The sequence below is a fragment of the Pongo abelii genome, chromosome 17, assembly GCF_028885655.2.
Source record: "Pongo abelii isolate AG06213 chromosome 17, NHGRI_mPonAbe1-v2.0_pri, whole genome shotgun sequence".
Taxonomy (NCBI): domain Eukaryota; kingdom Metazoa; phylum Chordata; class Mammalia; order Primates; family Hominidae; genus Pongo; species Pongo abelii.
In genome coordinates this window covers 23,542,026-23,785,818 of record NC_072002.2, presented here as the reverse complement: position 1 = coordinate 23,785,818, position 243,793 = coordinate 23,542,026, and the positions used below count along the sequence as shown (strand labels likewise).

General features: G+C 39.2%; 2 long non-coding RNA genes across 3 annotated transcripts; one reads left to right on the top strand and one right to left on the bottom strand.

Annotated features, from left to right (window-relative positions):
* Positions 1–5,520: 5,520 nt before the first annotated feature.
* Positions 5,521–121,863, top strand: LOC134760285 (uncharacterized). Of its 2 annotated transcripts, none has more exons than XR_010137546.1 (2): positions 5,521–5,982; positions 121,083–121,863. It is a non-coding gene; the product is annotated as an uncharacterized LOC134760285 (long non-coding RNA). The 2 variants fall into 2 exon arrangements; XR_010137547.1 differs by lacking the exon at positions 5,521–5,982 and adding an exon at positions 108,115–108,993.
* Positions 121,864–123,128: 1,265 nt separating this feature from the next.
* Positions 123,129–138,953, bottom strand: LOC129051497 (uncharacterized). The gene is made up of 4 exons (XR_008515801.1): positions 136,541–138,953; positions 126,252–126,418; positions 125,876–126,012; positions 123,129–123,377 (listed from the first exon to the last, which is right to left on the bottom strand). It is a non-coding gene; the product is annotated as an uncharacterized LOC129051497 (long non-coding RNA).
* Positions 138,954–243,793: the final 104,840 nt, after the last annotated feature.

Below are 243,793 nucleotides of genomic sequence, written 5' to 3'. Positions count from 1 at the left end.
ATGTGCAGGTTAGTTACATATGTATACGTGTGCCATGCTGGTGCGCTGCACCCACTAACTCGTCATCTAGCATTAGGTATATCTCCCAATGCTATCCCTCCCCCCTCCCCCCACCCCACAACAGTCCTGGAAGTGTGATGTTCCCCTTCCTGTGTCCATGTGTTCTCATTGTTCAATTCCCACCTATGAGTGAGAATATGCGGTGTTTGGTTTTTTGTTCTTGCGATAGTTTACTGAGAATGATGATTTCCAATTTCATCCATGTCCCTACAAAGGACATGAACTCATCATTTTTATGGCTGCATAGTATTCCATGGTGTATATGTGCCACATTTTCTTAATCCAGTCTATCATTGTTGGACATTTGGAACAAAGACTTATTCCAAGTCTTTGCTATTGTGAATAATGCCGCAATAAACATACGTGTGCATGTGTCTTTATAGCAGCATGATTTATAGTCCTTTGGGTATATACCCAGTAATGGGATGGCTGGGTCAAATGGAATTTCTAGTTCTAGATCCCTGAGGAATCGCCATACTGAATTCCACAAGGGTTGAACTAGTTTACAGTCCCACCAACAGTGTAAAAGTGTTCCTATTTCTCCACATCCTCTCCAGCACCTGTTGTTTCCTGACTTTTTAATGACTGCCATTCTAACTGGTGTGAGATGGTATCTCATTGTGGTTTTGATTTGCATTTCTCTGATGGCCAGTGATGGTGAGCATTTTTTCATGTGTTTTTTGGCTGCATAAATGTCTTCTTTTGAGAAGTGTCTGTTCATGTCCTTCGCCCACTTTTTGATGGGGTTGTTTGTTTTTTTCTTGTAAATTTGTTGGAGTTCATTGTAGATTCTGGATATTAGCCCTTTGTCAGATGAGTAGGTTGCAAAAATTTTCTCCCATTTTGTAGGTTGCCTGTTCACTCTGATGGTAGTTTCTTTTGCTGTGCAGAAGCTCTTTAGTTTAATTAGATCCCATTTGTCAGTTTTGGCTTTTGTTGCCATTGCTTTTGGTGTTTTAGACATGAAGTCCTTGCCCATGCCTATGTCCTGAATGGTAATGCCTAGGTTTTCTTCTAGGGTTTTTATGGTTTTAGGTCTAACGTTTAAGTCTTTAATCCATCTTGAATTGATTTTTGTATAAGGTGTAAGGAAGGGATCCAGTTTCAGCTTTCTCCATATGGCTAGCCAGTTTTCCCAGCACCATTTATTAAATAGGGAATCCTTTCCCCATTGCTTGTTTTTCTCAGGTTTATCAAAGATCAGATAGTTGTAGATATGTGGCGTTATTTCTGAGGGCTCTGTTCTGTTCCATTGATCTATATCTCTGTTTCGGTACCAGTACCATGCTGTTGTGGTTACTGTAGCCTTGTAGTATAGTTTGAAGTCAGGTAGTGTGATGCCTCCAGCTTTGTTCTTTTGGCTTAGGATTGACTTGGCAATGCGGGCTCTTTTTTGGTTCCATATGAACTTTAAAGTAGTTTTTTCCAATTCTGTGAAGAAAGTCATTGGTAGCTTGATGGGGATGGCATTGAATCTGTAAATTACCTTGGGCAGTATGGCCATTTTCACGATATTGATTCTTCCTACCCCTGAGCATGGAATGTTCTTCCATTTGTTTGTATCCTCTTTCATTTCCTTGAGCAGTGGTTTGTAGTTCTCCTTGAAGAGGTCATTCACATCCCTTGTAAGTTGGATTCCTAGGTATTTTATTCTCTTTGAAGCAATTGTGGATGGGAGTTCACTCATGATTTGGCTCTCTGTCTGTTATTGGTGTATAAGAATGCTTGTGATTTTTGCACATTGATTTTGTATCCTGAGACTTTGCTGAAGTTGCTTATCAGCTTAAGGAGATTTTGGGCTGAGACAATGGGGTTTTCTAGATATACAATCATGTCATCTGCAAACAGGGACAATTTGACTTCCTCTTTTCCTAATTGAATACCCTTGATTTCCTTCTCCTGCCTAATTGCCCTGGCCAGAACTTCCAACACTATGTTGAATAGCAGTGGTGAGAGAGGGCATCCCTGTCTTGTGCCAGTTTTCAAAGGAAATGCTTCCAGTTTTTGCCCATTCAGTATGATATTGGCTGTGGGTTTGTCATAGATAGCTCTTATTATTTTGAGATACGTCCCATCAATACCTAATTTATTGAGAGTTTTTAGCATGAAGGGTTGTTGAATTTTGTCAAAGGCCTTTTCTGCATCTATTGAGATAATCATGTGGTTTTTGTCTTTGGTTCTGTTTATATGCTGGATTACATTTATTGATTTGCATATATTGAACCAGCCTTGCATCCCAGGGATGAAGCCCACTTGATCATGGTGGATAAGCTTTTTGGTGTGCTGCTGGATTCTGTTTGCCAGTATTTTATTGAGGATTTTTGCATCAATGTTCATCAAGGATATTGGTCTCAAATTCTCTTTTTTGGTTGTGTCTCTGCCAGGCTTTGGTATCAGGATGATGCTGGCCTCATAAAATGAGTTAGGGAGGATTCCCTCTTTTTCTATTGATTGGAATAGTTTCAGAAGGAATGGTACCAGTTCCTCCTTGTACCTCTGGTAGAATTCAGCTGTGAACCCATCTGGTCCTGGACTTTTTTTGGTTGGTAAGCTATTGATTATTGCCACAATTTCAGCTCCTGTTATTGGTCTATTCAGAGATTTAACTTCTTCCTGGTTTAGTCTTGGGAGGGTGTATGTGTTGAGGAATTTATCCATTTCTTCTAGATTTTCTAGTTTATTTGCGTAGAGGTGTTTGTAGTATTCTCTGATGGTAGTTTGTATTTCTGTGGGATTGGTGGTGATATCCCCTTTATCATTTTTTATTGTATCTATTTGATTCTTCTCTCTATTTTTCTTTATTAATCTTGCTAGCAGTCTATCGATTTTGTTGATCCTTTCAAAAAACCAGCTCCTGGATTCATTAATTTTTTGAAGGGTTTTTTGTGTCTCTATTTCCTTCAGTTCTGCTCTGACTTTAGTTATTTCTTGCCTTCTGCTAGCTTTTGAATGTGTTTGCTCTTGCTTTTCTAGTTCTTTTAATTGTGATGTTAGGGTGTCAATTTTGGATCTTTCCTGCTTTCTCTTATGGGCATTTAGTGCTATAAATTTCCCTCTCCACACTGCTTTGAATGCATCCCAGAGATTCTGGTATGTTGTGTCTTGGTTCTCGTTGGTTTCAAAGAACATCTTTATTTCTGCCTTCATTTTGTTATGTACCCAGTAGTCATTCAGGAGCAGGTTGTTCAGTTTCCATGTAGTTGAGCGGTTTTGAGTGAGATTCTTAATCCTGAGTTCTAGCTTGATTGCACTGTGATCTGAGAGATAGTTTGTTATAATTTCTGTTCTTTTACATTTACTGAGGAGAGCTTTACTTCCAAGTATGTGGTCACTTTTGGAATAGGTGTGGTGTGGTGCTGAAAAAAATGTATATTCTGTTGATTTGGGGTGGAGAGTTCTGTAGATGTCTATTAGGTCCACTTGGTGCAGAGCTGAGTTCAATTCCTGGGTATCCTTGTTGACTTTCTGTCTCGTTGATCTGTCTAATGTTGACAGTGGGGTGTTAAAGTCTCCCATTATTAATGTGTGGGAGTCTAAGTCTCTTTGTAGGTCACTCAGGACTTGCTTTATGAATCTGGGTGCTCCTGTATTGGGTGCATATATATTTAGGATAGTTAGCTCTTCTTGTTGAATTAATCCCTTTACCATTATGTAATGGCCTTCTTTGTCTCTTTTGATCTTTGTTGGTTTAAAGTCTGTTTTATCAGAGACTAGGATTGCAACCCCTGCCTTTTTTGGTTTTCCATTTGCTTGGTAGATCTTCCTCCATCCTTTTATTTTGAGCCTATGTGTGTCTCTGCACGTGAGATGGGTTTCCTGAATACAGCACACTGATGGGTCTTGAGTCTTTATCCAATTTGCCAGTCTGTGTCTTTTAATTGGAGCATTTAGTCCATTTACATTTAAAGTTAATATTGTTATGTGTGAATTTGATCCTGTCATTATGATGTTAGCTGGTTATTTTGCTCGTTAGTTGATGCAGTCTCTTCCCAGTCTCGATGGTCTTTACATTTTGGCATGATTTTGCAGCGGCTGGTACCGGTTGTGCTTTTCCATGTTTAGCGCTTCCTTCAGGAGCTCTTTTAGGGCAGGTCTGGTGGTGACAAAATCTCTCAGCATTTGCTTGTCTGCAAAGTATTTTATTTCTCCTTCACTTATGAAGCTTGGTTTGGCAGGATATGAAATTCTGGGTTGAAAATTCTTTTCTTTAAGAATGTTGAATATTGGCCCCCACTCTCTTCTGGCTTGTAGGGTTTCTGCCGAGAGATCCGCTGTTAGTCTGATGGGCTTCCCTTTGAGGGTAACCCGACCTTTCTCTCTGGCTGCCCTTAACATTTTTTCCTTCATTTCAACTTTGGTGAATCTGACAATTATGTGTCTTGGAGTTGCTCTTCTCGAGGAGTATCTTTGTGGCATTCTCTGTATTTCCTGAATCTGAATGTTGGCCTGCCTTGCTAGATTGGGGAAGTTCTCCTGGAGAATATCCTGCAGAGTGTTTTCCAACTTGGTTCCATTCTCCCTGTCACTTTCAGGTACACCAATCAGACGTAGATTTGGTCTTTTCACATAGTCCCACATTTCTTGGAGGCTTTGCTCGTTTCTTTTTATTCTTTTTTCTCTAAACTTCCCTTCTCGCTTCATTTCATTCATTTCATCTTCCATGGCTGATACCCTTTCTTCCATTTGATCACATCGGCTCCTGAGGCTTCTGCATTCTTCACGTAGTTCTCGAGCCTTGGTTTTCAGCTCCATCAGCTCCTTTAAGCACTTCTCTGTATTGGTTATTCTAGTTATACATTCTTCTAAATTTTTTTCAAAGTTTTCAACTTCTTTGCCTTTGGTTTGAATATCCTCCCGTAGCTCGGAGTAATTTGATCGTCTGAAGCCTTCTTCTCTCAGCTCGTCAAAGTCATTCTCCGTCCAGCTTTGCTCCGTTGCTGGTGAGGAACTGCGTTCCTTTGGAGGAGGAGAGGAACTCTGCTTTTTAGAGTTTCCAGTTTTTCTGCTCAGTTTTTTCCCCATCTTTGTGGTTTTATCTACTTTTGGTCTTTGATGATGGTGATGTACAGATGGGTTTTTGGTGTGGATGTCCTTTCTTTTAGTTTTCCTTCTAACAGACAGGACCCTCAGCTGCAGGTCTGTTGGAGTACCTGGCCGGCCGTGTGAGGTGTCAGTCTGCCCCTGCTGGGGGATGCCTCCCAATTAGGCTGCTCAGGGGTCAGGGGTCAGGGACCCACTTGAGGAGGCAGTCTGCCCGTTCTCAGATCTCCAGCTGCGTGCTGGGAGAACCACTGCTCTCCTCACAGCTGTCAGACAGGGACATTTAAGTCTGCAGAGGTTACTGCTGTCTTTTTGTTTGTCTGTGCCCTGCCCCCAGAGGTGGAGCCTACAGAGGCAGGCAGGCCTCCTTGAGCTGTGGTGGGCTCCACCCAGTTCAAGCTTCCAGGCTGCTTTGTTTACCTAAGCGAGCCTGGGCAATGGTGGGCGCCCCTCCCCCAGCCTCGCTGCCGCCTTGCTGTTTGATCTCAGACTGCTGTGCTAGCAATCAGCGAGACTCCGTGGGTGTAGGACCCTCTGAGCCAGGTGCGGGCTATACTCTCCTAGTGCACCGTTTCCTAAGCCCCTCGAACAAGCACAGTATTCGGGTGGGAGTGGCCCGATTTTCCAGGTGCCGTCTGTCACCCCTGGAAAGGGAACTCCCTGACCCCTTGCGCTTCCCGAGTGAGGCAATGCCTCGCCCCTGCTTCGGCTGGTGCACGGTGCACTCACCCACTGCCCTGCGCCCACTGTCTGGCACTCCCTAGTGAGATGAACACGGTACCTCAGATGGAAATGCAGAAATCACCCGTCTTCTGCGTCGCTCACGCTGGGAGCTGTAGACCGGAGCTGTTCCTATTCGGCCATCTTGGCTCCTCCCCCCAGGTAAAACATTTTTAAAACAGAAAACAGCTTATAGAATAAGGATATAAAGAAAAAAATATTTTTGTACAGCTGTACAATGTATTTGTGTTTTAAGCAAAGTGTCATTACAAAAGAGTCAAGTTTAAAAAAAATTGAAAAGTTTATAAAGTAAAACCGTTACAGTAAGGTAGGCTGAATTTATTATTAAAGAAAGAAAATTTTAAAAACAAATGTAGTGTAGCCTAAGTGTACAGTGTTCATAAGGTCTGCAGTCATTTATGTGGTGTCCTGGGCCTTCCCACTCACTCCCTGCTCACTCTCTGTCTCTCCCAAAGCAACTACCAGTCTTGCAATCTCCATTCATGGTTATTACCCTTTACAGGTATATTATTTTCCCATATTTATACTGTACCTTTTCTATGTTTAGAGCCCAGATACTTACCATTATGTTACAGTGTCCTCTAGTATTCAGTACAGTCACACGGTGCCCAGGTTTGTAGTCCAGGAGCAATAGGCAATACCATATAGCCTAGGTGTGTAGTAGATTCTACTATCTGTTTGTGTAAGTACACTCTGTGATGTTCACACAATGACAAAATTGCCTAATGATGCATTTCTCAGAAGGCAACCCCTTCGTTAGGCGATGCATGATTGTAATTTGATTAAAGTCTCATCATAAGTGGAAGGACTGGTACCCAGGCCTGGCCAACCCCCAAAGCCCAAGCTCTTAATTAGCCACTTTACTGCCTTTTTAGTTCAGGAAATTCACTAAAATCTCAGCTGGTTATGCCAATTTGTGATTAACTGGACTTCTTCTTGTAAACATTTAAAAAGGAAAATAATAGGAAGGCAATTTGATAATGAAGTTGTTTAGCAAGTCAGTTCTGGTATCAGCTGTGAGTGCTACAAACTGAGATGTCCCAGGGCTGTTCAGAGCCAGCCTGGCTACATCAGAGCCTGAAGACAGTGCAACTGGACTAAAGACAGATGCCAGAGACAGTGTAACTTGGACTAACGGGAACAGATAAGGGCACAAGAGAACTCCAGAACAAAGCAACAGTCCATGAGCCCAACATGTTTGCCACCCAGGAGCTCAAACTTTGGCTGACCTCTCCCAGCGCTCAGCCCAAATTGTAGATCAGGAAGTCAGACGAGCAGGCAAGTTCACCCAGTCATGGAGTGGCCTTACCAGTACTCTTGGCCCCATCTGAAGGTTCCAGACATGATTCCTATTAGGGAATAGGTTCAAATGACCCAACCAATAGCATTCAGCATCTGCCATGTGTAAGGCACCGCTTTAGAGTGTGGGTGCCAAGAAGAATGGAATAGGGCCTTACTTGCCAAACACATCCAGCCAGAGGACACAGATAACCCAATGTCCTTCGCAGGCAATGGCAGGGAGCACGTCCCCAGGAACCTTGCTGGGAATGGTAGTACCTGCCATTGCCTCCTCCCCACAACACTCCACAGCATCAGGTGGCTTTCTGTTTCCAGGGCACAGCCTGGGCCTCCCCTGTGTGCCCTGAACTGAGGATGTCTTTTCCTTCCTGTGAAACTCATCACATCCTTCATAATCACCTAGAAAGCTGTCCCCGTGGGGAAGCCTTCTCCCCATTACCTTGTATTCTGCATTGACCTGCCCCCTCCCTCTGGCTGCCTTGCATTGGGAGCTTGCTAATTTGTCCTGCCCATCAGACAGTAGGGTCCTCAAAAGCAGGGCACATCCATTTTCCCCAGAGCCTGGCATTTATTGAGTGCCTGTGTGGACCAGACGCCAGGTTAGGTGCTTTATATATATATTATCTGTTTTATAATTTCCCTTCTCCACACATGAGGAAAACAAGGCTCAGAGAGGTTAACTTGAGCAAAGGCACACAGGTGCTAAGTCCTTCTGACCCTTTCCACTAAATGACCCTGACTTTTGCATAATGAGCCTTCCACAAGTGTTGAAAGAATGAATGACAGCAAGTAAGAGGCTGGACCTGACAGGAAAGTGGAGTCAGAGAGTGACTACTAAATGGAATCCTAGAAAGTGCTTGCAGGTGGTGAGCTCTCATGAAAACAGCCAAATCTACCTTTAACATGGAAGAGTTATGTTTTCCTAGTCTGTTCCTGATTTACCAATGCTCTCTTCTTCTCTTTGTCCTACAGCTATCTTTTTCTCATTCATTCATTTACTCATTCAAAATATATTGTCTACTTCATGCCAGATAGTATTTGAAATGCTGAGAATTTAACACTACACAAAATCAATCTCTGCTCATCTTGAGTTTTATGTCTTGTGTCTGTGTCTGTGTGTGTGTAAAATGCAGAGAGAATGTGGCATATCATATAGTAGCAAGTGCTAAGAAGAAAATCAAGCAGGCTAAGGACACAGAAGAGGTGGGAGCTCCTGTTTTATATAGGGTGTCTCGGGATCAGGGATAAAGTACAGGAATGGAAACATTTCCAGCTAAAACACTGAATATATTTTCCTAGACTGACTGAAAGTTACCCAATTAGATCAAGAAGAGCAGCAGAAGTGACACAAGACTCTCCCAGCTTAGTGACCAGCCCCTGACCCAGGCTCTCACTGAAGTCTAGGAAAGCGGCCAAAGAAATTGTATGTTTCAAAATAAGTGGGGTTGGAGAAGGATATTTTTGTGTTAAAGCAGTATTTTATTGAGAGACCTTATTAAGCAATCTAAATTTCATAATCTAGCAATGTAAAAAGACCTATCAAAGGGTATCTTGCCCAAGTTGATGCTTATCTACACATTTGAAGACCATTCTGTCAGTCTAAAAGGTCAGATGCGATTGGGTAGTATGATGTGTGACAGGACCAGGAGATCCTCTTTCCACCTCCTCTGTTACAAAGCAGAGCGTTGGTCCGATGCAATAATGCAGGAGGTACTGTGTCTAATGGCCAAACCCTATGAGAGCTGACAGATGTTCTGACTGAGGCTCTGTGGGCAGAAGAAAGCCTAAACCTCACTTGGACAGTGTATTCATTCCTGTCTGTGTGAATCACTGCCCCTTCCAGCATAGAAAGGCCTCCATGTAATCAGCTTGTCACCAAGTAGTTGGTTTCCGTGAATGAGGGCATCATGTTGCGGGTGAAGCATTCACACCACAAATATTGAATTATACTCATGTTGAGGCCTTAAATAGAATATCTACTCTTGTATGTTCACCTCTGCAAGCCTTTTATGAGTTCTTCCATTCTCTGCCTCAGCAGTTCTGATATTTCAACTTCATTTAATGTGGGCCATTGCTACCCAGGCTTTCAAGAACCATCCTACCATGTTCCTTGCTGTATATTCAGTTCTTTATTAGAGGAAAGTGCTCTCATTTCCGTCAGCTTTTCCAACTTTATGCTCCACCAATCCTGACGCAGCCCCCTCAGCATATCCAGTCCCCTACAGAGTCTCCTGGCTTTTGCTGGTGCAAGTTGGCTGTGACCTGCAGTAACTTCAGCATATAGTTTTCAAATGTAGTGGCTCAACACAACAATTGTATTATAGCTTACATATTTCAGGGTTAGGAATACAAGCCAGGCTTGGCCAGGTGACTCTTATTCCATAGCATCACTGGAGTTCATTCGGTGGTGTTTATCTGGACAGTGGGCTGGCCTGGAGGGTCTCAGATAGCTTTACTCATGAGTCTGGTATCTCGACAGGCATCTGCAAGGCTTCTCCAGTGTGACGATCTGTGGGTGATTAGACTGCTCACATGGCAGCCCAGAGTTACCCAAGAGTATGTTACAGAAGACTCGGGTAGAAGCTACAAGACTTCTTATGCCCTAGCCCCTGAAATCCTATTCTCTATTTTCTGTTGATCAAACAAGTCATGAAACCAGCCCAGACAGAAGCAAAAGAGATTAGGTTTAGCTCTTAATGGGAAGAGTAGCAAAGAGTTTGTCACCATCTTTAATCTACCTTACCTCCTTAGCTAACTGACATGAATTTACCTGGCTAAGTTATGTTATGGTTTGACCCTTATTACAGACCCTGTTGGCAAGGATGGCATCTGGAGGTGAGCTTTGAGAATAGTACACATTGTCCCACAAGGCAGAGGCCTCTGCATCAATCTTGTGCTAGTGGGAACATCAGTCATTCATAGGGAGGATGGGCCACTTCTGCAGACCCTGAGGGCTCAGGGAAGGAGACAGATTCAAAGTGTTCCTGGGTATTCCTGTCTCAATCTCAGGATTTCACTTCTTTTCATTTAGGGACTTGACTTGGAGACATCAGACTTGCCAGGGTTGAGCCTCTTTTTTGCTTCCTTCAAAATTAAGTCCTGGTGTGACCTTTTGCTGTCCTGGCCCTCCTGCTGGAGGGGATGAAAGTCTCTTTCTGCATTGCCTTGGTGGCCCAGTAGTGTTCACATTTTACATCAAACAGGAGGTTCATTTAATGCAGCCTTAATTGTCTTTCTGCAGTGCATTGATGGCTTCCAGAAGAGAGTTTCATTCCACAGACCTTATGATTTTGCTATTCCACCAGAACCTCCTGACTGCCTGGGCTATCACCCCCAGCATGGGACTCCTTCACCCTGACCTGCCCAAATGCACCACAGTGAAATCTGCAACAGTTTCCCAGCCGCAACCTGCCAGGGGGCATGGGTGCCCCAGGGTGGGAGTCAGTGCTGGCCAGAGGAAGGTGAGTGAGCTTCCTGTGACCTTCCCTGGACTATGCCCAGTGCCAAATGTCTTAGTTTGAGTTTTTCTGGGAAGGAACTGGGAGGCAGATGTTCGTATGCAGGATTTTTGGGGGTTAGTGCTCCCCAGAACAGCACCCATAAGGGGAGAGGAAAGCAGGATTGGGTAAAAGGAGAAGGTGAGCTGTCCTTGGCTCCTTCAGGGGGCTCTGAGCTCCCATGGCCCAGACTTAATCCTGGGTGCCTGGTCTCTATGCTCCTGTTTTGAGCAGCCCCTGTGTCCTGTGTTCACAGGTCCCTGTCCTCAGCAAGGGGCATGACCATGAGCAAGAACGCTTCCTTCAGCCAGGACACTCCTGGGGAGGGCACAGCTGGGATCCATCAACAGCCAACATCCTGGCAGGAGGAGAAAGCCTGCCTCAGCTCTGAAGAGAAAGCTCATTGGTGTCTAGTAGCATTTACTACATACCCATCCCTTTTTTTTTCTTTTTCTTTTTGAGACAAGGTGTTGCTCTGTTGCCCAGGCTAGAATGCAGTGGCTCAATCACAGCTCACTGCACCCTCCAACTCCTAGCCTCAAGGGATCCTCCTGCCTTGGCCTCCCAAAGCACTGGGACTGAGGTGTGAGCCACCATGCCTGGCCTATACACACATTGATTGGGTCAGTGGGATGATATCCTGGAGACGGGAATGAGCAGTCAGCTGGGACTACGCACAGACCACAGACTGGGAGGTCTGAGATCACAGCTCTGAAGTGGGCTTGTTACCAACAACAGCAATCAGAGAAAGGGCAACAGCAGCGTAAGGGCACATGGTATGTGCTGAGTGTTTATTGAATGGAAAGTTTTGAATGAATCTGAGGTCAGAATAACAGAAAATTAGGACTCAGGGACTGTTCTGCATTGGTTGACTGTGCTGAAATTCCTCTTTCATGTTTGAGCTGTGTTCGCCCCTTTCAGAGTTTCTAAATTAAGTGTAAGGTGAGTATTATACCAAGTCCTTTCTTTTGGCTGGGCACAGTGGCTTACACTTGTAATCCCTGTGCTTAGAGCCAGGTGTTGGAGACCAGCCTGGGAAACATATTGAGACTCTGTCTGTACAAACAAATACAAAAATTAGCTGGGCATGGTGGTGCGTGCCTGTAGTCCCAGCTATTTAGGAGGCTGAGCCCCAGGCATCGCTTGAGCCCAAGAGTTCAAGGCTGCAGTGAGCTATGATCACGCCACTGCACTCCAGCCTGGGCAGCAGAATGAGACCTTGTCTTTAAGAGAAAAAGAAAAAAAGAGTCTTTTCTTTGAGGAAGACCTGGCATGGATACCTCATATGGTAGCATTTATAAGATGTACTATCTGAATAAATTATATTTAATACATTTCTCATGAGTAAAATGATCTTTTATGAACTAGTTTGGAAAAGCAACAATTTCTAATAGTGTTTTCATTGCACAGTGTAGTTGAAGTTCTAAATAATTCAAAAAAATGAATTTTTGGAATAAGTTTATTTGTATCGTTAGGAAGTGTTTGTGCACTAATTCCTGACTTAGGAAAGCAGGGTAATTCTAGAAAGACTTCTAGCAGCAAGGATTGAAACAATGAGAGGCTTCTGATCAACTAGGTGCCTCGGCCAAATGTCTGTAGCAAGTATAACCAGGGGTGGAAAATAAAGGTCTTATGTTGGAACAACATGTTTATTTGCTCCCTTGCCAGAGATGATATTCGTAGGAAGTCCCAAATAGAGCAAATATTAAAAACAGTGACAGAGATTTGAGCATAGGCCCCAAATCAGGAGATTTAGAAAAACTGTAAAATGAGGACTATTGATAGGATACATAATTTAGTGACTGGGGTCAGAACTTGAATTCAGACAAAGTGACATTTCTCTAACTCAGAGTGCAGAGGGTAGTGATGGATGGCTCTGTTCAATCCCACACCTTTCATAGACAACTGTGGCTTCTTTTTAAAGTTTTCAGTAAGACTGTAGTCTGTAAAGAAGCCTCTTGAAAATGCTGTTTTCTCTTGAACCCTGCGTTTGTTCCCATTTATTAGTTTAAAAATTGATGAAAATATCACAAAAGTACATAGACATTTTAATTTTTTTTAGAGATGGGTTCTCACTTTGTTGCCCAGGCTGGAGTATAGTGGTTTGATCATAGCTCACTGCAGCCTCAAATTCTTGAGTTCATTGGATCCCCTCACCTCAGCTTTCCAAGTAGCTGAGACTGACTAAAGCACATGCCACCACACCTGGATAATTTACAATTTTTTTTGTAGGGAAAGTGTTTTACTGTGTTGCCCAGGTGGTCTCAAACTCCTGGGTGCAAGCAATCCTCCCGCTTCCCAAAGTGCTGGCATTACAGACATGAGTCACTGCACCTGGCCAATACACAGACATTTTTGAGCCATTCTAGATTTTAAAGCTATGAATTATTTTTTACATGAACATTTACAAATATAAAAATTTTAGCTCTACTCAGGATGCAAAAAAAAGCACGTTCCACCCTGACCGAAGGAATTTCAGCACCAGACATGAATAAATACAGGCTTTGAATTGGTCTCTTTGTACTCCATATTGTGAACAAATTGCCAAGTTAGCAGTTTAGAAAGTGAAAAAATAATTTTTCTGTCAATTTTTGGATAGGTTGAAAAGGATTTTTAAAATGTAGTGTTTGAACCCAGGGAGTAAATTTTCTAGAAACATTTATAACCTCTGATTTAACTTATAATTCCTAGTTTATGGCAGAGGGTCAAAGGCAGCAGTGGCCAGTCAGACCAAGCCTCCAGCGAGGTTGCAGAGTTTTTCTGGGGAGGTAAAGGGAATACTTGTACTTAAATTGTTTTACTGAGCTCATTAAGGACTCTTGTCTTGTAATAGATACTTATTGAAAACACAAATTGGGGATAAAACATTTTAGATCACATCAGTTGAGCAGCATGAGACACACTTTTTGATATAATTTGCCACTATTTTGACCAACTGTGTCATTGGAGCATGTGCTAGAAGTAGAGCTGGTGATCAAGAATTAGATGTGGGCTTTGCCACTTACCTGGCTGAGTGAGCTCAGCACCCTGTAAACTTTCTGAGCTTCCTTTTCATCACCCACAAACTGAGGGCTCCTGTCTGAGAGTGATTGTGACAATCTGTGATGACAGATAAAAGTGTGCAGCTTTCCTGCCCAGCCCCCAGATTGATGCCTGAAAATGCTAGTAAACTTGGATTTATCCAATGAGATAGTGCATATGTAGCACTTAGCATAATGCACATAATGCCTAACATTTAGTGAAGAATCAAGACAATTTTTTTGAAAATTCAAAAAAGAATGTTTTTCTTTGGCCTGTATATTGGGTGGTAGGGCACATTCATAAAAAGGAGAAGTCAATACCACCACCTCCTTATTCTGGACTCATTAGCAAAGCTATTTTTTTAATGACCTCTATATTTTGCTCATGCAAAAATATTTTTTCAACAAATATTAGTAATGCAAGAGTTATGTGCCAGAGTCTGTGTTAGATGCTGGGCATACAGTGATCAGCAAATTGAACTTGGCTCCACTGTGCTCAATTTCATGGGAGAGACGTTGTAGGGTGTTGTGAGAGCCTGAGAGGGCTGAGGGAAGGATGTTTATTATGAGTCTTGAGCTGTGATGTGACAGATTAATAGCGGCTAACAAGATAAATCAAGTAGGAAAAAGCAAGGGTGTGGAGGAGGGGAAGGAGGGTGAGTTGGAGGCAGGAAGAGAGTGAATCACACCAGGTCATTGCAGGACTTTGAGGTCAGGTGCAAGATTTCAACCTGGAGAGCCATGGGGAGCAGCTCGGGGGCTTTGGGCAGATGCAGCGCAGAGACTAGGCTGTATCAATGGCAGATTTTAGAAGGTGGGATGGATTTGGGCAGACCTAGGTCCTTTCAGAGGAGCAAATGTGTAATACTTGCAGCTCGGACTAGAGAGGTGATGGTAGAGAGGGAGAAAGTGAATGGATTTTGTATTTGTTTGGGAATGTAAATTTACAAGACCTGGTGACAAATTGGCTATGCCAGGTGGGTAACACGGGGTTTTGATGGATTGCCTCCACTTTCTGGATTGCATATCTGGAAGGATAACTGTGCCATTCTCTGGTGGAGACACACATAAGCCTGTAAAGATCTGCGCTGCCTTTGAACATGTGGCTGGAGGTACTTCTGAGACTCCACGTAATGAACACAGGGTTCTGGAATCCAGGTGAATGTCTAGCCATGGGGATTTGGCAGCTATGATCCCATATGAGGAGTGAGTGAGGAAGGAAGAGGAGCTCCACTATGAGGGTCTACGTGGGCACAGGCCAGGAATATGGCAGGAATTCTGTGGACAATTTTTCTATTAATAAGATGAACATGATAAGAAATTCCTCAATGACTGGGAGCCACTTACAGACTGGTTTCCTGCTTGTCTAGAATCAAGAAGGGACTAAGTTGGGAGTGTGGAGCGTACACATGTGTGTGTGGATTGGCATGACTCATGCCTTTTAGATGGAAGGCGAGACTCAAGAGAATACAAATGTAAATGCATTTTTGATATGCTTTGTCTTTGATGCTGGAACTGGAGCTCCACACTTAGGGGAACCCTTGACACACAGGCTTGGTTGCATACAGAACTGGAGGAAAGGAAACGTGTTGATGGCAGCCAACCATCAATTTCTTTTTTAGAAGGCTTTCGGATCAAAGCTGCAAATACACACATGCAATTGCACACAGACTCATACACAACTAGACGGACTCCATATTAGTCGATATAGTCTGACAGCTAGCTCAAGGAGATGAAGGCGAATGGCTCTATTTATTTTCCTGTTAGAAGACAAACTATAAGGATGTGAAGCTGCTTACTTATCTTTCTCCTCATTGACTTAATGAAGAAAAAACAGAAAACTTTCTCAGGCAAGAATCATTGAGTCAAGTGTGTCATGATTGCTAGGAATGCTGGTAACCTCAAAATGTTGGTTCAAAAAGAAGTGGGGATAAAGAGCTGTGATTGGCAAAACTCTGTATGGCATTAGGCATCTGTTGGGTACACCCAACCTTACCTCAAGAGGTGCCTCTAGAAAAAAAACACCTAAAGAGATTCATAACCAAAAATAAAATAAGAACATAGTTTATGGTAACGCATTAGTATTATAGGAATACTTACAGAAATATACATGTTATTTTATATTGTTACATAAATAACAAAAGGAAAAATCGCATTGCAGTATTTGTAAGTAAAAAAAGAATTGTACAAGAACCAATGTTAAATGGTATAAAAAATGTAGAAAATCATATACAGTATACAGGCGACAGGAAAGGCAATGGATCGCTGAAAGCAGTAAAGGACAGTAGAGGACCACTTAAATTAGAATCTTCCCAGTTGTATCATCTTTCTGCTGTGTGCTTCAAATGGCATCACATGGTTATTGTATCATCAATAGATCCTTCTAGAAGTAACAGAGTGTTCCTACTTTGCAGAGGAATATGTGAAAACCCAAGACTAAGCTTTATGGCCAGCGAGGTCGTCTTTCAAAGTCTCGTTATGAGTGAAGGAGGGATGAAATTCTTTTGGTCACAACTCAGCTGTCTACTAGATTGCTCATGGCCGTGTCTCACTCATCAAAAGCACAATGGTTCTGCAAGTGTTCGGTGAAAGGAGATTGTCCTAAGTATTCTGGAGGATACGATTTTTGTGTCCTGTGTGTGACTGTTGTATTAAATGTGAACTGTTTGAGGCATCCTCCCAAAAATGAATACTCTAGAGTAATTGTGGAGAAGGCCTCAGGGAGGGGGCCACTGGTAGACACTAATGGCTGTGAAGGTGAAGGTCACTGGTACACACTGATGGCTGTGAAGGTACACACTGATGGCTGTGAAAGTGAGGGTCACTGGTACACACTGCTGGGTGTGAAGGTGAGGTCACTGGTACACACTGATGGTTGTGAAGGGGAGGTCACTGGTACACACTAACAGGTGTGAAGGGGAGGTCACTGGTACACACTGATGGGTGTGAAGGGGAGGTCACTGGTACACACTGATGGGTGTGAAGAAGTCACTGGTACACACTGATAGGTGTGAAGGGGAGGTCACTGGTACACACTGATGGGTGTGAAGGGGAGGTCACTGGTACACACTGACGGGTGTGAAGGGGAGGTCACTGGTACACACTGACGGGTGTGAAGGGGAGGTCACTGGTACACACTGACGGGTGTGAAGGGGAGGTCACTGGTACACACTGACGGGTGTGAAGGGGAGGTCACTGGTACACACTGACGGGTGTGAAGGGGAGGTCACTGGTACACACTGACGGGTGTGAAGGGGAGGTCACTGGTACACACTGACGGGTGTGAAGGGGAGGTCACTGGTACACACTGACGGGTGTGAAGGGGAGGTCACTGGTACACACTGACGGGTGTGAAGGGGAGGTCACTGGTACACACTGATGGGTGTGAAGGGGAGTCATTGGTACACACTGACGGGTGTGAAGGTTACTGGTACACATTCGTGTGGTGTGAAGGGGTGGTCACTGGTACACACTGAGGGCCATGAAGGTGAACGTCACTGGTACACAACGATATGTGTGAAGGTCACTGGTACACACTCACATGGTGTGAAGTGGGGGTCACTGGTACACACTAATGAGGCATAAAAGTGAAGGTCACTGGTACACCTTAATGAGTGTGAAGGTATCACTGGTACACACTGATGGGTGTGAAGGTGAAAGTCACTGGTACAAACTAAGTGTGAAGGTCACTGTACACACTGATAGATGTGAAGGTCACTGGTACACACTGATGGGTGTGAAGGTCACTGGTATGCACTGACAGGCTGCAAAGATGAAGGTCACTGATACACACTGATTGACCTATGAGTACAACTTTCAGGGCCTCAGCCAATAATAGCCCCACTGGAAATAATTGAACCTGGACAAGTAATATATGAAAGAAATAAAAAGAGCAACATGTTTCATTTCTAGGGCCCATCATCACAGATAGTTTTTCTTTGCTTGTTTATCACATAGACCTTTTCCATAGTAGGAGAAGCCATTTCCACTTAGAAGCACGAAAGCATCAAGCAGGAGAGTACCCACCCCAAGAATTGGGACTCCAGCCTGGTGATTCATCATGCCTGAGCCAGGAGTTCCCCTCGGATAACACTGTGGTTTGGAGTCGGACTGGGTTTAAGGAGAAGTCTTGTCAATACTAAATAGGCATGCCGAGAGATCAGTATGCAACCTTTCCTTTTTCCTATTCCAGCTTTGCATAAGGTGAGAGCAGTGACATTAATTCATTTTAAAGCACATAAATATACAGTTGTGTTTTGTGTTGTCCACACATATTCTTGTCTTACTGCATATTTTGCACATATGAACACTGGTTTTAAAGAGGTAAGACATGGTTTTTGACCTCAAGTTCTGTTGGAAATGGTACGTAGATAAAGGTTAGCAAATAAAGACAGCTTCTCCTCTTTCTAATATATAATCTTACTATTTTCTGAAAATTACAGTTGATTAAAATTTAAAATTTTATCTCCCCATTCTCTCTTATCTGGTGGAATTTTAGGGTGCACATTGCATACAGTTTAAAAAATGTTTAGAATGGTTGAAAACAATATCTTTTTTTTAAAGAGAAAAAATTGCATTGCTGGCTGGTGTTTTTAAAAGTTGTATATAGGCCGGATGCGGTGGCTCACACCTGTAATCCCTGCACTTTGGGAGTCCAAGCCTGGAGGATGACGAGGTCAGGAGATTGAGATCATCCTGGCCAACATGGTGAAACCCCGTCTCTACTAAAATACAAAACATTAGCCAGGGGTGGTGACGTGTGCCTGTAGTCCTAGCTACTCAGGAGGCTGAGGCAGGGGATGGCTTGAACCCTAGAAGTTGAGGTTCTAGTGAGCCAAGATCACGCCACTGCACTCCAGCCTGGTGACAGAGCAGGACTCCATCTAAAAAAAAAAAAAAGTTGTGTATATTAAATAAAAATTAAAAAATAAATCAGAGCTTAAACAGGTTTAAATTTTAAATAAATAAATTACAGCATACCATGAATATAGGAGTCTGAATGGGAGGTCTAAAATTATTTTACATTAAAAACTGAATTTACCTTCTTGGAAGAAAAAAACATTTCTAGGGCTATTTTATGGTAAAGTAGTTTCAGAACTGGTTGGAAGGAAATAAGGGATTTGCCAAAATGAAAGGCATTTTTTAATTGCTGAAAACATGCCCCGTTGCTACCAAGATTTAAGGTGATTTGAGCCCCTTTGAAATTTGGTTTTGTTTTCACAGAGACACTTTTATGCATCTGCAAATTAAGTGTCATTAAAAAAATATGCTGTTGGCCAATGGGTAGACGATCTGCCCTGCCCCATGGCCAACCGGGAAGGGTCTGTAGTCATGTGGTGTTTTTTTCAAGGTCTCGTAGGTGGAGTTGTCCTTTCATTGATATTATTTATACATTTTCAGCAAAACTGTGTGTGCATTTTCAGAAGTGTGGGTTTGGGGAGATAAACGCATAGCTTTCATATTCTGAATGGGATGTACAACTCCCCCAGTGTTAAGGACTGAATTGGCTGCCATAAACTGCCACTAGAGGGCACGCATCCGCCAACAGAGGTGCAAGAACCTGCCCCAAGGGCCCAGCAATGCAAGGACACCCAAAGCCGGCTTCGCATAGTAGAGCCCAGACCCACTACCCTCGCTCTCACCTCGCAGCTCCGCAGAAGCTGTTCTTTCTCAATGCCCTGCCGTCTCCTGCCATCCAAAAGTCCTCGCCTATCCTGACCCCATCCTGTGTCCCTGGAGGTCCCGTCAGCTCCATGCCTCCTGTGCGCAGCCGTGATCCTTCCTGTGCTCCCACGCCTGTTTTCTCCAGCGCACCTGGCACTGGGGCAGAGGCAGCCTCTCCAGCCAAGAGCTCCAGACGCCCGTTGGAGATCCCCACACGGGGAAGGCGTGTTTTAGTAGAAAATGAAGCATTCACCCTTCGCTGTTAAGCACAGCAGAAAGATGCTGCCAGGCTCTGAAAATTCACATGAAAGCCTTTGAAAAAAACTGAGCTCCTTTTATGAGAGTGAAACTCACCTTTCTTTTAGGCATTGATGGTTTGATCCATAATTAATTAGGGGACTTGTATCTTGCTCCAGAAAAAACATAAGTGGCCAGATGTCAGTGTGTTCTTCCTGAAAAGTTAGCATATATGCAGGTGCTCCCTTTAATACAGAAGAATTGGGAGTTGTAGTGTCAGTGCTAGGCAGAGAGTAGAACAGCATGCAGAGAAACCTCTGCCTGGCCTCTGTGTCCCTTCACTGAGGTGCTCAAGCTTTTTAGTTCTGGAGAAAGTTCTCCCATGTGCTGGACAAGCCCAGTTCCAGGCCAAGTCCAAGCAGATACCGAAGATCAGCTCGTGGCCTTTGAAAGTTTCTTAGTGTCAGTCACTGAGATGCTTTCCCTGGGACAGCCAGAACAGAGGCTCCCTCCTCTCCAAACTTTGAATTTAAAATTATTGGCTCCCTAAGGACCCCCACCCAAAGTATGTCTGCAGTTGTCCATTGATGACTCAGACCCTGTCATTATTGGGTAGATGAGATAAAGAAGCTCATTTCTTTTGCCTTTCCCATTGACGCTGGGCACCCCATGGCCCTACTGTGTCTGCACCTGTGAGGGCGGCCACGTGAGTCTGCTCATGCAGGGACTGCCACACCCACAGCCTCCAAAGCCCTCAGCACCTTTTGCTGGATTCTCATTTTATATCAAGCCATGGGCATCAAGCAGGTCCCCCACAGTACAGTCCTGTTCCTTTGCTGGGTGGGTCAGAAGAAACCAGCCACCTTCCAAGCAACATGATGACAATTTGGAATTCTTCCAAAACACTGTGCCTGGGCTGCTTTGGTTCTGAGAGGGAGAGCCTCATCCATCTGGTGAAGCATAGGCAGAGGCTGTGAGCGGGGGAATGCTGTGATGGGGTGGAAGCCTACCAGTCCTGCTCTTAGCCTGTAGTCTAGAGTTGGCAGGCCTCTGTAAAGGGTCAGATAGTAAATGTCTTAAGCTTAGCAGTCTCTGCCACAATAATTCAACTCTAGCAATGTAGCATGGAAGTGGCCATGGGTGATATGCAAATGTAAGGATAGTGTCTATGTTCCGGTAAAACTTTATTTATAAAAATAGATGGCAGACCGGTTGGGCCGTAGCTCTAAGCCACTCTAATGGGAGATTAACTCTACAGGAGAATGGCCAATAAAGCAACCTTCTCACAATAAAGACTCAGAGCCAGGAATAAAAGAGACAGACATCTGTTTTCAACTCTCTTAAATCCTTATGTGGGCTCTTGTCACCCCTAAAAGCCTCTGAAGTCCTAATAGATTGCCGAATGAGATGTCTTATGCAGACAGCCTTCTCCCAGGGCAGGAAAACATAGTCACCATCTGGCACAGACGAGAGCCCATGCCTCATGCACATCTGTAGACGCTCAGGTTTTGTCTATTAGGGTGAGCCTGTGGGGAGCGGGATTCTTCATACAACAGGCTGTTTTCCCCATAGAATATTTGCAAGAGAGACACTTTTTTCCCCTCCCTCCTTAACTGCACTGCAAAATGTATGTTCCATGGAAAATTCTCCAACTAACACTTAATCAAACGGCCCAACTGGCCACTTTTCCTCTCAGCTGGCCTTCAGCTTTGAAGATAATCACTGGCACCTGGCCTGGGAGTCTGGGGCTCAGACGCGGGTTGGGAAATTCTCCTGTCATGGCTGCTACAGCCTGGGAGTCCTAGGATGTCTGCTGTCTGAACTTCCAGTGTCACCAATTAGATACTTAACGATTTTATTTGGTTGTCGCAGTGATTAAAACAGTGGGCCAAGTATTGTAGATGAATTAGGTCTTGCCTTCTCCAGTATTGCTGTGTGGTCACATGATGGGATCCTTGTCGCTGTCTTTGCTGAGCGCAGCATGCTCCAATGAAGTCAGCCTTGGCTGGAACCTGAGCGTGGGGCTGCAGCTGAGGCACTTCAGCATTTGTTGAGGAATGGACAAGACAGACCTGCCACTGATGATCTGTTGAACCGCTCCCCGTCTCGCTATTCCATGAGTCCTTCCAGGATCACTCAGATGGATGGAGGGTTGTGTCTAAAAATGATAATGGCTGCTTAAACTATGGCAATAACTTGTATGTATATATATTTTCTTCCAAGAAGTAAAATCTGCTTTATAGATGGTATTTCAATAAACTTCCTCCTTTTTCTTTGGAATTTTAAATAATGTGGCCTATGAAACTGGAAAGGCAGCAAAACAATAATTTGTTTTGATAAAAATTTCAATATTATTGTTTCCCTTTTCTTGAGGAATTCTTTTTTTTTTTGATAAATTACAGTTTCTGTGGGCACCAATAGTGTAAGACTGTCATCATTTCTCCCATGTGAAAATAATAGACTTTGTCTATTTTTACTTCCTCTATTCAGTCAACCCAAATTTTCTTTTTTTCCCCTTTTCTCACATTTCTTTACCCATTTCTAGAGCTTTCTGATCAACCTTCCAGTTGATTTACCAATCTCCAACGTTTCCTATGAAATGGAAGAAGAAAGTCAGTAGCCTCTTGTTTCAAGTCTACACTCCTCTGCCCAGTTCTCTTCTCCCCCTCTCTTCTTCTTTTTTTTTTTTTTGTTAGACAGAGTCTCCCTCTGTTGCCCATGCTGGAGTGTGCAGTGGTGCAATCTCGGCTCACTGCAACCTGCGCCTCTCGTGTTCAGGCAATTATCCTGCCTCAGCCTACCGAGTAGCTGGGATTTCAGACACCTGCCACCATGCCTGGATAATTTTTGTATTTTTAGTAGAGGTGGGGTTTGCCATGTTGGTCAGGCTGGTCTTGAACTCCTGGCCTCAACTGATCCGGCCACCTCAGCCTCCAAAAGTGCTGGGAATAAAGGCACGAGCCACTGAGCCCAGCCGCTTATTCTTTTTTTCTCTTTCTCTCTCCTTCCTTTCCTTCAAATGGTTCAAAAATGCAGTCATTAAAACATTAATCTCTCCTACCTGATTCCCACGGCCCCACTTCTAAGACAATCATGACGAAGAATTTGCTGTGTCTTTCAGATATTTTCCCACACATGCACACACAGTCCTGTGTCGCCCTCTAAAGAAGCAATAAATGGCATGCTGTTGTCAGTGTTCTGAGCTCTGACTTTCCACTTAATGCTCTGTCTGAGGATGGTTCCCAGGCAGCACAGGGGGGCCTACCTCACCCTCTCTCCTGGCTCCCAGCTGGCTTCCAGAGCACCGTAATCAGCTCCATCTTTCCCTCCTGAACATTACCCTCATGGTCCTCTGCATCCTTGAGTCCTTGAGTGTGTTGGGCTGGTTTTCTCCTGTTCTTCAAGAGTTTGTGTTTATTCCTACTCTGATGTCTTAGCCACATTTCCTCTTCCTCTGTTTGGCACCTTTAATCCAGTGCATGAGCTGTCCAGCTCCAGCCCTGTCCCTTCATAAGGCCATCAGGGCTGTGCTAGGCAGGTGGTACTCCCCAGGAACGCAATTAGGGCTTACAGTGGCCACTTTAAACCAGCGCTCAAAATGTTCCCTTCGCTTCCTCTTGTTTTCCCCGGGCAGAGCCTAAAGTCCTTATGACAAATTGGATCATTGTCCATGTGGATCATGGGCAGGGACATCAACAATCTTGTTCCTTCAAAGTGCTTGAGCACAGTGCCAGGAACGAATTTCGTTTCATGAATCCTCAGAGGAATGGCCATGTCTACCAGCCTTCCCCTGTAGATTGTGAATGTTTTTAGGGAAGGGGCTCTGGCCTGCTTTTGCCCAGGTCACCCAGATCCCATGGCATGCTCCAGATGCTTACCCCAAATAAGCTGAGTCTCACTTTTATTGATCTCTTTGTTAAACTTTTATTTATTGTCATTTTAAAAAGTCTGAAGCCGTGGTTTTATTTTACTCTGTGTTAGGATTTTCCCAGGTCGCTCATAAAATTCTAACATTTTTGTAACCGTTGATTTAGACAACATTGCATCAGAAACAGGCATTTTTTTCATGTCCATTAAAAGATATACCAAGATCAGAATCTAGAGCAATTCAAGATGCACAATTTTAGAGAAGGAAGAGACTTCAGCATCGTTTCACATAGTCTTGTTTTATAGATGGGGCCCTGTAAGTCGGAGAGCCCCAGCTTGACAGAGATGAGAATTTAGGCCTTGCTGTCCAGGCCGTGTGATCTATTTGGTCACTCTGCTGTCTCTGTTCAGCTCAGTCTTGACCCCACGTCCACTGTGTACTAAGACTCTCTAATTTCCATCATGTACTGGGGCTTTCTCCATCTCTTCCTTCTCAGGAGGCAGAAGCATTTGCAAGCATTTTGGCAGATGGAATTCATTGGTTAGGCATTGGTGGCTTTTTTGGTTAGGAGGGAGTGATGCTGCTTGGTAGTTCTGCTGCAGATCAAAGTCCAAAACATCACTTGGAAAGCCTCCCATTGCTGTTTGAAAGTTCTGCCTCTTGAGATAAATTTATTGATGTCATTTTTCTTTAGAGAGTCCTTTAGTCCCAGGGAAACAAACCTTGAGAGGCTATAGTTTAGCCAAATGATAAACAGCTGGCATATTCTAAATAATTTGCTGTCTCCACTTAAGGTGAGTCCTCTTGAGTTTCCTTCACCCTGTCAGTGCGTACTGAGGGTTTGTAATCGTTCTCATGTGAAGGAAGACTCTTTTTCTCATGCAAGTTTATATTTCAGCTTTCAAAGACAAAAAAATCTCTGAATAAAAACAGTGATAGAATATTTTTTTGGCAGACAGGGCCCCATTGAAGTGGAAATTTGAGTGTTAGGACTAAGGAATAATTAAAGATGTAAATGAGATGATTGCAACTGGTAGATGAAATGTGGGAAAAAGGATAAAAATATATTTGGAAAGACAGAGGTAATAAACATGTCTCTTTATTTTCTAATCAATGTTTGCATTCACAAAATGTTTTAGAAGAAATTAAGTATAATACAACAAATATTATTAAATGCTGCCAGAACTCTTTCTTAAGGACAATAACAGCTAATATGTACTCTCTAAGTACATAGCAGTTTAATAAATGTTTGCTGATCCCATTTCAGAAGTGGTGCAACAAACTTTATTAAACTCCCTGTGCTTTTACTCATCTTTTAGAGACGCTTTTTTTTCAGTATGATCTCTTAGGTACCATAAGATGCAACTGTAAGCATAAACTCATGGACACAAATAATAACTATTAGAATATTGGTTCTTTTTTACAGCTTGAAAGGTTATTCTAATTTTCTGTTGAAGGATTGAATGAATTAGAAAAAGAAGGTAATTTGAGATACCGAGATAACTATTGCCTAGAGAGGACTGGAGAAAGAATGCTAATTTATTTTCTTGTTTAGATATGTAGATGGCAAACAATTTGTATCCAAATTGTATGTCAATATTTAAGATGTCTCAAATCAACATTAGTGTTATCTAGTTCTGGGGATGCTATGTGACTAAAGATGCTGATTGCATGAACGAAGGTATTTGCTTTCACCTGTTGATGAAGTGGGACTGCTTAACAAGCCATATGAATGTAACAAAGGTCTAGTGTTCTAAACGTCCCTCCCCTTGTTGCTGTTAGATTCGGCTGGAATTAATGCTGTATCTCGGGACTGCCACTGAAAATATAACTCCTGAAAGATGGATTATTTTGTTATGGCAACACAATTGCTATTCAGTCCCTAGTAGATCTAGGAAAGACATTGATAGTTACCACTGAATCATAAAAAATGGGAAATCTTTGCTATCGAGATCACAGATCAGGACCTTTCCCATTCTTCTCTTCTCTAGTAACTCTCTTTTTCTCTGTCTTGTCCACTTTAGCACAGAAATTATATCTTTTCTGCGGGATGAGGAAACTTATCTTTATTATAGAGTAAGGACACTTTAGGGAACGTGCTAAATGCAGCTCAGCAGTGAGCTTGACACAGATTTGGAATATTAAACCTTTTGGATCAGTGCCTCTCATACCTGCGCACTCCATTTCCACATGGTGGCAGCTGCAACCCTAGAAATGGGAAAGCAAGTGCCAGTCAGCAGGACAGGAGGGAGGCGACCTCAGAATTTAGAAGTTTGTGTGATAGTCATGAACTTCCTTCTAGAACAATCCCGTCGTGAGGAAAGTTGGTATTGTTATGCTAAATTTTCATGGTGGACCTGTCTGGAATTTTAGGAGTGTAATCTTCTCATTTCCTTTAGAAAAAAAAAAAAAAGCCAGCTAGAAAGGGAGGATGCACCGTGCTAAAAATTACCTAAGTGAAACCGAATGCATCTGAGAAAAATACTTGGACTTGGTTGTTTCAACAACCCGTTCTTCCTTTGTGAAATAAAATCAGCCACACTGCTGTGTAGAATGTAATAAAGATGGGGAGTGTTCTGCTTTTAACAATGGGCTGGGAGAATGTGTTTCTGTGCCAGCCCCTGTAAGGTTATGTGATATGCTAAGTTTTGCAAGCCTGGTTCCTTTCCTGGCAAGGGAAAACCGATAAGATAAGGGAAAACCATTTTGCCATGGACTTGCCCCAAGATGCATTCATAATGTCACCAGCTCCCTTAGTCTAGCTGGGCCTCGCTGGGGCTGCCTCAAGCTGTTGGCCATTCTGTTATCTGGTCCACTCTGCTATTTTGTTATGGCAACACAATTGCTATTCCGTCCCTGGTAGATCTAGGAACGGACATTGATAGTTACCACTGAGGCATAAAAAATGGGAAATCTTTGCTATCGAGATCACAGATCAGGACCTTTCCCATTCTTCTCTTCTCCAGTGAATCTCTTTTTCTCTCTGTCTTGTCCACTTTAGCACAGAAATTATATCTTTTCTGCAGGATGAGGAAACTTATCTTTACTATAGAGTAAGGACACTTTAGGGAACATGCTAAATGCAGCTTAGCAGTGAGCTTGACACAGATTTGGAACGCTGTTAGTTTCAGTGTGATTTGCAGGCCCAGAAAAATAACGACAACAGCCTTGCATTCTGCAGTCTAAGTTACAGAGGTTTTCCTGGTAGAAGTGGATATTTGAGGTCAGGAGTAAGAGTTTTAATTAAAAATGCTTTTTAAAAACACTTTTATGTGTACAATTAGAAATGTATACAATTTAGAAAAAGACATAAATACAAAAAATACCTCTTTCATAATGGTTTCACTTCTCTTGTTTTGAAGCATGCGAAGTAAAAAGTGAAACTCTCTTTTCTTTCCCTCTGATCCTGAAAGCAACCACAGCTGGCAGTTGAACAGCCATCACCCCACCTGTTCCCTAGGCCTCCGTGTCCCACTGGACATATATGCGAAGATCTAGTTTTATAGTATTTTAGTATGTTGGATCATACTATGCATATCATTTGACAGCATAGCTTTTTACTTAATTTTTGATATGTATATTTTTCCAAGTCAGTTCATATAAATCTACTGTGTATATGTATATGCTAAAAGTTACTAAGTCTCATAATTTTGATGAATCTGCAGGTTAATTTTGAGAAGGGTATATTACAAATAACAAACATTTAGATCATAGAGATCATCTATTTCTCTTTCTATAAATGAGGAAATTGAAACCCAGAAAGGCTGAATGACTCCCATAATTAATAGAGAATCATCAATAGAATGCACATATATTTCCTGCTTTCTATTACCTTATGTGTTTAGGCATGAGAACTGAATCTGTGTTATAAAAAATACGAGGATCTGGGCAGGGCGCGGTGGCTCAAGCCTGTAATCCCAGTACTTTGGGAGGCCGAGGCGGGTGGATCACAAGGTCAGGAGATCGAGACCAGCCTGGCTAACACGGTGAAACCCTGTCTCTACTAAAAATACAAAAAATTAGCCAGGTGTGGTGGCAGGCACCTGTAGTCCCAGCTACTGGGGAGGCTGAGGCAGGAGAATGGCGTGAACCCAGGAGGCGGAGCTTGCAGTGAGCCGAGATAGCACCACTGCACTCCAGCCTGGGCCACAAAGCAAGACTCCGTCTCAAAATAAATAAATAAATAAATAAATAAATAAATAAATAAATAAAAGGATCTGAGAGAGCTCATGGGAGGCTAGAGAGGCAAAGAAGCCTTCATCATTCATTCCTTCACTGAGGTTCTATTCTAGTTGCTAGGGACACATCACGCAAGAAAACAGAAAACAACCTCTTCCCTCATTAAGCTCACAGTTCAGTGGCATGGGCAGCAGGCAGATATAAACAAAACAAGTAAATAACATACATTATATTGGAAAGTGATAAAATCTATAGAGAAAAATTAAGGAAGAGACAGGTGGGGTAGGTGGGCAATATTGTAATTTTAAGTCAGGGGGTTATTCAGAGAAGCCCTCATTGATAAGATGACTTAAAATAACTTGAGGTGTATTGACACACAAGATACACGGATTTGAAGTGAACTCTTTTGACAAATGTATACACTCAAGAAGCAGTCACCACAATCAAGATAAGGAACATTTCCACCACTCTCAGTAGTTTCCTCATCCCCCGTGGTAACCCATCTCCCTTATCTCCCTGTCTCCTCCCACAGCAACCGTTGATGTGCTTGTCACTATATAGTAGCAGGAATTTTCTAGATACTAATATAAATGAAATCTTATGAGATGTACTTTTTTTGGGAGGGATATGGCTTCTTTCACTCAGCATAATTATTTTGAGTTTCAACCCTCTCATTGAGTGTTTCAATAATAGTTTATTCTTTTTTATTGCTGAGTAGAATTTCATTATCTATTAACCTTCTGATGGACATATAGGTTGTTCCTAGTTTTCGGCTGTTCTAAACAAAGCTGCTATGAATATTTGCGTACTTGTCTTTGTGTGGACATATGCTTTCCTTGTCCTGGATAAAGCCTAGGAATGAAATGATTGTGTGATATAGTAGCTACGAGTTTAACATTTCTTAAGAAATTGCCAAACTCTTTTATTTCTTTTTTGAGACAGGGTCTCACTCTGTTGTCCAGGCTGGAGTGCAGTGGTGAAATCTTGGCTCACTGTAGCCTCAACCTCCCAGGCTCCATCTATCCTCCCACCTCAGCTTCCTGAGTAGCTTGGCCTACAGGCATGTGCCAACACGCCTGGCTAATTAAAAAAAAAAATTTTTTTTTTTATAGAGACGGGGGTCTCGCTATGTTGCCCAGATTGGTCTCAAACTCTTGGGCTCAAGTGATCCTCCCACCTCGGCCTCCAAAGTGCTGGGATTACAGGTATGAGTCACTGTGTCCAGCCTCCAAAATCTCTTCTAAAGTGGTTATAATATTGTTGATTCCCACCAGCAGTCCATGAGGTCTCAATTGCTGTAAATCCTCATTAATGTTTGAGGTGATTAGTCTTTTTAATTTTAGACATTCTCACATGTATGTAGTGGGATCTTATCGAGGTTTTAATTTGCATTTCCCTAATGAATATTGATATTGAATATCTTTTCATGTGCTTGTTTGCCTTCTTATACATTTTTTTGATGATCTCTATATTAAGATCTTTTGCCATGTTTAAACACTAGGGTTGTTTTCCCTTGCAGAGTTTTGAGAGTTCTTTAAATGTTCTGAATACCTTTAGTAGGTCTTTTATCAGAAAAGTAATTTTCAAATAATTTCTCCTAGTCTATGGCTTATCTTTTCATTCCCTTAGAAGTGTCTTTTGAGAGTTCTTAAGTTTGACAAAATCCAATTGACTATATTTCTAAGGCTTTTGTTGTTCGTAAGAAATTGTTGTCTAGCTCTCAGATTACAGATTTTCCTTTATGTTTTTTTCTGAAAGTTTTATAGTTTAATGTTTTGCATTTAAGTTTATCATCTTTTTTGACTAATTTTTGTGTATGGTGTGAATTATGAATTACGACTCTAAAATTCATAATACTGTCCAATTGTTTCAGCATCATTTGTTCAAGACACCATTCTTTCTCCATTGACTTGACTTTGTAACTTGGTGGAAAATAAATTGGCCCAGCACAAATGGGTTTATTCTGCGACTCTGTTCTGTTCTGTTTGTCTTTATGTCTATCAGTTCACGAATGCAAGACTCTCTTGGTTATTGTAGCTTTGTAATAAGTCTTCATATCAGGTAATGTAAGTCCTCTCACTATATTCTTTTTCAAAGTTATTGTTGGAATTAGCTACTCTAGGTTGTTTGCATTCCACATGAATTTTTGAGCCATCTTGTTAATTTCTACAGAAATCCCTGCTTATTGATACTGAGTCTTTTGATCTATGAAGATGGTATATGCCTCCACTTATGTAGGTCTTCTTTTTCTGTCAGCAATATTTTCTAGTTTTCAGTGTATAAGTATTTTACATTTTTCTCAGATTTATTTCAAAGTAACTTTTGTTTTCTGATTCTATTGTAAATGGGATTTCTTAAAAAGTTTAAATTTCTCATTGTTAGTTAACATGTAGAAATACAATTGATTTTATATATCTTATATTCAGCAACATTGCTAAGCTCCCCTATTTGTTCTCATGACTTTTATTTTTTTGAGATTCCGTGGGATTTTTTACATAGACAATCATGTTTTCTGTGAATAAAGAATGTTTCTGCTTTTCAATCCAGACACATTTTATTTCTTCATCTTGCTTTATTGTACAGGGTAGAAATTCTAGTACAAAGTTGGATACGAGTGGTGAGAATGGGTATCTTTGCCTTATTCCTGATCTTACTGGGAAGCCATACAGCCTTTCACCATAAACTGACATTCTTATTACGTTTACGAATTACGTTGGATATAGGTTTTTAAAATAAATACCCTTTATCAGGTTAAGAAAATTTTCTTTTATTTCTAATTTATGAGAGTTTTATCAATAATACTTTGTATTTTTTTCAAAATTTTTTTCTAAATCTGTAGACGTAATTGTTTTTTTCTATCAATTATTACATTATTTTGTTATAATGAATTATATTGATAGATTTTTAATGTTAAAACAGTCTTGCATTCTTGAAATAAACCATACTTGGTCATGACGTATTTATGTATTTTTGGACTTGATTTGCTGAAATTTTATTTATAATTTTAAATCTATACTCATCTGAAATACTGGTCTGTATTTTCTTTATAAGGTCTTTGTCTAGTTTTGTTATCAGATTAATGCTGGCCTCATAGAATGAGTTAGGAAGTATCCCTCCCTCTTTAATTTTATTGAAAAATTTGTGTGCAGTTGGTATTATTTATTCCTTAAATATTTGGTAGCCTTTGGCTGGGCGTGGTGGCTCACACCTGTAATCCCAGCACTTTGGGAGGCCGAGGCAGGCAGATCACAAGGTCAGGAGATCAAGACCATCCTGGCTAACACGGCGAAACCCTGTCTCTACTAAAAATACAAAAAATTAGGCAGGTGTGGTGGTGGGCACCTATAGTCCCAGCTACTTGGGAGGCTGAGGCAGGAGAATGGCGTGAACCTGGGAGGTGGAGCTTGCAGTGAGCCAAGATCGCACCACTGCACTCCAGCCTGGGCCACAGAGCGAGACTCTATCTCAGAAAAAAAAAAAAAAAAAAAAAAAAAAAAAAAAAAAAAAAATTTGGTAGCCTTTGTGTGTGTGAAGGGTTTCAACTATAATTCCTGCTTTCAAATAGATACAGGACTATACAAGGTTACTTACTTTTTCTTTAGTGAATTTTGGTAGTTCTCATTTCTTAACATATTTGGCCATTTCATCCAAGTTATCACATTCATTATTATTTATTGTTTGGAGCCAAACCTGATTCTAACTGATACAAAATTTGATTTCTGGCATTGTAAATGGCTCGTCATTACTTTTAGCGCCAAGTTGACTATGAGATATGAACAGTACACTGGGCATGATAAGGAATGGATGAGTCAGTCCTACAATAACATTTTAAAGTAAAAGACAACTCAAGGGAACTTGGTATAGTTATTCAAGTAGTGCATAACTAGTTAGGCCAAAGCGAGAGCCAGTTCGAGAAGATTGGTTTTATTTGTTGTTGCTGCTTTGTTTTGTCATTTTGCCTCTAAGCTGTTTCTAGATATCTCAGAAACTCCGCCTCCTGGACTGTGTGTAACTTGTCTTGTACAGTGGGTAACCAGTTAACCTAGAGGTAGAAATTCCTCATGTTTGTAGGTTTGAGGTCTGTATCATAACATTGAAGGGAGATGACCTTTTATCACAGCACAGACATTCTGTGAAAATAGGACATTGTTATTTTAAAAATGGGTCTTCCCCTGGAAAAGGAAAGGCAAAGCTTTCCCCAGTCTCCCCTTTTGCAAGCCTGGGTTGTCCACTCAAGCCGATGGGCTCACCTAACAGTTCCAGGTTCACACAGAGTCAGGTGGTGGTTGGATGAGGGGAGTCTGCCCCTCATACTCAAGGCTTCATTCTAAAGGCTCCTCTACATGTGAAAAGTTCCTGTAACAGTATTTAATGTCACTGAAATTACGGTTAGTTACAGCTGGAAAATTCTGGGGAAAAATATACCATGGGAAAAGAAGGGTTAAGTCATTGAGCACCTGCACTAGCTGGGTTGGAGCCCCTAAGGATTCTGGAAACACTCATTTAAGAACTGACTCGATGTGATTCATTGCAGGTGAACAGATACGTCATCATTTATTTTTAATGTAGAAAATAGTATTAATGAGTCTGAAGCCCCTGATGCAGCTGGGACTAGAGTGTGTCCTGCTTCTGGCAAGACATCGTGGTTGCATGAGCACAGGGTGGCCAGCACCCCTCCGCAGGTGCGCTTTTTTGTGGTTCTGAAGTCAGCGATGCGGGAGGGATCTCTTACCAGTCTACACGATCTTCCTGATAGCATCACCTCCCCCTCCCTAGGGAGCATCTACATTTTGGCCAAACATTACAAACTTAATATTTAATGTTAAAAGAGAAACTGTTTAGAAAGTCTAGAAACCTCTCATGTGCCTCGTGGCAATTATAAGATCCCTGGGCCCCCCTTAAACAAAGAGCTTTGTTCTTTTAAAGCAATTACCAGAAGTAAAAAAGCAATAATGCCAGTAAAACTTTTAAAGGCACATATGCAGGAAGACAATTGGAGTTCAGGCTGTCTGTGGGTAGCTGGTGATCTAGCCATGACACAGGAAGATGCTGTCTTCTGGAGGGTGAAATCTTAGTGTCCCTACAGCCATTGCTCCTGCAAACCCCATCTGTGGTTGGTGGAGACATTAGCATTTAGTTGACACTTTTACCTTGTTTGAATGGAAGGTATTACATTACTATGGAGCATCCTTGCATCTTGACGTATTGTCTACTAGGTTGCCAGCATCTTCAGCAGCAAGCTATAGTTAGGTTAGTCAAGTGATTCAGTCAGCAAAAATGGTGAGGTCACCAGGCACCATGGCTCACACCTGTAATCCCAGCACTTTGGGAGGCCAAGGTAAGAGAATGACTTGAGGCTAGGAGCTCAAGACCAGCCTGGGAAACATAGGGAGACCCCGTTTCTGCAAAAAATCAAAAAATTAGCTGGGTATGATGGTGCACACCTGTAGTCCCACCTACTCAGGAGGCTGAGGTGCCAGGATCCTTTCAGCCCAGGAGTTTGAGGCTGCAGTGAGCTGTGACTGCACTACTGTACTCCAGCCTGGGCAACAGAGTGAGATCTGTCTAAAAAAAGAAAAAAAAAAAAAACGTGGTGAAGCGTTAGGAAATAATTTTGCTTTTGAGTTGCCCTTTGGTGGTTGGAAGGAAGCTCGTGTCCGGGCTTGCATACTTGCAGCATCTGCCGCATGCTGCCTTCTTAGCCCCACCTGCACCCATCCGAAGCTCTGTCCATGGTGCCACCCTTCCCGCCTTCGGTGCGTGTCCTTCGGCCTGGAGTGATTTCTTAATGTGGCCGCCACCTTCACTGCCTGTGAGCTCCTTGTCTCCAGAGCCTACCTGCAGCTTTGACTTTTTCTTCCTGGAGAAACCCCTCCCCAGGATCTGGTTTTCTCTGGCAGGCACTGTCCTCGCTGCAGAAAGCTTGCCCTTCCTCCTTTCCATGCTTCATGCTAACTTCAAATCTTTGTCTTCAAAGTTCTTTTTTCTCCCCATTTTCCTCACTCTCACACCTGTCCCAATGTTTTCGATGTCAAATGGGCTACATTTGTAGTCTTGGTCAAGAATTCCTGTTGAATAAGAGCGGGATGTCTCTCTTTCTCTCTGTTTTTATTGAGATGATCAGATTTATGTATGTGTATGTGGGAGCTGTTTTAAAAACTTAAAATTATGCAAGACCTCTGTAAACTTATTTTCATTCATCTGAATACATGATTTACTTACCTTAGTTAAAAATGATAGAAGGCCCTACTTATATTTCTACAGTTTGTTTTCAGACAACATTACATTTAAAGATCTTTTCATGTTAGTACATGTAGATTATCCTAATTCTTTTCAACCTTTGCATGTAATGCTATGCTATGAATTCACTGTTGTATAGAAACATTTCCCTACTGATATTGGGACTAAAGAGTACATTCCTATAAAATATTTTAATCATTTAAAAACACTTCTGTGTTTCTGTGCTTTCTGTAGAAAGTAAAAATGTTATGTTTTAAGAATTCCACCATTGAAGGGTATTGGTCACATGAAGATAAGGAGTAAATTCGTTTTGTAAAATAATCAGTTCCAGTTTCCTGTGTTTAAATATATATATGTATTTAGTTTGACACATATATTTAATTTGTATTATCATATAGATTTATGACTTCGGGGTATAGTGCAGCTGTGTTACATGGATATATTGTGTAGTGGTGGTCTGGGTGTTTAGTGCACCTGTTGCTTGAAGAGTGAACATTGTACCCTATAGGTAATTTTTCAACCCTCGCCCCCATCTCACCAGTGTCTATTATTGCACTCTATAAGTCCCTGTGTACAACGGAACAAAAACTCTGTAACAAATGCTATGCCTGGCATTGCAGACACACAGAGATGAATAAGGCTGTACCCTGAGGAGCCTCAGACAACCTAGACCACTGGTAATACAAGGCAAGGGAAGAAGTAGTATTCGCTTCTAAAATAGGGACAGCTGGTTTTGACTTGGGACCAGGCATAAGGGGACAGGCCTGGGTCTGGGGAACAGGCTGTGGGTAGGGTGTTCCTGGGAGTTGGGAAATCAGCCTCAGATCTGCAAGAAGGAGCTTCTTTTCATCCTTAGGCAGTGGGTGTCTTCAAATGAGAGGACCCGGGAGCAGCAGGTTCTTGTACCACTGAAGGCTGTGACAAAGGTTAATAAACACCCTCTGCCCCCAATTCCACCTCGGGATAACAGCCATGTATGTGCTCTTCAGCACCTTCCTTCTGGCTCAGAGGTCATTTAAAATTTTTTTTTACAGGAATGTAATATGTAATATGTATATGTATATTTGGTGTGTGTGTTTATCTTTATATATACTGGTACTCTTGTTTTCACTGGACCAATTTATAAGAATGAACTGAAGGTTATAGATATATATATTTTTTGCTGTGGATCATATTCCAACCAACAGCTTAAGAGCACAAATTGTGGTCTCCTGACAGTAACTGTGCACGCTGTATGGTTTTTAACATCGTTTTAATCAGTAACTATTCATTTTCTTATTCTGCTTTTTCTCATTTCACATTATCTTATGCATCCTTGTTTGCATAGCTTCCTAACCTCCATATTTACCACTTTTTAATAACTTTCTATCCTTTCTTTGATAGAATGGCTCAGTACAGGCTGACAGTTCCTCAGCTGTTGGGTTTAACGGGTGAGGAGGGGAAGGGCCCTTGGGAAAGAAGTCTCACTTATTGATCTTTCTCTTCACACCTGTGCACAGATGCAATGGCTGGATTTACTGAAATGATAGAGAAAAAAACCCACCATGATACTGTTTAACACAAAGTACTTAAGCATACTCTAGGTTCTTTGAGCAGGAGATCCTGAAACATTTGGGGTATATTTTACTAATAGAAAAAAGTACAAGTCTTCCAATATGTAAACACAATTGAATTTACTATAAATAAGAGAAAAGATGAATGAATTCTTATTTCTTATTTTCCAGTTATCCCATCTACAGCACTTTGAGGCTGCTTGCTGTTCTGACATCTTCCATAGTGTTTCATGGTCTAGAAATTTTATTAGAATTTAGAAAAAGACTAATTACTCAGCTACTGAGGGCTTCAAAGAGCTTCGTTCAAAGTGAATATCTGGCTTACAATATGGAATCACTCTATTGCTTTTTCCTTCTATTGTCAGATCACTTGGTCATTTTGAAAAAGCTGCATACAGTGATACTAGAAAAAAATTATTTGCTTGGTAGCTTTTGTTAGCTTCTTAGAACATCTGTTATCAAGCTGAGTTCATCATTCCTGGAGAGCAACTAAAGCCCTAACCAAATGTGACTTCACTGCCCATGTCACGGAAGACGATGGAGTTGGATTGGAATGTTGAGTGTTTACCTTTGGTTTCTGAGGTCTGTCTTCCAAAACAACATGGTGAAAATCGAGTTGTACACTTTACTTTTCCAGAAAGCACTGGGTATATATGATACCCAACTGGTTTAAGAACCTCAGATTTCAGGAGGCAGCTCAATTATCTCCCTGTAATAACAGCCAATTCCACAAACCAATTGTTTGATATGTGGGGCTTGCAGGCCCTCTGGTTTGGGGATGGAAACAAAAACACCAAATTGGAGTTGGCCTGAAACACAGCTACCCCTGAACACTCAGCTGTCTCTGGTCACATGGGCTTGGCTTTGGAGACTGGGTTATAGCCTAGAGAGGACACGAGTCAAGTCCTTGATGCTACACGATGGAAGGACATGAGGGCCTGATCGTGGCAGGTCCATGGGACTCTAAAAATGAAGAGAAATATCATGGAAAATATTGTGACTTAAGAGAGCATCTAAGAGGCAAAAAAAGTGATTTTTTTCCCAAAGCAATGTAGATGAGATGTTACCTAGGAAGGTGTTAAACTGAAGTAACACTTGGCCCCTTTGAAAAATCATAGGAATACCAATACAAAATGGGAAGTGACTGAAGAATTTGCTTCCTGATGAGGCAACGTTAACTTTGGAATAAGGTACATCTGGCTGCACTAATAGTGGTTTTCCAACTCGCTGGCAGTGTTTATCAAAATGCAGATTCCTAGGTTCTCACCCAGATCTAGTGAATCACGATCTCTTGAGGAGGTTCCTAGGTATCCTAATCTTTAGTGAGCTCTCCAGGTGATTTTAAAACACAGCTAAAGCTTTTAAGAGCTTACTATGCGCCAGACACTGTTTCGAGTGCTTGCTATGCATTGTCTCACTTAGAATGTAAAATGATGGTACGAGCTCAGCATTATCATCTGTGTTTCATACCCAAGGAAGCCAAGGCTTAGAGTAGCCATTGGACTTGCCCGCAGTCACACAGTGGATGATGGAGTGGAGATGTAACCACATGCAACGTGTCTTTAGAGTCCACACTCCTAAGCACCATGGTGCCTGCTCAGCTTTTTATGCTCTTTGTACTCTGGGAACCACTAAACAAATTAATTAACTTCTCTGGCTGTCAATTTCCTCATTGGTAAAATGGATACAAACAAATTTAAAAGTGTAAAGCCTATAATGGTAAATCTTGATAATGAAGAGAAGTCCAGCAGCTCTACTTTCTTAGGCTGTGAAGAACATCTTTGTGATGCAATGTTCTATATTTGTGGTTTGCATTTATGGACAAACTTCAAATATGGGAATGATAGTAATAACGAAGATTTTTTTTAGTATAGTGTGCTTTCTTAGGTGTCCCCTGTGCTGAGCAATTTCACTGTGGCTAAATCTGGATCCCTTCTAATCTTTGAAAATTTCCATTTTCTTTATTTGATTTTTCTACATTTAAAAAATTTTAGCCTGATAAAGAAAAGATGCCCTCTTCTTGGGGTCAAATATTTAAAGGCCAACCAGTTTAAACACAAGTATCTGTATAAGCAATAGTAAATACACCATCCCTTTGTCTATAGCGAAGAACTTTTGACCAGTGACCTGCTCACCTTTAGAAAATACATGAAAGCCTCCAGGCCTCTATTTGTTGCCCTGGCAAAGATAACTTGCCAGGAATCTTTACAGAGGATAAAGAGAATCACTTGTTTTTAAAATTAAAATCTTTTTTTTTTAAGGTGACAAATCTATCCTTTCAAATTTAAGAGCAGGAACTTAATTCAAAAATACACTTACAAATTTACTGCCTGTTGCTAAGGCTAAATTTGACAAGGTGACCTTTTATTAGTCATTTGGCCAAAAAAAAAAAAAAAAAAAAATGGAATCTCCGTCAAGACTTTGCTCTTTCCAGCCACACAGGATGACTCATGTGAGGTTGAAAGCAAGTAGCTTTGGGCAGGACTGCCCTGGGGCATAGCTGTGACCTCTAGTTTTGGTGAGTCACAAAAATAGCTGCAGCTTACTTCCACTTGTCCATTCTCATGAGGCATTTAAACAATGTGAATTGATGAACCACAAACTGATTTTTTTAAGGGTTTCAGTACCTTTCCTCGAAAAACGTTTCTAGCATGACCTGTAAGTAGGCAGAGTAAGTCGCCCTCTCATCTATCGCTAGGAGGCAAGTTGTCTCTTCTAGAAGATAAATAATGAGTGAAATTGCTGAAGTCAGGCTGGTTGAGGACCGGACAGGGGAGGAGAGGGAATCTACTCGACTGATAACTCAAGAACATACTATCCCTCCTGAATAATCCAGCCTGTTGGAAAAGTTTGCATAAAAAGGGTGAAATCATTGACTGATATTAGTGAATATTTATCAAGTGCCTGCTATATGCCAGGTCCTGGCTACACACTGTGATTTGTACAGAAAACAATGAAATCTGAAGTGGTTCCTAAGCCCAAGGATGTGGAGCCTCGGAACACGCAGTTACATACACACAGAGTAAGTGCAGAAGCCCAGCAGTGGCCAGTGCTTCCAGGAGAGGCCGAGAGCCGGGAAGCGTGGTGAGGGGCTGAGCTAGACGGCACACTCAGGAAAGCCTTTCTGGAGGGGTCATATTTCAGCTGAGATCTGAAGGAGAAATAGGGTTGAACTTGCCGAAGGGTGAGGAGTACCTTCTGAGTAGAGGGAAAATGTCTTCAAGGCCTGGTGGAGGTGGCAGAGGTGGGGAAAGGAATGGTGTGTCTGATGAGCTCAAAGCACTGGGTGTCGCTGGTGCTTGGGCATCCTGGGGTGGGGGGAGTAGGGTGCAGATGGAGTGAATGACTTAGGCAGGAGAAGACCATGAAAAGCCTATGGGCTTTATACCCGAAGTTGGGGTAAGCTGGGGAAGGATTTTAGGCAAAGGGTGATAAAATCAGATTTGCATTTTGTAAAGAACTTTCTGTCCACCATGTGGAGAACAAACGCAGATGGACAGGCCAGATGTATGGAGACAAGTCAAGAGGTTGCGGATGGGCAGGCATGGTTTCTAGGATGAGGGTGGTGGTGAGGTTGGAGACCGAGAGACCTAGGAAGGAAAATTTCCCTTGACTGGGAGAGGGACCATTTACACACAGTGAGAAAGAGAAAGACTGGATTGACTGCCAGCGTTGAAGCATCTCCAAATGGTGGATGGTGGTTTTACTCAGAGATGAACCACTGGAAGCAGACTAAGGTTGTTATTGTGGGAAATGTTATGAATGTAGAAGCATATAGTGTTGAAGCATGTCTTTCTGATATCCCAATAGAGACAGCTAGAAAGACATCCATCTAGCTATATAGCTCTGGATCTCAGAAGAGCAATCAAGATTGGACAAAGGAATTTGGGAGTCTCTGTATGGCCATGGGTATTGATAGAGTGTGAAAGGAATGAACTATAAATGAACTTTGAGAAATTACAACATTTAATGACTGCGTGGAGGAGGATGAGCCAGCAAGGAAGATTGAGAGGGACATGCAGGAGGAAAACCAAGAGAATATAGTTTCCTGGAAACCAAAGGAAGGTGGTATTTCAAGGAGAGAGAATAATAGTCAATGGTGCCAAAAGCTACAGATGGTCCAGTGAGATGAGGAGGAAACAAATTCCATTGGATTTAGCAACACAGAGATTCTCAGTAACTTCAGGAAGATTAACTTCAGAAATTAATGTGAAATCCAAGGGCAGGGACACATTTTACCCAATGCAGAATATAACAATATTTTTAGGGCACTAATCATAAAGTTTAAAGCACAAATACGTACTGACCTCTGGCTGACTGATTTCAGAGATATGCCATATGGATATTTCTGGAAAGATTTGTAGCTTTCTGGACAAACAGTGGGGTGGGGAAGAAACGTAGCAAGTTTATGTGTAGGGGAAAAGAAAAGCAGTCAGAAGCCCTGAGTGTTAGTCTTTGCAGCCAAAATTCAAAAGCAGGCCAGGTGATCAGACGTGCAGCTCTTGCATCTCTAAAGCTGCGGGGCTAGGATATAATTGCCAGAATCTGTGAAAGTGTGAGTGCTGTGGGTTTTGCCCGTAAAGGCAGAAAGGTGCAAGTGAGAGTCTTGTCCATTCTATTGCCAGCCATATTAGTCTGTTCTCACGCTGCTAATAAAGATGTACCCAAGATTGGGTAATTTATAAAGGAAAGAGGTTTAATGGACTCACAGTTCCACATGACTAGGGAGGCCTCACCATCACGGCAGAAGGCAAGGGGAAAAGCAAAGGCATGCCTTATATGGTGGCAGGCAAGACAGCTTGTGCAGGGGTCACAATTTATAAAACCATCAGGTCTTGTGAGACTTATTCACTACCACAAGAATCAACTCCATGATTCAATTATCTCCCCCTGGTCCCGCCCTTGACTCCTGGGGATTACTACAATTAAAGGTGAGATTTGGGTGGGGACACAGCCAAACCATATCACCAGCTCTGCATTATACTGGGGGTAACTCTGCTTGTTTTTTTTTGTTGTTGTTGTTTGTTTGTTTGTTTGTTTTCAATTGGGAATGAGGCTGTTCTAGGTTTTTTTCCTGAGGTCATTTGCAGTTTTGAAATTGTAATAATTATGTTCATCAAGGTGAACATCTAATTTTGCATGCTCAATTAAGCTAATTTGGCATTTGCTGTCTTGTCTTCATCATTGGATGAGCTAATTCTTTGTACTTTTTTTTTTAATCACAGTATTTTGTCTCCTCACTTGCCTTTTAATCCTCTGTGCATGTGGCAGTGAGCTGTGGCTCTCCCTCACAGGATGAGGTCATGTTTGCTCCCCTGAGGCCTTCTCTGTGCAATCGTGGTCTCTGTATAACACCAAGGCCACAATTTTCAGGAATAAACATAGATGGGAGTGGATGATTCCCTGGTTTCATAAAACCTCTAAGCAACATTAGATAATGCTCATTGATAGAAGTAAAACTGAATTATTCTCTGTGCCAGTAGTTTTTATGTCTCATAAGAGATTCTACTGGAGGGATCACTGGGTATTTCAAAGATGCTTGGAAACAACATGTTGATGGAATTGTCTTCAATGGAAAGTCATAAATGTTTGCTGATGATTTTTGGTGGGTCTATCAAAATCAATTAACCCTATCATTGTTGCATTTTGTGCTCACTTAAAAAAAAGTATTGAAGAGGACGAATTTTGCAGCAAAGGGGCAAATACTCCTAAATACTGAAAACTCTTTGAATTCTAGAAGAATAGAAACCTGAGAATTGTTCCTCAATGGGAGAAATATTTAGAAAGGCAATTTTCATCACTTTGTATTTTTCCATGAAAGTGGAATAATTAAAAACATAGTGATTTAAGCTGACTCAGAGTATGATGAAAGAAACATTAAATTTCTTCTGAGTGGGGTATTTAAAAATCATATTGAAATCTGAGGATGCTATGGAAGCTGTTAAAAGTTTATGTACTGGAATATGTACAACATATATTTTGCACAGGAAAAATATATTTTTTGATATAATGACATTTATGATATAAAATAGGATACAACTTCAACTTGAATGTTTAAGAGAAATTAAATGAGATCACGGCTGTAAAGTTCTCAGCACAGTGCCTGGCGCACTGTGTATGCAGATAGCAGCTGGTGTTACAAGCCTCTCTCCTCTCTAAAGCACTCTTCACTAGAGCAATGCTGGTGACATGTCTGCACGTCATGGGAACTTTTGGGAATCTTATGTACGCCCAATGTCTTTTCTCAAGACAAGCTGCACACTCACAAAGGCCAGGTGCATTGCCTCAAACTGACTGGCCCAGCTTGGGGCATTAACCAACAGTGGCCGAATATGAGATGTAATTTGTTTACAAGGTGCTTCAGCCGTTCTGTGGTGAGGTTGCATATTGAGTAGTTATCAGTTGACACGTCTGACATTTTTTCAACGTCATAAAAGATTCTCAGTAACCTCAGGAAGATTGACTTCAGAAATTAATGTGTAATCCAATGGAAGGGACATATTTTATCCAATTTTTTTCAATGTTTTACATTGAAAAAATGTCAGATGTGTCAACTGGTAAAAATAAAAGGGATGTGTCATAAGAACAATCAGTAAAAACAAAGGGATTGTATCATAAGAGGGAGAAGGGAAAGACTTGGATGGAGAAGGGGGCAGAGACAGAGAAGCTGTATCATGGGAATAATGGCATCAGTGGAGAGGCAGTCATGGGCATCTGCTGATGAAGGGTGCTCATGGTCCAGTAAGATGGGGAGAGACCATGAGCTGTGTGGGGCTCAGACAGTACGGAGCCTACTTCATTTCTCCACTAGGCCAGGTTGTGTAGTTTCAGAGATGTCCTCTGAGTTTTCTTTCTTCATTATCATAAACCTCCAACAACTAAGGCTGTGCTTCTCAAAATTTCCAATGAAAGTGTCCCACAGTCTGATAGTCGAGATGGGGAGCCTTGGAGATCTGGAGATCCAGGCTGGAGCTGCAGGCAGCAAGTATGAGATTCCCTTCACTTTTTCTTAGGATCTCAAAAATGTACCTGATTTTCATACTTCAGTCTATAATAGGTTTATTTTAATGGGGGGAAGACTGTCATCAAGAGAACAGATCCAGTAAGAAAATGTGCTGCTATTTGAGTACCACATTTGGAGAATTGATTTGAGCAACCTGGCACATCTCTGTTCTTTACAAACTAAATGGCCAAAGAACAAGATGACCTCCCTTTTTCCCAGAAAGTGGAGAGGGTCATTTGCAGTCTCTTCTAAAGATTGAAAGGGGGTCTGTAAGCCAAGCTACCGGCTCCCCTCATGCAGCTGGTCCTGGGATCCTAATTAGTATTTATCATTTTCTTTCTTTACTGCCCATTCAAGATTCTTCACTACTAACCAACATTTCAGCTGGTCTGACCAATTGGATAATCCAGGCCTTTAGCCCTGAGGGGTCTGAACTCTTAGTCGCCTTGCTTTTATAGGCGTGTGATTGAAGACATTGCTATTTCCGGCTGCCACGGAGCATGGAGGCACCTTGTGGGGCTGTAGGCAACAATGCAGCTGTGGAGAAACACATAAACTACACTTGGCATGACAGCCCACTGTGGACAGTGGTGGTTCAGAGTCCTTGATATTTTGCTCTTTTCATGTAATGTTTCTTAGATGCATTTCCAAGTAGCAATAGAATTCACACATAGAGCAGTTCATTTTTAGCTTCTCTACTTCTCTACAGTGTTTTAAGTACACTGGTATGTTATAATTTCTTTAGTCAGTATTCAACTACAAGATACTTATCTCTATATTATTTTTTGGCTCACAGTTTTTGGGATATCCAGCTTACTTGGGCAATACTTCTCAGTGATCTTTCCAGTTGGATATTTGAAAATACAGTGGAAATAATTACATCTTAGACACAAAAATCTACTTGATGTTATATCGTTATATCGGTTTATAAAAGAGGAGATGTAGACTTCCAAAATTTCAAAATCAGAAGTTTTAGTAATCATCTAAAATTATTTCATAGATTAAAAAATAATTCCAAGGATTTAATGATATGCTTTACTGTAATCATAGTAAGTTGTGCAAACGTATTCATAGAAATCATTAATATGTGTTAAGTACCACGCTAAGCATTTTATTGGTAAAACCTCACATAATAATCACCTGTGGTTATCCACATTTTATAGATAAGAAAATATATCCAATCAATGGTGGAGCTGGGACTCAAAACTGAGACTGTGGAGACAGCAAATCCCATCTCACAAGGCCAGCGAGAAGAGATCAGGTCAGCTTCAAAGTGAAGGCATTAAAAGATGTATAGGAACACCTTTGGGCATAAGATGGGCCCCAACCATCTGCATTTATGCTGAACCCACTGAAATGTCAAACATCAAATCCCTTTAAAAACTGTACTCTGCTAAGTCGAAGAACAGGAACTGGATTTCACCACATAAGGCCATATGTTTGCAGCCCTCCAATTCTCATGGAAGCATTTTGAAAGCACTTTCACTCCAAAACAAGTAAAAAAGATTGCTCTAATCAGCAACTCAACAATTTAAACTACATGTTGGCTTAATTAAAATATTTAGATCACAGTTGGATATTATTTCTCTATTGAAATATTTTCCACAAGGATATCATTTTTTGTGAGGTAGATTAGTAAACAGATGAAGGTAAAATATCTGAGACATGGGCTCATTCATTGGATAGAATTTATTGTATTCCCTTTGGAGTTGTTGTGGGATAATGACAGGAATGGAAACATGCATTCACATAACAATCATTTACTCATTTATCAAGAATGTATTCAGCTGGTGCTATGTGGCAGACATCCTGTTAGTTGCTACGTCTACAGATAGTGCAAAGTACTATGTTCTTAGTACAGTGCAGATTGTTTTAAAGTGTCACTAAGGAGTTATTTCCATAGTTCGTCTGTAGAAGCAGTGTTTTTAGAAGTTTACTGTTCTGTGCTTTTGTTCTTTAATAGTTACAACAATTATATAAAAGGACTAGGGATGTCATCTTACAGTTATGGAGTGTTAGATTTGGAATTACATCAAGGACACCTTCTTCATTCCACAGATAGGGAACTGAGGCCAGGAAGCAGTGTCCCAGAAAAGTTTGCAGAACAATTTAGAGGTGCAGGCAGGAGTGAAACCAGGCCTCCTTATTTCTACTTTGTCCTTATTTTACTACTCTACTGAAAATAAAGTCATAAGTGTTTATCCTCAAGGTGAGAAATCCATTCTAACCCATTCTAGATATATAATAAGTTATGAATATCTCCTGCAAACTCATAACTCTCCAAATAATCTCAACGAGTTGAGCATGCAATGCCAAGAAATTCTTCATTATAAGCTAAAGTGTTCATTAAGATATTAAATCCATACCTGCTTTGTATTTTTTAATGAAAAAGTATAACAATTGATGATTCACTTAATTTTGATAAATGTTCATTATAAACAATAAATTCCTCCAAATTTTATAAATTTTTGGGGTGTATTTTGAGGCTATTTGGAACAACAAATAATTATTCAGTTTTAGATGATATATTGTATATATAACAAACATGTGTCAAATTATGTATAACATATGGTCAGCCCTCCATACTTGTGGGTTTTACATTCACAGGTTCAACCAACCAACTGTGGATCAAAAATATTTGGGAAAAAAAGGATGATTACGTCTGTACTGAACATGTGCAGATTTGTTTCCTTGTCATTATTGTCTAAACAATACAGTGTAACAACTATTTGCCAACATTTACATGGCATTAGGTATTATAGATAATGTAGAGATGAGAGTGTACAAATCCTAAAGAGAGACTACCAGATAAGCCAATAAAGTGATATTCAAGATAATAAAGAACTGATAATTATAAGATCACTGCCACCAATAATCCCTCAGTGACTGAAACTTGAATATAAACTTGTAATATGAATGGTTCTTCCGAAAATCTCACAGACTCCAATTTGGCAGTGATGAGTAACCTTGCAGGGTTTTGAGGCAAAGGCTTTAAATGGAGAATAAAATGAATGTTAGAGAGAACACAGGCGCTTCATGGTCTTCCCCTGAATTAGTACAGGGGAGGATGTGCATAGGTTATATGAAAATACTTTGTATCAGAGACTTGAGCATTCATGGTTTTTGGTATTTGAGGGAGGGTCTTGGAACAAATTCCCCAGCAACAACAAGAGACAGCTATATTTGTCCAATCTAGGTCACCTACAACTTTGGATGTCTTTCTTTCTTCTATCATATATCTCTATCTATCTATCTAGCTAGCTAGCTAGCTAGCTAGCTATCTACACACACACACACACACACACACACACACACACGTTATCATGTGTTTGGTTTCCACTGGAAACAGACTCTGATATTTACATGCAGATAGCTGGTTTAATGGGAAATAACACTATTTCCCACTAAGGCTGAGGAACAACACCTATTGGAGGTGAGAAGACTCGGTTGGGCCAGGAGGTATTAATATCTGAACCTTGGTGGGATTGCAACAGTGGCCTCAGCCAATTCTGCAAGGAGCTCTGGGACTAGGTTGGCTCTTCAGAGTTGTCCAGCCTTGAGACAAGGGGCCCAGGCCTCTAAATGTCCCCAGCGCCTGTCTAGTCATTGGAAAAGGGATTCCTCTAGGCACGGAACAGGAGTTTAGGAGAGGAGTGGAGTTGGTCTGGGACCTGTCTGCTGCTCTATAAAATAATCTTTGAAGAATGAGTGACTGAAATCACATTGAGAAAATGAGACTTGAGGCAATTGGTGAGTACTTGTTATTATACTTAAAATAGTTGATAAGGCTGAAGGTAGAGAGGTGAGTTATAATTTGGACATGTCTCCTTTTTACTTTTCTGACAAAGCAATCCAGATTATTTTGCTAGAAGGGAGACGTTTAAATGGCATAAGCCTTCTCCTTGATTGTCTGGAGCTGTGGTTGGGAAGTCCAAACAGGCAATGACTGCGGATCAATTGCTGCGTTGAAAAAAATTTTATTCAACATTAACTTCTTAGCAGGACTTTGGAAATTGGCCCAGTTCTCTATTGGCTTAGCAAATGCCTGGAAAATGGGACTTAAAAACAATAACATAAATCAAAGGGTTAGGACAAGAGATATGGATGTCTGGGAGAACAGCTACAGGTTCTTGAAGATTAAGCTTCTCCTGTGCAGTTTGGTATCACAGCCTGATAAGCAATGCGTTTGGGAGGTTGATCCTGCTTGAGAGTAGGATAGAGAAATTAGGAAAGAAATTAAGGGTTCTAAAGGGAATTTTTTTTAGATTTAGGAAGGTAAATAATTCAAAATAACAACTCTAAAAATTAAAAAATCTCAAATGTCTTACATTCATCATTATGGAAATAGTGTTTATCTTCTATCCAAATCATAATCACAAGATGTGATTAGAGATATTTGTGACATATTTGAATAGTCTTGGGCCTCCAGGATGTTGAAGGTCAGAAAACTGTGTCGTAGCTGGGATCATTGAGAGAAAAGAGGGTGTTCAGCCTGGACCCCTTCTAACAAGAGAGCTGATGATGGCCTTTGAATATGAAATTCTGATGTGCACAAAAGAAAATAAACTTATTTACATCGTGTTGCCCCAGAGAAAAGAACAGGAAGCAATGAGAAGACACAGGGAGAGAGATTTTGATTCAACCTAAGAAAGCACCTTCTGACATTTGGGTCAGGGAGGCCTGGGGAAGTGGCTCTCCTCCCACTGGACGTGGGAGGTGACCGTCCTGCAGGGACCCTGAGGAGGCGTTTTCTAGACTGAATGGGACGGCAGGCCATATATCCGCTAAAGGCCTTCCTTATCCTGGGATTTTATTACTCTGGGTCCTCAGAGACAAATTTTTCATGCTGGTTCCTTTTTGTTTTTAGTCATCACACCACCACGACCATGACTAGGTTGGCATGTAAAGGGGGCTGTCATTAGACATGGCCTCTTTGCCTGCGACTGCGATGGTGTAGCCCAGAGACGGGGGCAAGGCCTTGTAGTAGAAAGAGTGTGGATTTGGAATCAGGCAGTTTTACATTTAAATTCTAGCTGTTATGTTGCCTTGTATAAGTCATGCCACTTTTCTAATTATTCGACTTCTCTGCATAATACTTAAGTTAAATAGTACGTGAGTAATGATACTTAAGTTAGGTGACAGGAACTATTTGAAAGTGCCTAGCTCCCAGTAGGCGTCCACAAACGCAAATTTCTCTTTCTCCAGGACTCTGAGTGTTTCCCTTCCGATTGCAGCTATTACACGATCGCACATAATGTTCAACAGCTCAGCTCCCTCTGGTACTTCCTTCTGCCAAAACTAGGTCTCAGAGACTCATCACGGCTGAAAAAAGTCAGGAAGGAAAATAGAGAGGCCAAGAGGCAAAGCACAGCCTGGCCTGGTATTTCTCATCTTCTTCAGAACCCAGAACATCACCTTTCCCACTAAGTCGCCTCCTTTATTTCTTACTTCTCTTTGTGACATCATCATTGTCCACATCATCTGGCCCCTGGTCCCATCTATCCTGGGCAGGTGGCTGAAAAGTCGAGCCAGTGTCCCTGGGAGATACTACCAGGCTTCCTCCAGGGAAGACAGGAGCATAAATGACTGGAAGAGCGGAGAGCTGGATGGAGTATGGTGCAAGGAACAGGTGCAGGTTGAACATTCCCGTCACACTGTGAAGTCCCCTGAGATGGGACCTCCATCCCTGTTGCCTCTCCCAGTACCCTGAACATGCCTGGATGTTGGCAGGATAGATGGATAAGGAAATCTGTCACTTCAGTAGAGTTTGGGAAATGCTCTTCTAAAAATCTAAAAGAGATGATAAAAATCTGATATGACATCTTAAATGAGAGAGAAAAATCTAAATACTTACAAGGAAATCAATATAGTTCCTCTGTGACGATATTGTTGCAAATACCAGAGACTCTTCATGGTTTGCTCAGCGTTTGTTTGTATAAATCTGTGTCTACGACATGCGTCACTATGAGGGAGGACCCTTTCACTGGTTCTATGTGCTGATGTCCTGGATATACCAGGGGCTCCTACCAATGGCTTGGACCTGCAAGCCTCTCTGCACAGTTGCGGTGGAGAATGGAGCTGCTTGCATTATTTCTCACTTCTCTTTGCGACATCATCATTGTCTACATCATCTGCCTCTGGTCCCTTCTGCAGGCCTAGGCATCTTGGGCATGTGGCTGAACACTGGAGCCAGTGTCCCCGGGAGATAGGGAAGTCCCTCCCCATGAAGGGACCTAGGTTCTTTGTATCCTCTCCTGTAGTCCTGGGCCAATAACTGACTGCTTTATGGAAAAAACATACACACACACACACACAAAACAAACAAACAAACAAACAAACCAACCACCTTGCGTTCATGCCCCAAGACTGAGCAGACTCTGTGGTACAGTTTATTCCCCAGAGGCCTCATGGGATCAAGCTGAAGCCCGACTGCATCGGAGACCACATCCTTTTTCACTTTTCTTTCCTCCCACCGACCCCTACATGTTTCTTGTGAGTGCACTCCATTAATAAATGTCTTGCACAAACACCCCCTTCTCAGGTTCTGCTCCAGGGAACTGTACTCAAGACACTACCAGCATCTGTCCCTCAATGCCACACACCTGTCATCCCTCACATCAAAAGGAATCCCACGTAATAGGATACAAGCACAACTGCAAACACACTCTCTGACCCCGCCCCCTCCAACGAGGAGACAAATGAAAAGTCCATCACTCATCTAGAGAAGACTTTTTAGAGCCACTGTTCTTGGAGCCTGTTACCTCTGGGTGAGATCCATCTTCCCCCTATTTCTGTTTTAATTTTTTATATTTTCAAAATGAGAAAAAAAGGTGGGTGCAATGGCTTACACCTGTAATCCCAGCACTTTGAAAGGCTGAGGTGGGAGGATCACTTTAGGGCAAGAGTTTGAGACCAACCTGGGCAATATAGTGAGACCCCCATCTCCACTAAAAATAAAAAAAAAATTAGCTGAGGATGGTGGTGTGCACCCATAGTCCCAGTTATTCTGGAGGCTGAGGTAAGAGGGTCTTTTAAGCTCAGGAATTTAAGGCTGTTGTGAGTTATGATTGTACCACTGCACTGCACTCCAGCCGGGGTGATGGAACGAGATCCTGTCTCAAAAAATAATTAAATTAATAGGCCAGGCATGGTGTCTCATGCCTGTAATCCCAGCACTTTAGGAGGACAAGGCAGTGGATCACCCGAGGTCAGGAGTTCGAGACCAGCCTGGCCAACATGGTGAAACCCCGTCTCTACTAAAAATAGAAAAATTAGCTGTGCATGGTGGTGGGGGCCTGTAGTCCCAGCTACTTGGGAGGCTGAGGCAGGAGAATGGCTCGAACCAGGGAGGCAGGGTTGTAGTGAGCCATCATGCCATTGCAGTCCAGCCTGGGTGACAAGAGAAACTCCATCTCAAAAAAAAAAACTGATAAAGGAGGAAGGCTGAACAAATCACCAAGATCATGTCGCACGTTGGTTGAGACTGGAGGCGTCTAGAGGGATGATGAAGTAAATGAAATGACTGACAACTCTCATAAATGTTAATTTGATGATTAATCTATTTGATAACAAAGTAAATTACCTGGTCACCCAGAAGGACTGCCACAGACTCTGTCCTCCGGGAGAATTTTGCTTGGCCATTGTTCTTTCAGAGCATCTCGGAGGTTCTCTCTGTGGAGGTGGGACAGGGAGGTCTTAGTCACAATCAGCCATTACCAACATCATTTATACTTATGCTTGAACATTTCAGGGAGCTGTTAGTTTGAGGGATTTTTCTTGCATGACCATTCTTGTAAAACTATGGTCACCCATGTGCCAGTTTCATTTTTGAGAATTTTATTTGTCAGGATAGTGTTGAAACATCTTTGTGAATCTTCTGGCTGGCTATACTTTCAGGGCTAAGCCATACCTGTGAGTCTTCTGATTTTTAGAGGAAATTCTGGGGCTCCACCTATTTTCATGATTTTTTTCCTTAATGACCTCAGAGCATGAGCAGGATATTATAGGTTGGAGTTTTGGCATGGATTTCAGGGTGCGTTTCTTCGCAATCTGCTTTGGAGTCTTGCCAAAATGTTGCATCACAGCCAACCGAGTATTACAAGGGGAGGAGTCTTCATTTTTACTTGGTGGTGGAGAAGGTACATTCTGAAGGGCTTGCTAACATTTCTGGCTCCTCCTTCCTATATATCCTCATTCCAATTGCTGGTAATCTTCAGTTTTTCAATCAGTTCATAATCTCTCTCTCTCTCCCTCACACACACACACATACACACACACACACCCCTGGTGGCCACCACAGTTTGGCCAAACTAATAGTGGATGCTGTGCTCTGACCCTCTGTGTCAGTGGGCTGTCCTGTATTCTCTTCTGTTGACTTCCACTGAGCAGCGTCGGCTGAGGCTTGCCACTTCTCTGACCTTTACTGAAGGCCATAAGGAAACAATAACTCAGTCTGATATTCTGACATTTAAAATGATGAATTCCTCTAAAGTCTAGCTATCTGATGAAGTAAGACATCTGATTCCCAAGAAACAAGACATACTGCTGTCGTTAAACGTGCATTGCGGCTCTCTATCCCAGGACAATAACTTCTTGCTGGTCCCAATCCACTCTGACACTTTTTCTCTGCAACCCCATTTTGAATACCAATTTAATATTAATTTCAGTGGTTTGACAACAAGTGATAGAAATCCTCACAACCTAGTAGAAATCCTCAAAATCTACGGAAGACTAAGAGAGAATACAGTAGGATCTCCTGGAATTCTAGGGTAAGAGTAAACTTAAGCCTCTGTTCCATTTTGTACTGCTGGGAAACCAACAACTCCAAAATGCAGTGGCATAGAACAACCATTTTATATGCTCTGACTACTGTGGGTGAGGAATTCAGACAGGACATGACAGGGATGGCATGGGTTGCATGTGCTCCACAATGTCTGGGCCTCCGCTGGAGGATTCAGAGCCTGGGGATCTGGGCACTAGCAGGCATCTGGGAACTAGAGTCCTGGAGATGTTATCATCTATGTGTGTGGTGGCTGATGCTGGTTGTCAGCAGACCCTCATTTGGGGCTGTCACTGAAACATCTATGTGACCTCTCCATGTGGCTTGGGCCTCCTCACAACATGTCTTAGGATGGTCAGACTCTTTATACAGTGGCACAGAACACCAAAGGCGAATGCCGCAGCTTAGAAGGCAGAAGCTGACTTGCCTTTCGTGACCTAGCTTTAGAAGTCACACAGCATTAATTCTGCCGCATTCTGTTGGTCACAAGCCCAACCAGACTCAAAGGGAGGTGAACTGGACTTTACCTCTTAATGGGAAAATGAATGGCAAGGTCTTAGAAGAGCACAGGGAATGGGAGATGATACTGTTTTAGTGATCTTTGGAAAACACAATCTAGAGCCTCTCCATGATACGAAAATCAGTATTTGCAAAACCATCAGGTACACGAACAGTTTCTTTACACCTGTTTCATACTTCTTTCCATTTTCTTATGAGCTGCTTTTCAGCTCACCTGTGGGTTAGGGGAGAAGATGTTATTCCATGATCCTCACTATTATATTTTTAAAATTGGGTCAGCAATCCGTCATAAGCTTGTTTCTTTTTTTTTTTGGAATTAGTGAGATACTCTAGATAAAAGAGTATTACACACTAAATTAAAGTTGTATAGCTCCAATTACAAACTACCAAGAATGATAATACAATTTTTCCGAATGGGATCCAGTGCCCTCCCTGGTTCAGACAGCTGGGCTGGGACAAGGGTCATGGGCCCAAGCATGACCTCAGGGGCTCTCTTTAAACCAGGCAGACACTCTACAAGGGCCTGTCACATTTCCTTTGCATCATTTTGCTTCCCCCAGCTTATTTTAAAACTCTGTGTTGTCAGACGCAGAATTTCTATTCTCCCATTAAAAGTATGCACCCTCTTAGAATTCCCCAAGTGCCCTTTGCAATTAGCAAAGCCTGTGTAAATAGTTAATGAAACTCATCAGACTCACAATACAGATGGCAATGTTGCTTTGGCACAGTACTTTGTGGGCATCAATTTATTGTTCTTTCTTATACCATTTTTGTTTGAGGCAGGCCTAGGATAAATCTTGAGGTTGGGAAACTTGCCTCAGTTTTCTTTGCATGACTACATTCAGTATCCATGCCAAACATGGTGTGTGTGAGTATGCACACACACACACACACCCCTAGGGATTCAGTGCCCAGGGTCTTAGACCTCATCCTTTCCTGACAGTCATAACGGCCATGTCTAATGGCCATGTCTTGGCCTGCTGTACCTGGCAGTGTTCATCATCTCTTGAACTTGCTTTGACAAACTAATTCTAGCCTGGTTCCAAGTAGGCTGTAACATCAAGACGAACATCAGAGACATTCTATTGTTGATAGCTGTGATGTGGTAGAACACAGATTCTTAAGGGGGAAGAGACTTCAGGTGTTTTTTTTTTTTTTTTATCAATTGCTGTATCAACAGCATCTAGAACAGTGCCCAGCATATAGTGGCTGCTCAATGAGTACTTGTTCCATGTGAGATGCACAGGTTCATGTGCCATCCCTCAAAGGGATATTTGCAGTTTTGTGCTCAGGGCTTAAAAACTTGAAAGAATGAAAGACTGCCAGTCATAAGCTTTAAGGTAGAGATATTTCTGGGGGAGATGTAGCCCACAGGGTCCCTTAAGTAACAATTAGGGAGCTACTTTCACCCATTAATGCTTTTGCAGGTGCCAAACCCACTTTCTCTATTCATATTCTTTGTTACTACCTGCTCAAATTCAGCAAGAGAAGGTGGGTTTCAGGATTTGGTGATTAGTGCAATTTGTGGGCCAGTGACTCACCTTAATACTTGTTTGCATGACTTGAGAGTCTTGGATTTTGCCTGAACTATGACATGGAATAATTTTGCTATCAAAAGTGGCCTAGAGTTTGTTCCCCATTGGGTCCCCTTGACTTTCTTTTTCTTCTTTTTTGGAGACAGAATTAGAAGCAGAAATTAAGGGATATGTTTTCATGTGACTTTGTAAGGCAAAGAAGTTCTGCACAGAATTGAGCAGAAGGGAATTTAGTTCATTTCTACTGAAACCTTGCCTTGCTCTGGCCCACTCTGCATGGTGTCCCTTTGGAGATCTGATTTCTGCTTTTGTGGCTCAGTACTGAGCTAATGGCATTGCCAAGCCCCCAAGCTGTGCTGGCAACAGTTTCTGAGACAAGGACTGGCATAACCCATGGCTCCTTCAGGACAACGGATGTTTGAATTTTTAGTTATATACTTAGACTATAAAAATAAAAAGTCAGGAAGAGATTTGCAGAGTTGCTAATTATCAATAAAATTATTAAAGAAGAATTCTGAGTTTCATGCTAACATTCATTATGTTATTCCCATTTACATTGTCAAATTAATTTTTTGTGACCACTTGTATCTTTACGGCAGCAATTGCCAGTATTTTTTCCATAAATCACTTGTCCCATACTATACTCCTTAAAAACAATTCTGCTATTGAATAAGTTTTTGGGGTGCGCTTCATGCTATATTACTCTCTTGGACATTTTCAATGCTCATGAGCGTATTAAATCCTAAAGAAATATTTAGTAAGGAAATACTGGTCTTTTTGTTTTGTTTTGTTTTGAGACGGAGTCTTGCTCTGGCGCCCAGGATGGAGTGCAGTGGCGCGATCTCGGCTCACTGCAAGCTCCGCCTCCCGGGTTCACGCCATTCTCCTGCCTCAGCCTCCTGCGTAGCCGGGACTACAGGCTCCCACCACCACGCCTGGCTAATTTTTTGTATTTTTTAGTAGAGACGGGGTTTCACCGTGTTAGGCCAGCTGTGTTAGGCCAGGGTGGTCTTGATCTCCTGACCTTGTGATCCGCCCGCCTTGGCCTCCCAAAGTGCTGGGATTACAGGCGTGAGCCACCGCGCCCGGCCATACTGGTCTTTCTTAACCTACGGTATCTAAAACTTACATGACCATAGGAGGCCTTCAGCTGCATTTCCCCCCCTAAGAAATCTTTAATATGGAGAACTGATAGAATCAGACCACTATTAGGAAAACCTTGTTTGAGAGAAGTCATTAGTTTTTCTGCTTTAAATGCAAGTCCTGGACTACTGTTTCTAGGCTTAGAAGAATTTCTAAGGAAATGCTTTTCTTATGGACCCTATTGCCGTTTCTGTTACAATATATTGAGTCCCTGCTGTGGATGGATTAGGCACTGGACCAGATTTTTACTTATGTCTTCTTGAATGCTCACAATACCACAACTAGGAGAGTATGAAAATAGCTATTGCACCAATGAGGAAATTGAGCACCGTGTAGGTTAATTAATTTGCCAAAAGTCCAAGTAAACCCATGTCTGCCTGCCTATACACACTTTTGACAATGCAAAATTGCCTTTCAAATAATTCACTTTTTTGCAACCTGGGTCACCCCTAGATGGTCAACCAATAGATACATATAGTCCTTTTTCATTGCTTGAGATGAGTAACTTTTTCTTGTCACCATTCCTTATATAGTTCCTTGTTTAGTACTGCTTGCGTGTGCAGTAGTACTGTGAGCAAGGAGGCAATGGTAGTGATGGATTATGCATAAGCTCCTTAAATAATGGATTACAAACAGGACACTAAGAGGTTATGTGTTTAGTTGCTGATGTAAGCATGAGAAAAGTGGATAATGTTGGATCACGAAAGGAGAGGAGCTAAAAAATGCTGCTTTCTGTGAATGTGCTGAGCAGTGAATCTGACAAAATTACTTCTTCGGTTCTCTTGACTGCTTCCTTCCCACTTCTCCCCACTCTAGCCCCAAACTCACATTTCCAGCTCTCTGAGAGTGCCTGAAAGTCATTCTTTGAGTTTCCATTGTTGGCTTTGGAAGGTTACTTCTTTTAATGCTGCACTAAAACCCACGTTTGGGCTGCTGGTGTCGAAATGGCCTCATATCAGTTTTCTAGGTGACAGCATATTTGAAAATTCAATTCAAGCTATTGTATTTTACAAACCTAAGTGTGAAACACTCCATTTATTTTGTAACAATTTGCTTTGTATTTTCAGAGGAAAAATTATTTTGCTCTTTTAAGAACAATTGTATATAATACTGTTCAATTTTCTTTTCATCTGAGAAAATTGGGCCCCAATTTCTTTGGGACTCAGCTAGATGACATTTAAAATTGCATGATTTTATGCTTTTGGTGACAGTTTATGATTAGTGAGGGGATACTCGTGTGTTCAGAGACGTCCTTCTCTTCTGAAACATGTTGCTATGAATTGCAATTGTAATTACTATGCAGCTCTATGGGTAAAGTTCAAAGAGCAGGCTATCTCCAATTAGTCAGTCTACAGAATGTGTTCTTCATGGTGACTTCTAGATAATGTCATCAGAATTAGGGCATCAACAAATATGCTGAGGGTAGAAAACAATTCCAAAATGTATCATCAGAGAAATTTAAGGTGCCATCTCCAGTGTGTGTGAAGTTGCAAAATGACAAATAATGTTCTGCATTTCTCAGATGTCTAAAAGATATTCAACTTTAATAAAAAACAGGAAACAGAGAAGTGAGAACTAAACTAAAAATTACCTACAATATATCACAATTTAATTTTAAATGAATTTATTTGGTTATTGCCTTTCATCTCACCTTCAGTTTGCCTAAATCCTGAGTTAAGTATACCACAAACTTTAATCCTGGAAATAGTAAAAAATCAAGAGGTAAAGCACTGCATTCATGAAAGACTTCGAGATGTCTAAGGCGTTTCTCAACTCAACTAACAAGAAAGAAAGTAAGTCTACGAGCTAATCTCGTTGTGATTAACTTCTGAACCTGTTCACTGAAGTCTTCATATTACTGTCTATGCATAAGGGCTCCTTTAGAAGAAAATTCTCTAAAAGAGGTGTATATTTTGCTCGGAATTTGTGTTGGAAGTAGCTTGGACAACAGGAGCTTCTCCAGTCAGCTTGCTTAGTTAGAAGGGGAGAACCTTCTAAAGCTGTGGCTGACCACAATGCAGCCATGCTGTTTTCCTGAAAAACCTGGGGATTCTACCTTTATCTTTCTTGACACAGGGCTGTCATTTCAGGAAGTGGGGAGGCTATGTGACTGTGATCCTTGAGGTAATTTTGTCTTGTGATATGACAATAAAATGTGCTAACCCATTTGAGTCACTTAACTAGAAATTTTTTTAAATTAGCTATTATATTACTTGAAGCACATTATCTTTTTTTCCATCCCTGAACCACAGACTTAGGGAAATCTTTTAGGTATTTGGTTGAGAATGAGAGAAGACAGATAGCAGATATTCATCTTAAAATACAAAGGATGATTCCTTCCTATTTCAAAGGAGTGGAGCCACATAGAAATGTATTTCCCAAGGAACTAGACTTATTTGACTGTTTAGTCTCTACTTTTAGAAGATTGGTTGCCTCTTGAGTAACTAGATGAATATTTTCCAACTCAGCTTAGAACCCTGGGTTAAATCGGCATCTCCAGTCAATTCTGGAATGGACCTGGGTTGGTCAAAATTAAAGTGAAAAAGTAAGATCCATGCATGAAAGAGATATGAAATTTTAGAACAGCCACACCTACAGGTTTCCCAGTCTGTAAACATGGCCAATTTCCCTTATTATAAGAAATGGGGTTTTTTTAAAAAAAATTCTTACAAATTTTATGCTTTATCAATGTGCATTTTAAGTCAACCATAGCAGTTCCTCCCAAAGAATGTATGCTTACTGATATAATTGCATTTATTTCCAAATGTATGTCTGCTTGTTGAAATTTAGTGTAAATAAAATATTTTACATATTCTGTAACTCCTCAAAATGTCTGTGTGTAGAGAGTTGCTACTTTTATGAAACTTAAGTTGGATGTTTTGAAAAGAGAGTATAAGTGATGGGTTAAAACTTTATGTTGAATTAGCTATGAGTGAGATTACAGTTTTAAAATTGGAATAGTGTAAAGTAGTTTGGAAACCTAGAAAGGGCCTTCATTTGGGTTGATTTCCACAGTGTTTTAAATATCATTCTTCACTAAAAATATTAGGAATCTTAAATATTGCTTTATGGGTATAGTTTATGCAAGAAAGACACTGCAAAAGGCAGACCCACAAAGAAAATGGTTTATCCTTAGATCAAAAGAGTGGCAGAAATCTATGCATATTTTTCTTTAAAGGAAAGTGATTAAAACATGAACATATTATCAGTTTATGATTCCCTAACTTGCCAACTTTCTTCAACCCACATTTCTACTACCAGTCTGGATTTTGACAGACAAATGGGATTTCACTGTAGTACCTACCTGTGAAGCAGTAGTTCTCAACATTTTTGGTTGCAGAACTTGTTAACTCCTTTAAATATTATTGAGGACCCCAAAAAGTCCATATTAATTTACCTTATTAGAAAGTAAAAATAAGAAGCTCTAAAATATCTTTAATATGTTTATTTAAAACTAACAATATAATTTTTAATGAAAAGTAACTATATTTTCCAAAACAAAGAATACTTTAGTGAGAACAGTGGCATTGTTTTACATTTCCCAAATCTCTTTAGTATCATTAATGTCTCTTTAGTAATAGAAAACATCTGGATTTGTATGTGCCTCTGCATTCAATCTTGTTCTTTGTCATTTTGGCTAAAGTACATAATGAAAATCTGGCCTCACACAGATGGGTAGTTGGAAAAGGGAGGAATATTTTAATAGCTTTCAAGCAGATTGTGGGTATTCTTCTTTGAGACTACACCAAAACTCCACAAGTTATAGTTTCCCAACGGCTAGCTGCAATGTGTAATCTGAAACCATACCAGGGAACTTTTCATATTTGGTTACATTGAATCCATTAGTCTAGCTTGCACTTTGAATGGATCTTTTACCTTGAATGATTTTGTAGCATCATGCATGGGTTCCCTGATCTATATGGATCTTCCAAATGTTTATCCATTTTATTACATGATAACCCAAACCCCCACTTTTGTCAGCATTTTCACTGACCTCATCAAAAAGCATTTAAGATTGGAAAGATGTTAAGCTCACTATGATACACAGTTTTCTAATTTTAAATTTAAATTTTAATTAAAAATTTTTTTTTTGCTTGAAAGTTCTATTTTTCTTTTTCTTTTTTCATCTTTTTTTATTATACTTTAAGTTTTAGGGTATACATATGAAAGTTCTATTTTTTTTTTTTGGGAACAAATACTCTTAGTTGTTTTTCTTAAAGTCACGTGCTTACTTTATTTTCAAGAAAATGGCTTCCAGATACCCATCTGAATAATCATAATTGATACGTCAGTCATTCTCACAAGCACTATAAATATGGCGTACCATAAAAGTAGAAGTTGGGTCAGCTCACAACTCAGATAACTGTACAAGTGCTTTTCCTTAAGATGATGGTTTTCTTCTATGTGCAGTAGAAGTACTTTGTGAGAACTTCCCATTTGTCTCACAGAATAATAAAAAGATGGGAACTCAAGGGTGGAGATTTAATAAAATAAAAAATTGTTACACCTTTATCAAAAACTTTCTTAAATAAAACTGACTTCTTTTTAAATTTGGGTAGTGAGGAATCCAATGGCCACCCATACAGTTTTATACCGCTGCACTGGTTTGTGCTAAGGCACCAGCAATTTCCCCCAACATTGCTTGTGCGCCATCAGTACAAATGTCCGTGCAGTGAACTGGTTCCAGGCAAGATGGCCAAATAGAAACAGCTCCAGTCTGCAGCTCCCAGCAAGACCAACACAGAAGGCAGGTGATTTTTGCATTTCCAACTGAGGTACCTGATTCATCTCACTGGGTGCAGCCCACGGAGGGTGAGCCGAAGCAGGGTGGTGGCGTCGCCTCACCTGGGAAGTGCAAGGGATCAGGGAACTCCCTCTTCTAGCCAAAGGAAGCTGTGAGGGACTGTGCAGCAAGGGAAGGTGCTATCTGGCCCAGATACTATGCGTTTCCCACGGTTTTTGCAACTTGCAGACCATGAGATTCCCTGGGGGTCCCTACACCACCAGGGCCCTGGGTTTCAAGCACAAAACTGGGCGGCCATTTGAGCAGACACCCAGCTCGCTGCAGGAGTTTTTCTTCATACCCCAGTGGTGCCTGGAACCCCAGTGAGACAGAACTGTTCACTCCCCTGGAAAGGGGCTGAGACCAGAAAGCCAAGTGGTCTTGCTCAGCAGGTCCCAGCCCCACGGAGCCCAGCAAGCTAAGATCCACTGGCTGGAAATTTCTCACTGCCAGCACAGCAGTCTGAAGTCGACCTGGGGCACTAGAGCTTGGTTGGGGGAGGAGCATCCACTATTACTGAGGCTTGAGTAGGCGGTTTTCCCCTCACAGTGTAAACAAAGCCACCTGGAAATTTGAACTTGGCAGAACCCACCACAGCACAGCAAAGCCGCTGTAGCCAGACTGCTTCTCTGGATTCCTCCTCTTTGGGCAGGGAATCTCTGAAAGAAAGGCAGCAGCCCCAGTCGGATCGGGTTCCCTGGGACAGAGCACCTGGGGGAAGGGGCAGCTGTGGGTGTAGCTTCAGCAGACTTAAACTTTCCTGCCTGCTGGATCTGAAGAGAGCAGCGAATCTCCCAGCACAGCACTTGAGCTCTGCTAAGGGACAGACTTCCTCCTCAAGTGGGTCCCTGACCCCTGTGCCTCCTAACCGGGAGAAACCTCCCAGCAGGGGTCAACAGACACCTCATACAGGAGAGCTCCGGCTGGCATCTAGTGGATGCCCCTCTGGGATGAAGCTTCCAGAGGAAGGTGCAGGCAGCAAACTTTGCTGTTCTGCAGCCCCCACTGGTGATACCCATGCAAACAGGGCCAAGAGTGGACCTCCAGCAAACTACAGCAGACATACAGAAGAGGGGCCTGACTGTAGAGGGAAAACTAACAAACAGAAAGCAGTAACATTGACATCAACAAAAAGGATGCCCATGCAAAAACCCCATTCAAAGATCATCAGCGTCAAAGATCAAAGGTAGATAAATCCATGAAGATGAGGAAAAAACAGTGCAAAAATGCTGAAAATTCCAGAAACCAGAATTCCTCTTCTCCTCCAAAGGATCACAACTCACAACTCCTTGCCAGCAAGGGAAGAAAACCAGATGGAGAATGAGTTTGATAAACTGACAGAAGTAGGCTTCAGAAGGTGGGTAATAACAAACTCCTCTGAGTAAAAGGAGCATATTCTAACCCAAAGCAAGGAGGCTAAGAACCTTGATAAAAGGTTACAGGAACTGCTAACTAGAATAACTAGTTTAGAGAAGAACATAAATGACCTGATATAACTGATAAACACAGCATGAGAACTTCGTGAAGCATACACAAGTATCAATAGCCAAATAAGTCAAGCGGAAGAAAGGATATCAGAGATTGAAGATCAACTTAATGAAATAAAGCAAGAACACAGGATTAGAGAAAAAAGAATGAAAAGGAACAAACAAAGCCTCCAAGAAATATGGGACTATGTGAAAAGACCAAACCTACGATTGATGGGTGTACCTGAAAGTGACGGGGAGAATGGAAACAAATTGGAAAACATACTTCAGGATATTATCCGGGAGAACTTCCCCAACCTAGCAAGACAGGCCAACATTCAAATCTGGGAAATACAGAGAAAACCACTAAGATAGTCCTCGAGAAGAGCAACCCCAAGACACATACTTGTCAGATTCACCAAGGTTGAAACGAAGGAAAAAATATTAAGGGCAGCCAGAAAGAAAGGTCAGATTACCCACAGAGGGAAGCCCATCAGAGTAACAGTGGATCTCTCTGCAGAAACCCTACAAGCCAGAAGAGAGTGGGGGACAATAGTCAACATTCTTAGAGAAAAGAATTTTCAACCCAGAATTTCATATCCAGCCAAACTAAGCTTCATAAGCGAAGGAGTAATAAAATCCTTTCCAGACAAGCAAATCCTGAGGGATTTTGTCACCACCAGGCCTGCCTTACAAGAGCTCCTGAAGGAAGCACTAAATATGGAAAGGAGAAACTGGTACCAGCCACTGCAAAAACATACCAAAATATAAAACCAATGACATCATGAAGAAAGTGCATCAACTAATGTGCAAAATAACCAGCTAGCATCATGATGACAGGATCAAAATCACACATAACAATGTTAACCTTAAATGTAAATGGGCTAAATGCCCCAATTAAAAGACACAGACTGGCAAATTGGATAGAGTCAAGACCCATTGATGTGCTGTATTCAGAAGACCCATCTCACGTGCAAAGACAGACATAGGCTCAAAATAAAAGGATGGAGGACTATTTACCAAGTAAATGGAAAGCAAAAAAAAAAAAAAAAAAAAAAAGCATGTATTGAAATCCTAGTCTCTGATAAAACAAACTTTAAACCAACAAAGATTAACAAAAGACGAAGAAGGGCATTACATAATGGTAAAGGAATCAATGCAATAAGAGGAGCTAACTATTCTAAATATATATGCACCCAATATAGGAGCACCCAGATTCATAAAGCAAGTCCTTAGAGACCTACAAAGAGACTTAGACTCCCACGCGGTAATAGTGGGAGACTTTAACACCCCACTGTCAATATTAGACAGATCAATGAGACAGAAAATTAACAAGGATATTCAGGACTTGAACTCAGCTCTGGACCAAGTGGATCTAGTAGGCATCTACAGAACTCTCCACCCTAAATCAACAGAATATATATTCTTCTCAGCACCACATAGCACTTATTCTAAAACTGGCCACATAATTGGAAGTAAAACACTCCTCAGCAAATGTAAAAGAATGGAAAGCATAACAAACAGTCTCTGAGATTACAGTGCAATCAAATTAGAACTCAGGATTAAGAAGCTCACTCAAAACTGCGCAACTACATGGAAACTGAACAACCTTCTCCTGAATGACTACTGGGTGCATAACGAAATTAAGGCAGAAATTAATAAGTTCTTTGAAACCAATGAGAACAAAGACACAACATACCAGAATCTCTGGGACACAGTTAAGCAGTGTTGAGAGGGAAATTTATAGCACTGAATGCCCACAGGAGAAAGCAAGAGAGATCTAAAATCGACACCCTAACATCACAATTAAAAGAACTAGAGAAGCAAGAGCAAACACATTCAAAAGCTAGCAGAAGACAAGAAATAACTAAGATCAGAGCAGAACTGAAGGAGATAGAGACACGAAAAACCCTTCAAAAAATCAATAAATCCAGGAGCGGATTTTTTGAAAAGATTAACAAAACAGATAGACTGCTAGCCAGACTAATAAAGAAGAAAAGAGAAAAGAATCAAATAGACACAATAAAAAATGATTAAGGGGATATCACACTGATCCCACAGAAATACAAACTACCATCAGAGAATACTATGAACACCTCTATGCAAATAAACTAGAAAATCTAGAAGAAAGGGATAAATTCCTTGACACATAAACCCTCCCGAGACTAAACAAGGAAGAAGTTGAATCCCTGAAAATACCAATAACAAGTTCTGAAATTGAGGCAGTAATTAATAGCCTACCAATAAAAAAAAGTCCAGGTCCAGATGAATTCACAGCTGAATTCTACCAGAGCTACAAAGAGGAGCTGGTACCATTCCTTCTGAAGCTATTCCAAACAATAGAAAAAGAAGGACTCCTCCCTAACTCATTTTATGAGGCCAGCATCATCCTGATACCAAAACCCGACAGAAACACAACAAAAAAAGAAAATTTCAGGCCACTATCCCTGATGAACATCGATGCGAAAACCCTCAATAAAATACTGGCAAACCAAATCCAGCAGCACATGAAAAAGCTTATCCACCACGATCAAGTTGGCTTCGTCCCTGGGAGGCAAGGCTGGTTCAACATATGCAAATCAATAAATGTAATCCATCACATAAACAGAACCAATGACAAAAAACACATGATTATCTCAAAGGATGCAGAAAAGGCCTATGATAAACCTCATCACCCCTTCATGCTAAAAACACTCAATAAACGAGGGCTTGATGGAACGTACTTCAAAATAATAACAGCTATTTATGACAAACCCACAGCCAACATCATACCAAATGGGCATAAGCTGGAAGCATTCCCTTTGAAAACCGGCACAAGACAAGGATGCCCTCTCTCACCACTCCTATTTAACATAGTATTGGAAGTTCTAGGCAGGGCAATCAGGCAAGAGAAAGAAATAAAGGGTATTCAAATAGGAGGAGAGGAATTCAAATTGTCTGTGTTCGCAGATGACATGATTGTGTATTTAGGAAACCCCATTGCAGTGAAACCCTGTCTCTACTAAAAATACACACACACACAAAATTAGCCAGGTGTGGTGGCAGGTGCCTGTGGTCCCAGCTGCTCGAGAGGCTGAGGCAGGAGTATGGCATGAACCCAGGAGGCAGAGCTTGCAGTGAGTGGAGATCGCACACTCTGTCTCAAAAAAAAAAAAAAGAAAAAAAAAGGAAAACCCCATTGTCTTAGCCCAAAAACTCCTTAAGTTGATAAACAACTTCAGCAAAGTCTCAGGATACAAAATCAATGTGCAAAAATCACAAGCATTCCTGTACACCAAACATAGACAAACAGAGAATAAAATCATGAGTGAACTCTCATTCACAATTGCTACAAAAAGAATAAAATACCTAGGAATGTAACTTACAAGGTATGTGAAGGATCTCTTCAAGGAGAACTACGAACCACTGCTCAAGGAAGTAAGAGAGGACACAAACAAATGGAAAAACATTCCATGCTCATGGATAGGAAGAATTAATATCGTGAAAATGGCCATACTGCCCAAAGTAATATATAGATTCAATGCTATTCCCATCTAGCTACCACTGATTTTCTTCACCGAATTAGAAAAAACTACTTTAAATTTCATATGGAACCAAAAAAGAGCCCATATAGCCAAGACAATCCTAAGCAAAAAGAACAAAGCTGGAGGCATCATGCCACCTGACTTCAAACTATACTACAAGGCTACAGTAACCAAAACAGCATGGTACTGGTACCAAAACAGATATATAGACCAATGGAACAGAACAGAAGCCTCAGAAATAACACCACACATCTGTAGTCACCCAATCTTTGACAAACCTAGCAAAAACAAGCAATGAGGAAACGATTCCCTATTTAATAAATGGTGTTGGGAAAACTGGCTAGCCATATGCAGAACACTGAAACTGGATCCCTTCCTTACACCTTATACAAAAATTAACTCAAGATAGATTAAAGACTTAAACGTAAGACCTAAAACCATAAAAACCCTAGAAGAAAACCTAGGCAATACCATTCAGGATATAGGCATAGGCAAAGACTTCATGACTAAAGCACCAAAAGCAATTGCAACAAAAGCCAAAACTGACAAATGTGATCTAATTAAACTAAAAGCTTCAGCACAGCAAAGGAAACTATCATCAGAGTGAACAGGCCACCTACAGAATGGGAGAAAATTTTTGCAATCTATCCACATAACAAAGGGCTAATACCCAGAATCTACAAGGAACTTAAACAAATTTACAAGAAAAAAACAAGCCCATCAAAAAGTGGGTGAAGGATATGAACAGACACTTCTCAAAAGAAGACATTTATGCAGCCAACGAACATATGAAAAAAGCTCATCATCCCTGGTCATTAGAGAAATGCAAATTGAAACGACAATGAGATACCATCTCATGCCAGTTAGAATGGCGATCATTAAAAAGTCAGGAAACAACAGATGCTGGAGAGCATGTGGAGAAATAGGAACACTTTTACACTGTTGGTGGTAGTGCAAATTAGTTCAACCATTGTGGAAGACAGTGTGGTGATTCCTCAAGGATTTAGAACCAGAAATACCATTTGACCCAGCAATCCCATTACTGGGTATATACCCAAAAGATTACAAATCATTCTACTACAAAGACACATGCACATGTATGTTTATTGCACCACTATTCACAATAGAAAAGACTTGGAACCAACCCAAATGTCCATCAATGATAGACTGGATAAAGAAAATGTGGCACATATACACCATGGAACACTATGCAGCCATAGAAAAGAATGAGTTCATGTCCTTTGTAGGGACATGGATGAAGCTGGAAACCATCATTCTCAGCAAACTAACACAGGAACAGAAAAACAAACACCACATGTTCTCATTCATAAGTGAGATTTGAACAATGAGAACACGTGGACACAGGGAGGGGAACATCACACACCGGGGCCCATTGGTGGGTGGGGGGTAAGGGGAGGGATAGCATTAGGAGAAATACCTAATGTAGATGATGGGTTAATGGGTGCAGCAAACCACCATGGAACATGTATACCTATGTAACAAACCTGCATGTTCTGCACATGTATCCCAGAACTTAAAGTATAATAAAAAATAAATAAGTAAATAAATAAATTTTAAAAAAAGAATCCATAGAACTTAAAAAGAATGTCAGTGCAGTGAGAAAGGCAAATAATGTCATAGTAGTATAAAAAAAGTTATAAATTATAAAAGTAAAATGATTAAAAATAGTATCATTTAAATATATGTAAAATGTTATTAATATGTTATAGAAGTTACAACACAATGTTAAAATAAAATAATAAAAAAGTAATGTGCCATGGGGAACCCCCAGGGATCCACGGACATACTCTTAGAATCTCTGCTCTGAGGGTTACTGGAGGGGTTAAATTAGCTAATGCACACAACATACATGGTACGGCATGTATATAGGACACCAGGGAGCCCTTCATCCCCAGGACCAATTTTCCCAGAGCTCATGCAGCACCCAGAATGCCTCAAGTTCACAGATATGTCTGGACCCTGTCTCAGGAACCTGGCGGTTAGTTTAGATTTCCCTTGGAGAACACAGGTAAGAATTAAGATTGAAAGGAAAGGATATAATCAGTTAGATTTTTCCTTAGTGTCCTTGAGTATCTGATTCATTATATTCTAATATTTATAACAAGGGAAGTCTGTCAGGCCAGAGCACATCTTAAAAGTGTGTGGTTGCCCACTGGGATGTAGACGTCTTAATGCTGACCAGACCTGGCTCTGACTATTGGTTTGTTAGCACAAAGGGCGCTTAGAACCTGAGAAATCAGCTACAAGTGGCCAAAATACTGATTATTGTGCCACAAAGGTAATTTGTACCTCAGGATGGGTAGTCATTCTGTTTGCTTCTGGGAAGACCAATAATGATCATGGGTCTGCTAAGAGTACTGGCATTTTGCTTTCTTTGAGATGTGTTGGAGAGGAGAGTGAATATGTAGATCAATGTTACGTCCAGGATGACAACTTTTTAAAGGGGAATATTTTAAAGATCCCTTTGGATTTGGGCAGCTTACAGGAAGCCTGGGGTTCGTGCATGTGCTCGTGTGTGTATATAGTTTGCCATGAGTTCCACTGTTTTTTTTGATAAGTTTTGGGGAGATGAAGATCAATTTGCCATCTGCTCACCTTGCGTTTGTTAAAAGAATGTACCCGCAAAGGAGAGCAGGACAGCCTGAGCTCTACGTGTTTCTTCTCCAGAATGTCAGCAGCTTCTTTTCCTGAGGGAGCTGAGGAGCATTCACAAATAATTGGATCCCAAGATTTATGCTTTTAAAGTAACATTCTTTTATCTTGCTAGTCATCTGTCTGATTTCAGATACACAAGCAATATCAGATCATCTCTTAAAATAAAGGCTTTGAGCAGACACTGAAATATTGCAAAATCTGAAATGCGTTGACACAATAAGTATCTTAGAAATATAAACTTAGCATTGAAATTTAGAAACATAGTTTAATAAAAGGTTATTCTAGGCCGGGCTCGGTGGCTCACACCTGTAATTCCAGCACTTTGGGAGGCTGAGGCAGGTGGATCATGAGGTCAGGAGATCGAGACCATTCTGGCTAACATGGTGAAACCCTGTCTCTATTAAAAATACAAAAAATTAGCCTGGCGTGGTGGCGGGTTCCTGTAGTCCCAGCTACTTGGGAGGCTGAGGCAGGAGAATGGCTTGAACCCGGGAGGTGGAGCTTGCAATGAGTGGAGATGGCACCACTGCACTCCAGCCTGGGTGACACAGCAAGACTCCATCTCGAAAAAAAAAAAAAAAGATTATTCTAAAATAAAACACACAAAAATACAATTTAAATTGTACCTCCTAATATGCTATTTTCAAGCATGGTTAAATGTTTCACTAAAAAATGTAAATGAATTCATTTATTTGAGAATCTCCAAGGTTCCTTATAGCTCCAATATTCTGAGGCTGTTTGGTTTCAGTCGCAGTTCATGGATGATTTTAGGCAGTGGTCTACCTTGCAGCTTCTTCTCTATGCATGGCTCTGTGTGCAGTGTTTGCCTGGTTCTGAAGATGGCCCACCATTCCTGATGGGTTGTTGGAACGTTTGATGCAGCCCCTCTGAGGCTTCGCTTCTCTCAGTGTTTGTACCCCACCAGCTGTCATGCCACGGTTTCCCTGTGGCCTTTCTGGAGACAGGAGGGCCGGATGAGTCTGAATGCATCCTGTTTAGCTGCTTCCTGCATTCAGCTCTGTTCCTGCATTCACAGATGAGTTGGAACAATTGCCACTATTTACCCAACACTTCCTATTCATTCCTTTCAATGCTTCCAATATAATGTGCTTGGTTTTTCAATTCTATACTTTTTGCAAAGCATGAAAGACTACTTTTTAAACTAAATTTGCTCTTTTGTTAATTCTCAGCATTCTCCTGTGGTTCTTATTTTGGACTAGTAAGCATAGAAGAGGAGCTAAGATGTTATTTTTTATATAAACGGGTCATTTAAATTGTCATTTAGAAATGCCTATTATACCATGTTACAGTATACATGGGTTTTGCATTGCATGAAAACTTATGTTCTTAAGATTAAGTCAGAATCTTATTTTTCTTTTAGAATGGAATATCTTCAAGGGATTTTGACACAAATATCCATGACATTCATTTTAAAACAAAACAAAACAAAGTAAAACAACAACAAAAAACCTACTTTTCCACCCTGGGAACAACACAACTGTGACTTTGTCCTGTGATATATATACCTTAAGCAAAAGTCTTTTAATTGACCCAAATATGAGCTAGTGCCACTTGTAATAGGCCAGATGACATTTTTCTCTCATAATTGAAGAACATTTTGTTTATTATGACATAATCCAAGCATGATCCTTGAAGATGAAAAGGTTCAGGGACAGAATTTGTGTGAGATGTAATCAGAACATGTTCATCATAGGAAGTAATATGAGTTCCCACTAAACTGAATCTATGCCTTTCCAAATCACGATAAAGCTTTATTGCAAACATTGTTTTATTGTGTTTGTTCCTGATACGGTTTGGTTCTGTGTTTCCACCCAAATCTCATCACCAGTTGTAATCCCCACGTGTCAGGAAAGGAATCTGGTGGGAAGTGATTGGATCATGGGGGTGGACTTCTCCCTTGCTGTTCTTGTGACAGTGAGTGAGTTATCATGAGATCTGGTTGTTTGAAAGTGTGTAGTACTCTTCCCTTCACTCGCTGTCTCTCCTGCCACCACGTGAAGAAGGTGCTTGTTTGCCCTTCTCCTTCCACCATGATTGTAAGTTTCTGAGGCCTCTTAGTCATGCTTCCTCTTAAGCTTGAGGAACTGTGAGCCAATTAAACCTCTTTTCTTCATAAATTACCCAGTCTCAGGTAGTTCTTTAGAGCAGTGTGAAATGGACTAATACAGTTCTTTTAAAAATAACATGGTTATTCTGCAAGCTTTCTAATTCGTGCCCACCATAAGGTAATGTTTATAAGGGAACTTTACTGGGCATCCAGTAAAGTTCACAAACTGAAAATACATGCAACAAAACAATTTAAAAAATTCAAAACAAAAAAGTCAAGAATTTAAATGGACGACAAAAAAAGCATTTGTAACTTAAAAGCTAAGTAACAAAGCTTATAGTTTCAGAAACTTTTTCCTTTTGTAAGACCTGGGGACTAGCCCTTGCTATGTCATTGACAATCTATGTACTTGAAACGGATTCATTTTGTGCCTCTGTGCCTCTAATAGTCCATCCTAAAATGGATGGTGAAATCCATACACACCACACATAAAAAGAATTAAGAGAGTCTTCTCACCTTTGCCACCTGGTATAACACCTGAGTAATACACCTGTCCCACCCCGACTCCTTTGAGTTTGAGCAGGATTGTGACCCCCTCACTCCATTTCCTACCCTTTTTTTTCTTTTTTTGAGACAGGGTCTCACTCTATCTCCAAGGCTGGAGTGTAGTGGTGCAGTCATAGCTCACTGCAGCCTGGAACTCCTGGGTTCAAGCGATTCTCCCATCTCAGCCTCCCAGGTAGCTGGGACCATGCCTGGCTAATTATTATTATCACTATTATTATTATTTTGTAGAGACAGTGGTCTCACTATGTTGCCCAGACTGGTCTCAAACTCCTGGGCTCAAGTGATCCACCCACTTTGACCTCCCAAAGTGCTGAGATTACAGGCATGAGCCACTGCACCTGGCCGGTGACTTGCTTCTAATGGGGCATCATTCCCTTGATTATATTAGATAGCAAAGCTGTGAGCTCTCATGTCCATGATTATGTCACGTTATGTAAGACTCTGTCTTAACAGTCTTGAGGGAGTCTCTCACTGGCCTGGAGGAGGCAAGCAGGCACTTTGTGTGGGGCCTAGGAGGAGGTGCATGTGGAGAGGAACCTGGGGGCCTCTATTCCCAGAGAGCTGCCTCCACCAGCAGAAAACCTGGACTCCTAGTTATTAGCCCACATGGAACTAATTCTTCCAACATTCACATGAACTTGGAAGAAGACTCCATGTTCCTAGAAGGAATGCAGCCAGACTGACACCTTGATTGCATCCCAGAGAACCTTAGCAGGGGTTCTAGCTGAGCCTGCCGGGACTCCTGACCTGTGGAAACTGTGAGACAGCAAATGGGCAGGGAGTTTCTCCACTCTCTGCACCCACTTTCACTGCCCCTGCATGGTATCATCGTGCATTACTGTGACGTATTTATCAAAACTGGGGAACAACTTAGGGACAATGCTATTAAAGTTAACTCCAGCCTTTATTCCGATTTCACCAGTTTTTCCATTAATACTTTTTTATTGCTCCAGGGTCTAATCCAGGATCTCGTGTTTAATTGTGATGTTCCCTTCCCTTCCTGTGGTCTGGGTCAGTTTCTCATTCTTTCCTAGTTTTTCATGACTTGACAGTTTTGAAGAATACTGGTCAGGTCTTTTTTGCAATGTCGCTTGATTTGGGTTTGTGGAATGTTCTTCTCGTCATTAGACTGGGGTTATGGATTTATGGAGAGAATGATGAGAGAATTTTTGGAAGTGACGGAAATGTTGTATATTTTTTGTTGTGGTGGTTTCATGGGTGTATACATTTATTAAAACAAATTAAACTATGGCATAAAAATGAGTACATTTTATTGTGGGTATCATACCTCAATAAAGCTTTTGGAAATAGATATTTCATATGCACATAAATACATATGCAAACATATCAATCAATAATTAGAGTTAATTATATATCTAATTGGTTCTTTACCACAAGACTGCTTAGAATTTTTAAGATTCTAAATGTACTAATGTTTCCTGTGAGTCTATAAGCATTAGATATCTCATGGAGCACTTCCAAGCTTCTTAGAATCTGAGATTTTTTTTTTCTAACACTTCATAGAAGCTGATACACAGATTGAGACATTCTGGTTTAAGTAAATTACACTTGAACGTGTAAGAAAGATAACAAAAACATGGAGAGTGTGCAATTTTTCTAGCATGGCTGGCCAAAGATTGGGAAAATGTTTTTGTCCATTGAAGTTGATATATCTCTCAGGTTTAGCATGTTATTATGTCTGTAAACGTGAAAAAGTAATAACATTTTGTATTTTTCATTTAATCCATTATCTTAGAAACTGTTTGGAAACAGGCAAGGTGGAGGACTTCAGTGGAAGAAGGAAGGAACCCAGGCCCACCAGCAGCCCAGTATTATGCGGTGGTAGCTGCTAAATCTGGAACTCTTTTTCACCCTTTGACATTGCTCAGTACTTGAGCCCTGAATCTGGATGGAGTCGGGAGAGGGCTGAGGTGCTAGGACCAGCAGCTGAGGGCCTGAGGGATGGCCCTTAACTTACAAGTGGGAGGAAGAAAGTGGGGTAATGGTGAACTCTAGAGGCAGCACCCCCACTCCATGGAAGACCCCTGGTTCATACAGTCATTATTTGATATGGTTCAGTTACTGGACACAAAAATGTATCTATTTATTAACCTACCTGCATCTCCGTGAGCTCAAACAGTTCTCTGTTTAGAAGCTGAATTCCAGCATGAAACAGCATTAGCTGATTTTTATCTTGAGCTGTGTTTTGATGCTTTGACAAGACTTACTGGCAGGTTATGATTTATGACTTGTCTTACATGATTCATGGGTCATGTTTGCAATTATGTTGATAAAGTAAACATTCCTCGCATATGCAATTCCATTATGCACTTAAATACTAGACAGTATTGAATGCTGAAAGCATTGAATTGCTTGAAAAGTTTTTCTCAGTGGGCCTCAGACCTAAAGTCTGCAATAACAACGATTTATAATGTTTGGGGAGGTTGTAAATGTACTTAAAAGTATTCAACCTATTATAATTGCGTTTGCGGCTTCCTGGCCAGTGCTGTGTCCTGAGACATGGCAAGCACGGTCCAGGTGACCATGGTGAGTGGAGGCTGATGGTCAAGGGCCAGCACCTGGAACTGAAAGTAGCTGACTTGGATAAGGCAAGTTTGGGACTCAGACCGAGCGGCAGCACCTGGTGAAGGTCTAGCCTGGCAATCTGCATGTGGTGTCTTAGCTGGATGGTGCCTAGGGGGTAAGTGTAAGGCATCCAGGGGTCTGATCTGAAGGGAGGTGGAGGTTACTTGTTGCAGTTTGAAGAGAACAAGCAATGAGAGTCATCCCCAAGGAAGACTGGCTGTCCACAAGGCATGTCTCCCCAGGAATGCAGGAGGCCCATTAGCCTTACCCTGGTCGTTGGCTTTTCAGGCTCAGAATGTGATTGTTCGTGTTCTCAGAAGTATTAGAGCAAGAGGACTCATTCACACAAAATTCACCAGGGACTGATGATTAAAAACCAAAATACCAATTTATTACTTTACAATAAGAACTCAAAGCAGAGTAGATAATTCTTTCTGCTGCGCAGCTTATTCTCTATTCGCAGACAAGTCTTCACGGGAGCCAAATTACCATCAGGAGCTTCTCAGGAAGCAGGGGCTCTTAGCAACAGGAGGCTGATATGGCAGCCCCATGAGCTCATTCCCTTAACGGGACATCCTGCCCCATGAACAGGTTTCTGCTGTCTGGTGATAGAACATCTTCTCCTGTGCACAAGGCAGAAGTCACGGCCAAAATTTGCTCCTCACTTGCTCTTTTCTGTATTTGCATCACTGATCATTGTGCTTCTTCTTGGCACACTGTTTCTAAGGTAGTCCAGCATCTTTCTAATTTTAATCAGGTATTGCTGGCCTGAGAGCTATTCTGGCTTTTGATAATAAGTTGGCATAATTATGTTCCAATCTGCTAAATGTTTGTTTTGGAATTTAGCTGTCAGAGATGATCCACTTTCCAAGTTCCTGGAGTAGGGAAGTTGTGGGAGAAAGAATCCCTCATTGTTGAACTGAAGCACTACCTGCAGTGAGTAGTTAAGTAAAGTGATAAGGATGCCAGGAAGAGCCATGTTTAAAGATCTAAGACCCAGGAAAGCACGCAACAGGGCTAAAAACACCATTATATTCATTGGTGCATCACTTTTGGCATCCTAACTGCAGGAGGCACAGCCTGATCTATGATTAGGTTCAGTACTGCAGATAGAAGACGGCAAAAACATTCCTTCCCTTACCCCTCTCTCCTTCCTTCCTTTTCTCCATTCCTTCCAACGATTAAGGCTTAATGGCTTCCATATATATCCTCACTTAAAATACAATCTGCCAATTACTAATTCTGATTAATAACAATTTGCATTGTGTACCTGAAACATTCCATGTTTACCTGATATTGTCAGCATTTGTTTGTCATGCTCAGCTTCTATCTTGGAGACTTGCTTTTCATTTAGCGTAACTTCCAGATAATTGGAGTAGTTTTATTCCCCCTTATCCATCAACTCCATCTTGATTTACTCCTTCAGAGATTTTTTTGCTATTGTTTACCTTCTTTTGGTCTCCTTCTTTCCTCCCAGTGGGATGATGCTAGATGGATGCTTCATTTTCTTTACCGATTGCCTCCCTGAAACATTTGCTTCAATTAGAGGAATTGGCAAATCTAAAAGGTTCTTAAATATTTCAGAAAAATAAATGGCAGATAAATTTCTTAAATAGTTAATTGTTGGAACTTCGACTTCTGGGAAGATGGAGTAGATGTAGTTTTCCCTATTCCTCCCACTAAGTACAACTAACAACCTTGAACATTATATGTAAAAAAAAAAAATAAGAAGAAGACTCTGAACAGTGGGGAGAAGAAAGCACTGTCTAGGAATGTGGGAACCCAAGAAACAGCATCATGATGGGTTCCCTAGATTTTCTTTTTTGCCTTCTGTCTTCTAGACTTGGAGCTAAAGAAATCAGCACCCTGTAAACATCAATGGTCATAGACTAAAAGAGCCCCAACAAAAGCCTTGTCTCTCTAGACAAAGGCCCAGGCAGGGAGCGGTATAGCCAGATAGAAAACTTTTAGATACAAGTGCCCTACGGCTGCTGCCAAACACCACAGAAAAAATGATGGCCAACCAAGGTGAATGGGGAGCCTAGACTTCCACTCTTATCAGGACCCTCAATCCCTCCATGGGGTGGTGTCAGAAGAGGCAGAGTAAAGAGCTCAGACTTCTACCTCTGCCAGCCAGCAATGAGACCCCCACTTCTCAGTATCATTTGAGGCCATGTGGGAAGCCTGTACTTCCTACACACCCAACAGGAATAAAGGTTGTGTTATAGGAGGCCTAGTGGAGATTCAGGACTTTTGCTGCCATCCTGAGGAGTACTGAGGCCCTGGGGGGTCAATGGAGGCTATGTGGGGACAGTGTGGGGACAGTAGTGAGGCACTCCTGCTACTCCCAGTCAGTGTGATAGCTGCAGAGGTCTAGTGGGAAGCTAAGCCTCCCCTCCACCTTCTGTCCAGCAATACTGAGGATCCTCTCCCCTGTAGGGTTTATAACATAGTCTGAATGGGAAATGTGGACTTCTACCACCATCTGGTGCTAATGAGGCAGCTCTCCCCACCTGCTTCTACTGAAGTGGTGTCAGAGGAAGCCAGTAAGGTTTAAATAAGATTCAGAGTCTCATAAAATACCCAAAGTGTCCAGGTTTCAAAACCAAACTACTTGCCATATCAAGAACCAGGGAAATATCAACTTGAATGAAAAAATGTAATCAACAGGTGCTAACACTGAAATGTTGGAATTATCTGACAAAGATTTTAAAGTAGCTGTCACAAAAATGTTTCATTAAACTATAAACAAATGCTTGAAACAAATAAAAAAGGTAGTTTTCTTAACTAAATAAATAATATAAAAAAAAACCAAATGGAAATTTTGTAACTGCAGAAATATGATTACCCCAAATTTAAAAACCAAGCTGATTGGCTCATTAACAGAAGAATGAGTATGAGGAAGGAAAGAATAAGTAAATTTGAAGGAAGAGCAATAAAAATTACCCCATTTGAAGAAAGAGAAAATAGACTGAAAGAAAAGCCTCAGGGTCCTTTAGGACAATAACTAAAAGTCTAATTTTTTGTTGTTGCTGTTGTTGAGAGAGGATCTTGCTCTGTTGCCCAGGCTGGAGTGCAGTGGTGTGATCATAGCTCACTGCAACCTTGATCCCTTGGGCTCAAGAAACCCTCCCACCTGAGCCTCTTAAGTAGCTGGGGCTTACAGTCATGTGACACCAAACCTGGCTTTTTTTTTTTTTTTTTTTTACTTTTAGTAGAGATGAGGTATTTCTATGTTGTCCAGGCTGGTCTCAGTCTCAACTTCCTGAGTTCAAGTGATCCTCTTGCCTTGGCCACCCTAAGTGTTGGGATTACAGGTATGAGCCACTGTGCCTGGCTGAAATCTAACATTTGTGTCACTGCAGTCCCAGAAAGGCAGGAGAAAGAAGATAAAGCTGAAAAAGCATTAAAGAAATAATGGCTGAAAACTTCTCCAATTATTATAATTTTTTTTTTTTTAGAGACAGGGTCTCACTCTGTCACCCAGACTGGAGTACAGTGGCACAATTATAGCTCATTGCAGTCTCAAACTCCTGGGCTGAAGTAATCCTCCTGCTTCAGCCTCCGGCATAGCTAGGACTACAGGCATACACCACTGTGCCCAGCTAATAACTTTCCAGTTTAGACAAGATTCACACATCTACAGATTTAAGTAGCTGGAAGAATCCCTGAACAGTTCACATCCAAATAAATCTACATCAGGACACATCATAGTCAAACATCTAAAAACTAAGGACAAAATATCTTGTAAGTCACAAAAGAGAAAATATATTTTACATGTAGGGAAAATAAAATTCAAATGACAATGATTCCTCATCAAAAACTAGAAAAACCAGAGGAAGGGGCACACCATTTTTGAAGTCCCGAACTGAAAGAAAGCAATTGTCAACCTAGAATTCTATATACTGAAAATATCTTTCAGGAATGAAGAAGAAATCAAGATGAAGGGGAAACTCTCACCAGCAGTTCTTTCATAAAAGAACAGTAAAAGAAGTTCTTTACAACGAAAGGAAAAGATACAAGAAGGAAACTTGGAACATCAGTGTACTAGTCTGTTCTCACACTGCTATAAAGAACTACCCAGGACTGGGTAATTTATGAAGAAAAGAGGTTTAATTGATTCACAATTCTGCAGGCTTAACAGGAAGCATGACTGGGAGGCCTCAGGAAGCTTGCAAACATGGCAGAAGGCAAAAAGAAAGCAAGCGCTTTCTTCACATGGCAGTGGCAGGAGAGAGAGCGTGAAGGAGGAAGTGCTGCACACTTTTAAATAATCAGATCTTGTGAGAACTCACTCATGACACAGCACCAGGGGAATGGTGCTAAACCATTAGAAATTGTCCCCCATGATCCAATCACCTCCCAGCAGGCCTCTCCTTCGGCACGTGGGTATTACAATTCAACATGAAATTTGGGTGGGGACACAGAGCCAAACCATATTATTCCACTCCTGGACCCTCTCAAATCTCATGTCTTTCTCATATTACAAATCACAATCATGCCTTCCCAACAGTCTGCCAAAGTCTTAACTCATTCCAGCATTAACTGAAAAGTCCAAGTCCAAAGTCTCATCTGAGAAAAGGCAAGTCCCTTCCACCTATAAGCCTGTAAAATAAAAAACAAGTTAGTTACTTCCAAGATACAATGAGGGTACAGGCATTGGGCAAATGCTTCCATTACAAAAGGAGAAATCGGCCAAAACAAAGGGGCTACAGGCCCCATGCAAGTCTGAAACCCAGCAGGGCAGTCATTAATTATTAAAGCTCTAAAATAATCTCCTTTCACTCCATGTCTCAAGTCTAGGTAATACTGATGCAAGGGGTGGGCTCCCAAGGCCTTGGGCAGCTCTACCTCTGTGGCTCTGCAGGGTACAGCCCCTGCAGCTGTTTTCATGGGCTGGTGTTGAGTGCTTGTGGCCTTTCTTTCCAGGTGATCATAGTGCAAACTGTTGGTGGATCTACCATTCTGGGATCTGGAGGACTGTGGCCCTCTTCCCACAGCTCCACTAGGCAGTACCCCAGTGGGGACTCTGTTTAGGGGCTCCAACCCCACATTTTTCCTCTGCACTCCTCTCCATGAGGATGCCAACCCTGTAGCAGACTTCTGCCTGGACATCCAGGCATTTCCATACATCTTCTGAAATCTAGGCAGAGGTTCCCAAAACTCAATTCTTGTTTTCTGCATATCTGCAGGCCCAACATCACATGGAAGCCACCAAGGCTTGAAGCCTGCACCCTTTGAAGCCATGGCCAGAGCTGTACCTTGACCCCATTTAGTGACAGCTGGAGCTGGAGCATCTGGGACACAGGGCACTGTGTCCTGAGGCTGCACTGAGCAGCAGGCCCTTGGGCCTGGCCCAGGAAACCATTTTTCCCTCCTAGACCTCCAGGCCTGTGATGGGAGGGGCCCTCATGAAGGTCTCTAAAATGCCCTGGAGGCATTTTCCCCATAGACTTGGTGAATAACATTGGCTCCCCATTACTTATGCAAATTTCTTCAGCCAGCTTGGGCTTGAATTCCTCCCCAGAAAATGGGTTTTTCTTTTCTACCGCACGGTTGAGCTGCAAATTTTCCAAACTTTTACACTCTGCTTACCTTTTAAATATAAATTCCAATTTCAGACCATCTTTCTTTATGCAAATAAGCGTAGGGTTTTAGGAGCAGCCAGGTCACATCATCAAGGCTTTGTTGCTTTGAAATTTCTTCTTCCAGACACCCTAAATCTTCTCTCTCAAGTTGTAAGTTCCACAGATCTCTAGGGCAGGAGCAAAATGCTTCCAGTCTGTACTAAAACGTAGCAAGATTCACCTTTGTTACAGTTCCCAATAAGTTCCTCATCTTCATCTGAGACCACCTCAGCCTGGACTTCGCTGTCCGTATCACTATCAGCACATTGGTTGAAACCATTCAAAAAATCTCTAGGAAGTTTCAAACTTTTCCACATCTTCCTAACTTCTTTTGAGCCCTCCAAGTCTGTAGGAAGTTCCAAACCTTCCCACATCTTCATATCTTCTTCTGAGCCCTCCAAACTGTTCCAAACTCTGCCTGTTACCCAATTCAAAAATCACTTCCACATTTTCATGTATTTTTATAGGAGTACTACACTCCTGGTACCAATTTTCTGTATTAGTCCGTTCTCGCACTGTTATAAAGAACTACCTGAGACTGAGTAATTTATGAAGAAAAGAGGTTTAATTGACTTATAGTTCCATAGGCTTAACAGGAAGCAGGACTGGGAGGCCTCAGGAAACTTATAATCATGACAGAAGGCGAAGGGGAAGCAAGTACTTTCTTCACATGGCAGCAGGAGAGACAAAGAGAAGAAGGAAGTGCTACACACTTTTCAACAACCAGCTCTCGTGAGAACTCACTCATGAGACAGCACTAGGGGAAGGGTGCTAAACTACTAGAAACTGCCCCCATGATCTAATCATCGCCCAGCAGGCCCCTCGTCAATATGTGGGGACAACAATTCAACATGCAATTTGGATGGGGACACAGGAGCAAATCTTATCAATCAGGAAGGAAGAAAGAATAATGGAAACAGAAAAATATGCATAAATACAATACATGCTACCTCTCTTGAGTTTTCTAAATTTATTTGATATGTAAAGCAAAAACTATTGTGCTTTCTGATGTGTACCTAAATGTATGTAGAAGAAATATGTAAGACAATTGTAGATGTGTGATGGTAAAGAGAGGTAAATTTTCCAAACCTCACTTGCACTTGACCTGGTGAAAGGTTGACACCAGTAGACTGTGCTTATTTATATATATATATATATATATATATATATATATATATATATATATCTCCCCAGTGTAACCATTAAGAAAGCTACACAAAGAAATAGAATAAAAAGCATTGTAGATAAATCAAAACAAGGTTCTAAATGAATTTTTAAATAACTAACAGAAGGAAAAAACAGAAAGGAATATCAGAAAAGATAAATGGAAGACAAAAATGGAAGACTTCAGATGTCAATAATATTACATTTAATGTAAATAGTATACATACACCAATTAAGACAGAAGAGGACAATAATTTATTAAAAAGTGACCAACCATATACATTCTATAAGAAACTCATACCATGTTCATGGATTCAAAGATTTAACATATTAAAGATGTCAATTCTCAAATTGAGGTTTAATGCAATTCTTATACAAGTTTAATGTGATTCCTATTAAAATTACAAAATGTGGTTTTGCCTATTTCTCTTTCCAGCTCAATCCATTTTTTCTTTACGTATTTTGCAGCTCTGTTTTTTTTTTTTTTTTTTTTTTTTTTTTTTGGTGTGTGTGTATATACTTTGCTATGTCTTACTTGGTGGATTGATTCTTTTATAATTATAGATATCAATGGACTTACCCTAAAATTTATAAGGAAATAAAAAAGAACTTAAATAACTAAAATAATTTTGAAAAAGAATAATAAAGTTGGAACAATCAGTCTACTTGATTTCAAGCCTTACTGTGTACCTTCGGTAATTAAGACTGTGTAGTATTAGTGAAGGAATAGTCACATAGACAAATGGAACAGATTCAAGAACTGAGAAGTAGCCCCACACAAATATGCTCAACTGAGTTTTGGCAAAGGTGCAAAAGTAATTCAGTGGTGGAAGGATATCCTTTTCAGCAACTGATGCTGGAGTAATTGAACATCCATAGACTAAAAGGTGAACCTCAACCCAATTCCCACACTTTATACAAAAATTATCTCATAGTTAATCACAGACCTAAACGTAAAATTTTAAATGATAAAACTCCTAGAAAAAAAAAGGAGAAAATCTTTGATATGTAAGGCTAGGCAAAAGGTTCTTAAACTTGACATTAAAAGCACAATTCAGAAAAGGAAAAAAATAATAATTTAAACCTCATTAAAATTTAAACCTTTACTTTGCAAATGGCCCTGTTAGGAATAATAAACTAAAAATGGGAGAAAATATTTGAAAACCACATTTTAATCAAAGTACTAATATCTAGGATATGTAAAATTGTTCAAAACTCAACCATGAAAAAATTCAATTAGAAAATATGCAAACGCATGAATAGAAATCTTACCAAAGAGGATATACAGATGGCAAATAAACATATGAAAGATATTCAACATCTTTAGCCATCAGGTAAATGCACATTAAAATCACAAAAGCTATTGAGGATGTGGAGAAACCGGAACACTTACACATTGCTGATGGTAATGTAAAACAGTGTAGTTACACTGGAAAATAGTTTATCGACTGAAATAAAAAATGAAACGTGCAGCCAACATGTGACCCAGCAATTGTATTCTTGGCCATTTATGCCAAAAATGAAACTTGTGTTCACACAAAACTTTGTACCTGGATGTTCATAGCAGCTTTATTCATAATCATGCCAAACTGGAAACAACCCAGATGTCTTTCACTCAGTGAATGGTTAAACTAACTGTGCTATGTCCATACCATAGAATACTACTTGCAGTAAGAAAGAACAAAGTATTTACATGCACAACACCTTGGATGAATCTCTAGAGAATGACGCTGGGGAAAAAGCTCATCCGAAAGATTGCACCTTATAGAACTCTACTTATAAAGAATTATTAAAATGATAAAATTATAGAAATAGACAATAAATGAAGTTCCCAGAGGTGAGAGGGAGGCCCAGAGGGAAGTAGATGTGACTATACAAGGTATCAAAGTAGATTATTTGGTGACAAAGTTGTTCTGTATCTTGAGTGCACATTGTCAATATCATGATTGTGGCAATGCACTATTATTTTGAAAGAAATTATCATTGGATAATCTGGATAAAGAGTACATGGGACTTCTCTGTATTATTTCTTAGACCTACAAGTAAGTCTAGAATTACCTAAAAATTAAAAGTTAAATTTAAAAAGAGTTAATTATTATAAATAATGAATTGATTTTAATATAAATTTTGTAACACTCTGGGAAGAATTTACTTTGGAGCTATTTGTCTCTTATTCACCTTACTCCTAGTCATAAATGAGTGTTTTTCCATTTGAAAGTTTCTGGTTTTTATTTTTAGAGTTAATTAATTTACCCATTTATCAAGCATCATCTCTTAATTCAGTACTGAATTAAGCAATTTTAATTAGTAAAAGAAAAATTATAAAACTTAGCAGTGTTTCAACCTATGAGATTCTGAAAATTGATTACAATTAGAATTTTAGATTTTTCTTCCCCAAATTATATGAATTTCAGATCCTAGTGTTTGTTATCGTTATATTTTATTTTTAAAGATGATAAGTACAGTTTTGCTTTACTTGTATTCCACTTGGAGAAAAAACATCTGGTATCATTAAGGAGCAGAGGAAACATGGAAAAACAGCAAGTTATGACAAACATAGGAGGTAGCATTACACAAAATAAATTTCACTTAAATTCATCTTACTAAGCAAATGAATTAACCAATGAGAAGCTATTTCTTAACCTATAAAATTGGTGTTATAGTATCTATTGTACTGGGTTGGGAGGAAGGCTTCCTAACTTGTGAAGTGTCCTGCAAATGTAAGTGAAGTCTTATATGGTGCAGGCAGGACAAGAGTAACTGAAAAAGTCTTTCATACAAAATGGATTATGGGTGGTGTGACATTTATTTAAATTTTAGAAGACACATAAAGAGGCATCCTTAGGTAAATTAGTAAGATATTTAAGATCATGTTGAGGTTTTCAGCTATGAAAATACTGGAGGAAGTATGGAGCTGATAGGCCTTGTATGGGAGGGATTTTCACTTGCTTCTAACTTTGCACTTATTAATATTTTAAATTATGTTATTCAGGTTACATTTTAAAATATAACTGGTAAAAATAAATATTTCTGAGATATTTATAATTCACTTGTATTTCCCTATGCCCTTTAATCCACATATCTTTTGGGGCTTTAGTTATGTTTATTGATTTATAAAATATTTTTACATATTGATCCTTTGTCATGTCTTTTAGTCATTTTTAAATTATTTGTTTTAAATGTTCAACTATTATTATTAAGGGCTCAGGAATTCTTAATCTTTAGTTAAATTTTTATTTTTTCTTTGCTAATTTTTTATATCTTTAAAATTTCCTGTTTATGTAATAAAAAACATATTTGCGTCTATTCTTTCTAGTTTTCTAATTTTTTTTACATTTGTTGCTTTAATCTATCTCTTACGTATTTGATTTTATAGTGTGAGGAGAATATCTGCAACATTTTGACTTTCAAATGTTTGTTTTATCTCTAATTTTCACTTTATTCTCAGTTCTTGATCAATAATCACTGAGATCAGCATAAATTTATAAATATTAATTTCATTCAGTAACTTCAACTGTTGCTACCACCAAAACTTTTATCAATATACTTGAGTAGAAATCAAATGAATTGATATACAGTAGTTCCTCCTTTATCCTTGGAGAATACGTTCCAGGACCTCCAGTGGATGACTGAAACTGCGGCTAGTACTAAACCCCATATGTACTATCTTTTTTCCTACACATACATACCTGTGATGGTTTGATTCATAAATTAGTCACAGTAAGAGGTTAACAATAACTAATAATAAAATATGCAATTATAACTATACTGTAATTAAAGTTATGTGAATATGATCTCTCTCTCAAAATATGTTATTGTACTGACACGGATTTCAGTCTGCTGTTAACTGTAGGTAATGGAGCCGCAGATAAGAGGAAATCTCTGTATTTACTATACTCTTCTGCCTGTGAAGTTGCAAGTGTAACCTTTCTTGACAGCAAGAGTGCTCATAGGCTGGGCATAGAGGCTCACGCCTGTAATCCTAACACTTTGGGAGGCTGAGGCAGGTGGACTGCTTGAGCTCAGGAGTTTGAGACCAGCCTGGGCAACACAGTGAGATCCTGTCTCTACAAAAAATAAGCAAACAAAAAAATTAATCAGGCATGGTGGCACACGCCTGCAGTCCCAGCTACTTAGGAGGCTGAGGTGAGAGGACTGCTTGAGCTCAGGAGGTCAAGGCTGCAGTGAGTTATGATTGCACCACTGTACTCCAGCCTGGGAGACAGAGTGAGATCCTGTCTCAAAAAAGAAAAAAAAACAAACCCAAAAACCAACAACAAAAAGAAAGAAACCAAAACAAACAAAAAAGAAAGTACTCACCAAAAATTAGCTGCAGAAAGTTAGCAACACGTGGTCAGGGTGCTCTAGGAAAGGTATTATTTCGATGCAAAAGTAATTGCTGGTTTTGCCATTACTTTGAATGCCATTACTTTCAATGGCAAAACCAGCAATAACTTTTGCACCACTAATATTCACAGCACTTAGGAAATTCAGTTACATTTGCTATGGTCATTATGAAGTGGAAAGAAAACTGAGATCTAAACATATTAGTGGCTAGCCCAAGTTTACCCAGCATGTTAGAGGCAGGACTTGTACTTGGAAAAACTACTGCTCCTTTCCTGCTCAGTTTTCTTTCCGTCGCACTGTAAATAACCTGAAAACCGCCCATTCATCATAGAGCATGGATGTGAAACCTAGACTGAGTAATGATGCCGATTCAGCTCACTTTACTCCTGGGTTCTTCTTGTGTGGGAGAAAAATAGGATTAAAATATGGGCTTGTAAACTATTTGGTATTTGTAAAACAGAAATAGCCACGAATCTGTTTCTTTCTAATGTATTCTTCTTTTGTGCATTTAAAAAAATCACTCCTCAAATTTTGTTTTTTCACAAGTTTAGCAATGAGAACTAATACACATGTAACACGACATCAGAGCAAGTGATTTGAGATTACATTAGCATGTTCCGTTAGTTTATTATTTATTTTATTGACTGGCCTTAATGGAACTGGCATTCTTTATGAAAATGTTTCTATATCCCGTGAAGGGAACATTCAAATGACTTCATCATCGTTCAGGATCCTTCCTTAAGGTTCTAGAAGTCAGTTTTGGTGAAGCACTAGGTTATGTAGAAACAGTGTGAATTGGGGTGGTTAAAGGTTTAGTATGAATGTGATTAGAATGTTAGAAAGCTACTCAAATGCATTGAGATTAAGGGAAGAGACCCTGGCTACACGATCAAATAAGGCCCATATGTGCTTCTCTTTGAGGGTGGAGGTGACAGAAGTAAGAGTAAATATGTAAATTATTTAGAACATATTAACATTAATTATTTCTAAAGATTGTATTCTGATATTTCAAATTTTTTTGGCTAGAAAAGTTAGAATTATTAATACTAGAAGTCATAAAATGGAAATCAAAAATTTCTGATGCCTCATCAGTAAGTCATGTTGTTTTTTCTTTTTTTTCCCCCAAGTATTTCAGTATTCTTGCTGGAGGCACTGATGAATGGCCCGTCCTGGAGCCTTCACAGGGGCATGGGGTGCTTAGATACTAAAACAAAATTATTTGGCAGGGAAGAGATTGTTTATGCTTTTCTTTTATTGCTTACTAAAGGCCAACATTCTACTTTAGAGAGATCAATATTCCTGAATTGCAAACTTTTTAGAAGCCTAAAGGAAATGAATCCTTGTCGAGCTAAATGTTAACCCTCTCCCTGTTATTGAAAACAGCAAAGCTGTTTTCCTGCTACAGTTTTTTTTTTTATTATACTTTAAGTTCTATGGTATATGTGCACAATGTGCAGGTTTGTTACATATGTATACATGTGCCATGTTGGTGCGCTGCATCCATTAACTGGTCATTTACATTAAGTATTTCTCCTGATGCCATCCCTCCCCCATCCTCCCACCCTACAACAGTCCCCGGTGTGTGATGTTTCCCTTCCTGTGTCCATGTGTTCTCATTGTTCAATTCCCACCTATGAGTGAGAACATGCGGTGTTTGGTTTTCCGTCCTTGCGATAGTTTTCTCAGAATGATGGTTTCCAGCTTCATCCATGTCCCTACAAAGGACATGAACTCATCCTTTTTTATCCCTGCATAGTATTCCACGGTGTATACGTGCCACATTTTCTTAATACAGTCTATCATTGTTGGACATTTAATTTTGCTCTGCTTTAGAAGAAAGAAGAGGTAATCTCCGAGGAGCCCGTGACTGGTTAGCTTTAGTTTTAATATTACAACTAACCCTTTCTTCCTCTCTTAAAAAATGTAATCTGGGTCTGCAGCTCCTGAAAACAATGTGAATATTTGCTAAGTGTTCAAAGGCCCCCCCAAACCTCGCGTGTGTCCCTTGTCTCACTGGGCCATGATTAAATTACCTCTTCTTTCTCAAGGCTTCAGCTTAAGCATTATCTCTAGGGCAACTTGCCTGGCTCCTTAGAGCAGTTGGCCTTCCTGGCACATGTCCTCAGAGCTGCCTATTTTTCTTCTGTCATAGCACTTCTTATTTTATTCTTAATGTTCGCTTAATTTTGTCTTCTCTGCTACACTGTAAACTCCATGAAAACAAATACTATGTCTAATTTGTTTTTAAAAGCAGTGTTTTGTGCAGATTAAGGCATCTGATAAATATACGCATTGCAGGACTGACTAAAAGTCATTAACCGGGCTTGCACTATGCCCAAGGCCCTTGGAGCCCAGGTGGGCATCACTACATTCACCTTAGATATGAAGACATGAAAATTCAGAGAGCTGGTCTCTGGGTTCGCAATGAGAGGTAATTCTGGTAGTTTCAAACCCAACCCTATACATTGCCCGAGTATATGCTCCTTTTGCTATAAAACGCTTCTTTCAACATTTTCCTAAGCTCCAGATAGTTTTGGGAGGCAGGATATAGGAGGCCCCTGGTATCCCATTCCCTGTGGTCTTGTTGAAAGCACTGCCCAGAGAAGTCTTCTTGCCCACTCTCAACTAAAATTATGTCGACAGGCGGTAGACTGAAGGCGGCACTCTCATCCTCTGGCTAACTCGTAACTTTCTCCGGTTGTTGCAGTGGACAACCAGAGAAAACTTTCTGGGTTCTGACTTGGGGTGGTAGCTTTACAGTCTGAATTTAAGACTGGGGCCTCATTTTGAAATGCTCTGGGATGCACTAGGAATACAGATTGCCAGAAATACCACTATCCTGGAATATGTTAGAGTTTCAGAGTCCCAGGAGAAAAGTAAGCCTGTTGCAGCCTACCTCACAGCCTCAAAGACATACAGAAGACCTAATCAGAGCAGTCTTCTACTTAGTTCAAATGAAGCTCTGTGGCCCCAGGGAGTCCCGGTCTGGTCCAGCACCTGTTTGGGATGGCCTGCAAGATAAGAATGGTTTTTACTGTTTTAGAATAATTGGAAAAATGTCAAAGGAAGTATAATATTTCATGACACAGGAGAGCTATATGAAATCCAAACTTCTGTGTTCATGAATAAGGTTTATTGGTACATAGCCACACTCATTTACTTACATATTTTCAACGGTCAGTTTTGCACTAAACACTAGAGTTGAGTGTCTGCAACAGAGAACACCTACCCTGTAAAGCTTAAAATATTTACTGTGTTGAGCTTTAGAGAAAATGTTTGCCAATTCATACTGTAGTTGAACATTGTAAAGAAGAAATTCATGCCGTTAATCAGATGGCGAGGTTGTCTCTCCCAGCAATTTTTCAATCTAAAAATCTTCAACTACTAAAAGTTAATAATCTGTGAAACATTTTCATTGGTTCCAACAATAGCAGCAACTACAAGTGCAAATTTCCACATCTCTCCAACCTTTAAAACCAGAGTTGGCCAAGCCAGAGTTTTTTTCATCTTGTGGGATGGGGTCACGTGTTCCGTTACCACATCAGAGGATGTTACCATTACCGTGTCTGTGATCAGAACTTAGGCATAAGCTACTTCCACTCTCCAACATGCAAAACTACTCTTCCAAGTTGTGGGTAAAAGGAAGTGTTTGAAGACCGGGGTGCCAGCCAGTATCAACTGAGAGATGGGAAGAGTGATGCAAGCTGAGATTGAAGAGACATGTGTGATTCTGATCACGCTGAATCTTATGACCCATGTAAGAGTTTGCATTTTACACTAAAAATAATGTAGCAGTATTAAACTGCTTTAAGCAGGGAAGTGTTATAATATGGTCCTTATTTAAGATATTTAGTTGGGCTGCTTGTGGAGGATATGTAAGAGAAGGATAGAGTAAGGAGCCTAGTTGGAGGCATTGCTACAAACCAAATAAAAGATGCTAAGGTCTGATGTTGGAATGATGTTAGTGGAGAGTTAAGTGGGCCGATTTAAGATGCATTTTGGAGGACTATTGAAAGAACTTGGGAAAGGAGATGAATAATAACGTTATTTACTGGGATGTAGAAGTTTGGAGGAAAGAGAATTGATAGAAAAATTCAGGAGCTCTATTTTCAATATATAGTGTTTGAAGGTCCTATTAGACCTCAAAATGGTATATTAAGTAAATAGTTTGAACTGGAAATAAACCAAGAGGGAACTGGAAAATAAACATGGTAAACTGTCTCTCTAGTTGCCATAGCAGGAGCTACTGGTATCAAGAACCAAAAAGATTGGGCTTAAATGGCCTCATGAGGACAGGAGTTCAGGTATATCATGTGATGCAAGGCTAATTGCTGAGTTGGAGATCTTATATGGAACTCGAACTTTTGAAATACCGTCAGTGAAAGAGTGAGTAGAAAATTTTACCTTTGCACAGTCAGATGACAAATGAATTTGTCTATCTCAGCCTGAGTTCTGGGTACAAAGGAAGAGTTATACCTGAGAATTTGTAACCACAGGCCTATCTTCATGTAGTCTGTGGTTTGAATACCTATTGCCTACTTGATTTAGTAAACCATAAACCCATAAGCCCAATTAATATTTAAACATAGTTTATGGAGCCAGATCCAGAAATAGTGTAATATCTTTGATCAGACTAATCCTCTCGAACATAACAATTATAAACTCTGAATGAAATACTTTTTAAAGCACAACCATTGGAAGTCACTGAAGAATAAGCAAAATCAGGAGGAAACTGATTGAGCCTGGAGGAAATTTGACCCTGGAAAGAAAAAAAATTCACTGAGAGCTACATTCACACCATTTTTCTCCTAAAAACAATCCCTAGTCCACACATTGCGGTGATAGCTAGAATTCAAGCAGAAAAAACAGTACTGTTTTATTAGGATAAGATGTGAAAATATGGAGTTCAGGGTTGTCAAAGAGACTGGATATGGAGGAAAAAAGTCTTGAAAGGAGGGAGATACAAAGGAAAGAGCACACAAATCAAATATCTACTACCCACATATAATTGGCTTGCCCATGAGCTGTGCAAGAGAATACCAGGAGGATGGAAGAATGCAAAAACATTAAGGCTGAAAAATCTAAGCAGAGTTTTAACTGAGTAAAAACAGAATTTGATGTTTGAATCTTGTCAATTTAAAAGAACTTGGCCTTTCCACAGAAATCCAAGAGAGACCATAACTTAGGAAAAACTGTTATGTCCCAACAATAAAAATGAGTTCTAAGATGAAAAGAAAACCTGGACATTTGATATGATAACAAAAATGTAGCCTCCACATGTGCAGGGTAATGAGTAAGTAATTAAATTGCATTCAAGAACAAATGTAAACACTCTTCAGAATAGAATAACAAAGTCAAGAATCTCTCTGTAGTGTCAACCACAGTGCCCAGTATACAACATAAAATTACTGCACATGGGAAAAGTTAGGTAAAAGATGACAGAATCAAGAGGAAAAGCAGTCATTAGGAACAGACTATAAAACCTCCCTAATGTTAGAATTAATAGATACAAAATTTTAAAAAATTTAAAGCAAAAATTTTTAAAGCAAAAAATTTAAAATACAAATTGTAAAATCAATGTGAACTTACAGTAAAAGATAGTCACAGCAAGTGAATAGGTATGGCATCCTGGTAAAGAAATGGAAAATATGCAAAAAGCCAAATGAAAATAAAATGAAAAAAGTGATTTAAATTGAAAATGAGATGAATTGGACATAACAGCAGATTAGAGAAGGCAAAAAAAAATTCAGTCAATTTGAAGAATTATCAACAGAAATCATCTGATTTGAAGAGAAAAAAAAGATTTAAAAACACAGACTTAGTGACTTGTGGGGCAATTTCAGACAATATGGAATATTCTAACATGTGTAATTGAACTTCCCAGAAAGAGGAAGATAATGGATAATAAAATTAATTGAAGAAATAATAGCCCCCAACTTACCAAGTTGTGTAACCCCCCATTACTTCATAGATTCAGGAAACACATAGAACTCCAAACTTGATAAGTGAAGAAGCAAACAAACTAACCACACCACATCTCCACATAGCATGGTCAAAATGCTAAACCCAAAATTTAAAAAGTCTTGAAAGTAAACATTCCACATAGTGAACAAGATACTGAGTGTCTCTGAAAGGAAAAGAAAACCAAAAATCTGAAAGAAACCCTCAAAAATCTATATCCAACAAACTTCTTCAGTAAGAAGATGAAATGAGTTTTCAGATAAATGAAAGGTGAGAGAATGAATCACCATCAGACTTGAACTTAAAGAGATGGTAAAAGAAGTTCTTTCAGGCTGTAGGAAAATGATGCCAGACAGAAATCTGGTTATACAAGAAGGAATAAAGAGCAGCTGCATGACAAATATTTGGACAAATATGTATTAGAACAAATATGTGAAAATGTTCTAAATTGATTGTGGTGATGGTTGTGCGACTCTGAATACACTAAAAATTCTTAAATGTATGCTTTAAATGGGGAAATAATATGGTGTATAAATTATATCTCAATAAAAGTTTTTTAAAATTAACTTCAACTTTTACTTTATTTCAGGAGGTACATGTGCAGGTTTATACCTGGGTATATTGTATGATGCTGAGGTTTGGGGTATGGTGGATTCCATAACCCAGATACTGAGCATAGCACCCAATAGTTAGTTTTTCAGCCCTTGCCTTCTTCTCTCCTTCCTGCTTCTAGTAGTCCTGTGTCTACTATTGCCATCTTTATGTCCATGAATACTCATTGCTTAGTTACCGCTTATAAGTGAGAACATGTGGTATTTGTTTCTCTGTTCTTGTGTTAATTCACATAGGATAATGGCCTCCAGCTGCATCCACGTTGCTGCAAAGGACATGATCTTGTTCTTTTCTATGGCTGCATAGTATTCCATGGTGTATATGTACCACATGTTATTTATCCAATCCACTGTTGATGGGCACTTAGGTTTATTTCATGTCTTTGCTTTTGACTAGTGCTGTGATGAACATACAAGTACATGTGTCTTTTTGGCAAAATGATTTATTTTCCTTTGCATATATACCCAGTAATGGGATTGCTGAGTCAAATGGTAGTTCTGTTTTAAGTTCTTTGACAAATCTCCAAACTACTTTCCACAGTGGCTGGCCTAATTTACATTCTCACCAACAGTGTATAAACATTTCCTTTTTCTCTGAAGTCTTGCCAGCATCTGTTATTTTTTGACTTTTTAATAATACTGACTGGTGTGAAGTGGTATCTTATTGCGGTTTTGATTTGCATTTCTCTGATGATTAGTGATGTTGAGCATTTTTATATGTTTGTCGACCCCTTGGATGTCTTCTTTTGAGAAGTGGTTGTTCATGTCTTTTGACAATTTATTTATTTATTTACTTATTTTTTTGAGACGGAGTCTTGCTCTGTCACCAGGCTGGCGTGCAGTGGCATAATCTCGGCTCACTGCAACCTCTGCCTCTTGGGTTCAAGAAATTCTCCTGCCTTAGCCTCCCATCTTTTGCCCATTTTTAACAGGATTATTTGGTTTTTGCTTGTTCAGTTGTATAAGTTCCTTTAAAGATTGTGGATATTAGCCCTTTCTTGGATGAATAGTTTGTGAATATTTTCTCTCATTCTATAGGTTGTCTGTTTACTCTGTTGATAAGAGCAGTTTAATAAGGTTCCACTTGTCAATTTTTGTTTTTGTTGCAACTGCTTTTGAGGACTTACTCATAAATTTTTTGCCAAGGCTGATGTCCAGAATGGTATTTCCTAAAGTTTCTTCTAGGATTTTTATAGTTTGAGGCCTTACCTTTAAGTCTTTAATCCATCGAGTTAATTTTTATATGTAGTGATAGGTAGGAGTCCATTTCATTCTTCTCCATATGGCTTGCCAGCTATCCAAGCATCATTTACTGAATATGGATTTCTGCCCCCATTGTTCATTTTTGTTGACTTTATCAAGGATCAGATGGCTGTAGATGTGTGGCTTTGTTTCTGTGTTCTTTATTCTTTTCCATTGTTCTATGTACCTGTTTTTGCACCAGTACCATGCTATTTTGGTTACTGTAGCCTTATAGCATAGTTTAAAGTCTGGTAATATGATGCCTCCAGCTTTGTCCTTTTTGCCTAAGATTGCTTTGGCTACTTAGGCTCATTTTGGTTCCACATGAATTTGAGAATAATTTTTTCTAAAATTATGTTGATAGCTTGATAGGAATAGCATTGGATCTATAGATTGCTGTAAGCAGTATGGCTACTTTAATGATATTGATTCTTCCAATCCATGAGCATGGAATTCTTTTTGTGTTATCTAAGGTTTATTTCAGCAATATTTTGTAGTTCTCCTTGGAGAGATCTTTTACCATCTTGGTTAGAAGTATTCCTAGTTTTTCTGTGGCAAGTGTAAATAGGATTGCATTCTTGATTTGGCTCTCAGCTTGAATATTATTAACGTATAAAAATGCTATTGATTTTTGTACATTGATTTTGTATCCTGAAACTTTACTAAAGTTATTTGTCAGTTCCAGGAGCATTTTGGTGGAGTCTTTAGGGTTACCTAGGTATAGAATCATATTGTCAGCAAAGAGAGATCATTTCTTTTTTTCCTATTAGGAAGCCTTTTATTTCTTTTTCTTGTCTGATTGCTCTGGCTAGGACTGCCAGTATTATATTGAGTAGGAGTGGTGGGAGTGGGCATTCTTGTCTTGTTCTAGTTCTTAAAAGGAATGCTTCTAGTTTTTGTCCATTCAGTATGATGTGGCTGTGGGTTTGTCATAGATGGCTGTTGTTATTTTGATGTGTATTTCTTAAATGTCTGGTTTCTTGAGCTTTTTTTTTATGATGAAGGAATGTTGAATTTTATCAAAAGCTTTTTCTATGTATATTGAGAGGATCATATGTTTTTTGTTTTTAATTTTGCTTATGTGGTGAATCACATTTCTTGATTTGAATATGTTGAGCTAAACTTGCATCTCAGGAATGAAGCCTATTTGGTCACGGTGAATTAATACTTTGATGTGCTGCTGGATTTGGTTTGATAGTATCTTGTTGACGATTTTTACATCTATGTTCATCAGGAATATTGGCCTGTAGTTTTCTTTTTTTCGTTGTGTCTTTGCTGGGTTTTAGTATAAGGGTGATGTTGGCTTCATAGAGTAAGTTAGGGAGGTGTCCTACTTCTCAGTTTTTTGGAATAGTTTCAGTAGGATTGGTACCAGCTCTTCTTTGTACATCTGGTAGAATTTGGCCATGAATCCATCTGACATGGGGCTTTTGGGGGGCTAGTAGGCTTTATTACTGATTCAATTTTGAAACTCTCTATTGGTCTGTTTAGTGTTTCAATTTCTTACTGATTAAGCCTTGGGAAATTGTATGTTTGCAAGAATTTGTTCATTTCCTCCAGATTTTCTAGTGTGTTTGCATAGAGATGTCCATGTTAGTCTCTGAGGGTATTTTGTGCTTCTGTGAGATTAGGTCTAATGTCACCTTTTCCATTTCTGATGATTCATTTCATTTCTGATTTTCTTTGTAAATATAGGGTGGTCTATCAATCTTGTTTATCATTTCAAAGAACCAACTTTTGGTTTTGTCGATCCTTTGTTTGCATTTTTAGGTATCAATTTTATTCAGTTCTGCTCTGATTTTAGTTATTTCTTTTCTTCTGCTAGCTGTGGAGTTACTTTGTTCTTCTTTTTTTAGTTACTCTAAGTGTGATGCTAGATTGATAGTTTGAAATCTTTTTAACTTTTTGAGGTAAGCCTTCAGCACGGTAAAGTTTCTTCTTGTCTTTCAGGAGAAACTGCAACTGTAGCAGCATTCCTTCCCCCCAGGAATGTGACAGAGTTGAGCACCATTCCAGCACCTGTTGCTGAGGCACTTTCCAGGGGTCTAGCTGTGAAGGCCCCTACTCTTCTCTAGAGCAGGCACTTCAATCTTCAGGCCAAAACTGAAATGTCTGCATGACCACACTGCCAGGTTGCCCAAGATTGGCTGACTTTGTATGCATCCCGATTAAAAATGGCATCTTGCTCTCTGGTCTGGGAAAATGCTGTGGCTTTTCCCTGTGGCTTTTCTTCACAGCATCTCCAAACTTCTCCCCAAGTTAGTTCCAGGGCTTAGGAGAAAAAAAGTGCTCTCCCTCGGCCTGGGATGCTCAGATCCCCAGTGGAAAGGTGAATCACAGAGGGAGCTTCTCTGCCTTTCTCACGCACTGGGAATTCACTCACTTTTCTCTGCTGGATGCTTGTACGGGGGCTGTTGGGTTGCATTTTCCTTCCTGGAATCTGGGATGTCCTTCATGACATCTGGTGGAATCCTGTTTACCTTCTTGAATTAAAGCTCACAGAATTGATCTTTATGCTTTTCCAAATGGCTGAGGCACGGTAAAAGCCTCTGATCCACCATCTTGGAAAATAAGACTGTTTAAAAAGAAATCCTTGCTTTTCTTTGTCTTAATTTCTTTAACAGATGATTGAAAATTTATTTAAAAATATAATGCCATAATTTTGAGTTTATAACAGGTAAAAATATTTAAAAAATGACAAAATGGCAGAAGGATGGATAAATATCTGATGAGGTAGGTAAATAGAATTTTACTGTTGCAAGATTTTACAATTTTATATTAAATAGTATACTGTGAGCTCTAAGGAGACCATGATAAGTTAGAGATGCATATTGTAATCTTTTAAGTACCACTAAAATAGTAAAAAATTCTATTTAAAATCAGAGGAAAGAACATAGAATAATTTAAAAATCATACCAAAATAATTCATGGTAGGAATAACTAAAGAACAAAAAGAAATGAGAAAGCATAAAAATGTAAAATGGTAGTCTAGAGCCCAGTCAGGTTAATATTGACATTATGAACTCCTGAATAAATACTTCTATTAAAAGGTACATATTATGAGACTGGTTAAGAAAGCAAGGCCCAACTTTATGTTATTTCTAAAATAGTTTGATTTTACAGACAGGGAGGAAATTTAAAAATGGAAAAACATATATCCTGCAACTTGTAGTTATAAGAAAAACAGTGGAGGTATATTAATATTATACAAAGTATATGTACATTTCAAACAGTAAAAATATAAATGTCATACCAAGAGTATTTCAAACTAAGAATTATCACCAAGATAAAGAATAACATTTTATAACGATAAAAGGAAAAATACATAAAGAAGGTATAACAATCCTAAACGTGTATATGCCTAATAATAAAGCTTAAAAATTCATGAAGCAAAAATAGACATACCTAAAGGGAGAAATATACAAATGCAAAACTATGGTGAGAGATTTTAACAATGCTTTCCTGGTAATTAAAATAAGTATTAAACAAAATAACAATAATGGCATAAACCGATTTGACCTAATTGATAGTCATAGAACATCAGATCAAACAACTTCTTAATACACATTTGGTGCAAAAGAGCACTCAACAAGACAGAGCATGTGCTATGCCATAAAATAAATGTCAATACATTTCATAAAACTAAAATTTTATAAAGTATATTTTCTAACGACAATACATTTAAATTAAATATTACTATAGTAAGAGCTCTAGAATAAAATTCTTCAATATTTGTCATCTAAATCACACACTTCTGAACAATCTATGGTTTAATAGTGAAAGCATAGGCTGGGTGTGATGGCTCATGCCTGTAATCCCAGCACTTTGGGAGGCCAAGGCGGGCAAATCACAAGGTCAAGAGATCGAGAGCATCCTGACCAACATGGTGAAACCCCATCTGTAGTAAAAATACAAGAATTAGCTGGGCGTGGTGGCGCGTGCCTGTAGTCCCAGCTTCTCGAGAGGCTGAGGCAGGAGAATCACTTGAACCCGGGAGGCGGAGGTTGCAGTGAGCCAAGATCAAGCCGCTGCACTCTAGCCTGGCGACAGAGCAAGACTCCGTCTCTCCCCACCAAAAAAGTGAAAGCATAAATGGAATTATGACATATTTCACAATAAAAATGAAAATGCAATATATAAAAATTTGTATGAATGCAATTAAAGCAGTACTTAGAGAGAAACTAAAACAGTTCTGAACCAAGCAGACGTAATAGACATCTACAGAACTCTCCACCCCAAATGAACAAAATAAACATTCTTCTCAGAACCATATTGCACTTATTCTAAAATTGGCCACATAATGGGAAGTAAAACACTCCTCAGCAAATGCAAAAGAATGGAAATCATAACAAACAGTCTCTCAGACCACAGTGCAATCAAATTAGAATTTAGGATTAAGAAACTCGCTCAAAACCGCACAACGACATGGAAACTGAACAAACTGCTCCTGAATGACTACTGGGTAAACAGCTTTAAATGCTTATATTAAAAAAGAAAATTGTTATAAAGTCAATGATCTAATTAATTTTCTTTCATCAGAAAGTTGATAAAGATTAACAAATCAAAGCCAAAGTAAATAACAAGAAGAAAATAATAAAATAAGAATAAAAATGAATGAAAAATCTTAAAAATAGATAGATGATGCTTCTGGGGTTCATGGAAGGAGCTAAATTAAAACTCTTTGACAGGTATGTATCTCCAGCCAGTCAAAGAAAATTCCTATAAGTAACGTGTCACTGGAAATAATTATAAGCCAAAATAATAGAATAATTGAGAAAATAATCTACCATGAATAAATGTTAGCTAACAATGAGTACTTCGTATTTGAGGCTATCATATCATGTCTATCAAATAAAGATGTTAAAAGTGGTTAAGAATAAAGAAAAACATGAGATAAATGAAAGCTCATGAAAAGTATGAAATATATTTAATAGAAACAGAACATCCATAAATGAAAAATGTAGTTTTTGAAATTAAAACTTAATTGATACATACAGTTGAAAGGACAGTGGAGAAGTACACTATGGAACAAAGAAAATTTACCAGAATAATGCACAAGATTTCAAAAGATTGAAATTATATAACAGATAAAAAACAAGGAAAATAGAATAAGAAGGTCCAGAATAAATCATATAGAAGTATGTTTATTGCGGCACTATTCACAATAGCAAAGACTTGGAACCAACCCAAATGTCCAACAATGATAGACTGGATTAAGAAAATGTGGCACATATGCACCGTGGAATACTATGCAGCCATAAAAAAGGAGGAGTTCATGTCCTTTGTAGGGACATGGATGAAGCTGGAAACCATCATTCTCAGCAAACTATCGCAAGAACAAAAAACCAAACACCACATGTTCTCACTCATAGGTGGGAACTGAACAACGAGAACACTTGGACATGGGAAGGGGAACATTACACAACGGGGTCTGTTGTGGGGTTAGGGAAGGGGGGAGGGAAAGCATTAGGAGATATACCTAATGTAAATGACCAGTTAATGGGTGCAGCACACCAACATGGCACATGTATACATATTTAACAAACCTGCACATTGTGCACATGTACCATAGAACTTAAAGTATAATAAAAAAAGAAAAATAGTAAAAATAAAAAAATAAAAAATAAAAAAATTGTCTTGCATAGAGAGAAGGGTGGAAAGGCAATACTTAATAAAAAGTTCAGTACTTTTCCAGAATCAAAAGTATGAATTCTTCCACACAGGAGCCTGAGACTTAAGCATGATTTAAAAAATTTCATCTAGGAATATAAAACTGAAACGAGAATAGCAAAGATAAAGAAAAATCTTAAAAATGACTTAAAAGAAAGACAGATTCCTAAAAGGAAATAACAAATTGATAGAAGACTTTTTGAAGATGATAGAAATAGAAATCCAAGTTTTCAGAGAAAATAACTCCAAACTATAATTCTATATATCAAAATAATATTTTAATACTAAGGATTAAATAAGGACATTTTCAGACAAAAACTGGAAATAACCATTTGTAGACCTTCACTGAAAGAACTAAAGGACTTAGTCCAGAAAAAGAAATTTAATAAAGAAGAAAAGACTCAGATGAAATAATAGATGATGATTGAAGAAGCTGTTACTCGTGGGTACATTTAAATATGTATAGACTATATTTTTTGATAGGTTATTTGAAAAAAATTTTTGTAAGAACATACAAGAAACAATTTACTTTTGAGAAATAATTTTCCAATAAAAAATGGGAGAAAGACTTTTAATTTTCTTTATTATGAGTCTATAAAAAAAGTAAACAAATTTTGACATTAGAGAACTCATTTGGATTTAATTTATTTTCTTAGAAATTTGAATTTTCATCCTAGATAGACAAAAAACTCTTTCAGATGGAAGAATAAAAAATTAGTGATCTTGAAGGTAGGTAACAAAAATTATATAATTTGTAAAAACAGTATCAAAAATTGAAGAAAAATGAACAAAGCCTCAGAGATTTCTGGAACAATACAAAGAGATCCAACATATATGAAATTGGAACTTTAGAGGGAAAGAAGAAAGAAAATGGAGGATAAAACACTTGACAAAATAATGCTGAAATTCCTAAACTTGGTGAACACCTTTAACTTAACAGATCCAAGAGATCAATCTTGAAGAAGGTGAATACAAAGAAACTAGACTACACATCATAATCAAATTTCCAAAAAAGTAAAAATGAAGAAAAAGTCATGAAAGCAGCCAAAAAATGACTTAGTGTATACAGATAAACAATGATAAGATTGGTGGGCATTTCAACAGAAACAATGGAAGACAGGTGATGTTGGAATGTCACAAGAGACTGAAAGAAAAATAAAACTGTAACCAATAATTCTATATCCTTCAAAACTATCTTTCAAAACTGAAGTATTAAATTAAGCCGTTTTCAGATGAACAACAAAAAATTTCACTGCTAGCTGCCACGGCACTCCAGCCTGGCAACAGAGCAAGACTCCATTTCAAAAAAAAAAAATAAATAAATAAATAAAATAAAAAAATTTTTTTTACTGCTAGCTGATTTGTACCTTTAAGTACACAAAGAAAGTCTTTCAGAATGAAGAAAAGTAACACCTGATAGTAACTCAATCCTGAACAAGGAAGTAAAAGCATTAGAAACGGCAAATATGTGAGTATATATGTGTGTATATATACATATTTCCCCTCAATTTGTATGAATTTTTATTGAAAAGTTTCTACATTTCATCAAAAGTAATTAAAAATTAGCTTTAAGTAGGTTGTGATAAATTAAAGATGTATGTTTTAATTTCCAGAGCAACCTCTAAAAACAATTCAATGAAATGATATTAAAAGTGCCCACAACAAATACCCATGCTGACAAGATGTTTGACAGAAGCCCTTGATTGCCAACCAGTGATGACCACTCAATATTTTAAATTAGAAAACTGCTTGAGATGGCTGTCAGGTAAACTCTTTTTGATAGACCACTATTAGCCATTTATTGATCCCTGTTGGAAACTGTATCTATTACTAAATGACACAAATTATTTTGAAACCTGGAATACTCTGCATGTAATGGATTATATAAGACGAATACTCCAATTGGGAGCTAACTGCACAAAGGAACTGCATCAAAAAGAAATGGTGTTTTCAAGAATATGTCACAGGGGAATCCACTGAAGGAACCCATTGCAAGCACAAGCAAGTGGCAGCTATGTCTAGGAGCCCTACATCAATCTCCCTGATGACTTATTTAAATCCGTATCTGAATGAGTATTTTTGGAGGATCCCCAAAAGTAGCATAGCTTACAGAATGTAGTTCAAATGTGGAGGGCCCACACTCACCTCAAAGTTGGCTGCATTGTAACCTGCTTATGGCTAGACAATTATTGAAGGGAAAGATTCATTCACTCAGTGGACAGAATTCAGAGTGGTGTTCATAAATATATTAACAAAACTAAGTGATATTAACAAAAATGAGGCATGGATTGATAATGACTCTTGGGCCACAGCCAATAAATTGATGATATCATCTGGGATATGGGTCTTAGATGACCAGAAATTAAAAGAAATCATAGTAAGGGATACAATGTCATGGAAAAGCATTATAGGCTTTCTAAGCCAGCTTCCAACATGGCCCCAAATAATTCCTACCTCTTGGTATTTACAACCTTGTGTGGTTCCCTCCCTTGTCATATTAAGGATGGTCTATGTGACCAACAGAGATAACTTACTCCTTTGGTCTCCCTTGTGTCAGTCATTCCAGAAAAAGCCAGCTGCAGTGTGATAAGCAGCCTTATTTAAAGGCCAGCATGGTGAGAAAAAACAGCCATTCAAGTGAGATGAAAAGCAGATCTATCAGCTGCCACACTCAAGCCTTCAGATGACTGCAGCCCTAACACACACCTTGACCACTACTCCATGAAAGCCTCTAAGGCACAACCACCCAACAAAGTTGCTACTGAATTTCTTATCCTCAGAAATTATGTGGGATAATAAGTACTATTATCTTACATTGTTTGGGGGGATAATTTGTTGCACAGCAGTAGATTAATACAGATATAAAAAGAAAAAATCAAAGTGTGTTATGTTGATACTCAACAGTAAAACTTTCTTTTACTTTTGGAAGGGGATTGGAGGCAATAAAACAATGTTCTAGTCCTCCCTGGAGGTGGCCTATTATGTACACAAGGTTAGTGGTCATGGGGGCAGTCAAGCAATTTAAGAAAGGCAGATCCCCCTGACTACCTCTCAGGCTCAAAATGAGACTAACTTTTATTATTTTTTCCTATAGGTTAACTATAGACTAAAGGATTTTATGTACTGAGAGGATATGTGTAGGCAGTGGACTACACTGGTCTTTGCCTGTGGCCCCAGAAGGATAGGGATGAGTTTTGAATGTGCTGAACACTATTTTGGAGTTGGATTTAGTAATGGGAGCAAATGCTTTGAATATCATCAGATGATTCGAAAAATAAATTTTATTTCAATTTAGATCCTCTACTGATGTATCTTCATATCGAGGACCCTGTTTCACTGAGGATACAGTGCAACGATAGGCTAAAATGCCACATACAATAGATGTATGTATTATACCATCCACAGAGCAGTGGATTATTAGAAAACTAGCATGGACAGTCAAAACACCTGCTTACTAAATTGAGGAAATGTGTTGAAATGAAGGATTAAAGGAATGGCTTGTATGAATATATGAATACGTGTCACATCTTCACATGTGTGACATGAAAGATCATCAGACCAGTTGAAAGATATATTGGAAATGAAAGAAGAGGGAAGGGAGAAGATATTGTCACTTATGTAATCATTTTTACTCCTTATTTTTTATGGATACATAATATTTCATTTATTTATGGGATACATGTCAGTATTTGCTACACACATAGAATGTGTATTGCTTAAGTCAGGGCACTTGGGGTATCCATCATCACCTTAAGCACTTAACCATTTCTTTGTGTTGTAGACAGTTCAAGTCTTCCAGCTACTTTGAAATATACAATGCATTGTTGCTAACTATATTTACCCTACTCTGCTATTGAACATTAGAACTTATTCTTCCTATCCAACTGTACATTTGTATCCATCAACAAACCTCTCTTCATCCCCACCTTCCACCCATACACCCTCCCTGGTTTCTGGTATCTATCATTCCACTCTCTACCTCTGTGAGATCAACTTTTTTAGCTCCCACATATGAGTGAAAACATGTGATGTGTGTTTTTTTGTGCCTTGTTATTTTAGTTGACATAATGACCTCCAGTTACATCCATGTTGCTGCAAATGACATGATTTCATTCCTTTTTGTGGCTGAATGGTATTCCATTGTGTATATATTGTGAAAGGAAAATAAATCTTGGGGCTCCAAAATCACTAAGCTAAAGAGAAAAGTCAAGCTGGGAACTGCTTAGGGCAAACCTGCTTCCCATTCTATTCAAAGTCATCCCTTTGCTCACTGGGATAAGTGCCTATATGATTGCCTCCTTTGGAAAGGCTGATCAGAAATGCAAAAGAATACAATTATTTGTCTTTGCCTACCTATGACCTGGAAGACACCTTCCCACTTTGAGTTGTCCCGCTTTTCCAGACTAAGCCAATGTTCATCTTACACATATTGATTAATGTCTCATGTCTCCCTAAAATGAATGAAACCAAGCTGTGCTTGGACCACCTTGGGCACATGTCATTAGGACCTCCTGAGGCTGTGTCATGGGTAGGCATCCTTCACTTTGGCACAATAAATTTCCTAAATTGAGAACTGCTTCAGATATTTGGGATTCACAATATATACCACATTTTATTTATCCATTCATCCTTTGATGGGCACTTAGGTTGAGTCCATATCTTGCTACTGTGAATAGCGCTACAGTAAACATGCAAGTGCAGGTATCTCTAATACACTGATTTCTTTTCCTTTGGATAAATACCCAGTAGTGGGATTGCTGGATCATATGATAGTTCTATTTTCAGTTTTTTCAGAAATCCCTATCATGTTTCCCATAGTAGCTATGCTAATTTACATTATCACCAACAGTATATGTGTTCCCTTTTCTCTGCATCTATGCAAGCATCTTTTATTTTTTGTCTTATCGTAGCCATTCTAACAGGAGTGATATGATGATATCTCTTTGTAATTTTGATTTGCATTTCCTGATGATTAATGATGTTGAGCATTTAAAAAAAATACCTGTTAGTCATTTGTATATCTTCTTTTGAGAAATGTCTATTCATGTCTTTTGCCTACTGTTTAATGGGATTATTATTATTATTATTATTATTATTATTTTACTGTTGAGTTGTTTGAGTTCTTTGTATATTCTAGATATGAGTTTCTACTCATATGAACAGGTTGCAAATATTTTCCCCCATTCTACAGATTGTCTCTTCACTCTGTTGATTGTTGCCTTTGCTGTGTGGAAGGTTTTTATTTAATATGGTTTCATTTGTCTATTTTTGTTTTTGTTGTCTGTCCTTTTAAACTCAGCTATATTGAAGTGTTTTCCCCTAGTAGTTTTATAGTTTCAGGTCTTATATTTAAGTCTTTAATTCATCTTGAGTTGATTTTTATACATGGTCAGAGATAGAGGTTCAGCTTCATTCTTCTGCATATGGATATCAAATTTTCCTAGCACCATTTATTAAAGACAGTGTCCTTTCCCCAATGTGTGTTCTTGACACCTATATTGAAAAGCAGTTGGCTGTAAATACATGGATTTATTTCTGGATTCTCTGTTCCATTGGTCTATGTGTCTATTTTTATACTAATGCCAAGCTGTTTTAGTTACTATAGCCTTCTACTATATTTTGAGGTCAGGTAATGTGATGCCTCCAGCTTTATTCTTTATTCTCAGGATATCTTCGGCTATTCAGGCTGTGTTTTGATTCCATACAAATTTTAGGACTTTAAAAAAAATCTGTGAAAATGTCATTATTATTTTGATAGAGATTGTGTTGAATTTTTAGATTGCTTTGGGAAGTATGGTCATTTTAATAATATTAATTATCCTGATCCTTGAGCATGGGATGTCTTTCCATTTGTTTGTGTCCTCTTCAATTTCTTTCATCAGTATTTTGCAGTTTTCCTTATAGAGACTTTTCACTTCCTTGATTAAATTTATTCCTAGGTAATTTTTTATAGCTATTATAAATTGGGTTGCCTTCTTCATTTCTTTCTTATCTAGTTCATTATTGGTGTATAGAAAGGCTACTGATTTTATATGTTGATTTTGTATCCTGCAACTTTATTTAATTTATTTATCAGATTTAAGAGTTTCTTGATGGAACCTTTAGGTTTTTGTCGACATAAGTTTCTATCATCAGCAAAGAGGGACAATTTGACTTCTTCTTTTCCAGTTTGGATAGCTTTTATTTCTTTCTCTTGCCTGACTGTTCTGGCTAGGACTGCCAGTACCATGTTGGAGAAGAGTGGTAAGAGTGAGGATCCTTTTCTTGTTTCAGTTCTTAGAGAAATTGCTTTCAACTTTTATCCATTCACTACAATGTTAGCTGTGAGTTTGTCATATATGGCCTTTATTATGTTGAGATTCATTTCTTATATGCCTACTTTGTTGAGAGTTTTTATCATAAACAGATGTTGAATGTTATCAAATGCTTCTGTGTCTATTGAGATGATTATATGCTTCTTGTCCTTCATTCTGTTGATGTGATGTATCACATATATTAATTTGTGTTATGTTGAGCCATCCTTACATGCCTGGAATAAACCCCACTTGATTATCATGTATTATCTTTTTAATGTGCTCTTGGGTTTGGCTTGCTAGTTTTTTGTTGATGATTTTTTTGTCTACATTCATCAAAGTTACTGGCCTGTCATATTTTTTATGCATCCTTGTCTGTTTTCAGTATGTGAGTAATTCCATCCTTGCAGAATGAGTTATGGAAAGTCCCCTTCCCTTTAACTTTTTGGCATAGTTTGAGGACAGTTGGTATTTGTTCTTTGAAAGTTTGGTAGAATTTGGCAGTGACGCAATCTGGTCCTGGACTTTTCTTTGTCAGGAAAGTTTTTGTTACTGTTTCTATTACATTATTTGCTATTGGTTTCTTCAGGTTCTCTATTTCTTCGTGATTCAATCTTGGTAGATTGTATGTACCGCAAAATTTAGTCATTTCCTCCAGGTTTTTCAGTTGGTTAGTGTATAGTTGTCCATAATAGTTTCTGATGATCTTTTATATTTCTGTGGCATCAGTTGTATTGTCTCCTTTTTCATTTCCGATTTTGCTGTTTTAGCCTACTCTCAGTTTTTATTGGTTAGTCTACCAAGTGGTTTATCCATTTTTAAAAATCTTTCCAAAACGAACTTCTCATTTTGTTGATCCTTTGTACTTTTAAAGTATCTATTTCACTTACTTCTGCTCTAAACTTTATTATTGCTTTTTTTCCTGCTAATTTTGAGTTTGGTTTGTTCTTGCTTTTCTAGTTCCTTGTGGTACATCATTAAGCTGTTTATTTGAAAACTTTCCACTTTTTTATGTAGGCTCTTATTGCTCTAAAATTCTCTCTTTGCACTGATTTTGTTGTATTCCAAAGGTTTTGTATGTTGTATTTTGATTTTCATTTATTTTTAGACTTTTTATTCTCTCTTTAATTCCTTTCTTGACCCAATGTTCATTCATGAGCATGTTCTTTAATTTCCATGTATTTGTACAGTTTCCATAGTTCCTCTTGTTACTAACCGCTAGTTTTATTCCCTTGTTGTCTGAGAAGATACTTGATATGACTTTGGTTCTTTTAAATTTGTTGAGACTTTGTTTTGTTTTGTGTCTTAACATAAGGTCTATCTTGAAGAATGTCCCAGGTACTAAGGAGAGAAGTGCGTATTCTGTAGCTGTTGAATAAAATTTTTGCAAAATGTCCATAAGGTCCATTTAGTTCTAATGTACAGTTTAAATTCAATATTTATTTGTTGATTTTCTGTCTAGATGATGACTAATGTTGAGAGTGAGGTGTTGAAGTGAGGACTATTATTGTATTGAAGTCTACCTCTTCCTTTAAGTTTAAAAGTATTTGCTTTAAAAGTATGAGTGCTCCACAGTTGTACATATATATGCTTAGAATAATAATGATAATAACTTTTTTGCCTCCTTCTACTATTTTTTACTTAAAGTATGTTTTATCTGAGGTAATTGTAGCTATTCCTGCTCACTTTTGGTTTCCAATTGCATGAAATATCTTTTCCCACTTTTTCACTTTCAGTCTGTATGTGTCTTTACAGGTGAGATGAGTTTCTTGTAGGCAGCATGTGGTTGGTTCACTTTTTAATCCAGGCAGTCTGTATATTTAAAGTGGAAAGTTTAATCCATTTACATTCAAGGCTATTATTGATATGTGGGGACTTATTCCTGTCATTTTGTTAATTGATTTCTGGTTCTTTTTTTTTCTTTCTTTCTTTCTCTCTTTTTTTTCCTCTTCTCTATTTCTTGTTGTTTATCATTGACTTAATTTTTGCATATGGTGATAGGTAGAGGTCCATTTCATTCTTCTGCTTATAGGTAACCAGTTATTCCAGCATCATTTATTGAATAGAACGTCCTTTTCCAATTGCTTATTTTTGTAAACTTTGTTGAAGATGAGATAGTTGTGAAATGTGTGGCTTTATTGCTGGATTCTATTCTGTTCTATTGGTCTATATGCCTGTTTTTGTACCAATATCATGCTGTTTTGATAACTATGGCCTTGTAGTAAAGTTGGGTAATGTGATGCATCTGGCTATGTTCTTTTTGCTTAGTATTGCTTTGGCTATTCATCCTCTTTTTTGCTTTCATATGAATTTTAGAATAGTGTTTTTAGTTCAGTGAAAAAATGATTTGGTAGTTTGATGGAAATACTGGTAGATAGCAATCCACAGATTGCTTTGGGCAGTATGGCCATTTTAGTAATATTGATTCTTCCAATCCATGAGCATAGAATGTTTTTCCACGTTTGTGTTTGTGTCATTGATGATTTATTTTAGCAGTTTTTTATAGTTCTCCTTGTAGAGATTGTTAACCTTTGTTTGATGCATTCCTAGGTATTTCATTTTTTTGTGGCTATTGTAAATGGATTGCATTCTTGATTTGACTCTCAGCTTGAACATTCTTGATGTATAGACATGCTATTGAGTTTTTTATGTTGAATTTTGTATCCTGAAGCTTTATTGAAGTAATTTGTTAGTTCTAGAGGCATTTTTGATGGAGTCTTTAGGGTTTTCCAAGTATGGAATTCTATTGTCAGTGAATAGAGATAATTTCACATCTTATTTTCTTATTTGGATGCCTTTTTTTTTCTTTTTCTTTCCTGGTTGTTCTGGATATGACTTACAGTACTTTGTTGAATAAGAGTGGTGAAAATGGGCATTCTCATCTTCTATCAGTTCTCAAGAGGAATGTTTTCTGTTTTTCTCATTCATTATGTTCTTGACTGTGAGTTTGTTATAGATAGCTCTTATTATTTTGAGATATGTTCCTTTCATGTGTAGTTCCTTGAGGGTTTTTATCATGAAGAGATGGTGGATTTTATCAAAAGCTTTTTCTGTGTCTCTTGAGATGATCATATGATTTTTGTTTTTAATTCTGTTTATGTGGTGAATCACATTTATTGCTTCAAGTGAGTTGAACCAACCTTGCATCTCAGAAATGAAACCTACTTGATCATGGTGAATTATTGCGCTGTTGGATTTGGTTTGCTAGTATTTTCTTGAGGATTTTTGTGTCTATGTTCATCAGGGATATTGTCTTACAGTTTTCTTTTTTTATTGTGTGTTTGGCAGGTTTTGGTATGAGGGTGATGTTGGCTTCATAGAATGAATTAGAGAGGTGTTCCTATTCAATTTTTTTGGAATAGTTTCAGTAGAATTAGTACCAGCTCTTTTTTGTATGAGTGGCAGAATCCATTTGGTCTAGATTTTTATTTATTGGTTGGTATATTTTTGATTACAGATTCAATTTTGGAACTCTCTATTGGTCTGTTCAGGGTTGCATTTCTTCCTGATTCAATCTTGGGAGGTTGTGCATTTCCATGAATTTATTCATTTCCTTTAGATTTTCTGGTTTGTGTGCTTAGAGGTGTTCATAATAGCCACTTAGGATCTTTTGTATTTCTTTGGGTTTGGTTGTAATGTCATCTTTTTCACTTCTGACTGTGCTCATTTGGATCTTCTCTCTTTTTTGTCTTTGCAAGTCTAGCTAGCAGTTAATCTTGTTTGTCCTCTCAAAAAACACACTTTTGATTTTGTTTATCTTTTGTATGGAATTGTGGGTCTCAATTTCATTCAGCTCTGCTCTGATTTTAGTTATTTATTTTCTTCTACTTGACTTGGGGTTAGTTTGCTCTTGTTTTTAAATTCCTCTAGGTATGATGTTAGATTGTTAATTTGAGATCTTTCTAACTTTTTGAGGTAGGTGTTTAGTGATGTAAACTTTCCTCTTTAACTACTTTTGCTGCATCCCAGATGTTTTGGTATGTTGTGTCTCTGTTTTCACTTGTTTCAAATAATTTTTTATTTCTGCCTTCATTTCATTGTTTATCCAAAAGTTATTCATGAACGAGTTGTTTAATTTCCATATGATTGTGTGGTTTTGAGAGTTCTTATTGGTATTGATTTCTATTTTTATGCCACTCCAGACATGAGATTATGGTGGGTATGATTTTGATTTTTTAAAATTTATTGAGACTTGCTTCATGGCCAAGCAAGTGGTTGATCTTCGAGTATTTTCTATGTGCAGCTGAGAGGCATATATATATATATATATATATATATATATATATATATAAATATATAAAAATATATAAAATATATAAATATATATTCTGTGTTTGATAGAGTATTCTATAGATGTGTATTAGGCCCAGTTGCTCATGTGTCTAATTCAATTCCAGATTTGTTAGTTTTCTGCCTTAATGATCTGTTTAAAATTGTCACTGGGGTGCTGAAGTCTCCCACTATTACTGTGTGGCTGTCTTTGTCTTTTCATAGGTCTAGAAATACCGGTTTAATGAATGCGAGTGCTCCAATATTGGGTGCATATATATTTAGGATAGTTAAGTGTTCTCATTGAATTGAACTCTTTATGCCTTTTTTTGTACCTATTTATTGTTGTTGGTTTCATTTGTGTTTTATTTGATATACGAATCGATATCCCTGCTCTTTTTTGTTATCCATCTGCATAATAGATTTTTCTCCAGCTCTTAACTTTGAGCCCATAGGTATCATTATATATGGAATGGGTCTCTAGAAGACAGCAGACAGATGTGTGTTTTCTTGGTCCAACTTGCCACCCTGCACCTTTTAAGTAGGAGCATTTAGACTATTTTCATTTAAGGTTAATATTGGTGAGTGGTGACAACGTGCTAGCAGCCCTCCCTGGCTCTCAGTGCCTCCTTGGCCTCGCGGCGTCCGCTCTCGCTGCGCTTGAGGAGCCCTTCAGCCTGCCGCTGCACTGTGGGACCCCTCTGGGGCTGGCCGAGGCCGGAGCCGGCTCCCTCTGCTTGCAGGGAGGCGTGGAGGGAGAGGCGCGGGCGGGAACCGGGGCTGCGCTTGGCATTCGCGGGCCAGCGCGAGTTCCCGGCGGGCGCGGGCTTGGTGGGCCCCGCCCTCGGAGCAGCCGGCTCGTGCTGCCCGCCCTGGCACTGAGGGGGCTTAACACCCGGGCCAGCAGCTGCAGAGGGTGCGTCGGATCCCCTAACGCTCCTGGCCCGCCAGCGCCCCGCTGGAATTCTCGCCAGGCCTCCACCACCTCCCCCTGGGGCAGGGCTGGGGACCTGCAGCCCGCCATGCCGGAGCCACCCGCCACGGTGGGCTCCCCTGAGGCCCAAGCCTCCCGGACAGGCGCGCCCCCCTGCTCCACCGGCGCCAGGTGCCAGCCCTCGCCCAAGGACTGAGGAGTGCAGGCGCCGGACTCGCAGGCGGGATCCACTAGATGAAGCCAGGTAGGCTCCTGAGTGAGGTGGGGACTTGGAGAACATTTATGTGTAGCTGAAGGATTGTAAATGCACCAATCAGCACTCTGTATCTAGCTCAAGGTTTGTAAATGCACCAGTCAGCACCCTGTCAAAACGGACCAATCGGCTGTCTGTAAAATGGGCCAATCAGCTCTGTAAAGTGGACCAATCAGCTCTCTGTAAAATGGGCCAATCAGCAGGATGTGGGTGGTGTCAGATAAGGGAATAAATGCAGGCTGCCCCTGTCGTGTGTGGCAACCCACTGAAGTGGGTTTGTGTGATGTGGGAGCTTTGTTCTTTTTGTTTTTTCCAGTAATTTTTGCTGCTGTTGGTTGATTGGGTCCTTGCTACCTTTATGAGTTGTAACACTCACCATGAAGGTCTGCAGCTTCGCTCCTGAAGCTGGCAAGACCACGAACCCACCAGAAGGAAGAAATTCGGGACATATCTGAACATCAGAGGAACCAAACTGTGGACCCGCCATTTTTAAGAATTGTAACACTCACTGCTAGGGTCAGCGGTATGTTCTTGAAGTCTGGGAGACCAAGAACCCACCAATTTGGGACACATTGGTAGGTGATGTTTTGATGATACTGTGAGATTAATTGATTGCTTTGAATTTCCATTGTATGGTTGCTTTATAGGGTCTGTGGGCTATGTACCTAAGAGTGTTTTTATGGTGGCAGGTATTGTTCTTTCATATTCATGTGAGAACTCTCTTAAGGATCTCTTGTAAGGCTGGTCTAAGCAAATTCCCTCAGTTATTGTCTGGAAAAATTTTTATTTCTCCTTTGCTTGTGAAGCTTCGTTTGGTGGGATATGAAATTCTTGTTTGAAACTTGTTTTCCTTAAGAATGTTAAAAATAGGTCACTGTATCTCTTTTGGCTTGTAAAGTTTGACCAGGTTATTTCAAAAGATCTGTCTTCAAGTTCTTCGTTTCTTCTGCTTCATCTAGCTTATTGATGAAGCTTTAAAATGTGTTTTGTATTTCATTCAATGAACTCTTCAGTTCCAGAATTTGTTTTTTTCATTCTTTTAAAAACTTTTTCATTCATATCTTGAATTTCCTTTTCTAATTTTTTTGTATTATTTTTAAGTATTCTCAGAAAAATGGGCAAAGGACAGGAACATTCACTCGTCAAAAGAAGACATACATGTGGCGAACAATCATATGAAAAAAAGCTCAATATTACTGATCATTGGATGAACGTAAATCAAAGCCACAGTGAGAGACTTATGTAACACCAACCGGAACGGCTATTATTAAAAAGTCAAAAAGTAATACATGCTGGCAAGGTTGTGGAGAAAAAGGAACACTTATACACTAGGAGAGAGTGTAGATTATTTCAGCCATTGTGGAAAACAGTGTGAAGTTAATAGTGGAGATTGTGGTGAAGTTTTGCTGAGTACTGAAATGCCATGTGAACCAGCTTTGGGCCATTGTTCTGGTAGCAGTGAGTTGAGCATGCTTGTCCTGGGCCCCAGTGTGGTGTACACTGGCACTGGCATTAGTGCGTCCAGATGGGTCAATTTTTGAGCCTCCAAGTGGCTTAGGTGCCAGGAGTAGTAGTGGTGGGCGAGGTGAGTGGGTTCTTGGACCTCTGGGCAAAAGGTGTGGTAGGGGCAATGGCAGTAGCAACCATCTAGGTGTAGAGAAGTACATGCTAGTATTGCTGGTAGCTCCAATGGGCTAGGGTAGGGCAGTCTCCAGGCCAATAGGTGGCGTGTGCATGTGATGCTATCCGTAGTAGGGGGTGACAGTGTGAGTTGGCCCCTGGGCCCCGGGGAGTAGTGCCTAGGTGCCAATGGTGTTGGACTGGGATGGGAGATACCAAGGCCCCTGTACTGCATGCTCTACATGAATAGGGGTTGAAACTGGGCTAGGTGGGCTTATTCTCTTGCTTCTCCCCCCATGGGACATACTGGTGCTGGCTATGTGAAGCAAGGTGGGATTATCTCCAGATCTCTGAAGAAATGCTTGGGTTAGGGGCAGCAACAGTTGCATAATGTCCCTACTACCTGGGAGGGTGGGGTTTGTTTCAGTGGTAGCAGCCATATGCAGGCTGAGGAGGAACAGGTGCTTTGCTTGTGATTTAGTCCCAGTGGCATCAGCCCACACTTGGCTTGTATTTCTGCCGTGGTGGTAGCAGCCTGCACATCACTCGTGCTTCAGCCTTGGCAGCACAGTGATGGAAGCTGCAGGCAGGAGACTTTGTCCAGACATGTGAAAATGCGTGGTGTTTCCACTTCTGAAATCTACAAGATTGTATCTGGTGGCGCATGATGCTTCAGCTCAAGTAGTAGCAGCCAACTGCAGTGTTAGTTGTAGGCAGGGGAAATCAGTGGGCCTCCAGGGATGTGGAGATGCAGGGGCTGTTGAGCCCTATGGCAGGGTGCAGTTTATCATGGACCAGGCTCTCAATGGCACTGTACTGTAGCTGCTTAGGGTTTGGGGGTGTGAAACCCAGTGTTACCTCTCTCTCTGGAGCAATGTCATTGCGTAGTCTTCAGGAACCTCACTCTGTTAGTTTCATGGCCCACGAGGGTTGAGGAACCTTAGCATGGCTAGGATTGCAGGAGTCCCTGATGGGAATGTGGACCACTGAGTATCTCTTTTCCTTTTCCTGCTTTGGGGAGTCTCTCCAGGCTCCCAGCCAATCCTGGTCGAGTAGACTCCTGATCCCTCTCCTTCATTTAGGTGTTTCATGTCACTTCTCTTTTTGAATTCTAGTGTTCTCTCTTGGATTGTCTATTCGAAGTTTGATTACCTACTCAACATTTAAGTTGTTCTTTGTGGACGAGGTATGAGATGTCTCTATGCAGCCATCTTGAATCCCCTCCTAAAAAATTTCCTGTTTCTTCACTTGACCGCATAAATGGTCCCAGATTGCTTCTAGAATTTCTACTGCTAAACAAGACAAAATGGCAATGCCTTTGAATATTATTGGCTAAGTTCCGAAGAGCATGATCATTGTCAACTTTCCTTCCCCTTCTAAGCATCTTTAGGCTCCTGTCTACCTAGCAGATGAGATAATCCTATATGCTTATATTTATCCAATCATTCCCGGAGTCATTGGGAATGAATGAAAAGGAAAGATAGGTTTGATTTATATTGTTACTAGCTTTATGGGCTAATCCTTTTGTTGTGCCTAATATTTCTGTATTGAGGAGGGCATAGGTAAATTTAATAAGTGGAAATAAATGATTATTGAGGGAAAGGAAATTAATATGTGCATAATGGAATACTGCTTTAGTGTCCATGAGACTAGTTCAGCATTAGAAAATAGTATTACCTCTTAGTTATATTTCATATGTCACCTTTAAATAAAGCCAGATTATCAGACAGGACAAAGAGCAACCGTATCCGACTATATGCTATTTATAATAAATGTGGTGTGAATAACACAAAGAGGCAAATAGGTTGAAAGTAAAAATACTGAAAAAAGATATATTATGAAAACGGTAAGTATAACAAAGAAAAATTATATTTAAAATAGATGGTAAGGAGTTTTGCTACAGAGATTTTTATAATATTTAATTTAGCAGGGAGAGGTAACACTTAAAAACATCTGTGTCTTATAATGGAGTCCAAAATATATTAAACAAAACTGTCTAAAGGAAGAAATGGAAAAAGGACCAATTATAGTGGGAAATTTCACTACTCCTTTCTAATTGATGAAAGTAGACAATAAAGATAGAGACTTGAACAACACTACCAAACAATCTGATCTAAGTGACACAAATAGAATCCTCCACCCAGCAACAAAAAAATACATATTTTCCAGTGCACGTGAATAGTCATCAAGATAAACTATATACTGAGGCTGGGCGTGGTGGCTCACGCCTGTAATCCCAGCACTTTGGGAGGCTGGGGCGGGTGGGTAATGAGGTTCACAGATCGAGACCATCCTGGCTAACATGGTGAAACTCTGTCTCCACTAAAAATACAAAAAATTAACTGGCCAAAGAAGAAATCAAAAGGGAAAGTAGAAAATATTTTGAATTCAATAACAAAGTGCAACATACCAAAGTTGTGAGATGTAGCTAAAATAGTATTAGAGAGTTCATTTATTGCTTTAAGGAATATTTATTGCTATAAGGAAGAAAAGCATAAAATATCTAAATTTCCATCTAAGAAGGTAAATAAAGCATATTAAACCAAAGGAAATTCCAACATCAAAAGTAAGAGTGGACATCCTTCCAGTTTCTATAGATAGTAAAAGAAAAATAAGAAAGTATCATGACAACTTAAATGAAATAGTCATATTTTTAAAGAAACCACGCTTACCAAAACTGATTTAAGAAACAGACAACTGAACTGTCCCGTATCAATGAAAGAAATTGAATTCATAATTTAAAATATTCACAAATAGAAATGTCGAGACTCAGCTGGCTTCATTGGGTAATTCTATCAAATATTTTAGGAGGAAAAAGAAAATACTAAATCATAAAAGCTGTTGCATAAAATTGAGGCAAAATAACCCTTCTCAACTCATCTTACAAGGCCAGTATTAGCCTCACACCAAAGCCAAAGAATTAAAAGAATAGAAAGAAATGTCCTCCATGAGCATAAATGCAAAAGTCCTTAACATATTTTCAAAGAAAATGATACGATATACAAAACGTAAGTTATAAACAACTGGGTTTTATCTCAGGAATGCAAGATTATTTAATAGCTGACAAATATATTTCATATTAACTGACATCATAATATTACATATTAACAATTAGGGAGAATAAGGGAGAATAAATAAGATTTTTCTCAATTGGGGTAAAAAAAGCATTTTGTATAATTTGACTCAAACAGTAAAAACTCTTAGCAAACTAGAAATAAAAGATAACTTCCTCAACCTGATAAGAGACAGATATGAAAAATCTACAACCAACATCACACTTAATGGTAAAAGACTGAATACATTGTACTTGAGATTAGGGACAAGCCAGAATGCCCTTTCAACATTGCACTGGAATTTCTGTAAGGTCAGAAAACAAAGCAAAGGGAATACAGATAAGAAATGAGCAAAATTAACTTTTTTTTGTAGTTAACATGTTAATGTAGGCAGAAAATCCAAAGAAATCTACAGAAATAAAGCCAAAGAGAAGAAGTGACTTTAGCGAGGTTTTTACAAAAAATAAGGTTGAGATCAAAAATGCCATTGTCTTTTTCTTTTTCTTTCTTTTTTTTTTTGAGACCGACTCTCCTTCTGTTGCCCAGGCTGGAGTGCAGTGGCGCAATCTCCGCTCACTGCAAGTTCCGCCTCCCGAGTTTATGCTATTCTGCCTCGACCTCCCGAGTAACTGGCCCGCCACCACACCCAGCTATTTTTTTTGTTTTTTTATTTTTAGTAGAGGCGGGGTTTCACGGTGGTAGCCAGGATGGTCTTGATCTCCTGACCTCGTGATCTGCCCGTCTCGGCCTCCCAAAGTGCTGGGATTACAGGCGTGAGCCACCCAGCCCAGCCAAAAAAAAAAATGCCATTGCCTTTCTATATATCAGTGAGGAAAACACCTATTGGATGTTGAAATGAGGAACAACTCAGTTTTCAAAGCAAGTCTGTTTACAAAAGCACAAATAAAATTCCTTTGAATAAACTTAAGAAAAGACAAGTGAAAAGTATACATCTTGTTCACTGAAAACTACAAAATTTTGTTGAGAAAAATTAAAGACCTAAATAAACGGAGAAATATATCATTTTATATATTGTAAGACATGGTAGGTAAGGTAGTAATTTTCCCCAGGTGCAGCAAGTTTTTGTAGCAATTGTCAAGGGATGGGCACCAACATTTATATGGAATCAAAGGACCTAGAAAAGCCAAAAATATTTTAAAAAGAAAAACAAAGTTGGAAATTATATACTTTTTGATTTCAAGGCTTATTATAAAGCTGCAGCAACCAAGACAGTGTGGTATCGGCTAAAGGATTTTCTGCCTACATGAACATGTTACGATATAACAAGATAGAGTTGGAAATGGACCCACACATATATGTTCAATTGATTTTTGGCAAGGGCTCCAAGGTAATTCAATGGTGAAAGCAGATTCTTTTCAAAGACTTGGTCTGAAGCTGTTGAATATGTGAATGATAAAAAAAGAAGGGGGACAAAAGCAAAACTTACTTAGACTACATCTCACATAATTCACAACTCTTAACTCAAGGTGTATCATAGACTACATATAAGAGCCATAAAGTTTTCAGAAAGAAACAGAGGACAATTCTCGTGACCTTGAGTAGACAATTTCTTAAATTGAGCCCCCAGCTCCTGCCAAATGAACCATAAAATAAATAGATGAATTAGACTTTACTGAAAATTAAAATTTTTTCTTTAAAGTAAGAAAATGAAAAGGCAACTCTCAGCGTACTTACCCAACACATATCTGAAGAATGACTATTACCAAGAACATATATTTAAAAAAACAAAGTGACAACTGAAGACACAAGCTTTTAAAAAATATTAGCAGAGGATTTTAAGAGACATTTCACAAAAGAAGTTATGTGAATGACCAATAATGTGAGAAGTTGGTCAGTATTACTAGTTTTCAGGAAAATGAGTATTAGAACCACTAGGTACTCCCTAGAATAGCTAAAACTTAAAAAATAAAACACAAAACGTACGATCCCAAGTGTGAGAAAGAATGTGAAGCAACCGTAACTCATACATTGCTTGTGGGAAAATGGTGGCACCACTTTGTAAAGCAGTTTTGCAGTTCATTTTATAGTTAAATGCATGCTTACCTTGTGATTCAGCAATTCTGATTCTAGGCTTTTACACATGAGAATGCGTACATTCATACTAAGACTTGGATGTATTCACACCAGCATTACTTATTATAGTCAAAACTGGAAATGACCCAAATGGCTGTCAGCTGGAGAATGGGTAGATAAAATACAGTATAGCCGTAACATGGAGAAACACTCAGCTGTAAAAACGAATGAGCCACTGATGGCACGCAACATGAGAAGTCTCAGAAGCGTCACACTAAGCAGCATATACTGTGTGATTCCATTGATAGAAAATTGTAGAAAAGGCAAAACTGTAGTGACCTAAAAGTTCATCAGAGCTTGCGTAACACAGGAGTGGCAGTGGAGATGGCAGGGAGGGACGACAGTGACAGGAAGTGAGGAACATGTCTGGGTGGAGGAAATGGTCAGTATCTGGAGTGTGGTTGGGCTCTGTGACGATGTGCATTAGCCAAAAGTTATCAAAATAGACACTTAAATTATTAGGCCCCAGTAAAACGATTTAAATATGGGAGGGAAAAAAGTTTACAATAATATAAATACTAAACATTAAAACTTGTGAGTTGTAACTATAGTGACATTTCCAGAATTTTGTATAGATTTAAATGGTTATACTATTAATAAAAAAGAATACTCATGGATTATTGGCTCATATCATGATTTACAATCAAGCAACATGAGGAATGGGCAGATCAGCTCTCACAGGAAAGGGCTGTAATCAGCCGAAGCCACGCCTCTGAATATTCAGCTCAGTGATATGGTGGCGTTGGGCCATTTTCTCCTCCTGAAGCTTCTGTTCTCTGAAGCTGGTACTATGGAGAATTCTCAGACCAGCTTCATTACTTTTGATGAGTTCTTCTATGGGGCTAACTGGGTATTAGGATTCAGCTGACTGTTATGCCTGCTGGAGGAGGGATGGGGCATAAAACTGGAACGCTCTGGAGACAGAGGAATGTCTCTCATCAAGATGTATTAGAGGAGAGAAGAGCCAGAGTCCAAGAAGTGATAGTGAAGCTGAGATGAGAAGGTGGACTCTGGAGGGATGCAGGAGGAACACTGGTAGTTAATGGACTGGTGCATGTGCGTTCCTGCGTGTGTGTGTGTGTGTGTGTGTGCGTAGAAGGTGATTCAATATATTACCTTTCCTTTGGGAGAATGGCTACAATAGTGGAGTAATTTGCTGAAGTAGGAAGTATGGGAGGAGAAACCCACTAGGATGGGGTACGCTGGGCACATTGAGGAGTGAGGTGGGTTCAGAAGGAGACCTCCAATACGTCATTGCTAGTAGAGGTCTAGTGAAGGTGAAAGAAGCTTTAACTGGAATATTTGAGATTCATCCATGTAGATGAGATCATGGAAGTCGTTAGCATGATGAAGACTGCTTGAGGATCACGTCAGGATGGGAGAAGGCTTGGGGGTGGAACTGTGGAAGCACTAATGCTTAGAGAAGATGAATCCACAGTGAAGACTGAGGAGAAGGGAGTCAGAAGGAAATGAAGACAGCAACTTTGGCCAAAGGATACCTTCTTAGTTCTTATTGACTCAGAACCAAGTTACTTCCCTTCGCTGGACTATGTTTTCTCATCAGGCTGATTTCGGGTTAGATAATTTCTTGATTCCTTCCAGTTTTAAATTCTCTCATGTAAATGTAGTTTTTTTATTGTCAAAGAAGTATTAATAGCTTAAACACATTTTGTGGTATTTTCATGAGAAATACGGCACATGTACATGCATATGCAAACACCTGAGAGAACAAACACCACTTTTATCGGTGTGGTTTGTCTCAAGGAAATGGCATAAAAAGATAGAGGAACAAATTGGTCAGTTAACCAAATGCAGCATCAGAAATACTCTGTTGACACAGCAAACCACAAGGAGTGTTGAAAAAGCGGCAGTGTAGACTGCTTTCTCTGCAAACATCAGGGGATTAGAAGGCAACAGATGCAGGGTGGCCTAGTGGGTGTGGCCCCACCAAAGTCACAGGGATCTGGAGAGTGAAAAATGAAAGGCAAAACCCCAACACAGAAAGCTTCTGGGCTCCTGGCCTCTGATACCCACTGCTGTTTGGAAAGTTCAACTGTAAATATAAAAGTTACATTCAGTTTTTAGCTGATTAATGGGTTCAGGCTACAACCACTGGGAAGGCTGCTGAAATCAGCGCATATCTCAAATTTACAATTGCTTTTCAACAAAACACCCAGTGGAAAATGATGAGAGATTTAAAGATAATTTTTCTCCTAGACTAATGCATTTTTCGCATTGCCTCACTTCTCTTTAACACGCTATGATTATTAGCTAATAATTTCCCATTTGTGCTACCACATTTTCCTTTCAACTGATAGTGTAATACAGGCATGCTTTGTTTTGTTGTGCTTCACAGATATGGTGTTTTGTGAATTGAAAGTTTGTGACAACCCTGTGTTAAGCAATCTATTGGTGCCATTTTTCCAACAGCATGTGTTCACTTTGTCTCTGTGTCACATTTTGCTAATTCTCAAAATATCCTTCAACATTTTTATTATTACTGTATCTGTTATGTTGACCTGTGATCAGTGATCTTTGATGTTAGTATTGTGATTGTTTTGGGGTTCCATTAACCGTGCCCATATGAGATAGAGAAAGTAATTAATATTATGTATATTCTGACTGATGCACTCATCAGCAGTTCCCCATATCTCTCTCCCTCTCCTTGGGACTCCGTATTCCCTGAGACACACAATATTGAAATTAGACCAATTAATAACCCTACGATGGCCTCTAAGTGTTCAAGTGAAAGGAATCAACACACACATCTCTCACTTTCAATCAGCAGCTAGAAATGATTAAGCTTAGTGAGAAGGGCATGTCAAACAAAAGCTGAGATAGGCTGGAAACGAGGTATCTTGTACCAGATAGCTAAGTTATAAGTGCAAAAGAAAAGTTCTTGAAAGAAATTAAAAGTGCTACTCCAGTGAACACATGAATGATTAAAAAAAAAAGTGAAACAGCCTATTGCTGATATGGAGAAAGTTTGAGTGGTCTGCATAGAAGATCAAGCCAACCACAACATCCTCTTAAGCCAAAGCTTAACCTGGAGCTAGGCCCTAACTCTTTAATTCTGTGAAGGCTGAGAGAGGGGAGGAAGCTGCAGAAGAAAAATTTCAAGCTAACAGAGATTGGTATGAATTTTAAGGAAAGAAGCCATCCCCATAATATTAGAAGTACAAAGTGAAGCAGCAAGTGCTGATGGAGAAGCTGCAGCAAATTATCCAGAAGATCTAGCTAAGTCTATTGATGAAGGTCGCTACACTGAACAAGGCAGACAAAACAGCGTTCTCTTGGAAGAAGATCACATCTAGGACTTTCATAGCTAGAGAGAAGTCAATGCCTGGCTTCAAAGCTTCAAAGGACAGGCTGACTCTCTTGTTAGGGACTAATGCATCTGGTGACTTTGAAGTTGAAGCCAATGGTCATTTCCTATTCTAAAAATCCTAGGGCCCTTAGGAATTATGTTAAATCTACTCTGCCTGTACTCTAGAAAAAGAACGTGGATGATAGCACATCTGTTTACACATGGTTAGTATTTTGAGCCCATTGTTGAGACTACTGCTCAGAAAAAAAAGTTCAAACTATTAGTGCGCATTAGTATTCACAATAACAAAGACATGAAATTAACCCAAATGCCCATCAATGATGGACTGGATAAAGAAAAAGTGGTAAATATACAACATGGAATACTATGCAGCCATAAAAAGGAATGAGATCATGTCCTTTGCAGGGACATGGATGGAACTGGAAGCCATTATTCTTAGCATACTGACACAGGAACAGAAAACCAAACACCACATGTTCTCACTTAAAAGTGGGAGCTGAACAATGAAAACGCATGGACACAGGGAGGAAGACAACACACAATGGGGCCTGTGGGGGGATGAGGGGGGGAGGGAAAGCATCAGGATAAATAGCTAATGCTTGTGGGGCTTAATACCTAGGTGATGGGTTGATGGGTGCAGCAAACCACCATGGCACATATTTATCTATGCAACAAACCTGCATGTCCTGTGCATGTGTCCTGGAAATTAAAATTTAAAAAAATTAGTGCTTATCGACAATGCACCTGGTCACCCAAGAGCTCTGATGGAGATATAAATAGAGATTAATGTTTTTAATGCCTGCTAACACAGTATCCTTTCTTCAGCCCATGGACGAAGGAGTAATTTCGAATTTCTAGTCTTGTTATTTCAAAAATACATTTTGTAAGACTATAGCTGCCATAGACAGTGATTCCTCTGATGGATCTGGGTAAAGTAAATTGAAGGCCTTCTGGAAGGGACTCAGCCTTCTAGATGCCATTAAGAACATTCATGATTCCTAGGAGGAGGTCAGATTACCAGCATTAACAGGAGTTAGTTGATTCCAACCCTCATGGATGACTTTGAGGGGTTCAAGACTTCAGTAGAGGAAGTAATTACAGATGTGTTGACTATGGAAAGAGAAGTAGAATCGGAAGTGGAGCCTGAAGATGTAACTAAATTGCTGCAATCCCATCATCAAACTTGAACAGATGAGGAATTGTTTCTTACGGATGAGCAAAGAAAGTGATTTCCTGAGATGGAAGCTACTCCTGGTGAAGACTGAACGTGAACATTTTTGAAATGAAAGTAAAGAATATTACATCAACCTAGTTGATAAAGCAGCAATAGGGTTTGAGAGGACTGACTCCGATTTTGAAAGAAGTTCCACTGCAGGTAAAATATTATCAAGCAGCATTACATGCCACAGAGAAATCTTTCATGAAAGGCAGAGTCAATCGATGTAGCAAACTTCATTGTTGTCTAATTTTAGCAAATCACCACAGCCAGCAGAACTTTCATCTGCTACTACCCTGATCAGTCAGGAGCCATCAACATTGAGACAACGCTGTCCACAAGCAAAAGATTAGGACTCAGTAAAAGATCAGGTGATCTTTAGCATTTTTTAGCAATAAAATATTTTTAAATTAAGGTCTGTATACTTTTAGACATAATGCTACTGCACAAAATAGACAACAGTACAGTGCAAAACTAACTTTTCTTTTTTATTACACTTTCAGTTCTAGGATACATGTGCGCAACGTGCAGGTTTGTTACATATGTATGCATGTGCCATGTTGGTGTGCTGCACCCATTAACTTGTCATTTACATTAGATATATCTCTAATGCTATCCCCCCAACCCCACGACAGGCCCCGGTGTGTGATGTTCCCCTTCCTGTGTCCAAGTGTTCTCATTGTTCAATTCCCACCTATGAGTGAGAACATGTGGCGTTTGCAAACCTAACTTTTATATGCACTGGGAAACCAAAAAATGTATGTGACTTGTTTTATTTTGACATTCATTTTATTGTTGTGGTCTGGAACTCAACTGTAGTATCTCCAACGTATGCCTGTAATCATATTTTTTTCCAGGATCAAATAATTGTAGACTTGCATAATGATTATGTTACTTCAAAGAGTAGAATATGTAATCTATCTCAGTGGTTGAAAGGGACTTAGCTTTGAGCCTATGCATTCTATGCATACTGAATCGTTTTCAAGGATGGACTGGAAATGGCTTGAATTGTAACCTCCTCTATCCTGGTGTGGCCCACTGCTCAGGCAAGTGAAGTTGGTCTTCGGGTTCCCAAGACCCTCTCTTCTAAACTTCTGAATTAAAAAGAAGAATAAAACTTCCAAAGGACTCTATATAAATAATAGTTGAAATTTGAAGAAGCTTTTGTGTTATTTAAACAAATGGAGATTAGAAATAAAAGTATAATATGTCTAAGTGTTGAGTATTATGAGAAGCAAATAGAAAGCTAGAATTATGTAGATTGGAAGGCCTGATACACTGAGTCTTAATTGCACTCTGCTGTTTTTCCATAGTGATACTGAATTAAGTTACAAAATGTATTTTCTTTTTCAGATACCACTCTGGGACAATAAGAGGAACTAGCATTGTTCTGAGACCAAACTGTGGACTTCTAGAGTGTTCTGCTACAGTACATGTGGGAGATGATTGTGAAAGTGTTTATCTTACCCTGAGAAAACCTGAGAAAAGAAAATCTTTCTAAATGACCTAGAGAAACACACATAACTGAAAAAATGTATAAATAATAATATCTCTACCTATATATGTTAAAATATATTCTAGACTTCTAGAGTGTTCTGCTGCAGCATATGTGGGAGTTGATTGTGAAAGTGTTTATCTTACCCTGAGAAAAACTGAGAAAAGAAAATCTTTCTAAATGACCTACAGAAACACACATAACTGAAAAAAATATATAAATAATAATATCTCTGCCTATATATGTTAAAATGTATTCTACCTATGATTATCAGATGACAGTTGGCATCAAGTATGCTGGACAACTGGCATGAAGATATGACTTTTTTTTCTGAAATATTTTTAGAATCTTCCAGTTTTTACAAACTCAAACCTAAGCCCAAAATGTACATTTGCATTTGCTGTATTTAAACCTTAGGAAATTTTTCCATCTTGTTGAATTCATGTCCATGTTTTACTTCCATGCTTTTCTAAGAACTAAAGGGACCACTATTTTAGGGTTTCTAAATGGAATTAATTTGCGTATCTGAAACACATCTCTGCATATTTCTCTAGAAAAACCACGTAGGGTACCCTATTTGCTATGTATGCAGAAGAACTGTGGAATGTGGAATGAAAGAAATTAAAGATTTCCACTGTATAGATCTTTTCTTCGGTGGAATATGTTCTTAAAACTTTCCTAAAATAGATATTTTATTTTATTTTGTTTTATGGAGTCTTGCTCTGTCACCCAGGCTGGAGTACAGTGGCACGATCTCAGCTCACTGCAACCTCCGCCTCCTGGGTTCAAGCAGTTCCCCTGCCTTAGCCTCCTGAGTAGCTGGGATTACACCATCATGCCCAGCTAATTTTTGTATGTTTAGTGGAGATGGGGTTCCACCATGCTAGCCAGGATAGTCTTGAACTCCTGGCCTCGAGTGATCCACCTGCTTCAGCCTCCCAAAGTGCTGGAATTACAGGCATGAGCCACTGTGCCTGGCCCTAAAATTGATTTTTAATTGTGCTTTTTGAGAAAAAAGTTCTTAGTAGCTACTGTGAAGAAAGACCAGCAGGGGTTCCCAGGCCATGTAAAGGACTTGGTCTTCATCACAGGACAGTATGTTATGTAGCCACTGAAGGGCATGGAGTGACAAAATCAAACATGCAGATGGCGGCATTCTGTTCAATTCTGTATTTGATTTTTGTCACGGCAATTCTGACACTGCAATGAGTTATGCAGCGCTAGAGACTGTTTTGCTCACTGTTGTATACCTCACATTTATCACAGCGATGAGCACTTAAAGGAGGTAGAACAGTAAGTATGTGGTAGATGAACTGAAGAAGAAACAATCAAAATATATACATTAGAAAGCATGCCTAAACCTACATAAGAAGAAACTGATTTTGTCTGTTTATAGTATTTTTAAGAGATTCCAACTGTGTGTGTGTCTGTTGGCCACATAGTGTCCTCAAACCCTAGACACTGACAGTCACAGAGGCAGTCCTGATGGAAATGTAGGTAGACTGTAGAGAATGTGTTTTCTTTCAGAAGTTCAAAAAGTGATAACCCTGAAAATGAAGTGTTTTTCAGAACTCCCAAATCTAGATGGAAACGATTTCTTCTTTAGATTTAGTGAGTCAAGTTCCATTGCTTGGGCATGAGTGCAGCAGAGTACAATTATTAAAAAAGTGACTAGAAGGGTCATTCTCCACTGACTTTAGGAATGTAGTTGCTAGTTTGACAGAGGCATGGTCCTGGAAGTGATGCTTTGGAAGGCAGGCTGTGTGCAGGATGCTCGGGAGGAGCTGAGGACGGCTGCTTGATATTCAAGGGAAAGATTCCTCTTTAAGTCTCTGGATAGTCAACAGAAAGCCATCATAGGCTTCAGATATATTAATGTATTTTAGAACTACCAGTAATGTTTTCAGCTTTGTTGGCATAAACTTTTGATAATTTTTATTAAATTGCTGACGCCAAATGAGGAAGATGTCATTGGTTGCCTGCATCCTGTTGGCAGTGTGGCCGGAGCACCCAGTTTCCTTTCTCTCTGCAGTTGGTCTGGGGAAATTGCTATAGGAGAATCATGGCACATCAGAGCTCACTTCTGTGATTCCAGTGAGGCTGCATTCCTTCAGGCTTGACTCTAGGATTGGGGGGTGTGTGTTCTTTTTTTTCTAGAGTGACAAGAGTAGGAAAAGAGTAGAGTGGACCGGTTAGCTTATTACCAATGCTGTGCAACAAAAGACAGTAGGCTCCATGGTGGGGCTTTGGAGGAGGCTTCTCTGTGCCCTCTCAGACCTCAAGCATGATGGCTTTTAAAATGCTTGTCGTGGCCAAGTCACACATTCAAAGTGGAACAGGTGTTGTGGTGCCCACACGTGTCTCCTTGCTTACTGTTGCTATGCCCTGGCCTGACTTACTGTCAACTCCTGCATTCCTTTATCTATGGGCTTGTTTTCTGGCCACCAAAACCCACGGTGTTGGCCCATGCAACAGAGCAGCAATGGGGTTACTTTGATGTGTGGGGGAGGGAATTAATATCCCCTGGGAGTCGTTCTCAGCCAATGAGAGAGATGGAGGATAAATCCCTTCAGTATTTCATCGCTTGGATGCAAGGCGAGGCCTCTGGGCACATGCTCTGCCGTGGCTCCTGGAACTTTCTGGGGCCTCAGCGCCTACTGGTCTGATGAGGCTGCATGCACTGGCTGTCTCCACTCCCTTGTCTCATGGCCCTGCTCCCACTGTGATGTTTCCTTCACATCCCCAATAAACTACCTGAGCTCAAATCCTTGTCTCAAGGTCTACTCCTGTGAGGACCAAAAAGACATTATGCAAATCAAGTAACAGTGACAATCTGGAGTGAGGCTGAGCAGCCACATAGAGGAAGCTCATTATACCCGCAGACCACTGCCTGATGCTGTGAAAGTCTTTGGCCTGTATCACTCTCTGTGTAGTTACAGCAAGCAATACTAAAAGTGAAAACAACGTTCCTTAACCCAGTATGATGATTTATCTATGTTCACTCTTTCTATATACTCTTCTTCAATATTTAAAAAGGCTCAAGGAGATGAACTCTAGATGTTTATTCTTCTATATGAATTGAAGTTGTGCTTGAGAAGGGTAAGAACATTACAGGATCAGCTCTAAAGGATCTTGATCATTTTTAATCTATCCCCATAGGAAAATGTGGCCATCTCCATGGTTGTTGAGGTTGTCCTTTTCAGGATAAAGGATCATACTATATTTCAGATAAAAATTCACCTTTAGAATAATGTCTGTTATTTCTAATTTTTCCCATTGGTTCATGGAACAAAGACTTATTCTGCACTTACTGTGTGTGAGGTCTGTAATAGAATCCAGTGATTCATGTGTTTTGAGAAGTATTTAATGAAGAAACATAACTCTAATACTTTAAAAATTTTATTAACAATTTAAACCCATTTATTCAGTAGGAAGTATATTTTCTCTGCTCTGAACACCCAGATCACTTATATTTTATTTTTCTGATGGCATTTACATTTTAGCTTGCAATTTTTTTTTGTAAACATCTTCTGTAAATAGTCTCTACTAGATTATAAACTCCTTGAGGAACAAACCATGTAGTATTAGCATCATTGCTCCTATGTTGCTTAAAATATACTCTATTTAAAATAGAAGCCAAGTAAATATTTCTTATATAACTCTTTCAGGTAATATTCCTTCTAAAACTTGTTCATGATGAAACTTAGTTACCACTTTCATATCCATGCATAATTTATTGAGATCGTCTTAGACTTCTCTACACTTGGGCATTTTATTATTTAGAGAAACACAAGAAAACAAGACAACTAAATATCATATTCCTTCTTAGTGATTAGCATACTGGGGGGATAGGCTGGGAAGGTGAATTTCTGCTTTGAGTTGGTACATGGATAAATGGTCTCCAGGTTTCTCCCCATTGTTAAGATTCTATAAATTAGTTAGTAGGGGAAACGTGCTTATTGATGGCTGAGCAAGACCAGTGAAAGAGAAGGTTCTTCTTTTGCTATTAAGAGCACATCCCATTTAGCTTATGTAAACTTAATGGTCATAAAAAGCATTTCCATATGATGAGTGCATCTAGATAATTCTACTAAAAATCTAATGCCATTGCCAGTATGGAGTTTAACTATTCAGGTACCAAGAAACTTGGTGAAAATTCATAGGTAACTGGATTATTTCTTGAATTTTACTTGATGAATACTTTTGAGTGAATGTGAGAGACCACATGGATTTCTTATTCACCTGGATTTTTAAAGGAATAGGTGGGTTAAAGTGAATAAATCTAGTCTGGGCATTGATGAAGGCATGGCAGTCTTTGAAGTGAATGGTAGGGATATGAGTGTGATTTACTATTATCATAATTGAGGTTTTGTTGGTTGAGGTTTTATTGGTCGAATTTATACACAATTCTTAATATACGTATCTGAAATAATCTAAGAAGCCATGTATTTTTTTTTTAACAACCAGAAAATAGTGTAGGATATTTAATTGTGGGAGGCTTTGACTGTCTTGGGCATCAGCCTCCTCCTGCCACTGGAGGTGCTGTGACCCACGGTGGGAGAACCCATGGAATCCGATTGGGAACCCACTTCCTCCTCCCCACCAGACCCTTCCAGTGGCTCCTCCTCCCCGCCATAATTATTGTTATTACGGATTAATGTGGAGAAGGCAATCTTCATAAGAACCAGAGTTGCTGCTGTAATTTCCTCTAGTTGGCCTGGAGGGCTCCCAGCGTTAGGCCAGTGTGTGGGTCAGGCCAGACACAGAGAAGGCAGCATGGCACAGCACCTAGTAAATAGAAGCGGGTCATTACCTGGAGACCCCAGCGGCAAGTGGGCTGCCCACCAGGCCGCCAGGAAGTCTGCAGACAGCAGGCAGCCCAACCAGCAGGAGGGAAGTCCCAGAGAGAGAGGACCTGTAGGACTGGGCCTTTAGTGAGGCTGGTGGGCGTTATTCCTCAGGCCTTCCCTTGGGGAGTGGCGGTTGGCTGGCTTAAGCAAAACACACATGATGGGGACCTTTCTTACCTGACTCTGGGCTTGGTCAGGTTTCATCGTGGTCAGCTGCTGTGAGAGATGCTGGGGTTGGTGAGATGAGGAACCAGCTGTCTGCATTGCATGGGAAGGGGAAGTTTTAAAGAAGCTGAAGATATAATAACTGGATATGACTGGATTTCAAACAACTTACGGCAGGCCTAGAAATAGGTGGTGAAACAACATAAAATTATAGTAATTCACTGCATGGTTAGATGTTAATGAGACCTGGCATCAAACTTCTCAGATCAAGTCAGATGGCGTAGTCGAATAGAGGGGAACTAGACCCAGGAAGAGAGAGAGGTGAGCAGGAGCTGGAGGAAAGGATTGTGTGTATGTGCCAGGCTGTGCTAGGTACTTTCACACATGCAATTTTATTTAATTTTCACTGAAATTTTGCAAAGGAGGTATTTCTTCAGGCCCACTGATGGAGCTTGCTGGAAGTCTGGATAAACTTGCTGGGGGGTCAGTCACGTAACTTGTAAATGAAAGAGCTGGCTTCACACCCAAGCCTACGTGACACCAAAGCCCTTGATTCCAACAGGACACAGGAGGGAAGGAAGGAGGGAGGATGAGAGAGAGGGAGGGAGACAGAGAGAGAGAAGGAAAGCAGGAAAGGAAGGAAGGGGAAGGGAAGGGAGGAAGGAAGGGAGGAAGGCAGGCAGGAAGGAAGGGTAATACTCATTAATAAAGGGCCACAGGAGGGTGGAGGGGAAAGGAGGGAGGGAGAAAGGAAGGAAGGAAAATACTCATGAATAAAGGGCCACAGCGTGGCAGGGTGGACACAGGCAGGAATGCCACCAGGAGGTGCTGGGTGGCTTAGCGTCCCGCTTGGGCCTTGCAGATCCACTGCACTCACAGGGCGATGGGTGGGTCTCCTGGAGGGTGCTGCTTCACTTTGCCTCAAATCACCTAAGTTGAGCCTGGCATAAGAATATTATTTCGAATCAGTTATTGTGGGGAAAGGGCATGGAAAATTATTAGGATTGTCTTGAAATAGTGAAAAGAATGCTCCAAGGAAGAAGTTTTATGTGCCTGGGGTGTTTTACTTGGCCTTGGCTTTCCATGGCTGAAATACAATCAATCAAATTCTGAAAATAATTATTAAAATAATTACCCCTTGCTTGAGAAAGGAAAACTGATTAGATCCAAAGTTTAAAAGTCTCCACAGGCAGATGGAGGAACCAGGAAGGGCTTGGCCGTCGGCAGGCCTTGCAGCAGGCGCTGGGCTGAGGCCTGGGGGGTGCTCCCTCTCTCTTCCCCCGATGCCTGTGAGAGGGCCTTGGGCTCTGGGGGGGCCTCAGTGGTTAATGTGCAGTTTGTAAATGCACTTGCATTTATGAGCAGGACATCAGGATGCATTATTAATGCCCAACTGAGAAGAATAACAAGAGGCTTTTGTGGTTTATGCAGTAAACTGTGTTTTCACTTAAGAGGGGAACATAGTAAATACAAATTGATGATACAGGCAATAGTAATCATAAAACCACAGCACAGGCAGGCTGACAAGAGAGGTCCCGTGCCAATTTGCAGCTATTTCCATGGCACCCATTTGCCTTTAGAACATTTCCATCCTGGGTAGTTGGGTATCAGCAAATACTCCTGTCACTTTAGGAAGCTTTGTTTATGCACAGATCTCTGAGTTACTGTGGTCTAGAAAGACCAATTATTGTTCAGATACAATTTAGCTGACAAACTTATTTAATGGTTATCATTTTCAGAACACAGCTCTTTCATTTTTAAATAATGTGATTAAGAATACGATGAATTGAAACCAATTTTTCTTTTTTTAAAATTTCTAATAATAGAAAAATACTAGTTCTTATTGAGACATTTTTTTTTTACACTTCTTGTTCTGAGAGAACCTGGTGTTTACGAAAACTTTAGGGTTTTCAGCAATTAAAGAATATGCATGTCAACAAAGAGACAGCTTGGACATGCAGGTCTCTGGTACATGAATCCTTGATTTATGAGTCATTGGACAGCAAAAGTGGGCTTTTCTGGCTGCACCCACATTACTGAAGCCACAGCTACAGGAGCCATTGCTTTTGGTCAGGACCATCTCAGCGGCAGTTTGGGTAAAATGGGTTTCTATGGGCTGGCCAGGTAGTCTAAATCACCATGTGTAGTTACCTGGGGAAAGAGACGTTAATTGCAAACAGTCAGGTTGGAAAGGGTGATGGGAGTGTAACCCATTCTCAGGTTGAGAGCTACCCTCAATGATTCATCAAGTCAATTCTATGTAGGCTTACTTCTAAATGTGACATATCAGAATATCTCCCCAACAAAGCCCTTGAAAGAACACTTAAGGTCAAGATACAGAAAGCCTAGCAGCAGTTCTCATGGGGTTCTTCTTAAAACAGCAACAACAACAACTGTTTCTGCGTATTTGAATATTTCAGATATTTGTCTAAAATTTGCAGTATTATGGATGTCAGATTTACAAATTATTTTCTTTCCACTCATCATAATCTATGCTTTTTATAGAAAGGAAAAGCACATCCTCAAATTCCATCTTTGTCACTTTTAGCAATAAACAATCAATTTAGGAACAAAGAAAAGACCTCATGTACATAAAAGTAAAGAGGTTGGTTGATAGTGTGTTTATGTCATGCAAGATGTGGTCTATTTTAAAGAAAACAAAGAGCACTAGAGATTTTACTCTCGTTTATTACTTATTTTTAAATTATGCATATAGCTTTCATTTTCTTAACAAAAGATGGCATAAGTGATCACAAAAGGAATTGGGCAATTTATTTGGGGAAAATTTCTCCTTTAATAGTAAAAAACAAATTTGCAAAGAGTATAAAGGTTCAGCTGCAGAGCCATCCAGCCCCAGAGATCGTCTTTCTGATTTATCCCAAGCCTTTCCAACATATTCACCTCTCTGTCTCTGTCTTTCTCTGACACTTTTATTTATGATGTTGCTGTTTAGTGATCACAGAAGCTGCCCAATGTAAACATTTCCCATTTCCTTTTCATAAACCATAGAAAAGTATAAGAAGGACTGGTATTTCTGAATCTCTTTGTTCAGAAAACATGGAGCTGGATATAGTGGTTGCATGACTGATTTCTGAGCATAAGTGGCTAAATTATTCAGAAATGAAAACTATGTGCTTTAATGTTAGATTATGGTTTTGCATTCTTTAGTTTGTCATAGAATTTATTGCTCCGAAGAATGATTACATGATGATTTCAGATTAGGGCCAGATGTATATCCAGAATGTAAAACTGCAGAGAGAAATATATAACATATGGTCTGGAATTCTTAGGAAAGTTATGAAACTTCTGGGTCTCAAGAATTATTATGACCTGAATGTTACAAAATGAGGTCACTTTAAAGATATTTATACTTTTTAAAATTACAGTTGTGTCATTAGCTGAAAGAGAATGAGATACTGAGAGGTTTGGGGCCAAAAACTTAGTGGCACAAACTTCTTGTCTCTGTAGAGTGTGTATTATATTCTTACCCCAGTGTCTGCAAGCCTGTAGCACCCTCTTCATGGAAAGAGGAACACATCTGCTCTTCATGAGTCGAATTGCTGCTCTTCGATAAGCTAGCCGCATGGTTGGTGGAACTGGTACCCACAGACACTAGGATGATTCTGGAGGCCTGGGTTATTTTCCTTCTTGAGGGTTGTAGCTACTTTTAGATTAAGTTTGAGCACATTGCTAGGTGTTATGGAAAAAATGTTTGTGTCCCTCCCAAATCCATGTGTTGAAGCTCTAACCCCTAATATAATGGTGTTTGAAGGTGGGGCCTTTGGGAGGTGATAAAGATTAGACGAGTTCACGAGGGTGGGGTCTCCTGATAGGATTAGTACCCTTATAAGCAGAGACACCAGAGAGCTCCTTCTTTCTCTCTCCCCGAGTGCACAAAGAAGAGATCATGTGTATAGCGAGACAGCAAAGATGCCGTCTTCCAGCCAGGGAGAAGTCCTCTCCAGAACCTTACCTTGCTAGCACCATGATTTCAGTCCCAGCCTCCAGAACTCTGAGACAATAATCACTCAGTCTATGGTATTTTCATATGGCAGCCTGAGCAGACTACAGCATCGGGTGTAAAAAGAGAAGATTGAACTAAATAAAAGAGACTCTCTTACCCTCTGTAGTAGGCTGAATAATGGCCACCCAAGATAAGAGGTCCTAATCCCTGGAACCTATAAATGTGACCTTATAAGGAGAAAAGTTAAAAGATCCTTTTTTTTTTTTTGAGACAGAATCTTGCTCTGTCACCCAGGCTGGAGTGCAGTGGCACGATCTCTGCTCACTGCAACCTCCACCTCCCGGGTTCAAGCAGTTCTCTGCCTCAGCTTCCCAAGTAGCTGGGATTACAGGCACTCACCACCATGCGGCTAATTTTTGTATTATTAGTAGAGACGGGGTTTTATCATCTTGGCCAGGCTGGTCTTGAACTCCTGACTTCGTGATCCACCCACCTCGGCCTCCCAAAGTGCTGGGATTACAGGCAAGTTAAAGATCTGAACATGGGAAGAGTATCCTTAATTCTCCAGGTGGGCCCTACATCCAATCACAAGTGTCTTTATAAGAGAGGGACAGAGGGAGACCCCCACACACACAGAAGAGGAAGAGGGTATGTGACCATGGAGGCAGAGATTGTAGTGATGTGGCCACCAGGAACGAGAGGAAAAAAGTGGGTTTTCCCCTAGGACCTCAGGAGGGACCATGGCTCTGGTGACACCTTGCTTTTGGAGTTTGGGTCTCCAGACCTGTGAGACAATTACTTTGTTGTTTTAAGCCACTCAGTTTGTGGTAATCTGTTATCTGCCACAGGAAACTAGTATCCTCCAACTTCTTACTACTTCTGACTACAGGGCTTGTTAACTGGATATGCAAAGCTCTTACCTTGAGGTTTGGGCTTCCCTCTGTAGGTAGCACAATTCAAGTCTTAAGCCTGGCTGTCTTATAGAACAGGAGAAGGTCTGAGAGAAATTATTTTACCCTCTGGGTAATTGCTGACAATAACATGTCTCCTCTCAGGCCCAGAGATCAGACTCAAGTACAGTGTGTGTGATGGTATTTGGCAATTTAGCCTTTTGTTACTTCTATAGGATAGTCCATTGACTATGTCAAGGGCATGGTGCAGAAAAGACAACTGATGATAATTAGAAAATTACTCTGCTACCAAATTGCATCTTAATTCTTTGAAAGCGCTACATTAATTTTCTTTTTAATATTTCTGCTTTGCTTTCTGTTTATGGCAAAGAATGCTTGAGGTGATGTTTCTGGAGTATGAACCTTTTATATGGCTACCAAACAAGTAGAGAAAATGTTAGTCTAATAACAGCCTCAACATTATCCTTTTTCTATAAATTATTCTAATGTTTGGATTAGAAGAAAGCCATTTGGTTGTTGGAAAGGTCATTTTATTCTCAAAGGACCAAGAGAAGGGGATCCTCTGAGAACTCTTTTACTCGAAAAGGCCAAAAAAATCAGGCCAAAATTAATCGGAAGTTTGATTTTGAATCTCTGTTGGGGATTTGGCTGAGGATCAGCCCAATAATGGATAGCACATGCATAAACTCTTCTGCTACCTCCATCTTCTCCTCTGGATTTCCTTCCTTTTTTGAGATCTGCATCGAATGTTTTTCGAGTGTCTACGCTTGTTGTTCATATTTGCCAGGAAAAAAACAGTATGTGCCTTGTTCTCTTGTCAGTCAACTTCTTCTTGTGAATGTTATAGATGGCTGGGCCAATCGCCCAGTTCCCTATTTTTCTGCTTTAAATGATCAAAACTTAAAGCAATAAATACTAACAAATACCATTGTGTCATTTTTCTAAAATCTTTCTGGTAATCTCTGAAGCTACTAATTAGTTACTCATGAAGAAAATAAAGCATAAACAAAAGCTCTGCAAATCCCTGCCTTCCTGTTCATGATGAGAAACTGAACAAACAAATATTTCCAGAGTTAATACCTGAGAAGTTATGCTAGAGATTGCATTAAAAAAGTATACTCTGCACAGGGGATTCAACTGTGTGCTAGAGAGTCTCATTGTTGAATTATTTCATTTCCCCCATCTTTGGCCTTTTAGGGGGTTACCTACAATCTAGTTAAAGAATCACTTATATTTTTAATTCATTCAGCATCTGAAGCATTCACATCTTTGCCATGTGTTAAATTTGAGTAAAGCCCTTGAAGTGTGATTACAGAAGAAAGGATGCTAAAAAGAGGAGAATATCTCCCACACGTGTAGACAACCAGTATTCAGGGATCAGAAGAGCCAACAGTTCTTGGCCGCCGTTATGATAGAGGCCTGGTTTTGACCAAATCTGAGATGTGCAAGTACAATATGCAGCAGCCCTGGGGAAAGCGCTCAGGCTTAAGCAAGCCCTGTCGAGGAGATTCTAGATATCTTAATCATCATCTATATCTGGAGCTCAGTAATTCCCAGATGGGCCATACAGTGTGACTGAAAAATGTTTCTCAGCTCAGAGATGTCAACAATGCACATTTTTTCCTCCATAGATTTGTCCACCTTAATTTGGTGATTGTAACTAAACAGTGTTTCCTATTTGTACCAACCAGAAGAATTTTAAAAATTATTCATTAAAACAGTTTTATTCACTCAGTCATGAACATTCCCAGACATTTGTGGCCTTCTGGATTCTGAATAAGGTAAGTCTCATAACATGTACATGGAGGCTTGAAAACAACGTTGAAAACAACGAGGGCCATCTGTATACGAAGTGGGCAGCTCATCATAAGAGACCATGGTTATTGGCTAATGTTACGTGTTTCTATTCCAGAGAGTTACAATTAACAGCACCAGTGATCATTGTAATGCAGTGCTCTAGGTTTCCATGAATTGAAACTTTCTGTTTTGTAAGTACCTGGTGCCAACCAATTGTGCAATTGGAGCTCTACCATAGTTAAAGTTTTCTGAGTTGTTACAAACTAAGTAACACCTTTAATTTGCCAGAGAAAATTGGGGGTGTTCAATGCATAAAAATTCCATTCTCCTTATCTAAAAATTAGCGAGATTTTAGTAAGTTTAACGTTTATCTAATGTCTATGTGAGATCCTATGCTAGGGATTAATGAGTATAGCACATAGAATTTCTTTGGGGCAGAGAGACAAAATGAAAAAAAAAAAAAACATTTAAGCCGGCTGTGGTGGCTCATGCCTGTAATCTCAGTACTTTGGGAGCCCGAGGTGGGTGGATCAAAAGGTCAAGAGATCAAGACCATCCTGGCCAACATGGTGAAACCCCGTCTCTACTAAAAATACAAAAATTAGCCGGGCATGGTGGTGGGCACCTGTAGTCCCAGCTACTCGGGAGGCTGAGGCAGGAGAATCACTTGAACCTGGGAAGCGGAAGTTGCAGTGAGTAGAGATGGCGCCACTGCACTCTAGCCTGCCGACAGAGTGAGACTCCCTCTCAAGAAAAAGAAAAAACATTTAAATGTGATAAATATATAGGGGCAATGGAAACAGAGATTTGGGGACACTGAGCTCAGCCTGAGGAGGCTAGGAGAGGTGATGCCTAACCTGAATCTTGAAGTATACATAGGAGTTTAGCAAATACAACTGAGAAGGACAATTCACAAAGAAAGAAGAGCATAAGCAAAGGCACAGACGCATACACATCTATGTAGGCATGATAGCTTGGAATTTTGGGAAGCAAAATGCAATCTAGAAACTGGTGAGAAAGCAAATGCGGACATCTGGTCATAAGAAACCGTGGACTCCATGTGGAGAATATTGGGCCTTATCTTCCACACGTTAGAAAGGTCATTCCAGCAGTAATGGAGACAGTAATTATAATGCCCCAGGAAAAAGAAGATAAAGGATTAGGGTGAAGTAGTCTGGTAGAGATGGAGAAAGGAAGATGGATTTAAATTTCTTTATAGTTTTGGTTTCTTCTAAGTTTACAGTCTAGTAAATCATAACTGTGTGTGAGGTGAGCATCAACACATGAAAAACTATCCTGGGGCTGGTTGCAGTGACTCATGCCTATAATCCCAGTATTTTGGAAGGCCGAGGCGGGTGGATCACCTGAGGTCAGGAGTTCAAGACCAGCCTGACCAACATGGTGAAACCCTGTCTCTACTAAAAACACAAAAATTAGCTGGGTGTGGTGGCGGGCGCCTGTAATCTCAGCTACTCAGGTGGCTGAGGCAGAAGAATCGTTAGGACCCAGGAGGCGGAGATTGCAATGAGCTGAGCTCACGCCATTGCACTCCAGCCTGGGCAACAAGACTAAAACTTTGTCTCAAAAAAAGAAAAAAAAACAAAAAAGAAAGACTATTCTGCATGTCAGGAAATCCTGAAGGCTGGGTTAACTCCTCTGGGGCAGCCCCAGTGAATCGTACTAGGAGCTCTGTAGGGATTGTGGAGATGGATGTTCTCTCTCCCTTTTCTGGTTAGAACCAATATAAAGGTCACAGTCTCAAGGTGTGTCACGTGACTCCAATAGGCAGAAGATGGAATAAAATCCATTGAAGCCAGTAAGGTAAGCAGAATTTTTGTTCCCATCCTTTGGGAAACTATGAACATTTTAGCTAGAATTTATTAAAAAAAACAAAAACTGTAGCCCTTTTGTCTCTTGGTCACAATAATTATAGAGTCAGCTATTGAAGTGTACAACATTTTAAGGATGTAGTTTCCTTCTGATAAAATGAGCTAAAATAATGGCATCACTTTAAAAGTTAAAATAGTATGTAAACTGTAATAATATTTTGTAACAACACTTTAATCCATTTGCTTTTACTTCTACATAGATACCTAGAAGTCATCTATCCACATTCAGTATGCAATTACTGAGCTACTACCTTGTGACATGCACTGAGCTACTTGATCAAGGCATAAAGAAAAAGAAGTGATTTTGCCATTAATCACTTGTAGTAATCTCTGCAAATCTCTTGATGTTAGTTTATTCATGCATCTAAAAAAAAAAAGACATTTAGCCAGATGTCCTATGAGGTCCTTAATTTCTCTCTAAGCATTATTTTGTCTACGCCTGAAAAATTTTAACATTTTGCATTTCATGACAATTTTATTTAATCACTGAATGATATCTTTGTGATTTCTTGTTTCACTCATTAATTGTTTCAAAGTGTTTAATTTCTAAACATTTGAGATTTTCCTATATATTTTCTTGTTGATTTCTAATTCAATCCTATTTTGGTCAGAAAACATGACTTGAAACTTTTAAATTTGAGACCTTAAATTACTAAGCATATGGACCATTCTAGTAAATGTAGCTTACATACTTGTAAAGAATATGTATTCTGTTGTTGGGTGGCTGGGTAGCTCTATAAATATCAGTTTACTCTAGGTTACTGATATTGTTGTTCAAACATTCTCTGTCTTTGTGCTGATTCTTTTGTTGACCTCATCTATAAATTGCTGGCCCACAGGCTGTCAAATTAAGAATGATTTTTGCATTCTTAAAAGGTCACACACACACACAGACTCAAAAAGAATATGTCCAAAGCCTGAAATATTTACTCTTTGGTCCTTTGGGAAAAAAGTTGACAGACTCTCGTATTAAAATATATAATTTGGAGTGTGGAATTATCTTTGTTTTTCTTTAATTGGATCAAGTTTTGATTCATGTACTTTGAAGCTTTGTTAAATTCATAACTTGCACATCTTCCTGATAATTTGACTACTTTATCATACTGTCTATCTTTACCTCTGGTAATTCTTTTGTCTTTAAATTTGTATTATGTTATATTAATTGAGACCTGTAGCTTTCTCATGCTTATGTTTGCATGGCATATCATTTTCTATCCATTTACTTTCAGTATATCTGTAATTATACCTAATCTACATTTTTGGTAGACAACATATTATTTGATTTTTAACATACATTCTAGTAATTTCTTCATTTAGTTGCATCATTCAGCTCTTTAACATTTAATGTAATTATTCTGTAGAAAAAAACCCCAAAAACTAAAAACATTTAATGTAATTATTCCAATGGTTAGATATGAAGATATCATTTTATTATTTGTTTTCTACTTATCCCTTCCCTTGTTTGGATTATTTGAATACTTTTATAATTTCAATTTAATTTTCTTATTGACTTTTAGCTATATTTCTTTGCATTATTATAGTGATTGTCCTAGAGATTATGGTACATAACTTAAGCCTTTTACTGCCCACTTTAAGTTAATATTTTACCACTTCCTATAAGATATAGAAACCTTACAACACTACATGTCTATATATACTCATATTCTTGATGCTATAGTTGTTTGTGCTACACCTCTGTTTTAAATGGCAAATAAGAGTAAGGGAATGTGACTCACTCACAGTTTCCAGTGATCTTCATTCCTTTCTGAGAATCCAAGTTTCCATCTGCTATCATTTTCTTCAGTCTGAAGACTTTCTTTAGAAACTTTTATAATGATTTCCTTAGTTTATCTTTTATCTGAAAATATTTCTATTTTGCATTAATTCTTTAAGTATAGGTTCACCAGTTACAGAATTCTGAGTTGTTCAGCCTCTTGTTTGACCACTTGAAAGATGTTGTTTCCCTCTCTTCTGGCCACTTTGACTTTTGATGAGACAACCCCACTAACTGAATTGTTTTTCTTTATTTAATGTGTTATTTTTCTCTTTCTGCTTTCAAGATTTGCTCATCCCTTTGATGTGGAAATTTTTGATTATGATGGACTTCATGTTTATTCTGTTAGGTGTTTGTTGATCATCTTGTGTCTTTAAATTTCTGTCTTTCATCAGATGGGGACATTTTCAGTCGGTATTTCCTCAGATATATTACTTTTCCCCCATTGCCTTTCTGTTCTTCTGGTACTCTAATTAGATTTATGTTGCATTGTTTTGTATTATTTAACAAGTCAGTCCCTGGTACTCTATTCGTGCTTTTCATATTTTAGCTTTTATTTCGTTTGTCTTAGTCTGTTTCTGTTGCTTATAACAGAATACCTAAAACAGTGTAATTTAAAAGAAAAGGAATTTATTTTTTTCAGTTATGGAGACTGAGAAATCCAAGGTTGAGGGGCTGCATCTGGTGAGGGCCTTTTTGCTGGTGAGGCTCTGTAGAGTCCCACAGTGGTACAGGGCATCACACGTTGAGAGGGTGAGCTTGGTCAGGTCTCTTTTTTCTTATGAAGCCAGTAATGTCACTCCTGTGATAACTCGTTAATCCCTGAGTGGATTAATCCATTCATGAGGGCAGAGCCAACATGACACAGTCGCCTCTTAAAAACTCAACCTTTAGGTATGCCATATTGGAGATTAAGTTTCAACATAAGTTTCCGAGGGGACAGATATCCAAACTATGGCACCATTCTTCACATTGTGCTGGGTCATATTCATTGCTCTGTCTTCAAGTTCACTTACTCTTTCCTCTGACATCTCCATTCAGCTATTACATTTATTCATCTAGGACCTAACTGGGACCCAATAGCAAGCCAAGAATTGATTTTTAGGAGAAGAATTACTTATTGCAGATAATTTATTTTTTCAGTTTTAGAATTTCCATTTGGCTCATTGTTATTATTTCTATTTCTAAGGTGAGATTTTGTAAAATTTCACTTATTGAGAACATATTTATTGTACCTGCTAAAGATAATTATCATAGCCACTTGAAAATCATCAATTATTAGTTTAAATATCTGAGTCATCTTGGGGTGATTCACAGGTGATTTTGTTTTCTCTTGAGAATGTGTTCCCTTTTCCTGGTTCTTTTTACTTTGGTAATTTTGGACATTATAACATTTTCTCCAATGCTTGTTTTAATTTTGCAGGCAATTGTCTTGTTTGAACTTGAACTGAAAACTTTATTAGATGGTGGCTCTGTTCTCAGTTTAGGTAGTTTGTCATTAGCTAAGCTGCTTTGAGTCTATTCTATGAAGGCAGGTTCCTAAGTCACTCAAAGATGTGGGTAGACATATTTTGGAATCTCTTCTTGGATTTTTCTGTTCCAAAGTTTTTCCCACTCTAAACAACAGTTTTCCCGAATCAGTTTTCTAATTTCCCAGGTCAGAAAAATTAAGTTTTCTCTGCTGGTGTCTCTGCTGCCTCATGTGCTATGCCAACAATACTTGTCCCCAAGCTAAAGGCCCTGAAAATGATACCTCCCTTTGTACAACTACCTTCCTGTAAGTATGTGTCTCCACTGCTGTTATGTCTGCTTCTGCTCACTCCTGATGATGCCTTCAGTCTGGTGCAACAAAAAACACCCATTTCATTTATAGCAGCCTGGATTAGTTCATTTTCAACCAGGATCCAATAGCAAGCCAAGAGCTGGTTTTTAGAAGAAAAGCTACTTGCTGAAGAGAGTGGAGCTTTGTTGCAAAACTCAGGGGCATGCTCTGTGATTTTCCTATTGGAATTTGCCACATGAATTTGCCACAGCCTCCCAATAAACTTATAGACACACTGAGGGTCTTTTCAATTCACTGAATCATAAAAGCTAACAGGCAAGGTATTTTGCCCTGTAGTCCAAAGGGTTGCTTCATAAATGAGTTAGAACAATACATTCAAATATGGAAGTGTTCTCTTTAAAATTTAACGGGCCAATTAAGCACAATAATTTTTTTAATGGTAGGTGTTCCCAGTGTAGCAAATTGTCTTTAACTTGGGAGGTGATATTTGAACATACCGTAGACAAATTGGCCTCCTGAATTTTTACGGGATTCACTCTTCATCCTTTGTCATGCATATGTCTTACCAGGGCATCTAAGGTACCGATGATTACTCTAGCATCAGGTCCCATCTTTGTGATGTCACCAATGCAGCGGACCAATAAAATATCTTTCGTTCAGGGGAGGAGGAGGATAGGATCAACATCTCTGATGATTGAATTTTGCATGGCAGGGAGCTATAGAATTGATGTAGTCCTGAGATAAGAACGTAAATGTGTACCGATAATCTAGACAAGTGAAAAATAGATTCCAGTGTTTTCTGCTTATTGGAATGTGAAAAAAAATTTCTTCTAGGTCAAGAGCTTCTTACTAAATACCTGGTATGTGTTGATTTACTCTGGGAAAAACATCCAAAAGAAATAGCAGCTGCCATTGGAATTAACAAATAGTCACTATGATAATCCACTATATATCCAGGATTTGGTATTGTTTTAATGGAAAACTTTTGCAGAATAAATTAAATTAGAAATAGAATGGTTTTGTTGTTGTTTTTTTTTTTTTTGGAGTGTGTACCATTTTCTGTCAGGTCATGTGTTGTAATTGGTCCCTGGTGTATTCTTGGATCTGGCTTTATTTGTTTTTTGTGGAATGAGGAGTGGTAGAGATGGAGAGTAGTATCATCATATCTCAGTTCTTTGGAGGTGCCATTTACATGGGCTGAGATGAGAACTGTGACCTCGGAGTCCTTCCACCGATGGCTCTATGGGCAGTCAGTAAGAGAGTTGGAACTTCCTCACAAGGTAGCTAACTAACACAGATAAACTCATTTCACGGCCTTCAAACAAGTTAAAATCCACAAAATATGAAGAAAAATGAGTAGCAGTGCATCAGGGAATTAAGCTGAGATGTTATACAGCCAGGATCCAAAAATTCAGAAGAAATATCCAGTCTGCACTAGCAGAACCCCAAGGGTGCTGCTTAGAACCCAAGACAAAATGTTTTGGAAACTCTAAGCTCGACTACAACTGATGCAGAACTACCTAACACCCTTTCCCCTATGTTTGCCAGAAGACTTCATTTCTCTTCATGTCTTCCACCTCTGCTGCTCTCTTATACCTCAGAATTCTTGCATGGGTTCATCTGCTTAACAGAAAGTTGACCTCAGAGGAAACTATTTGCAATAGAGACTGGGAAAGGTAGTTTTCATGTTTCCCGATTTTGATATTACAGCAAGACAAACTAAAAGTGAACAGAAACAGGTGTTGAATGACCCAGTCTACACTATTTACCACAGTTGGCTTTCTAGCCCAATCACCTTTCCATCACACTTTCCATCATTTTTAATTGAAAAGTATTTTAAAGTGCTCATGACTTGGGTCATTGATAGAAATCCTTAGTATTAGCCCATGTTGAAGACTGTAATTCTTAATGCACTACGTTTTTGTTTCAGACAAAAACAATCTAAGAGAGATGGTACTTTAGTAGGTTCTTGGAAGGTGCAGCCTGATTTAATAAGGCTTTTCCTCCTAATTGTAGCTCTGAGATAGCAGAGTGATAGAACACAAAATCCTTGAGGGGTAAAACCAAAGGAAATCTACAAACCCTACCATCCATACTTATCTGCCTCTAGTTAATGATTGGAGATTATATACTTGAGTTGGCAGACAGTAGAAAAAAATGAAGATTCATAAACCCGGTTTATTGACAAACTCTCGAGCATTATTAAAGACGAGCAAACAGATTTTAAAAATATCATGGACCCTTGAAAAAGTACCCCAAATCCAGGCAGAGAGAGCACTCTAATGGAATCATAGGGCACATATGAATCTAGAAAAAAAATCCAGAAGAATAAAATTCAAAAAGCTCTTTGTAATCATAAATAAAGGAAAATATAGCTTTTATGAAAAAAGAGTAAAATAATAAAGAGGCAAGCAACTGCGATAAATAAGAGAAAGGGAAGAAAAGGTAGATGAATGAGATAGGAAGAACTTCTAGGGTGCTAAAAATTTCATAATTAAAATCCATATATATTCATGTAAAAACCAGAATTGGTTCTACAGAAGATAGTATCAATAAATGTGAAGGATGAACTTGAGAAAAACTTTCCCCACAATACAGAAAAAATAATCAAAGATGGAAAAATTATGAGCGTAGTGAATTCTTATGATTTTATGTTGCCTTGACATCCATTTTAAATACGTTTAGCTTTCTCATATCAGAAGCAGGACTCAATCACGCTTGACACAGTTTTTAGTTCTACACCTCCCCCCAGTTCCTCAGTATGGTCTATCCAGGTATCTTCTTACACAACTGCCTCCTGGTGACCATTTCTCTATGGGACAGTCAGATCCCACCTGCTTGACTGGCCCTGCTGAGTGCCACAACCTGCATGGACTGTGAGACATGCTGCAGTGACCCCCTCTCAGTCATAGCGTGGAACTTATGCTTGTTTCTTTCAAATCTACCAATGAAAACTTCTCTCCAGAAGTGTGTTTGGACACTGTCCTGAACCTCAATAAAGGTGTTGACCCATGGATCCCTCATTCTCTTTCCCTGCCTGATCTCCCTGACCTCAGTGTGCAGCCTCTGGGCATGCCATGTGCCCCCCAACCTGTAGGTAATAAAATCAGTATTTCTATCTTGCATTTCTCCTAATTATTGAAGGGGTCTGCTCTGTTTTAAAGATTCTAAATCAAAACAGGCCAGGTGCAGTGGCACACGCATGTAGTCTCAGCTACTTGGGAGGCTGAGGCGGGAGGATCATTTGAGCCCAGGAGGTTGAGGCTGCAGTGAGCCATGATTGCGCCACTGCACTCTGGCCTGGGTGACAGAGCAAGACCCTGTTTAAATAAATAAATAAACAAATACAAACAATGAAATAATAGTACACATGTAAAGATGAAAAGGGACCCAACACAGAGATAATTGACTGGAACAAAAACCAGGGTAATTTAACAGAGGCAATAAAGATATGATGAGGTGGAGGTGGCAGTAGAGAGCAACTTTTCTGAGCTGGGCATACAGATGAAAAGATTTTATCGCATGATGCCAAGACAAAGGGACTACAGATATCCTGGCAAAATTTTCTAACTGGAAGAATAAAGCTAGCATTTATAATCATCTAGGGTGAGATACGGGAGAGGAAGGAGGGAAAAAAGATTGACTTCTCACAAAGAAAAAAAAAGCCTCATCTGAGACTTCTCAGATGCAATAGTAAATGCTGCTCTGAATTTTGTCCTGTCACTTTTTATTTTTTATTTTTAGAGACAGGGTCTCATTCTGTTGCCCAGGCTGAGTGCAGCGATGTGATCTGATCATAGCTCACTGCAACCTCGAGCTGCTGGGCTCAAGCGATTCTCCCACCTCAGCCTTCCGAGGAGCTGGACTACAGGCATGCACCGCCATACCTGGCTAATTTCTTTTTTCTTTTTTGAGACAGGGTCTCACTCTGTCACCAAGGCTGCAGTGCAGTGGCATGATCATGGCTCACTGCAGCCTTGACCTTCCAGGCTCAAGTGATCCTCCTACCTCAGTCTCCTGAGTAGCTAGGATCACAGGTATTGCACCACCACACTTGGCTAAAGTTTTTACTTTTTTAGTTTTTAAAATTAATTAATTAATTAATTAATTAATTAATTTATTTATTTTGTAGAGATAAGGCCTAACTATGTCACCCAGGCTGGTGTCAAACTCTGGGGCTCAAGTGATCCTCCCTGCTCAGACTCCCAAAGTGCTGAGATTATAGGTATGAGCCACTGCACCAGGCCTGATTTTGTCCTCTGTAATCACCCCCTTTTAAATGTGTCAAGACAAAATAAACACATGCTCACACATGGTTCATGCACCTGTTTGTGATATCTATCTGAAGGTAACCCATCTCTTTGAAGGATAGGTCTACATTAATCTCAAAAAGGGGGAGACAAGTAGCAAGAGAAGCATGGCAAAAGGGAGAAAAGTTGAACAATTGAAATAAATAAAAACACCCGTATACCTGATTTAGACACTGAATTCAAATGTCAAACATTTTCTCAAAAAAGAACATGTATATTTAAAAATGATAATATAATAAAATATTTAAAAATTTAATTATACAAATAAAGTCTAGCAGTGGGGACGAAGGGAAGAGTAGATGGAAACATAAAAATATAATTAAAATATTCTACTGCATAGAGAAGAAAGCAAAAATATACTGTTTTTGACTTAACTATGACAATGAAAAAAGGAATAGGATAAGAAGCATAGATTAAGTACAGTTTTGAAAAGCCTGAAACTGATTGTTGAAAACAAGATATGATGTATCTATCTATAAATTGATCTATCAATCATCTATCTTGCCAATCTCTCTATCCATTATGTATGAAAACACTGGTTATGATAAAAATGAAGGTCGTGTTTATTTGGCTAGAGAACAAAAATAAAACAAACAGCAAGAAAATTTAAAAACATGAAAGAGCAAGATAAAAAGATGTCTAAATAGTTCAGTTATATATGCTATTGGTTTAACTACCGTGTTAAAAGACAAAGCCTTTCACATTTTATTTTGTATAAATAAACATATCTAAAGCAAAGCTGCCTTTAAAAGAATGAAAGCATAAGTGTGGACACATAAATCATGAAAATGGAAACAAAATAAACCAAACTTCAGTATACTAAATAGTAAAAGATAAACAATTCAATGCAAACAGATTAAAGTGGGAGAACAAGGATTGTTTGATAGGTACAAGGTACAATTTTAAAAAAATTACAATGTAAATGGTTTCACATTGCATATGTTCTTCTGTACTTGCTTATTTTTGCTAAATAGGGTTTTTAGATTTATATCACTTGAAAAGTCTTACTCAAGGTCATTTATTTTTATTGCTGCATAAAATTCCACTATATAAGTATCCTATAATACTATATTATTTATGAATGTTCTAGCAAAGGTATAAAAATTTATGAGAAATATAAACCTAAGAATTAGTATAAAGGTTTTAATTGGGACGAATGAAGATGGATAGCCCGGGCAGAGATCACAAAGATGAGCTAACTGTTCAGTCAGTGTTTTGGTTTTCAAGTTGATTTGGTGGTAAACAGGCATCTGTGTGTTATTTTTATAATTTTGTATATTTCTTATTGTGAAATAAAAATTAAAAACAAAACAATCATTCATTTTGTCAGTATAACATCTATGACACTCTCTGTGCTAAAACAAATTGAATTAAAGTATGTAAAGCAAAAGATCTTAGCATTTCAACAGGAAATTGACAGAAACAGGATAGCATTGGGAAACTTTAAAATAGCTCTCTCAGCATGGTAATAAAGAAAACAGAGGATTTGAAAATTTACTAAATTACTAAATTTTAATGAAATACAAATAATTTGTTAAATTATATAAGCTATTCTAATAAATGCACATGAACTTCTGTCCTGTATACAAAAATGACTCTCCCATTGTTCATCGAATATATTTTTTAAATTAATGATATATTAGACAATAAAAAGGCAACATTTTTCCCAAACCAAAAATTATGCAGGCCACAGTTTGTGAACACTACTGTCATTAATTTCTAATTAGTCCATCATTTCATTGTTTAAATGTCTTATTTGACCTAGTAGTTATTAAGTGCTTGTTACTTGTTTTTTATTTCAAAGTAGTGTATTCTTTTTTTTCCCTTCAACTTTTATTTCAGATTCAGGGGCTACCTATACAGGTTTATTATCAGGGTATATTGTGTGATGCTGAGGTTTGGGGTATGAATGAGCCTGTCACTTGGATACTGAGTATAGTACTCAACAGTTTGTTTTTCAGCCCTTTCTCCCTCTCCCTCCTCTAGTAGTCCCCAGTGTCTATTGCTGCCATCTTTATGTCCATGAGTATCCAATGTTTAGCTCCCACTTGTGTGTGAGAAGACATGGTATTTGGTTTGCTGTTCTTGCATTACTTCGTTTAGGATAATGTCCAGCTGCATTCATGTTGTTGCAAACGACATAATTTCTTTCTCTTTTTATGGCTGCACAGTATTCTATGGTGTGTATATACCCAATATGGTGGATTATCTTCAATCACATTTTGGCTAAACAAGTTTTGAAATGGGGTAAGTCTTTTTCCCTCCAGTGTGTTATTCATTCATTATTGATATTAACTAGTATTTATAGACTCATTTATTATAGACTCAATCACTTTCTACTGTCAAATGGGAAATGAAAAAGACTCACTGATGTTTCTTGGTGTTGTGTATTGATGGTATAATTATTGGAAATTCCCTATACAGGGGACTATTGTCAAGGATCAGAGCTTCTTTTATCCTGCTCCTTTGCAGATGGATCACTTTTCTTATTCATTGCTGTTTTTTAGAATAGTTTTCCATTCAGAACAAAGGGTAGATTCAGTTGGGCAGCAAGGAGATTTGTCTAACAGGAGCAAAAAAGGAGATCTGAGAAAGGAAGAAGGGATTATCCAGACTATGATGGCCAGATGGAAAGCAGGGCCGGGCATCAGGCGATGAGGACAGCCCACAAGGAGACAGTTTGTGTCTATGAATGGTACAGTCCTACACTCATGAGGTCGACTTGTAAAACCATTTGAGTGTTTGATTCACACTGAGAGATGAAAACTCATTTTCTTGATTGTTTTTGTTAGGAAGGGTTCTAGAAGAAAATAGTTGACTGAGTTTCTTGAAGGGAGAGTGATGAAGAACGGAGAGAGCCTTGCAATTATCCTGCTTTGAGACTGCTGAATGCACACATTTTATTTCAGCCAGCGTTATGTGAAAAGATGAGGGTGTAAAAATAAGGATGAAATAAAAATAGGTGGAGATAAGTGCATTGCATTTCTAATTACCTATTGAGCAATAGTACATAATGAGAGAATTGATACTACTTAATGCAACAATGCAATTAGAAATATTTTATTGGGTTTTTGCAAGTAATATTTGATATTTGTGTTTTAGTGATTAAAAAATCATGAATTCCAGCAAGTACACAGTTGTACATTTTTGCAATTCATTATCATCGGTATAGGCAGAATGAGTTGCTATATTATTTACATGGGGCAGAACCGAATGGGTTGATCACAGCCCTCAAGGTCTCCCTGCCCAATACACATTCCAGAAAATGGTTTAACTTTGTAAATAATGCAATCTTTCTACAATTTCGTTTCCCTCTAGGTTTTGTATCTTGAATAATTTCAGGTGTGATCCTTGGTGTCATTGCACTAAGACCCAGCAAGGGTCTGGTGCTGGACAGGTAACGTTGAACAGAGAAACCGGAATGTTCACCCGCACTGCTGGGCTCTGCAGTTTGCACTGCAGCATCGTTTGGTAAAATAACTTGTGAGAGGAGATAATGTTTGAAAGAGTTCTTTAGATCCAGTTATATATGCATTTTCTTTGGTTTTCTTTAGTGATTATCATTCTTCCTGTCACACTGAGAGGAGCACCTGGAGATGCTGATGTCTTCCTTTTCCTTGTGAAAGGAAGGCCACGGGTGGCTCAGGTGGTGCGCCCACTGACACAGTAATGGGGAATTCATGGTCTCAGGCCATTGTGACCTTCGACATTTTGACATGGAAGATTTTAAAATACAAACTTAAAAAATTATAATTATGGCAACACTGATACATGGTTCATCAAGCTTGTGGCTTCTGAAACAGGTCCCATAATGTCAAACTAAGTTATGGGTCAGTGTTTTATATGGCACAGTTAAATAGCTTCCATATTTCCATGTAATTTTCTCATTGGAATTAACTAACTTTTATATTTAATACACAGATTTGATTCCTTTAAGGAATATTTTCTGCCATCAAATTTGACAGACTCACTTCTCCTGTTGCGAATTTTCATTTGCAGTAATTATGTCTCTTGAGGACAAATTTTTATAGAACGAATTTTGCAGTTCTACAATTCAGGATATTGTGATTTATCTGCCACTTTTAAAGCAACAGAAAATCTTACTGTATGAGGTTTCAGTCAGTGTCAGTTTTACCTCTTTTTGATTATTTTCTGAAGTGAATGCACCGTTTTGCCTCACCAGCAACACTGGAATTGTGTACCTAGGAGGATTATGGCTGCCTCTGCTGAGTCCTGCAGGTTGGAAGTGGAGGAAAGCCGGCAGTAACGGGCCTCGGCCAGCTCCCACACAAACTGAAGGGCCGGTCTCTCTCCCACCGCACCCCACACAGCAACCCAGAGTCTGTTTCCAGGAGGAGGGTGAGAAGGACTTGAAAATTTGCCTGAAGCTATGGGCCTCCCAGCTGTGAGAGAAAAGGGCTTGGTTCTTCTCCTGCCTGTAATTCCTGCCCTCCCTGAGTTCTGGCCAGGAGGTTTCTCATTGGATTCAAATTGTTACAAAGTTAAGGGACAGAATTGCTTCTCCCTGTGGAATTTTACCCCCTGCTCCTCTGCCCACCTTCCCGGTGGATCCTTGTGGTGCCAGGCAGGAATGGGCTGCTGGGGACCGAGCGAGCTCCCAGAGCCTTTCTGCTGCTTTCTCCTACCCCTGTATTTCACAGGCTGTCTAACTTGACTCAGCTCCAGGTCAAGTCCAAAACTTCTCCTGCAAACAGACCTTCAGCTTCTCTAGTTGTGGGGTGTGTTCGGTAGAGGAGGGTCTCCCTTTCCCACTTCTGCACCTGGGGCACTCACAGTATTTGGGGTGTCCTGCAGGAGCAGTCTGCTTCCTTCAGAGGGCCTGCAGGTCCTCTCAGAATTGCTGGTTTGTTCTTGCAGTCCATCTGGAGCTAAAATTCACAATGCAAGCCTCGGCATGCTACTCTGTCCAGAGCTGCAATCTAGTCCTCTCTACCATATTTTTCTAACCTGATTTCTGAGTTTTCTCTTCTCCTCAAGGACTCCTTATGCAACACTGATTTTCTTCTATGTTTTCTTCTAGAAGTTTTAGAGTTTTAGCTCATACGTTTAGAACTATAACACCTTTTTGTATTAATGTTTTATGTATATTGTGAGGCAATGGTTGAGCTTAATTTTTCCTCCCAAACTGTTACCCAATTATTTACAGCAAGCATTCTTTAAAAGGACTGTTTTTTTCTCATTGAATTTTCTTGGAATCTTTACCAAAAGCCAACTGACTATGTATGTTTGCATCGGTTTTTGGATACTCTGTTCTGTTCCACTGGTGTGTATGTTGTGCCAATACTACACTCTTTTGATTAGTTTAGTTTGCTGTAATTTTTTAAAACAAATTGCATAAGTCCTCCAAACTTATTCTTGTTTTTCAATTTGTCTTGGCTATTCTAGTTCACTTCCATAGGTTCTGAGAATAAGAGAATCAGTAGTTTCTGGTATTCTTCCTTGTGTCCTTTGTACGAGAGTGGATGCCTGGGTGAGGTATGCTGCTGAAAGACTGCATAGCCCAGTAGTTTTCTTTCAGCTAGATATGGTCATATGACACATTTCTGGCCAATCAGATGAAAGCATAAGTGTTGCCTTAGGACTTCCAAGAAGGCTCTTTGGGGGAGTAAGGCAGCACCCTTCTGGCTTTTCTTTGTCTTTGTTTGAAATGAAATGTAGAAGCAATGACTGGCTAGAGCTTTTGAAAGACAGATACGTTTAACGATGAGATAATCTATTGAAGATGGAAGCCAGCACTGAGGAGCAGAACAATAGGAACTGGAAGCCCTTGATTATTTTTTGTTTCCTTTTTTAAAACCATAGAGTCACCAGACCAGATTTTTTCTGGATTCTTTTATGTGAAAGGAAGATAAACTTCTGTGTTGCTTAATCCTGGTATTTTGCATTGTTCTGTCACATGCAGCGAAACTGACATGGGTTCTAAGATTTATCTTTTCTGTCCACACATCTTAGAGAGAAGGTAATTTTATCCTTGCCGGTTCCAATGCAGTGTAAATGGATCTTTCTCTATTCTTCATAGGTTTATTTCCTGATTAATGAGGACAGTTTGAATTAAATTCTCTCTCATTAAAATGAGTACTCTTTCAAATAGTACCTAGATAGTCATTGTGTATCCATTTATCCCTAGTCAGCTCTTGTACTTAGGAGAAAGCTGATCCTTAGCTTTGGGGTGTTTCCTTTCGGTTTGTGTCAATTAACATAAAAGATAACGGTGCACCAGCGGCCGGTGACCTAAGCATGAGCTGTTCCTGCAGCCAACATAGGATTACTAATCTGCAAAAGACATAGTGACGAGATAGCATCACTTAGCATCTGGGTCAAGAAAACTTGTACTTTATTCCTCAATTGGACTTCCAGGTACATGAGCCAATACATGATTATTTAATCCAGTCTAAGTTGAGTTTTCTGCAATATAAATGTGACTGCATTGATGAATATATTGTTTCATGGAGCTCTCTAAGAAAGTACAGAAGGAGTTACAGGCTATGGTTGCGCTGTTGGTATCTGAAGCCATGTTGCTTTGTCTCCCAGTGCTTTTTCTTGGTATTTACTAAAATCCATCATCTGACAGTCAGGTTCTCTCAATAGGGAGTGCATCCCAAGAAATTTTTGTCTTCCCTCTCAAACTTGATCTGTTCTGTCCACTGTGAGAGTGAATTCATTACTTTCATGTGAAGTTATTTTAAGTAGATAGCCTTCACATCAAGAAATTTAGTTTGTGGTGTCTACATGCATATTTTTCTGCTTTAGCTTGCTCAAGTTGAAATTCACCTGCAAAAAAAAAAAAATGACTTCAAGAAGGTTTTGAAAATGTCTCGCTCAAATTTCAGCTCTTACCTCTTGTACTTGCCATCCAGATTAGAACGGTGTTATACACTTGTCAAAAATATGTATGATGTTATTAGAAAGCCAAGTTAGGAGAAAAAAAGCAAATTAAGGAACTGTTGCATTTTGCTCTATCCTTTTATTATAGAATCAAATATGTTCATCTGTTTTGCTCCAAGTTCTTATCTGTGTCCTTCTAAATTTAGGGATATTCAGTTTTCAAAATTTACCGAATTTACTTCAGACCACACTACACTGTTCTCTCAAAAATGGAAGATGTGTGAAGGAATATCCTGAGAAACATTTTCTCAGTAAGCCTACATGTATACCTAGGGAGAATCAAACTTATTCTAGACACATTGGGATTATACATATATATGAATATATATTCATAATAATTATGCATAACCATTAATATATCACAACATTTTATTTGCATTATCTCACTGAAAATTCCTATCAGTATATACAAGGACTGTCATACTGAAATCTATTTTTCAGATGAGAAAATAGGTACTCTGAGAGATTAAGTAACTTTTCTTAAGATTAATCAGTTAAGTGATGAAGCTGGAATTTGAATCCAATTATGTCTGACTGCCAAATTGATTCCTTTTTTGCTATGCCATGCTGCCTTTAATTCATAGTGATTGTTACTTCAAAATCAATCTTGCTGCAGTATATATGGACTGGACTAGCTGCGTCATGGTCTTTCAGCTTGCTATTTACCCCTATTATTTTCACTAGGTACTGTCTAGAAGGGGTCCAGTAGAACCAGAAGAGTTTTCTCAGAGAGGAAGCAACATTTTACAACTGAATCTGCCCTACATATACAGAAGAGTCCAAGGTTGGAAACCTAAGCAATCCAAGAAATCGCTGTCCCTACAGAAGTTAAACAATAGAATGCTTTCTCTCCTGCTTTAATAAATGGTTGTTATCTTGCTCTGAAGATAATTGAAGCAGTGGACATCTCGTATCTTTTTCTACTTATTGGGCTAGAGTCAGAGTCACCCTGACTCTGACTTATTTTTTAATTGATAAGATCTTTAAGTCAGAGAGAACTTGGTACAACTCCAGGCTTTCCTAATTATTTATGGAAATAAATAAATATGGACAAGTCCATTATTATCTTAAGTCTGTAAAATCGAGAAAATATGATAAACCATGCATGATTATATTTGAGTATTTAATAAAGGACCTTTGGTACCAGGCACTTAGTAGGCTATGGCTGTTGCTATGTCACTGTCATGTTGTCTACTCTGAAAAGGACTCCTTAGATAGAATTAATTAATTGTGGCTAATAATCTGGGTCAGATTATGGAAAGTGAAACGTCTGGAAGAAGGAGAAAATTGTGGTTGTCTCCAGTGAAATCTATTTTTTGTGACCTCCCCTTGCCAGAAGTACCAAGTGGTAGACACATATGTGTGACATTGTAAAACAGGTAATCAATTCATCTCTTGCTACATCTGATGCATAAAATCGAGTAGAAGCACATAGACCTAAGCACCGATTTAGGGTTGACAAAAAAAAGGCACTTTTATTGAAGTGATTTATGGGTCTTTTGGATAGGAAATGTTAAAGAAAGGGGCAGCTTAAGTCATTTTAATTATTTATGATTTTATTGTACCAGCGGAAGTCTCCAGTTCGCTCTAACTTGGAGATGCTTCTACTAATGCTGAAGGAAAAAAATCTCATGATAATGGAAGACTCAATTCTTGTGTTGTTAACTGAAAACATTACTCATGCTCATCAAAGTAGTTCACGGAAGTCATTTAATGTGGTTGTCTTTTCAGTTGAAAGTATGCTTACTCTGTTGATGGTTTCTGCTAATGCATAGGAAACAAACAGCAGGCATGTCTTCATTTGTGAGTCTTTGTCATTATCTGCATTGATGGTTTTCTTAAATTTTAATTTTGTCATTTAGTAGATATTTAGCACCAAACCCCAATACTGTCCCTGGCACTAAAAAGGCTTCCTCCATGGAACTCTAACAGACCTCAAAGGTAAGAGCTGCAGCCCCACTAGCTCAGGGTTCAATTAAATAGGTAATCAATCAGAAAGGAATGACTTTGTTCCAGACAGGGATGCTCACACCTGAGTTAATCATAAGAATGAAGATGCCTCTGCGTTCCACACTTTCCTCATCAGCCACACAGGGATAATTATCCTGGTGCTGCCGGCTTTACAAGCAATTTGCGGGAATCAAATGAGTTAATGCATTTGTGATTTCTCTGAGAAGCAGAAGCATCTGAAAGAATGTCATTAATTTTCCTGTCTGGATTTCACTCTTCTCACTTGTTATCAGTTCCCTTGGCTGTGTGTTCCTCAGCACAGACATGCATATGCATATGTGTTTTTGCATGTGAGAAGGTAAGAAAAAAAGGAAGTGATAGGAAGAGGGACCAAGATTTAGGAACTGCAATACTGTACTTAAGCTAATAATAGTCCCTTGACACAGAGGATTTCTTTTGCACACTTCCACTTAGTTTGGTTCTTCTTATCGAGTTGGACAGATGTTTTTCAATGTCTGGGAGGAAGAGTAAGTGGCCTTATGAATGTGGAAGTCTTTGCTGGCCTGGGAATACTCAAGCCAGCTCTATGCAGTAGTTGTAGCCTCCTTTCTTCATTCTTTCTACCGGCTTATGGTTTTCCTTTCAGTTCTAGCTCATCAGCTTTCAGGTGCATATAATGAATGCTTACAACTATTACTACCATTACTGGCAGGGAACCTATATGCTTTATAATTGTGATGGCTGCAATTATTAATGAGATAATACCTTGGCTGATGATGATTAACAAATTTGATTTTAATCTAAGGGCATTCTAATGCTTTCAAGTCAGGCCCAGGTGTAGTGGAAAGAACCCCAGACCTGGAATAGGTCACCTGGCTCTGTCCCAGTTGTGCCAGTAATTAGATGTGTATTGTTGGACACTCTTTTAACTTCTGTGGGCCTCCAATGTCCCATCTCTAAGATGAAAATGATTTTTACAGCTCTGATAATTCAGTGAAGCTGTGGAAATGCTATGATTCTATGTAGAGTACTTCAAAACAGTTCATGTTAGTGCCTCCAGGATTCCCAGCCCAAACTGGCAAGTGGCCAGATGTGTCAACAGTTCCTTTCTGTCCCGCTTGGTGGCTGTTGTGACCTTGTGTTGTCCAAGGTACCATCGTCTGATCACTGCCTTAGCTGCCCAGGAATCCTGTCTCCTCCTCTTCCTGTAAACTGCGCTGGCTCGTAGATCACACCTTTTCTCTGTGCCTCACCCTGACTCTGTGCCTAGTCCTGTGTTTTGTGCTCTCGGGGCCTCTTTGTTAAGGCACTTCTCTTTGAAATTCAAACCAAAGCGTCATTGCTTCAGTTTTTCTTTTTTAAAAAAGGACTTTGCATTTTAAGTCTTTAGATTATCAGACCCAAAGAGTGACTAATGCGAATAATGAAATTTCAGAGATGAGCCTGGGTTAGGGGCAGTAGAAGTGGTGTGGATGACTCTGGATACCATTGAGTGGCACCATGCAGGTTATTGATTGGGTATTTGATACAAGGTAGAGCTGTGTCAGTCAATGGATCTCCAGTTGAGAAAATGTAGGGAAAAATGGTCATTGTAAAACTGAAATTATATGAGATATAGGCAGAAAAATATACCTTAAGGGAAATAAAAATTTCTTCCCATGTGTATTTTTTTACTTTTTAGACTTTCCTGTTTCTAGGAAGATTACTTTGTGAATTGCATCTTTCGGGATCACTATAAGCAACCTAATGAAATAGGAAAGACAGCCCAAAGGGAGAAGTGACAATTTACACATGCTGCGGTACGCATGAATCTCCATGTACTCACATAGAGTGTAAGGAGCCAGACCAAAATATCTATATAAAACATAACGTGTGTCAGAAATGTACTCAATTCTAGAAAATACAAACTTATCTATCGTGTCGGAAAGCAGATCTGTGGTTGCCTGGGGATGGGGGTGGGAGGAAAAAGGGATGGATTACAAAGGTGGGCATGAGAATATTAGGAGAGGTGATGGATGTAGTATTTATGATTTGATGGTAAATTTCCTGGTGCACACAATTCAATATTCATTAAATGTACGATTATTTAATTTTAATTTTTCCTCCCACCCGCATCCCCAGGCAACTACATATCCGTGTAGCGCAGCATGTGTAAATTGTTGCACTTATGGCTGTGTAGTTTTCCTTTGTGTGAGGATACAATAATTTGCTTATCTATTCATCTGTTGATGGACATTGTATTAGTTTTTTAGCAAAACTAACAAAATGTCACAAACTGAGTGGTTTAAAAAACAGACGTTTATTTTTCACAGTTCGAGAGGCTAGAAGTCTGAGATTAGCAGGTGTTGGCAGGTCTGGTTTCTCCTGAGGCCGCTCTCCTCGGCTTGCAGATGTCTTTGCATGGTCTTTTCTCTGTCTGTGCATCGCTGATGTCTCTTCGTGTATCCAAATGTCCTCTTCTGGAGGAGGAACCAGCCTAATAGCCTCATTTTAACTTAATCACCCTTTTAAAGGCCCTATTTCCAAATAGGCACATTCTGAGGGATTGGGGTCCAGAGCTTCAATATACACACTTTGGGTAGACACAATTCAGCCCTTGACAGACATTTAGATTGTTTCCAGTGTTTGCTTACTACAAATAAACTTTCTATAATTATATCTGTAAAAGTGTATATGTGGACATATGCTTACATTCCTCTTGCATAAATATCTAGGAGTGAAATTGCTGCATCTTATGGTACTTTAATTATTTATTTATTTGAGACAGACTCTTGTTCTTGTTGCCCAGGCTGGAGTGCAGTGGCTCTATCTCAGCTCACTGCAACCTCTGCCCCCCGTCCAAGCAATTCTCCTGCCTCAGCCTCCTGAGTATTTGAGATTATAAGTGCCTGCCACCACACCCGGCTAATATTTGTATTTTTAGTAGAGATAGGGGTATCACCATGTTGGCCAGGCTGGTCTTGAACTCCTGACCTCAAGTGATCCGCTTACCTCAGCCTCCCAAAGTGCTGGGATTACAGGGATGAGCCACCATGCCCAGCCAGTTTATGTTTTATTTTTATAAAACTGTCAAACCTTTTCAAAATAGTACTTCCATTTTTTATTTTGATCAACACTGTGTGACCATTCCAGTTATCTTGACAACATTTGACATTATCGGCCTTTAAAAATGTTAGACCTCCTGGTGTAGTAGTCCCTTCTTTATAGTTTTGCTGTGCACATCTGTGATAACTAATGATGTTGAGCATCTTTGTACATGTTGTGTGCCATATTTATATAATATTTTCATTAAGTACCTGCTAAAATATATATTTTTAATTGGATTTTACCATGTAAAAAGTTATTTGTATATTCTTTATATATTCCCAGATAGAAGTACTTAGTCATACTTAGCATATATTTCCCACAGTGTGTGACTTGCCTTTTCATTTTCTAAAGTGTCTTTTGAAGAGAAAGTTTTTTTAGTCTTGATGAAATTTATCAGTTCTTTTCTCTTAAAATTCATGCCTTACTTGTTATTTTGCTTGCCACTCATCGAGCTTCTTGGTTCTGGAAGCTTATAATTTTCATTACATTTGGATAATTTTTAACCATCATATTTTCAAGTGTGTTTTTATGCTCCCTCTATCTGGGACTCCAGCTACAGATATAGCATACCTTTTTACATTGTCCCTTTTTCTCTCGCTCCTCTGTGTTTATTTCTGATCACGTGTGTTGCTGCGTTTTCTAATGTATTGCTCTTTTACTATACAATGTCTAATCTGCTGATAGTCCTGTCAAATGTATTTTTCTGCCGATGTTCAACCTGGGCTTTAAAATATCTTTTGTGTCTCTCCTTAACATGTTCATGCCTTCCTACACCTTCTTGAACATACAGAAGATAGGCATAGTGACTGGAAATATCCTTGTCTACAAATATTGTTATTGTTATCATTTCTGGGTCTATTTCTATTGGCTGATAATTTTCTTTATTATGGGTTATTTCCTGATGCATTGCAGAACTGGTAATTTTTGACTGAATGCCCAATATTGTGAGTTTATGTTGCCAATTCTGGGAATTTTTTTATTCTTACAAATATATATGAGTTACTTTCTGGAGCACAGTTACGTTCCGTGGGAACAGTCTGATTATTTTACAGTTTGCTCTTAAACTTTCTTAGGCGATAGCAGTACAGCCTGTAATGGAAGACTAATTTGGTGGCACTGCCAAGGTGAGGTCCTTCTAAGTCCTCTTCCTTTCGCTCTGTGCACTGTGAGGTCTGTACCAATCTGGCTGTTGGGAGCAAACAGTCCTCCTGACCACGTGTGAGCTCTAGGAATTATTTCATTTTGCCTTTGCAATGCATCTTCCCCAGGCTGTGGGTAGTGTCCTCACATGTTCTTTATAGCTGAAAGTTATTGATGCCCTCTATTACTTCATTGTTTTCCGAAGCGGAATTTTGTTTTGTTTTGTTTTTGTTTTATTTTGTTCCAAAGTCCTGGGATTACAGGCGTGAGCCACCGCTCCCAGCCAGATTATTATTTTTTTATTTTTACTTTTTTTTTTTTTTTTTGAGATGGAGTCTTGCTCTGTTGCCCAGGCTGGAATGCAGTAGCGCAATCTGGGCTCAACTGCAAGCTCCGCCTCCTGGGTTCACACCATTCTCCTGCCTCAGCCTCCCTAGTAGCTGGGACTACTGGCGCCTGCCACCATGCCCAGCTAATTTTTTGTATTTTTTAGTAGAGATGGGGTTTCACTGCATTAGCCAGGATGGTCTCCATCTCCTGACCTTGTGATCCGCCCTCCTCGGCCTCCCAAAGTGCTGGGATTACAGGTGTGAGCCACTGCGCCTGGCCCAGATTATTTTTTGAAAAAGCAAGTGGTAGACATCCAACAGGAAAGCAGTTGAAAAATTTCAAAAGTTCCGAACTTTAATCAGAAACATTTCAACTCTTGACAGCTCCATGTGGCTCTATGACAAGCAATAAAAGCAATTAAATCTTTTTTTTTGGTGATTTTTCATATTGTCTATACTAAATTACTGCTTATTTCATCTTTCTCTACTTTCCGGTTGACTCACTAAGTTCCATGAGGAGAGTAACGTCAATGCAGAACAATAAATATGTGTATTTGCCCAGAGAGAAATCCATACGTGGCTAAAGGAAAGATCTTTCTCTCTATAATCAAGAATAATAGTGCTTTCTTTCTCTTTTTTGAGACACCTTCCTTGAGTCCAAATATTTGTTTTACCCTGTTGAAAAGATAAAATGCTCTTCTTTTTCTTATTTGCACCCTTTTACATTTCCTAAGATATGAAAAGAAAATGAGATATTCAGTTGATTTTATTAATGGAATTGTCCCTTCTCCCAAAATAAACTAAAGTGAAACTCTAGAATCCTGGGGATTCTCTCACATTTGATGTGAATTTTCAACAGGACTTTAGTTCTCCTGTTTGTTTTATTATTGGTTTGACTTTTGTTTTCCTTTGGTAACATGACAGATAGTCTTTTTCCAGCAACTCCATAATTCATGCCACTTCTTTTCTGCTTTCACACCAGGGATAATAGTGAGCTGAAGAAACTCCAGCCTCTCCAGGATGGTGGGCATGGCGCCTCCTGAATTCTGCTTTATTTCTTAGCACACAGAGCTGTGAAGGAACTTGTTCTCATTTTCAGTAGGGCTGACTGCCAAAGTTTTCCCTGAGTTTGAAAATTTCCTTCATTTTTGGCTTTCAGCTCCAAGTTCCCTGGGGGCACACAAAATCATAGTTCTTGAAAAGTAGTTTTTCCATTAAAAAAATTGGGCTTTTCCAATCATTTTTTACCAAAGTGGATGAATCTGCTGATATTTCTGAGAGAAAAACAAGTACAAAAAGTTGAAAAGTTTGCTCTTTATGAGAAGTGTTTTACTAATTTCCCTTTTCCTGCTCTGAGTGACTAGAGTGTTATCAATGGTTATGCTGGGCAGATTTTTCAAAACAACCATCAGGAGCCCTTCCCCATTTTCGAGTAATGTAACTGATCCCAGAAAAAACACTATGTCATATGGAGTCAATAATTCTGTTATAAATCTTGTCAATGAATGAAACAACAGGGTCAAGGATGGGAGATTAAGGACTGTTATTAAAATGACTGATTGAAAGAATGAATGCCCTAGAAATCTGGCAGTTGCTAGCGCTAAATTTTAAATGAGATTTTGGAAAAAAATTAAATTAATGGGAATAAATGTGGGCACCAAATATAGACTCAACGCCCTGTAAAATATGATTCCCTTGGAAATGTTTTCCTCCAATCAGGTACTCATTTTGAGGAGAGACTTGGCACATGCAGAATTTTGAATATTCAGGCAGGTAAAATAGTGATGCCATATTTATTTCCCTCCTCCACAAATGGAAGGGGCAAGACATAAAAATGTCTTTTTCTGTTATTTTTTCTTTCTGGTCTGATCAAATGTAATAAATTTACCATGGCAGAAATAAATCCATTTTCCTCCTATATCTAAGAGTCGTAATTCTTCGTTTATCACAGGATTATACCTTTTCATATGCGTCATCAGTTTTTGGTTGTCTGATAGTTTATTAAATACATTTCAGTAGGCACTAGAAGAAAATGTCTTCATCTAACAGGCAAGTTCTTACTGAATATGTCTATCATGAGCCAGTCGGTCAACAAATACTTGTCAGTTCTGGGATCCTGATAAGGACAAGATATACAGAGTGTCTTTTATTAAGGAATTAACATTCCAGTTGGGCACAAAAATAAACATTTTTGGTTTTAGATCCTCCACCAAGTGAACTCCATGAGACATGTTGATGTCTTGCTGGTCCCTCTATCTCTTCACCTGGGTTGATACTCAGCACAGAGGAGGAGACCAACAAATATTCTATTTAATAACAAAATAAAACTTGTTTTTGAAGAGACTCATTATCTGTTCCTATTATGAGTTAAATGTGATCTTAAACAACTCTATTAGCCCATTCAAAATGAATTCAGATCTTAGCAGGAGTCAAGCTCCCCTGTCTCCCTGTGCACAGAGGCCCTGGAAATCTGCCTACAGGTCGGCCCATCACTCAGGATTAGAAGCAGTCTCTCTGAGCCCATCCCGAGACTTGTGACCCTGCCAGCAAGGCTCATGACATTGCCTGGATGTCAGAATACCACCTGGCCCAGGAAGGCCTTGTTTCCCCACTGCCATTTGCAGATCTGCTTTCAGGGAACCGTGTTCCTGGAGTTGGATCAGCCTGGCTAACTACCTACTGTGTGTTGTCACACTGATATTGTTTGGCTGTGCTTCCCCACCCAAATCTCATCTTGAATTGTAATCCCCACGTGTGGAAGAAGGGACCTGTTAGGAGGTAATTGGATCATGGGGATGGTTGCCCCCATGCTGTTCTTGTGATAGTGAATGAGTTCTCAGGAGATCTGATGGTTTAAAAGTGTTTGGTAATCTCCCCTCACTCTTGTCTCTCCTGCCACCTTGTGAAGAAGGTGCTTGATTTTCCTTAGCCTTCCACCATGATTGTTAAATTTCCTGCGGCCTCCCCAGCCATGAGGAACTGTGAGTCAATTAAACTTCTGTCCTTTAATAAATTACCCAGTCTTCAGTAGTTCTTCATAGCAGTGTGAAAACAGACGAATACAGAAAATTGGAACCCAGGTAGTGGGGGCATTGCTATAAAGATACCTAAGAATGTGGAAGCAACTTTGGAACTGCATAACCAGCAGATGTCTCCAAGGCATTTTAGACATCTTTGTGGCTGCCCCTCCCATCAGAGGCCCAGAGGCCTTGGAGGAGAAAATGGTTTTGGGAGCCAGGCCCACAGCCCCGCTGCTGTGTGCAGTCTTGAGGCAAGGCACTCTGCATCCTGGCTACTCTAGCTCCAGCCAGTTCAGTGTGAGAATGGACTAATACACATACCTCCTGGGTACTAAGCTGCTTGTAACCTAGACTCCCCCAGCCCCTGTGTCCCTACAGTTGGGCCATCCAGACTGCAGTCCCTCCTAACTGACATTTTCCCAATTCGGTAAACAGGGCCAGCAGGGGCAATGAACAGCAGTTGGATGAGCATGCTGGATGTCTTCTGTATGTCTATCCAGAGCTCCTTCACCCTGCAATGGGCTGCTGCGCCCAGGCTGCCAGGGCTGTCAGAAGCTGGAGGTCTTTATTGTCCAGCTCCCTTCTCTGGCTCATTGCTCCTTTCTGGCAGTGATCTTGCTCTGGCTACCTCTGGCTCACAGGTTTCAGTTCCTTTTCCTCTGTCTCTCTCTCTCTTTCTAGAACTGCTTCCTCTCATTGACCTCTTAAAGGGTAGTAAGAATGTCCAGTGCTTTTAGTCCCAGGCTTTGCTGTATCCCCTTTGGCTCCTTGTACCTTAGTAAATCATCCCTTCCTCAGACTCTTCCCCACATCATCAAATTGGGCTGTGCCTTTGAATCTTACCAGGGCCCTGGCTGGCACCATGAGGACACTTACATGTCCTCATAGAGCCCTCAAGGTAAAGCTGATGTGGTCTTGGAAAGCTAGGATGCCAGGGCACTGGGAGCAGCTGGGGCCTGTCTCAGAGCATCCTCCATTGCTGGGCTCCTTTCTGTCAGCACTCCTGCTGGTCTCCCTGACCGTCATTATTCCTGATAGACAAGAGTAACAGATGTGCTCTGCTGCTTCTCATTCACCAGCTTTAATCTATCAACAGCAGATAGGTGGCCCAGTGCTTTCTTCCATAGTTGTCAGGAAAGAAGGGCCCACTTCTCCCACCAGTGTTTCCTCCTCTCCTCTTTTTTTGACTTTTGCACTTTTGGCATGTCTTACTTCATAAAGAAAAATGAATGACATATTCAAGACAGTATCCAAGTTTCTTATTAGCCCTGCAATGTCACGAATAAGCTGCAATTAACCATAATGATAGTAATAACAATAAAATAAAATCTTAATTTCCTTGTTATGAGAAATATTTCCTCTTATTGCCTGGCCACAGCATTTCTTTATTTCTATTAACTGTACAAAATGAAAGAAACGAGTTAATGGCTTAGAAATGAGCCTGCCCCAGAGTGGTGATAAATGTTAGAAAACTAATCAAGAATAGCCACCTTTCCACAGGGAGCTGTACTATGCGAAAAGACAGTTGTCTTTAATTTTTATTGTAATTCCAATTGTCTTTGGAGCAATGATATTTTAAAAGGATGTTTTGTTTGTTTCCCTGAATGACTGGAACCTCTGGTTATGGATTCAGAATAACAGTCGTGAAACTTATACAAGATTACAAATTCACTACATTTCCTATCAGTCTCTCCCAATAGCTCTGACCTACCTTACGTACTTATTCCTAGAGTGAGGACCTCTACAAGTCCATAGCTCCTTCCAGAGCCTGTGACCCCATCCCTCTGTGTCTGTTCTCGCCTAGTGCTGTGCACATCTAAGACCGCAGTGGCCTCGCCAGTGCAGCGCCCTCCAGGGTTCGCCTCAGTTAGCACGAGATGGGAGTCTCTGTTTCTCATAGTCACACATTTTTGGAGAAATGGTGCTTTCCTGTTAATTCCTCTGAAGACAGGATATATCTAGAAATAGCTCCTAAGTCAATAAATAGTCCATTGAAGGAGTTTTGTGAATGAAGAGAAAATATTTTTCTTTAATTCAAGAGCTTTTCCCAGAGGCTTGACTGTTGGAACTGGCCTGGGGTGGGGCCGCCCTGCAAGCCTGTCAAATGCTTGGATATTCTATCAACAAACCACGGGTTTAACTCCCATCAGGAAGGATCTCACAAGGTTACTAGCAGCTTTGAAACAAGCGACAGCGACTTTTCTGCCGGGATGCATAATTTACAATATGCCTGAGTTATTTGGTGATTTTGGGTAGGGCTTGCTGGATAGGGGCAAGTTGCCATTGCCAGAGCCCAGCTCCCAAGTGTGCAGGGCTGTTTTGCTCATTCTGGGCTGGAGAGACAAGGAGGCCTCTGTGTGCTTGTTTCTGGTTTATGTATCTGCACCTTGCCTACCTATAAAATGATTTCAGGAGGATTTTCCTCAGAATTAACTGGCAGTCTGTCGCCGTCCTAAAGTAAAGTTACCATTTGGCATGTGACGTTATGGTAAGGTTCTTGTGGGTGGACTGCAAAGCCACACGCTTTCTCCTCCTCTTGCCATTTGCACAGGAAGCCGTTCCCCCTTGCAGAAAGGGACTTGGGGATGGTGCCTCTGCGCCTAGGAGTGTGTCCGAGGGTGGGGTGGAGGGCCTGAGGAGCAGCCTCTCATCTGTGCGCCCCTTCCCCCAGGCACCTGCCAGGTGGCGTAGCATCCTGGCACTCCCGCTGCACATTTACCTTCTGTCTGGCTCCTGGGGGCCACTTCCTGGACAGAGGACATCTTTGCCCACACGAACGCATCCTCTTCCACTGTTGTCAGCAGAAGGCCACCTGAAGCCAGCTCAGATCTGATGCTTTTACGTGCGGAGGCTTGAGCACCTGGAAATGGTAATTTGTGGCTGGGCGCGGTGGCTTATGCCTGTAATGCCAGCACTTTGGGGGGACAAGATGGGAGGATCACTTGAGCCAGTGAGTTTGAGACCAGCCTGGGCAAGGTAGCAAGACCCTGTCTCTACTAAAAATAAAAATCTAGCCGGGCGTAGGGGCCCGCGCCTGTAGTCCCTGCAGCTGAGGCGGGAGAATCGCTGGAGCCTGGGAGTTGGGGGCTGCAGTGAGCTGAGATCGCAACTGCACTCCAGCCTAGGCGACAGAGGGAGACCCTGTCTCCAATAAATACATAAAAGAAACGGTAACTTTTCTTTCTTACCATCCTCCGAATGGTGCTGTACCACAATGGGGACCTTGAAGCAGGTGACCTGCCTCCGCCATGTAGCGGGCAAAGGTAGATTCAGGTTCTGACACAGATCCCTCTGTCTCCCACGCTTCCTCTGCGGAACTTCATCGCGGGTTCCCCAGGACTGCACAGGCCTCCCCTGGGCTGGCGGAGCCGCTCCCACCTTCCACCCTTCACCGCCCTCCTGCGCTCAGGCAGCGTTCTGGACACAGGGCATGCAGTCTGTCTTGATGTCTCACTTTCCTTTGGCCCATGGGCAGCCTCGGCAGGAGGAAGGAGGACAGAGGAGAAACAGATTCCTCTCTGCCCTAGGGCCCAGCGTCCTCTATTGACCTCTGGTTCCCAGGCCTGGTGCCCTCCTCCTCCTCTCTGCCCTCTGTCATTAGCCCTGGGGTCCTGCCCAGCCCCTAGGCTTTCCCCATTCCACTCCTCCACCTTTGTCAATATCCCCCTCACCAAATCCTATGCTACTCTGTTGGGTTGTGCCCTCTGTTTCCTGCAAGCACTCAAGGCAGACATACATTCACAGCCTTATCACTCACTTACATGATGTCTTCAGCTCTCACTGAGTATTGATACAGAAATAGCGCATTTGAAAAGGTCTCAACAATCTTTTGGGAAGCTATAATTAAATGCCTCAGGCATCACATTAATCAATATTTTTTTTCCAAGGTACCAAGCCACCAAAGTGACCATATCTTCTGTATACAGCACTGAGTGAGGCATTCCTGGTTCAGCCAACTTATAGCCAAAGACATGTTCTACAGATGTATTGATTGGCATATACTGTTTGTTTTTTTTTTGGTCGGAAAAATAGAATTATGCTAACCCATTGTGCTCTAGGCTGGCTTCTGGGCACGGGAGACGCTTGACCTATTGCGGGCGCCTGATAGCATCTTCTATTATGCTTGCCTCCTATTCTAGCTATTTCATTTTTATTTTGCAACCTGCCTCAAATTATTTTAAGATGACAGACTTCCCAAAGAAATGGATTAATCCCATCCTGATTGTCTCTTTTTGAGACAGATTCTTTTTCTGCTGAAGACAATAGCTTTTCTCTCTCCTTCAGTTGTGTTAGAGCAAATGCAATCATTGAAATAGGAAGATTAATATTCCTTCATGGTCAGAAAGATTAACGCCTAGCCTTTTAGTTCCCTGCTCAGAATTTTGGGGCTTTGCAGTGAGGTAGAACAGTAGACTGATGAAAACGATAATGACTATCAGCTAAAACAATGCAACTTTGCTTTTTTTCCCCGCTGCAGACAGATTAATGGCTTAAACCAAAATTTGATCATGAACCAAACGTATAAGAGTTCTGGACTCTTATTTCAATATGTTTTTTATGAGAAAGTGATGCTTGACTGTTAGTAACTTCCTGCTCCTTTTCCCACTGTACCGCATCCCCCAAGCTCCCACAAAATACCAGGGCTGTCCCTCATGTCAGACAGGATTTCAAGTTAACATAAGAGTTGTGATTTTTGGAATGCATTTCTTAGACTCGTTCAAGAGGGTTAAAAAAATCCAGGTATGCATGCCGTTTAGGATATTTAATCTCCTTCCACTGAATCACTATAAAACCAGTGCTTTATAACTTTTAAAATAAATGCTCAGTTTTACATCAAAAAGAAAATATTCCAAATAAATATAATTTGGGTCACAGGACCAACTTAAAATACCAATTATGTTTTTTTTTAAATTTCCCTCCAAATACTGATTGATGATTCCTACATTCCTAGGGTATGAAGAGGATAGAAATCAAACCTGTCTTTGTTATATAACGTGTGGGACTTAACTCTTACTGAATTATCCTGGAGGCATTTTACAGTTATAGATTTCCTCATGCTGGAGTTGAAGAAAACTGGTCGAAGCTTCGGAAGCCAGGTTCTGCCATGTGAAGTGGAAAATTATTCCATCTTTCTTACCCTGGATGAGAACCTCATGTAGCATCAATGGTTTCCCAGATTTTTTAGTGAAAAACTTTTCTTCAAAGAAATCCTTAAAAAATATATCCATCAGTTAGAAAAACTAACTAATTTAAAATGGCTTATGGAAGCCAAATACATACACTGATATATTTGGATTTACTATGATTTTAACAGACTTCTGAACTGAGAGTACATCACACTCCCCTACCACACTCCCTCCATCCTGCCTTCTGCTCCTACCACATCATCTGAAAATTTGGGGGGTCCGTGGACCAGAAGATGGATCTCATATTTCCAGTTGTCTGTCACTTTTGTTGAAGTTACCTATCAAACATATACAACTAGTTTAGTAGGCAAAACCATATTAAATAATATGCAGTACATCTACTATGAGAATGAATTGCTGAATGATGTTGTAAGAATAATAAGAAGTGTCTCTACCTAAGTAAAACTACAAAGCTACGTTTTAAGAATGGTAACAACCCGGGACTAACCATACTATTGTCGTTGCTCCGTCACAGACAAGAACTTTATCAGGAATGCTGTAGCAGGGAAACTTTACATACTATCTCAGTTTAATCTTCTCAGTGATCCCCTCAGACAATGGTATGGCTTCCTTAAATGGAGGTTCAAAGAATTTGACAGCTTGTTCGAAGTTAAATATCCAGTTAAGAAACAGTCACCAATCTTCCCAGATTTTCCCACTCTAAATTCTGGGCTCTTGGTCTGTTTTCTATAGTGGTCATGAAGACTGAGACTTTTGAGGGAAATTGATTAAAATATCCAGATTGATGAATGGGCTGTGCCTGCATTAACCATTGCGTTGAATTTTGTGGTCTTTCCTTTGAAGGGGGTTACAACCGGTCACTTGCTGCTACTCACTTTTAAATATAGGGCTTTTATTTTTCTATCAAATAAAGTTACCCAACTGGTAAGGGTCAAACAGTCATCCAAGTTATTCTTGCTGTTACAACTTAAAAGAGAATAAAGAGCTCTCTGTGTTCAACAAAAATACCCTCATGAAAATGGTCGAATGAGGGAGGGTGCCCTGGCAGAATATATATATGTTTAATTTTTTGCAGTGTTATGTCTTTCTTTCTCTAATACTTTAGGTTTTATTTGACATCATAAGTACAAAGGGGAAAACTATATTGAATAATTTTGATTCGGGGATGTGAATTATTTAAAAACTTTGTAAATATGAGTAATAAATTACAACCCTATGTTGATCAAATGACAAGTTTCTTTTTCTGTTGTTTTTGTTTGTTTGTTTGAGACAGAGTCTCACTCTGTTGCCAGGCTGGAGTGCAGTGGCATGATCTTGGCCCACTGCAACTTTCACCTCCTGGGTTTAAGCGATTCTCCTGCCTCAGCCTCCCAAGTAGCTGGAATTACAGGTGCATGCCACCATGCCCAGCTAATTTTTGTATTTTTAGCAAAGGCAGGGTTTCACCATGTCTCAAACTCCTGACCTCAAGTGATCCATCTGCCTTGGCCTCCCAAAGTTCTGGGATTACAGGCATGAGCCACTGTGCCCAATCTGAATAACAGCTTTCTTAGACACTGTAGTGACTTAAAGCTGGAATGATCAGAACAAAACTTGTATTCTTTTCCAACCTGTTTCCCCAGTGACATTAGAGAACACAGAATCAGCAGGTATTTTATGAGACTTTCATATCAGAGGTCAAAATCTACATTTCTGATAAGGTTCTTAGCCAGTGAGAGCAGCTGTCAGAGGGATAACTGTACCTCCTGGCCTTAACCCATATAATTTGCGTAGTTTTTCAAAGTGAGGAATATAAACCATTTGTTTCAGATTTAGCTGGGGCGCGTAATGAAAATTTAGATTCCTGAGCCCCACCACAGACCTATAGAATCAGAATTTGGTGTTATCGAGTGTTGGAATTCTCAATGACCACCGTAAGTGATTCTTGGCCACCTGAAGCTTGAGAAAAAGATAGTGTGGAAGTTAGGCAGAACTGGTCTCAAATTCTCATAGCTAATAGCTATATGATCTCTGGAAAGCTTCTTTTTTGTTCTTATTTTTGTTTTGTTTAAATTAAGGTCTCGCTATATTGCTCAAGCTGGTCTTGAACTCCTGGTCTCAACTGATCTTCCCGTCTCAGCAGAAAGCTTCTTGATATCAACTTTGTGGGGCTGATATGAACAACTATGAAAACCACTAATTCAATGCCTGGTATATCATTAGGATCTAGAAGAAATGAGCTATTATTACTTGAGGATAAGGTTCAAGACAGTAGAACAGTGCTTAGCACATTGCAGGCACAGTAAATATTACAGATACTCTCACAGTGTGCAGAAAAGGGACTTTTTCTTAGAGTTTAAACAATAGATAAAACCCTTCCAATAACAGGGCATGGTGTAGCAACTACAAGGAATAGCACCAAAGGAGGCTCATGTGCATTAGGAACAGTGTGATCTGCACTAAAAGATATTTCTCACTTTGTCATAGGGACTACTGCTGTAGGTTGAATGTGTTCCCTAAAGAGTCATGTGTTGGAAACTTGGTCCCCTGTGCAGCAGTGTTAAGAAGTAGAATCTCTGGGAAGTCATTGGGTCATGGGGGCTCTACCCTCATGAACGGATTAATCCATTCATGAATTCATGGATTCATGAGTTACTGAGGGAATGGGTTAGTTATCACAAGACTGTGTCTGTGATAAAAGCTAGTTTGGTTCATAAGCCCCCTCACCATGTGATGCCCTGTGCTGTCTCAGGACTTGGCAGAGAGTCCCCACCAGCAAGAAGGCCCTCACTAGATTCAGTCCCTCGACCTTGGATTTCACAGCCTCCAGAACTATAAGAGAGAAGTTTCTTTTATATTCATAAATTACCTGGTGTCAGGTATTTGGTTATAGCAACAACGACAACTACTGGGAACACCAATTCCAAGTGAATGGAGTCAGCATTTCAAAGTGGAGTATCATACAGGCAGAGACACAGAAACTGTAGAATTAAAACATTTTCAGTACAAGATCAGCACATATGTTACAGCAAGTAATTTCATTGCTTACAGATTGCTACATCCCAAGGAAGATTACTTGATTACTCTTTGACGAGGGGCAGTGGTCTGAGGAGGTCTTCTCTCTGGTGCCTTTTTGTCTTCCTAACTATTTACAGGAAAAAAGTGCAGAAGTTGTAGTTGCATGTCACATGACTCAAGCTACATAGCCACATTCCTTTCAAAGCTCAGAATAATTTAAAGTTCCAACAGCTTTAAGTTTGAATTATTTAATTAGACAAAACCTCTTAGGGGGATAAGGCTTCTTGCAGCCCATTAACCCCTAACCTCCATCCTAACTACTTTTCATCTGTGCAGGGAAAGCTAAGTGGCAGGAACTCTGCTGGGTGGGAGAAGACGGGAGGGGAGGACAGAGCCAGCCTGGTCTTTGCTCACTTACATTTTTGTCTGGGCCTCGCTTCGTTTCATCTGTTAAATTTGATCTACTCAATAACAAACTGAACAGAAAACCAACAGGCAAACTTAAATAAAATATAAAGCAGAGGATGTAATATAAAGTTAAATTTCAGTCATGAAAAGTTCTTTTTATTTTGATATGGAGTATTATACATTATAAAGAGAGAGAGCAACACAAAACACAAATAGGAGAGTTTAACACACCTTTTTCTCAGTCCTTCGTCATCAAATATATAACAAGTACCTCTATAGAATATTTGAATGAGATTAGGTTTATCAAGTATCTAAAATACATTGAAATGTATACCTTATAAACAGACACTGAATTGATAACACTAGTAATATAGTATATTACAAACAGAAAATAAGAGTAAAAATTACGTATCTCTGGCTATGAAAGAATATTATAAATAAGTACCAACTGTAAAAACAAAATAGTAAAATCCCACTCATTTTGAAATTATAAAAACAGCTTAAAAACAACCTTAGGACCAAAAAGGAAGTCAAGTCTGAAATTGCAGAATATTTTGAAAATAATGATAGTAGGAACATTCCAAATGGAAATTCATGACTTACTGCCAAATCTTATTTCTCAGAGGAAAATATAATTTAAAATAAAACTTAGCTTGTAAAAAAGTAGTGGAAAACAAACCTAGGAAAAACAGAAGGGAAAAAGTAATGAAGTTGTATATGTAAGTCAAAAAATGACAGAATTGATAACATATATTAAGGGCTATACATTTAAGTGAAAAATAAATAATAATTCTAATAAAATTCAGTAGATAGCTAAATCAAGAGGTAAGTACGAAGAGATTAAGAAGGCCAAATTAGAAATGAGAAGAGAAAAAGAACCAGATTTTAGAAAAATAAAATATTTATAAAAGAATACGTCAAATAAATCAGTACCAGACAAGATTAAATCTAGGATAAAATGAAAGTATAACCACACAACTGATGAAACTGACAGAGACCAAAAGATTTACTCATTTTCAAAACTTTTGTAAGAAAGTTTTTCCAAACTTAGAAGAAACAGATGAATTTTTCTGTTATTTTGATTGTTCAAGAGTTTGCTGATTGCTCTTATCACACCTAAATAAAAGCTTTATTAAAACCAGATAAAGGTAGTATACAATAGAAAGGCTGTAGATCAGTATCACTTATAAATATTGATGGCAGATAAATAAAACATTAAGAAATGGATCTGGCAGTACAATGAAAGAATACGTAATAAGGATAGTAATGGACTATAACTCATTGGGGGTAAAAGGAATTCATGTGTTCATGGAACAGAAGGACAGGGGCAAGGAAGGAAGAAAAGCAAGAGGGAGGAGCTAAGAAGAGGCAAAAGCTCTTTCCTATAGTAAAATGCCAACCAATAAATATAAAAAAGAAATGACAGAGTTTGAAATACTGTTTTGCAACCAGCATAGTAATATTTGATACAGGCAAAAATCATTAAGAGATTCTAAAATTTATGGGTAAAATTTAGATAAGAAAAAGATACTTTGTAATCTTGGGTATTGGCCCACCTCTACATATTACTTATTAATTACAAAAAAGAAAATGTTAATTTAACCTCTTAGGCATCATGGTATCTAGGTTCACATGACCAAAAATGGATAGACTAACATCCGATGTCTCTTGATATGTGGGATGTGCTGAAAGGACACAGCGTCAGTTCTACCGTATTCCTGCTAAACATGCATAAGCTGAGTCTAATCATTAGGAAACAGAAAGACTAGATTTGAGGGGCAGTCTATAAGTTATTGACCTGTATTACTCAAAATTTCACTGTCATGAAAGAAAAATAAATCTGGAGAAACGTGTCCACATTAAAACAGGCTAAAGGGACATGACAACTAAATTGAATGCACCAGCTTGGGTTGGATCCTGGATCAGAAGAATAAAAGCTGTAAAAAACATCGTGGGGACAATGGCAAAATTTAAATGGAGACTGTCGTTTAGATAATAGCATTGAGTCAATATTAACAATTTCCTAATTTGATAATTGTCCCTGTGATTGTATAAGAGAATAATCTGGTTTTTAGTACATAGATGTTGAAGCATTTAGAGGAATAGGTTAATGATACCTGCAACTTCCTCTCTAAATAGTTCAGTAAATATAACTCTAAGCAGCAGGGAATGAATATAGTAAGAAGTTAACAGTTGATAAATTTAAGTAAAGAATATAGAAAAACTCATTTTTATATGAATTTTATAACTATAAAGTTATAAAATTTTAACTTTAATATCTTATTTTTCAGAAATAATTTGTTAAAAAATAAAAATTATTAATCATTCTAAGAAGTTGAAGATGGTTCAATATTAGGACTGACTAAAATAATTCACAGTATTAAGGATTCCAAAGAAGACATTGTATGTTCATCTCTACAGTTTGTAAAGTTACATTTCACAAAAATTTCACAAGTATTTGGCCGGGTGTGGTGGCTCACGCCTGTAATCCCAGCACTTTGGGAGGCCGAGATAGGTGGATCAAGAGGTCAAGAGATCGAGACCATCCTGGCTAACATGGTGAAACCCTGTCTCTACTAAAAATACAAAAAAAAATTAGCCAGGCATGGTGGCAGGTGCCTGTAGTGCCAGTTACTTGGGAGGCTGAGGCAGGAGAATGGCGTGAACCCAAGAGGCAGAGCTTGCAGTGAGCCGAGATGGCACCATTGCACTCTAGCCTGGGCGACTGAGCAGGACTCCGTCTCAAAAAAAAAATTTCACAAGTATTTTTAATCTGAAAAATAATCACTGTATATTTGTATATACATATATATTTGTATATACACATAATATATATTTGGATTAATTGATCCAACAGCTAAAAGTTAGAAATAGCCTATGTCCTAGGCATGGGCAAGGACTTCATGTCTAAAACACCAAAAGCAATGGCAACAAAAGCCAAAATTGACAAATGGGATCTAATTAAACTAAAGAGCTTCTGCACAGCAAAGGAAACTACCATCAGAGTGAACAGGCAACCTACAAAATGGGAGAAAATTTTCACAACCTACTCATCTGACAAAGGGCTAATATCCAGAATCTACAATGAACTCCAACAAATTTACAAGAAAAAAAACAAACAACCCCATCAAAAAGTGGGCAAAGGACATGAACAGACACTTCTCAAAAGAAGACATTTATGCAGCCAAAAAACACATGAAAAAATGCTCACCATCACTGGCCATCAGAGAAATGCAAATCAAAACCACAATGAGATACCATCTCACACCAGTTAGAATGGCAATCATTCAAAAGTCAGGAAACAACAGGTGCTGGAGAGGATGTGGAGAAATAGGAACACTTTTACACTGTTGGTGGGACTGTAAACTAGTTCAACCCTTGTGGAAGTCAGTGTGGTGATTCCTCAGGGATCTAGAACTAGAAATTCCATTTGACCCAGCCATCCCATTACTGGGTATATACCCAAAGGACTATAAATCATGCTGCTATAAAGACACATGCACACGTATATTTATTGCGGCATTATTCACAATAGCAAAGACTTGGAACCAACCCAAATGTCCAACAATGATAGACTGGATTAAGAAAATGTGGCACATATACACCATGGAATACTATGCAGCCATAAAAATGATGAGTTTATGTCCTTTGTAGGGACATGGATGAAATTGGAAATCATCATTCTCAGTAAACTATCGCAAGGACAAAAAACCAAACACCGCATATTCTCACTCATAGGTGGGAATTGAACAATGAGAACACATGGACACAGGAAGGGGAACATCACACTTCGGGGACTGTTGGGGGGTGGGGGGAGGGGGGAGGGATAGCATTGGGAGATATACCTAATGCTAGGTGACGAGTTAGTGGGTGCAGCGCACCAGCATGTCACATGTATACATATGTAACTTACCTGCACATTGCGCACATGTACCATAAAACCTAAAGTATAATAATAATAATAATAAAGAAAAAAATAAAAATAAAAAAATAAATAAATAAAAATAAATAAAATTAAATTAAAAAAAAAAGAAATAACCTATGTCCATCAATGGACGAATGCGTAAGCAAAATATGATATATCTATACAATGGAATATTACTCAGCCTTATAAAGGAGGTTCTACATGCTACCACATGGAAAAACCCTGAGTGCGTTGCAGGGAGGTAAAATATCTTTTCCTTCTTCCCTTGTGAGTTCTTGCTGGGGGAGCCTTATAACAGCAGCAACAACATTAACTCACTTAGGTTCCTCAGCGTCCCCGCCGAAATGTCACATCGAATTGCAAGCCCCATGTGTCAGGGGAGGACCCTGGTGGGAGGTGGTGGGATCATGGGGGTGGATTTCCCCCTTGCTGCTCTTGTGATAGTGAGTGAGTTCTCCCAAGATCTGATGGTTTAAAGGTGTGGCATTTCCCCCTTCACGCTCTCTCTCTTTTGCTTCGCTGTGGTAAGACCTGCTTGCTTCCCCTTTGCCTTCTGGCATGATTCTAAGTTTCCTGAGGCCTCCCCAGCCATGTGGAACTGTGAAACAATTAAACCTATTTTCTTTATAAATTACCCAGTCTCAGGTAATTCTTTGTAGCAGTGTGAGAACAGACTAACACAGGAGTTAAGGCTGCCGCTTTCCTCCAAGTCTAGGAAAGCAGCTCCTGCCTGCAAGTCTTATGACCTGCTAAAGGGGAAAGCCAGAAGGACCTTCCTGCACATGCTGTTTCTCAAATTCCCTCAGCTTAAAAAATTCACTATGTCAAGGTGCCACATTTTGGGGTAGTGGATCCTGAAAACCTTTATTACATTAAGTGAATTAACCTTGTCACAAAAAGAAAAATGCTGTATGATTCCACTCATATAAGGTACTTACCTAGAGTAGATAAACTCATAGAGACAGAAAGGAGAATGACGGTTGCCAAGAGGCTAGGGAGAGGGCTGAGCGGGGAGTTAGTGTTTCATGGGTACAGGGTTTCAGTTTTGCAAGCTGAGTAGTTCTGGAGATGGATGGCGGTGATGGTTGCACAACAATGTAAATGTATTTAATACCACTCAACTGTACACTGTAGGAGGGGAAAAATGTTTCCTTCCACCGTTTTAGGTTCTCAACTAGGGCCTCTCTAACAAAACACTGATTAACAAGGGAAAAACAAATAGAAGTTTATGAACATGTGTACTTCATGAATATGTGGGGAAGACCCAGGGAATGAGTAACCCACAGAGTGACTTAAAATTCAGGCTTACCTGTCATCTTCAGCTAAGAACAAGAAAGAAGTGTGTGAGGAAGGCCGGTTATGGGGAAGTGATTGGGAAAGGTATGGTAAACAAGAGCAAGGCTTGTTGTGCAGATTTCAGTCCTTGCTTTCTCCATTGATAAGAGTCTCTTGCACTTTAGAGTCATTCCTGTCTTCTGGCACAGAGAGAGAGACACCCCTACTATAGGAGATCTCTTTATTAAATGTAAATTTACCTAACAAAAGGGGAACTTCTACTCTGTTTTCAGAGCTTCTCCTATACCTGCAGTTTCTCACGATAATCAGCTCACAATAGTCCTTATGCCAAAGAGGCATGTTTGGGGGTGCCATATTCTGGTCTCCTACAACATTCAGTAATGGTCAAGATGGTAAGTTTTACATTATGTATATTTTACCACAATAAAAACGAAGAATCAAGTGATCCAAAACAATGTCCCTCCTCACCCAAAATCTATTAACTTGAGCAGGAAGATTGATCAGTTTGTGATGTGAATCTGAGGGAATGTAGAGTATTGTGGGAAATCAGAAACCACATTCATGGGGAAATCTCTTATAAAAGAAAGAACATCCAACTGTGAAAATGAGTAAAATTAAAAGCTGTGCAATACCCCAAACACTGTGAACCTTGAGAGAGATGTGACTGTCATCTGAGTCATATAGCGTGAATCATGGAGTTAACTTCTGCTTCTTAGACTTTAGATTAGCTCTCCTCCTTACTGTTCTTGTTCTGTAAATGACTAGGACCGACCACAGACCAGACCCCCTTCCCGTCTAATCACTGACCTTTGTTATAGATTGTTTGTTTGTTTGTTTTGTTTTTTGAGATGGAGTTTCTCTCTGTTGCACAGTGGCACGATCTTGGCTCACTGCAACCTCCCCTCCCGGGTTCAAGCAGTTCTCCTGCCTCAGCCTCTCGAGTCGCTGGGATTATAGGCGCACGCCACCACGTCCAGCTAATGTTTTGTTTTTTTTTTTTTTTTTTTTTAGTAGAGGTGGGGTTTCACCATGTTGGCCAAGCTGGTCTTGAACTCCTGACCTCAGGTGATCCAACCGCCTTGGCCTCCCAAAGTGCTGGGATTACAGGCGTGAGCCACCATGGCTGGCTGACCTTTGTTATAGATTAGCTGCCTCTTTTGTTGTCCTGTACCTAACTCAGACCAGATGGTACACAAGGTCCCATGACTGTTACATCTTCAGTGTGGAATGTTCAATATACCTTTCCCAAAAGAAAAAGACCACCTCAACCAATCAGATCATTGTAACCAGGCATTAAGCTTTGTTTAGAAAGATGTTGAAATTCTGTTAAACTTCCCTAGACCTCGTCTGTATAAATGACTCCAAACTTTGGAACACTGAGTTCTATTCTTTGGAATCTGTGCTTCCCAGGTGGCTGTCCTTAAGCTTTGTGTTCCAATAAATTCTACATTTGATTATATTTTCTGAATCTTATTATTTAAGGTTGATGCAGGAAACAGATGGAGGGGCAGAAGTTGATATTCATCTCATTAGATCCAAAGAAGCCAAACGGTGGCCATCACCTGTGACACGAATAGGGTATATTTTATAGAACAGGACAGCTTTCAGAAGCACAAGCAACCTCTTCAAAATGTGATCTACTGAAACATGCTTGAAAGAGAGAATAGGAGTGAGGCGGGCAAAGGAAGCAGAAGCCATTGTGAACTGCCCTAGAGAAACCCTGGGCATCTTTTTCTTGGGCAAAGTGGTGGAGGCTGAAATGGGGAATAGCATCTAACATTTTATTTGACTGAAATAAACAGCTGTTTTTTTTTTCTTTCATATGTGAGATAGACAAAAGGTGCTTGACAGATAAGGATTGGGGCAATGTTGGTATGAGTTCAGCTTTTTAGTTTGTTCTTTAAAAGTGGCCATCAAGATGTGGGTGTAAGGTATTTCACAGTGATTTGCATTCATTCTCATTGCTATCACCATCAAGGCCCAGTTACTCAATATCCAAGTTTGTTTTTGTTGTAATTCAAACAAAATAAATACAAGTAGCAGGGCATTCCATGCTTCCTGGGAATATTGTGTGGGTGCATCTCAGTGAATGCCAACTGCTTTCAAATAAGGTGTGCCATCTGAAAGAGCACAGTTTCCACTCCAGACCTGCATGGCCAAAATGCAAAACAAGAAACTAGCTGGCTTAGGGGAGTCATGCCTGAGAGAACGAGTTGTATGTAAAACTCTGCTGAGGCTGAAAATAGCACAGATATGAAAGACAGAAGCAAAAGAGATCGGGTGTCCTAAAGTGCCAGATGCCCAGGTCACTTAAAAGTGGATGACTCAGAGTCACACAGAGTAGCAGCATGCTGGGATCTTTGAGGAAAGCTGACCGACCACAGAGAAGGAAAAGCAAAGTGATTCCGCAGAGAATTGAACCAAATACAAATTTGCCTTTGTTTTTCATCCCACAGAATTTCCTCTTCACCCATGAGGTTTATAGCTATTTTCACATGACCATCCATTGAAAGGAAAATAAATCTGATCCTGTCCCATCTACTCGAAATGCCTTGTCCTTAGGTCACTCAGCTTGATCCTTGTAATAAAATCACATAGAACGGAATACATTTTAAGGCAAAAATGTGTATGGCTAATTAGGATATTTATGTATTGATAAGATAAAGATAGATAAGATGCTGAGAGGATAAAATAATTATCAATCTTACAACATGGTGGGTGTCAAAGTATATGGTATATGGTCAAAGTATATGGTATAAAACTACAAAACTGCTAGAAAAAAATTACAAAATTATGAGAGAACTTGTACCTCTTTCAATCATGGGTAGCAAGGCAGCAAAAAAGTTAATAGGAATTTAGAAGATTTAGGCAACATAATAATGTTGATTTGGTACATGTATAAGCCTGAAACTAACAGATGATATAAAACCTTATTGATGCCACTGAATTGTGAAATGTACACATAAAAATGCTTAACATGGCAAATTTTATTGTATATATCTATGTATTTTATCACTGTAGGGGATAAAAAAATATTTTTTCTCATTGATTGCTAGGTTTATGCCTGAGGCCCCTCTAATAACAGAAAGATTAACAAGAGATAAACACACAAATTTGTTTAATAAAAGTTTTATTTGATATAGGAACCTTCACAAGAAAATGAAGACCCAAAGAAACAGGTAATCCTGTATGCTTTTACAGGCTTACAGGGTGGTGGGCACCTGCCCTCAGAATGTTTGGAAACTAAGAAACATATTTAAAATAATTTTAAAAAATTAAAAGAAAAAAGGAAAAAGAAATCACAAGAAATATTAGAAAATATTTAGAAGTAAATGTAAATTCCAAGGCAATATTTGTGAAATATACGTAAATTATTCAATAGAGGGAATTTCATAGCCTTAAAATACATGCACGAAGAAATAAATCTTTCCTGGATTTCTTTTATTCCTGCAAAGTTCTGGTTCCCCACCACCGAAATTGATATAATATGAAGCTAGAGAATGTTTTCCTTTCCCCCCAAATATTTTACTTTTTGCACGTCTTGAGTATTAAACTGCGGTTATTTGTCTTCTTTTAGTTGGAACTAATTCCCTTCCATCTAAAGGAAAACAAAAGTTTTTTTTAATTAAAAAAATTTAATTTATTTTTCTTCTTTAACGGAGACTAAGTAGAAATCCAAAACAAAATTACTTCCCTGAGTGGGAAGAAGTTTGCATGCCTGGGTGGGGCCTGGGAAACTGGAAAGACAGACTGAATAACCTTGAGATCACCTGAGGGATTTAGAGTTATCTTCATAGGTGTTTACATTTCAAAGAGGTGAAACTGGCTGGTCCCAGCACTTTGGGAGGCTGAGGCGGCTGGATCACTTGAGGTCAGGAGTTCGAGACCAGCCTGGCCTCCATGGTGAAACCCCTTCTCTACTAAAAATACAAAAAAATTAGCTGGGTGTGGTGGTGCGTGCCTGTAATCCTAGCTACTCGGGTGGCTGAGACAGGAGAATTGCTTGAACGTGGGAGGCGGAGGTTGCAGTGAGCCAAGATTGAGCCACTGCACTCCAGCCTAGGCAACAGGACAGAGCAAGATTGTCTCAAAAAACAAAAAGCAAAACCAAATGGGTGAAATCGAATTGGAAGCACATTTTATCTTTCCCCTGGAGACATTTATTAACATTCTGAAGGGAGAGGAGGAACCTTCTCCCTACACCATAGGGGGTGTGCATATTCTTTGCTTGTATATGTGTGGAAAAATCCATATTTCTGGCATACTCCCAGGCACCTCACCTGTAGTGCAATTCCTTACCTCGCGTAGTGTTGAGTGGATGCTGCTACTGGGTTTTTCTCTCTCTCTCTGGTGCAAGTAGAATAATAACCTCATATTGTTCACAATTTCTGACTTAACAACATCTTGTTTTTTTAAATGAAGAAATAATAAAAAATTATTGAGTTAAGAATCAAACTCTAGAATTTAGAAATAAGCCTGGTGCAGTGGTTCATGCTTGTAATCCCAGAGCTTTGGGAGACTGAGGTGGGAGGATTGCTTGAGGCCAGGACTTCCAAACCAGCCTGGGCTACACAGTGAAACCCTGTCTCTACAAACACATTTAAAAAATTAGTTGGGCATGGTGACACTATCTGTATTTCCAGCTACTTGGGAGGCTGAGGTGGGAGAATCACTTGAGCCCAGGAGGCCAAGGCTGCAGTGAGCCAGGATCACACTACTGTACTCCAGCAAGACCCTACCTCTAAAAAAAAAAAAAAAAGAATTTATAAATAGAAGATAGAAGGCCAGGTGCGGTGGCTCACGCCTGTAATCCCAGCACTTTGGGTGGTCAAGGAGGGTGGATCACCTGAGGTCAGGAGTTTGAGACCAGCCTGGCCCAACATGGCGAATCCCCGTCTCTACTAAAATTACAAAAATTACCTGGGCATGGTGGTGGGTGCCTTTAATCCCAGGACTTGGGAGGCTAAGGCAGGAGAATCACTTGAACCTGGGAGGCAGAGGTCGCAGTGAGCCAAGATCGCGCCATTGCACTCCAGCCTAGGGGACAAGGGCAAACCTCTGTCTCAAAAAAAAAAAAAAAAGAATTTAAAACTAGAAAGAAGACAAATTCCGAAGAGTAGGATAGAAAATAATAAAAGCAGAAATTAATGAAATGAAAGTGCAAACATAAACTTTTGATAAGGCTGAATTAATGTAAAAAAATAGAAATGTATAAATTTACAATTTAGAAAATAAAAGACGAAAATATGCAATTCTTTAAAACTGGAATTTTAAAAAAACAATGATTTTCACTTTTAGCAGGATAGGGAATTCATCTGATTGCTATAAAATATGTTAAATAGATATAAATATATAGTTTACATAAAATAAAATTCACATATTTTAGATATAATTCAGTGAATTTTGACAACTGTATGTGCCCATGTAACTACCATCCAAACTTTTCCATAACTATGGACATCTCCCTGGGACCCCCTTCTAGTCAAGCCCCTCCTCCTCTGCCCACTTTGAAATATTTATGTGATTTCTATCACCATATATTTGTTTTCCCTATTCTTAACATTTAGATAAATAGAAACACACAGCCTGTGTTCTTTGGGTCTGGTTTCTTTCACTCAGTATAATATTTTTGAGATTCATGAAAACACTAGTGCAAAATTTTAACTGCGACAGTGAAAGAGATCTTACCTCACTGACTCCATCTTGCTTCTAACCTCCAAAGCTGTCCTTGTTCATTCCTGGGAGTAGGCTGAACTAACTTTGGGAGGAACCTCGTTTATAGTTTAAAACAAACTTCCTTCTTGCCTGAAGACTAGACTGCTTTTGTAAGACTAACAAATAAGCCAAAAGATGAGAAATTGTGGTTTAGGAGTCATGCAGCTGGAGGCTACGGGATTCTGAGCCCCCCCAAGTCTCTGCTGGGGATAACATTACTGTTGTAAAGCCTAAGATCAGCGCTTGAGATAGTCTGCAGATCCTGCACTTGATGGATCAGCTGGTACCATCTAGGTAGATAAACTGGATCTTGTGGCCCACACCCAGGAACTGAGCACAACAAGACAGCTTTGACTCCCTATGATTTCATCTCCCACCCAACCAATCAGCACTCCTGACTTACTAACTCCCCCCAACCCACCAAATTATCCTTAAAAACTCTGATCCCTGAATGCTCAGGGAGACTAATTTGAGTAATAATAAAACTCCAGTCTCCAGTACAGCCAGCACTGAGTGAATTACTCTTTCTCTATTGCAATTCTCCTGCCTTGATAAATGGGCTCTATCTAGGCAGTTGTCAAGGTGAACCTGTCAGGCAGTTAGTTACATTCATAGGCATTGCATGCATGAACAGTTCATTTCTTTATATTGTTAGGTAGTTTTTCATTTTTTGAATGTACCACAGTTCATTTATTTTTTCTGTTGTTGACCTTTGAGTTATTTCTAGATTTTGGCTATTTTGAATAAAGCTGCTATGAACATTCACATTAGGGTCTTTTTGTGAGCACATGTTGATTTCACTTAGATAAATTCCTCAAAGTGAAAATGCTGGCCAGGCGGTGGCTCACGCCTGTAATCCCAGCACATTGGGGAGGCTGAGGAGGGCGAATCACAAGGTCAGGAGATCGAGACCAATCTGGCTAACACGGTGAAACCCCATCTCTACTAAAAATACAAAAAATTAGCTGTGTGTGGTGGTGGGCACCTGTAGTCCCAGCTACTCAGGAGGCTGAGGCAGGAGAATGGCGTGAACCTGGGAGGCGGAGCTTGCAGCACACCGAGATCGCCCCACTGCACTCCAGCCTGGGTGACAGACAAAGACTCCGTCTCAAAAAAAAAAAAAAAATGCTGAGTTATAGAGTAGGTGTATATGAAACTTTGTAAGAAATTGCCAAACAATTCTCCAAAAAGGTTATATAATTTTAATTCCCACCAGGAATGTATAAGAATTCCACATTTTCCACATCTTTATTGACACTTGGTGGTATCAGTCTTTTACAAATTTTAAATATTCTCAGGAAGGTGTTGTGTTTTTTATTGTGGTTTTAATTTTTATTTCCTTGAAGATTAGTGATATTTATTAGTCCGCCTTCTTTTACTCAGCACAATGCATTTTAGATTGATTCATGCTGTTGCATATTTCAATAGTTTGCTTCTTTTTATTGCTAGCTAGTATTCCGTTTTATGGATGTACAGCCAATTGCTTTTCCATTCCCCAGTTCAGGGATATTTGGATTGTTTTCAGTTTTGGGCAGTTATGAATAAAGCTGCTATAAACATTCACATACAAATCTTTGTGATCATAAGTTTTCATATTTCTACAATAAAAACCTAGGAGTGAAATTGGTAGGTCATATGATGACTGTGTATTGAACTTTATATGAAACGGTGAAACTGCTTTTCATAGCGTCTGTACCATTTTGCATGACTGGTAATGTGTGAAAGGCCTAAATTACTCTGCATCCTCACAAGCACTTTGTTGGGGTTCAGAAAAGAACACCCTAAAGTGAAGTCCTCAGAACCAGCCACACAAGCAAAGTTTCTCTGTGGCCTTCTCCTATCCTTCTGTCTCTCATCCCTCATTCTCCCTTGAGGCAGGCCATAGAAACTAGAATTGCCTTTCTTCAAGGCAGATCATAGTAACCAGAGCCCCTCTCCCTCAGAGCAAGCTATGAAACCTAGAAATATTATTCTAACCTTTCCCCACCTTTCTGTCTGGGAACTGGCCACAGATAAATTCTCTGACCTTGTCCAGTAGTGGAGCATAAGACCCTCATTATAGAAATGAGAAAAATGAATGTCACATAGACAGGCTAAGAAGAATCCCAACAGACAGGCCTTGCTGTTTTCCCACTTAGTTTATCGTTAAGATTATCTTTTTTTTTTTTTGTCTAATCACATTTCTGCATGGCTGTCCACTCTTCATCAAATCTAAGCATACAAGTGGACGGTTTTCCCTTGGGTCTTTGGGTCTTCATTCTGAAGGCTCCTATGTCATGAAGAACTTTGGTTAAATGTTATTTTTTTTCTTCTTAACCTGTCTTTTTTTAAATAGAAGTGTCAGCTGTGACCCTCATAATGGGAAGAAAAGATATCAGACCTTTCTGTTATTACAGTTCAATATTGTCATTTTTCTTTTGAATAGCTACTCTGAAAGTTTATACTATTTCATTCTAGTTTTATTTTGCATTCCCTAGTAACTAATGACGTTGAGCATCTATTAATGTACTTATTTTTCATTCATATATCTTCATTGATGAAGTGCCCATTAACATTTTTTATTAGATAATTTCTTACTGAGTTCTGAGATTTATTTATATATTTTTATATTTGGGATCCAATACCTTTGTAAGATATGAAATTTACAAGTATTTTTTTCCAGGTTATGTTTTCTCTTTCCATTCCCTTAAAAGTATTGTTAATTTTAAGTACAATTATTTTTTTCTCTTCTGGCTGGTTTTTAAGGTATCGAATCTAAGAAATTTTTGGCTCACTTAAGGTCACAAAGATTTTATCACATTTTCTTCTAAAATTTAAAAAATTGACATTTTACATTTAGGCTTATAATTCAAGCTAATTTTTATATGAAGTGTGACATATAGGTAGATTTATTTTAACACCATTTGTTGAACTACTGTTCTTTCTCCATTGACTTTCCTTTTCACCTTTGTCAAAAATCTGTTGGCCATGAGGTGTGCATTATTTTTGGGATTTTTATTTCATTGCCTTGATCATTACTACATTAAACTAAGACTTGAGATCATATATGTAATTCATCTTTTTTTGCAAAATATTTTTGCTAAATTTTTTTAACTTTCCGTGTAAATTTTAGGATAAATTTGCTGGTATATACAAGAAATTCTGCAAAGGTATTGATTAAGATTGCCATGAATCTGTGGATTAACAGGTGAAAACTGAAAATTTGGTCATATTGAGTCTATCCATGGACATGGAGTCTCTCTCAGTTTCTTTAGATCATTTTGATTTCTTCATCAAAGTATTATAGCTTACATAGATTCTATACATATTTTGTTAGGTTTATACCTATTTCATTTTTTGTATGCTAATCTACATAGTATTATGTTTTAACTTCAAATTCCAATTGTTTATTGTTGGCATATATGAAAGTAATAAACATATATTAACCTTATATTTTACAATCTTGCAATTGCTTATTAGTACTAAGAGTATATTTATCAATTCTTTGGGATTTTCCACATAGATAATCATATCATATGTAAACAAAGACATTTTATTTCTTATTATCAATATTTATTCCTTTTATTTTATTTTATTCTCTTGCATTAGCTGGAACTTCAGTGTGTTGTTGAGCATGAATGATAAGGGGAAATTCTTGCAATGTTCCGAAATTTAGGAGGAAAGTATCTCATTTCTAACTATTACATTGTTCAAGTTGAGGAAGTTGCCTTTTATTCCTAGTTTGCTCAAGTTTTTATCATGAATAAGTGTTAGATTTTTTCAAATTCTTTTTTTCATCAATTGATATGACTATATGATTTATCTTCTTTAGTCTGTTGATGTGGTATGTTACAGTAATTGATTCTCAAAGGTTGAACCACTCTTGCACATCTGGAAAAAAATCCAACTTAGTTCAAAATGTGGATAATTTTTTTAATGCTTTGTTGCATTTAATTTGCTAATATTTTTGGAGGATTTTTGTGTCAATGTTCATGAGAGATAATGGTCTGTAGCTTTCCTTTCCTTTTTTGTAATGTCTTTATCTGATTTTGGTATTAAGGTAATCCTGGTCTTAAGTAATGTGTTAGTAAGTGTTCACTCTACTTCTATTTTCTGGAACAAATTATAAAGAATTGATAGTATTTCTTTTTTTAAATATTTGGTAGAAATCACCTGTGAAACCATAGGAGCCTTCTACTTTATTTTTTGAGAGCTAGTTAATTGTTGAATCAGTGTATTTTCTAGATATAGGCCTATTCAGATTATCTGTTTCTCTATGTGTGGGTTTTGGTATTTTGAGTCTTTCAAATGATTATTTTGTTTAGTCTCTGTTATCAAATTTGTGAGTAAAGAGTTGTACACAGTATGCCTTAATTATCCTCTTAATGTCCATGATATCAGTAGAAATGACCCCTCTTTCATTTCTGATATTAGTGATTTGTGGTTTTGTTTGTTTATTTTGGTTGGCCGTGTTAGAAGTGAATTAGTTCTCTTCATCTTTCCAAAGAACCAGGTTTTGGATGCATCAATTTTCTCTATTTATTTTCTGTTTTTAATTTTAGTAGTTATTTTCTAGCTTTTTCAGTTGAGTTATTTTATTTTATTTTCCAGCTTTATTGAGGTATAATTGACAATAAAAATGTATATGTTTGTAATATACAATGTGATATTTTGATATAAGTGTACATACTGGATATTACCACAATTAAGTTAACTAACAGATTCATTCCTTCATGTAGCAGTGTCGTTTGTTGTTTTTTGTTTTTTGGTGGTGAGAATTTTTAAGATCTACACTTTTAGCAAATTTCAAGTATAAAACAAAGCATTATTAGCTACAGTCACCATGCCATACATAAGATCTCCAGAGTTTATTCATCCTGCCTAACTGAAACTTTGTATCTTGTGGCCAACATCTCTTTATTGTCCCTACCATTCTCCCCTAGCAACCACCACTCTCCTTTCTGCTTCTATGAGTTTGACGAATTTAGATTCCACATATAAAGATCATGCAATATTTGTCTTTCTGTGTCTGGCTTATTTCAGTTATCTCAGTATCCTCCAGGTGTATTAGTATTGTTGCAAATGACAAGATTTGCTTCCTTTTAAAGGATAAATGATACTCATTTGTGTGTGTGTGTATATATATGTGTGTGTGCGTGTGTCTACATTTCTTTATCCATTCATTCACTGATGGGCACTTAGGTTGATTCCATATCTTCATTATTGCGAATAATTTTGCAATGTCCAGGGGAGTGCAGATGTCTCTTCAAGATACTGATTTTATTTCCTTTGGATATATCTCAGAGTGACTTTGCTGGATCACATGGTAATTCTATTTTTAATTTTCTGATGAACTTCTACTTTTTAGTATAGTAGCTGTACCAATTTACATCACTGTCAACAACATACAAGGATTCCCTTCTCTCCACTTTTCAACACTCATTATCTCCTGTCTTTTGATAACTACCTTTCTAACAGATGTGAAGTGATACCACCTTGGGATTTTGGTTTGCATTTTCCTCATGATTAGTGATGCTGAGCTTCTTTTCATGTACCTGTTGGACATTTGTATGTCTTCTTTTGAGAAATGTCTATGTAGGTCCATTGCCAATTTATAAATTGGGTTGCTTATTTTCTTGCTTGTGAGTTGTTTGAGTTCCTTACATCTTTTTTATATTAACCTCTTATCAGATGTGTGGTTTGCACATTTTTTTCCCATTGCCTCTTCAATCTGTTATTTTCTCTGCTGTGTAGAAGCTTGTCTTCAATAGAATTTCATTTATATATTTTTGCTTTTGTCATATATGATTTTAGGATTCTGTCCAAAAAATTATCAGCCAGACCAATGTCAATAAGCTTTTTCCTATGTTCTTGTAGTTTTACAGTTTCAGGTCTTACTTTTAAGTCATTAATCCAGTTTGAGTTGGTTTTTGTATATGGTGTGAAATAAGGGTGCAATTTCATTCTTCTGCCTGTGGTTATTCCATATTCCAGCCCTATTTATCAAGGCAACTGTCCTTTCCCAAGTGTGTATTCTTGGTACTTTTGTCAAACAACAGTTGATAGCAAATGTGTGAATTTATTTCTGGGCTTTCTATTCTGTTCCTCTGGTTTATATGCCTGTTTTCATTCCAGTATTATAGCTTTGTTTTATTTACTATAGCTTTGCAGTATATTTTGAAATCAGGTAGTGTGATGCCTCTGGCTTCGTTCTTTTTACTCAAGATTGCTTTAGCTATTCAGGGTCTTTGTGGTTCTACACAAATTTTAGAATTTTTTTTTACATTTCTGTGAAAACTGCCATTGGAATTTTGATAGAGATTGCACTGAATCTGTAGTTTGTTTTGAATAGTGTGGACATTTTAATATCAATTCTTCCAATCCATAGACACAAGATATTTTTCCATTTGCGTATTCTTCAATTTCTTTTATCAAAGTTTTATAGTTTTTATTATAGAGAATTTTCATCTCGTTGGTTAAATTTATTCCAGAGTATTTTTGGATGCTATTGTAAACAGCATTCTTTAAAAATTTTCTTTTCAAGTAGTTATTTGTTAGTGTATAGAAACATAACTGTTTTTGTGTGCTGATTTTATATCCTGAAACTTTATTGAATTTATTAGTTCTAACCAATAAACTAATAAGTTTTTGGTGGCGTATTTAGAGTTTTTTTTAATATGTAAGATCATGTCATCTGCAAATAGCAATTTCAGTTCTTCCTTTATTTGGTTATCCCTTATTTCCTTCTCTTGCCTTGTTCCTCCAGCCAGGACTTTTAGAACTATGTTGAACTGAAGTTACAAGAGTGAACATCCTTGTCCTTTTCCTTATCTTAGAGGAAAAGCTTTCAGTTTTTCACCATTGAATATGATGTTAGCTGTGGGCTTGTCATTTATGGCCTTTATTATGTTGAGGTACATTTCTTCGACAATTAATGTGTTGAAAGTTTTTTTAATATCACAAAAGGATGTTGAATTTTGTCAAATATTTGTTTCTGCATCTATTGAGATGATCATATTGTTTTTGTACTTCATTCTGTTAATGTGTTGTATCACATTTACGAATTTGTGTGTTTAAACTTTCCATCACAGGGATAAAGCCGACTTGATCGTGGTGAATGATCCATAAATGTACTTTTGATTTCAGCTTGCTAGTAATTTTTTAAGAGTTTTCCCATCTATGTTCATCAGACATATTAGACTGTAATTCTCTTTTCTTTTAGTGTCCCTATCTGCCTTTTGTACGGGTAACACTGGCCTCATTAAATCAGTTTGTAAGTATTACCTCATGTTTCACTGTTTCGAAAGAGTTTGAGAAGGATTAGTATTAATTCTTTAAATGCTTGTTAGAATTCACCAGTGAAGCAATCAGATCCTGGCTTTATTTTGTTGGTGGGATTTTCTTACTCATTCAATCTTTTTACTTGATACTGATCTCTACATATTTTTTCTTTCTTCATGAATCGGACTTGGTAGGTTGTATGCTTCCAGGAATTTATTCATTTCTTCTAGGTTATCCAATTTGTTGGCATACAGTTGTTTGTAGTGATCTCTAATGATGATTTGTAGTCTGTGGGATCAGTTGTAGTATCTTTTCTTTCATTTAAAATTTCATTAATTTGAGTCATCTTTTATCTTAGTCTAGTAAAGGCTTGTTAATTTTGCTTTTATTTTCAAAAAAAATGACTCAGTTTCATTGATCTTTTCTATTGTTTTTCTAGTCTCTATTTCTGCTCTGAATTTATTGTTTCCTTTCTTCTGCTAACTTTGTCCTTAGTTTATTATTTTTCTAATTTCCTGAGGTATAAATATAGGTTGTTTATTTGTGATCTTTCTTTTTCTCAATTTGAGCATTTGTCTAGCTTCTCTCTTAGAACTGATTTTGCTGTATCCCGTAAGTTTAGTATGTTCCATTTTTTAAAATTTATTTTTTTATTTCAATAGGTTTTTGGGGAACAGGTGATGTTTGGTTACATGAATAAGTTTAGTGATGACTTCTGAGATTTTGGTACACCCATCACCAAGCAGTGTACAGTGTACCCAGTGTGCAGTCTTTTATCCCTTACCACCCCCAGCTTTTCCGCCAAGTCTCCACAGTCCATTGTATCATTCTTATGCCTTTGTGTCTGCATACCTTAGCTCTCACATATGAATGTGAACATAAAATCTTTGTTTTTTTTTTTCATTCCTGTGTCACTTCACTTAGAATAATAGTCTCCATTTCCATCCAGGCTGCTGCAAATGCCATTATTTCATTCCTTTTTATGGCCAAGTAGTATTCCATTATATATACACACACACACACACACACACACACACACACACACACGCACACACACACACACCTCACATTTCCTTTATTTCCTTTATACACTTCTTGATTGAGGCTCATTTGGACTGGTTCCATATTTTTGTAATTGGAAATTGTGCTGCTATAAACATGCATGTGCAAGTATAATGACTTCTTTTCTTCTGGGTAGATACCTAGTAGTGGGATTGCTGGATCAAATGGTAGATATACTTTTAGTTTTTTAAGGAATCTCCACACTCTTTTCCATAGTGCTTGTACTCTTTTACATTCCCACCAACAGTGTAAAAGTGTTCCCTTTTCACCATATCCACACCAGCATCTTTTTTTTTTTTTATTTTTTGATTATGGCGATTCTTGAAGGAGAAAGATAGTATCCCATTATGGTTTTGATTTGCATTTCTCTGATGATTAGTGATGTTGAGCATTTTTCTGTATGATTGTTGGTCATTTCTACATCCTCTTTTGAGAATTGTCTATTCATGTCCTTAGCCCATTTTTTGATGGGATTGTTTGTTTTTTTCTTGATGACTTGTTTGAGTTCTTTGTAGATTCTGGATATTAGTCCTGTGTCAGATGTTTAGATTGTGAAGATTTTCTCCCACTCTGTGGGTGGTCTGTAAACTCTGCTGATTATTTCTTTCTCTGTGCAGAAGCTTTTTAGTTTAATTAAGTCCCATCTATTTATCTCTGTTTTTGTCACATTTGCTTTTGGGTTATTGGTCATGAAGTCTTTGCCTAAACCAATGTCTAGAAGGGTTTCACTGATGTTATGTTCTAGAATTTTTATGGTTTCGGGTCTTACATTTAAGTCCTTGATCCATTTTGAGTTGATTTTAGTATAAGGTGAGAAATGGGGATCCAGTTTTATTTTTCTACATGTGGCTTGCCAATTATCCCAGCACCATTTGTGGAATAGAGTGTCCTTTCCCCACTTAAGTTTTTGTTTGCTTCTCAAAGATCAGTTGGCTGATCTTTATTTATTTATTTATTTATTTATTTATTTATTTATTTATTTATTTCTGGGTTCTCTATTCTGTTCCATTGATCTATGTGCCTATTTTTATATGACTACCCTGCTGTTTTGGTAACTATGGCCTTATAGTATAGTTTGAAGTCAGGTAATGAGATGCTTCCAGATTTGTTCTTTTGCTTAGTCTTGCTTTGGTTATGTGGGCTCTTTTTGGGTTTCATATGAATTTTAGGATTGTTTTTTCTAGTTCTGTGAAGAATGATGGTGATATTTTAATGGGAATTGCATCGAATTTGTAGATTGCATTTGGCAGTATGGTCATTTTCACAATATTGATTCTACCCATCCATGAGCATGGGATGTGTTTCCATTTGTTTGTGTCATCTATGATTTCCTTCAGCACTGTTTTGTAGTTTTCCTTGCAGAGATCTTTCACCTTGTGGGTAGGTATATGCCAAAGTATTTTATATTTTTTGGAAGCTATTGTAAAAGTGGTTGAGTTCTTGATTTTATTCTCATCTTGGTCACTGTTGGTGTATAGCAGAGCTACTGATTTGTGTACGTTAATTTTGTATCCTGAAACTTTGATGAATTCATGTATCAGTTACAGGAGCTTCTTGGATGAGTCTTTAGGATTTTCTGGATATACAATTATATCATCAGCAAATAGCGACAGTTTGACTTCCTTTTTACTGATTTGGGTGCCTTTATTTCTTTCTTTTGTCTGATTGCTCTGGCTAAGACTTCCAGTACTATGTTGAATAAAAGTGGTGAAAGCAGGCATCCTTGTCTTGTTCCAGTTCTCAGGGGGAATGCTTTCAACTTTTCCTGATTCAGTATAATGTTGGCTATAGGTTTGTCATAAATGGCTTTTATTACATTAAGATATGTCCCTTCTATGCCGATTTTGTTGAGGGTTTTAATCATAAAGGGATGCTGGATTTTGTCAAATGCTTTTTCTGTATCTATTGAGATGATCATGTAATCTTTGTTTTCAATTCTGCTTATGTGGTGTATTATATTTATTGACTTACATATGTTAAACCATCCTGCATCCCTGGTATGAAACCCACTCGATCATGGTAGATTATCTTTTTGATGTACTGTTGGATTCAGTTTGTTAGTATTTTGTTAAGGATTTTTGCATCTTTGTTCATCAAGGATATTGGTCTGTAGTTTTCTGTTTTTGTTATATCCTTCACCGGTTTTGGTATTAAGGTAATACTGGCTTCATAGAATTATTTAGGGAGGATTCCCTCTTTCTCTACCTTTTGGAATATTGTCAATAGGATTGGTACCAATTCTTCTTTGAATGTCTGAAAGAATTCAGCCATGAATCCATCTGGTCCTGGACTTTTTTTGTTGGCATTTTTTTTTTTTTACTACCATTTCAGTCTCTCTGCTTGTTATTGGTCTGTTCAGAGACTCTATATCTTCCTGGTTTAATCTAGGATGGTTGTATATTTCTAGGAATTTATCCATCTTTTCCAGTTTTTCTAATTTATGCACATAAAGTGTTTATAGTAGCCTTGAATAATCTTTTGTATTTCTGTGGTATCAGTAGTAATATCTCCCATTTCATTTCTAATTGGCTTATTTGTATCTTCTCTCTTCTTTTCTTGGTTAATCTTGCTAATGGTCTATCAATTTTATTTATCTTTTCAAAGAACCAGCTTTTTGTTTAATTTATCTTTTGTATATTTTTGTTTCAATTTCATTTAGTTCTGCTCTGATCTTTGTTATTTCTTTTCTTCTACTGGGTTTGGGTTTGGATTGTTCTCGTTTCTCCATTTCCATGAGGCATGACATTAGATTGTCTAGTTGTGCTCTTTCAGACTTTTTGATGTAGGCATTTAATGCTATGAACTTTCCTCTTAGCACTGCTTTTGCTGTATCTCAGAGGATTTGATAGGTCGTGTCACTATTGTCATTCAGCTCAAAGAATTTGTTAATTTCCATCTTGATTTCATTGTTGACCCAATGATCATTCAGGAGCAGGTTATTTAGTTTCCATGTATGTGCATGGTTTTGAGGGTTCCTTTTGGAGTTGTTTCCAGTTTTATTCTGCTGTGGTCTGAGAGAGTACCTGATATAATTTCGATTTTCTTAAATTTACCAAGACTTGTTTTGTGGCCTTTCACATGGTCTATCTTGGAGAATGTTTCATGTGCTGATGAACAGAATGTATATTCTGCAGTTGTTGGGTACAATGTTCTGTAAATATCTGTTAAGTCCATTTATTGTTGGGTATAATTTAAGTTCATTGTTTCTTTGTTGACTTTCTGTCTTGATGACCTGTCTGCTTCTGTCAGTGGAGTATAAAGGTCCCCTGCTATTGTTGTGTTGCTGTCTAATTTCTTAGGTTTAGTAGTAATTGTTTTATAAATGTGGGAGCTCCAGTGTTAGGTGCATATATATCTAGGGTTGTGGTATTTTCCTGTTGCACAAGTCCTTTTATCATTACATAATGTCTCTCTTCATCTTTTTAAACTGCTGTTGCCTTAAAGATTGCTTTGCCTGATATAAGAATAGCTACTTCTGCTCACTTTTTGTGGCCATCTTCATGGATTAACTTTTTCCACCCCTTTACCTTAAGTTTATGTGAGTCCTTATGTGTTAGGTGAGTCTCCTGAAGACAGCAGAAAGTTGGTTGGTGAATTCTTATCCATTCTGCCATTCTGTATCTTTTAAGTGGAGCATTTAGGCCATTTACATTCAATGTTAGTATTGAGATGTGAGGTACTATTCTATTCATTTTGCTATTTGTTACCTGAATACCTTATTGTTCTTTTTGTTCTTTTTTTCATTGTGTTATTGTTAGATAGGTCCTGTGAGATTTATGCTTTAAGTGGCTCTATTTTGTTGTATTTTGAGGATTGGTTTCAAGATTTAGAGCTCTTCTTAGCAGTTGTTGTAGTACTGGCTTGGTAGTGGGAAATTTTCTCAGCATTTGTTTGTCTGGAAGACTGTGTCCTTCATTTATGAAGCTTAGTTTCACTGGATACAAAATTCTTCCTTGATAATTGTTTTGTTTAAGGAGGCTAAAAATACGACCCCAATCTCTTCTAGCTTCTAGAGTTTCTGCTGAGAAAACTGATATTACTCTGATAGGTTTTCCTTTGTAGGTTATCTGATGCTTTTGCCTCACAGATCTTAAGATTCTTTCCTTTGTTTTGACTTTAGATAACCTGATGACTATGTGCCTAGGTGATGATCTTTTTGTAATGAATTGTCCAGGTGTTCTTTGAGTTTCTTGTATTTGAATGTCTAGATCTCTAGCAAAGCTAGGGAAGTTTTCCTCAATTATTCCTTCAAATATGTTTTCCAAACTTTTAGATTTCTCTTCTTCCTCAGGAACACCAATTATTCTTAGGTTTGGACATTTAACATAGTCCCAGACTTCTTGGAGATCTTGTTCATTTTTTTAAAATTCTTTTTTCTTTGTCTTTGATGGGTTGGATTAATTTGAAAGCCTTGTCTTCAAGCTCTGCAATTCTTTCTTCTCTTTGTTTGACTCTATTGCTGAGACTTTGCAGTGCATTTGCACTTCTGTAAGTGTGTTCTTGATTTCCAGAAGTTGTGTTTTTTATTTATGCTATCTATTTAACTGAAGATTTTCCCTTTCATAACTTGTATAATGTTTTTGATTTCTTTAAGTTGGACTTCACCTTTCTCTGGTACTTCCTTGATTAGCTTAATAACTGACCTTTTAAATTCCTTTTCTAGCATTTCAGAGATTTCTTCTTGTTTGGATCCATTACTGATGAGTTGGTGTGATCTTTTGGGCAATTCAGAGATTTCTTCTTCTGATTTGGATCCATTGCTGATGAGCTGGTGTGATCATCTGGGGGTGTTAAAGAATCTTGTCTTGTCATATTACTAGAATTGTTTCTCTGTTTCCTTCTCATTTGGGTAGATTATGTTAGAGGGAAGATCTGAGACTCAAAGGCTGTTGTTCAGGGGTGATCCCTTGATATGGTGTTCTCCCTTTTCCCCTAGAGATGGGGCTTCCTGAGAGCCAAACTGCAGGGATTGTTTTTGTTCTTCTGGGTCTAGCCACCTAATGGAGTTACCAGGTTCTGGGCTGGTACTGGGGAGTGTCTGCAAAGACTCCTGTGATGTGATTCATCTTCAGATCTTCCAGTGGTGGATACCAGCACCTGCTCTAGTGAAGGTAGCAGGGGAGTGAAGTGGAATCTGTTAAGGTCCTTCGTTGTATTTTTGTTTAGTGCGCTGGTTTTGTGTTGGTTGGCCTCCAACCAGGAGGTGGTGCTTCAGCTGCGGTCCTATAGGGAGGATGCAAACTTGCCCTGGTTAAGTATTCAGGTTTCTCAGGCAGTGGGCAGGGCCATAGAGCTCCTAAGAGATTATGTACTTTGTCTTCGGCAAACAGAGCGGGTAGAGAAAGACAGCCAGGTGGGGGCAGGGATAGGTATGTCTGAGCTCAGACTCTCCCTGGGCAGGGCTTGCTGTGGCTGCTGTCGGGGGTGGGGGTGTAGTTCCCAGGCCAATGGAGTTATGTTATGTTCCCAGGGGGATTATGGCAGCCTCTGCTGAGTTATAGGGATCACCAGTGAAGTGGGGGAAAGCTGGCAGTCATAGACTTTATCTTGCTCCCATGTAGCCCACAGTCCTAAAGGTTGATCTCACTCCCACCATGCCCCACAATAGCCCTGAGTCTATTTCCAGGCAGCTGAGGACCTGGGCTGAGAACTTGCCCCAGACCACCAGCCTCTCCACTGAGAAAGCAAGCAGACTCTCAGGTTTTTTGCATCTCAGGGAGCCTGCAGCCACAATCCATTTCCTTCAAAGGGTCTGTGGATTCTCTCAGCTTTCCTGGTATGTTCCTGTGGTAGTTCTTGGAGCAAAAGTTCGTGATGTGAGTCTTCACATGCTGTTCTGTCTGTTTGAGCAGGAGCCGCAAGCTAGTCCTGCCTCCTATCTGCCATCTTTATCCAACTCCTCTACTGTTCCATTTTCATTTGTTTCACGATAATTTTTGATTTCCCTTTTGATTTTTTTCTTTGTCTTATTGGTTGTTTTGGAGTGTGTTGTTTAATGTACACATATTTGTGAATTTTTAAAGTTTTCTCTTGTTATTGATTCTAGTTTCAGATCATTGTGGTCAGAAAAGATACTTGATATAATTTCAATCATCTTAAATTTGTTAAGATTGATTTTTTCATCTAACACTTGATCTATCCTGAAGAATGTTCCATGTGTACTTGAGAAGAATTTGTATTCTGCTGCTGTTGAATGAAATGTTCTGTATATGTCTGTTAGGATCCATTTGGTTTAATATATAGTTAAATTCAAATGTTTCCTTATTCATTTTCTGTCTGGTTGGTCTCTCCATTGTTGAAAATTGGGTACTGAAGTCCCTACTATTATTGTATTGTCATTTCTTCCTTCAGTTATGTTAACATTTGTGTTATATATTTATATGCTCTAATGTTGGATGTATATATGTTTACAATTTTCATATCCTACTGATGAATTCACCCCTTTATTATTAAATAATGACCTTCTTTGTCCCTTGTGAGTGTTTTTGACTTAAGGTTTATTTTGTCTACTATAAGCACAGCCACCTCCACTCTCTTTTGTTTACACTACCTACTCATTGTATACATTTCTATACACTACTACTCATTTGTATACACTACCTACTCATTAGTCACTTAGTAACCATCTTGGTTACCAGATTGATTGTCATGGTATCAAGGTGCATGTGTTGAAATAACCCTTATTTCACTTAATATTGTCCTCTTATTGCAAGTGTATTGTGCCTAATTTAGAAATTAAACTTTATCATAGGTATAATAACTTTATCATAAGTATAGAAAAAATATATAATATACATAAGGTTTGGTAGTATTCATGGTTTCAGGCACCCATGAGGGTCTTGGAACATTTTCCCTGTGGATAATGGGGAACTACTATAGTTCACTCCAGTATTTTTCTTCATGTATTCTCTTCATTGGTTTTTGAAGAGAAGTCCAGTGTGATTTTTATCCTTTTTCCTTTATAGGTAATGTAATATTTCCCCGCTGGCTTATTTCAAGATTTTCTCCTTGTCTGATTTTTTTTTGCAGTTTTAATAAAATATGGCTACATATAGATTTCTTGATATTTATCCTTCTTGGTGTTCTCTGACCTTCCTGGATCTGTGATTCAGTGTTTGTCATTGATAGTTGTTGTCATAAATACTTCCAATGTTTCTTCCATTCTTTTCTTTCTTTTTTCTTTCTGGTATTCCCACTTTATATGTTGCACCTTTTGTGATTGTCCCACATTTCTTGGATATTTTGTTTCTTCTCTTTTTATTCTTTATTTTCTATTTGAACACTAGTTTGGGAAGTTTCTATTGATGTATTTTCAAACTCAGATAATTTCCATTGCTGTGTCCAGTCTACTGATGAACCCATCAAAGAAATTCTTAATTCCTGCTATAATGTTTTTTATTTCTAGGATTTCCTAGAATTTTGATACAGATAGGTAGACAGATACCTGCTATATCAGTGTGAGTCAGGATAGTTTAGGTAACATATAATTCCCAAATCTCAATGGCTTAAAATTGTAAAGATTGACTGGGAACTTCCAGTGTGCTATAGAGTGAATATCTTTGCAAATTTTCTCCCTAAAAAGTAATGATAAAACTGGCCAAAATTGTCAGAAACAACCATTGCAGGACTCTGGAAAATGACAAATGAATACAACAAATTAGGAAACTTTACTCATGGAAAAACTGCAACTTTTGTAAGAATAATGGGAATTTGCAGAATTTTAGCCAGGGTTTGTTGTCATTCGTTGTCCACCTCCCTCCAGAGCCATTATTCATGCAGATGCTTCCAGGGCAGGGCCAGGGAGGGTAGGCAGTGAGAAGTGGTAGCTTCTTGACCAGAGGATTAACGTGATTTGCTGGGGGCAAGGAAAACCCCATACCTAGGTTGTTTAAAACACAGAGATCTTGGTGGCACACACTCAGGAAAATTAACATCTCTGATAGTCTGATTTGAGACACTGGGTCAGGCAAGCAACAGAAAAGCAGATTGGCCATACATTTCATAGAGTGTCCCAGGCAATCCGACAGTTATAGTGGGTCTTGATAAGATCCTACATATCCCTGGTAGTCTTTTATTTTATGAATCACCTTAAAAATCCCATAAATGAAAATTAGGTTTACAAGACAGCAAAGATTCAAATACAGAGCTGGGGACTAAAAATCACCACATTTCTCCCACTTTCCTATTTTATCTACACTAAGTTAGCTATTAAGGAATAAAATTTATTTGAACTGAAGCACTGTCACTTAAAGTGCATATGAAGCAGTAATGGACTTTGGTAGAATTGAAGAATAAATGTACTGAGTGTGTTTTATCTTTAAAAAATACCACCAAGAGTTAATACTTCTAATTTATTGGGCATTAGAAAGAAAAAAAGTGCTTTATACTGTTGTTCATTTTCTTCACGAATCCATTACTTTAAGGAATCTCTTCTCTGATTGATTTTCTAAAAATGCCCCCCAAGTCCCCAATCCAAAATTATGTTTGATGGCTGTAACTGATTTACATTTTTTTGGAACCATTAGGTGTTGAGACTGGAGTGCATTCAGAGTTTCCCATTGATTGATTTGCTTTTGGGTGTGTGCATTACCATGTGTTTTATGATAAATACTTATGGAGCTCTGCACTTCATTAAATCAAACCACAAGCCAGTTGATGAATATTTGAATGGAAGAATTAGAAAAATATGGGTGAGGAGACTGTGGCTTGATAATTGCAAGTATCTAAATGCACAAATTTGTAATTACTTTCAAAATACTACACAGACTTTTTACAATATATGAAGAGGAAATGTATTTAGTTATATCTCTGTTGTGCAACATTTCTTAACCAATAAAATTTTCTTGAACTAAAAACAGAGCTTCAGATATTAAAAGTGGCCACTTTTATGAAAGTGTCTATTTCTACTGAGGACTAAGCTCTGATTTTTTATCTTGCCCAGATTCCTAACTAAGAGTTCTAGAGAGTCATCCCCTACAAACTATAAATTCTCATCACATGGGTTTTATTTTTACTTTTCAATCTGACTCTGGCATAACATTACTGTAAGAGTTAAAGAAAGAGGAAAGAAACACAAAAAGTGGCTTAACATTAAGTCAATGACAGGTTTATTTTTTAGAATAAACCTGAGAGGGGCTTCTGGCTGATTTCGGTCAGGAGCACTGTCTCTTACAGACTAAGAGTAGAGCTTGGAGTGTTTCTGTGTGGGGGAGAAGTTTATGGCAGGGTTGGAATGTCTCCAGTCGGAGGGGAGGTTATCTTGGAGCTGGCATGTCTCTGGTCAGGGAGGGGTTTGGAATATTTCTGGTTGGAGATGTTATTTGTGGTTTATGGTTATGGTGACCTTAGCCATTAGGCTGATGCCCTTTGGATTTAGGCGGTTTTTGATCAAGGTCAACTTTAGAATGGCAGTGCTTATCCGAGATGGCGATGCTCCTGCTTTGTCAATTACAAGAGAAGGGAAAAAATATTTAACCCCAAAATATATTTCCTGGCCATAACTTGAAATTGCCCTGCAAAGTCTCTTGTGGGAAAAAAATCCACATCCTATAGAGAATCCCCTTTCCCTTTGTTTTCCTTCCGTCCTTTCCAGATCCAGGAGATAATCAACTAAGAGCCAGGGACCCTTTTAGGTATGATAAGGAATATTTTACAACCTGCTCTCTCTCTGAAGTCTGCTATCTGAGAGATTCCTCTGCACAGTAAAACTTTGTCTCTACAATCCTTTATCTTAACCTGAACATTCCTTTCCATTGATCCCAGGCCTTCATATAAACTCTTTGTGGGAAGTCAGGGACCCTGAACAGAGGGACCGCTGGAGCTGTGGCAAAGAAACATAAATTGTGAAGATTTCATTTTAATATGGACATTTATCAGTTCCTAAATAATACTTTTAGAATTTCTTACGCCTGTCTTTAGTTTAATCTCTTAATCCTGTTATCTTTGTAAGCTGAGGATGTATGTCACCTCAGCACCACTGTGATAATGGTGTTAACTGTACAAATTGATTGTAAAACGTGTGTTTGAACCATATGAAATCAGTGCACCTTGAAAAAGAACAGAATAACAGCAATTTTTAGGGAACAAGGGAAGACAACCATAAGGTCTGACTGCCTGTGGGGTCGGGCAAAGGAGCCATACTTTTCTTCTTGCAGACAGCCTATTAATGGACGTGCAAGTAGGAGAGATATTGCTAAATTCCTTTCCTAGCAAGGAATATTAATATTAATACCCTGGGAAAGGAATGTGTTCCTGGGGGGAGATCTATAAACGGCCGCTCTGGGAAGGTCTGTCTTATGCAGTTGAGATAAGGACTGAGATACGCCCTGGTCTCCTGCAGAACCCTCAGGCTTATTAGGGTGGGGAAAAACTCCACCCTGGTAAATTTGTGGTCAGACTGGTTCTCTGCTCTTGAACCCTGTTTTCTGTTGTTTAAGATGTTTATCAAGACAATACGTGCACCCCTGAACATAGACCCTTAACAGTGGTTCTGCTTTTTCCCTTTGTCCTGTTCCCTCAGAAGCATGTGATCTTTGTTAGACCCTTATTAGTAGTTCTGCTTTTTGCTCTTTGAAGCATGTGATCTTTGTACCTACTCTCTGTTCTTACACCCCCACCCCTTTTGAAACCCTTAATAAAAACTTGCTGGTCTGAGACTCAGGCAGGCATCACGGTCCTACCAATATGTGATGTCACCCCTGGCAGCCCAGCTGTAAAATTCCTCTCTTTATACTGTCTCTATTTCTCAGCTGGCCGACACTTATGGAAAATAGAAGGAACCTATGTTGAAATACTGGGGGCGGGTTCCCCCAAAAACTCAACCAATTGTTAACCAGAAAATGTTTAAATTTACCGATAGCCTGGAAGCCCCCACTTTGAGTTGTCCTGCCTTTCTAAACCAAACCAATCTATTTCTTAAGTGGATTTGATTGATATCTTATGCCTCCCTAAAAGTATATAAAAGCAAGCTGCGCCCTGACCACCTTGGGCACATGTTCTCGGGACCTCCTGAGGGCTGTGTCATGGGCCATGGTCACTCATATTTGGCTCAGAATAAATCTCTTAAAATATTTTACAGAGTTTGACTCTTTTCGTCAACACCACTAAAGTAGGCTATTTTTAATGGAAAGCCTGCTGTATAGTAATCTTGAATCATAATTCAAAATTTTTTTGTTTTTTTGAGATGGAGTCTCACTTTGTCACTCAGGCTGGAGTGCAGTGGCGTGATCTTGGCTCACTCCAACCTCTGCCTCCTGGGTTCAAGCCATTCTCCTGCCTCAGCATCCCAAGTAGCTGGGACTACAGGTGTCCACCACCACGCCCAGCTAATTTTTTGTATTTTTATCAGCAGAGATGTGGTTTCACCGTGTTAGCCAGGATGGTCTCGATCTCCTGACCTCGTGATCCACCCGCCTTGGGCTCCCAAAGTTCTGGGATTACAGGTGTGAGCCACCATGCCTGGCCTCAAATTGGTTTTAATTAAAAATGTCTTGCTGTTCTTATCACAGTAAATATATTTTGATTTTCTTATTTTATTGTTGTTTTCATCAAAGTGACACAAATGGAGTCTTCTACTCCATACTCCATCCTCCTTCTGGATGATGTAAATACAGAAGTACTTACTGAATCCTAAATATAACACCATAAGGTTATTGTTGTTGTTATTTGTACTGGATATACAGCAGTGAGTGATAAAGAGGAAAGCATTGTAACTCTTTCTTCACAGAACTTAAACCTACTGAGATAATGAACAAGTAAACATACACAGAAATAATTTCAAATTATGGGGAACAATAATAGAAAATTCCTGTGGGTGGTGGGGAGGAAGCAACAAATATAGGGTTGTCAGAGAGACTCTCTGAGGAGTTGAGACATTCAAGAATGAGACTGGATGAGTTTTAGGTCTCATTGGAAAGATGGTTATGGCTTTCTCTGCTGCGTGCCTCATATCTGGTGTTATTTCATATGCTGCATGGCTTTACATTTTGGCGTAAGTGGTAATTTCTCAAAATCTCAGTCTTCACTTTTGTAATAATAGGACTAATAACTAATAACTCACATATGATATGGTTGTATTAGGATAAAATATAATGTACAAAAAGGACTTGCCATATGGGATGCATGAAAACAATAGGTGCTATTAATGTTGTTTTCATATTAGATGCATCTGTTCCTTTTTCTGTTTAACCACATAATATTGAAAATATTTGCCCAGACTTATGAGTAAATTGGTATCATATGAAATCACTCTCTAGTATCTGTGCAGGCCTCCTGTAAGTGGTTTTATGAATTTTTATCTTTTTACTACTTGAATTTTCTTCTCTAAATTCACTAATTACCTTTCATTTTTGTTTTACTCCACTCTTGTTAAATAAGAATCTATGTCACGCTTCTGTTGTTTTTTTTTTTTCGTTTTCTTTAAATAAAAAACCAGTAAGCAAACCGAAAACTCCAACCCACAAAAAATCACCACTAAGCAATTGATGGGATTCAGATGCAGATTTATATAGTGCTGATGCTAAGGCCTCTTTAACCTTAAAGAAGAAGAGAGTTTTTTAAACTTACAGGGTTTCCATAATAGGTTTTTTCAGGAAAATGGCAAAATTAATGAATTGGTGATACATTGACTATAATCTAAATCATGTTTATATTGTAGTCTCTCTGTATCTCAAATTTAAAAAGTAATGCTTGCAATTTGAAGGGTTATTTACAGACCTTATTTCATGTATACAAAATGTATAGGTAAGGAAAACTCTAATGCAATGTGGTTGTAATATAAAAATAATTTTAACCTGAATTTTTTAATCATTGGTTTTAGAAATTTGATTATAACATGTGTAGGTCTCATATTTGGGTTTCCATTGAGCTTCTTGGATCTGTGGGCATATAGGTTTGAGACAATCTGGAAAATTTTAAACCATTATTTTTTCGAATATTTTTTCTCTGAGCTCCTCCACAAGGATTCAAATTACATGTATAGTAGGACATCTGAAGTTATTCCATAGCTCAGTGATGCTTTATAGATTTATTCTTCAGTGTTTTTTCTTTCTGTGTTTCAACATTTTGGCAGGTTTTCTTGCTATTTATTGTTTTAAATGTATTTACATTTACTAATCTTTTCTTCTGCAGTGTCTATTCTGCTGTTTTTCCCATTCAGTATATTTTTCATCTCAGACATTGTGTTTTTACCAGAATTTCAATTGGGAATATTGTATATCTTCTATGTTCCTACTTAACATCCTCAATATTTCTTCTACCTTCTTTAACATATGGAATATAGATATAAAATTGTTTTCCAGACTTTTACTGTGTTGAAATACCCATCACATAAAATTTACTGTCTTAACCATTTTTAAGTGTACAGTTCAATGGTGTTAAATACATTCATAATGTTGTGCAACCATCACCATCATCCAACTTCATAAATCTTTTCGTCTTATAAAACTGAAACTCTATACCCATTAAACAATAACTCCCATTCTCTATCCCTCCAGTCCCTGACAACCACCATTCTACTGTCTGTCTAACATAATAACTTTTTAATGCCCTAGTCTCTTAATTCTATCATTTCTTGGTCTGTTTCTATTAATTGATTGCTCTATTCATTATGGATTACATTTTCTGCTTCTTTGCATGCCTGGAAATATTTGACTGAGATCCCAGAAATTGTGAAACTCATCTTGTTGGACATTGGATAGTCTTATATTTCTATAAATATCCTTGAGCTTTGTTTTAGAAACAATTAGATATTTTCAAGGCTCCCTTTTGAGCTTTGTGAGTCAAGTATCCTTCTGAGTGTTCTACCTGATGCTCCATGAAGTTTTATACCCTGGCTGGTGGGAGCATGAGCCATTCCTAGGCCTGTGTGAGTTTCAGGGATTGTTCCTTCTGCTCTTTGGGGTGCTGCTTTCCCCAGCTGTCAGTAGTTTCCTCACTTGGCTCCTTTTGAGGTGTTGCTGCCTGGAAATTGTCTCTAGGAAGTCAGCTGGGGCAAGTGTAGGGCTCACCTTGTTCATTTTACATCAATCAGTGCCTTGTATCTAATACACAAAAAACATTTTTCATTTATTTATCCAGTTTTTTAGTTGTTCCAGGTGGGAGAATGAATTTGGCCTTTGGCTGAAAGTAAAAGTAGAAGTAGAAGAAGAGAAAAAAATTTTAAGGAAATTTGTGTGCAATAATTTAAGTTCAGAGAAAGAGCTAAAGAGCTTACATAATCCCCCACCCGCCTGATAGCATAATATAATTTTATCTATTTTACATGATAAGTTCTTAAAAAGGAAAATAGTCAATATTTTACTGAATATGAATGACAGCATTTTAGTAAAGGAAAATGAAACTCCTCTTCAGATTAAAGACATTTTAAAGTTATAGTTCTTTATTAACATTAGAAAAAATCTGTAAGAAAAAAAATTTTAGATTCATTGTGGCTGACTAGGTGGTTTTAATTTTATAATACTCAGTTTTTTTTAATTTAGGGAATTATTTTTTAATACTTATTAAATGAATAAATTTTTCTTGGTGTTGTTTAGAGGTCATCTAAGGAAAATTTATACATTTGCATGGAATGACTCTTAAACAAAAGGAATTTTGTTGAGATGGTAAAAGGAGCAGCCCTCTAAAAGTAGAGAAACAAGTTTATTAGAAATAAAATGATTTCTGAAACGGATAAAACCTCTCAGAGACAATGGTAAATTGCTTCAATCTTCTGTCTTGTAACTAGGAGAATACATTTTAATCCTGACCTTACCCAAATTTCCGAACATTTAATATAAGCAAAATTAAATATTTAGAAATAATATGTGCCTGCCATACAGTCTATTCAGATTGAACAGAAGTAGTTTTGGTCAATTAATATGTTTATATTTCAATTAGACAATTTTAAAAAATTTAATTAAATGTTTTAAGCTTTGTGTTTATTACATAAACATGTTTTATTTTAAATTGTTTAAACAATTTGTGATGTTGGACACAATCTCAGGTCACTAGGACCTGTTTCAATGCTGAAATCAATATGCTTTACAGTTTGAAATATTTCAAAGAGCTTTAAATATGTACAGGTACATTAAGATTTACCTCTTTGCTTCTGTATATTGTTTCTGGATCTGAATGAACCAAATGATTAATTTATTGCAAAGAGATAAAAATGTATTCTTCAGCAATTCAGAGTCACATTTTAAAATAAATATTTTTCTACTTTTATTTTGTGGAATTCATTTCAAAGTGTTCCAAAACTCCTTTCAATAAATTTTATTCACTAGCTACTAAATGGAGCAATACCAAGGAAATTTCTCCTATGTTCCAATCTGCCATTATTTCTTATAAAACTTATTACTGTTTGTTCTTTTTTGAGGGAGAGGTGGCTTAGATATAATATTTACCTCCCAGTTGTAGCATGAAAATTGCAAGAAAATTTCCGTAAGCAGTCTCCATTACATGTGGAAATAAGTAAAGTTCTATTTTTTAGCATGGAATCATTAAAAGCGTTTTCATGCTCTAAACATTCTCAGTGGTGCCAACTGAAGCACCGTAGATAGGAAACAAAATGTATTGATCCTGTGAAGATGAGTCCTACAATTATATATTTAGGGCTGGGTAGATGGTGTGGGTGTGTCTGTGGACCCAGTGAACCTACTGTGAGCTGGACCTGATACTTCCAATTATTATGTGACCCTTATATATGTCTACTGTGCAAGAGGGGCCATGATGTGCTTTGGGTCTTTGCCTGTCGATGCAACTCAGATACCATGTCCAGCAACCCTCAAAAGATTTGTGCATTACCATCACTTACTCACCTGTAAGATCCACTCCCCTTGAGGAAACACTCTCACCAGCAAGTCCTATTGATGCTTTCCCAAATCCTGAAGGTTCATGTTAGTTGGATTATGTGGCCTCTTTGGCATTTTATCCCTTTCTTTCCTTCACAGGCTTTCACATGCCCAGGTGGTTTTCTGGAATTTGATCCTTGTTAATGGTCTGGTTGTCAAGAGAGAAGGTAGGGGCTTATCCTGAGAGGATGCAAGAATGTCTCATAAAGAATCTGCCTCAATTGAGGCCTCTGCATGATCCTCAAACTGCTGGGACAGTCATCTTCTGACCAGGGGAAGTGGGCCACTTCTGCAGGACCAGTGGGTCCATGAGAATCTGGGAATTTGAAATTCTGAATTGCATCCGTATGCTATTCCCATCCTAACTTTCACTGCTTTTTCCTTCATTACTGGAGTTCTGACCTTGGTGTAGGGGACTTGCCAGGCTGATAATTCAACCTTCTCTGAAGCTCTGCTATTTTTATGATGAAGCCCTGAACTTGGTTATTTACTCTATCCTTCAGCTGCAGGATTTTATTTAATACTACCAAGGGGCTCGTCTGTTTTTGTAAAGTATTTACTAATTTCCCATCTCTATTATTCTTTCTTTTCAAAGAATCAGTGGTACTCCCCACATTAGTGCAATCCCATAGTCCTTACACTCAGCCTTTCCCTCACTCCTCTCAAGGGCAAGACATTGCATCAGCCAGTGTATCCCCTTTCACTGGTACACCATCCCATTTCAACACCAGTGAAAAAATGAACAATCATCCCACTAGAGCATGCCAGAGGCTATGCAGACTCCGCCAACCACCAGAGATGGTGTCCTCAAAGTCAGCCTGCCAGTGAGTGACCTGCCCTTAAATCCCATCATAGAATCTGTTCTCTAGGTCACCTTCTAGCACCAACTCTTTTAGACTGAATCTGACTGCAGTGTACGTTACAATAGAGCTTAAAACAAAATACAGCCATGCATTGCTTCACAACGGGGACACCTTCTGAGAAATGCATAGTTAGGTGATTTCATGGTCATGTGAACATCACAGAGTGCACTTATACACACCTAGATGGTACAGCCTTCTACACACTTAGGCAATATTACTCCAGCTACAAACCTGCACTGCATGTTACTCTACCAGATACTGCAGGCAATTAGAACACAAGTGTAAGTATTTAAATGTGGTATTATAATCTTATGGAACCACTATCATATATGTGTTTTCTCATTGACCAAAACATCATTATGTGACATATGGTTGTGTGTCATTTGCGGAATGCTGCACCTTTAACAGTCTCCCTGCATTGATCAGATCTCCACTTTGAGTCTGGCACTAGTGAAGCAAGTCTGTGTTTCTTTTCACTGGGATACTTAGTATTGAATGCTTTCTTACCTGAATTAGAAGAGTTTACCTGCATCTAACTAGCTTCATTAAACGTTACAGGATACCAAGGGGGAGTTTTTTTGGGTTTTGCTATTTCATAGTGTCTTTCTCTGAAATCAAAGAGTACTTATATTGATATTTGCAAAGTTATGCGTTAAAATTTAAAATGTAGCAGAAATGAAAAATGTTTTTTGATGGGCTTACTAGTAGACTGTACACAGCTGAGGAAAGAATCTCTGATATTGTAGATGTGCCAATCAAAACTTTCAAAAAACTAAAACAAAAAAAGAACAGAATTTCTAAAAGCTGTGGAACCAACTAAAAAATGTGTAACATACATGTAATGGGAGTACCAGAAGAAGGGAGGAAAGAACAGAGCAGTATCTGAAGCAATAACTATTGAGAATAATCCCAAATTGAGGCCATATTCAGGAAGCTTATAGAATGCAAGCAGGGTAAATGCCCCAAAAATGACACCTAGGCATATCATTTTCAAATAGCAGAAAATCAGAGATAAAGAAGAAATCTTGAAAGATGCCAGATGGGAAAAAAATCCACCTATGTATACAGGAGCAAATATAAGAGTGATGCAAGCAAGAAAATAGTGAAATGAAATATTTAAAATGTTGATAGAGAAAAATGTTCTACCAATCTAGAATTATGTTATCTGTGAAATTATCTTTCAAAAGTGAAGGAGATCTAAAGACTTTCTCAGAAAAGCAAAAATTGGGGAATTTATTACTAATAGACCTGCCTTGCAAGAAATGTTAAAAGAAGTTTTTCAGAAAAAGGAAAATGATATAGGTCAGAAATTTGAATCTGCATAAAGAAATGAAACGCAATGGAGAAGGAATAAGTAAGGATAAAATAAAAAACTTTGACTTTTTTATGCTTAATTGATCTAACATAAGAGTTTGCTCAGAATAATAGTAGTAATGTATTCAATGATTACAATATTTGATGTATAAATGAAATGAATAACAGCAATGAGTCAAGGGGCAGAAGGAAAGTATTAGGAAATTTTGTTATTATAATGTACTCACACTGCCTGTGAAGCAGTATAGTGTTATTTGAAGGTGAACTTGAACTAGACGTAAGTGCATATTGCAAACTCTAGGATATGATACCATTGTGGATATATTTTGGTTTTTATCCACAATTCCTGACTGTCAGCTCCTGTAAGCCATATTTTCTAAGTGACTAGAGGAATAAGAATATATTTTGTTAAAGTATTTGGCCTTTTGTCATTGGTTTCTGAAGTAGCCGCTGAACAATAAAGATAAAAATGTATTTTGCTGTGTACAAGTCCTTTCAAACACATCTGAGCTTAGGTTCATGAGGCAGCATGGATGAAGCTGGAAACCATCATTCTCAGCAAACTAACACCAGAACAGGAAACCAAACACAGCATGTTCTCACTCATAAGTGGGATTTGAACAATGAGAACACACCAGGCCTGTGCGGGGGTTGGGGCTAGGAGAGGGATAGCATTAGGAGAAATACCTAATGCAGATGATGGGTTGATGGGTGGAGCAAACCACCATGGCACGTGCATAACTTTGTAACAAACCTGCACGTTCTACACATGTATCCCAGACCTTAAAGTATAATTTTAAAAAAGGAAAATAGTAATAAACATGGTAGACATTAATCCAACTATATCAATAATCTCTTTAAACATAAATTGTCTGAATCAATAAAGGTAGTTGACGTTGAAATCTACTGACTACTTGATCTAACAGCAGGAGAATACACACTCTTCTCAAGCTTCCATGGGACATTTGCTGAGGCAGACCATATTCTGGAACATAAACACACCTTGGCAAGTTTAAAAGAATAGAAATCATCCAAAGTGTTGTCTCAGATGACAGTGGAATTAAACTAGAAATCAATAACAGAAAAATATCTGGAAAATCCCCAAATACTTGGAGATTAAACAGCATACTTCTAAACAACACATGCACCAAAGAAGAAATCTCAAAAGAAACAAAATACTTTGGACTAAATGAAAATACAGCTTATCAAAATTTGTGGGATGTAGCTAAAGCAGTGCTTAGAAGGAAATTTATAGCATTGAATGCATACATTAAAAAAGAAGAAAAATCTAAAATGAATAATTTAAGCTTCCATTATAGGAAACTAGAAAAAGAAGAGCAGATTAAATCCCAAATAAGCAGAAGAAGTGAAAGAAGAAAAATTAGAGCAGTAGTCAAATAAACTGAAAACAGGAAGTCAACAGAGAAAATCAATGTAGCCAAAAGCTGGTTTTTTGAAAAGATCAATAAAATTGATGTGTCTACCTGTGATAACTAAAATTAAAAGACACAAATTACTGCCAGAAATGCAAGGGGTAACACTATAAATACCATACACATCAAAGGATAATAAAGAATACTATAAACAACTCTATGCCTGATGTCAAATTTGATAACTTAGATGAAATTAACTAATTTTTTGAAAAACATAATCTGTTAGAGTCACACAAGAAAAAAATATGCAGTGTGAGCAGGCCTATATCTACTAAAGAATCAATAATTATTACTTTTCCAAAACAGAAAACACTAGGCCTAGATGAATTTATTGGTGAATTTTACCAACATTTAAGGAAGAAATTATACCAATTTTCTTCATTCTCTTCTAGAAGACGGATGCAGTGGGAATATTAACTAACTCACTCTATGAGGCCAGTATTACCCTTCAGAAAAAATCTCTTCTCAACATAGATGCAAAAATTCTCAACAAATTATTAGCAAATTGAATCAAACAATGAACTATTATTGGATAAGTATAACTATGAAAAGAAGTATTGACCACAACCAAGTGGAGTTTATCCCAAGATTAACATTCAGAAGTTAATTAATACAAATCATCAACAGACTAAAGCATATTAGTCACATGATCATGTTAATTGATGCAAAAAAGAGATTTGATGAAATTCAACACCCATTCATAATAAAAATGCTCCGCAAACTTGGAATAGAAAGGAACTTCCTCATATTGATAAAGAACAGCTACAAAAGCCTATAGCTGTTTAATGGTGCTTAATATTAAGTACTTATAATGGTAAGAAACAAGAAGTTTTCCTGCCAAGATCAGAAACAAAGCAAAGATGTCTCCTCTCACCAGTCCTTCACAACATCATACGGGAAATCTTAGCTAATATTATTAGAAAATAAAATAAAGTAAAATAAAATAAAATAAAATAAAATAAAAGGTATAGTGATTGGGAAGGAAAAAATAAAACTGTTCTTTGTTTGAAGATTACATAATTTTCTGTGTAGATAATCCAAAAGAATTGAAAAAACAAAACATTCTTGAAATTAATAAGGCATTATATTAAGATTATAGAATACAAGATTAATATACAAAAGTCAATATTTTTCTATATACAAGCAATAAACAATAGGAATTTGAAGTTAAAAACATAATACCATTTAGTTAGGACCCTTAAAATAAAATACTTAAGTATAAATGTAACAAAATATTGTAAGATTTGTATGAGGAAAACTACAAAACTCTGATGAAAGAAGTCAAATAATAAGTAGATGGAGAGATGTTCCATATTCATGCATAGAAATACTCAATATTGTCAAAATGCCAGTTCTTCCCAACTTGAGCTATAGAATCAATGCAATTCCAAACAAAATCTCAGCAAGTTACTTTGTGGACATTTAAACCTGATTTAAAGTAGATAAGGAGAGGCAAAAGACTCAGAATAGCCAACAAAATGCTGAAAGAGAAGAACAAAGTTGTTAGGCTGACATTACTTGACTTTAAGACCTACTGCAAAGCAGCAGATATCAAAATCGTGTGGTATTGGCAAAATATTAGACAAATGCATCAGTGGAGCAGAACGGAGAGCCCCAAAACAGACCCACATAAATAAAGTCAACCAATCTTTGACAAAGAAGCAAAGACAATATGGTGGAGAAAAGATAGTCTTCAACAAATGGTGCAGGAACAACTGGACATCAGCATGTAAAAAGAATGAATCCACACACAGACTTTATACCCTTCACAAAAAATTAACTCAAAATGGACCATCGATCCAAATGTAAAATGCAAAACTATATAACTACTAGAAGATAATATACGAGAAAATCCAGATGACTTTGTGCATGGTGAAGACTTTAAAAATACAACATCAAAGGCACAATCCATGAAAGAAATCATTGACAATCTGGACTCTATTACAATTCAAAGCTTCTGCTTTGCAAAAGTTTTGATAAGGGAATGAGAGAAGAAGCAAAGACCAGGAGAACATATTTGCAAAAGGCACATCTGATGAAGGACTGTTATCTAAAATATACAAAGAATTCTTCAAACTCAACAATAAGAAACCAAACAACCCAATTTTAAAATGGGCAGAAGATCTGAATATACATTCCCTAGAGAAGATATGCAGATGGTTAATAAACATATGAAAAAATGTTCGACATCCTATGTTATTAGGATATTGCAAATTGAAACAACAATGGAATAACCACCCTAAATGACCTGAAGAAACAGAAAAATAAACTACTGTTTATATCGTGGCTGAGATAGTGACCACAGGTTGCCCACATGGTTGGCTGAGATAGTGACACCTTTGCTTTCTACTGGTTCAATGTACACAAATTTGTTTCATGCACAAAATTATTTAAAAGTTTGTATAAAATTGCCCTCTGGCTATGTGTATAAAAGGTGTATATGGAATATAAACGAATTTCTTGTTTAGACTTGAGTGCCATCCCCAGAATATCTCATTATGTATATGCAAACATTCCAGGATCCAAAAGGGTCCAAAATCTGAAACACTTCTGGTCTCAAGCATTTGAGATAAGAGATAATGAGCCTGTACCATTGTATACCTATCAGAATGGCCAAAATCCAAAAAACTAACAACACCAAATGCTAGTGAGAATGTAGAGCAATAGGAACTCACATTCAAAACTGTTCAAAAAAAGAAACCTATTAAGTAAAAAGATAAATATTCATTAACTTAAACTTCATTATTATTTTATAAGAATGTTTACTATGCAACATTATAACTTTCTAGAGGAAAAAAATTATTATTAAATTTGTTTTCTGCCTTAGAAGCTTCATTACAAGACAGAGAGTGGAATACTTAAAGTTTAAAAATAAGCAAAAATATAAACTTTAAAACATTTTTTCCTTATTTTAAAGAGTTTAACAGGCATACTTTGTTCAATATAAACAACCTACCATTTAGATAATGCCAACACTAACACAAAACTTGTACCACAAGAATAAAAGTTAACACGATTTTTTTTCTTTCCTTTATTTGATTAATGGACCTAAACAACCCTACTGTATTTTTAAAAAATGAACTAGGCATTATATAAAATTCTTAACTACTAAACAATTAATTTGTTGTTTCAAGTGTTTAGAATATAGATTAGAGTTTTTTTAAAAGGTACTGGAAAGGTACTGGAAAAACATAGAAGTGTATGATGGAACCCCTGCTTGGAAACAAGCGTGTGCAAATAAATGATGTTTGTAGGCACGTACAATAGTAGAGAAGACCTACCAATTTTTCTTTTAAAGAAGGGGAAGCTAAGAGTTTTATGGACTTCTTTCAAAAGCAAATAAATCACTTGCTCATTATAAATCTTATTTATATTTTGGTTATATTAAATGGTAGAGTTTATTTTTAATTAGAAGAAACTATTGATTACACAGATAACAAATATTACATTCTGGCCAATAACAAAATTTCTAGACAAATGACAAAAGCATACCAATGATAAGTGTGAAGAAATAATTTCATAATGATGCTATTCCAATAGCACTAAGATCTTTGCTATCATCAATCCAAGGTTTAATTTTACAACAAAAGCAACATTTTTAATCTCTTTCTCTCTGTTAAAAGCATGCACACGCACGTCTATTCATGCACATATGCACAGCTTCTCATGCTATACTTTCTGTCTGTATGAGCACAGCTCAGGTTATCTTCTGTTTTTGACTACTTAACAGTTTTCAGGGAAAAAAATCAATTATAATTTTACAAATCAATAATCAAAAATGAGCCCTTGCTGTAATTAAAGATCTCTCAAGGGCATTCTATACTTGAAGTGCAGCTTTCGGCCAGGCATGGTGCTCATGCCTGTAATCCCAGCACTTTGGGAGGCTGAGGCAGAAGAATCTCTTGCACTCAGGAGGTGGAGAGCAGCCCAGGCAACATGGTGAGACCCTGTCTCTACATAAAATAAAAAATTAGCTGGGCATGAGGAACATGCCTGTGGTCCCAACTACTGGGGAGGCTGAGGCAGGAGGATTGTTTGAGCCCAGAAGGTTGAGGCTGTGTGAGCCATGGTCATGCCAGTGTACTCCAGCCTAGGAGACAAGGCAAGACCCTGTATCAATTTAAAAAAAATTAAAAGTGCAGCTTTCCATGAAGTCTTTCATGGCAATTGATAGATGGAGGTGAAACAGAGTTTATCTTTCACTCAGCAGAACATTTTTTAGGTTAACAGAACTTAACTATTTTTTGGTTAATAAGCAATTGTTAAATTTATCCTCAGTTGGCATGAAGGTAAAAAAGCTTGGCTTGGTCTCCTTATTTTTATAGTTTGCTTTGAAGTACAATACATCTGTAAGATAAGGAAAGTTAAACTCGAGGTCTATTTCTCCTAACCTTACATTACAAGTTAAACAATGATAAAGTACATTTCTTCTATGTGTGTGGTTCCAAAATTATTCATTTCAAAATCCTGTATCCTTTCCCATTTAATTAATTCCAGAGATTGAAATTTGTATCCTTGTCAATGTCAAATTATCATTTATATTATGAAAGGCATCACAAATACTATTCATTATAGTTCAACACCAATTCCTTTCTTTAAAGAAGAGAAGGTCATTTAATTTAATCTGGGCCAACCAAATCTTTCCTGGCAAAAGACAAATTATTGGCTTAAAATTTTTGGCAAGGAGGTGTACGTTTTTCTCCTTGATCATCCGAGAAGATTTAGCAGGATTTATTAGTCCCTAACATCTTGATCTCAGTCTCTAACAAACCACTGAAAATGAACACTTAAGGCTAATAAAGCTGACCCGGACAGATCAACCAATTCCATAAGATACGGGATGAAGAGGCTGGGCGCGGTGGCTCACGCCTGTAATCCCAGCACTCTGGGAAGCCGAGGCGGGTGGATCACGAGGTCAGGAGATCGAGACCATCCTGGCTAACACGATGAAACCCCGTCTCTACTAAAAATACAAAAGAAAAAAAATTAGCCGGGCATGGTAGCGGGCACCTGTAGTCCCAGCTACTCAGGAGGCTGAGGCAGGAAAACGGCGTGAACTTGGGAGGCGGAGCTTGCAGTGAGTCGAGACTGCGCCACTGCACTCCAGCCTGGGTGACAGAGCAAGACTCCGTATCAAAAAAAAAAAAAAAAAAAAAAAAAAGATATGGGATGAAGAAACTATCAGGTTTCTTTTCTTGATTCCAGAAGTGATGGGCTATCCTGTCAGAAATTCATAACAAGGTAAATACTTGTGATACAGAAGCAAATAAGTATATTACTATGAAGATTACAGTTGAAGAAGTAGGATTTTTTTTTAACAAGTGAAAGTGTAAAGGAATAAAATGCCCTGGAATCACTAAAATCAATAAAACTTCAGCAGACCTATTACTTTTGGAACAAAAATGTCCTAAATGGGTAATAACAACCTTTGAGTTCATCAGACAATTATCGTGGGTGCTACGCAAATTGAGTTAGGTAGAAATCCTGCTAGCATCAACAGCCGCCCAATTACTACCAATATTATTAGTATATAGCAATAATCCTAATTACATTGGGTCAGATACATATGTTTCCAGAGTAAGGCCCAGTGCCACTTACAATCCTGGCTCTTAGGGCAGGCTCTGAGACCGATTGGAGAACTGCCAGTGTGGTTGAATGTTTGGCAGTCATTACAATTCAGATGGGAGTTAGGGCAGAGAAAAAGGCACCAACTAATATGTAGTAATAAGTCTCAAGACAGGAGTATTAGACTCTGACTTATTCAAGATAAAAATAGAGTTGTAAGGTTGCCAAAAATAGCAGCAATGGCTGTAGTGACATTAACAGTATTTATACCATTCTTCTTTGAACCATCAATAAACTAAACTACTATTATTCTTTGCAGAAGAGATGCAAGGAAGGTAGTTTTCTCTCTGTTAGAGCACAAAATGATGGAATGATCAAAGTTTTATTTTCCCTCTGGAATCCAGCCCAAAATAATTGCTGCTACAGCTGCAAGAAAACCCACTACAGTTGCCGGAATCTGCTTTAAGGCCAAACTGCCAATTCTTAGGTTCTACTTTTCAACGGGTGAATCCATCTTACCTACATTTACTGCAGTGGTTAATCTTGATGCCAATGCCATTTCCAAGTTTTCATGGAGAACAAGAAGTGCAGAAATTAAAATGAAAACTTCTGTAACCTTTTTGAACACTTCGTATTAATTTCCCATTGCTGCTATTGCAAGTTACCACCGACTTAGTAACTTAAAACAACACAAATTTATTATACTGCAATTTTAGAGATCAGAAGTCCTAAATTTAAGGTGTCAGCAGGGCTGCATTCCTTCAAGAGGCTGTAGGGGAAAACTGTTTCTTTGCCTTTTCCAACTTCTAGAGGCCACCTGTATTCTTTGGCTCATGGCCCCTACCTCCATCTTCAGAGTTGGTAGTGTAGTATGTTAAATCTCTCTGATCTCTGCTTCAATCATCACATCTCTCTTACTCTGACCCTTTTGCCTTCTTCTTGTAAGGGACCTTGTGATTCCACTGGACCCATGCAGACAATGCAGGATAATGTTGCTACTTCCAATCCTTAAATTAATCACATCAATATGGCCCCTGTGCCATGTAAGGTAACATATTCATAGGTTCTGGGGATTAGGGCATGGACATCATTGAGGGATGGCATATTCTGTCTCACAGTCCACGCTCTGATCCCCAAAGATCTATGTCCATTCTACACGCAAAATGTATTGACCTCATCCCAACATCTCCTCAAGTCTCAAACCATTGAAATTTCTCAGTGTTGTACTATATCTAACATAATGCCAACTGAAAATATTCCAAAACCAACTAGCAAAAATGGTGAAAGTATTTGCAATATCATAATGTCACTGGATTTCGTTGTTAATTTGTTTGTTTGTTTCCAAAATGATATCTTCCTCACCATCACTAGGGGTACCTTCATCTTTTAACATGGCAGTAGTTTCTGAAGCTTGCCATCCTTCCCAGTATGGCATAGTCATCATGTTTGGTGAAAGTTTCATAGCACCTGACCATTTTTTCTATAAAAAGACTGCTGTGAGAAACTGATACTCCCTCCATGTGTTGTTCTGATCTATTACTGAAAGCCTGTGTTCCAGTTGATAATTTATCCTGCCAAATACCTTTGGTTTTTTTATTCCTGTTTTTCTGACTTTTCTGGTAAATGACTGGACCCATATTCAGCAGTAAGTTAAAAAAAATTATCAGATTAAATTGCATTAAATTTAACTCCAATCTGCAAAACTTTCTCCAAGACTTGGACCACTATTGTGTTAGCAATAGATCTTTCTTTATTATTAGTCATCTTGTCATAGTAACAGAACGTGTATTCCTTTGTTCTCAAACTGCATGAGGAACTGTAGCAGTTGAATCAGAACCACAAGCACTGGTTTTAAATTAAGATACTGACTTTGGCCGGGCGGGGTGGCTCACGCCTGTAATCCCAGCACTTTGGGAGGCCTAGGCAGGTGGATCACGAGGTCAGGAGATCAAGACCATTCTGGCTAACATGGTGAAAACCCATCTCTACGGCTGGGCATGATGGCATGCACCTGTAGTACCAGCTACTCTGGAGGCTGAGGCAGGAGAATCACTTGAACCCGGGAGGCAGAGGTTGCAGTAAGCTGAGATTGTGCCACAGCACTCCAGCCTGGGTGACAAAGCGAGACTCCATCTCACAAAAAATAAAATAAAATAAAATATAAAAAAGATACTGACTTCATTGTATGGAAGAAAAATAATGTTTCCACTAATAAAAAATGTTCAGAAGGTGACAGGAAGGGGTAGATCTTAGGATGCACCTGACCCCAGCTCCCAGCAAACCTCAGGGCTTTTCTTTTACTGTCACCTGTCTCCGTGTGGAGAGAGGGACAGAGACACTCCGGGCAAGGATGAAAGGACCATTCACTTCATCCTCAAGCATCTGAAGCTCCAGTCTCAGGGTTCCTTCCTGCTCAGCATCTTCTTACATCATCACTCATAAATCTACTTTTAATGTTAAATGTGATCAAGATTATCGCCCATCATAACAGACATGTTCCACAAATTTAAGCCCTATCTCTAGAAAGGCTGTAGACCATCATTTTGCTCTGAATCAGCAACAGTTTTGAGATTTTTGTGGCTTTTTTAGTCCATTGAACTAGCATGAGTCAGCCAGTCATTTTGAAACTAACAAAAGAGAAATTTGACTTTTGAAATTTTTCAGACTGTATAGCACAGTGACTGTCCCTTGCCACCCTGCCAACATCCCACTGTCCCCGAGTTATATCAAAGCTACATATTTTGTGGGCTGGTCTGAGGCATTGTGAGCTATTTGATCCTTGCACTCTTCCACATAACCACCTGACACATGAACTGTGAAAATCTCGCTTGAGTTTGTTTAGAAAACCCTCACACGAGAAATATTCTTGGCTTTCTGAAGAATAGTCAGCAATTTCCCAGAATTTAATGAGAGTCAACAAGATTATACCATCATGGATATATGTCTGGCTAACTGTGATACACTCATCTGGAAAAAAAAATGGAATTAATGTAAAATATTGGTAATGCCTGATATTTGACAGAACAGTAACACAGGGCCAAATATTTTTTTAAATGTTACGTGCTTGCATCCTTGGCTTTCAGGGTGAGGGGATTGAAAAGACTAATCTTTAAGATTTCTTCTCCCTCTTTGCATGGTTGCTCCACTGGGCAATAACTTGAACACTGAGAGCGATCCTAGGACTCTGAGGCCACATTTCCCAGTGGCTGCAGGTGACTGCTAAAGCTCCAGTGACCTCTTGATTTGAGACTCAAAGCTCTGTGTCTTGTCAGGATCAGCCAGGGCCTGGCACACAGGAAAATGTTTGCCTTCATGTCAGATAATTGTTGAAATCTTACACCCTCCCATGATTATTATGGCAGGCAAAACCAAACAACCCTTTAACTATAAATTTTAAACAACTGAAAAAATGCTTTGAGAGCCAAGAGAGGCTTTTATTTTTTCCCTTGTTGAAGATTTTTATGAAATGAGATAGAGAGAATTATGCTTTCTTCTTAACCATCATCTCCAAGGAGTTCAAGAAATTGTGGCTGGGTAGAGGCCCTTGGGATTCTCCTTTAGTGATTAAATTAAAGAATGATTTGAAATCACTTTTTACACATAACTAACAATAATATTAAATTGTTATTAAGTTCTGCATATAACTGTTACATCATGAAATACACCTAGAATGTTATATAACACACATAATATGTAAAGGAGCTACTTGTTTTATCTCCTCTTTGCAAATGAAGAAAGGATGCTTTAGACAGGTTGGATAACTAACCCAAGGTCACAAGTAACTAATCTGCAGAACTGACCTACCGGCCTCCAAAGCTCGGATCTTAACTACTATACTATATGGCAACCCTGGGAAAATAGAACAATAAAACCTGACTTAAAAAGATACAACATATATCTGAGTTCAAATCCAACCTTCATCACTAACTCACTTCAAAAAGTGAGATTTTTGATAAGCCTCACTTTCTTTAGTTGCGAAGCTGAGGTGAGTTTTGAATGAGATAACCTATACAGTGGCACTCAGCAGAGTACCTGAGCAAGATTAACTTGTTAATTGTTAACTTCTTTCCATTAAAAAATGAGATTTTCTTGGGGCAGGTGTGAACATCGCAGCTAGTGAGTGAGACTGCCTAAGCCCTCACTGCCTAATACGGTGGCCACACGGCTACTTAAATTTAAATTAGATTTAAAGTTAAAGAACAATCTGTGTAAAAAATAAATACTATATGTCATGGAGGGATCTGTAAACATCAAGAGGAGTATGAGTCAGAACAACTGTGTGAAAGACAAGGTCAGATGGAGATAAGTCCCTGGGGTGCCAAGAAAGCCCTGGGGGTGGGGGCGTGGAAGCAAAAGACAGTGGGTCTCTGTGAGTCACTCTGTTTAGTCTCAGGACCCTGGGAGACACTCATGGTTTCCTGGGCTTTTTCCCAGGAATTTGGCATTGAACTTGATGTTAATCTGAGGGAGTTTCCAGTTCCTGGCTGCGAGGCTGGATGAGGACACGTGGCCCCGAGGCGCAGGACCTGTGGAGAGCCCAGGACTGTGGGCAGAGAAGAGTCAGAGCCTCAGGGGCCTCGCCCTGTCCAGAGCTCCACGTGACATGACGCCCCACGGAGTGAACCTCTGACAAACAAGCATGGGGCCCGTGTTGCCCTGGTGGATGGAAATGGACATGGGAAGCAAGGTATGGTACAGATGCTGCCTTAGAGAGAAATATAATTACAGGCAAAACTGAACTAGATGACTCTGCTCCAGTTTGAAAAGTTTGCCATTTGAATGGCAAAGACTGAACAGCATAGAAGCGTCCACTTGCTGACAGTAACCACCTACATATGGTCAATTGTGACTATTTACACTAATAATATATGCTGGAGATTCTCTATCTCCCCATCCACATCTATTCTCCCTGGCCTTGTCCCCCGGGAGAATGATTTCCAGGACCACCTTGGCAATGCCTTGTGCACTGATCTCCGCTGGGTTTGGTGAAGAGGAGACTTGAGGAGATAGAGAAGCTGGAGGTCCGGGGGCTCTGCAGTGGCTGTGCTCATGTCCTGAGGAGCACACCCCTTGCAGGACACCGCTCCTTTGGCTGCAGTTCTGGCTGGGTCCTGGATGACAACTTCCTTCTGTTGCAGCCCCTTCAGGCCCTGGCTGGTAGTGTTTGCAGAAACGTGGTGCTTTGCCCTGCCCTGTTGTTGTTAACCAAATCACATACTGGTAACTAACCCTTTCACTACACTCTTGCCCATTATCCATTTTGAGGATTCCTGAGATGCCAACTGATCCTTGAATCTAATGATTTGAAGATGGCTGGGAACTCCTTAACAGGCAAAATAGGTTTTGTTGGCCGGGCGTGGTGGCTCAAGCCTCTAATCCCAGCAGTTTGGGAGGCCAAGGCAGGCAGATAACCTGAGGTCAGGAGTTCGAGACCAGCCTGGGCAACATGGCGAAACCCCGTCTCTACTAAAAATACAAAAATTAGCTGGGCATGATGACATGCGTCTATAATCCCAGCTACTCAGGAGGCTAAGGAAGGAGAATCACTTGAACCTGGGAGGCAGAGGTTGCAGTGAGCCGAGATTGTGCCACTGCACTCCAGCCTGGATGACAGAGTAACACTCCATCTAAAAAAAAAAAAAAAAAAAGTTTTGTTGTGGCTTCTCCTTGTGCCCTATGTTTATATGGATGCTGATATGGTTTGACTACATCCCCACCCAGATCTCATCTTGAATTGTACCTCCCATAATTCCCTCATGTGGTGGGAAGGACTAGTGGAGGGTAATTGAATCATGGGGAGGCGGATCTTTCCTGTGCTGAGATAGTGATTAAGTCTCAGGAGATCCGATGATTTTATAAAGGGGAGTTCCCCTGCACAAACTCTCTCTCCCCTATCACCATGTAAGAGGTGACTTTGCTCCTCATTGGCCTTCCATCATGATTGTGAGGCCTCCCCAGACATGTGGAACTGTGAATCAATTAAACCTTTTACCTTTATAAATTACCCAGTCTCGGGTATGTCTTTATTAGCAGGGTGAGAACAGAATAATACAGATATACTGCAATGAACCCCAAATCTTGGCCAGGATCTTTCTCTGTCTCCATTTTTGTCCCTTTACTTTAATACTATTTATATATGGATGACTTCTACATTGATGTCACTTGCCTAAACTTCTACAGAGTTCTAAATTTGTATACCCAACTGTGTACTTGACCTCTCTTTTTGAATTTTCTATAGACAGTTCACACAGAACATGCCCAAAGCAGAATCTGCCTTAATCCTCACCATCCTGCTCCCTAACCTGTTCTTGCCCATCTTCCCTACTTTAGATCTTGGTAAATTACACCACTATTTAACCAAACGCTCAAACTATAAACTTAGGTATTTATTTCTTAAGTTTATTTTTCTTCTATAAGCTCCCCCCACCACTGCCACCTTTTTTTGGTCTGCAACCTAGAAAGAATCCTCTAGGAATAATTTTTTGCATTATTATTTGCTGTGGTAATAACAAGGAAACATTACATTGAAATGCAGTGTTAATAGGGCATTTAATTTATTTAACTTACTTTGTAATATTGTGAACTGTCTGTAAGTCTGTTCTTATTACACTAATGAAAACTAACAAACCTAAGTACCCTCTAACTTTCAGCAACATTGGTAGCTATTTACGTTCATAAATTATTTCCTGTAAGCCCTCAGAGGAAAATGACCTCTTAATCTTTTCTTACCAAAAGTCTCACAAAACCAGTGGCTTAAAGGGGAAATATTCCTTTTGCAACCACATCCTGTCCCCAGGCTTTCTCTGTGTGCCAAAGACACATGTTTGTGTTTATCCTCTGATTCACTACTGAACTTAAATTTCTTCCTGGTGACTGCCTGGGGGTCGAGATGTCTTATTTTAGATAAAATTTGATTAACCCAATGGATACCACCAAGGAAAAATGTCTTAGATTTTTTATTTTGGTCCTACAATCATTATATATATATATGTGTGTGTGTGTGTGTGTGTGTGTGTGTGTGTGTGAGTGTGTGTGTGTGTGTGTGTGCATGTGCGTGTTTTGCCATGGTAGATTTGTAGGGACGCAGGAATTTGCTTTTAGATATTTTTAGATATTTGCTTTTAGACAGTGTTTGAGGAGAGAGGGCATAGATTCCTTTCAGATCATGCCAGTCTTCAGATGTCAGAAAAGGACAAAGACATAGCTAGTTCTGGGATTTATTTTAGAAGGGAGATTGACTGCAGGCAATGACACTAGGGGAACACAGGCAGGGCCAACCTGAGACGAAGGCAGAGAAGCAGCTCACCAGGCAGATGGGAGCCATCGGGATGCTTGCTGTTCTTGAAAAACATACCCTCTTCCTGCAGTATCTTATTGGAAATGCCACAGTTGGGGATGTATTCTCTTATCAGAAGGCTTCTTGTTCTCTGTTAAAACACAACACCCCAGGAAGCTATTGCACCGAGCCTTAACCGCCACGATGCCACTATGATTAGTTTATTGGCTCGTTTCAAAGGGTTAGTGGGATGGAGAAGAATATTGGGGCATGGAGGGGAGAGGTTGCCCTGCAGGTGAAAAGAGCACGGGCAGGGGAATAATGGACTGGGAATGGTGACTGAGGATCTGTGTTAGTTGTTAGAAAGCATCAGGTAGACCAAAGTGCTAGGAGTGAAACAAATAAAAAAATTATTAGGCATGAGTAGATGTGTTTCTGCACCCATCAGATTTTGGGTAGAATTTCTCCCCATCCCTGCTGGCATCTGGCCTGGATCTCTCCACTTTTTTATTGCTCACAATCCTTGGTTTTCAGACACTTGTAATCCCACTGACTCTTCCTGGCCTTCCTGATTACCCTGAGATTTTAAAAACTGATTTTGTATTTTTAGTAGAGACGGGTTTTCACCATATTGGCCAGGCTGGTCTAGAACTCCTGACCTCGTGATCCGCCCTCCTCAGGCTCCCACAGTACTGGGCACTAGCCAGGTCTGGTGGCATGTGCCTGTAGTCTCAGCTACTCGGGAGGCTGAGGCAGAAGAATAGCTTGAACCCAGGAAGCAGAGGTTGCAATGAGCCAAGATTGTGCCACTGCACTCCAGCCTGGGCCATGGAGAGAGACTCTGTCTCAAAATAAATAAATGAAAATAAAACACAAAACAAAAACAAAACAAAACAAAACTGATTTTGTTTTCTGCTCTGCCTTCTCTGATTTTATTAAGTTTCTGCATATAATTTATTAAATGGTAAACGCGAAGGTTTGTATATTTGTGAGTGATGTGTGTGTTGACATATATATTTTCTCAGTTAATAGGTTTTAAAATAGTTTCTGTGTATATTAAGAAACTGGGCGAGACAGATTGCGTCTACCTTGAGATGGGGCAGAGAGAGGGTTTTCCAGGAAAGAGAGCAGAACCAGACAGGCATGAAGGAAGCCGCATATTGTGTCTGGGTGATATAATTGGTCCAACATTGCCCATGCAGAAAGTGAGAACTGGGAAGTCATGGATTTACACAGGCAAATCTTGAGAATTTCTCCATAAAATTCCAAGACATCTAGGTGAAAACAATTATTTATTTATTTATTAGAGACAGAGTTTCGCTCTTGTTGCCCAGGCTGGAGTGCAATGGCGCGATCTTAGCTCACTGCAACACCCACCTCCCGGATTCAAGCAATTCTCCTGCCTCAGCCTCCCAAGTAGCTGGGATTACAGGCACCTGCCACCATGCCTGGCTAATTTTTGTATTTTTAGTAGAGACAGGGTTTCACCATGTTGGCCACGCTGGTCTCAAACTCCTGACCTCAGGTGATCTGCCCGCCTCGGCCTCCCAAAGTGCTGGGATTACTGGTGTGAGCCACCACGCCTGGTGAAAACAATTTTTAATACCTAGACATTTCTTTATTAACCCCAATTTCTCTAGTTACATTCCAAAATTTACTCAGTTTTATTATTCAACTAATATAGTACTCTTCTTAAGTGCCTTTAGGCTTACTTATGGTATTTTTTAAATCTGCTGCCCATCTGTAAACATAACAAGATGCATGTAAATAAATGGATTCCACAGAAGAGTGTGAGGCCTCATCTCAGCCCGCTGCCTGGGCACTGAAACTCACCCTGAGCTATCTCATTAGCCCAGAATCTTGCACTTGGAAGACAGTAGATCAACGTCTTCTCGCTCTATAGGTCACCACCCTCAGACTTTGTCTTCAGGAAGAAATGCTTCCAGGTTATTTCTGACAATTTTCTCAGATTAAAAAACATTTGAGTGGGCACCTACATGTGTTTTTTCATGAGCTGTGTAAACAGTTGGCCAGTAAACAGTGAGGGGTACAGCTATTTACATTCCAGATTCATTGTAGGTTTCAGATGCACACATTCTGAGTTTATTTAGAGTTCCTTCTAAAAGAAAGGGCCCACATACATGACACAATGTAACTATGTCATTAGCATGATTTTAATATCTGTGTTGGCCAAAACTATGAGAGATATGCAGAATCCAAATGTATTATTTACTACTTGTTACAGCCCTATCAAAATTCTAGCATGAAAATATAGAGATTATAAATAATTACATAAATGATGTATGAAATAATCTAATGCTTTATTAATGAGATTTTAAAAATTCATAATAAACACTTAGATTTAGTGAGTTTCTATCGTGTCTGGAAAAATATTTGTGTCAATTCCAATTGAGTTGGTGTAATTACAATGGCGTTAATTTGATTATCTAAAAGTAAAAAAGAGTCGTTCCTTATGACCATTTTTCTCCTTAACTCTCCATACTTCAGAGAACATTACCTAAGAACAAGGGCATTCTCTTACATAACCACAGCATAATTACCAAAATCAGGTAAGTTACACAGCTGTAATACTATTATTTAACCTACAGTAATATTAAAAATTTGCCAATTGTTCAATAATATCTGTTATAGCCATTTTTCCTAATCCAGGCTCCAATTGAGGATCATACATTGCCCTCAGTTTTCATGTCGCTTTAATGTCCTTGAATTTAGAAAAGTTCTTTAATTTGTTTTCGTCTTTCGTGACACAGGTATTTTTGAAAAGTATATTTCAACTGTTCATTTTGCATACTGTCCCTTAATTTGTTTGTATTCTATGTCATCATGATTAGATTTCAGTTATGCATTTTTGGCAGAATGACTACATAATTGGTATTGTATTCCTCTTAGATCTGATCATTAAACGTGTTCATTGCTAAGGGGCTCAATGAGTTACATATAAAGATGGTTTTCCGAGTCAGTTACTTGAAATCTTCAAGTAACAGATAATGCTTCTAATATATAAATTATGCCCCAAAGCATAGACAACTAAGGAAACCCAATTCATTTTACTAAGCTTTCAAAATTCTCACATAAAACTGTGATAATGAGAACACACAAAACTAAAGACAAAATTCACATGTAATTGTAGATGTAAAAATAGTGGGTAAAATTCTAGAAGACTGAATTCGAAATGTGAAAGGAAAATAAAACTTGGGACCCCAATTCACTCTGCCAAAATTAAAAATCAGGCTGAAAGCTGAGACCTACAAAGAAGCTGCCTTTCTTTTTGTTCCTAAGCAGAGAGGTACAGATAAAAGGTTAAATATTTCCACAGGTAGCTACTCTATCTCCACCTTATCTTATATAAAGTGTGGATTTACTGAGCTCCAGAAAAATACAAAATTGACCATTCCCTTACATGCTCCTTTATCTTGCAACACGTGGATTCCATAATGTAACCATACTCTCTTTCCCTCCCCTCCAGTCCACTTTTTCCCGTTAAATATTGAAGCTCTCAAAATCATCTTTCAAGAAAGGCACAGACCTGTCTCCTGGTCACATCCTTAACCTTGGCAAAATAAACTTCAAAATTGATTGAGGCCTGTCTCATGAATTCCTGAGAATTCATGAATTCCTGAGAAAAACCTATTTGCATGAATTCATGAGCAGTTTAATTTATTAAATCATGAATATATAACATTACATCAATAGAACCAATAAGAAAAAACATACAATATCCTCTATGCTGAGAAAGTGGCAGAGGAATTTAATACCCATTTCTTGGAAAATGAAATACTAGAATATACAGAAAAGTGAAAAATCAAAAAGGGTGGGTTTGGCAAAAGACTGGATAGATGGAAGGAACAATGGAGGTGATACAGAATGTAGCATGTGAAGAAGCAGAATGAAAAAGGATACATCACAAATCAAACAAAAATTTACTAAATCACTTTTTATCTACTTCCACAATAATGCGGTAAAGAAAACCATTTCAAAGCTTAGTGGAGCAAAGCAATAAACATTTATGATTGCTCATGAGCCTAGGGTCAGCTGGGTGATTCTTCTGGTTGGGACAGGGCAAGGGTGATCTTGGTTAGGCTCACTCAGCTGGAGGGTTGACTGGTGACTGGATGATCTAAGATAGTTATGCCTGGGACAGATATAAATATAGAAGAAAGTAGAAATCTGGTTTTGTTTGTAGCTCCTCTTAAAATATCCTATCTGATTTAAAAGACAACTGCCTAATGCAATAATTGTACATCTGGGGGGAGGAGCCAAGATGGCCAAATAGGAACAGCTCTGGTCTACAGCTCCCAGCGTGAGCGACGCAGAAGACGGGTGATTTCTGCATTTCCATCTGAGGTACCATGTTCATCTCACTAGGGAGTGCCAGACAGTGGGCGCAGGTCAGTGGGTGAGTGCACCGTGCGCCAGCCGAAGCAGGGGCGAGGCATTGCCTCACTCGGGAAGCGCAAGGGGACAGGGAGTTCCCTTTCCGGGGGTGACAGACGGCACCTGGAAAATCGGGCCACTCCCACCCGAATACTGTGCTTTTCTGACCGGCTCAGGAAACGGTGCACCAGGAGATTACAGCCCACACCTGGCTCAGAGGGTCCTATGCGCACGGAGTCTCGCTGATTGCTAGCACAGCAGTCTGAGATCAAACAACAAGGCAGCAGCGAGGCTGGGGGAGAGGTGGCAGCGAGGCTGGGGGAGGGGCGCCCGCCATTGCCCAGGCTCGCTTAGGTAAACAAAGCAGCCTGGAAGCTTGAACTGGGTGGAGCCCACCACAGCTCAAGGAGGCCTGCCTGCCTCTGTAGGCTCCACCTCTGGGGGCAGGGCACAGACAAACAAAAAGACAACAGTAACCTCTGCAGACTTAAATGTCCCTGTCTGACAGCTTTGAGGAGAGCAGTGGTTCTCCCAGCACGCAGCTGGAGATCTGAGAACGGGCAGACTGCCTCCTCAAGTGGGTCCCTGACCCCTGACCCCCGAGCAGCCTAATTGGGAGGCACCCCCTAGCAGGGGCAGACTGACACCTCACACGGCCGGCCAGGTACTCCAACAGACCTGCAGCTGAGGGTCCTGTCTGTTAGAAGGAAAACTAACAGAAAGGACATCCACACCAAAAACCCATCTGTACATCACCATCATCAAAGACCAAAAGTAGATAAAACCACAAAGATGGGGAAAAAACAGAGCAGAAAAACTGGAAACTCTAAAAACCAGAGTACCTCTCCTCCTCCAAAGGAACGCAGTTCCTCACCAGCAACGGAACAAAGCTGGACGGAGAATGACTTTGATGAGCTGAGAGAAGAAGGCTTCAGACAATCAAATTACTCCGAGCTACCGGACGATATTCAAACCAAAGGCAAAGAAGTTGAAAACTTTGAAAAAAATTTAGAAGAATGTATAACTAGAATAACCAATACAGAGAAGTGCTTAAAGGAGCTGATGGAGCTGAAAACCAAGGCTCGAGAACTACGTGAAGGATGCAGAAGCCTCAGGAGCCAATGCGATCAAATGGAAGAAAGAAGATGAAATGAATGAAATGAAGTGAGAAGGGAAGTTTAGAGAAAAAAGAATAAAAAGAAACGAGCAAAGCCTCCAAGAAATATGGGACTATGTGAAAAGACCAAATCTACGTCTGATTGGTGTACCTGAAAGTGATGGGGAGAATGGAACCAAGTTGGAAAACACTCTGCAGGATATTCTCCAGGAGAACTTCCCCAATCTAGCAAGGCAGGCCAACATTCAGATTCAGGAAATACAGAGAACGCCACAAAGATACTCCTCGAGAAGAGCAACTCCAAGACACATAATTGTCAGATTCACCAAAGTTGAAATGAAGGAAAAAAATGTTAAGGGCAGCCAGAGAGAAAGGTCGGGTTACCATCAAAGGGAAGCCCATCAGACTAACAGCGGATCTCTCGGCAGAAACCCTACAAGCCAGAAGAGAGTGGGGGCCAATATTCAACATTCTTAAAGAAAAGAATTTTCAACCCAGAATTTCATATCCAGCCAAACTAAGCTTCATAAGTGAAGGAGAAATAAAATACTTTACAGACAAGCAAATGCTGAGAGATTTTGTCACCACCAGGCCTGCCCTAAAAGAGCTCCTGAAGGAAGTGCTAAACATGGAAAGGCACAACCGGTACCAGCCACTGCAAAATCATGCCAAAATGTAAAGACCATCAAGACTAGGAAGAGACTGCATCAACTAACGAGTAAAATAACCAGCTAACATAATGACAGGATCAAATTCACACATAACAATATTAACTTTAAATGTAAATGGACTAAATGCTCCAATTAAAAGACACAGACTGGCAAATTGGATAAAGAGTCAAGACCCATCAGTGTGCTGTATTCAGGAAACCCATCTCACGTGCAGAGACACACATAGGCTCCAAATAAAAGGATGGAGGAAGATCTACCAAGCAAATGGAAAACCAAAAAAGACAGGGGTTGCAATCCTAGTCTCTGATAAAACAGACTTTAAACCAACAAAGATCAAAAGAGACAAAGAAGGCCATTACATAATGGTAAAGGGATTAATTCAACAAGAAGAGCTAACTATCCTAAATATATATGCACCCAATGCAGGAGCACCCAGATTCATAAAGCAAGTCCTGAGTGACCTACAAAGAGACTTAGACTCCCACACATTAATAATGGGAGACTTTAACACCCCACTGTCAACATTAGACAGATCAACGAGACAGAAAGTCAACAAGGATACCCAGGAATTGAACTCAGCTCTGCACCAAGCGGACCTAATAGACATCTACAGAACTCTCCACCCCAAATCAACAGAATATACATTTTTTTCAGCACCACACCACACTTATTCCAAAATTGACCACATAGTTGGAAGTAAAGCTTTCCTCAATAAATATAAAAGAACAGAAATTGTAACAAACTCTCTCTCAGATCACAGTGCAATCAAGCTAGAACTCAGGATTAAGAATCTCACTCAAAACCGCTCAACTACATGGAAACTGAACAACCTGCTCCTGAATGACTACTGTGTACATAACGAAATGAAGGCAGAAATAAAGATGTTCTTTGAAACCAATGAGAACAAAGACACAACGTACCAGAATCTCTGGGACACATTCAAAGCAGTGTGTAGAGGGAAATTTATAGCACTAAATGCCCATAAGAGAAAGCAGGAAAGATCCAAAATTGACACCCTAACATCACAATTAAAAGAACTAGAAAAGCAAGAGCAAACACATTCAAAAGTTAGCAGAAGGCAAGAAATAACTAAAATCAGAGCAGAACTGAAGGAAATAGAGACACAAAAAACCCTTCAAAAAATTAATGAATCCAGGAGCTGGTTTTTTGAAAGGATCAACAAAATTGATAGACCACTAGCAAGATTAATAAAGAAAAAAAGAGAGAAGAATCAAATAGATGCAATAAAAAATGATAAAGGGGATATCACCACCAATCCCACAGAAATACAAACTACCATCAGAGAATACTACAAACACCTCTATGCAAATAAACTAGAAAATCTCGAAGAAATGGATAAATTCCTCAACACATACACCCTCCCAAGACTAAACCAGGAAGAACTTGAATCTCTGAATAGACCAATAACAGGAGCTGAAATTGTGGCAATAATCAATAGCTTACCAACCAAAAAAAGTCCAGGACCAGATGGGTTCACAACCGAACTCTACCAGAGGTACAAGGAGGAACTGGTACCATTCCTTCTGAAACTATTCCAATCAATAGAAAAAGAGGGAGTCCTCCCTAACTCATTTTATGAGGCCAGCATCATCCTGATACCAAAGCCTGGCAGAGACACAACCAAAAAAGAGAATTTTAGACCAATATCCTTGATGAACATTGATGCAAAAATCCTCAATAAAATACTGGCAAACAGAATCCAGCAGCACATCAAAAAGCTTATCCACCATGATCAAGTGGGCTTCATCCCTGGGATGCAAGGCTGGTTCAATATATGCAAATCAATAAATGTAATCCAGCATATAAACAGAACCAAAGACAAAAACCACATGATTATCTCAATAGAAGCAGAAAAGGCCTTTGACAAAATTCAACAACCCTTCATGCTAAAAACTCTCAACAAATTAGGTATTGATGGGACATATCTCAAAATAATAAGAGCTATCTATGACAAACCCACAGCCAATATCATACTGAATGGGCAAAAACTGGAAGCATTCCCTTTGAAAACTGGCACAAGACAGGGATGCCCTCTCTCACCACTCCTATTCAACATAGTGTTGGAAGTTCTGGCCAGGGCAATTAGGCAGGAGAGGGAAATCAAGGGTATTCAATTAGGAAAAGAGGAAGTCAAATTGTCCCTGTTTGCAGATGACATGATTGTATATCTAGAAAACCCCATTGTCTCAGCCCAAAATCTCCTTAAGCTGATAAGCAACTTCAGCAAAGTCTCAGGATACAAAATCAATGTGCAAAAATCACAAGCATTCTTATACACCAATAACAGACAAACAGAGAGCCAAATCATGAGTGAACTCCCATTCACAATTGCTTCAAAGAGAATAAAATACCTAGGAATCGAACTTACAAGGGATGTGAAGGACCTCTTCAAGGAGAACTACAAACCACTGCTCAAGGAAATAAAAGAGGATACAAACAAATGGAAGAACATTCCATGCTCATGGGTAGGAAGAATCAATATCGTGAAAATGGCCATACTGCCCAAGGTAATTTATAGATTCAATGCCATCCCCATCAAGCTACCAATGACTTTCTTCACAGAATTGGAAAAAACTACTTTAAAGTTCATATGGAACCAAAAAAGAGCCCGCATCGCCAAGTCAATCCTAAGCCAAAAGAACAAAGCTGGAGGCATCACACTACCTGACTTCAAAGTATACTACAAGGCTACAGTAACCAAAACAGCATGGTACTGGTACCAAAACAGAGATATAGATCAATGGAACAGAACAGAGCTGTCAGAAATAATGCCACATATCTACAACTATCTGATCTTTGACAAACCTGAGAAAAACAAGAAATGGGGAAAGGATTCCCTATTTAATAAATGGTGCTGGGAAAACTGGCTAGCCATATGTAGAAAGCTGAAACTGGATCCCTTCCTTACACCTTATACAAAAATCAATTCAAGATGGATTAAAGACTTAAACGTTAGACCTAAAACCGTAAAAACCCTAGAAGAAAACCTAGGCATTACCATTCAGGACATAGGCATGGGCAAGGACTTCATGTCTAAAACACCAAAAGCAATGGCAACAAAAGCCAAAATTGACAAATGGGATCTAATTAAACTCAAGAGCTTCTGCACAGCAAAAGAAACTACCATCAGAGTGAACAGGCAACCTAAAAAATGGGAGAAAATTTTCACAACCTACTCATCTGACAAAGGGCTAATATCCAGAATCTACAATGAACTCCAACAAATTTACAAGAAAAAAACAAACAACCCCATCAAAAAGTGGGTGAAGGACATGAACAGACACTTCTCAAAAGAAGACATTTATGCAGCCAAAAAACACATGAAAAAATGCTCACCATCACTGGCCATCAGAGAAATGCAAATCAAAACCACAATGAGATACCATCTCACACCATCTCACACCAGTTAGAATGGCAATCATTAAAAAGTCAGGAAACAACAGGTGCTGGAGAGGATGTGGAGAAATAGGAACACTTTTACACTGTTGGTGGGACTGTAAACTAGTTCAACCATTGTGGAAGTCAGTGTGGCAATTCCTCAGGGATCTAGAACTGGAAATTCCATTCGACCCAGCCATCCCATTACTGGGTATATACCCAAAGGACTATAAATCATGCTGCTATAAAGACACATGCACACGTATGTTTATTGCCGCATTATTCACAATAGCAAAGACTTGGAACCAACCCAAATGTCCAACAATGATAAACTGGATTAAGAAAATGTGGCACATATACACCATGGAATACTATGCAGCCATAAAAAATGATGAGTTCATGTCCTTTGTAGGGACATGGATGAAATTGGAAATCATCATTCTCAGTAAACTATCGCAAGAACAAAAAACCAAACACCGCATATTCTCACTCATAGGTGGGAATTGAACAATGAGAACACATGGACACAGGAAGGGGAACATCACACTTCGGGGACTGTTGTGGGGTGGGGGGAGGGGGGAGGGATAGCATTGGGAGATATACCTAATGCTAGATGACGAGTTAGTGGGTGCAGCGCACCAGCATGGAACATGTATACATATGTAACTTACCTGCACATTGCGCACATGTACCATAAAACCTAAAGTATAATAATAATAAAAAATAATAATAATTGTACATATAAGTAGATTGACACACAATGTATTAAGGCCTCAAAATATATGAAGATGTATATTGTGACCATAAGAGCTCCAAGGGGTAGGGGAACAAAGCTATATAGAAACAAAATTTAAAAAAATACTATTGAAGTAGTTGGTAGTAATCCAAACTAGATTGTTGTAAGTTAAAATGCTAATGGTAACCCCAATAATAATCATGATAAAATACTCGAAAATATATAGTAAAAGAAATAACTGGAAAATAGAAGTGGTACTGGAAGATATCTATTTAACACAAGACAGTAATGGAAAAAAAGGAAGAACAAAAAAGACGTAAGTCATGTAAAAAACAAATAACAAAATGGCAGATGTAAATTCTATCTTATTTATATTAAATAGTAATAGATTAAATTCTCCAATTAAAAGTCAGAGATTGGAAGAGTGAATGAAAAAAAATTGTATAAATATATGCTATATCTATCCAACAATATGTATACAAGAAACACACTTTTGATTCAAAGACACAAGTTGGTTGAAATTAATATGATGGAAAGAGATAGATAACCAACAGAGAGCTGGAGTGACTGTGCTAATATTAGACAAAATAGACACATGTTCCTGGAGACAAAGGACATTTTATAATGACATAAGGGTAAATTCACCAAGAAGGTATAACAAATATAAATATATGTATATGTAACAACAGAACCTCAAAATACACGAAGCAAAACTGACAGAATTGAAGAGAGCAATAGACAATTTACCAGTAATAAAGGCTTCACTATTCTACTTTCAACAATGGATAGTACGACTAAGCAAGAGAATGAGATTTAATATCTAACATTACCTTAATTCTATTTCTTTGTAAAATATATCTTGGCTATTTGTGTCCAATTGTTACACATACACAAACACATTTAAAAATTAGTATTTCACACATTATATAAATGATGCTAAGCAAGCAGTAGGATTCTTTATTTAACCATCACTTGTTTTTTTTTAAAAAAACTCATCTACCTGGTATATATTTGTCCATGGTTTCATTTTCAACTTTTATCTTAATTTTGATTTAAGTATATTTTTATCAAGCAACACAAAATTATTTTATTATATGAATTTGATTTTGTCTCATTTGGTTAATAAATATAACCTATTCACATTTTTCATTGTAAAAATAAAATCTGTGTTCTGGCTAATTTGTTCTTCATGTAGCCCATGGCTTTTCAAATTGATTCATTTATCTGACTGTTCTATTTGTATTTATCATTTAGTAATTTTGTTTTCAGAAAGAATATTTCTCTCTCTGCGTGTGTGCATGTATGTCAGTTTTTAATTTATAAAACTCTGCCTTTTTTTCTTTATTTCATAGCAGGCTATTCTTTTAAATGTTACATTTTCTGAGTCTTGGCGTGTCTGTAAATATTTGTTAACTGTAATACATAAGTGATCATTTTGCCTTAGATCTAGAATCCTGTGAAGTAGATAAAAGTCTGATACCAGTTTTTCTTTCATTGTGGGAGTTTTAAGCATTTTATCTTGTTAAAATTCAAAAATTTTGTATCCTTCTCTTTTCAAATTTTCCTTTTTGACATTCAAAGGACCTTATAAAATTGGAGATTAAAATCTTCATAGCAGGAAATTATCTTTCTTCTTTTCTTAAAAATAATTTCATCTCTTCATTGTTCAATTCTTTCTAAAATTTCTATTAGATGAACATTAGACTTCCTGTAATGATCCTCTTTGCTTTCAAATTTTTCTTTCACTTAATCTATTGGGTTTTTTTTCCTTTATTATATGGGAGATTTCTCCGAGTTTATTTCCCAACAAATAATTAGAACTTTAGCCATATAATATGGAATTATTCAGTTTTTATATTGACCTATCTCCTTTCATTTCTCTCTCTCCCTCTGTTTGTATATGTATATCGGTTTTTAACTTACAAAACTCTGTTTTCTTTAATTTCATAGCTGGCTGTTCTTTTAAAACAGCATAAATAGATTAAGGGCTTAAATCTCTCTGACAACATTAATTTGTATTTTTCAGAAGTTCTCTTCTTTCCCTTCTCCATCTCTGAGTATTTCTCTAGAACCTAATGTTTCCTTTGTTTATGGAGGTCTTTTTCTTGCATGTTCTGAGTTACATTTGAGTCATTCAAATGCTTCTTGATTTTTTTTTTTTTCTTTTTCTTTTTGAGACAGAGTCTCATGCTGTCAGCTAGGCTGGAGTGCAGTGGCACAATCTTGGCTCACTGCAACCTCACCTCCTGGGCTCAGGCAATTCTCCTGCCTTAGCCTACCGAGTAGCTGGGATTACTGGGGTGTGCCACCACGCCTGGCTAACTTTTTAATTTTTAGTAGAGACGAGGTTTCACCATGTTGGCCAGGCTGGTCTCGAACTCCTGACCTCAGGTAATCTATCAGCCTTGGCCTCCCAAAGTGCGGGATTACAGGTGTGAGCCACTGCACCCTGCCGATTTTTAATATCTGTACGTCTGTTTACAGAGGACAAAATGTTTAGAATGGGTAATTATGGAGTTTCCTCAGCAGCAATGAATGGTCTTTTCCTCGAAGGGCGTGTCCCCATGGAGAAGAGCAAACTCCAGGGCTGGCGATAGATGAGGTGAAGGTGCCACGGGAAGCCTGCTTTTCCTGGGGCTGGCAGGGGCGTAGGCACAGGAGCTGGAGCTCAGATGAGCACCGATTGCCATCACTTCATGGCAGGTCAGAGTTGCTATCCCCTCAGCACAGATCTGAAGCTAGCATAGCCTCTGCTATGCCTCTTTTTCTTGCCTAATAGCTTCCTCCATGGTTGGCCTCCTTCTTCTGCAGAACCACAACTTTGTTCAAAGGTTTTTTTAAAAGGCACAGTGACTCAAGCCTGTAATTTCAGCACCTTGGGAGGCCAAGATGGGAGGATCACTTGAGCCCAGGAGTTCGAGGCTACAGTGAGCTATGATGGCCCTGCTGCACTCCAGCCTGAGCCACAGAGCGAGACCCTGTCTCTAAAAAAATAAAAAGAAGTAAACACATAAGAAAGGAAGATTTAAAACCAGAGACAAATATTCGATGCAATTGTTCTTTATACATGGGTGAAGGAGGAATACAACATCCTGTGGGTTGTTCTTGATTAAATACCATAATAATTAGCCAGATCTTGGTACCTGTACTTATTTAAAATTGTTTAAAAATATACTTTCATGCCTTCTGTTTTTATTTTATAGTTACTGTAGCCTTTCATATTTCTCCGAAAGTTCAAATTATATTTATTTTAAAAATCATCTTCTCTCTTCCGGATGCATTTTGTCCTGAAGAGTTGCACGTGCTGCCTCTCTGTCATGGTGCTTGTGTTTGCTGCTTCTCAGGCTTGTAAATATCTCCCTTAAGCCTCCCAGCTCTCTCCTCCTCTATGGTCGGCTTATTCAGTCTCCACTTGTATTCAAGCCCTTCTTTCTTTCTCAGCTCAGGACGTTTTCTTGTTAATTGCCCTGAGAAGTAGTCGTGGTGGTCATGAGCCATGATCCAGATGCCGCTGCCTCCCAGGCCCAGCCCCAAAGGATCACATGCAAAACAGAGGAAATGCACTGCAGTGTGTTATCGAGCTGGGACCCCAGTCCAAAGACAGATGGGAAAGTCAGCGGAGGTGAGGGCAGATGGGTGTGAACCGGAGATGCTGGTCTTGATTCCCGGCCTCAGCTTCCTGCATCTGTCAGCCCACACTTCTGTGCACTCCTCCATCTCACCTGATGGAGCAATAATATGTCTTCTGTTTATCCCAGCATCCCAGCATCCCAGCATCTTCCCAGAAATCAGATAATCTTAGTCATTCACATTTCTTCAAGCTACTTTATGAACAGTCTTCTTATATGGCATGTTTTTTTAAAAAACTGGGATTTCCTGCCTCTGAAACAGTTTAAGGCAAGATTGGAAAAGTAGCTTTTGTTCTTGCCCACTTCTGCTTATATTTCTAACTTTATGATGATGTAGGTATGATTATACCTGGTGGATATGATACATAGCTTACCCTATTTTCAAAAAGATCATCTCTTTATTCCTTTAAGGTTATATTATATGAGTCATTTCTGTTCAAATGATGCCGTCTTCTTTCTTAGTTAAATTTAAAAATGTTTTTCTCAGGCCAGTCAGGGACTTCTGGGATTTGAGCATGGCTACTCCCTTTTAATGCTATGAAGTTATATATTAAAGTTGATAAATAGTATCTTTATTAATTTTACCTCAGTGATTTGCACCCCTGGACATGTACCTGTAGTAGAATTCACTGCAGAAGCTCAGTTTAAACTCCCTTGTTTCTGACCCTTACTCAAAATCTGTCCTTTATGTCACTTGCAGGTCGGCTTTAGTAGGTATTATCTCTTGCAGGATAAGAAAACCGCTTCCCATAGGGTCAAATAGGAATGTGCTCTAAAATACTTTTTAATTTTTAAATTTGCTTTTTACAAACTTATAAGCTTTTAAACCTATGACATTTCAAAAACAAAATAGTAGAAAAACAAAGCTCTTTGGATGACACCATCATTCACAGAGGAAAACAACAATAATGTACTCTTATAAATAAAGATGAAAAGATGCGGGTTTCACATCAGTAACTTTCAGAGTCAGGTGATAATATTCAATGGCAATATTTTTGTTAGACCTCCATCACCATTTTATTGTCTTCAAGATAACAAACTTATATGGCATTTTAAGTCACTCGGTTGCCCAGAAATATACTTTACAATCCTTTTACCTTGGTGAGTGCACCAGGAATACTTGGTATTAAATATTCTATGAGAACTTTATTGATTCTTTTTTAGTTGTATGGTGGACATTTGATTATTCTTGATTTTAAAAATTTCTGGTTTTTGTTAACCTCAAAAGGAACAGCTTTCTGGAACTTGTTGGTAATCTGACTGTAAGGTGACTACTTAGGACCTGCCATCAAGCTGCCTTGGAACACTCCCAGAAGACTCTCTGTGAGAGATGGGAGACTGCAGCTGCGGGCACCCACCCTGCCTCGATGGGGCTGCTGGTCATTGATTTGGTAGATATTAGGCATTCATATAAGACCTCATTTACATAAAGGGCTTAATTGTTGTAACCACCTTCAAAGCACTGCTTTATTAGCCAGAGCCTTAGGGACTAGATGACCCCTTCAGCACCTTGTCATAGTGAACCTAAATTGTTCTGAGAGCAGTTGTGGTTCTGTTCATAAGTAGCCCCCTAGTCCCTATCTGTGGAGAGAGGGGATCAGGTGTGTGCCCTCTTCAGACCGCTCAGCATCACAGGAAGACCTTAGTCCTGCCTCGCCCTCTGATCAGCTAACATCTGTGGCTTCACATTAAACCAGAACCACTGTCCTTCTCTACCTAACAAAAGTTACATTGTGAGAAATATTTACAGATGATTAACTGTTATTGCCCTCCTTGAATCTGTAGCCAAAATACTTAGAACAAATTTTTTTTTCTGGCTTACTTACCAACATAAAAGATCTCAAGGGATGGATTTTGGTGTTACCTTTACTGCTGCTTTATCACAAGCTCTCTATTGCTTCCTCTTCTGTAATTTCTTCAGCAAGCGTATTTTAAATTTTGTTACAATACTTATGTGTTTATGTAAGCTATTTACAACCCGTTTTTCATTTTATAAGGAAAGAAATAAAAATTTAAAAATTTGCAATCTATTTATAATGTAGGATCAATTTAAATCAGCATATTACCACTCCGAAGGATAGTAACTTGTTAAGCCTTATTTCTGATGATTGAATGAAAAGCTTTATCTAGCACCTGCACTTGACCCTAAGGACTGGGGTCTCAATGCTGACCTCTGGTGGCCGTGTTCTGCCAGCCCCTACCCTGCCATCCACCCCTGCCCTCTGCCTTTGCAACTACTGTGTCTTGTGCTCCAGTCTTTAAAAGAGCTACCTTTGCTTTCAAGCTACAGCCATTATTGTGACAAATATATTGCTCATATGCTAATATATATATCATGCCTTAACTCCAGGAGCCCATTTACAGCTAGTACTATTGAAACCAAGGGGTTAATTTCATCAGGTATGCCTGCCCTGTTTGCTTTTGATGGCTTGCTTTTTTGTTGTTGTTTGTTTTTATTTATTCATGTTTTCCATGAAGCCAAAGGCCTTGACACTGAACGCTGAAACTTAACCATCACTGACTACTTTATGCATAACATTAACAGGTCAACATGGTAATGGTTGCTTCTGTTGCTTTTCAGAAACTTGGGCCAGCTCCTGTTCAGTTCAAACTGGTTGAGACCACTGACCCTTCAACTGAGCCTGTGCAAGTGCCTGAGAGGTGGCCTTTTGACTTCAGAGGGCCCAAAGTTCCACCCTCATGTCATGCTAATGCTGCTGTTTCTATACATATGTCCTATGAAATACTATGAACCCTGTGCAGAATGAACCTGTTACTTCATTTTTCCCCACTGCCAATTACCTCTCCTCACCCCGTGTCCCTAACCCATAAATATCCCTCAGCCTTATCTTCAGGGAAGTGGATTTGAAAACTATTCTCCTACCTCTGCACTCAGTGTCCTTGGGAATAAATTCTTTCCCTCTTACAAAACTAGTGTTACAGTGATTGATTTATGGCACATGGGCAGAACAGACCTACACCTGGCTGATAACACTATCAGGTACCAAACCATGAGGAAGAACAGATAATGCAGAATTTTTTGTATATCTGGCCTGGCTTGCAATGGGACTGACAGACTTCTCACATCACTTAGTGGAACTGTTCATTCCACCTTTTCTTTGGGCTTTCTCGGGTGATTATAGCAATACCTGAGAAGAAAATAATAAAGACATCAACACAGAGGAACTCTCCTGAAAAGCCCTTCTTGTGTACCTGCTCAGGGTTTCATGCCTTTGTTACTATGCATCTCCATTAGGTGTCCAGAGACCACAGAAAGGTCCGCCAGCTGAAAAGGTTACTGGGCCAAAATAAGTTCAGAAAAACTTCATCACAGCAAAATACTAGCCACAGAAATACTTCTGAGGTAGGAGATCAGCAGGACTTGTTTTCTGATCACAACCTTGCTGATCTAAACAGGATGTAGCAGAGAAACTGGCGGAAACCAGCAGACGGCAACAAAAGCGACCTCTGGTTGTCCTCACTGCTCATTAGCAAAAAGGCACTCCCACCAGCGCCATGACAGTTTACAAATGCCATGGCAATGACCTGGAAGTTACCTTATATAGTTCTGGGAACTCCTCTGCCCCTTTTCTAGAAAATTCCTAATAATTTGCCCTTTAATTGTTATATAATTGAGATTGGGTATGAATATGGCTCGCCAGCAATCCATGGGGACTACTGCTCTGGGCTGCTGCCCTGGCTGCTGATGCTCCAGGATGCTCTGCCCATGGGATGGCCCTGCTCTGTCTGTGGAGTGGCCATTTTGTTGCACACTGTTGCTCTCATAAACTTGCTTTCCTTCATGGCTAGCTCGCTGTTGAATTCTGAGTGAAGCCAAAAACACTCCCAGGCTGAGATGCAATTCTGGGGTTTGCCTGCCTCAGTTCTTTCTTTTGCCTGCTAATTTCTGTGAAGCAAAATGGCCATTACTCTGGCATTGTGAGAGATACAATTAGAATGCATTTCAAGAACAATCAGGAATAGCGTCCCTTGTGTCAGGCCCTGGCAAACAGAGCTGGCAAATCACTCAAGATCTGTCTGATAACAGGAACTATCACAGTCTTTTTCCAAACCACAGCTTACTACATGAGTCACACAAGGACAGTTAGCAGCACAATACAGAATAGTTGCCAGTTTCAATACTGTCTCACCAATCCAATCCAAAACTACAAGGACCTAACTAAAACCCCAAGATCAGAAGTCCTACCTTGCAATGACTGACACTGGCCCATCAGAGTCACCAGCTCTTGCAGGATGCCGCCAGCACCAATAAGCCTTCTTTCAAAACAACGTGCATAATCTCCTCTTTCCCCAATAAACTCTCGCCTTTTCCTTTGTTCCAGAGGCCACTCTGGTCAGTCTTTAGGTCCTGAATTGCAATCCTACTTTTTGTGTGTTATTCTCATGTAAAACCTTTTTGCTTAGAAATTTATCTCTATTTTTTTATGTTGATGATGCAGGGCAGGCAAGCCCTCAAATTGGGGCTTAGCTGGGGAGGGTTCTTGGCTTTGCCCAGGAAAAAATTCAAGGACAAGTTGGTGGTGTTAGATAGCAACTTGTTTATTGAAGTGGCAGTGTGCAGCAGAAGCAGAGGTACTGCTCCTTGCAGAGCCATGCTATCTCATAGGCAGTGTGCCCAGAAGAGCAACATATTGGCTGTGGGCTAGTTGTATTTATACCCAATTTTAACTATATGCCAATTAAGAGGCAGGTTATTTAAAACTATCTGGAAAAGGGGCAGGGAGTTTTCAGAACCATATAAGGTAACTTCTGGGCCATCGCCATGGCCCGTTGCCATGGCATTTGTAAATTGTCATGGTGTCAGGGGGAGTATCTTTCTTCTAATGAGAAGTGAGGGCAACTAGAAGCCACTTTTGTAGCTATCTTCTGGTTTTGGCTGGCTTCTATACTGTGCACTGTTTCAACCAGATCCTGCTGTGATCAGCAGGGTCACAACTAGGGTAGTGACCAGTGCTCAGAAAACAAGTCCTGCTGGTTTCTTACCTCATTGACAAAGTGATTTTGGTTCCATCTGGCACCATTAGAAAGTTTCCCCTCTTCAGCTATTTGTTCACATTCAGAGTTTTTGTTACTTTCTGTTTATTGAAAGTGGATAGAGCCAAATTTGGAAAAAAAAATCTTACTTTTTCAGAAGGTTTTATTTCAACTTCGAAAGTGTCATCATTTCTAAAGTTCACAAGTTTAGTCACACCACTAGCTCTCTTCCAGCAAGACTCATACCTTTGTTAATAAAAATAACAATCTGGAAACTATTGTTTACACTTTTTGTGTTCTGAGCTGGGGGTGGGAGGGGAATGGCTGATCCCAGGGAATGGTGGTGATGGAGAATCTCCCATGTGAATGTGGGGTGGCTACATTCTAAAATGGAGAACACAGACTTTCTTATGTAAAAGGATGAAGTATGTGTTCCACTACAGAGTCATCAGGATCCTGGAAAGAAAAGGTAAATATGACTTCCAAGAAATAAAAGTTAAGCTGTGCATGGTGGCTCCTGCCTGTAATCCAAGCGCTTTGGGAGGCCAAGATGGGTGGATCATTTGAGCCCAGGAGTTAGAGACTACCTTGGGAAATATGGTGAGACCCTGTCTCTGCAAAAAATAAAAGATAAAAATTAAATGAGCATGGTGGCACATGCCTGTGGTCCCAGCTGCATGGGAGGCTGAGGCAGGAAGATTGCTTGAAGCCAGGATGACCAGTCAAGGCTGCAGTGAACCATGTTTGTGCCACTGCATTTCAATCTGGTCAACAGAATGAGACCCAGTCTCAAAAAAAAAATAAATAAATAAAATAAAGGACTTTTTTTTTTTTTTTTTTTTTTTTTTTTAATAGATGGAGTCTCGCTCTGTCGCCAGGCTGGAGTGCAGTGGCTCGATCTCCGCTCACTGCAAGCTCCTCCTCCAGGGTTCAAGTGATTCTCCTGCCTCAGCCCCATGAGTAGCTGGGACTACAGGCATGCACCACAACACCTGGCTAATGTTTTTTTATTAGAGACGGGGTTTCACCATGTTTGCCAGGATGGTCTTGATCTCCTGACCTCGTGACCCACCAGCCTCGGCCTCCCAAAGTGCTGGGATTACAGGCATGAGCCACCGCGCCCGGCCCAAGGACTTTTATAGATTCAGAAATCAAACAGAAGATTCCTCAGTGGAACTGCGTGCATGTATCAACTATCAAAGGCAGATGTCTGGGGTTATGTGTCTCAAAGTTTTCAGGACAGTCCTTGTTTCAAATATCCTTGTTCCCATTGTGTGTCTTCATGGTTTAAGAAGCATGGGCATATAAGCCCATGTAAAGTGTGAGCTGAGAACATGCCTATGAGTAAAAGTCTATTATCTAACCTTATTTGTAACCAAATATTCTACCTAGGGGATTTTTGCAAACACCTCTATGTTAACATACTGCTTGGCACGAACTTTATTCACGCTTTTTACCTGAATTTTTACCTTTACATTTTCAATTTAAAGCTACACCTGCCACAGTAATATTTTAATTTTAACTCTTAACTAGTCTTTTTCTTCTAATTTAATAGCACAAGGGTTAGTAAGAAGCACTTGATAAGGGACCTTCCACTTTGGTTGGATAAAGTCTTTTTTTAAATGTTTCCAGTTAACAAAATCTTCTGGTTGAAGATTGTGGGTCTTGAATTCTTTGTTCCTGGGGAGCCCATTAAGAAAATAATCTTTTGAGGGTTAGAGCAAGATGACCAAATAGAAGCCTACACCATTCATTCCCCCTGCAAGAACGCCAAATTTTAACAACTAATTACAGACTAAAAGCACCATTGCAATGAACATTACGTGTTCATTACATGAACAAATTTAGGTGAGCAAACAGTATCTGGTTTTAACTTCATGTTGCTGAAATAGACACTGAAAGGGAGTAAGAGAGATAGTCTTGAATTTTCAAAGCCACCTCTCCCCGATCTCTTGGTAGTTGCCAAGTAGTGCAGATAATCTGTATTTTTGGGAGAGGGAGAGCACAGCTACTGGGGGACTTTACATTGAACTCAGCACTGCCCTGTCACAGCAGAAAGAAGAACTGGGCTTTGTACCCAGCTGACGCCCACCCACAGAGGGAGCACTTACACCAGCCAAGGCCAGAGGGTGATCACCCATCCCATGGTCAGACCTTGAGTTCCAGCAAGCCTCACCACTGTGGGCAAGAGTGCTCTAGGGCCCTATGTGAACTTGAGGGGCAAGCTAGGCCATGAGGACTGCAATTCCTAGGCAAGCCCTAGGGCTGAGCTGGGATCAGTCAGTAAACTGGGGTGGGGGAGGGGGCATGCAACATACTAAGACACCAGTTGAGATGGCTAAGGGAGTGCTTGTGCCACTCCTCCCCCAGCCTCTGGCAGCAACCACACAGCATGGAGAAATCGGTGTGCTTGGGAGAGGGGGAGCACAGCAATTGTGAGACTTTATATTGAACTCAGTGCTGCCCCGTTATAGCAGAGAGCAAAACCACGCTGGTCTCAGCTACTGCCTGAACACAGAGGGGACATTGGACCAGACCTAACCCGAGAATTGCCTATCACAGTGGTCACAACTTGAGTTTCTCAGCAAGCCTCGCCACCATGGGCCAAGTGCTCTAGGGTCCTAGGTAAATTTGAAAGGCAGTCTAGGACACAACTGCAGTTCCTAGGCAACCGCTAGCACTGGATAGGGCTTAGAGCCAGTGGACTAAGGTGGCATGTGACCTAGAAAGACACCAGTGGGGTTGCTAAAGAAATACTTAACTCACCCCTCCCCCAACCCCAGACAGCACAACTCACAGCAACAAAAGTGACTCCTTCCTTCTACTTGAGGAGACGGGAGCAAAGAATAAAGACGGCTTTGTCTTGTATCTTGGATACCAGCTTATCCACAGTAAGAACACTGGGTAGAGTTGTGAAGCTTGTTGTATAAGAAATGCTAAAGGACGTTCTTTAATCTGAAGCAAAATGATGTTAACGAGCAAGAAGAAATTATCTGAAGGTCCAAAACTCACTAGTAATAGTAAGCACACAGAAAAACACAGAATAGTATAACACTGTAATTGTGGTGTGTAAACTGCTCTTCACTTAAATGATGAATCAATCAAAAACATAACTACAACTTCAAGACATGGACAGTAAAATAAGACATAATAACAACAAAAAATTAAGAAGCAGGAAGATGGAGTTAAAGTGAAGAGTTTTTGTTAGTTTTCTTTTTGTTGTTCATTTGTTTGTTTATGCAGTTAGGGTTAAATAGTCACAGGTTTAAAATAATGGATTATAAGATAATATTTACAAACCTTGTGGTAACCTGAAATTGGGAAATATACAATGGATACACACAAAATACAATTTTAAAAAGCAATAAATTAAATTATACTGCCAGAGAAAATCACTTTCACTAAAATGAAGACAGGAAGTAAGAAAGAAGAGAAAAAATCACCAAAAAAAATCAGAAAGCAAATAACCAAATGGCAAGAGTAAGTCCTTACTTATCAATAGTAATGTTGAATGTAAAAAGATTAAACTCTCCAATCAAAAGACGTAGAGTAGCTGAGTGGATAAAAAAGCAAGAACCAGTGATCTGTTACCTGTAAGAAACACATTTCACCTGTAAAGATACACAAAGACCGGAAATAAAGGGATGAAAATAGATATTTCATGTCAATTGAAACCAAAAAAAGAGCAAGAATAGCTATTCTTAGACAAAATAGATTTCAAGATAAAAGCTGTAAGAAGAGACAAAGAAGGTCATTATATAATGATAAAGGGGTTGATTCAGCAAGAGGATATAACAATTGTTAATATATATGCACCCAATACTGGAGCACCCAGATATATAAGGGAAATATTATTAGAGCTAAAGACAGAGATAGACCCCAATGCAATAGTAGCTGGAGATTTCAACAGCCCACTTTCAGCATTGGACAGATCTTTGAGACAGAAAACCAACAAAGAAACATTGGACTTAATTTGCAACACAGACCAAATGGACCTAATTAAATATTTAAAGAACATTTAATCCAATGGTTACAGAATACAAATTTGTCTCCTCAGCACATGAATCATTCTCAAGGATAGACCACACATTAGGTCACAAAACAAGACTTAAAACATTAAAAAAATTAAAATAATATCTTCTCCAACCACAATGGAATGAAACTAGAAATCAATAAGAAATTTTGGAACCTATACAAACACATGAAAATTAAACAACATGCTTCTGAATGACCATTGTATCAATGAAGATATTAAGAAGGAAATTGACAATTTTCTTGAAACAAATGATGATGAAAACACAACATACCAAAACTTATGGGATACAGTGAAAGCCGTACTAAAAGGGAAATTTACAGCATTAAGTGCCTACATCGAAAAAAAAGAAAAATTCAAATAAATAACCTAATGATGCATCTTAAAGAACTGGAGAAGTCACTCTGGGAGGCTAAGGCAGGTAGATTGCTTCAGTCCAGGAGTTTGAGATCAGCCTGGGCAACATGGCAAAACCCCATCTCTACAAAAAATGCCCTGGCTTGGACCCAGGGTGCGTGTCTCCCCCACAGGGAGCACCCCAAAGCGGCAAGAAGTCCCCCGGGGCACGGGGACAGGAGGCCAGGCTTGCAGGGGGACGTTGAGGCAGCCCGGGGAAAAAACCTGCTAGGCCATGGAGGAGGCTAGGGTCGTCCTGCAAAGGCCAGTGTCTTCCAGGCAGACCCTGCGCCGGCACGGGAGAGCAGAGGCGTGGAGTCCGTGGCCTCCACCCTGGGTGCATGTCTCCCCCACGGGGGGCGCCCCAAAGCGGCAAGAAGTCCCCAGGGACACAGAGACAGGAGGCCAGGCTTGCAGGTGGACGTTGAGGCAGCTGGGGGTAAAAAGCAGCGAGGCCGAGGAGGAGGCTGGTGTTTTCCCAGGGAGGCCAGTGCCTTCCCGGCAGCCCCTGCACCAGGCCTGTGGGGATTGTGGAGTCCCTGGCTTGCACTCAGGGTGCGTGTCTTTCTTACAGCGGGCACCCCAAGGCGGCAAGAAGACCCCAGAGCATGGGGACAGGAGGCCAGGCTCACAGGGGGACATTGAGGCAGCCCAAGGAAAAAAGCTGCGAGGCTGAGGAGGAGGCTAGGGTCATCTTGCGGCGGCCGGTGCCTTCCCGGCAGCCCCTGCGCCCGGCTTGGGGGTGGCCGTGGAGTCCGTGGTATGCACCCAGGGAGCGCGTCTCCCCCACAGGGGGCACCGCAAAGCGGCAAGAAGTCCCCGGGGCATGGGGACGGGAAGCCAGGCTTGAAGGGGGACGTTGAGGCAGCCGGGGGGAAAAAGCAGCAAGGCCAAGAAGGAGGCTGAGGTTGTCCTGCGGAGGCCAGTGCCTTCCCAGCAGCTCCTGCCTCGGGCCTGGGGGGCCCGTGGAGTTCCTGGCTTGCACCCAGGGTGCTTGTCTCCCCCACGGGGGCACCCCAAAGCAGCAAGAAGTCCCCCGTGGCATGGGGACAGGAGGCCAGGCTTGCAGGGCGACTTTGAGGCAGCCCAGGGAAAAAAAGCGGCGAGGCCAAGGAGGAGGCTGGGGTTGTCCCCTGGAGGTCAGTGCCTCCCTGGCAGCCCCTGCGCCTGCCCAGGGGTGTTGTGGAGTCCTGGCTTGCACCCAGGGTGTGTGTCTCCCCAACGGGAGGCACCCC